The following is a 288,358-nucleotide window of genomic DNA, read 5'->3' on the forward strand; positions in this document are numbered from 1 at the left end:
GACTGATGGCTTTATTTTATCAACAGAATATATTAATTTCACTAGTTTGCATGTGCAATGTGGCAAAATGGCTACCCAGATAACCATAAAAACTGAGTTGTTTGATTAGTCTAAACTCTTGGAATTCTTTAAAAATTATTTATCCTGACTTGTCCCTCCCTGATTCCATTCACTACCTTCTTTCTTTTTGTATGGACAGCAACAGTTTTCCAGGCAGGAGTTATAACATGGCCCAAGAGTCTTTTTAGCTAATTAAGCTCTCTCCATAGCATACATGCAGCCAAATGAGGTCTCAGGAGGGAACGAGGAGTTTTCCTTCTAGTCCTTAGAATAAAACTACAGTTTAAAACAATAACTATTTTACACCACCTATTTTTTGCTCTTCTTTTGAGCAAAAGAATTTCCAGATAAATAATCCACTTCAATTTTGGGAGAAATTTCTGGTGAATGCCATGCATGAAGCAAGGCTCATCACAATGTTGCTCATTGTTGAGTTTTGATTAATGTTCCCACTCAATTGCTGACTCACTCTCTTTCCAGCATGTGCAAATATTTGGTTTCTTCCCTTTTCTGGAGCATGTTCCGTAGAGCCCACTGCTGTAGTATCCAAGCAAATTTTTAACATCAACAAAAATATTACCAGTGCAGTAGAACTTTGGTGACATCCCTTTTTTAAGAGTCTGAGGCTGCTCAACCCAACCATCTCAGCATTCACACTAAACAACTAAGTGCTAGTCTGTTGTTTTTCACAGAAAAGAGAATAGTGGCATACAGCACTGAGGAATCTCTTAGTTCAGGTCTGTGGCTGCAGATTAAACCAGAAATGGTGTAAAACCTCCAGGCATACCAAAGGCAGAGCAGAGGTCTGCAATCCTTACAGAGACAGCCTTACAAAACTTATTTACAGTCAAATATTTGATGCTAACACAAGTGAACCAGTTGGGATAGATTTCTTAACATCTGTGGTTAATCTAATGCAGCTTTTACAGCAGTTCAACCACATCAATGAATAAAGCAGTTTTCCTTTCCTTGCAAGTCCTTTTTTTTTTCCTTTTTTTTCTTTTTTCTTTTTTCCTTTTTTCCTTTTTTTTTTTTTATTCTATTTTTTTTTTACTAAACCTTCCTTAGTCTGGTTCTAATCTGAAGCTCATTCTTGATGAGAGTGTTGAAAATAGAACATCATTCTCCAGCAGCTTGATAGTGAAGCAGACAGCTGATGCTCTTTCGCTACTTTATGCTTTTCAAGAAACTGTCAAAGACTGCAGGATATGCCTTAACACAAACTGCCCTTATGGAAAGTCTAGAGGCAGAATGTACCAAAGTCAAAAATGACCCCCTGGGTCCCTGGGTCACTAAATTTTCATATCATGGCCATGAAGTCCCTCTTCTGTTTGCTTTTTTCTTTCTTTCTACCTCCCTTCTTCTGCATCTTTCCCAGTTGTCTCAGAAAAGCGTAGTTTTACTTATGCTTCAAGAGTATCCCTGATTTTTCCAGGACAGAGCTGATCTTCTGGGAATAACCTTACTCTACCTGTGTCATCCTCAGAGTGCTGAGTGGACATGGTATTGTACTTCTTGAGGCTCTCCCTGGGAATTCTAAACACCCATGCATACACTGAACTTCAAATTAAAAAAAAAAAAACAAAAAACAAAACAGGTAAAAAGCCCCTCACCAGAGAAGGTTTTTTTTCTTTTTTTGTTTCCCTACTGTCATTGGTTTCTGCACCAATCTTTTCTGAGTCAGTATGAAATTACAGTCCAGCCTCATTTCAAGCGCTCTTGCTTGAAATGTGCTGTCCCTCATTCCACAATTTGTAATACTCAAATTATAAAAACAACCAACAAAATAAAAAGCACTCCTCACCCCTGTCCTCCATGAAACAAAGTGTCTTTATAACACTGAACGTTTTATTGCTGTAGCCAAGGACAAGCACAGGTTTCTGCTAATGAGAAGCCAATATGAATCCTGTCTCAGAGGTGCTTCTGGAAGACATGGCTTGTTTGCTCTCTGAAATCAGCCCTGCCTCCCAGTGTCTGGGGCCTGGCAAGGTGCCTTCCCTGTTACTCAATAATCACCAGGCATTTCTTCATGCCCTAGCCCCTGTGAAGAACACTCTGTTATTCTCTGATGCACAGGAGGTGCATATTACAGCACTCTTAAGGTGCTGTGGTTTATATTTTCACTGAATATTTGGGTGGAGAATGCTTTGTTGTTATTCAGTCATCTTGAAATCACCCTTAATGCATGTCAAGTTAACCAAAGATGCAAATAAAGGCATTCATTCATCAAAACCAAGCAGACCATGCAGCCTAAAAGGCTTACAAAACACAGAGGTGAGGAAAAGAGAGGAAGAGTGCACTTAGTCTGTTTGAAGTTTGGGGCACCTGAGGGAGAGCTTTGCGTAGGCAGCGTGATCTCACTCGGTGGGGACATTTCTGGATTGCCACCAGTCTCATTACTGAGGTACAGAGCAGGTATTGCTCATCTATATTCTACATGCAAAAATCCCAGAAGGCTTCTGTGTTGACTTTTTCTTCAGGATCTCCTCAGTCTGACACACAGCAGACCACAGACAACTGGGTCTCTCCATTTAGTGTCCTGGCACTTCTCTTGCTCTGTAACCCTTGTGTCACTTTGGCTGCAGCAGCTGCAGCTGGCCAGGCACTGCCCAGAGCCTTCCACCCATTTCCCAGCAGAAGTGAAAGAGATGAACTCTGATGTGAGGAGGATTTGCTTTGAGGCAGGGAAGTGCAAGAGAAAATACCTTTAATGCATTGCCGTATGGCAGGTTCCATAAGGGAGGAAATACTGATTCAGTCCATGGGCCATGTGGCTCAGTTTTCTCTCTCCCTCAAAACCTGAAGTAGATCCCTTTGAAAAATGAGTCAAAGCAAACTCCCTTTTCTCTCCTGCAGCAGTGCTCTGGTAGCCAACATTTGCATCTCATCTGATTCTTTTCAGCTTTGAAATCACTTGAAATCAAGTGCTTTGCTTTGTGGCTTATTTAGAAACTCCCAGGATCTCCTTTTCAGGTACATGGTCTGTCCCTCCTGAACCTACATAAACTTGATGATGCAAACAGCACCTACATTTCCCTCTGCTTTGTTCAGTGTCTTGCTAAAGCTCTGCATAACATTTGGAAGATGGCCAAGTTGGCCATTGGCCTCCAGCCAAGCCTCCTTTGGAAGACCCCTGTGGACCTCATTTGCACAGGTGCAGCCCCAAGCACAGAGGAGGATTAACAGCACGTGTACCTTGAGCTCTCAGCCAAGCTCTGTGCAGGAGCTGAGAATGCAGTGAGAGAGACACACTAAAAGCTGCAGGACTTATTGCAAACAGGAGACAGTACAGAAGAGGGCATATACATATATATATATATATATATATATATATATATATATATATATAAAAAATACATGTATATAAGAGACTGTTAGTGGAAAGATTTAAAGGACTTCAGCAAGCTTTGGATCAGATCATACTCTTTTTTTTAACTTTGGGTACAAAGCTTTTGCTAGTACAAGGTAAACTGGTTTAAGTATTTCCTGTGAGTCATTGAAAAATAAATGAGCTATTTAATGCAACTGCTATGTTCATTTCAATGGATATAATCTAACACCAGCTCAACTACACAGGCAGAATTGTATAAATCACTGCTGAGCTAGTAGCAACTGATAAGATAATTGCTAAAACACCATTTACAGGAAAGTAGTCTGTGTGAAAAAGCAGTGTTGGATTGATGCTTATTTAATTGCTGTGTGACTTCAGTTCTGGACCCTTGTTTATTAACCTTACCTGTCTAATTTAAATAATGGAATGCTGTGTGCTTTTCTGTGTCACAGAGAATATTACCAGGTGCTGGTCTCAATATAGAAGGAAATGCTTGAGATGTAAACTGTGCAGTAACTCTGCTCCTAAAAATTAGAATTTTTGAGCTAAAAGTATGTTCCGCTTTTAATGAAACACAGAAAAACTTATCATCAAATTTCTATACCTTCTGCCACAGCTACAGAATAATAATCATGAAATAAGAAAATGTTCCAAATATCCTTTTAAAAAAAACCTGTAAACCCAAATTGGGACCCAAAGTGATAATGGCTTCTCTGGATTATTACAATGGGAAATTGAAATTCTTTTTTTGGCAATCTGCAGTCATAAAATGTAATAATGTATAAGAAGTCAGTTTGATACATCCTGGATACTTTATAAAATGAAAACAGGAATATCAAAAAGCATTTTAATTTAAGCCTTTTCTCTTAAAGAAAAATTGCTCGCAAGTAGAATTGCTTGCAAGTAGAATTACAAAATGTTCCAAAGTTCTTAAAATGTAGGTGAGTTGTAAATGAACAAAAAACTCTTCCCATGATTGCTAATTTAAGTGAAACCTGAGCCACTAAAAATCTAGAAAAATGCCAAGGTCATTGCCAATGGCTTTAATTAGCAATGAAAAAGGGAAAAAAGAAAGGCTAATGGTAGGAGGACATAAAATATTAAAAAAAGAGCTATTGATTTAAATGTGCTATTACTAAAACTAGGTAGCAGTAGCTATTATATGTTTCTGCCAATGTATCCACCACACTATTAGTATTTGTCTGATTTTCCCAGTTGTCTCCTAAATGCTACTTATTCTTTATTTTTTTGATTTTTTCTTTTCTTTTCCTTTTTTTTAATCTGGGTTTTAAAAACAGAATAAAGTACGAGAATGAACACACCAACCTGTTTGCAAATCATTACACAGGAATTTATATTCCTGGGTTAAAGAATATGTAGAAAAGGGAGAAAATAATATGCATTATTCTAGGGACGTATTTTTTATATTCCAGTTCCCAAGGAAGGCATTGATGTGTAAATGTATCCTAGGTGCAAAGCTGTGCATCTGTGAGCTGTGAGGACACATACCTTTACCAAACACTGGAGAGTTCTCCAGCAAGACAAGGAACAGGAGATGGGAAGTCCTTCCAGGAAGATGAGATGTCCCTTTGATGGTTCACAGGGCTTGCACTGCAGGAAGGGGGAATGAGTAAAGAGAAGTAACCCTGAACTCACCTCCGGACTGTTTTCCTCTGCTCCATTCCAAAACTAGATGTTTTCAGCAGAAATGCACACCTGCAGGACTTCACTGCCAGCTGGTACAGCAGGTGCCATGCCAGGGACACCTGCACATCATAAGAAGATGGCAAAATCCTTCCAAGCACCAGGTTTAGCTGGAGAGGAGGTCATTCAAGGGTGCAGTTGTTTCCCAGATAAGCACACGGCGCGTTTGTCCTTCAGCCTTGTGCCCTGTTGTGGGTACTCACAAAACCAGTGATGGAGTGAAAGTCACCTTTCTGATAGACTGAACCTCTTGACCACTACAGAACAAAATTAATTACTTCAGTGACTTCTGTGGGGTTTACTTCTTTGTACAGATATGGGAGAATTAAGGACTATCTAATTTTATTCTTGAGGAAAACACCAGTGGAAATTATAGACAAACTGAACTTCAGCAAGTGCCAGTCCTATTTTTCACTGACTAAATCTGGTGTACCATACAACAACTTCAAATAAGTTGTGTAATTATATTGTTGCAGAAAATCAGCTCAGATATTTAACTACTCACAATGAGGTTATGAACATAATGTTTTTATTAAAAAAGAAAAAATACCGATGTAATGTGAATTAAAATGAAAAATTTATTCTTTACAAAGTGTGATGACTTCTAATTAGAATAGCACAATGAGTGCATAACACACCTTGGTGAGGGCTGGAACTGTCAACAGAAACCTTTAGGAGCTATTCTACAAAACACTGTTAAAATTCAGGATTTTTCCAAGTGGAAAACATCACGTATATATTTTCCTACAATAATTTGTCTCCCTGGAATCTTACTAATAAGCTGTGATTCCCAGCTGAATCATCTTTAGGACCTAACATTTCAGTTGGTGTCAAGTAATTTGTAAATTGCTTTTGGAATCATCCAATGCAAACATTAGAAAAAACACACAGACTGCATATCCTTATTATTCTTGGTAACTAAAGTGGAAACATCATGGAAGAAAACTACTGATAAGAGAAATTTAGTTGTTAGAGATTACTAGAAGATTCATGGCAGCAGTTTCATAATCTGAAGGTGCAGATAATTTCACATGGGAGTGTAGATACTGATTGCCAGGAGGAGGATGTTTTGTGTGATTCCAGAATCAAAGAAAAATAAAGCAGTATTTTAATCACCAACACCTTCTAGAACCAGGATAAGCATTCTCATTATACTGAGGGAGACTTAGTGCATTAATAAGTCTGTGACTCAGTGAATCTCTCAGATAATTATCTACAGTTCTACATGGAGATTTGAGGCTTTATTTACAGCCTCTAAACTTGGGGCTCTGAGGATTTCTTTGCATGCTTAGTCTGTACCATAATGGTGATGAGGGTCTGTGGTGTGCTGAAATGCAAAAGTCAATGTACTTAAGTATAAATAGAAAATACTAAAATAGGAGTGGATTTAAGCACTGGAGAAAGTAGTATAAAAATAGTTTCACACTAGCAGTGATGCAGATGTGATGGGCTGTCTTGTAAGTCCATTAACTCTGTGACTCAGTGAATCAGATAAATATCTACATAACAGTCAGTGACTTCTTGCTTTCTTCCTGTAGATTAGAAAATAATTATTTTTTAACTCGAGGTATTTTTAGCATCCTGTCTTTCCTAAGAGTGATAGGACAATTACATAATGTAGAAATCAATAAGAAAGCAAAATACTCCTTTGCCATCACTAGCTGATTTGCAGTTGTGGCACAGGGACTGCTATGATGAGAGTAAACACGGAAAAGTCTTTTCAGGAATAAGATCAGAGGTGCTTACTGTGCTATATTAAGATGTGTGTGCATGTACAGAAGTAGATGAAAGGTGTTTCATGGTCATTGACTTTTCATGAAAAAAGTCTGCTTGTTCCTGCATTTTGCCTTGACTTTTAAGTAAAGGCAAAATTAAGAAATGAAGGGATTTGTTGGGTTTCAGAAGGAATGTTCTGTGGTGTTCATGGTACACCACAGTCACATGTAAAGAGTTACATGGGCATCAGTGAGTGAAGCATGCATGCAGACATGAAGCAAATAAAAGTTCCAGCTTTCCCATGGATCTGTCCCTGAAAAAGATGATGGTGATGATGATTAACTCCTCGATGCACCAAGGGAAAGTGGTCACAGAGCATGACACTGTGCTTGGGTAGCTCAGAGATTCACAGTGATAAGTTTTTGGCCTGCATATCATTAGTAGCAAATGAAGTCCCAGACAGGATGTACTCAAGAAAAGATGTAGCCAAGCTTCTCAGCAAGATCTGCAGAGCTGACACTTTTTGATGAGACTAAATTTGTATATGCAGACACATGGTGTCATTTCTGATGGTGTCCTGTGCAGAGCCAGGAGCCAGACTTGATGAACCTGTGTGTCCCTTCCAGGATACTCTATGATTCTATTCTATTCCTTTCTGGCTCAGCAGAGGCTTTTTCCCTGTCTGATGATGCAGAGCACATTCATCTTTTCCTCACAGACTGAGTGGCACAGTGAAGCCAGCTAGAATGAGTAGAATGCAGAGGACAAAATTCTGTCTCTGTTCTGGGCAGCACTTTCACCTGCCTGTGTTAGACTCCCATCCCTCCCCATATCATCTTAAGACAATTTTCTGTCCTTTCCCCTCTGCTCTCACCACTGCCATGCCTCCCAGAGGTGCACTTAGAGGCAGAACAGTCCTTGCAAACAGAAATTCTATTGAGGTGAATACTGCCTGGCACACAGGGCTCCCTACCACGTGAGTCATGCTGCAGAGTCACACCTTTCCCTTTATCAGCTGTTCCCACCCTTGAGGGCATGAAATAGGAGTTAAAACTGTTGTTTGTTTGTTTTCCAAACAAAATAGTATGGATGAGCAAAGTATTTTGTAGGAAATGTTTGCTCAAGAAAATCAGATATTTTTCAGGATACTGCAAGCCTACACAATTACTTGTTCTGACTGAAAAATTTTGGGGATAGTGAAAAGGTATTTCTACTTTTTAAATGATTTTGTGAATATTTTTGATGTTCTGAGACATGACTACCAAGTTTCTTTCCCAATACCTACCAAGTAATGCAGAACAGAAAAAAAAAATACGGAGAAAACCCCATTAATTTGGACACAAATTAATTCACCTAAAAAAGAGGATGTAATTATTGTGTGTGTATCCACCCTAATAAACAGTAGCCATTTTGCAGAAATCTCTATGGTATTGTCCAAGGAATTTGTTGTAACCTGTGGTTAATCATTGATCATCTTCCTATGCAAAACTGCAAGTCGCAAGACTTGGTGAGTAACATATAGGAGAAGAATGCAGTAAGTCAATATTTAGCCACTAGCTTATTATTTCCATTCATATCATGTAGAGCAAACAGACTGTGTACCAACTGCCACTTCCTTAATAAAGAAAAAAGCTAGTAATGCCAATAAAAGGTCATTTTTATTACAGAATAGGTTGCATATTTTTCATGCTTTAGCTTCACTTATTATTTAAGGACTCCTCTACTACTGCATAGTTTAGGCATTGCTTTTGTTTGCAGTACAGTTTGTATATTTTTTGAAGAGTATTGGAAAAAATCTGTGAAGGACTTGCTTTAAGAAAGAAGTGAGGACTTTAGGACTACCTCCAAGTACATAAAAATAAATGCCTGAAAAATGTTCTGAGCACTTTACCTTTGGATGTTTCCTGTTAAATAATGTTTCCAGTATACAATCTGTGTGCTTTAAAATGTTACATGCTGTTATTATGAAAACAAAGAGGTCTACAATGATCTCATTGCATGATTTATAATGATAAATGTAACCACAGATGCTTCATTTTCTGAAGATCCTCCTGAGAGTCAAAACACAAGAAGCTGACCTTAGCACCTGCACCCAACCACAGCCATGGAAATATGTGTCATTATATAATCAACATGAGCAAGCCTTTTAGTCAAAATTGGGAACACCCAAAGAGGCTGTGCACACTCAGATGGAAAGACAAAGAGCACAAGTATTGGTGTGTTATAAAACACAAACAATGTAATTTTTACATAGAGTAAAATGCTGAAAGTACTCTTTTAAGTAACTTCAGCTGTAACCTAAACTTCTTTTACAGTAAAATGTAACTGTAGATTTATTCTGATTCACATTGTTCTGTTTTCCAGAGCACCTGATCTAATATAGTCTCACATACAGCAACAAGAAATTCAAGAATGCATTTTTCTTGCTTAATCAGTATTTAGTAATCATCCTTCCTTTTTTGTCCTGCTTTAAAGCTCTCAGACATCTGGGAAGTCAACTGGAAAAAGTTTTTAGACATATGTGACTAATCATTAATCACTATTAATAGTGATATACTCAAATGAGATTCACTTTGAAAAAAAAAAAAAAAAAAAACAAACCAAAAACCAGAAACAAGCTGAAATTTATTTCCCAAGGTCTTTAGCACAAGATTAAGGACAGCAAAATACAGTGAATCTGTGAATTATTGACAGGTACCTTCCTACCTGTGTGAATTATTCACAGGTAGGAAGAAGATTTTTTTGGCCATAAATGTGGCCTCATAAGTCTCATAGAAGCCCATAAGCTCATCAAAGAACCGCCCAGGTGGACCCAACAGTAAGAGCAGTGTCCTGTGTGCTCAGCAGTCACCCTTGGCTTAGCTCAGTGGGAGTGTGAGCCCTCCCAGGTGGGGAAAGAGCTGCATCCTGGCCTGACCACGAGTGCAGCTGACCTGCCAAAATCTGCTGGACTCAACATCATTGCCAAGTTCAAGCATCAGCTGATGACCACCTACCTTCAGTTTAACTGGTGCTTAACAACAGATCCTGCCTGGTGAGTGAGAACAGTGCCAGGGAAACATTTGAGCTGTAACTTTAGATAAGAAAGCATGAAAGGTAAGCAAAACTGGCAAAGCAAGACCTGAAAGATATAGGTTAAGGTCACATGATAAGACCAGTGATATCACAAAGGCAGTTACTGGGTGGCCTGCCCAAGGTGAAAAGATTTCCCACCACCGTTCCAGGGAGAATTTAAAAATAAAACTGCCAGTACTAAGCTGGAATGGTGTTTGGGTTTTCTTGGAACCAGACAGGTACTTAATTTCCCATATCCCCAACTCCATTACACTGTGTTAGCTTTTAATTTCCTTGGGTTGGCCTAAAAACATTGAGGTGATTAGTTTTTTCAAATTGTTGGCTGAATGCATGTTTAATGGAATAAAAGTGCTGTGGACTTGGGATACTTTAGGCTGAAGTATTGAGTTTCTTACAATATTTCTTCCCGAAATGTCACATTTATGTATGCTCTTGAAGAAACACTAGAAGAATTTGTTTACACAACATTTTTGAGGGCCATCCTCTTCCATTTTTGCCAATCAGGTAAAGACTAAAAATAAATCTGTAGAAAGGACCATTCCTCAGATCTTGGCACAAATTATTTACTTTTGTACAGTTTTCTCAACACTCAATTTCTGATCCATTACAAATTTGAAACTTGTTGCATAGTGGTGAGTTTGGGCTTTGACTTCTTTATTACAAGTAATTTTTCATTGCAGTAATCTGTTGCTGTCTACTTAGCCACAGGATATCTCATTGTTTATATGTTTATGCCAAGTTGATAACAATGCTGTGTCACATAATAACTTAGCATAACAATTTGAAAGGTTTAAAAGCAACAAAAATTTAGTCTTTGGATTTCTTCAACCAAACAAGTACCGTTGATGATTATTTCATTCTCATTTCTGCGGACTCTTTTTGCCGTTAATGCAGACAAAAGTACACTGAGTTTCTTTCCTGAGGCTGTCAGGAAAGGTGGGATGAGGAGCACCCCAGGCTAAGTTTCCCATTCATCCAGCTGACCTGTTGCCATGCTGTGGCTGATGGGGAGGGTCCGTTCCTTCCCCGTTGCCCTGGCTATGGTTTCCTACAGTCGTGCTGGTGTTGGCAGCAGCAATCATGCAGCACACGGTCACCTGGCTTCAAGCCACTCCTGAGTGCCACTCTGCAGCTGAGCAGTGTTTCATGAGCCCATTTTCAGCTTTGTTCATGAGCTGGTCCATCCCTCCCTGTGGCTGGACGCTGTCTGGTGCATCTCAGTGACCTGTCCTGGAGCAGAAGTGAAGCCCAGACCCAGCAATGAGTGTGTGGGATTCTGGCCATGAGGCCACCAGGGAGGGCTCTGGCTGAGGCTAAGTAGGTGCTGAAAAGGCCTCACTTGTTTGGGAGAGCGCGTGGGAGTTTCCAAGCTCTGGGACACCACACCCTGGGGCTGCAGCAGCTGCGCCCGCCAAGGAAAACGGAATAAGATGCAGCTGCCTGCGTCCAGGGGCAGGCTCTGCTCTGCCACTCCTTAATGCATCCCAGAGACTGCTGCAGCTCCCCAGGCTTTGGAAAACATGTTCCTAGCTCAGATATGATACACTGACTCTGGGCCCTTATCAAATGTTGATTCGCTTAGAATCACGGATACATGCTGAATAAATTAATTCATTTATTCATTAAAAATATAGGAAATAGCAGCTTATTACAAAAGCAATTCTCTTTTAGTCTTGTCATTTATCCTTTTTCTTTGTCTCTAAACCCTAAGTATCTTAGCCCATATGACAGAGATTTATAACATGTTGAGAACATATTGAACATTATATACATTGGACATATATAACATTTTGAAAACAGGGCTCTTTTTAAGGCAATCGGCTTGGAGGATAGAGAAATGACAGATTTCATTTCTTTTACTGTGTCCTGTAATATAGAAGAGTCAAATCAGGTTTTTTTAAAATTTTATTTTTAAAAAATCTCCCTAGCTCTAAAAGTTTCTCTGCCAAATGTTATAGTATAATAAAAAACACTTCAAAGGAGGGATTTATAATGAAAAGACTGATACACCAATGCTAAAAAGTTCCAGGGGGTCTGCTCTTATACAACTTCTCTTTCCAAATGAAATGGTCTCATCAAGATTATTGGCCATATATTTAATTTCCAAAGCTCTGGGTTAAAATACCCAGTTAAACAGAGCAGCTGAAGTCTCACTCCTAAAATCATTGAAGGTCCGGAGTTTTGCAGCTGTGTCTGTGACGTGGAAATTTTAATAGCTTTAGAGAAACAAGAACTGAAGTTGACACATTTGAGTTGTAAATATGATTTGATAATTATAGTGTCTGTGATCTCATGTAATAGTTTTTCCTTCATATTGCAACATTTTAGTATCAATATTTTTATATTGGCTCACAGCTTTTATTTACATATTCTGATGTAACCAGAAAACACTTCAGTCTCTGAAAATATTTTCCTTTGGTAATTATGGGATGCTTTAACTTAATCAGATTGCAAATCAAATTTGCTTAGTTTCAGAAATGGAAAGTTCTTTTTATGAACATTTTATTGTTCATAATGGGTGCTGCTGGTAACTCAACAGGAAATATAAACTGCATTTTAGCAACTCCTATTTTATTTAGTAGAAACCTGCAGCCCTTAGAATTCAGACAATCTGTCATGTTAGGATCTAGGTTAAATTATATATATATTTGAACTTCCAAATCAGACAATCACTTTCCCAATGTGATCAAAATAAGCCATGAAACACTTCTCTTGCTTTTATGTTCTTGGGAACTTTCACAGACATCAAGAAAGAGGCACTATATATAATATTTCCAAAAGGAATTATATTAACTTCTTATTTTACCAAAATGTCAGTTACTCAAAATTATGGCTATTATTCCTAAATTATAGAAAGCAAAGATACAGTTTAAAACTCAGTAAAATAATTTGCTCTTCCGAACCATCCCATCTTTAGTAGCACCCTCTGCAGCTGGCACTGCTGGTGGTGCTCAGAAGTACCACAAATCTTCTATGGTGTTTTTCCTGCTAATGTTGAATTATGTCAAGGTGCATTTACACAAAAATTTAAATACAATTAACATGCCTAAAAATAATTTTAAATATTATGATCACTGAGTGATTTTTTAAAATAGTGAACTAAATTAAAAAATTATAAAAATATTATTTTAATTTTAAGATGATTGATTTACTAAACAATGTTTACATGTAGTTAGGTAACTGAAGCAATTATTTTGGACCATTACATTGTACAAGAATTATAGTTCCAACCTTACCATCCTTGACTTTTTTATTGATTGAAGAGGTAAAAAAAAAGTTTTGAGTTTTTTTCCTGAAGCTTTCTTTATAATGCCACTTCAGATAGAGGCCTTTAACAATATCTAACGGTTTCCCCATTATTTATTGTCTATGTAAAATAATATCAAGGTAGCTCCCATGACTTCTTATCTCCCTCTCGTGTATCTGATGAGCTGATGGAACTGAAATGTCCTTCTATGGGCTGAATAATTTAACTCTTCTCAATCCTAAAATCCTGAAAATCCTAAAACTAAGAAAAAAATTCCAATTTTCAGAATTTCCAAAGTCATATTCCTACAACAGACTTCACATCTGGGTTGAGATGTCTAAGCCCGGGTTCTTTTGTGTGGGAGAAGGTCAACGGTAAGAGTGAGCATTTGCCATTTCAAACACCCACCCTTGTACAGATGCCTGAAATCAGGCACACAGAGCTGAAAAGTCCCATCAGTATTCAGCAGAGTATGTTATTTGCCCCAGCAAGAACTGCCATGGAGCTTACCTTGCCTGCTCTGTTTTAGAAGAGTGTCTGGTCTGCCAGGTGGAAATGCCAAAAGAACTTCAACATTCAGCAATCTCACAGATTTTACACTTAAAACCAGTTCTGCTTTGTCTGTGGATCAGGTTCATAGCCCTTGACTAATATGCACAAGTGATCACCTGGGACCTACTGCTGTTTAAGAAATTAATTCTCCTGAGGAACTTATCCTCTGTATAACACAAATTCCCCAGTCTCCTAAAAACTATAAGTAATTGAAGATGGTGGGATTTAATAAGGTTTCTGCATACAATCCCTAAACAGGCAATATACATTACATCTGTAGTTAAGTCATTATTCTGTCACTTGAAAAATCTTGTAATATTGTCCAAGAAAAATCAGATGACTTTAGATACTACTGTGAAATCATCCAATTATTCAAAAAATGTTAGCAGTTATCTTGGCACCCTTAGATATCTCTAAGCCAAGAAGATGTCGTAATTGGAATACACTGGAAATAAATGAACTGGTATTTTGTGTAGATCCCAGTTAGTTTCACAATACCTTTGGAATAGTTACCAGTTATTGAAAAAAAGTTTGCAAATTGCACTTCTTAAAAACTTTAATTTGGAAGACAAGGAAATCATCAAAATATAAAGATCCCATTATTTAAGGAAAAAACAGTCAAGTTTATAGTGACTGTAGATCTTCTGTGTAAGAATTCTAGGTATTTACATGGCCTTATGCTGAAGTTTGATATGAATTTTGTGAAACTTTGGCAACAGTTCAAGTCCCATGGTAAAGCTTCCCTCACTAGGCACTCGTTGGGCCACTGTGTCCAGGCCTGCCACCCTTGACCATGGTCCTAAACCATGTAGGTAAGATCCATGTGCTGACAACCTCATCTGGGAAGTGTTCCTCTTCTCAGAGGGGACTGAGTGCTGTGCTTGTGCCTAAACAGACAATAGATGCTCATGGAAAAAACCACTAGGATGCAGTAACTTCTCTCACAACGTTCAGTTCTTTGTGGACTACAAACATGGGAGTAAAGGGAAACTTTCTTCCAGAACCTCCTTATCTCTGGTAGCCTCCTTGCCTCTGATTTGCCCAAACCTGTTTTTCTTATCCCAGTGGCTCCTTGTCTTTAATCCTTTCTGCTTTTGATTTCTTGTGTACATACTGCATGGGCAGGGCTGTGCATGAGAAAATACATTACTAACGTTGCTCTTTACCTTCCCAGGTACATGTGATGATTCAGATATTATAAAAATAGGCTTCACGGAAGTTTTCCAACAAGTCATGTCCCACTTTAGCAAGAAGCAGAATCCACACAGCATTACAATCTACCCAAACAGATGGAAAGAGTTCTGTGGGTACAGACTAGAATTATCAGGATTCAAGTCATCACCACATACAATGGACTCCTGGAAACAGTCTCTATCTTGTAAAGGAGGAGAAGTGCATTGTGATACTTAAAGAAGAGAAGCCCCTAACATGTATAGTCCAAATACATGTGATTTGAAGTGATTTTACTATGAATTAATTAAAACATTTTCAATAGATCCCTAAGAAACTCTTGTCTCCCATGGACATTTTTCTTATGTTCATATCCACAAACTGAAAGACAGGTTCAGATTATCATTAATCTTCCCATGTTTTTATCACAAATGATCTAAAATTCTATCTATTCTACCTATTAACCTAACAATATATAGTCCCAGCCTCTTAATATGACATGGTAAGTTGTAATGGATTTGTAACCATACTTTGGGAACCACTGACTTAAGCAATCAAACAAAGACCCAGATGTCTTCAGACAGGAAGCCTGAACAACACGTATTTTCTCCTTCCACTTTTGTCTTACTGAAGTCAAGTAAATGAAAATCCTCTCAGATGCCACTTTTCCACAGAAAAGAAAATATGTTACATGGAAAGAGATGTGGTAAAAACTGTGATATGGTAAGGATTCTCTTTTTAACTACCCATGTTCTAGACCACTGTGTACAAAATGTACTCTTGTTCTGTTTTTTGGATGTCCAGACATTAGTAAACTTCTTCTACTCAGGCATCAGGTCCTGCCCAACTTCTCATCCCATGCAGATGACAAAGTTTCTCAGCATACAATAGTGATTTACAGGGTTTGCAGCTTGGGCACTGTTTCTTTGGGATCTAAATACATGGCATACAGATGAGAGTGGGAATTCTGTCACCTTTCAATCACTCATTCTTACAATAACTTTATAGTTTTATTTTCACACCTTTTGTGATGGGATATCTTATGCCCTCTAAACTGAATCTCCATACAAAAAGTCTATAAGTTCTAAATATTGGGACATAAACACCAGGTCCTGAAAAAGACATAATGCAGTTTCATTACCAAAACCAAAATGAAAACAAGTGCCATTGGCTTGCTGAGAATGTCTGTTTCTGTGACTGAACCTTCAACAAAATTTGAATATATAGCAACAAACACCTAACTGGCTGACATTTGTTGTTAATTATTTGCTAGCTGTAACCACACAGCACTATCTGGCATCACCCCTTTCACTAAATTTAGAACAGGAAATGATTGCATTAACTGACACAGCACTCCCATGAGCACTTCAGGGTGAGACTGCCACTGAAAGGAGTGACCCTGCATCACCCCCATCCCTGCTGCTCCCAGCTCCTGCCCCAGAGCCATCCTCCCCCCTTCATGCAGGAGTATCCTGTGTGGGCCCTCATGCTGTGGGCTGAGCCTGGGTTTGTGCTACCCTTGCAAACAACCCCAGCTGAGAGGGTGGGCACACGAGCAGCTGTGCTGGTACAACACAGGATGTGGTCTGAAAAGAGGAGAAGGAGCCACTGAGAAAAGTGGAGGATTTGGTGCACTTGCTTTAGCCTGTCTAAGATGTCACAGGAAACTGCAGCAGCAAATATTGGCTTCTGCTTCACACATGAAGCAACTGAGTTGCTTTATAATTGCCTTCTTTATTATCAGATATTTCTATTTATTGCTGAGGAAGCTCAGGTATATTCAGCACTTTCACTGTTATTTGTTATGGAGCAAGAACATTAGTGCCATTCAAAATTCAATTTTGCATCTGCAAATCCTGTAGGTTTTGGTTAGCATCTATTGAGAAAGGACTTTACAGCAAGTATAATCAGCCTGAATATCCATGAATAGGAAGCAGCTATGCCTGGGGAATTTACACCTGCCTTACACCTGTACAGAGACTTTCTGTACAGTTCTTAATGGAAATGGCTTCTCATTGTTTACTTTTCCCTGTAAAAGACTTTGTGAGGGCCTTCACCCTTTAAAAAAACCTATTGCTCCTGTGGAAGACCACAGTATCTAAGTTGGGTACATGGAATAATTCATATTAATAAACCTGGATGAATTTTCAGGCTTTGTGGTTAAATCTTGCTTTATCTTTGACAACCATTATTTTAAATGCTTATTACATTTTCCTAGCACATTTTATGACAGTTGGCTCCATTCAGTTGAGATCCTCGATTAATCCTCACAGCTATGACTATTAATCCTCATTTATTCAGTCATCTGTAAAAATGCCATTATCTCTGATTCTTATTCAAAGTGTTGTTGAAAGCAGCAGTATTAGCTCCCAGATCTCTATTTCATTATTGCTCAAACAATTTAACAACTGGAAGAATATTCAGGGGGACAGATGAAAGAGAGCTGCCAAACTTCTGACTCAATCTGTGACAAATTTTGGCATAGGATAGCAACAGGTTTTTAATGAACAAAGGGCAAATAAGTATCTTTTTTTTTTTTTAGCAGGAAAACTCAGTTTGTTCACTCAGAAATACGCCTTATAAATGAAAAATAATTGTCTTGCACCCAAACACAGGGCTCAGACAGGAGGGACAAATGATCCCTTTGTTACCCTTGTGAATTTTCTGTAAATCCTGCTTCCATGTAGCTCATTGTCGGCAGAGTGAGAATCATCCTTTCTGCGTTTGCTCTGGTGGTTTGACATTAGGACAAATTTCATGTCCTTTTCTCCTCCCAAACTGAAATAAATTCACAGCAACAAGACCTGTAGGTACTGTGCTGCCCACATCTCTTTATGTCCAGGAAGTATCTTGGGCAGCTCCTCATTCACCTTTCTGCTCTGTTGTGCCTCTGTTACAAGACCTTGTCTGAACCTGCCAGAACCAAAAAGAGATTTTCTCTCCTACACTTTGATGCCAAGATACATTCATCTACCATTAGCAAGTCACTAGAAAGAAACCAGGTCATCTTTATTTCCATCCCAGCTCCACCCATTTTGCTTGCAATTCAAACTGTTGTAATTCAATCTCCAACAAAATTTCTGAACACCATGTGCGTCAAAGGGGTATTTATGTAACTCCAGGAAATGCTTCATCCTCTTCTCCAAACTGCAGTCACCCAAAAAGGCCTGACTAAGATGCAGAGCAGTTGAAGCTCAGATGGTAGTTGGTTATCAATGTGTATGCAAACAGCAAGGGAATATTTTTCACGTTTCAAGTATAGAGTAAAATACTGGGGTTATAAATTATAAGGAAATGTGAGCATCTTTCAGATTAAAATTGACCAGAGTGGTTCCTAATAATGCTGATAAAATCACTTACTGTGCCCATGGTATAACCTGTGTTACACACTGCAGAGAGCAGCCATTGCCTTTTCCTTGAGGAGAACACTGTTTGAAAATATCTAGAGCCTGCAAGAAATCAGCAGCTGTGAAAAAGCCTTCACTCAGTCATGTCTGATAGCAAATTCCAAACCTTTAGCTTGTTTTTCAGTGGAAGAGGATGAGGAGGGGTTAGTATAACATCTAGCCAAGTGTCATGCCAGATTTGCTTCAATATTTGAGTGGAAAACAGAGCCTGATTTGCTCAACAAAGGGCTGAGCATCACATACCTGTTTTACCTGAAAACAAAATGAACCATGAACAGTTAAATACTTTACTGAGATCCATAAGATAGGCCTTAGTTTTAGTTTTCCTGCTTTGGCCCTTAAGCTCTCTGTTAATAGTGTACCTGAAAGTATCACTGCATGTAAGTATTTGGCATGGTAATCCAGTTTACACTGACAATGAAGTCAGTGAAGATATGAGAGTTCAGTGGAATTCAGCCAGTGAAGACTTGGATGTTGAGCCCACACAGTGATAACAGGCAGATGAATTTGCTTTCTTCTTTCACCAGCTTACTTAAAACTGCTGCAAGGACAATAGATTTGTCCAAACAAACTGAATACCATTACTCAACAATCAGACACTCTCTTTTACTTCTTTTGAATCATAGTGACTTAATAATTGAAAAAAATTCAAAAGCAAATTAAAGTACTTTTCATACCAAAGTAAATGTTTTCAGAAAAATTACTTGCTGAGAACAATCACTCAAGAGTACAATTTAAGTTTGGTGAATACACTGTTGGCTACATATGTAATCAAACTAACTTTATTTTAACGTTTCAGAAAATGTTGATGAATTTCTGCTTTTAGATGCTAAATAATTAAAGCCAAAATGGACTTTTAATCACATTGGTGATTATAATTTATTATTCCCATATACACATGGTTAAAAGATAAGTGTAAATTCATATAGATATTAAATACTGTATATACCTCACACAAGGACTGATACATGTTTCATGGTTGCAACTCAGGATAAATTTACAATTTTACAAAAGCAAACTGAGAAGAGAATCAGGCATTAAAAACATACTCTTCAGACTGATAGAGACATTTTGCTATATTATCATATTCTCATATATTAATTACATATTATATACTATATATTATACAAATACACATTATAAGTGGAGAGCTACTTACAAGTCAAGACCTACAAAACAAGTCAGAAAAATAATCCAGGCAGCAAGTTCCATTTTTCCCCAGAAAATTACTTTTCTGTTGTTATGTTATTTGTATCTTCAGATAAGCACTTTCAAGATTTTTGGTTTCCATCTATCAACTGGGAAAATAAATTGCAATCATACAGGAAGTCTTGAAGTCTCCTGTGGTCCCACCAGGAACATGACAGTAGCTTGAAGACAGAACTGAAACATCTGCTACTAGGATTAGATAAGTTACTAGGGACTAAAGAATCTACATTTCCTGTATTCTTACAACATCTTTATATTTCAATATGAATAAATATCTTTTAAGTCACAATTATGTCTTTAACAGAGTGTTGGAGAATCAGTGCACATAAAAGAAATTTGAAGTGTCAGCATATTTAAAGTAAATGGAATTAGAGATAGCTGATTAAAGTGAGAAATACATTTTTATCATCTTTGCAGCAAAATGGCCGTTTTTTCTGGCTTTGTGTTAAAACAAAAGGACATTTTCTTAGTACAAAATGTAACTATAGAAATCTTACATATTTACTTGGCAAAATAATCGAGTTAGGATGTTCAAATCAGGCTTTTTTAACTTTGGTAATTTGTGAAGATATACTTCATTAGTCAATGGTGGAACTTTATTACCAGTGCAGTGTTTAACTGCCATAAGAACCATAAATAAATCTGTTGTCTCAGCAACATCTGGTGGCACTGGGGGACAGTCTGTACTTCAAAGTGTCAGTCTCTCACTAGAGCACTTCTGGGGGCCTGTGCTCATTCAAAGCTGTTCTCAAGCTGGCCTGCCTGAACTCCACCAGGCTCAGAAAACTCTGATTTGCCACAGTCTGAAAAGCAGTACTGAACTTTAATGCCTTGTGTGTTGGTGGAGATGATTTAGTGGTGAAGGGGCTGTGGATAGCACCTGTGAGGAGCAGCCAGAACTGCCCTGTGCCAGACCCCGACAGCTCCAGACAGCTCCAACCACCCCACCACAGGGCAAGGCTGAGCCCCACAGCCAGCCTGGTGGCCCTTCTGGGGAAAAGTGTGTAAGACAGGGCAAAATGCCACACAGCAGGGTGAGGAATGAGGAAAAGCAGTGAGACAAACAGCTCTGCAGACAGCAAAGGGCTGCAAGAAAGGAGAAGAGAAGGCGTTCCAGGCGCTGAAGACAAGATTGCCCTGCAGCCCCTGGTGAAGATCACGGTGATCAGTGTGCCCCTGCAGCCCATGGAGAATGCCATGGTGGAGCAGATATCCACACTGCTGCCTGTGCAGGCAGGAATATCCATGGCAGTCTATGGGAAGCTCACACTGCAGCATGTTCTGATGGCAACTGCATCCTTTGGTGGACCCATGTAGGAGCAGGTATTCCTGAAGGACTGTTGCCCAAGGAGAGGACCTACACTGGAGCAGGGTAAAGTGTGAGGAGGATGCAGCAGCAAAGAACTGTCCTGAGCTGCCCATGAGCCCCATGCCCCATTTCCAGCACCACTTGGGGGGAAAATAGAGAGGAGTCAGGAATGAAGAAGTGAATTTGAGCCTGGGAAAAACAGAGGGTGGGAGGAAGAGTTTTTTCCTTTGTTTTTCACCATCCAACTCAATGTTACTTGGCAATAAACTGAATTTTCCCAACTCAGGTTGAGTCTGTTTTGCCTATAATAGTAATTGGTAACTGCTGTCTTTGCCTTTATCTTGACCGTGAGCTTTTCCATGGTATTTTCTCCTCCTGTCCTGCTGCGGAGGGGGAATGAGACAGCAGCTGGGTGGATGCCTGGCAGCTGGAGGAAGCCAACCCACGTCGTGCTCTAGGATAGTTTCTGTTCCGTTTTATAAGCAACAATAACTGTTTTCTTTTACAATATACTGCCACTTCTTAAATGGTTTTTGTACAGCTCAGACAATGTTCTCATTCCACAGTGCTGCAAAATATGGAACTTGAGAACTCTGCAGATGGGGCAGAGAGAAACACATGACAGATGCTCTCTGTGACTTCTGGTTTATCATGTCCTTAGTGACTTTAGTCATTCTTACACTTCCTTTGGCTGATACAGTCTCTGGAACCAAGAGATCCCAGAAATTACGTCGTAGATGTCATACATTTGCAATCAATTTGTTCAGCTTAAAATATTTTAATACCATGAAAGACAAACCTTGAACACAATTCTTTGAAGATATCATAAAGCTGAGTTAATTTTTTAAAGAACCAATCATTAATTTGACTAATTATTTTGAAATTAAAATATTTATGTAGGTTAATTTTTAGTGTACTAAATCATTGAATAAAATGAAAAATGTACGTACCAGCAAACAAAGAAACCATGGCTAATAATTGGCTAAGGAAAAATTCAGAAGATAAAAAAGATGCAAGGTACGCAAGACTGCATTGCCCAAAGACTGCAAATACAATCTTCTTGAAGTCATCAGAAAGTATAAAGTTAGCCCTTATAGTACCTGTGGAAAACTGGCAAGACCAGACCTCATGAAATGTCATATGTGCTCCCCAAAGATCATATATGAATCTCAGCGTACAATGGATTTAAAAATAATTGGGAATGTAAGGCTAAACGCAACTACTGAGAAAAAAATGGATCCTACTCTACGAATACTGACATCCATATTCTTGCATATTTTTTCATTGTACTATCATTTCATTCCACAGTATTCTTGGAGAACTGAGGACTGCTTCAAGCAAATTTCCTTATGCCAAGATCAGCAAAACTGCATCTTACTGAAGCAAGTTCCAGCTGTCAGCTGACATGATGATCTCAGCTGTTCAATGACTTTGTTTGGCAGTATAATTCTCAGACATGTAACATAGTTGTCTTTCGTCCCTTTTATTTGTTTAGTTGTGGCCATGGCCATGATCATTTTCTGACCCAAGAACCCAGAATAATCAGCTGCATCTCTAATCCATTTCCATTTGAATAGACCTTTCTGAAAAAAGAATATGAAATAAAACCCCTCTAAAGACCTTAAATAAATAAATCTTTGGCAAAGAGATTAATAAAAACTAGAATTAAGAATTCTCTGCTCAGTATTTTGCTGGAGGTAGAAGGGACTACCACAGGGCCTTTACTGAAAGGCAGGACAATCTTCTGTCAACATTTATAATGAGTTTTGTGTCTTTGCAAAAATTAACCTATAACCAGTACAGTGACCGAAGGATAAGATAATTAAGAGAAAATAATTTATCATGTAGAAAAGATCCTAAAAATAAAGTCATGGTACTTCCAAAAGACAGGACTAGGTCCAATTCAACATCCAAAAGATAAATACAAAGAATGTATTTCATCTGTGCTCAGAAGATTTCCACAGGGCCTATTGATCACTCAAATTATACCTAGGTCCTCAAAACAAACATTGTGGAGACTTTCTTCAGACCTTTTGAACAGAAATGAGCTACACTTGAAATACAGGTGCTATTGCTCGGGATCTGTTTCCACTGAATAATGTAAAGATTCGGGACCTTGATAAATTTTAATTTAATATTGGAGGTAATGTATGTTAGAGAATTATGTAACATCCAAACTTGTGGCAGAGCCAGCCTAAGTCTAAAGGTGATAAAAGATAATTCACAAGAAAAAGAAACCACCAAGGAAACAATTGCCTTCTCCCAGAAAAGTTTAGGCACTAAAGAAAGGTAACCCTGTCAAAACAAGGTTACCCAATGACACAAAATGTAATACTTCTATTATAAAAGCATGTTTTTGCAATTGAGTAATTCCAGCTGGAAAATCTGTTTTTAAAAAATAAAAACCTGTTTTGTGAAAGACTTACAACTTATAAAAATACATTCCAAACTATTTGATGAGACAGACATAGGAGACTAAAAGAAACATTATTTTTCTGGAACATGAGGCTTTATGCTCTTCTTTTTATAATCTCAATTATATTTTGTTTAACATTTAATATTGATAATTATATTACCTAGGTAGAAGTGGATTTTCTGCACAGAGCATTCAGCATGTCAGTCAAATGGCAGTGTGTCAGCATGTCACAACTCAGCATGTCACAACTAATGGCAGTGCTGAGGTTTATGAAGTTGATTTAGACAGAGATTTCTGACACCAACACATTAGCATCACCGTTAACATTTAAAAGACTAAATAAAAAGAATTTCAATATCAAACAACAGATATCTACAGAAAAAGGTTAAATATGGTCTCTCTTCTGCAGATGAACAATCTAATTGCTGTCTACCTTTTTACTGTCCCTTTCCATTGGACACACCACGAGTGTTTCCAGTGCATCCCAGGTGAAGATAAGCCATGTGCTACGAGATGGCTCTTACCGCACAGAGTATCTGCTTCCAACCATGTGCAAGGCTTGTTGGAACACAGTCAGCCTGTAGTAGGTTGTCCAGCTGCACAAAGCCTGTCCCAGAAGCTGCCACTTAATAGTACTTGAAATTCCAGTCTTCAACTCTGAAATCATTTATTGCAAAGTCTACATACCCTGAAGTCTTCGGAAAATTAGATGTTTCCTTTGTTTAATCCTCTGCAGAATACCAGTATTAACAGTCAAGTTTGTGACTTCCATGTGTATATACTCCTGCACCCCTGGCAGAGCAAGGCAGGAAAGCCTCTTCTGAAAAAAGTTTTTCAAACTGTTTTTCCTCCCAAGCATTTTAGTATGATTAAAAAGAAACTTTGTTCAACAGATTTATGCTGGTGTAAAATCAAAGGCAGGGTGGATTAGCTGACCTTTTAAGAACAACTTTCTTCCAAACTAGCAAAAGATTGAAAAATGGAAAAGGTTGAAAAGGAGGTCAAAACTTCAGCAGAAAGGTCTTTGAGAAGTACTGAATCAGATTCCAAAGGTCTCCCCACACTCCCTGATTCAGTCACTCACAAAGTGGGCAGAGATCAAACACTGCAAAACACGGGAGTAAATAGTGGAGTTAAACTCAAGATGGAAATCTCTTCTCCTTTGTGACACCAAAAGCAGATTGCCTTCCTCAAAAGACAATGGCTCCTTACATTTTACTCTGCCTTTACACCATCCATCTCTTATTTTGCAGCTGAGATATACATACTTTGTTTAAAAGACATAGCAAAGCCAAGAACAGAGTTAAGACAGGACAACTATGAACACAAATTTTCCTCTCAGGAAAAGAAGAAAAAAAGTGTTTTCAGGGGTGAAAGGACTTGGCATGAAAGCTAAAATCCTTTCCCTAGTACGTGAAAGATACACACTGCAGACCATACACTGGAAAAGTGTTCCATGATAAAAAAGATTTTTCTCTGTTACTTTACCAATTACACAGATGTAGGAATCAACAGGGGTATAGTAACCTTCTTGGCTTTATTTTAACAGTTCAAGCTATGATAAAAGTCTTACTACACAAGAGAATCTAATGTAGAACCATTAGAGTCAGTGTCAATTTTCAGAGGTTAACAGAGCTTTTTTTTGTAAAATAAGTTTTAAAAAAAGAAAAGCAAAAATGTGATATGTTCCCAGAATGAGAATTTTTCTGCCAAGATCCACACAGACTTACTTTTTATCGACAAGTTACAACTCCTTTAAAGTGTTTATTTAATGGAAATATAAATGTCAGTATAATTTAAAGAGAGAGAGTGCCATAAATAGAGAATTGAAAGGTTTAATTGTCCTTTCCAGGTGTTCTCTTCAGAACTGCTTTCCTTGGCAACCCTTCCTTGTAGTTTCCCATAATGTTGATTAGCACCTTGGTCTGGGCTTTTGGGTATGTGTACCTTTCATCACATTCAGGTTTTTCACAATTTGAGGATCGTTGTCCTTTGCTTGGCCAAAAGTTTATTTTATTCTAAGGGAAAGCAGAGTGCTAGCAGAAATTCCTCTCACAGTGTGACAGACCAGCTGAGGCTGGAGGGGACCTCTAGAGATTGCCCAGTCCAAATTCTTGCTCAGAGCAAGGGCTGCTGCAACAGTTGCCAAGGTTCATATCTAGACTTCTTCTGAACATCTCCAAGGGTAGAGACCCCACAAGCTCTCCGAGCAACCTGCTTCAGTGTTCAATGACTCTCACTATAAAATATCCTTTTCTTATGTTTAAATGACATTTCTTGCATTTCAGTTTGTGCTTTGTTCACCTTTTAGTCCAGCAGGTAATAATTCCTCTCAGTTTCACAGAATGGAGTGTTGCAGGAGCACATTTGCAGAGGGAGAAGTATTGAAGGCCTGATCAACCAACAGAACACAATGCTCATCCTGTCTGCTACACATAATCATTCACTTGTCCTGGAAGGTACATGAAATTTTGTTAAAGAAAACAGTATCAAAGATTTATCATTCCTTTTGGCCTCAATACCTAACAAATTGCCTCCACCTTTACCCCATTTTGGAATGTAAATGCAATAGGGACACTTAGCTGGAATACAGTCTGACAGGACATGGCTGTGTGTGTGCACACACAGGCTGCAACATGGAATTCAGCAGGGCCAAATAACATGGTGAATGTAAATATCACTTGCCATCAGTAATGATACAAATAGTGAAATGCATATTTCATTGGTGAGTTGAGGCTTAGAAGTTAATCACAGAGACACAGTTGTTTTTATTATTACTGTTTTAAAACCCTTCCTGGACCTTCAGTAAGGAAGATATTACATATTTCTTTTCTTATGAAGAAACTACTACAGTCAAGAGAAAATCTTACCCTGGGTTTTGTACTCAGTATTTGACAACATGGGTAAAATCACAGCTGGATAGACTAAACTTCCTTATTTAATGATTATATATCTAAGAGATTTCTTTCATACATTGGCTCAGTTAACATTCAGCAAACACTATGCTCATGGTACCCACACCTATGTGCTACTTTCTGACAAAGGAATATTAATAAGTTGTTATTATATTGGAATGTTAGATAGATGTATCTACTCCAAGGACTCTTGTAAGAGATGGATTTATTAGTCAGGAACAAATTTTTATGAGAGGCAGCTGTTTTTCACAAATCAAGCTCTCAACTTTGTGCCTAATATGTGCAGTTTTAAGATTAGGTTTTAGATCCTCCTCCCTTGATACATTTAAATCCTTTCAGCATCACAGCTAGTCCATATAATTTCTTTATCCTAAAATTGCTCACTTGTTGTTCATGTCTTTGTAATGCTGAAAGCAGAAAATAGACTGAAGGACTCATAGATAATTTTATTTCATCTCCAGTGCTACCATCAGTTAAAACAAAAACCCTAACATATTTTTCACCTAAAGAGCTGCAATTTACGTGACTGATAACGAGTACATGATATTATAGAACAGAAGTGATTTTCAGGAAGGACTATATTTATACATGAAACAGAGAAGTATAACCATTTCAACTGCTTTTTGTACCTTCAATCAGTTTCTGGAGTTCACAGAAATGTATCACATGGTAGAGAAGAAGACAGAACCCCACAAAATCAAGACCCACGGAAATTATCTCTTTTGCTTTGCTTTTTAGGTCAATTAGATTTAACATAAAACATGCTATATTAATGCCATTCATTGAAATAGTCAGTGCCCTAAATTTATGCTTCCTGGGATCGACCAGATACACATCACAGGGCAAAGCAGCCTCCCAATCCTGACAACTAAGAAAAAGTGAAGTCCTATCAAGCATCTTTGTGAAACAACAGCTTCAAACCTTCACAGCATAAATGAAAAGGGAAACAGACCGTACTTCTCCCACTACTTCCACTCTCCTCTTTCTCTTGTCAGTTACATATGTTTTTTTTCCTACCAAGACATACATTATATAATTAGAACAAATTACATTTGGGTACATAAATTCTAAACATGAAGTTAAGACTGCAACATGTCAGGGTAATGTCTTATCTCCCTAGGAAACATGCATACATACACAAACATAAATAGAGAAAGAGTTTAAAGTAGTAGTAGTAGGGGTACTAGGAGTAGTAATAATAATAAATCCCAAACAATTTAGAAAAAAATATTGTGAAATTATGGTTAAGATGAAAATAATGAGAATTTAGTCACTGTCTTTGTTGGAGTTGTTTGTAGGTTTCTACATTCAATCTTGTTGAACACAGGTGAAAATAAAACACTTCAGTTGTTAAATCCTTGAAATCCAGTATTTTCCGCTAGGTGGATGCATGGCCAAACTGGATATCAGCACCACTTTCTGTATGTATCTGTGCTCCTATTTTCTGGAGAGTCTTCCAGATCCAGAAAAAAAAATTATTTGAGATGTTTTCATATGATCATTTTGTTTGGGGAGGAAAGATTAGACTCCTTCTCTTCAAGGAAGTATCATTTCCTTAAACCTGCATTTATCACCTGCTGTTCCTACCAAACCACTGTTCAGTATTGCACAAGCACAATAAAGGAGGCATTGAGCAATCTGAATTAACGTAACCTTTTTTTTTTTTGGTGTTTTCTCAAAAGCATGAAAAAACTAGTGGGATTGAAAAGTTCTTTGTTACTCAATTATCCATGCTCGTTCCTCAGACCTGCTCAAGTGTGTGTTTTCTTGGTAAGTGCATAGGAGTTTGCCCTTGGCTTCTATGCAAAACTGCCCAGATCCAATGTAGTCCTAGAACTGTATAGATGGCATAGATGGCAGCTAAGCAGACTAATACAAATACACTGGGTATTGAGCTCTTTACTTAGTTTTTAGGTCATTACAAATCAGTTTGGTTTAGTTTCTCTATGGGTTACTGGACACCACCCAGCTGTATGCAATACACAGTTTAAATAAACCAAAATATAAATTCAGTGTTTTCCTTTTGTAAATTGTGGAGCAATTTCTCCTAGTAAATAAACTTGGTCTGAGTGGAAAGAGAATAAGTATTTTGAAGTTAATCCTCTGCCTGTAATTACATTTCAGTGTTTGAAAATTCAACGACTGACTGATTTTTACCCAAAAATCATTAATCAGAGGTGTTGGATAGACAGAGACAGACTTCCATTTATCTGTATACCAGTAACTATTCACACAACAAGCAACCCAGAAAGCTTCCTAACCCTGCACTACCAATGGTTAAGGTGTCCAGGAGTAACCTGAACTTCAGTTTCCAGCCTTGTTGAACCTTTTAGCCTGTCTGAGAAGACATCACTAAGCCTCACTGGTAAAGAGCAATGTCTGTGGATGTGTCAAAAGAGCACTTATACAGAGTCACTAGACAAATAGACAAATGATATTCTTACGCATTGCACCCTTAGAACCAACTTTAGGACAATTTTTCTTTTCTTCCTCATTGACCTCAGACATCCAGATCAGAAGTGACGTAGTTAGAATTCCCAGAGGTGATTTAAGCTAGGAAGAGAACAGAGTTTGTGGTCCTTGAGCCTTTGAGGAAGTGAAAGATGTTCCACTATGCAAGGCAGAGAAAGACAAATGCCTCCTCTTTTTCTCCTATGTGAGGAACTGCAAAAGCACTGGCCTTGTGTCCAACTGAAAACCAGCTCCAAAGTATCCAAAGGCACCACCGACCTAAACAAAATGAAACAAGCCTCTTCATCTAGCCCCATTTCCTCTTTGCAAGTATTTCCCTACAAAACTGTGCTCATCATGTGGACTCGTTGCATCCTCAGGAAGACCTGCTAGAGTTCCTAGAATTTGTCCCTGTCTTATCTTTTCAGTAACACTGCGAAGAGTTGTCGCTGCAGCCTTTTCCCCTGGATGTGCTTTCCCCAGCTATGCCCTGGAGACAGGCTTTTTTTTCTCCTTTCAGCAGTGCCTAGGTACCCCAGCCTACATGCAAAGAGCAGTTCCTAAGCATTTGGTATAAAATGAGTCATTGAAAATCCCGCCTTTTCAGAATATGCTTCATTTCAAGCAATGGGAAAGTGGAAGAGGAGTGCCACAGCTTCAGCTTTCTGCCGTCGTGAAAAGCTCATTTACACCACCCATAATCTGAACGGACTGAAGAAATGAATCTCACTGAAATGCAATGAAGTCTGCTAAATGTGCAAAATCTATGGTATCAGTAGGGCTTAATGAAGTAAAGTCTGTTTTAAAGGTGAAGTAAACTTTCCAAGAGAGAAGGCTGGTTTAACCCTGAGCACGTTGCCCACCAAGGAACGTGGAACAGTTTATTCTCAGTGGAAATTCCTGCCCCCGAGCTCGTTGTGCGCAGCCACCCCGGGTCCCCAAGCCCTGTCCCAGCGCAGCCGGCACTGCTCGCCGGGCCGGCCTCACGCCCCAGGCGCTGCCGCAGCGCCGGGACCGGGACCGCGCCCGCACCCGCGGGGCCGCGGGGCGGGAGGGGCCGGGCCCGCCGAGCCCGCCTTGCTGAGGGGCGGCGGGGGCCGCTCCCGGGCAGCTCCGCCGGCCGCCGCCGCGCCGGCTTCCCTCGGCTTTTCGCAGCACCTCCCTCGCCTGCCTCCGCCCCCCATCCAGTGGCTGTCCCAGCTGCCGGGGCCGCCGGCGCGCCTGCTGCGCCCAGTGCTGAGCGAGCGGCGCGGCGGGCGGGACGGGACAGCACAGCCCAGCCCAGTACAGCAGAGCCCAGCACAGCACAGACGGGACGGGACGGGACGGGACGGACGGGACAGCGCGGACGGGACGGGCGGTCGCCCGGCGCCAGGTGAGCAGCTGCGGGCTTGCGGGAGCAGAGGCGGCCGGGGGCGGCGGGCTCCCGAGGGCGGGAGGGACGGGCAGCGCGGCGGCTGCGGGGATGGGAGTCGCCCTGAGCCGGGTGGAGGTGAGCGACTCCGCGGGGCTGGGCGGCGGAGGTGCGCGGCTCCCTTGGGATGGGCTTTCCCGCCGACTCTTCCCGGAGGGACGAGCGAGGTTAGGGCGAGGAGGTCCCGCGGGGGCGGCGGTGGTGGGTGGAGGAGCGCAGGTCGGGGAGCTCCGACCTTCGCGGGCGAGCCCCGCGGCTCCCGCTTAGTCACGGATCCTCCCCTGTGTTGGCCCTGCGGGTCCGGCCCGGCCGGGGCAGCGCGGCCCGGGGGCTGAGGGGGAGGTGCCGCGGCAGGCCCGGCCCGTTGGGGCTCGCGCCGGGCCGGTGAGGGGCGAGGCCGCCCTGAGGGGCTGCGGGCAGCGCGGCCCGGCTGCGTCCTGAGCGGCGCTCACCAGGTACAGCTCTCCGTGCTGCTGGTGGAAAGCTCTCCTTCAGCTTTCCAGCATGAAGCGCTTAATCAGTCAACGGCGAGAAACATTTAGTAACATGGTGAAAATGGGCTAAAAAGTGACCGATTTTTGTAGAGGAGTTGGTGGGGTTTGGATGAGGTTTATAGACGGAGAGACAGGGTAGTGTCCCGTTGGGACAGCATTGCTAGACCGGCTCGGGGTTTGCTCTCACACCCATTTTCTGTGGGAACGGGTGCAGAGAACATATTCAGCTTGAAAGTTTTCCCTGCTTCTTTTGCATACAACCTGCACCGCTGAAAGTGATGTCTTCAGAGTCACCTTTTGTGCACAATAATTATTTCGCGTGGGGGAGGTTGTCTGGGGTTTTTTTGTCATATTCACTGGCTAAGTGCCTGGAAGCATCCTTTCTTGACTGAATTTATTTTTGCTTTGGAAATGTAAAGGCTTCATCATTCATGGATAGTACTTGTAACAGTACTGAACTCAGTTGCTTTACTGTGTTATTTTCTTGAATGGATTTATGTGGAAACAGGGAATAAATGTTTGTAAACTAGTTCAAGACGTGCTTGTCCAGCAAATTAAATGTGTGATTGCATAAGCCTAGGCTGGTTTTGACTTCCATGAAATCATAGAATTGGTAAGGTGGGGAGGAACCACAGTGGGTCATCTGTGCCAACCTCCCTGCTCAAATCAGTTTGAGTCATGCTGAAGGTGTGTTGGAATGGGCTTCAGCATGAGCCAAAATAGAGTTTACAACTCCAGATCTAAGAGATATCAATCCCAAATCAAATTAGTTGTGTCTTCAGTTCTGTCATTTGTACTGAAAAAGTAAATCTGGTGTTATGTGTGCCTACTCAGAACATGTTCCTCCCTGTTGTTTGCACAGGCTAACAGAGTACATCATCACCAGAAGAGAACTGCACAAGCTGATATTCCTGTTCTTAAGCTTTTGACCTTAAGGGTATTCCCAAGTGGAAAGCAGACTTCTGTAACTGTTTCCATGGGGGAAACAAGCAAAATTTGTTCCTCTGCTAGGTGATCAGTAGTGTGTTTATTGAATTAAACGAAAGAACAAAAAAACCATGTCTTTGCTTAGGAGGATCTCCAAGTACTTGTCTTCACTGAGGTAGCACACATAAAATTTAATGATGAAGACCAATCTCTGAAGTGGAATGTTGTGAAAGAAGATGCAGGGAAGAAATTGCACTTAAACAAAATTTGCTCAGATACAAATTGGGGCCACAAAGTTTTCTGCTTACACTGTAAGATAATATTATGTCATTTCTACTATGGTACCAAGTGAGCTAGTGTTATTGGTATCTTTATTACTTTAGTGTCTTAAGATAATTCTGTAGATCAAAAGGAGTTTGTTAGCACGTTCTTTTTTCTTCAGTGCCTTCCAAATTTAATGTTAAACTTCTGTTTCTAATACATGAACAGAAATTGGCTCAGATTGGGGCCATTTGGAGAGAGATGAAGGACTAGATTCCCATTCTCAAGTTAATTATTCCATTTACAGTTTTTGTGCTGTGAGTGCTCTTAGTCAGGTCTTCCACTAGTGACTGTAGAGTGCTGGCAGATTTAGAAAGTTTGGGAGTTCATGGGAGAATAACTCTCATTAAATTTGAACAATTTTTAGTTCTTAATATGTAACATGATCACTGGTATTGGCAAATGCAGTTTAGCTTTAAAACTGACCACTACACTTGAGTTTTATGTTTTCAGTGGAATATTAGATTAGATTATTTGAAGGCCAAAGTAAGGGTAGCTCATGGAAGTAATCTCATAGACTCCAATGTAAAAAATAGCATGAATAAGTAATATTTTTTGGCCTGAGATGTTAGCTTTATGATAAATGGTAAGTCTACTAGTAGTTTTGTATATCTGGGTTGAGTTAAAAGCTTTGCTCTTTTCCAGATGCAAGGATTTAGAGAATATTAATTTGTTGGTAGGTGCTACTCAGCTTCTGAGCATAAATGGAGTTGATATTTTTGTTTGTTAGACACATGTTCATGATTATGAAGGTCTTACTCTTTCCAGTCATAGATTCCTGGAGTTACAGTTGGGAAAAGTTCTATAGTTGCTCGATGAAAAAGGTCGTCTTGTATAACTATATGGTAATTAATAGGACTCAATTACTTGGGACTCTTGCATTCCTTTTGTGACAAAATACCTTTGAAATTTATTGTTGCTCAGCATGGACTAAGGGTCTTTTGTAGCTGACATTAAATCAAAGACAAAAAAAAATCCATATCAAACTCCTCTCTGCCTGAGTCACATGGATTTGTCTTCAGCTGTGAGCTGAATAGTTTTATGCCACAGGTATTCAACCTGTGAGTGCTACCTACATCAGATTCAGGACAGTTTTATTGCAGGTGTCGTGCAGTGGAACTGAGACAGGATTTTAGAAGTTCAAGTTCAAGTCCCAGACTCAGCATTTTTGGTCTTTCTTTTATTGATGAGTTGTGTGGCACAGAAATATAAATACTGCTTGGCACAACAGCTACTTTTCACAACAGCTACTATAAGCTAGTGCCTTATAGAAATGTAATTTTGTTGCTCTGCTCCAGGTCCACTTCTGCTGGCTGCTTCAATATGGTGTTCTTAACAGCTCAGAGAAAAAGTACAGTTAGTAACATGATGAGTTTATTTTAGTTTATTTTAAAAGAAAACTGTAGAATGTCAGTTATACTAGATAAGACAGTAGATAGAAAAGAAATACTTTATAAAGTTCCTCAATCTACTTAAAATACTTTTTCAATCTGTAGAATTTATAGAAAATTACTAAGATTTATTACAGTATTTTTGTTTAGTGAAATTTGCATGAGTACCTCAAGTGATGCCTTAGTTACCAAAAAGAACAACCCCCCACAAATTAAGCACTATTTTCTCATTTCTATTGTTCCTTAAAGGAATCATTGAGGGGTTATGGTCCAAGAGATCCATCAGAAGGTTTGCTGGAAGTTGTCATGTTTGACAAGATGTGACACTTCTAGAAATGGTAGAATTAGAAAGACAAAGAGTAATGTGATTATGATAATTTTGGAAATGTTATTGTGAACACATAACAAATCTTATCTTTTACTGATACTTTTAATGGTCAAAATATTCTCTTAGTAAGTCCCTTTCTTTAGAGAAAAGAGGACTGTGCCTCTCTGCCTGGATTTATTAGCCATTTGGTCATGCCTGATTGTGAATGCTGCTAAATTCCCTGTTTAAGTTCTAAGTTCCCAAGCAGACTTTGAATACCTTTGTTTCTTTTACACCAAACTAATTATGAACAGAAGCTGACTGAATGGGCTTCTGATGGTCTTCATGTTTTGAAGTGACTTTGTTCCTCCATTATTTATTCATAGCATAGTCCATGTATTCATATAAGTTGGATGAAAATGCTTTCCTTTTTCACTCTCATCTATGTTTTGGCAAGTCAGCAATGTGGTGATTGTGGTTTATTTCTGAGAAGGCAAATAACTTTGTTATGGAGGTGATGATGGTGAAAAAAACCATTTGGAGTGTAGTTGTACAAAGTAATTTTTTGAGCTTATACATTTGTGGAGGGGCACACAGGAATGGTTCAGATTTAAAGAAATTTTTCTGGAGCTGCTTTCAAGTCATCTACTCACCTGTGTGATGACTTTCAAGTGTTTATGAATGTTTGCTCTTGACTGACTTGTTTCAGTTGTAGTAGTCTAACATGGGCAATGGTACCATCTCTTGTTCCTCTGCAGACACTTACACTGAGCCCTGAGGAGGAGAAGTGCTAAAGGAGGCCAGAATGCTGTTCTGGCATAATCCTGTTTCCTAGAAGGTCCTGATAGGGGTTCCCTAAATATTTACCCCATGTGGAGACTGAAGTGCCAGCATGACTGTATTTCCTTAGGCTGTGTAGGGTAGTGGTGCCATATTCTGTATTAGAGTTTTAGTGGGACTTTGGAAGATGTTTGCCTCAGTGCAGCCATCCTTCCAAAGTGATGAGTTCTATCTCTGTGGTACAAGCTGTTGGTTTTGGTCATTGGGCTGTTGACTGAAAGAGTCTGAGAGACTGCTATAAACCACCCCCCACCCCCCTCTTTCAAAAAAAAACCTCCACCAAATACTGTGCTTCTTAGCTAGCTGAGAAATTTTAATTTCCAAGTGCAAGATCCAAGAGACCTGTTAAGTCCATGAAGTGAAGCTTAGGATGAAATCACAGTATAATTTCTTTTTTAGGGTGTTGCTATTCAAGCCAAGAGAGCTTGGAAAAGAGAGCAGGGAAGAAAAGTGTAAACTGAGCAGAAACAACTATTTACTTTTTATTTTCCTTCACTTACAGTAAGATGAAACTTTCAGAACTCTTTTTTTTTTTAAAGTAGGAAAATTGAAAGCATGAGCTGGACAATCTTTTTTTTGGCATGCCTGGCGCTCACCTGACTCCTCACAGCCTGCTTAAATTGTTCACTGATACAAATATTTGAGGTTTAGAAAAGTCTTTGTCCTTCTCTCTTACTTTCTGCATCTTTGTATTCATCTTAGTAGCTGAATACAAAGGTTTATGAAAACTTTTTGTGTACTTTTTCGTGGTTATATATCTATATACCCTTTCTCTTGCTTTTATATGGCTCAAGGTGCATGCATAGTGTTCTTTTAATCTTTTCTGACATGCCAACCTTTGTGTGGTCTTGTACTCTGCAGAACACTTCTTGTTGTTTCCCCCCTCCATTAAACCTATATATTCCATACCCCAAAGTGTTAGGGAAAATGTAAACAACATGTCTGAAGTTGAAATCATCAGACTTGTGCCAAACATAACTACTTTTATTGCATCTCTGTTTGTTGTGCTTCATCAATACTTTGTAAGCTCTTTTAAGAGGGAACCTGCTCAGGCACTGTCAGTGAAGGGCTTTTTCGTTTGCTCTGGAATTAATAGAGGGTGTGAGTAAAGCTGTGCTCTTGAGGGAATACACCATGCAGACAAGGATTTCCTGGACAGTGTAAAACTTTTATAAGAGCTAGAGAAAGGTCTCTTGCTGATCTCCCAGGTGACAATTGGATATGAGGAGGTGAAACATTTCCAGTCTGGGTAAGAGGGAACAAAACAAAACACAAATTGCCCCCTGTCCTTTTTTTGCACTATATAGAGCACAAGTTGCTGTATAAGAGAATTAAGCACCAAAAGTGCAGGTTTTTTTGGCCCTGAGGTCCATAATGGAGAGCCATGCAATAGCATCTTCAACTCCTGAATCCACTTACACAGGCCTAAGTGATTAAGTTTGCACTTTTACATGAATCTAAGGGGAGATCTGTGAGTTGAAGTGAGGGCAGACTTTGGTTTGCACAGCTGGGCATTTATAAAATAAAATATATTAGAAAGTTATTCTAATGATAATATCCTGCCGCAGTTGAAAGGCTAAACAAAGGAATGGATTTCACAGAGAGTTCATCCTCCAGTTCTCTGAAGAACTCAATCAAACTGAGTTTTGCAGATGACTGATGTCTGTGCTTAAGTGGCTTGTTGCTCACTGTAAGCCAACTTATAAAGAAGTAAAATATTTACTATCTTTGAAAACAGTAATGATTTATGTCAGGAGGAAGGTCCTTGAACTTGAACACATTACTGTTACAGTCTTAGAAAAAGCTGGTGTTTTACATAAAGTGACTAAATGGACATGGTGACTATATAGAATACAGTTTTTACAGATGTGATTAAGACTAGAGAAAATTATTGAAAACCAAATTATTATCAGACAATAATGTTCCTATTACTGTCTTCTGGCAAAACACATAAAAAACCCCCATGGAGCAGCATTTTGAACTCAATGGTGCTACTTCTGCTGTTAAGTCAGTAAATTCTGTATATGCCAAGATTTACTGTGACACAATAGTTTCCAACATAAGCGTCCTCCCTATTACATCTAAGTTGCTTCAGCCAAAAATTAAAAATAACATGAAAACTTCACTGCATTTTGGTTCCAGTCTGGAAAATATAAGGAGTTGATGGAAGAAGTCTACAGTCTTATATTCTGAAAGGAAAGACATCAAGAAATTTTCATACCTGGGCAGTTTGATGTATTTCTCTTGCTTGTTTTAACCTTTTGTCACCTGGTATAGACTTGAATAAGGCTGAATATCACAGAAGAGCAGCCAGAAGCTTACCATTCATTATTATCCTCCTCCTAAGCTGTAGCTTCTATAAATTTGGGAAATACTGTTATTGAAATCTACAATCTTAATAGGGGATGAAACCAGAAGATTGAGTGAGACCCAAAGACCATGGATGAAATAAGTGTGGCTTAAAGCAGTTTGAGGTGCAGCAGTAGACAGCATGATTGGAAGCAAATGAATGATTGTTTTGGGCCATGATTTCCAACATAAGTTTCTGTAACCAGCTGTTTATGCATTGGCAGTGAGAACCTGCTCTGGCTAAACCTTAGCATAAAAGAACTAATAGTTTCTTAAATGTTAAAGATTGCCAGAAAATACGTATTTTCAACATGAATTGTGAAATTTGGATGTGAAATTTTTCCAAAAATGATGTAACAAAATATGTTACAGAACACAACTGCTGTATTTATGTTTTTCACTTTCTTTGGCTTTAGTCCTATAAAAATATATCTGCTGTACTGCAAGGCAAACAGTTGTTGAAGGTAAGTGCTACATGTCTTGAAATGTCACCTATGGGTGCACACTTGGAAAGTAGTAAAGTGAAATAGCAGGGCATGAGCTAATTATTATTAATGATAGGAATTAAAACTCCTTTTTTGTACCATCTTCTTGTCTTTGTTTCCACTAACCTCTGTAATTTGCAAAGAGTGTGATATTAATGCAGAACCGTGACCTGTATAACAAAACAGACAAACAAAAAAATTCCAATTTTTCAAAATATATTTGTTCATTTGTTTTAAGAAAAACGCTCTCAATTATAGTTTGACTTTCAAATTAATAAGATGATGTGAAATGTTGTAAGACCTGGGTACAAGGTTGTCATTGGTCAAAATAAGACACTCTTCGTGGAGAGCAAACAGGACATAACAGATTTATGCCTGAGCCTTTAATTTCTATTTTCTGAATTTTCATTTTTTTCTGCTGACCATAAATAAATGTTTTCTATTGTCATTTCAGACACTTAGCTCTTTGTGAATAAAAACCACTTAGTTGTAACTGAGAAAGTGAAGCCAGCTGGTTACATCTTTACCTGAAGTCTGTGCACAGAATTCTTTCCCAGACTTGGGTGGCTCAGTAACTATTGTACTTGATTAGATTTGCTTGATATACATGTGAAAATTTTTCATCCTGCTGCAAAAACTATGCATAATTATGCTGGGCTCCCTGACTCACACCATATTCATCTATTATGAAGAAGAATACAAATGTTCATTTGAACACGTGAGCAAATTAATAACAAATGAAAAGAATCCCTTATGCCTAATTCTGTAATGTTCACAACTATAAATCTGCATTTCCATTACTGTTCAGGATCATTAAGAATGAAGATTTAGGATTCTAATACAGAAAAGGGCTCAAATAATTTTGAGAAGAACATAATGACCAAATGTTTTGGAATGTATCATATGATCTTTATTTGAATAGATATGGTGAAATTCTATTTTATATCTTGCTTTTTTAATTAAAAAAGTACCAAAGATAGCAGCATGTTTTTCTTTAGTAGTGTCTAAACAACTTTGTTGCAAAAATAAAGGAACACAAATGTTACTTTCCCAACTCTTATAATTGTATATTTTATCTAAACATTGGAACAAGTCTTGAACTAGTGTAGCTGTTCAAAGTCTTGCAAAAAGTCAGTTGAGCTGACCGTGTTAGTATTTCACTTTATATTCCTGTTATCTGGATTTTATTGCTTTGCCTGGGATCATTAATTTTCCTTCATAGCTTTGAATAGTTTTGGAGTTCTTGATGTGACTGTGTTCAGTCAGCAAGAAGCTCTGACTCTGTCCCTACTTGTCTTTGCCAGGCCCATCTCTTGGAGTGAGTACAATGTCAAAAAACCCCAGATGAGACAAAAACCTAAATGTACAGAAAGTATTTTTTACAGCCTTTTGTTTAAACACTGGGCAAATATTAACAAAGCTCCCTCTGAAATGCCAGAGTGAGAGGAAGGTCCATTCAAACTCCTCAGGGCTACAGAGTGCTCAGGCAGGGCTGGAGTCAGTACCAGGAATTTCTTGGCTCCTGTACTCAAATTTAGGCTTTTGTAATGTGGTTTTTATTTCTGGGGGTGGGACACTAACATCATTGTCTAATGAGCTCTGCCAAACAAAACAGAAGGCATGCTTGGTGGTTCAGGAGTAAACCTCTGTCCTAGTCAGCTCATTTCATGTGCATCTGTTTGCAGGGCTGAGGCTTAAGGAGAAAACAAAAGCAGGGAATGTAGGAGTGTTCCCAATCAGTATCATATGTGGCACAAAGCAAGCAGCTTGCCTCATTACTTACCAGCATCAATGGCTACATCTGTGGGTGCCACTGAGTATTTCTGGGCTCCATCCCATTCCCTTTTCGACTCTTGATGTCTAGGTAGTAGAGAAAAGGGATGCTGGAAATTTTGTTTGTTTTGTTGTCTAAATACATCACTATGGATGGTTTAGTGTACAAAAGATTTCCCCATAAAATAGAAGAACAGATATGCAGCTTGGTTTTGCTTGGAAATGACCTAATTTGAGCCTAGACTGCAAAATGTAAGTAAACAAAGAAAGGAAACAGTTTTTGGATGAGCATCTCTTTTAACCCTAGGAAAATTACATTGTAAATGCACAGTCCTTGAAATTGTCAGATATATTTAAGCACAACAATTTTCATTATCAGGTTCTTAGGATAATTAATTTAATTCTGCTACTCAGGTTGCTGATGGAACAACTTTATTAATACATGATTTTTAGGCATTCAGAGAAGCAAGCTGAGGACAGGTTTGAACATGTTTCCTGGGGATCTTTAGAAAGCTAGCCCATCATTGACATTTCTGGCCTTTTGTTACTTGTTTTTGTTTGGTTTTTGATCTGTTCCTGCATAGAAATGTGTATATTAGGTATGACTATTGTTTTAGCATGTGATTTATTTTGTCAGCTATTTTTATTTCTTAGAAGTAGTGCATGTTGCAATTCTTGAAAACACTGGCAACAATGTTGCAGTGCTCTTTATTTTTAAAAAGCCTTTGCTTTAGGTTTCTATGTTATGTTGTTATATGTTTATAATTTATTTGCACATAAGTTTAATAAATTTTTGAAGTCAATTACTTAGCAACTTCACTGTTTCTTAGTTTATTCCTGTGGCACTTCGCTGGCAGAGTTCAGCCCATAGTAACCATTGCAAATTAATAAATATTTATATTTGTGTGAATCTTTCAAAAACATTACATTTTAGCCCCAACCTTAAAAAAAATATAAAACTCCTGGAAGAGTTCACCATTTAGCAAGTGCCTGAAAAGAAGGGAACCTACTGCAACCTGACACAGCCTGAGCAGAAGTTCAGTGCAGTTTGTGAGCAGTGTTAGTCCTAACCAAGGCACTTGCACATGCACCCAACTTGTGATGGCCAAGTTAAACTTCTGGTGTCAGGCAGAATGCTCTGATCCACCCTAAAGCTGATACATGGAAGGTATTCAATATGTAAAGTTTACTGCTTTGCATGTTTCAATAATCAGCTACAGAATCACTTGCCACTATGTATCTAAACTTTTTTGTATAGGAAAAAGCACTTGAATGTTTCTTTCAGCATGTAGAATATTTAGATGCACCTTTTTTAAAAAAGATCTTAAAAAATATTTCACAGAAGTGTATCCCTTATAACAGAAAGGTGGACAAACCAGGTTTTCATTATATTGTTCATGAACTTGCTGCCCACAGTGATTTGTGGCTGTTAAAGTGTCACATGAGAGAATGTGTGGGTAAAGGACTGAAGAGATGCTTTCTTACATACTTACTGAGATTAATAAAGCTTTTGGACAACCTTTCTATGATTGCTCTGTCAGCTTTTGTTTGGGTTTTATGTTGTGTGCGAATCTTTTGGAGGGGTTTGTTAATTTGTTTTTCAAATGCTGAAAGTCTTATTTGTGCAAGAAGTCATGGCTATGCTCTGATGTGTTTGTAGTCTTTGGAGAATTAGAGCTTGGATGGGTTTTCTTTGGTTTTGGTTTTTTTTTTTTTTTTTTCCTTTCAGCAAAGGGGAATCTCTTTCTCTCTTAATGTCTTGGCAATACACAGAGTATCTGTGCATTTCTGTGCAATATATACCCAATAGTATAACAGGGTTGAGAAGATTTATGCTCATGTTGGAAACATATTTTGTCATAATGTCCATACACCTACATGTTTTCTAGTCATTGCGGTTTATTTATTTATCTGTTTCTTCTAGAATGGTTGCTTGGGGAAAACAGCACTGCTGTGTTGGCAGAATACAGGATATTTTCTTGAGATTCAGGATTGTTCAAGCAGTCCTTTTACTTCAGTTGTTCTTGGCTACAGCAAGCAAAGGTAAGAGAATTTTTTCCTGATTGGTCTAGTGTTGGTATTCCAAATAAATACCATTAGACTTGATGAATAGGACTTTTGAATATATTCAACCAGGCAAGTTTTTGCCTCTTGAAAACAAGAGGAAAAACTGTCACTAACAAGAAATGAAACACTTGGTGCTTAGCATTTTGGATGCTTTGTATGTTTTCATAAAATATCATTGGTAGTACTTCTTCTAGGCTGTGGATGAGGAGAGAACCAAAACACAATTTGTAATAACAAGACAAATTATTTTATTACTGGGGTTTTTTTGAGCTGGAAGTGTTACTAATTTCAGAACATGTTGTTAAATCTTTTACACTGCTCTTACAAAACCACCACAAGATCTTTTGAGCTTTGCAGTATTTAGGGCGTATGTGAGTGTAGAAAATCTGCATTGATCTTGGTTGTGGTTCTGAATATGGCAAAGGAAATGGTAGTAAGGCCCAAAACATGTAACAGAAATGAAGTATTTGAATGTGGCAGTTTATTCTCTTTATGTAACAGTAAATGAAAAATAAATTGATAAGGTTCTTGTGGAAAATTGACATGGGGATGCTTTTGTCTAAGGTTAAGTAAAATAAAATGAGGTAAAAAAATTTGTGTTTTTCATGGCTGAAAAATTTCAGTTTTTTCTGTAAACTGTTGGTTAGTCTGTTACTGCTCTGGACCTCAGCTGATAAAGATAACAGTGCTTGTCATTCATACAGCTTCCTTATGTCAATAATGTGTAGTGCATTTATCTTGTTACTAATGTGCTTAGTGTATTAAAAAATCTGAGTGTTTTTTGCTGTGTGCTTAATGGCTAGTTTCAGAACCTTCTTTCTGTGTCATGGCATGTTATTTAAGTCAGAACTTACAGTTATGATTTACTGCCTTATTTTTTTTAATTTAAGTGTGCCTGCTTAATGATGTTGTACAACCAATGAGGTTTTATGGGTTACAGACTAGACTAATTTTGACTCTAATTCTCTAGATAGAGTGACTTTTGCAAAATGTTTCTATTGAGACAGAATCTGAGATTCAGGTGATAAACCTGCTGCTAAGATGGAGAGGTGTTAACCTCTTGCACTTTAAATAGTCAAAAGAACAGAGCTGCTCAGCAGATGGACAGATGTCATAGAAGAGTTTTTCCAGGGAAAATTTACTGTATCTAAAGTTCTGAGGAAACGAGCAAAGAGGGATTTCATTTTTCACCTTTGTGTCACTTAAAACTGTCATTAATCATCAAAGAAAGCTAAACTGACACAAGAGTGTGTTTAAGTTTCCCCCCTATTTTATTGGGGTGTTTTGGTTTTAGGCTGTCAGCAGTTAGTAGTATCAGCAGCATCTCTACTCAGTTCTCTCCTCATCTGAGGTGTCAAGGTATTTTTGTGTTCTCCAAAAAATATGAAGAGGGAAGAACTTCCTGTGTTCTCTTTGATGCTCAGGATGCTGGATAAGGTGATGTTGTTTATCCCCAGCTAAACAAATAGGACTGTGAATGAAAAGGAGGGATGAAATTGATTGTGGGGAAACAGTACTTAGCTTCAGATTTTTAAAGTATTCAACAGAATCGAGTGACCCACACATAGAAAGTTTAGAGTTTTAGGCTTTTTTATAAAAAACAGTTATGAGCTCCAGGTAGAATATGTGAGTATACAAGAGTCTTTTGACGTCATTTTAGTGGACTGTAGCGAACCAAATGTGTCACAGGTGGCAAACACTTGCAAGGAAGTTAATAACTACTGTTACTAGTTAAAAGCCAGATTGTGCAGACATATAAACTTGTGACTATTTTTATTCAAGAGAATACCTGACTGTATTAATGCTCAGCTGTATACTGATCCAGAGGCTATTAGTAATATGAGGAAAATAACACTGGTGCTCATGTACTGAGAGAATCTGCTCCCGTAGGTCTAATTCTTAATACCTACCTAATTCTTAATACCTAATGGCTATCTCTTGTAATGATAACAATTATCACTGTCTAAAAATGTTTAGAAAAAAGAAAGAGATGCATTTTGGGTTTATATTGTCATTCTCAGAAAATTAATTTTAAACATTTAGAAGCATGTGCATACATTTCAGGATTTCTTTTAGAGCTTAAGAGAACATGCTTGTTAAATACATGTTTTTAGCTTAAGTGAGGGCAAAACCCCCAGGTTTTGCATCTCTTAGAGATAAGTATAGTAAGAATAAAAAATTTTCATTTCTGAAAAGGCTTATGTGCCCAAATACAGCAAAAGACATTGAACAGTCAGCCCATGATTACTACTGAAAGGAGTTTCCTTCACTCCAAATTGTGGTTTTGTTTTGTTCTGTTTTTTGGTTTTGTTTGTTTGTTTGTTTGGGGTTTTTGTTGTTGTTGTTTTTTGTGGTTTTTTGTTTGTTTGGCTTTTGTTTTGTTTTTAATTATTATTGTTATTTATATTTATCTTACTCTGGATTTTTCTTACTCTGGAGCTGTTTGAAGCATTCTTCTCATTATGCTCCCTTTTCTGTGCTGTGAAGGTGTGTTCATGGCTACTTTTCTGAATTTGTTGCATTGTCTGCATGCAAGGAGACTCCAGGAATGCCTCTGTTAGAGCACAGGCAGTTCCAGCTCCTCAGTTCCATGGTCAAGCGTGGGTCACAGCCTGCAACCACCATTGCTCGAGAAAGTCAGTGATGATTAACAGATCTTCTAAAGGCTTTACTGTAACGTCATCTCTTGCTTACAATGCATCCACCCACATGGCAAGGAGACTTATTCAAGATAATACTGATAATTAATTTCTAACATAATGCTGTACTGCACTTACTTGGAACAACAAAGTGCATTTTCTGACTATGATTACAATTTCCTTTCTGCTTTTTCAGCATTCTTTCGGTAGATAAAGCATATTAAAATTTCCAGCCTTGCAACAATTCAGATAGTATTGGTCTCCATTCTCTTAATTTTGGCATCTCTTTTTGGCACTTTTATTAATGACTGTTTAGAGCAAAGTGGGCCATCTTTCCAGTTTCCAGAAGGGTAGACCTTTATATGTAAACACTTTTCTTAGTTTAAATTAATTCTTCAAGCTTTGCATATTGATCAACAGCAGTCTTTTTGGATTATATAATGCAGACCAGAAGAATCATCAGCAGATTGATGTCATTTTGCATAATTTCTCTTGGCTGTCTCACAACTGTTTTTCATCTACAAGTTTGTGTCCTCTCTGGCTCCCTTGACAACTTTGAAGTCCCAATTCCCCTAAAGAATGTAAAAGAAATTAGCAGCCCTTTAATTCACTATTGGCATATCAACACTGCTTTAATGCTTAACATGAAATCAAGCCTCTCTCAGAATTCCTTCACTTCCCAATCCAAGTCTGCTGATGATACTTCAAGTTTTGATTAGTATTTTTGCTCAGGAATGGAATTCCAGTCTGTCAATTTGGATAGTTAACAGTAACTTCAAGTTTTGAAGCTGTGTCAGGAAACTTCCCTTACCAGTCAATTTCTACTTAATAATGAAAGACTTGAGCAATTTTTTTATTTGGAAAGACTGTGTCACCAGTATTGGCATGTAGCTAGCTGGCTATTTCCTTTATAAAATTGGTTTCCTTATGACCTGTCCATGCTGTCAGATGGACATCTGTTTTAATTTTACTTAAAAAGGTAGGTATATTTGAGCCCCCATTTTGAAAAATTTCATATTCTGTGACACTTTCCCCTCCCATCCAGTCTCCCTCATCCAGCTTTTAAGTAATTTTAAAAATTAGTTTTCCATACTGAAGTATTCTTAGCTGGGTATCCCAGATTTTGCTTTCAGACTCTGACAAATGGCCAAACTGAATGAGTGAATTCAGGCTGCAGGATTAGGCAGGGGAGGCTTGCTGTTGGGTCAAGTATGCTTTTCTTCTCCTTTGCCATTTAGAACCAGTCTAAGTATTAACTCACCATTCAGAATCCACCATCTGCTAGTTAGCATTTTCACCTAATTTTAGCCTGTGCCCAGAGAGTTTTTGTTTGGTCTATGGCCTTGCATGGCACTTCTGTCATGTATTTTGAACTTCAGGAATGATTCCAGGTTGTGAAAAATGCCTGCAAGCTTCTGCTAGTTAGCATCACAGAGAGACTCTCAGATCTATAGGATGCAACAAGAATAGGTATCAATGACTTTCCATGAAACTGGATTGATGTATTTTCTGTTTCAAATGTTTCTGGTAGCTTGTACCTATCAAGTTGCACTTGGAAGTTAGGAACTTTCTCCTTGTTTTTCCTTGTTGCTATTGAAAAACATTTTGGGAGCCTGGAGGTCAAGAGACAGAAAATTTGTCAGAACTGGTCTGATGAAAACTGGCACTCTGGTTGCCTGAGCACATTACAAAGAACTGGCTGTGATCTTGACAGCTAACTAGGACTATGAACATAACCTGCCCTGGAAAAAAACCCTGATCCAAGTTGCCTGGAAGTTTTTCTTCTTACAGAGGAGCTAATGGAAAAGGTTTTTTCCTATGTTGGACGATCTTTTTCTGCTTTTTAACCCTGACCAACCATGATTAATCCCATACATCCTCTGGAGCGTTCATAAAAGCTCTGCATATATTGATAAATAATTACCTCCTTAAAGGTGTCAGTAGTGTGTTCTCTTGCACTGGCTGAACATCTAACAGGCTGTTTCATTTTTCTGTTGTTCCATTTCATGTTCCAAAGGAACTTTCTCTTATTTTGTTGCTGCTGTGTACACCATAAAGCAAGCAGCCATGATATGATTATGCAATTAAGTGTGCATCTTTCCACAAAATAAGATTCATCTGCAAAGAGTTCACATCTACAACCACAAAAGTCTGTCCTTTCCTGTACTGGGACAATGAAAGAAATGAGGCACCTACAAGAATTGAGCAGTTACAATCAAGTTTCAGTGTTTGAGGCATTGTCAGGAACTACTTGTTATACAGGGAAGGTGCCTGCGGGACCTTTTGTTTATGAACAAAGAGGGTTGATGGATGATGTGATGGTTGGAGGCCTCAGCAATTACAAAATTATTAGCTTTTGATTTTTGGAGACTTAAGGAGGAGACTCAGCAGAACTGCCACCTTGGACTTCTGGAAGGGAGACTTTGACATGTTTAGGGGATTGATTGACGGAGTCCTTTGGGAAGCAGCCCTGAAGGGCAAAGGAGTCCAGGAAGGCTGGACTTCTACTTCAAGAAGGAATTCTCAAAGGGGCAGAAGCAGTTCAAAGCAGGAGAAGATGAGCCAGTGGGGAAGATGATCAGCCTAGCTGAACAGAGAACTTTGGCTGGAACTCAGGAAAGAAGAGTTTATGACCTTTGGAAGAAGGGGCAGGAAACTCAGGAGGACTACAAGGATGCCTTAAGGTTAGGCAAGGAGAAAATCAGAAGAGCCAAAACACAAGTAAAATTTAATCTGGCTACTGCCATAAAACCAAAAATATTTGTATAAATACTTCAACAAGAAAAGGGCGAAGGAGAATCTCCAGCCTTTATTGGGGTAAAGGGGAAATGTGGTGACAAAGGGTGAGGAAAAGGCTGGTGTATTTCATGCTTTCTTTGCCTTGGTCTCAGGGTACCCAGCCCCTTGAGCTGGAAGACAGGTATGAGGAGCAGAATATAGCCTCAGTTGTATGAGGTTCAACACAGCCAAGTACCAGGTCCTGTGTTTGGGTCACAGCAACCCCATACAGCACTACAGGCTTGGGGAAGAGTGGCTGGAAAACTGCATTACAGAAAAGGATCTGGAGGTGTTGATCAACAGCTGCTGAACATGAGCCAGCTGTGCCCAGGTGGCCAAGAAGGCCAATGGCATCCTGGCCTGGATCAGCAATAGTGTGGCCAGCAGGACCAGGGCAGTGATTGTCCCCCTGTACTCAGCACTGGTGAGGCCACATCCCAAATCCTTTGTTCAGTTTTGGGCCCCTCATTTCAAGAAAGACATTGAGGTGCTGGAGCATGTCCAGAGAAGGGCAATGGAGCTGGTGAAGAGTCTGGAGTACAAATCCTGTGAGGAGCAAATGAGGGACCTGGGACTGTTTAGCCTGGAGAAAAGAAGGCTCGTGGGAGACTCTTATTGCTCCCTACCTTAAGGGAGGTTATAGCCAAATGGGGGCCTGTCTCTTCTCTGAAGTAACCAGCAATAGGACAAGAGGAAATTGCCTCAAGTTGCCCCGGGGGAGGTTTAGAATGGATACTAGGAAACATTTTTTCATGGAAAGGGTTGCTAAGCATTGAACCATGGTCCAGAGGGAAAGTGTTGAGTCACCATCTCTGGAGATGCTTAGAAGATGTGTATGTGTGGCACTTGGGGACATGGTTTAGTGGTGGACTTGGCAGTGCTGGGTTGACAGTTGGACTCAATGATCTTGGAGGTCTTTTCCAGCCTAAATGATTCTGTGATTCTACATGGTCATCCTTGTTCTTTAGCATAAGTTTTACTGCAAAGTTTTCATGGGCATTTATTGACTGCCTCCAAATTTGTCACTTCCCTACCACAAAAGTAAATCTAAAGGAGTGGGTTACAAGATCATTTCTTAATGTGTTGTTTTGAAAATTCCTAGGAAAATGCCTAGAAACAATACTAGAACAATATGGAAGAATAACTTTTATATAAAGGATCTTTTTTAAGACCTAAAGGTTTTACAAATCGCCTTTTCTTTGTTTAGATCAGGAGGATTTCCTAGGGCAATACAAAGCCGTCTTTAAGACTGCATGTGAAGATCCTTGGCGTATGTCACCAAGAATTTCTCTGCATTCCTTGAGAGAATTCCTTGTCTGTGTGCACCTCAAGCTGTATTCCTCAAACAATCCATGGACAGCATATGTATACGCTGAAAAAACTCTTCACACCAATCTCTCTGCAAATAAGTTTGATCTTGGACTTACAGGAGATCATGGGAAATTGAAGATATGGTTGTTCAGAAAACAAATAAGCACATCAATAAGACTTCGTAAAAACACTTGGAACCAAATATGTATCCAGTGGAAAAGTGACAACGAGGAGTTGAAGGTATTCATAAATGGATCAGAAAAATTGCACAAGAAACTAAATGGGAAAGATTCTTTGCCTGCAAAAGGCGAGTTCTTACTTGGCTGTTCAAAGCTGCAAGGTACAGGTGCAGCACCTCACCAGGGTATGACTGGGGAGCTGTACCTGTTCAGAATGTGGGACAAGGCAAATATAACACAATCTAAGGACTGCCAGGATAGTGGTGTTATACGCTGGAGAAAGGAGGATTGGATCTATAACACGACAGTAGAGGATAACTCTTTGCAATGTGGTAAGTACCCCTGCACTGCTTTTGAAATAGTAATTCAGTCAAAAGTTGATCTAAGTGTGTCTAGCATTTCTCTTCCAGATTTTACAAAGTCTCAGTCTATTAATAATTTCTAAAATCAAAATCAAATTCTTGATGAGGTCATATGAGGACGTGCTGCTTTCACTAGTTTTTATCCAAAGGAAAAAGTATAGCATCAGTCCTTTAAAGACTTTCAACTTGCTTCAACTTTTCTGTCTATCAACCATTTGTGTAATATGAGAGCATGATGCATGCAGCTAAAACTCCTTGGAGCACTGGGGCATGTATCGATTTCATCTTAAAATAATTAATTTACACATTTTCTGTTCAGGGAATAAATACAGAGGAAAGCATTGCTGGTCCTCATTCTACTCATTTGCTGGGACAAAACTTCAATGAGGGCAACATTTCAGTGCTTCAACTGGCACATTACACCATCTTCAGCTGGTAGGGTCTATATCTGCAAAAAATTATAGGAGGATCCAATTTCTTTATCAGTATCAGTAATGTCTCCTTTATTAAAATGACCAAATGGTTCTCACACATTTCTCAAATTTTCCTTCTTCCCTGAAAAAGAACTGTAAAATCCTTTGAATCAAACCAATCCAAGATTTTATTTTCAGAGAAACTGAGTTCAAGCAAGAGAATAATCCTATTTTTAGCTTTTGCTATCATATCTGTTGGTAAAAACCACAAACTTGAATCAAGCTTTGATGGAATACAATTTATAAATCATAGGAAATTATATTATCCCCCCCTAAGAGATTTTAATGTGACTAACTCAATTATTGTTTCCTAGAATTTTTATATAGCATCAGTTATTCAGTTTAATGTGGCAACAGTCTTAATCTTCATCATCTTTATCCTTAAAAAATGTACCTATTCATTTCATGCAGATTCAAAAAAATATATTTTATCTATGTAATTTATAACCACTGCCTGATTCAAAGTGTCTTAGTAAGGACAGTAAAATAAGGTGACCAGATTTCTTTTTCTGGGAGGGAAGCAAATCTGTCCAACAGACCAGGACTCATGGAGAATGATGCTAGCAGTGGTTTGTAATGAATGAAATGCCTTTGCTAGCCTTGATGCTGTAGTTGGGAGCACAGCTTCTTTGTTGGGTTGTGTGACTTGGGAAAGGAGCTGAAGAAAGGATTTCTTTCTTTTACTTATGTCTGATGGCTGTGCTTGAAGGAACACAGTCCTAAGGCTGAAAGGAGGAACATTCTACCAGACATAGAAAGGAAGTCTGAGAGAGGTATGTCTGTCTGGACAGTGGGGAAAATCTCGGTCAGAGTGGAGCATCTGATTGTCTTTTACTGATGCACAGAAGGGACAAACTCCTTGTTTTCTGTTCCAGCAATTTCTGCCCTGAATATTGAGCATCCTTGACCATCAAGGACAGCTTGATCAGGCATTGCCCATCTCCATCCCTAATTGATAAATGATTTTAGAACTCATGATTTAGTGTTTTGTGGAATCCTTTGTCTACCTGCAAGAACTCTTCTAGTGATTATGTAAGATGCATGGTGTCCAAAGCTTTGTTGCTTAGCCAGATTCAATAACTATGGTGACAGGAGTTTGTTTCAGCATAGAGATCATCTCTACTGCCAGATATGTTATCTCCTCTGGATAACTTGGACATTAACAGCTTTTCAAAGAGAAGCTTGCTGGAATTTTTTTACAGTTTATTTGCCTCCCTTCAATAATAGATGCATTTTAGCTGATTACACCCCCAAGTCATCCTATGAAAAACATATATTCAGCAAATACCAGTCAATAGATAACAAAGCTTTTATGGTAGAAATATCTAATAGTCTGTGTCAGATGATTTTAATTGATGCTGCTACTACTCTTACAATCTGATTTCTTTCAGTAAGTTCCTCCAAACACCTGTGTAAAAATTACTTGATTTGAGAAACTTCTCTGTTTTGTGTTAAAGCAGAAGGACTTTGAGTAGTAAGTCTGCAGAAGGATCTAATTTTACATCTGCAATGAACGTAAGTGGCAAAGGGCTGAAGTTTAGGAAAGTCCTCTGTAGGCACGGAAGGTCAAAAGGAAGTGGTGCGTTACAGTCATAATTGTGCCGCAGGACAAGTTTCACAAATTCTTTTTGTGACCTGGTTGGCATTTTGTGCCTACATAAAACAATTATTTGTAAAATGTTCTGTCAAAGGCTACTGTGATTTCCGTGATTTCTTCTTTGCTTAACCACTCAAAGCCTTTGTGCAGTGTTAGCCATTGTCTAATTGGTGTCTCATCAGCAGTGACCCATTCCATTAATAAGTCTAGATTTACTTAGCATCAATTTTCCAGCCTTTGTTTTTGTTGACTCTTCTGATTCTTTTACTTTAGGTTTTATGATTTATTTGTGTGAAATTTTTCAAATTACCAAAAATTTATTAATTTTTTTTAACCATTTGAGGTCTAATAAGGATCAAAATCCTGATTGTGGTAAGATTCACACACATGCTTAGCAGTTAAAAGTATGCTTAACTTTAACTGAGTAGCTGACTGCCCAGAAGTGGCTGGGATTACCTTTGCAGTAGCTACATATTTTATGCATCTGAAGATTTGCAAGAAAGGACATATCTGACTGCTTCCCACTTTGTGATGAGCCTGATCACATTTTTTGGACTAATGGTTCTCAATAGTGAACTTTTATATCTGAGTTCAAGATGAGATTCTGGCTCCTTCCAGTGAGAGTCTTCTGGTTGTCCTGCTCGGTGTGGCCTCTGCACGCTGAGCAGGTGTAAGTGTTGCAGGCAGGGCCAGAGAGGGAAGGAGGTCATGCACTTGGTGCGTCACTGGCCTTCCACGTACATTCTTCATGTTCCTTTGATAATTCCCCTCTTGCTAAGAGTGAGAAGTAGCATAACAGCTGTGATATAGAGAGAAGAGTGCAGGTTGAATGTCTCTCACTTTACAGATCACCTCCTGGTATTTAAAAATGCCTAAGTGAAGAAAGATGTGCTTACTATTCCATATTCTAAACTTGGAAAATTTTATATTGTTCCTTGATGAATGATTCCTCTGTAGCTACATACTTTAATGTGGACAATATGAATGATATCACTCTGTATAATCCAAGAAAAAAATCTACTAAGTAATCTAAAGTTTGGGGTAATTTAAGAGAACAAAACACACAAGAAAATAAATGAGTTTGAAGTGCTAAATCCTTGAAAATAAACTCTAATCATCTGTAAGTACCAGCTCTTCTGTTGTCATTTTTACATATGATATTTTTAAGTTGCCTTTAATAATAACTTCACAGTGAAATGCACTGTTTAAACATTAATCATTTCAGTTATGCATTAAACAGTAACTCTCTTAATCCAAATACAAATATCCAAACTGTTACACTGTGTGTTAATGCAAGCAGCACAGGTATGATGGGCTATCTTTAACAAATTTCAATGAATAAATAAAATAGATGATCTGGGACATAACTGTAAATAGTATCACTGCTGTCTCATTTGTGATATTGGTGCTGTAACTTTTAGCCTGTTGCTTTTGGTTGCTTTTTATCCTAATTAAAATTCAGTGGGTATATTGTGGCGTTTTTGATTTCTCTAAACTGTCCAAACTTCAAGATTAAGATGTTGCCTTCTCTTTTTCACATACTCTTTTGACTTTCAATATTGCTGAGCCTGCTACTGGTGTTGCTGGAGGGGGTTTCCACACTTCTTCTGGGTTAAGAGCAATTTAATGCTGATGGGAGAAATGGGAAGTGACCAGTGCCCTGCCCACTGTGACTATTTTGCTTCTGCATTCTCAAGGAAGAGAAAAACTTCAGTTTGGGCTTTTGTTCTAGTTTGCAGATGTGGACAGTGGGAGGTAGGTATTAGGCTTTTGTAATCCCATTTAAAGATTTCCCAGCTGTGTGCCCATCTGATGACAGGATCACCTTTCCTGGAAGGGAGGGTGGAGTGTCAAGGCTACACCCTTAGGGAAGAAGTGGAAATGCAGCTGTTCCCCATCCACTCATCCAGTCTGCATCCCAGTCTGTTGGGTACCAAACCTTGGACTGTATTATCATGTTTACTGAGTGGATCATGAAAGCAGAAGATGAAAAAGCAAATTATTTGCCCCAATGCCACTTTTTCCCCCCTAGAACTGTAAGGACAGAATACTAAAGAAACCTTGAAGGAAACCTAGAAGCTCTTGAAGGAAATGTGATAGGAAAAAATACCTAACTATGGAGTGCCTTTTTGATGAGTCATGTGCCACTTTTCTTTGTACCTATTAACAGAATGCATGTTTGACCTTCCCTTTCTTTGCTCTCTTCCCTCCCTCTCCTGTGATACCAAATAAAGTGGCTTTTTGGAAATCAGTCTTTCAGAGAAGCGGTAATTTGATTCACCTCAGTATCTAATGTACAGGTTTCCACAAACAGATAAAAGCTTTATTTATAACCTAATTTCTTACCAGCAGTAAAACATCAAAGCTGAGTTAAAAATACTGAGCCTAAATTTTCTGTTAAGGATACCAAAATGAACTGGCCCAAGTGACTGAGCCTGATGTGAACAAGTTCTGGCATTTGTTTCTGTCTAGTGGCCAGTGATAATTCATCCTTTCTTCCATGGTGCCCCCTCAGGGGGTCAGAGCAGATACAAGGTGTCATGAGGGACACCAAAACATAAAACTAAGATTGCACTTAAGTTTTATCCTGTGAACTTATATCTGATGTGCCTCAAAATCTACCTTAAATAGAAAGTCAAGATAGGCTAATGTTTCCAGTGTGCAGCTAACTAACAACTGTAAACTTGCAGAGGATTTTTATGTGTTATTTTATTAATGCCTTCTGTGACAGAATGGTTCATTTGGCAGAACATTTATTCAGCTGAAAGACTTGTCAAATGTTAAAGGAACCCAATTTCTTAGTGGAAAATATGGATTTAATTTGAATAGGAGAATTGAATGTCATATTTTCAGTGCCTGTTTCTGCAAATAATTGGGTTTTAGAACAGCACCATTTTGAAATTTTGCTGTTTGAGCTACTCAGTTTTGTTCATGAGCAAGTCCTGTAAAATGCATTAGTGCTGGGCATCTTCATTTCTCTACAAACAGAGTGCAGTGGCTGCTGCACAGTTCTGGTAACTGCTGTAACAAACAGGTTAACTGGTGCCTGTAAAAATGTCTAGCAGAGGATCTGTATAGACTTAGAAATTGCAATGTGAAATTGACATTTTAAGTCTTAAGTGCTTGTAACTACATAACCCAGAAAGTGATGCGAGATTTCTACTTGGAATTAAAAGATTGGCTTTGGCCTTTGTGGTGGAAATTCTTCATGCAAATCAATTCCGCTGACTGACTCAGTTGAATTTTTGGTGAAAAAGCTTTCAGCACTGTAAGTGTGCTGTAATTTCTTATTTAGAAAATCTGGTATTTATAAATTTCCTTGTATTTTTATTTTTATATGTAAGTCAAAACTGATCTTAGCAGCAATATACAGTCGTGGTTGTCTCATGTCATTCTGTGGTGACAGCCAAGTCCTGTGGCTTCAGGAGACCAAATTACATAGCCACCAAGGTGTCCCTTGGGATTCTTCCATTTGCTGTTATCTGTTTGTGAGAGGTGAACATAGTCAAGGCTACCTGTACTTTGAACAAAGAGCCTGGGTACTAATACAAACTGTTTTCATTTTTGGCATGCTTTTCAATTAATATAAGTAAAATTTTAGTCACTTCTTTCCGTAAATCTCTCCTCTAGGCCCTACACATATAAGTCCAGGAATGTATGCTTCTCTGCCAGGAATGCTGTTGTGCTTCTACAGATGGGCAGGGCTGTTGCTGCTCCTCAGCATTCAGTGCCTGTTTGGTGTCTGGAGCTGACTGGGAAGCAGCTGCCCTTGCATTCTCTCCCATGTTTCCTGAGAGGGAGGCCAGCTGGCACAGCCCTTCACTCTGCCCCTCCTCACCACCACAGGCTGGGCAGGAGGAGTGTCCATGGGGAGACTCGAGTTCACTAAATTTCAGACCCTTTCTCCTCCAAAGAAAGTCCAATAGTCGCTTGCCCAGTCTCAGGCTTGCTGAAAGGATGCTTTCTGCAAAGGTTTAAAGGAGATCATGAAGTGTTAGGTAAAACAGCGTTAGTCAGCAGCAGCACTGTTCCCCTGAGACAGGCGGACAGGAAACTGCTGCCAGTACTGTCGTTCTTGCACCAAACTGTTATCAGCAGCCAGGTTCCAGCTGCTTCTCACTTCTCCACGCTGGAAAAACTGAACTGCTTCTCACAGACTGGGTTGCCCAAAGACAGGTGGATCAGAAATGGTGTTGCATTTCAAAAAATTTAAGAAAGGGTATACTGCTCATAAGTTAGATTAACGATAGATTAAAGAAAAGGACCTTTTTTAATGATCACACTTGGATATAGAACACTGTACACTTTCGTGCTTTAAGGGCTGTGTCCTGTGCCTGAGCTACTGAACAAATTATATACTTTGAGTGAAAGTGCTTTTGCTGTAGGCACCAGAACCATCTGTCCCATCTTGATCACTGTGTTACAAAGCCTCCTTCTGCCTTTCTTTCCCTTTCACTGAATTCATTTTTCAATTCTGCTTTGCTTGGTGAAACAGCTTCAGCAGGACATGTGGAGACCATTCCATCCTAAAAGATCCAGTAGCCTGAGAATTAAAAGCTGTCATGCTAAGGAATGCTGTAAGCACAAGGCTATTTTTTCAGACAGGGCCAGGTACTGGTCTCTCGCAGAGCTACATCAGCTTGCACACCTAACCTTAAGTACTGTTAGTAGGTTTAGTCTCCTGCCAGTCTGGAGCTGCTGAAGTTACACTGCTTCCCATTGTCAGATGAAGTCAGTGGGAAATAAAGGTTGCCACAATTTTTGCAGCTGTGGTGAGAGCTGCTAAACCAGTTTCATACCTGTGGAACACAGATGGGATTCCCAGGTCGTGGTTTAGTTTGCTGTTTGTGTCAGAACAATACAAAGTGATATGGAGACAGTAAAGGACTTGCTGCTTTTGTTTCTAATGATGCATGTTAGTAACAGAATCGGTGCTTATCTCATTTAATCAAGTTGCCTTTTCCCTCAAAAAGAAACCAAACATTTCTTGTGGGGGCCTATTCTATCTACCTTGCAAGAAAAGCAAGAAGTAACACTGTCTATTTAATTACTGTTTGAATCTTTAAGAGTGTTTTCTATTAGGGAAAAGAGAGCAAAGTATTATTACAATGTGTAATCCTTTGTTTTGGAACAGGATATGATAGTTATATTGATTTGGTGATCCCAAACTAACAGTGTTACAAATAAAATCCATAGAGCAAATAAATGGAAGTTTCATATATGTAAGGATTTTCATGCTCTTATCAATAGTAAACAACCTAAGGGCAATAAATTTTCTGTTAGCTTGTAACTAACACATCTTGAGTTACTTTACTTTCATTTTTACATGCCAACTTTAGGGATATTTTGGATTGAACTCTAATCCTTCTCCAAATAAATATATTCACTTTTTTTTTCTTGTTCTTAACAAAGGAGGAGGGTTAACAAATAAATTATATATGAGTCTTTCCTCCTTCCTCCTTTCTGTATGCTAAGGTGATTCTGATTAAAGACTTGGTTAATGAACTTAAAGGTGAACCTTGATAAGTCCATACTCAAGCCTTGACAAGTCTCATACTCATGGATAATTTCTGGCAACTGTAGGCATATGACTGTTGTGCTGTAAGAGAAGGCATGGTTAGACTGGTGTCCATAAAAAAAGTGCCTCTCAGATGATGCATGCCATCATCAGTTGCTGCATTTGCCAGCTCCATGTTCATGGCTTGTGTTTAGCTTGTTTTACTCCCTGTGCTGCTAGATGTGCTATTAAAAGCATTTGGCATTTTTACAGTTCACTGTCTTTTTACTAACTTACAAAATCAAATATGTTAATGAACAATTTTTGTACCTACCTCAGGGTACTACTTATATTCTCAAAAATTCACAAGGTGGTTGAAGGGATGTGGAAGATGCAAAAGCACCTTGTATACAGCAAGACTGTCTCCACTGACTCCACAAGAGTTTATGAGAAAGATCTTAAAGTTAGATTCCCTGTACAGATTTTATTTTTTAAATGGGTGGAAGAAGCAGTGTGGTGGTGTTTGTTCTGAGGCTGCGTATTCAGGTGGGTTCCTTTTGAGAATTTAATTTCCTTCAGAGCTTTTTTTGGAGATAAGGGCTTTTGCAGTGATTAAGATGGGACTCATAACAGGTACTTTTGGAGATAGAATTTACTAACTTTTAGAGATAGAATTTACTTTTTGTGGTAGGAAAATCAGATAGCCCACCTGTGGAAGGATGCTTCCTTCTCTAACCAGAAGTTCAGTCAATTATCTTTATTCACCCCATTCTACCTGAAAAAGTTATTTACTCTTTGAACAATACAGAATAGTTTTATCTGACTACTGCTTCAGTTCTGCATATTAAACTTGGTATTGTCATGGTGTTGTTTAAGGGTCTTCCCCAAGCCTACAGTAGGTGCTAAGAAAATAATTTTATAGAATCTGTAAATTGTAATCACTTTACAATGTTAAAGTAACAGCACTTGTACATAAGAGCTCTAGAACACTTACCTTACAGGAATATGTGAATATGTATTTTATCTGGACTTACTATATAGTGAGAAGTCCTAGTTTTCTTGAAAAATTACTGTAAAAATTAGGGTTATATCCAGATTTTCATGAGCTATCAAGTTCACACAGTTCTAGTTATGAAAAATAGCAATTTTACTTCTCTGTAGGCAGAATCCTAGTTGTCTCAAAAGAGATGTTTGATGTAACTTTATCTTTACTGAAGGAGTTTAAATTCAGTAGGCTGATATGTATAAAGGTGTGAATTTTTACTTACGCTTTAACTTAATTGGTATGTATTATTTTACTAAGAATTTTGGTTCTCTGTTTCTTTCTTCTGTGTAAGAAAATTTCTACCCAGGATGTAAATTAACTACAACTAAGTTTCATGGAAAACTCCTAAAAAATTGTAGTGCAATTAATTCAACTTCCATGTATTCATCCTGCCATGTTTTAGAGTTTCTGCTTTTAGCTTCATGCACTGTATAACATTCAACAAAAATGAACTGACTTTTTTCATCCTGTCAAGCTCTCATGTTGTCTCTGACTTCAGATCATTGGTCCCAGTATCCCAGCATTGGGGTAGCCAGGCAGCAATCTGCTTACCTGGCTGGCAGCTGTCTGCTTTGTGCATCTCACACCTTGCTCAGGAATAGGGACTGGGTAATTTCTGTCTCATTTATGCTTTCTGTCATTTCCTTCTCCTGTTCTTATGGCTGTCCTACTGCAGAACAGGCTGCCTCTTCTGAGTTGACTTCCTACATCACCTCCAGAGGATCTTCTTCCTCCTTCCCTAACTGGGTCAACCTCCACTTCCATAGCTCCCCCCTTGACTGTTATGGTTAGGGCTGTATCTCTGATTCCGCTGCAGCATCCATTTGTTTTTCCTTAGATCCAGAGATCCTATTGCCCCTTCCAGGGTGTGGGACACGGGCCTGGTAGGTGTATGCCAGGACCCAACACGGTGCCAAAAGTCCCTGTCTTTGGTGTAAGCAAGACATCCTTCCTGCAAGTGGTCTGCCTTCTAACCAGGATTCCTTGGCTGTTTGGGTGTAAACTCCTATGCCATCAGAGGTGAATACTGCTCTGGGCACCTGCCCAAATTCTCCTGCATACCTTGCTCCCTAGGAATTTGTTCCCTCGGGACACTTTCCTGTGTGTCATCTCCAAGTGATTTGTTACTGGAGGTCCCTGGAGATTTGAACTTGCATGACTGGATTCAGAGTTTGAGGATGGTTGTGTAGACTGCAGGGCGAGTGGACCACCACTGACCACTGATGGAAGAAGGAAGGTGTCAGTATCTGAGGGCATTAGCAGTGGTGGAGGTAATCTACAGCAACTTGGACAGCAGCAATGACTCCAAGGATCTGGGGGGTGCCCATTGCACGTGGGCCGTGTGGCACAGTTTAGTGCCCACCAGTGTGATGGCAGTGATGGACTGGCCAGATATCAAGGCATTACCTGTGGAGAAACTGTCCCACCTACTCCTGCAAGTTGGAGAGAACCTCTCTCTTTTCTGCTACCCTTGGGCTTGAATCCTGATTGTGCTTAGTGTCCCACCAGGTTCAGTGACTTGAGAAGGGTTTTTCTTCCTCCTTGCCCAGACAGGGTCTCACCTATTAAAGGTGCTGAAATAAGTAACAGTGCTTTAAGTATAGGTGATGCTGTGCTGCTACTTCTTTTTCAAGGTCCAGAATGGTGTTTTGAGCGGTGACAGGCTGCAGGGAACATTTGGAGCTGTCTGCCACTTTTCCTCCACCACAGGAAGCACATAGCACTTGCCTTGGTGGCAGGTTCCCTGCAGTGGTGTGATTTAATTGATCTGCTGGGCCTCCTCACTTATAACTCAGCCACAACCTTTATTCCAGGGAGGCTTTAGTCACTTGGCTCACTTGATGACATCATGTTTCACATTCGTGAGTGTGATGGCTTCAACTGTCAGATCCACCCCTTGGATCTGACAAGAGTTGATGGATCAAGGGCCCATCTGTGTATTGCATCTCTCCCTGGGTGTTTGGTGTCCCTGGGGACATGTTTGGTGTCATGTCACCTTTCCATCCCAGCCCACATCCACCTGAGCTCCTTTCTGGCAGCCTGACTTTTCACTGTTTAGATGTTCTTTGGTGGTGCAGCTCTTGGACACATGAGTATTACATCATGTGCATTCACATCATGATGTTACATGTTCCATTTTTAGCTGATGCTATTTTAGTCCTCTTCATCTTCACTCAAGCAAATGTGCTCAATAGGTTTCTGAAGACACTGTTAATGGAAGAGAAGTGGCAAAGCTCATGGCCTAATCTGTATCTTCCATAAGTATAAAAAGTTGAACTGAGGAAAAAACTGAACTCAAAAGAGTTCAAGTTCCAGCTTTCAAAAAGTCTTGACACATATTTCTCAATGGATGCAAAGTAGTTTTGCAAACCATTTTGAAGTGAGGTGAGTACCACATCTAAAATTGTTGTGTTTTAAAAAGTGTGTGTATGCATGTGTGCAAATACATATAAAATCTTCTGCTCCTAAAAAAAAATCTTCTTATTTTGCAGTTGAAACTACTGCTACACTGCCTAGCAGAAAAATAACAGGTATGTTGGGATTCTGTGGGATTTTGCCCCATTTTTCTTCTGTTTTAGAAAGTGTACAGTAAGATTGCTGCTGCTGCTACTTTTTAATTCTTGGAGATAGTTAAGCATATGCAAACACTAGGAAATTAATATTCCATATCATCCTTATGTCTTATTAGCTAATTTTGTGGTGCAAATGGCACCAGTAATTTTCCAGAGAAAATGAAAATAAAGTCACTGAGATGATTCTGATTCTCCCTTCAGTACAGAAATTGTATTCACATTTATCCTTTGGCAAGAAGATATTACCAGTTTTCAGTAAGGCAAGCAAAATAGTTTTACTGGAGCAATGAATTCACGAGTGTTTAGCATTTCAGAAAAACCTTGTTTACTATTTTTAGTTTAAAAAAATCTGGTTTTCTTCAGGGACTTTTGGTATCTCTGATTTAAGTCTTCTGCAGCAGTAGGAAAAGCTTTAGAGTAAAATTGTGTATTGTAAGTAACATTATAAGATGACTTTTGGCCTTTGAGAGATGTTGAAACACCTTAAATATATTTTTAAATAGTGCTGCATGTTTGCATCCAGCTGTTCTTTAGATTATATTTCTGTGATAACTGTGACCTAGAACTTGACTTGTCTCTGACAGTATCAAAAACCACCCAGTGACTGAAAGGGACAACTTTAAAGTTGCTATGTGAACAAGATATCAAATTTCCTAATTTCTTTTTGATCAAAATACTGACTGTAACAATATAAAAATCTGATAGCTAGTGTTTGCTATATAAATAGTTGGCTGGTTCCTGTTAAAATCAGAGGTTCAAACTTGAAATTATTAAGTTGGTTTTTTTATCACTGCTTTTTGCAGGATAGAAAAGAGAATCCATATGAATGGGATAAATTTTAAGTGGAAAGTCTCATTGTTATTATAAAACGTCTGAGAATAGTTCTTCATACCCAGCTAGAGCCATCTTGCTGTGTATGTTTGATTCCCATTCCCAGAATTAGCAAAACACTCAGGATAAGCATGTAGCTTTCAGGCTAGAGTGGCACATATCTTGGGTTTTTAACATTATGCAGTTGTGGTTTTGCAGCGTTATTCAATTCAAACTGTCCAGTATTTCCCCAAAAAAATTATGGTCTTGCATCAAATTCTATTTGAGTGCATAAAAATTGACACTTTTTTTTTAACCAGAGATTGTTTCATCTGCCTTTTTTTGACAACCTGGAAGTGTTGTTCTGAAAGAGCAGGTGTTGCCCTCTTCTGGTGAATGTAGTAAACTTTTGATAATATTAGAAAAGCCTGCTGAGGATGATAATGTATGTGTCTGAAACTTCATAATGGTCTCTTTTTTTTTTAATCTGATATAAAATTCACAGATTCTGAAGAATCAGCTGCAACAACTATTTTTGGTAAGAAAATCAGGACTTTACTGATTTTTCCAATTTTTGTTATTTCCTCTTAGGTAAATGAAATCTGCTTTTATTTGAGGTAGCGCAGAAAGGTTGTGATGAAATAGAGTTCCAAAATTAAAATACTTTCATCTTAAATTACTTGTTCCATTCTACATTGTAATGAATGTAGAATGAAACAGTGAAGAGTTTGCAGAGATGGCAGAGGAGGAAGACTGTAGTGAGAGCTCCTTTTCATCTCCTCTCACCCTAGCAGGTTGCATTTCATGCAGTGTATTACATTACACACACACAAGAGGCTCTAACAACTTCTGGAACCAGAGGTGATGAGCATCATCTATGAAAGCATTTTAAAAAATTAAGAATGAGACACACAGAAATAACCTGTGTGAAAGCCAGCTGCTTTCTTGCTTAATGTGTACTGACATAGAGTGAGTGCTCTGGATAAAAGAAATAATACAGATGGAACACATGATCTTGTTATTTTACAGATACAGTCTCTCTTTGGGAATGGTTTGTCTTTAACAACTGCATCATATTCAATATTTGTGTAGTATATACTAGGCCAAGTAATACAGGTGAAACCAGCCCTTAGTTTTCACTCTGCTCATATTTTGACTACCTGTTAGTTGCCTCAGAAAATCTCTTCTTCTGTTGTGGATCTCCTCTAGTCCATTAAAAAAAAATCATTAAGTTGTCATATTGAAGTGATATAAAGGAGTCTTCTAGCCACTTTGTATTCCTGTGCTGGCACCTAAAATATTCTTACTGAGCACAGCCCTTTAAATTTTCATCTATTGTCTTAATTTAATTTAATTTTTTTCTCCTTTTGATGCAGCTGGAAAAAGCTTTGCATCATTACTTTATTTTGTTTATCTATGGTTATTGACAAAACCAGCATTTTTGGAGAGACTGTTTGCCAACTCCAGTGAGTCATCTCTGCTTATGAATGTTGTGAGTTCATGCAGGAAAAGGTACTTGAGGTTAAGCAGTTATTGCAGTTGGATATGCAAAAATTCATCTGCATCTTCTGAAAGAATGAAACCAGTAAAAGGAACTTATGTGAGGAAAATTTGATTCCCAGCTGGTTGTATTCAGATACCCAGATTTTTGAAATAACATGAACATTATTTCAATTATTAGTGTTGTAATAATGTGAACACTCCTAACAAGCATTGCAGTTGTTCTTAAAATGAAATTTAGGCAAATAATATTCAGTTTCTTTTCAAAATCTTGCAGACTTGATCTTTTTTTCTCAAAAATTCATAGAATACTTTCTTAATACAATTTTTACTTCTTTTATCTTTTTTTCCCCTAGAATTCTCTATTGTTACTTTTATGATCTATCCTATTAATTCTTCAGACAAGATATTATTAATGTTTCTCTTACTTAGACTTTGCTAGATTTAGACTTTTGGGCTTTTCTTGTTTTATTTTTTAATAGATTTTACTGTTCTGAATTCTTCTATTTCAGATATGTCTTCAGAGGAGACTACACAAAGTACAGGTGAGAATTTGCATGAAGAGAGTAAGGTTTCAAGGCAGGTGTTAGTTGCATTCATGTTTGGGTTTTTTTGGTTTTTTGGTTGTTTTTTTTTTTTTTTTCAGTAACTAGGATTTGTTGATTCCAAATTATTTTCTTTTATGTTTCTAAAATTTGTATTTATCTGCAATCTGTATTTTAAGTCTGCATGATTAGGGCTCTGAGGTGCACTTAACTGAGCTGTAAACCTTTCTTTATCATTCAAAATATTGTATTGCTTACCAAAACCCAAAGAGGGCAGATCATTCCTTGAAGACACTTACATATGTACTTGCAAGGAGTTGTCAAATAGGATCAGAAAAGACTCAATCAGAAGAACTTGTTACCCCTTCCTTTCCTGATTTTCCCATTTGAAACAAGGAGTAGCTTCATTCCATATCAGTATGGATTCCTCCATGCCTCTATAGGACCTGGACATCCTGCTGTTCTTCATTGTTGATTCAAAAACAGATTTTTAGAACAGGATTCCTCCTGTGCTGAAGTGCCCATGGAGAATAGGATAAATTGGAATCACCTTAAAAGCACCACTTTCTCCTCTGAACAACTGGGTGCCAGGAGTCATTGGCTCAGATGGGGACACAAACACTTAATTGGATGTGTCTTACTTCACTTGCTGCTTTTGCATTTCCCTCACTGAAAGTAACTTCATTTTCTTAAAAAATGTCAGGTGTTTACACTTTTCCTGGAAAGACAGAGTCTGAAATAGAAATAAGAACTTATTTTTGTGACGTGTATTGCATGTTTTTTTTTTAAGTTAAAAAGTGAAAACTTTTGACCTTTTTTTTTTTTTTGGTAACAGAAGCCCTTACAACGACAGATTATTACTCCACCATCACACCAGGTAGGATTCATCTATCACCACTGATAACATTTTTGTGCATCTCAAATTTTAAGTGTGTGTGAATTCAGGAAGTTTGCTCCCAAATGTGTTTTTACTATGCCTTTTACTTGGTATTGTGGTGTGTCCTGTTAACAGTCTGCCTTACCTCACATGATTATCTGGTTGAAGGCAGTGTTTGTCTAAATGGCTGCATATAGAAGAGTTTGGTTATTTTGTAAGTCAGAGCAGTAGGTTACCACAAAAATGTAAGAACCACAATCTCGGGGACCATGTTTGCTTAAAAAGAAATCTTCATGCCTTTTAGGAGATTGAAGCAATCTGAATACAGTCATGGTATTTGACCTCAGGGCAGGCCCAGTAGGACCAGGAATAGAGTGAATTTTATTTTTTAATTATCCACATAGAAGCTCAGTAACCCCATTACAGTGGATTTGCCCTAAGTGCAAGTGGAAGAACTGGCTTGGAGCCTTAATGGCAAGGATAGTTTGACTGTGTGAACATGACCTGCAGAAACATTGCAGCTGTGTTATCTGATGCTTTCAGGGGACTGGAAGCCCTAGTGATTTTTGATCAGTCTTTTATCCTTCACACTGCTAATCTATTTTTGTGCATTTTGGTGGTAAGCAGAGATCTTAAGACTAGGGGGCACACAGATGGGTGCCCTGTATGGAAAAAGGAGCTGATGTTAATCTTTGGTGGCATTTTTGGATTTTGTGTTGGGTTTTTATAAGGTGTTCTCTATGTAGTAAATAATTTTGACAGTTTGTTATATTGACATTTGATTATTTGTTTCTCAGTTATTTATGAGCATTTTATTTTTTAAGGATTGTTTAAAGAAAGCAGTATGGAAGTTTTGTAACTATTTCACTGCCAACGAAAGGGAAGGCAAATTTAGGATCATAGAATTGTTAAGGTTGGAAAATACCTCTAAGATAATCAAGTCAAATCATTAAATTTATTTGATTCTAAACTGCTGTCTGAATTTTTTTTTCTAACAATTTGAATATTGCCACCAGCTTACAGTCTGTAACCTCTAGTGGCTTATTTATTGATGGTGATAAAAGCAGCAAACTTTTGCAGTCAAATGTTTGCACCACAGGGAAGGTGAAAAAAATTCCCTTCTCATTTGGTACTAACTAATGATAACAGCAGAAAAAATAGAATTTGGGGTTTTTTTCTGTTAATGGAGGCCAATCCATCTGCTTAAGTGAGGGAAGTTGTTTTAATGAACAAGTGTAGGAGTCTTGGATGCAAATATCTTTCCAGTGCTTTATTTTGAAAGTATACAACAGAGCTGTCTGTTTACAGTCCCCTTATTTAGGATCAGTGTTATTTCTCAGCTGTGTAGGTTGTATTAAAAATATGGAAAATATGGAGCAGCCAAAAGCTTGCTGTAACTAAATGAAGGCATGTTCTGCTAGATAAGAGTGTACATGGTTGCTGTCACCATAGCTTGAATTCTATCAGATAGAACAATTTTAGCTTCATGCTATCATATGGAGCCACTGTAGGGGCCTCAGAAGCAGATAATATGCTGCCTAGTGATTGAATTCTGTGATAATTAAAGAGCTTATCAATTATATGCTGGTTTCTGTTTATATTTAAATTTAAAAAAAATTGCGACCCCTTGCATATGAGTCTTCTATCAAAACTGTTGGAGAAAATTATTCAACATAATTAATCAAAGGCAGCATATTTCTGAATACTAAGTCTTGGAAAATGTCATGGTAAGTGCTTAGAGAGTTGAAGCCTAGAAAATATGTCAAATACTTCCAGAAGATAAATTTCAAACACTGGAATGATTGTAAATATGTGTATTGGATTATATTGTGTGATTATATTGGATTTAGGTTTAACTTTTTTAATCAGTAGTTGTTTGGTTTTTTCCCCCCAACAAATCTATAGCAGGAGAAACCATTGTATGCAACATAACACGGGCCTGTAATTATTCAGGTTAGTGGTTTTCTTTTCCCTTTTTCTACATAAAATATTATCCAACCATTTTATACACTGAGTAATGAAGCAATGTTTAGTTGCCATGTAAAAGCTAGTTCTGTAATAAATTTCCTTGTAAATTTAGAGAGATTTTATATTAATTCAAAAAATATTAAAGGTGGGGAGGTTAAAAAGTGTTTAGATTCTTGTACTTTTGATCTTTGGTTTCTCATCAAAGGCACACCATTACACATAAGAATTGTGGAAAAACCCCAAGAAACAAGTAAGCTAAGGAGTTCTATTTATAGTAATATGAAGTGCAGTTTTTCTGTTTTGGGAAAAGATTACCTGGAAGGAATATATGGAAAATAATGAAGCTATTGGACTAGTTCATTTGTTGAAATAGGTGAAAAGATGGAAGAACAATTGCAAAGGTAGATAAGCTAGTGCAAGTGTTCTTATTTCCCTTGTATCAAAACACAAGGCAGTAAGTCTTGCAATTCTCAAAAAAATTTTACATTGTGTGTTTTAGCATTGATTTCCTAACTTTTTTACTTTTGGTTTTAGTGTTCTATGTGGGCAAGGTAAAACTTCGGGCAAGTGAAGAAAGTAATGCATCACTAAATGTTGAAATAGTAAGTATTCTTTCTTTTAAAACATTATTGTAAGGAAGGTTGAAGTGAATTTCTTTGTATACACTTTAAATAAGTAGCATGATTCTTACTGTGTTTGCAGTACAAGATACTATTTGCAGTGAATGGAACAGCTCTGTTTTAAACAGCTGCTTTGCAGCTAAATTTTAAAATTCCAGCTAAGTAACCTTCCTACAGTAAGGACCTGTATTCTCTACATAGCCACTGAAAGAAGGGAGAAGCCCTGGGTAATCTCAAGAATTTACATTTAGACACACAAGATCTTCCTCTGGAGATTACTTTAGGCACTTGTGTTTGGAAGATGAGCATCACTAGATGGCAACTATTTGGGTATAATTAAAGTTGGATTATATCCTGGAATAATTCATATTGAGATTCTCATATGGCTATGGCTTTTTGTGTATTTTTTCAATTATGCTTTTGCATGATCATTCTGTTTTTTGGCTTGTGGTTACTGAGTTATTAATTTTGCAATAGGCTTATGTGACATGAATGTGTCCATTTATACAACACAAGAGAGGTTGTGTCATGCATGGCAAGGACCATATAGGTGACCCAGTATCAAGGTATTATATCAAGGTATTATAAAAAAATCAAAGTATTATAAAAAAAGTATACCCAGTATCAAGGTATTTTTAAAAAATACTACTCATAATACTATGAGGATGAGAATTTTTAGTTGTTACAGATGGAAACTGAGGGGAGGAAAAACGAAGGACCTTGCATCTTTATCCTACGCATCCCTGTCAACCCTCAGCCTGAGATTTCACATGCCAGTCCCTGAAAGCATGAGAGTAGTCAGCAATGTTAGCACAGAGAAGAGCTGCTGCACATGGAGCATCAGGTTTGGGCAGAGATATGCCCCTGGCAAAAGCCATCTCTACATTTTGTTGTGTTTCAGTGGTGATAATGCCTACTGAAACTGGCCTGGCATGGTAACATTACACCTACAGCTTCTGGTAAAACTGGTTTCCATCTCTTGAAACTCTTGCTTTTTAGAAGAATATTTCTTAGGGGAAATCAATGCCACGTATATTAGATGATGTTTCTTCTCATGGCCCTTGCTGTTTGCACAAAATGTAAAATTAACCAGTAATGCTTAATCCCTATAAGAATACATAGAATACATCTATAGAAAGGGCTCTTAGATAAACCTCAGTTTATCCCCAGACCCTAATGCTAGGTCATACTTGTTTAGCTCAGTTTTATCATGTCTTTCACTACAGTTCTTGACTTCTCACTGCCAGTATTCTGTCATCTATTATTTATGTCATTTATGAAGCTTGCCCCATTGTTGCACTTAGAGTTAAAAAAATCATTCAGTGTCTGGAGTAAGCTGTCTTTGTTGCAAACTAAGCCAAACTCCTCTTTTTCCAGCATAAGACATGATGAGTTTACTGTCCTTTTGCCCCTATCTTTCACAAAGATTTTGGGGTTTGATTTATACTAGATCAACAATTCTTTCAATAAATTGTAACAACAATGTCGTGGTAAATACTTGTTGCAGTGTATTCATGAGAAAACATGCTTCTTATCTTTGTAATTTCAGCCTATCAAAATGTGTGAAATGAACAATTTTCTTTTAAGGCTAAAAATTACTGGTTGTACTTACCTGTGGGTTCTTTTTTCCTAACAGATTAATAATATAACCACCCACAATCAAGTAAAAAAATTAATTGAAATTCCAGCACATACCCCACAAGAACTGAGGTGAGTAATTCTGAATAAGAATTGAAATCTTTATTGTATTTGAAAAAGATGAAATGAGACCTTCCATGTGTTGAGTGGACTTTGTGTTATTCCTGCACATTAAAAATTTCACAAGTTCCAAGTTCTTGCTCTTTAACATAAAGTTCATACTGGTTAGAATACTCTTAATTAGTTCATGTACCACTGGAATTTCTTTTAAAAAATGGTGCACCAAATGTTTGTTATAATTTAAGGATTCAGTTTATCTGGTAGGAAATGATGAAGAGAACTTTCCTAGCTGCATGTTCTTTAATAAATATTCTTGAAGTCATATCTATGGTTTTATTTTGGTTTCGATTTTTCTTTCCCAGTCTTTTTAAGGAGAGGTTTGAATGAGTGAATATTACCCAAACTTACCCTGAAAACCAAAAGATGTGGTTGGCCAAGAAATTTTGTTTATAGAAGAAATCTGTATTTCTTACTCATTCTATTTCTGTGGTTTTGAGTATAAATTTAGAATTGTATTCCAAGTAATGCTTGGCAAAAGGCAACATTAAGATTTATCTTCTGCTCTTTTAAATAACATTTGCAATGGGTTGATATTCAAATGTGATGACAGAGGTTTAAATTTAGTTTGTGTAGTGACTAATAAAAGTCAGCTCTTCAAATGTTTAATGCTGGAGGTTTTACAGTATTACAGCTGACCTGACTTTAAAAAAATCATTGATTAACTGGAAAAATATTTTTTCTCTGTAATTGTTTTTTAAATTAAATTGTTGTAATTGTTTTTAGAAACATAACTAAAAATCCTTCCTAACAGTAATATTTTATTTAAAGCATTTCAGAGTTCAACAAAACCTTGCAAGCAGTAAGTGAGGTAAGATTATTGATTGTTGTTACTCTCTGGAAAACTTTTTTCCAAATTACTTCTGATAAAGCATCAGTCCTGACTTCTCCTTATAAACCTTTTATTTTTTCTGTTTTCATTTGTCATTACAGTCCTCTGTTATGGAATGCAGTGCAGAAAACCAGAGGTTTGTTTTTAAATTTTTAAAGAAAAAATATTTAAAAACTCATATATCATCTTGTGATATGTGAAGTATGCATGGCTCTTTAGCACAAGAAAAAGACAAACTCTCTAGGAAGTTCAGAAGTCCAAGAAACAGGTTGGAGAAATATGTATAGGTTAACAAAGAAATTCTCATTTCTGGTTATTGTCCTGGCATTAGTGATTTTGAAAAAGCCTTTTAGATTTTGTTGATTTCATTTAACCCAAATGTGTTGCTTCTCATTAGTCTTCTGCTGAAGCCCAGGCTTCCCTGCCATATTTCTTCTGCATCTTGATATTACCTGAGTCATGTAACTGGGAGCACCAGAATTCCAGAACCTGTGAATGCACTGCAATCTTTATGAGGGATTTACTTGAGGCATCCCAAGTCGCTGTTCTTCAGCTTGGCAAACCAACCATCCTTGGGGTAGGGGGAGCCTGAGGAAGTAAACAGTTCAGAGTCTGGAAACCATGGATGATCAAAATGGCAAAGCTGCTCCAGAGATGTGATCCTAGAAACCCTAAAAAGTAGATGATATCTCAGTTTAATTGCTACTCACCATTAGATCGTTCTTTAAAGTGATCAGCTTGGAAATGCTGTATTCTAAAACAAAATGAAACTTGATTTCCCCAAAAACTTGAATCTGGACTTTATTTTCCTGGATTGGGATGAAAGAAAAGTCCAAAACCCTCAAATGAAATAGAAAGCAGTCAGATCACCCCTTCATGTGGTATACTGGCAGTTGCTAGAGTAATCTTTTAATTCTTATGAGCTGGAAAGAAACCTTTTCATTCATCTCTATGTTTGCATTTGCTGAATATGAAAAATTTTCTGAAGGTTCCCTAGTTTAGGCAGGGCTTCAAGTCCTCGAACTGTAGTTGTAAAGATGGAGTTACATGCTGAAATGGGTCACTGAAGTTCTCTCTAAAGTCAAGAGAGAATGCTGGCTTCTTCTGTTGGTGAAGGTTTCGTAAACACTGGCATATTTACACTAACAGCAGAGATAACATTGTTATCCTTACAAAATTATCAGCTCTTCAATGACCAACATTGATCAGGAAGGACCCCATTTAAGAATTGACACAGTAGAGAGAAGGGACAATAAGTGCCACAAACTGATTATTGTGCTTTTAATCGGCCTGGCATAGTGGTTTATGTGCATTTTTAAATGCACATAAAAATGTGCCCAAATCTGACAGAGCCTAGGAATAATGTGCTTTCACACTTAGCATTTGTACTAATATGCTTTAATTTAGCATTTGGTGTTACTTCTGTTAGAAAGATGAGGCAGCTCTCTTTCTTGAGTCTTAAGCTTTTTTCTTCTCTTTTAGTACACACTGCAATTTCATAATGAAGCTGGCTGAGAGAGAGAATATAAGCAGTTTAACACAAAAGGCAAAAATAAGTCAACTTGGTAAGTTGTCCTTTAAACACAGTCTCATCACAATTTTATGTAAAGACATGGTCTTCAAGTAGCTAAAAAGACAAGATAGTTACTATTGGATCAAAATATTTTTGGTTTTGGTTTGAGCAAATAAATGCATAAAAATGCAGCCTTCTGATTTTTGGGGATGTATGTGATAGAAATAACTTTTTAGAACATTTTAGTATAAAATTACCAGCTACTTTAATAAAGCATACTTTGAAAGGATTAGGTGTAAATTAAGATGAGAACATAAATGTCTTGCTGAAATGGCAATCTGAATTGAAAGGGTTGTTAAGTAGCCAACTTTTCTTAGTGATATTGTGACAGGATGGAGTACTGGCTCATACCATTTGTCTCTGTTTCAAAAGCTGTTGTGCTGCATTTTGGGTTGTTTAAAATTTAAAAAAAAAAAGAGAAATCTGAACTTGTCAGGCATTGAACAAAAATCTGGCGGTATGGCAATATTCTGACTGGTCAAGTGTTCTTTTGTTTTGCAAAACTAATTTGTGAACAAACTTCAAAATAAATTATGCAGTATATACTGTTGTTTAAGGACATAGTACACATGGTTAAATATTCTACTTAATGGTATTAGCAGTTGTTATGCTTAAGGATAATAATGCTTCTTTGTCATCTCAGATCAGTGCTGCTGTTCATCACTGAAGTACTGTTCCTTGACTGCTGAAGAATTACGAATGTAGTAAGTATAAATACAAAATTTGATTTGCTTATTTCCTAAATTTCTTAATACATGGCTAGAGTCAACTTCCATGCTTCAGTGTAATAGCCAAAAAGGACTCCACAAGAAAAAGCTGACAGTCATTTTCCAGTGTAGCTCCTTCCTCTTTCCAGCCTCTTTCCCTTCCCTCCCTTCTTATCCCTTTTTTTATTTTTTTCTGTGATGCATCTAGCTTTTGTGTTCAACAACAGCTCACCCTCAGAGCAGGCAGCAAAGGCAGTAGTAGTATTTGTTTATAGACTTCCTAGTTAACAACTACAGCAATAGAGAATGTAAGAACCTTCTAAGTATTAGAGCATGAAACATCCAATCTGATTGATTTTAAAATATACATCATTATTAGTACGTCCATATAATTTTTATATATATTCCTCTATTATAACTTGTTTTCTTTAAAATAGAAAAAATGTTAAACTTAACCTGGATTTTTGTACCTTTTTTTCTTTTACAGTACTATACAAGTGCCACCTCATTTTATATGGGTTCCTTCCCCTCATTCTCCTTCTCTCCCTAAAAAGACTTTCCTCAAATCTAATTCTTTTATTCCCCCCACTATGCTTTCTGCTAAACAAAGCTCCACAATTAGACCACTGATCCCACCATACACAGAAATTTATTTTTCTGGAACTCTTTCCACATCTCCCCTTACAAGCCCTCTCTCTGAAAACTCTATGCCTTCCACCAGTGTTACCACTACACGCTCCTCTTCCGAGTCTCTTGCTCAACCTACCGTGCCAACTTTTCCTTCCATAACTTCCAACAAATACATCACTGTTCCCATACCTGCAACAAAATCTATCACTAGTACTGCTTTCTCAATTAAATCTGATGCTGCACACCTAAACAAGACTGTTACAATACTTTCTCCTTCTGTAGGTTACACTAAACATTCTTCACTTTCTTCTTCTGAGCCTCACAAACTTGCAATTTTAAATCGCCCCTTTGAGGCAATCACCGATTCTGTTGCACAAATTCCCCCTGCTTCAAACCAACCTATATCTGCTCACAGAAATGTCAGTGCAGTACCTATTGTTCCCCTTACTCCTTTCACAATATCTTTGACCCCCACTGCTAGTCCTGTCAACCGTTCTGTCTCAGCTTCTCATCCTCATTCTACTGCTGATGGCCATGGGACCCCAGGTAAATATGAAAAGTAAATAATTATTTTTTGTTTGAATGCCATATACTGGATTTGCTTTTAAACTTCATTAAACAATGTTTATATATATATAAAGTATATATATATGGGAGGTGTCCTTATAATTATTGTGAATTACTTTGGATGGGAGTGTTGATCTGCTGGAAGGTAAGAAGGTTCTACAGAGGGATCTGGACAAGCTGGATTGATGGGCTGAGGCCAACTGTATGAAAGGCTCAACAAGGCCAAGTGCTGGCTCCTGCACTTGGGTCACAGCAACCCTGGGGAAGAGTCCAGGCTTGGGGAGTAGTGTCTGAAAGCTGCCCCAAGGAAAAGGACCTGGTAGTTCTGGCTGACAGTGGCTGAGCATGAGCCCGGTGTGCCCAGGTGGCCAAGAAGGCCAGTGGCATCCTGGCCTGTGTCAGCAGTAGTGTGGCCAGCAAGACCAGGGCAGTGTTTGTCCTCTGTAGTCAGCACTGGTGAGGCCATACCTCACACCTCGTGTCTATTTCTGGACCCCTCACTACAAGAAGGACATTGAGGCGCTGGAGCGAGTCCAGAGAAGGGCAACGGAGCTGGGAAAGGGCTGGAGGAGTCTCAGGATTGGCCTTATTGTACAACTCCCAGAAAGGAGATTGTAGCTAGGTGGGGGTCAGCCTCTTCTCCCAGGCAACCAGTAACAGGATAGGAGTCAATGGCCACAAGCTGTGCCAGGGAGGTTGTTGGACATCAGGAAGAATTTCTTCTCTGGAAGGGTTGTTAAGCATTGGAATGGGCTGCTCAGGGATGTGGTGGAGTCACCATCACTGGAGATGTTCAAGAAACAACTGGAATGGCACTCAGTGCTGTGATCTAGTTTTCAAAGTGATGTTTAGTCAAAGGCTGGACTGGATCTTAGAGGTCTTTTCCAACCTAAATGGTTCTGCGATTCTGTTCTGGGTGAAAAGCCTGAGACAGCTTTCACTTGATGTATTTTAAAATAAATTCTGATGCCTTTGGACATGGTGAGTGATAGCTCACCCTACTGCTCACCCTACACTGTTGTTTCTAACTGTCATAGGTAGGTACAGTGCTCAATTCCCATTAGAACAAATGTCTTTTGGACAGAAAAAATTAAGCCAGAGAGCAAGGTAGATTTTTTTTTTAAACTAACCTAATATTTAAAATACTGCACAGAAATGTTGGATCATCCTTAAAATATTGTTATTGCCTGGGAATATTCTTAGAGGCTATGTATTTTCTTATGAAAATTCTATGCAAGCTTCTTTTCAAATTTCTGACACTATCTTGATTTTACTCTACATTCAGGCATTCAGTGGCTAAAAATTCAAAATAATAGGTTATTTAATATATTAAATATATTTAATATATTAACGGTCTGATGTGAGGAACTTTGAAATCAATAAAACATTAATTTCATGTTTTCAGTTTGAAATCTTGCTTTATGTTTTCATGAGATTTAAATTGCCACTGTCTGCAAAGTAGCTGATAGGGAGAAATTACATGTTGAGACCCTTATGAGTAGTGATACAATTTTTTAATCAAGAGAACTGTTTAATTTTTTTGCTTCTCCAAGCTTACATCATTTGTTGAACACAATGTTTAATTTTATTTGTCACAGGAAAAACCCTTTCAGCTACCACAAATATAACTTCTGTGCACACCACCATTAGTATCGCCACAGCTGAGCAAATCGTGTCCAAAATAGAAAATGATTTAGCAGCTGGAAAAATAGAGCCAAAAGATGTAGAAAGGATGGTTAGTGAGGTGAGCACTATCCTCACTGCTTCTCAGCCATTGCCACCACGAATTTCTAACAGGTAGGTCATTTGGCAATAGATTACAGGAGTGTTGTATTTACTGTCTTGACAAATTGGCTTCAGCAAGTTTCACTTTTTCATAATCATAATCCAGAGTAATATTTCTTGTTCTTTTATGTAGTTATTCAAAATGGAAGGACTATCATTCTAATGTTACCAGCTCTACTATAATATAATGCCATGGAAAATGGTGGGGTATTTTTGTTGACACCATCATAAGTGATCATTTTGCATTATATTCAGATTATTGCTCCATAACCATAACTTGCTTGAGAATTTTGGATGTATGTGCTTGGTAATACTAAGTATGCTTTTTCTTAACAGAATTATAAAGCTGGTGGACTATATTGGCTTAAAACTAAACTTATCAACATCATCTGCTGAATTTGTATCTCCTTCCTTGGCTCTGGCAGTTGTCCAAACCAACAGAATCCGCTCCAACCAAATGTCTTTTGCTGTCCAGGACTCAGCTGATCTCCAGGTTACAAAATACTTACAATACCTACAAATTGTCAAACATTTATTTTAAAGTGTTTATAGTTTTATATTTATAGGAATATGTGTTTGTTTATGTCAGTGTCAGGATCTTTAGTTCATGTTAGTTTCAGACTTTTTGTAAGCCCTTCACAGTTTTTCCTTTAATTTTCAACTGTGTAAATAGGTGTAAAAGGGAGCTGACTTAGCAGAAACTGGCAGAACTAATAAGCTGTTGGAGAGGGTACAGCTAGAATACCAGAATGGACAAAGTGCTTGGCAGAATAACTTTGCCTCAAGCCCCCTGAATTATGAATCATTTATTCAACCACCATGACAGTGCTGAAATTTGTCAAGGAGTGTTGCCAGATGGCCTCATCTGTTAGAAGGAAATAATTGTAGAAGGTTCCAGAAAAGAGCTATTATGTATGTTGCTTGGATAATGATGCTCAGAACATTTGTCACTAATGGCATCTCACCAAGAAAGAAGTGCTTAGAAAGTTTGGTTGGATCCCCTTTATCTCATTCAAAACCTCCCTCCTGACAGAGAAAATAATGGACAATACCAGCCTTGGAGGCTTAAGCAAGGAGAGATGGAAAGTTTTCGACCAGTTTTGACACATTCTGCCTCCTCAGAGAAGAAAATAGCTTAATGTATCGTAAGCCATATGTAGTACTGGAACTTTTCTGTGTTACTGAAAATTATATAAATGTTTAAGATTTGAGTTCTTTTCTATTACTGAGCAATATATAGTGCATGAATGTGAGATGATTAGGAGATGCTAGTGCTGACATACAGATATTTGCTAAGGAATGATTTTTTTATTTCATGGTATTGGCAATGAAACACTGAAAATTTTCAATAATTTTCATCTACTTCAAACTAGAGCAACAGGAGTGCTTTTGTGGAATTGATTCAGGATTTCTTTGATGGCTGTCTACACCAGTGATCTCCAAAGTGGGGTTTGAGTACCCCAGGGTGTGCACACGACAGTCCAGTGCAGTGCAGGAAAATGTTATTTATATTTATATTTTATAATAAATTTAAAAATACATTTTTAAAAGTAATTTTTAATCTCCTTAATTTTTAAAAAAGTATTTTATAACTTGCATAATATATTAGTAAACTAATTCATACATGCAACTTATGGATAGGTATATACTGGGGTTCATGCTCAAAAATTTTTAGGGGATGCATGATCAACAACATTTGGAGTGAGCTGGTCTAAACAGATGAGTTAAATCACATTGTTAGGGCACTTTGGGGAGTTCACACTGTTACTCTTATTACAGCCATTCTTTCAATACTCAGATAATTTCTTTCTGCAGTACTACTAATGTTTCACATCTCCCAGGAACTCTGAGGTGATAATATTTGTATGTAAAGGACTAATGTATGACAGGAATGTTGAGAGATTCTGTACTAAACAAAGCTCCCTGGCCTGTAAGCACTGCAAATAAAACGTGCAGCACATAAAATGGGTGAAAGTTCAGATCTCTTTTTGTACAGTATAAGATCACTAAGCTCTTGAGGTACCTGAATTGTAGCTTATCCAGTTTACTTTTGTAGTTTTTGCCAGACGATCAAAAAGTTAGGGTTTATGTCTTATCTACGAATATAAACTTGACCTCCTGAACATAAAAATATATTCACAAATAATGGCTATTTTCATTTTTTCTGAATTCTGACATACTCCCTCCAGAGTATAAAACTTCTTTGCCTTTGCAGGCTTTCAAGCTGTTGATCTCCCTACACAGTTACAGCTACACAGAGTTTTTGCTCCTCACCTTTTCCAAATCAATACAAAACACACAGTGGTGTGTTATGTCCCTGTAGGGAAATTGTTAAAGCCAGATTATTTTCAGTGGTAGGCAGACCTGAAATGGGATGCATCCTTTTCATTCCTATAAGTGCTATTTATGCATTGGAGTGGGAGAGGAATGAGAGCAGCAGTGAGTTTGTGACAGTAATTAATGAGGTATTTATTTTGAAGTTTTAAACTGAAAATAAGTCATAATTTATTTATTTGCAGACTGAAACGAAGCATAATCCTGGTGTTTATTTTTCAGATCTCTCTAGGAGTTCAGCCAATTCAGAATTTAAATAATCTTGGATCAATTACACTTCCTCCATCCTTGCTGAAAAATTTACGCACTGAAGAGTTGGACTTGGCTTCTAGAATTATATTCAACTTCTTTAAAAAGACCACTGTGTTCCAGGTATTTTTTTTGGCCCACTGTTCATAAGGTTTTAAATTCAAGCTTAGAGCAAAATATGAATGGATTTTTTTTTCCCCACAAAACACATTTTAAAACTTCTGACTTAAAAAATAATTACTTTTGTCCAGTGCTTTTTCCACATAGTAAATGAGCTTGTGGGTGCTGTACTCTAGTATTGTTTCCTTTAAGATTTTAAAATCTTAAATTTTTTTGTCGTTCCAGGACCTGTCTTTGAAGAATGCATCTTTAATCAGCAGTGTTATATCATCAAGTGTTGCTAACCTCACTATTAGTAACTTAACGGCAAATGTTACTGTCCTTTTACAGAATATCAAGCCTAATCAGGTAAAATTTACATTTTGGCAGACTTAAAGTACAGTTTTGTTGACTCCACTGAAGTTGTTGTAGTGGAAACATTTGACTAAGAATACAGGTCAGCTTGTTCTGCTTTACTAGTGTGGACATTTCATTTAAAACTGGACATTAAAAATAACTCCTGTTTGCTTATTTGCCACTTGTATAAATTTTGGTTCTCAAGTAGTGTAAGGCAATGCTCTATCACAAATTCATTCCGCTTTATCTTTCTTATTTACTTGTCTGTCTTATTCTACAAAGAATAAAAGCTCTTAGAGGGAACACTGAAAGCATGGGTTGCTATCGTAGATGCTGTAGTCATGACATTTGTGGGTGTTGTATGGCCAGAAAATAATATAAATCTGTTTTCTTAGGGGAACTGAAACACAGGATTGTATCATCAGGAAGTATTAGGATTCTTACACACCATCTCTTTCTGAAAGGAGCATCAAAGATTAAAATCTTCTATCTCATATCTTAAGAGAGTTTTAAATATTCAATTATTATAAACTGACAAATGTGGGGATTCCACTAATTGACCTGGAGTTTTTTAGGAGCTGGCTTAGCGGTGTCTTTACTTGTTTTGACATAATAATAAGTTTTGAGCTATAACTGTAGAAGTATTAGTATTTATAGCAATATCGTGTATTTCTGCTGGTATTTATAGAATTTGCACGTGTGTGAGGAAATCTATGTGTAAATGTTTAACATTGTGATAGTAGGAAGTGATCAAATATTTGCAAATGAAAAGGTTTTTCCTTTTCTGTGTGATCATGACTTCAAAACTTACAAGATCTGGAAGGAGGAGAAATCCCAAGAATTTGTATGGTGTGGGAAGACATTGAAAAAGCATTCAAAAGGTTCTACCAGGAACAGAATTTTGCATAAGCACAAGAGCTAGTTCCTGTCTTGTGACTTCAAATCTGTTCAGTGTCGGGTTCGGCTGTCTGTCTCTGCCCCGACACGGGTAGGGTGGTTCTTTGGTGGGCGCGATGCAAAGGACGAGTCTGGACTCTTCAGCTTTCGGTCTTCAGGTTGTTTATTATTTCTTATCTACAAAATTTTTCTGTCTGCCCAACAGAGGTCTGATCTGCAGGCAGTCACAGGCACTCTCTGACCACCCACGGGGCGGTCATGTCTTTTTATACTAAAACCTACGTATACAATATTTACCTTTATTTCCCAATGCTTTTCACCCATGTTGGCAAGTGCACCTTCACCAGAAACCAATCCCCAAGTGCCAACATCATCACAGGAGATGGAGGACAAGAAGAAGAAAGAAGAAGGACAAGACACGCCCTGATCCCTCCATCTTGTCTCCATAACCCCCCTGTACCAAAAACCTTAAAGTCTATATCTCACCCTCTAAATGTGTCTCTTTTACACCTTGTACTCTAAAGCGATTCTCTTGTCCTCAGACTCTTGTTACTTCTGTGGATGGATCAAAATCAAGCCACCAAGCACTCTTGGCAACATTCCAGGGTTTTCGAGACCCCCAAGGGTTCTCCTGGCATCTCTGGACATCGGGAACGATGTGCTGAGATCCCACAGTTCAGCATATTTTTGCATGCACTTTTCAATCCTTTTATGCACCTAAATTTATTTTGTGTTCACATAGAAGAGGCATATTTGCTGTATACAGTGTTTATTCTTCCCTGTATTTTGTAGATCATTCATAAATCATTTGATTCTAAACTCACAGTTTAGTAACTTGTTTTTTGGTTTTTTTTGTTTACACTCCTAAACAGGATAATTCGACAGTTAGATGTGTTTTTTGGGACTTCAATAAAAATGGTAAGTACTTGAGATCTCCCAAGATGCTATGCTGTTTTAGCTATGTTAAAAGCTATGTTTATTCACATTGATATAAATTAAACCTTTTATGAATTACAAAGCTGCTTTTTTTAACAGGTGGACATGGAGGCTGGTCATACGAAGGTTGCATAGTGAAAGAAAGTAGAGTAAATGAAACAGTCTGTTCATGCAACCATCTCACAAGTTTTGCAGTTTTGATGGTAATTATTTTAAGAATTATGCAATCTTACACATTTAACCTTGAGTTGTGTTAAGCAAATGAAGACCCAATAAGCCCATGCAAGCTAATAAATAATACTCAGGTTCTATTCACTTTAGTGTTAGTGCAGGTAGCCATACAATTAGGCACATGCTTAAGCTCCTTGTTGAATGGGAGTCCATGGGTTCCACTGGAGGAAAAAAAAGTTCTTTAAGTGCTGCAGATTTCTAATTTAGGCAGGCAATTTGTTTATACTCCAAATAAAATTTAGGAAATCAAATTTTAAACAGATTTTTAATCAAATGGGGTTTCACAATTAGGGTCATAGAATTATAAAATAATATCTCAAGTTGGAAGGGACCCATAAGGACCATGGAGTTCCAGCTCCCTGCTCTTTACAAGACTAGCTTGGCTTTTTTTTTCATCTAACCTTTTTTAAGAGCCATGATAAAAGGAATGGAGTCCTTTTTTTATTTGTAAGTGTAGAGGGAAAGGTGTGTTTTGATTTTTTAAATTTTTCTTTATATTTTTCCAATAAATAAACCTGTTCTCTGAAAATAACTTCTGTTTCTGTTTTAGGACTTGTATGGAAGTACTCCTCTGAATCCCACACAAGAATTGGTACTGACTTTTATATCATATATAGGCTGTGGCCTCTCTGCAATTTTTCTTTCTGTTACTCTTGTGACCTACATAGCCTTTGAGTAAGTACCCATTCAGCTGAGCTCCCAGTATTCTTCAATTGTGATTGATTGTAGTCTTCACTGAGAAATCCTTTTCAATAGGTATGGATTCTGTCTCCACAAATAATGCACAGATTTGGCCAGTTCACCAGGAAGATGTTGATTCAGTCTTCAGAAATGTTAATCTGATCAACAAGTAAATTATCATGAGGCTCTAGGCAGTAAAAAGTGAAGAAGTAGCACTCTGAAGTATTTTATAATGAATTATCATAATAGAAGTGTGAAGGAATGTATTTAAGATACAATGCACAAAAAAGCAGTATGGAATTTTAGCATTTTTAAAAGCATTTGTATTCTTTCTTTATTCTCTCATTATTCTAATACTGGGACTTGCCTCTGTCAAGGCTTTAGATGCCCAGTCAAAAGCTTGACCTAGTTTAAAAACAAAGAACAGACACCTTTTGGGTTTGGGTAGCAATGTAGCAAGAAGTCCAACATACAATGGAAAAAAAAATAGCCACCTAACACTTTGACTCCAATATTGTCTGTATCTATGTAACCTTTTCTTAAAAACTTTATATATACAGACCATTACTTAGGAAGTATGTTGTAAATTATTTTCTCCATGTATAAGTGCAACACATGCAGCATTGTATATGAATGAAAATTTAATTTTTTTCCCTTGGCATTTGTGACTGCCGAAGACTGCAAGAGAGGGAGTAAGCCGGGGATCCATGGACAGCTGATGTCATCTCATGAATGTTCTTTTTTTTATTTTTTGTAGGAAAATCCGGAGAGACTACCCCTCCAAAATACTTATTCAGCTGTGTGCTGCATTACTTCTACTCAACTTAGTTTTTCTCCTTGACTCATGGATTGCACTGTATGACACACGAGGCCTGTGCATTGCAGTTGCAGTATTTCTTCACTATTTCCTCTTGGTTTCCTTTACCTGGATGGGCCTGGAAGCTTTCCACATGTATCTGGCCCTTGTGAAGGTCTTTAACACCTATGTACGGAAATACATTCTTAAATTTTGTCTTGTTGGTTGGGGTATGTATTTTTTTTCCTTCTTTATGCTAAATAGATAATTCCTCTTACCAAGTATTTCAGTGAATATGATACAGGTCAGAAATTAAAATTAGGCAGTCATTAAATGTTTTGATATATGTTCCACCTTTCTGAGGCATGGAGTCCCCCCAGCTGCAGAGCTGAAGTTTCTGCAATTCAAAGTGATAATGAATTTTCCTTGTCCTAGTACAATAGAACCAATTTTGAATGTGCATGCTTTCATCATTTTGAGAATAAATGCCTATAAGTAAATCTTCTATTTCTGGAATAGCACTGTTGCTAACAAAAATCAGCAAAACCAGATCTAACTGGATAAATGATGAAGAGATTCTGGGCCTGATTTTTATCTCCTATTTGTTTCTTAAAACATAAGTAAGAACGAAAATCAGTTATGCTGTAAGAGATATTTTGAAGCACTTTGAAGACTAATGGTATTTGTTGATTTATTCAGAAAGTTTTAGAGCTGGCTGTGAAGGACTCCTCTTGTTTCTTTGCAAGTTGAGCTCCTGAGCAGTTTGAATGCTGCAATTTTTCAGACAGCTAGTAGTCAGCAGAATTCAACAGCCAAATTTCAGAAACAATATGTAGATTTTGTAGCAAAATATAGTATTTTCAAGTCCTCATAATACTGTCTCTGTTAGGATTTTTATGTATATGTTTTCTCATAATCTTTTAGGGTTACCAGCAATAGTTGTGTCCATTGTGTTAGCAGTATCACCAGATAATTATGGACTTATAACCACTGGAAAGGTTTCCATAAATGGACCTGATGAATTGTGAGTGAAAGGGAGGAGCTCTGGGGGAGGTGAGGGTGGGGAGTGGAGGGAGGTCCTACAAATTGCTTTTCTTTAAAGTGGGGGAAGGCAAGAAAGCAATAGTAGTGCTTTGAAATAGTACAACTCTACAGTATCTTGTGTTTTAGGGTTATTGCCTTTATGAAGGCTCATATCCTTTGGCCAAAAAAAAAAACTAGCTTCTTTTGTAAAAGGCAAAAATAGTTTGCGTGCAAGAAACTACAAGTTTGTCTCATGTTTATTTCACTTAGTTTCTGTTTGTGATAATGGTTGACAGACTGTTCTTCTGTTCTAGCTGCTGGATCAAAAATAGAATTGTCTTCTATATTACTGCTGTGGGATACTTCTGCCTGGTATTCCTGATCAATATCAGCATGTTCATTGTTGTGCTGATCCAGCTCTGTCGTATCAAAAAGAAGAAACAACTCGGTGCTCAAAGGAAAACCAGTATCCAAGACCTTAGGAGTGTTGCTGGCCTCACATTCTTGTTGGGAATTACTTGGGGGTTTGCTTTCTTCACAGTAAATGAGGTGTTTACTTACCTCTTTACCATTTTCAACACTTTGCAAGGTAAGTTTGTACTCCACGTAACAGCTCCCTGTCTATAATATAACAAACCAAACATTTTGAAACATCATTTTCTTGATTCAGCAATAAAAATTTAAATTTGATATGTGCAGTAGCATGTTAATTATATTAGAGATGAGATGGTACTGCTTTACAGTAACCTTAAGTTGCAGTTTTGTTATGATAAGGTACAGAAAAACTAGATACTATTTATATAGGTATGGTATATTTATAAATATTGTCACTTTAAAAGTGTATACAAACCAGATATCCCTGGAAGTGACTGTGTTTCCACTAATAAACAGATTAATTTTGAATACTCAGTTACTTTAAGTGTTCATGTTATGATGTAGTTCATGTAGTGAAAACAGTATTGTTTTTTCAGTTCCCCTAAGGCATCTGGGGAGGTTTGACATTCAGCAAAGGGTCATTGAGACAGGCAAGGCTGAAACATCTAAAAATTAGTGACCCAACTCTTAAGCATGGCCTATATAGTACTTAAGAATATATGAGAAGTAGATATGAAAACATAAACTTTTGCAAAGGCAGGTGCTACTGGACATATCCAAAAGCAGAGTTGCCACATAGACTTTTATATAAACAGGAGGGATTGTAGCTGTCCTCAGTGTCCTAAATATACCTGAATTGCCCTTCTGAAGTTTGGATCCAAACTTCTGCTTAAATGGCACTTAGATGACTGACTGGATGGTTTCCCAGAGAGACTAAAACAGTGAAAATTGCTGTTCAGTGTATACACCTTGCCCCTATTTGCTGTGTTGATTTACTATTATTTACTACTCATTCTAAACCTAATACAACTGTTTCCCATTGCAGATTGGAAACTGTGCAAAGATTAAGTGCTACTTTCCCATAAAGGGGGGCAATTGTGATGAACTTTTAAGCAGGAGAAGTTGGATGCCACCCTGTGTCAGTTAGTAGCAAATAAGAAGTAGACAAAGAAACTGTAATGTGGCGCTGGTAGGGCACCATCCCTTCTAGTAAATATTTGAAATTGTGGTAAAGGGGGTACCATTTATTATTATTTTAGATATGAGTTATTTTCTTTGGGTGAGTGCTCAAAATTTTGTAGCATCAGTAGTAATAGGTTAGCTGCTAATATAAGATGTAACAGTATCACAGGATGTGCTAAAAAAGCTTCATAATCTGATAGCATGGTATCACACCCTCTCTTTGACAGTGCTTTGAAATCTTTTCCAAAAGCATTAAGCAAATTTCAAGATCAACAGAATTTTTCCCTTCTTATTTGATAAAATAAAACTTTATGCTCTTTGTGCATTTGGTTGTATTTGTTGTTTTTTCTTTTGTGTGTATGATTCCTCTAATCTATGTAAGGAAAAAGTGCTCTGCAATGTTCAGAGTTGTAAACTTTTTCAGCAAAGAAAAATGTCATTACTTTTTATTAGAAATTTAAAGAAATGAAAGAAAACCAAAACATTGTTCATTAGGAAGTAGTAAAAGTGAATTTTGCAGCAATCGTTTTATGTTATTGCTTTGCAGGGTTCTTCATTTTCATCTTCTATTGTGTAACAAAGGAGAATGTCCGTAAACAGTGGAGAAGATATCTTTGTTGTGGGAAATTCAGGCTGGCTGAAAACTCTGGTAAATATTAATATTGTTTTTAGCTTCTGAATTCTTATATTTAGTGTTAAGTTCCTGGTATTTTGTAATAATTACAAAAAAAAAACCAAAAACCACAAACCCCCCCCCAAAAACCAATTGATCATGTTGCTGCAGTTGCAGTTGTAGTTTATTATCCAAGATACAGTAAACTTCCAAAATTCTACTCTTTGAAGGTGGTAGCTGATGCAGCGCTTGCATGTTTACATGCTGCTGCCTTAAGCTGCTAACTGCTAAGAGATGACCTCTTCCACTGCAGGGTAAAGGCATGTCTTTGCAGAAGACTTTTGGTCAGTTAGAAACGGTAAGATTTGTTCCAGCTTGTGGGTCAGCCATAGTTTTACCAGTTATTTCCACATAAACAAAGGAAAGCATGGTTTAAATCAAAGAAGACATTAATTACTTTATGTTATTTTGTTACTAAGTAGTTTTCCTCTTGTAAAGCCATGTATTTTTATACACTTTCACTTAGAGAATCAACTGCACTTCAGTTATTTTTCTGATCTGCTCTGCAGTTGTAAAACAATGACAGTTGACTGCTTGTATTTTAAAAAGGGACAAGAGAAAAGGAACTAGATTTAAATAATTTTAAACATCAAGACTCATTGCATTCTTACAATATAATTCTGCCTAGAATACTGCAAGAAGTGTGTAAAGCCTTGGTTTTATATCAATTCAGTTGCATTATTAACTATATTTTTATATAGTGCTTGTGTGAGTTGTATGATTTCCTGTTTTAGACTGGAGTAGAACTGCTACAAATGGTTTAAAGAAGCAGACTGTAAATCAAGGAGTATCCAGTTCTTCCAACTCCTTACAATCAAACAGTAACTCCACTAACTCTACAACACTGCTAATGAATAATGATTATTCAGTCCATGCAAATGGAAATGGTAAGTATAATGCAAAATAGTGTATCTTCAGAAGTAAAATTCTCCATCCTTCCTGTTCTAACATAGTACTGTCCTCTGCACTGCTGCCCTCTGCTCTTCCTGAGGAGTTGAAATGCAGTAGCACTGCACTCAATTTCACTTGCAGTTTGCTGTGGCTTATTTGTCTGTTGAGAAAGCTTGATATGAATCACCACTGAAAGTACTTATTAAAAACTAACTTTTTTCAGTGAACATAATCTAGTTCACACTCTTGCAGGGCACATGTCATGGTGCTGGTTTGAGCTCTCAGTAAAGTCAATCAATTTTTCAAACAGAAAAATAACTTACAAATGTGTAATATATAAAACCCTAAGTCAAGCAAAACTCAGAAGACATTACCCCTGTGTGCCTGAGGTATTTTTCCCAACTGATCAAGAGCTGAGGCTAAGTCATGTCATCAACTAGAATGTTTATTATGAAGCTGTTGAACATGCTTAGAGAGGCTGTGTTGTCCTCATTTCCTGGCCTATGCTGTCAGAAGACAGCACATAATCAACAAGATTATATCAGCAGATAACCTCTCAGCTATACAGAGCAAAAGCTGTGGAATTTGTATGTGGGTTAGAAGTTACTGTTCCTTTAAGTGTACTAACTGCATATTGCAGTGAAATCACAACACTTCAGGAGATGGCATTTGGACATGCCTTGCACAGCTTTCTAATTTGAGGTTGTTTTTTTTTTCTCACATTCTTTTGTAAAATCTCCCTGTCTGGATACCACATAATGCAATAATTAGCATACTTTTTATCTAACAGATCAGTTGAGAACCAGCATCCAGTGACACTCACTATCATTAGACATAAAGTAAGGCAATATTTTTAGGTAGAAGTATTTCCTTTCAAAGAGAGAAATTTCCAGGCACAAAGGCCTGCGTGTCTTGTAGAGTTCTTTTTTCCCTGCTATGTTAATTGCTCTGATGAAAGAAGCCATCTCTCCCTGCAATATCTGACATGCTTATATTAAGCTACAAAAGCATTTTGACTGCTTTTCTCAACAGAAAGAAAGAGCAGAAATGTTCTATTGATTTTGTTTGTTGTAGCAACCAAATGAATGAGCCTGTTGCAGCTTTCTGGAAAGTTTTGTTCTTTTGGGTATTTTGGAATGAGATGCTAAATTGATGATCTAAACCATTGAGTGAGGCCAATTCTGTTGGCTGTGCTCCAATTCTGTCCTACTGTATTCACATAATCAGACCTTTCCAGTCTGTCTGTGTGTCCTGTGCCAAAAGCTTCTTAGACAAAAGCAGCTGAAAGAACTTTGATAAAACCTTGTTCCTGTGCACTTACAAACATGGATGTCTCACCTAATTTCCTATTTTATTTATTATTTTGAATGCTGTGAACCTCGTACCACATCCTCCATTCATATCAAGAGGGTTGTATGATACCTTGCCTGCATAGTTTGACTAAATAATTGCTTTGTAAGAAGAGGCTAAACCTATAACTAAACTGGATAGCTCCCAGCAAAGCTCTTGGAGGCAATTCCTTACACCTAATCTTCCAAACATGGGGCAGTTGTATCTCAGAAGAGCTGGGCTAATGCCTCCAAAAGGTATTAGACTGCTGTTAGATAGGAACATGGGACCTAATAATTTGCTGCACCTGATTGCTCTCCTCTCAAAGCTGGAACTTGAAAATAACATTGCAACACTTCATTTTAAAAAGTGACCTCCAAAACCAAAAACACTCTAGAAATTTAGAGCTGTGTCATAAATATACTGAGCTGTAAACACTTTATGGTTTTAGCTTCACTGCTTCTACTGAAATGCTATTCCAGATTCAGGACTGAATGACTTACTGTGGTAAGTTTGGGATGTCTCTAGAGCCTGTGACTTTGCTTTCCTACTGGACTTCATCTTTTTATGGCCTTCTAATATTTCCTTATTTTCAGTTTTTCTCTTGCAGATTTTCATGTTTCAGAAACTACAATTAGGTATCACATGGCTGAACCTCCAGATTTTCTAACTGAGGAACACAAACCATCTTTCTGAATTTTTCACAGAAAAGCCTTATTTTCTTCTCAGCTTTTGCCCTAACATTAGGGCACAGCTATTTTGAACACCCCTAAGATAAAAGAGTGTTAGGCAGGCAGGGGGTTAAACAACAATCACAGTGTTAGCAAGCATGGTTATTTTCTATCATTTCAACCTTTTTCTTATTTGAATTAATGAACAAAGCTTTTCTGCTTGTCATACCCTGTCTACATATGTGCCTGTTTAAGTGCTTGTTGGCTGTTTAAATTAATAACTAAATTTTTAAAAGTCCAAACTGAAGTGTTTGCACAAATACTTAGAATAAAAAACCACAAATTCTCATTAAAAATATTTAGAATGTGATACATAGTGGCAGGAGATTTATCCACTGAACTAAATGTTTGTGGAGCATTTCAGTAAAAGGCTTCAGTCAGCAATGGTATTAGATGTGTTCATTGTGGATTCACCTAAATGGGTTAGATTCTCTGCAGTCTAAGAATGGTTTTTGACCCATGATCAGACCTAGGCCCTATTCTGATTGTCCTTCAGAAGTAAATGCTGTAAGTTGAATTCCTTGTACTCTCACTTTCTTCTTTCAGATGCATGGCACATCTGAGATACCCTTAAAACTTAATTCATTAGAGCAAATCATTAAAATGAGGAGTAATTTGCATCTTATCTAGTGATACTTATTCCAAGTCAAGTCTACATTTTGAGAATTGTGACCTTCATTGCTTAAAATATTGAACCCTTGTGCATAAATATATTAACATCTCTCAAATATTAGGATTTCATACAGGAAAAGAAATATATACAAAATATTTACCAAAAATACACATTTTAAAATTGTTGCAGGGATAAAATGAGAGTGTATGAACTCCCTATAGTGACTAAAAAAACCATGGAAGGCTTGATTCTGAACCTTTCTGATAGGGAATGCACTTTTTTGTTTCAACAGGCCATCTTTCCAGTGAGAAGAATGGTGTTTGTTTCAGTGTACAGAATGGTGATGTGTGTCTCCATGACTTTTCAGGCAAACAACTTGTATTCCAAGACAAGGATGATACTGGCAGCCAAGAAAGCCAAATCTCCCTCAGAAGGACTTCAAAGAGAGGAAGCCTAAGTTCTATGGACAAAATGTGATTTCCTTTTAAACAGCACATTGTTTTACAGTGTGAAGTAGAGTTTTACTTTAGCAGTTTTACATAATGTGAGCAGACCAAGAACTGGTTTTATTTAATATATGGTACTGGAACTTCAAGGCAGCCATGCAATGGATTGACAAGGACAATTATTAAGAAAAAAAAAAAAACAAGAAAAGAAAAGGAACCTATTATTCCTATTATTTTGACGAGGTCTTGGATGTCAGATTACAGCTGGCACACTTCCATTTTTTTTCTTCATCAAAGTGGGGGTTTTGAGGGGTTTTTTAACATTTAAACAAAAGTTTTATTTAGACTTTTTTCATTACAATTAAGTTTATCTGGATATAATGCTTAGTAGTACTGTATAAATGTAGAAAGTTACAACTTGTGCATACAAACGATGTTAACTTTAAAAATGTTAGCTACACTGTCTTTTTGTACGTTTTAGTAGCAAACTCTGCAGTGATGTATATAAGAAAATATCAACCTTTAAGCATCTCAATGATACTTTTATATTTATTTCTTGTAATATAAATTTAAATATACCTATGTATAGAAAAAATAATTGGTATTTTGTTTGTAACTTTTATTGTGAGTTTGCATTTTTCTTTAGATAATTATCTTTAACATAGAATGCAACAAAATTTGTCCAGTAAGTGGATTACTTATAGTGGTTTGAATATATTCACTAGATGCAGAACTGTAAATAACAAACACAATTGGTCTTGAACATTTAGCTACCTTTTAGTACACCATAGAGGGATAGAAATTGGGTATAATTCAAGTAGAGTGCCATCAATGGAGTATTAAATAGTGTAGGTGATTAAGTACAACTAAGTTGTGTTGGTGGCTTGAGTGAAGCCGTCAGTTTTTGCCATTGATTTCACCAGGCTCAGTATTTATATTGAGTGGTGAAACACTGCTGTTTTTCATTTGCAATGATGGAAGTTGAGAAGTTTGGGGGGGAGGGGAAGCAAGTTGAAGAAAAAATAGAAATAATAAATGACAGCTGCTGTATTTAGTAGCTGAGAAATTGTTTGTTTCTTTGCATGGCTGTTTTTTAAAGGGCAGCTGTTGAGCTATTCTAATGAGTATTTCTGCTTAAACTTTGGCTTGTGGTTGGCAAACCAAATACTGAGGCACTAGCTCAGTAATTGCTGAAGCAAAATTGCATTCCTCTTGTGATATTTACTGAGAACAAAAGAATTTTGAATTTTGGCTCTTCATGTAAAACAGCTGAAAGTCCATACAACATTTTGAAGGTTCCTCCTGAACAGAAATTGGCCTAAGCCCTGGTCTTACCTCTTCTTCCTCACACACGTGTGCAGCTATGGCCACTGCTTTTTCAATTTGCATTCTTGGGCAAAAGTTGGACACTCCCAAAGCAAACTAGGACAAACTGGTGCCAGACTGCAGAGTACCAGGCCCTGTAGAGAGGGCTGCATGAAGCAGGTGCATGCTGATGGGGATTAAGGGCGTTGCTTTCCCAGTGGGGAGGGCTCAGTTGGGCACCCTGAAAACACTCTCCTCAACAAAAAGCATGAGTTACATGCCTCTTACCTGGGGCTCTGTTGGAGTTAGCAATTGAACCTCTGCAGTGCTCAAACCCCATTGTGGTTCTGTGGGCAACGCATTGGTTCTTTCAGTTCTTTCAGTCACATCCAAAATTACTCTGACTACGCTTTTAAGGGGAGATTTTAAAGTATTTGTTGTGTTTATCCACAGGGTTTTAGCTGCATGCTGGTAAAAGCCCATCCTGGAATGCTAGTAGCTGGAATGCATTTTTGTGAATGCTTTAACTATTTGGCTAATTGCCTTTGCAGTGTTTCTTGTAAATTTATTTAATGTTCTTATATTTATATTTTCAACTGTAAAAAATAATAAAATCGCAGCAAGCACAACACAAAATATATAAACTTTGTCTTTTAGATAAATGTGTCATTAATTCTGGGCTGCGTTACAATTCTTCAGATTACAGGATCAACAGTATGTCACCTCTTGGAGATAAAGCTAACCCAGCTTTTTCATTTATTCTCTACTACATATTTTACCTTGCATGGTTCTGACAGATCTGGATTTTAGCAGAGAAAACCCTGACATAAGTTAGTCCAGTCAAGGCCTGCCCTCAAGACTGCTGAAGCTCTTCCAAAGGAATGCTGTAAGCAAAAGCACATAGCTGAGTTTAGCTTCAGTAATTAAATTCCCTATGAATACACAAATTCCACTGACCTGCTTGGAGTCTTTTTATTTTTACACACTAAAATATGTTAGGATTCTTGAAATAATTTTTATTTTATATATTCCTAGGGGAGATGAGTCCTTTCTGACTTTGCCACTTAATAGCACACTCATATTGTAAAAATTTGCACTTACACCAGCATAATATTTTAGCTCATCCTCAAACTAGGTGAAAACGTGTTTTTACACTGGGTGTTACAGTATCCTTATGGTACTTGGGCTCTTTGACTTTGTTTAGCTAGGACACCCAGAGAGAGCCTGGGGAAAGCTGCAACACCCGCCCAGATCACCAAGTAAAATTCTGTACATTAGTTTGTGGCTGCAAGGGATCTCGGGGGATGTGTAAGGAGGTTTTAAGCTTAGTCAAAGATAAACAGCAACCTGCTGTGTGCAGCTGGCAGCACCCTGCCCAGCAAACTTGGTGCCTAAGTGCAGTCTCTCGAAGAGGCGGTGCCCGAAGGGGGAGGCTGGCGCGGAGCTCAGGGAGCGGTGAGCGGGTCCGTGTTTCGGCTCGGCGCAGGTTTCACCGCTCGGCTCTGGCAGAGGGAGGTGATGAAGCTCCGAGCTCTGTCCTCTGCTCTGCTGGGCAGAACCTACAGAGGTGGGGTCCAACCGCCGCCGAAGGAACCAACGCGGCTGTGAACGCTGCCTTCTCAACCACGACTGTCAGCTATAGGCAATGAAGGAAGAACAGCAAGGAAAAGTGACAATAGTAACTCTGTTAATGCTACAATTTCACGTAAAAAAAAAGGCAATGGTGTTATGAATAAGAAGCTTGACTAGCTTCTTATTGGGAAGCTTGCCCAATATTCAAGCAGCAATCCATTTATTATTTAATACGGTAAAGTATGAGCAATACAGCGCTGGGTACAGTGGGGGAAGTTTTCTCTCCAACTGCACACCGATTGTTGAGGGGTACAGGTATTTATAGGGGTACTCATCAGCTTTTTCAGCAGTTTCTATTTCCAGTTTTTACTCATCAGAAATTTCTATTCTAAATTTTTATGTCATAATTCTATACACTATTGTGATTTTAGGTTTTCTCAGGATGTATCTCAAAAGGAGTATCCCAGATAGTGGCGGTCCAGTTTCCAAAAGAAGAAAGACGAATCCCATCTGGTGGAGTCCAGCTCCCCAGATGTGGGTCCACCTTTTAATTGCAGAGACCATAAATCTAATAACAGTGATGTCCAGCTTCCCTTGGTCAAAACCATAAATCCTTGAGGTGATGTTCATGTTCCTTTTTTAAGCTGTTTTTCTCTGCTTCAATAAGGTGTGAGATAAGCATATTTCCTTTATATATATTCCAAAGCTATAGCTTCAAGGATACAAGTAATATCCTAAAATTATACTTCAAAAGGTAATTATTGCAGAGCTCTTTATGGGTTAACTACAAGCAAAAAGCAACATCCTTAACGCTTTAATTCCAATGCTCCTAAATCAACCAAGGTTAATTGCAAACAAAAGACAAAGGCCTTTTTCCATGCTTTACTTTCCTCAGTTATTATTAGAATTGACAGCTCTCCCATTGTCGGTCTCCACACATTTCGCACTCACAAATTCACACGTCGCCTGTTTGTACCTGACACGAAACACAGCTTTGTATTTCACAACGGGAAAAAATTCTTTCCGAATTTTGAGTGAATACCACACCTTCAGCTACTCTGCTACATCTGTTCTGTGCTTTCATTCCAGCAGATCTCAGACCGGTGGGATTTTTTTAAAGCTGGGGGAAAGAAAAGCTTCCAACAAGTATTCTGGTATTCTCAGCTTTATTTTACGAATTTATGAAGAGGTTCTGTAAAATCGATATTATTTTTTACAAACACAGCCGCGCTTTTGTCACGCCACGCGGCCCCTCCTCCGCTCGGTCCTTGTGCATGGCTGTCCCCGTGTCCCCGCGGTGCCTGAGGGCGGAGGCCGCTGCCGCCCCGCCCCGCTCCGCCGTGAGGGCGGGGAGAGGCCGCCGCCATCTCCGGGTACCGCCGCCCCGAGCGCGGCCGAGCCGGGCAGTCGGGCCCGCTGTGGGGCCATGAGGAGCCGCAGCAACTCGGGGGTGCGCCTGGACGGCTACGCCCGCCTGGTCCAGCGGACCATCCTCTGCCACCAGGTGAGGAGCAGCCGCCGGCCCGGGACGTCTGCTCGGGGCTGGGGGCGCCGGGCGGGGTGGGGCCGTGCCGGGGGCATGGGGCGGCTGCCGGGGCCGGGGGCTGCCGGAGGGACACGAACGTCCCTGCTCCGGCGGCCTCCTGTCCGCTTGTCCCGCCTCCGCCTGCGGAGCAGAGCGGGGAATGCTGAGGCGGTGCGGATCCTGCGGGTAAGCAGGATGTAAGGTGCACTTGGAAATCGCGTGGAAAACACAGCGAGTCTGAGCTTGTAAATTATAATAATATTGTGTATACAATGTCTTCATGGCCGTATGATACACACCCAGCCGTTGTGCGCACTATATCTATCTAGATAGATAGATGGATAGATAGATACACACTACGTACTATGTATATGTGTGTGTATATATGCGTGTGTGTGTGTGTATATATATATATATGTATATATGTACACACACATATGTGTGTGTGTGTATATATATACGCACACACGGCAACAGCAGCATTCCGCCCGGTGACAGAAGAGCCCCGAGCAGGACTTTGTGCCGCGCCTGTCAGCACAGCGCGGTGCGGGTCCCTGCGCGCTCCCCCAGCCCGTGTGTGCGGCGGGACACGTCCCAGAGCTTCCAGTCTGTTCTCCCGCTGTCCGCACTGCTGAGCCTCTGGAGCGTCAGGCGGGGCTGCCTGCACAGGCGAGCAGCGAAAGAAAGAAAATAGCAGCGCTGGTTCCGGGAGATTGTTGTGCACCTTGTGCTTTTTGGTCAGCACAGTGCTCTCTAAGGGTGCTTGTTTTACCCAGGTGGGCACTGAGGACTCAGAAGGTGTTCAGCAGTGTCATGCTTTGTTTGGTTAAAACAATCCAGTATATAAAGATGAGCAGCAGGGTTTTCTGCACAGATCGGTTACCAGATATGTTTTGTTGATGAGAGTTGCAAGAAACTGGTAAGCAATGAAAGAAGAGGCTGGGCTCCAAATGCACTTTGGTCAGTAAGATTTTTGTCACTGGCCATTGTTTTGAGCACAGGGTCCAAACGCCTGTGAATTGATGTTTGTGTACTAATTACTGTAGACTCAGTAGAAACAAATGCAAGAACTGGTATATGTGGCATGAGAATATAATTTTTGGCTCTTCCTGTGCTGGGGTGCAGGAGAAGCTTTTAGCTGTACTCCCATCTCTGCCTATTGTCAGCAAGATGACCTTGGGCAAGTCACTTTGGCTTCCAATGCCTGCTTTGATTTCCTTGTTTGTAAGATGAGAATGCTGATAACAGCTTCCATTAGGGGAGACATGGAGCCTCTGAGATTCAGAGCTCAAACATGCCCCATGAAACGCTTGATGATATAAATATTTAACAATAGGAAAAAGGGTAAGCAAATGGTAATACAGGGGTTCATATTGGTGACCAAGAATTTTGTAATTGCTATTTAAAGCAGTTGGATGAGTGTTCATGATTGTGTATTGCCTTTTCCACAAGGGCTCAATGTGTGGGAGAATTCAGAGGTGGGGAAAGTTTTCTTCTTTGTGTGGAAAGCAATTCGCAGGCTAGCAGCAAGGCAGAGGATCAGTGGTATCTCAAGAGGACCCAGAGAAACGCTCAATGCTCAAGGTTTCTAGGTTTTTAAAATATATTTATATATAGTCTTTCTGTTTTTTTCACTGCAATAGTTTGAAAATGTTGTGTTCAGCCAGGTGAAGAGATGCAGTGCTTGGGCAAGTTAGGAAGGTTTTCTTTGGGCCACATGCAGCTGTGTCTTTCTTGGGAGCAGAAAGTCTGTGGCTGGGTGGGCTTGGATGCTGCTGCTTCACTGCTGCTGGTGCCTTCTTAGTGCCTCCCAGGAAGGAGCCAGGAGCCAGGGAAGTGAGTTTTAGCCATGGAGCAGCCTGGCAGAAGAACCAGAAGGTGTTTAAAATGCTTCTGAGGTGCCACTGCTCAGCAGGGGCTGATGTTGACTGTGACCCTGCACCTCACATGCACAGCTGAGTGAGTGCAGCCTTGGCACATCAGCTGCTGTGCTCTGACAGGGGGCAGGGACACACTCACCACTGAGAGGTGCAGCAAGGGCAACACAGAGTGTGCACAAACAGTGGGCTTTCATCAGGTGTTTAATACACCTGGAGCTAGGTTTTTCAGTAGCAGCAATTGATCTTGTGCTCATTCCAATCACTCTAGATCGATGTGATTTTACAGGCAATTTTTAATGCAGGATATCTGTGCTACCAGGCAGATGTGTTCAAAGAACAGGTTCAACTGAACCTGTTCAGGGCTGACAGCTTTCTCTGTGGCACCTTCCAGGATCAGGTCAGTAGGTTTCTTTTCCCATTTTGCAGATGTTGCATTGTCCTTGTCAGTCCCTGTAGCACACACAGTGATAGTTACCATCCTGTTAAAGGTTATAAAGGAGGAGAAGACCAGACTACTGGCTCCTGTCTGTGGGGGGCCTGCCATCTGCTGCATGTACCCCAAGGCACCGGGGCCAGAGGGATGCTTGGGTGCAGAGCAGACATTGAAAAGCACCACCAGAAGGATGTTCTCAGCTGCTTATTACACCTGTTAAATTGAATGACATAAGAAAAAAATGTGAATCTTAAGATTAGGAAATAGTAAAACTTAACATCTATGTACATTTTAAGTATTGCTATGGTACTATAAGTGAAAAGCATATGGACCTGATAAGGAAAGCTCATACCTTGATGGGTAACTCCAGCTGTATTACAGAATCTCATTGGAAGGAACTTACAAGAATCATCAAGTCCAGCCCCTGGTCCTGCACAAGACCATCCTCAAGACTCACTCACATCATGTTACATCTGGTTTCACAAGCAAATCTACAAGCTTTGCTAGAGCTACCTCAGTTTTCACCTGACAGATCAATGAGACAATCTGTTTAATTTGCACCTTTCAGCAAGATGCTAAATTACTTGCTTTGCTGCTCTTGTTAGAACTTCACTGGTTTTGTGCCTGTCCTGCTGAAGTTCTTATTGACACTTGCTGCCCTGTAGGAGCTGGTGTGTTTTTTGGTTTGGGTTGTTGGGGGGGGGGGGTCGGGTCTTTTTCTTTCCAGATTGATGGATAGATTTAAAAATAGGTTTGGGTATGATACAACAGTTTAAAGTCTTAGTCCAGCAATCAGCTTCCTGTTGCAGTGCTCTCAGCTGGCAGCCTGTGGTGCTGATAAAATTCTTTGCTCCATGGATCTTCTGAGCAGTGTGATTTGCAGGATGAGACCTGCTAGTCTAATTAGCCATCACTGCATAGATGGAATGCTTGAAGACTAGCTAAGCTAAAATCCCTTTGACATCAGGGGGATTAAGTGCACTCAATGTTTCTGTGGCTTCTTTAGCACCTTGTAAACGTTGTAGTTTTCATATGGTGTAAACAGGTAACAGAAGAAAGTAATTGTGGTTTTTAGGAGAAAACACTTCTAAAAAGCTCAAACAAAGACACTTAAAATATTAATTAGTATATTACATTGTTCTGCTAACATTCTGAATGTGCATGAGGAAAGACATTAATGTGTTGTCAGTTCCTGAGAGCCAGCCCCAGTGCACCCCAAAAGCTGGGACCAATTGTAGAGGAGTCAAAGGTGGTGAAATGGTGATAGCTACCCATGGATGTGTTTAATACAACGTCTTGAGCTAGACGAGTCTCTCCCTGGGAGCTGAATAGTCTTTTAAAGTCTGGGATGGGCCATTTCTCTGAGATTCCAATTTGGTACACAGAGACATTTTGATTTTTCAAATGGCAGCTAGCCAGCATGGAGAGTAGGGGAAAATAAACCAAAATGAGCATTTCTCAGCAGAGTGATTTCTATCAAGGCAGGGCTGCAGGTGAGTAGACACCTGTTGTCCTGCATTGGAAGGATGAAACAAAGTGTCCTCTAGGAATGTTGGGAGTATGTGGTCTGCCTTTTGAGACCCTGGTTTTGTTCACATGTGAGCACAGTGCTGAACTGGGACTTCTGTTCCTCCCTGTTTGACTTCTCAAGATCAAAGACAAGTTTTTTAAGCCATTTGCATTCATATGTGCTACTTTCCCCATCAAACAGGTGAGTAGAGGTCCTTCAGCTGTTACTTGGTTTGTGAAGACCTTGCTGAGGCAGGGCTGTTGCAACAGAACTTCATTTCTACTCTGAGGGAGTCACTCAACATTGCTGTATTAAACCATAACAGTGGGGCTGGCTGTGCCAGGTCATGTCTGTCAGGCTGTCACCCATGTGCTGCTCACATGCAGAGACCAGGAAATTGTAACTAAATCCCCTCCCCCTCAAGCCAGCTTTTTAAAAAACAGAGTTGAGTGAACCAGTGTATGGGAGAAATTAAAAATTGGTGGATGTATCCTTTTAAATTTTACTTTTGTAAAAGTAGTCTTTACTATTGTAATCTTTGCCCCTTGTCACACCAGCCCCCCCCAACTGGTCTTCATTCACTGAAATTTTCTTTAAAGGCTTGATTTGATCAAAAATTCTATTGACTTTTGCCTCTTTGTCTCATTTTTTTGTTAGTCAAGAAGGTACAGCCAAGAAAGATGGTCTTAAAAAAATTAAGGATAGTGAAGTGATGGGAATTAATGATGCAATTAAAAATTTAATGGAGTATTTGGGATGCAGGAGACTTCTCAGTGCTCTGCTTTTCAGACAGTACTGCTTTTCAACACCTTCACATTTTTTTTCCTGTACATTTTCCAAAGGAGGATATAAAAAAGGTTTTACGTTCATTTAGCTGTCATAAACTCAGTGGGCAGATGTATAGAAATACTTTTTTAATCTCCTAGAAGATCACCAGTGGTTTTTTACTTTCTAAAGATTATGCCACAGACCACTTACATAGAGGAGCAGATATTCCACACTCAATTTCTAGTGTTAACTCAGTGCCCTCTTTTCCTCATAAATATGTAAAATTTAAATTTCCATTTCCTTGATGTATTCTGCATTTCACTCAGTGACTTAGCTACTAATCCTGAGTGGATGAAGATGTCCAGCTGGATGCTGTAAACTTTACAGCCTGAAGTGTTCAAATAAATTTTGCATTTCACTTGTGTGAGTTTGGGGAAGAAGGATGGGGTCTCACTTCTGTAGGGAATTCATGAGCAGCCACAGTGTGCACTTAGCATGAAATCATCTTTAGTTTGTTACCCTTTAGTACAGAGAGAAGTGATGGGACTTGAGGTGGTGATGTTTGTTCTTTATTCCTTCTGCCATGGTTAGAACCCAGTGACGGGGCTGCTTTCAGCTGGAGCCGACCATAAGGATGCCTGGGTACGGGACAACATCTACAGCATCCTGGCCGTGTGGGGGCTGGGGATGGCCTATCGCAAGAACGCCGACCGGGATGAGGATAAAGCCAAAGCCTACGAGCTCGAGCAGGTGCGTCAAGGCTCGGCATGAACCGGTCCCACTGTTCGGGTTTTCTTACTGGTGTGGTTTTGGAGAGTGCTTTCACACTGTGTCTGGAATCTGGCGGGGTTTTCCCACCTTGGAGTACGTGTTCCAAAGACAGCAACAGCCATGCAGTGTGTGGTGGTGTGCAGTGTCCCTGGCAACTTTCTGGCAAGGAGGATTTGAAGAACTGGATGGCAGAGAGGCTAACATCTGAATTTAACTACAAACAAAACAAAAATATGTAGAAGTCAAACTTCCAACGGTTGGCTGATTGTTGAAAATTAGGCTTCTGAGAGGTTTTGTGCCCCAATTTACAAGGCTCTCTCTGATTAAACCTTGAGGTCCTTCATGAGGTGTGTTATGTTGCAGAAAATCAGGCTTAGGCTGCTTGAATCTTGCAGCAATTTATCTGCTAGACCATTCTTCCCTGTAAAGAGAAGCATGCTATTTAAAGTGGAAGTCTTTGGAATGTGCATGGAGGTTGTCCATGGTGTGTAGGCATGTTTGATCATAGCAGAGAAGGTATCCAGACTGATGACATTTGCACTGGAGAATTGGAAGGGGACATAACTCACATAGTTAAATACTAAAATCTGCAGCTGGGCATGTGAGTATCAGAAATGAGAATATAAGCAGAGGTGGGTTAAATGTGAAGTGAGGGACTGTTGGTGTCCTGCTGTTGTTTTGGAGTCACTGGGTAAGTTTTTTGCTGGTATGTCCTACTTGAACCAGGGAGGTCCATGGTGACACAATAACCTTGACTCAGTTTGCATGATCATATTTTGAGGCTATATTTTTGGGGTGAAAAGGTAGGGTTGATTATTTAATGCACAGTCTTACACTTCTCTACATTCCCATTTACAGCCCTTTCTCTACGAGTCGCTTAATTTTTGATGTACTGCATAAAGAGTGAAAGAAACTCTGAAGGTTTCGCAGTCATGTCAATGTCTGATGTCACCTACCAGCGTTCCCTAGATCTGCCATTCAAAAAATGTATTGTTAGTATTAATATTCTTACAAGACTTCCTTTTCTTCTTCCATTCTTCTTACTTCCTTTAGCTGATAGAAGGACCATGGAGAGTTGTTCCACTGTTTAGAGAGGACCTTAGGAAAAAGACTTCTCCTAGATGGGAATGAAATCTGATCAGTATATTTAAAAAAAAAAAAGCATGCAAAACATTTTGGGCAAATACACATTCTTTTTTACCTTTGGCAGGACATTAGTAGAGGGTGTGAACTTTGCCACTTCTGAATGTTGTTTGTAAGAGCTGATGAGGCTGGAAGAGTCACTGGTCTGTTTTGTTCCTGCAGAATGTTGTGAAGCTGATGCGGGGACTCTTGCAGTGCATGATGAGACAGGTAATGCCATAGGATTGAGTTGAATTAGTAGATGTTGTATGTACAAAGCATTTCATTGAAGTGTGTAGTTCTTGTGTCTTCTGTGGAGTGACTTATTCTGTGTGTGTGTCAATGATGGTGTGGGGAGTCTTCTTAAAACTCTTGAGCAAAACACTAACCTTGCTTCCACTTATTGTCCAAGTAATGTTTTGAGACTGTTTGTAGCAAGTCAGAGTTTTGCCTTTGCAAACTGATTTTCACCAAGATGGATGCCTGTAGTTTAGATCTGTACTCAACAAGGTGATTTAATCGTGTTCTTTCCTGTAGAGATGTGACTTTAACTGGAGTCTAAAGTCAGAGTTGTGTTTAAGCCCTCTGATCAATCAAAACTGAATGTGGTAACAGGATTAATTCCTCAAGATTCTCCTCACTTAAGAAAAGTTGTTAATTTTGAAATCATTTGGAGAATTTCTTCCAAAATGTTTCAGATTTGATATTTGTGATGTTTTTTAGGTAGATAAGGTTGAGAAGTTCAAACGCACTCAGAGTACCAAAGACTGCCTCCATGCCAAGTACAACTCTGCAACTTGTGCCACGGTGGTTGGGGACGACCAGTGGGGGCATCTACAAGTGGATGCAACTTCCCTCTACCTGCTCTTCTTGGCACAGATGACTGCATCAGGTAAGCAGAAGATATTTTTGCCTTTTGTTGCAGCCTTTTCTATTCCAGCTTTTATTTTAAAAGGAAAAAAAAGAGCTAGAAATCAGCTTCAAAGGTCTTTACATAATTATTACTCAGAAGCAAGTCATGTTTCTCTGGAAAAAAGATATGCCTTAAATGAAATTTCATGTTTATAGTAATTGGCAGTGTCTATGCCCTTAATCAAGACATCAAATACATGAGATATTTAGAATCATGTCAGAGAAGTCTCATGTTTAAAGACTTTGTAGGGGACACCCTCACAGTTTTGGTTTGTCTTTGGTTGGTTTTTGGTTGGTCTTTGTAACAGTCTATATTGGTGGGGTTTGAAGTATTTTGTCAGTAGCAAGTATTGAGGCTTGTTGCCTGACCTTTGGAAATCAGTATGAGTTTTTCCTTTGATTTCAGTGGGCAGGGGTTGGAAGCAAATAAACATAAGCATGAAACTCACTGAAGAGTAGCTATTGCAGTTCTGATACAATATAATTATTCTCTTTCCTTCTTTTGATCAGGGCTACGTATTATCTTCACCCTTGATGAGGTTACCTTTATCCAGAATCTTGTCTTTTACATAGAAGCTGCCTACAAAGTTGCTGTAAGTAGTTATTTATATGTAAATGATCTGAACACTGCTCAAGTGTGGGTGGAAAATTATTTATTGCTGGAGAAGTAAAATAGGGACTTGTTTTTTCCACAAGAAAATATCAGAACCTGTCAGTACTTTACAGTGCAAGCAGCATCTTTGGAGATGTTGGGAGGGCTGTGGAGGATTTACTGCTGCGTGGGTGAGGTATACTTGTTCTATCATAATAACAGGGGGTTTTATTGATAATTAGTAATATTTCCTGATGTCTAATTTTGTGTCTTCTAGGCCTTTCTGGAAAGGGCAGGTTGTTAGCAAACCAAGTTGAAGGGACATGGGGAGAAACAGGCACAGGAGGGATGAGGGGCTTTGTGTGTTCTGTGAAGGCAGTGATTTGTGATTGTACACATGACCCTGCTGGGGTGTATTTTATGTGCTTTTTCAAACATGAGGAGGGTCTCTTTTGAGACTTGGAGCCCCTTTTTTCTTTCTTTCTTTTTTTTAAGGGAAATAATAAACTAATTTAATGTAGGCGTGGGGATTTTCTGTGGGACAGGGGGCAAAACATTGCTTTTGTATATAATCATGCCATTTTTTTCTTGATGGTATTGTTGCAGGATTATGGAATTTGGGAACGTGGTGATAAAACAAACCAAGGAATCCCTGAACTAAACGCGAGCTCCGTGGGAATGGCCAAAGTGAGAATGTCTTCCTGACACCTCCTTCATGGCTGCTGTGTTGTGCTTGAGGGCTCTGACAAACCTGATGGCTTCCTTTGTATGGTCTTCTTGGCCACTGCAGTAGTTAGCTGATTGTATAAGAACTTTTGTTTAGGTGTGAGTATTTTTTAGTGTAAAATTTTTGAGATTATGGCTCTCATTGAAGGACCTCAGCACAGTTGTTCCAGGCATTGCAAGAAGGGTACCAGATTAATTGAACCATGAATCTGACTCAGATTCAGTGAGATGCAATCTTATAAAGTGGCCTCTTGTTTTCTTTCCCTCCTCCTTCCTTCTTCAGCCTCAGTGTCATATGTATTGTCATGATAAGACCAAGTCAAATGTAAATTCAAAAAACCAGCAGAATATCAGTTTAAGAAATTTTCTACAAATAGTTTAAAGAGAAAAATAAATGAAGATATACTTAAAAGAAAGTGGATATTTCTGGTTCCCTGGTAGCCCAAGGTCACGGCGATACTAAATGAAGCTCAGAAGGCCATAAATGTAAATGTGTAATTGACAACTACCTCATTACATGGTGTCTGAGGGACAGACAGAAGACAAATATCATCAAGGTTAAAGGTGTATTTGCCTTTCAGCAGGATTTATAAGATTTTGTGTGCTCTGCAAGAGGGAGAGACTGCTGGTCTTGGCCCCACACTGATACAGGAGGCTATTTTGAAATATAGGGCAGGACAAACATTTTTTACTGAGTACGTCAGTGTTTAGATAATGTCTCTCTGGAAACCCAGCTCCCATTTTTTTTGCATTGCCTTTAAATTGTAGGAAGGATCACCAGTACATCAGTGCTCTATCCTACTAGTTGAAAACCAGAAATAGTTACTTTTCTAAAATACTGCCAAGTTTCCCTTTAAAGACAAAAAAGTGTTGGTGGGGCAAACTGCTGTCTTATGTAATTTCTTTCAGAGGTTAAATACAGGTGCTAGGGTACATACTTGGTTTAAAAGGTATTTATTGATTTTGAGTTGTGGTTTGGTTTTCTTTGAAGGCTGCTTTGGAGGCAATTGATGAACTAGATCTTTTTGGAGCTCATGGAGGACACAAATCAGTGATTCATGTTCTTCCTGATGAAGTGGAACACTGTCAGGTAAAAATTAGTCTGCTCTTTGCTTTACTAGGGGAAAACCTAACACCCTCTCCCCTTTGTTTTTAAATTAAATGTTGATTAACTAAGCCAAAATGTAACATAATAAGGATGGCTTCAGGCTATGCTGCTCATCCTGTTTCTCGTAGATCATGTGAAACTGAATAGGGTGAAGCATTCTCATTCTAACTCAGTTAAAAATAACTGCACAGACTTCTCTGTCAGTTTGGAAATAGTGTAGTCTCATTTGCATTTGACATAGCTTTTGAAGTAGGCAAATTGTTTTACATCCCTCTCTCCTTTTCTTGTTTGGCTCAGTCTATTCTGTACTCCATGTTGCCAAGGGCATCCACATCCAAGGAGATAGATGCTGGCCTTCTGTCTATTATTTCTTATCCAGCTTTTGCAGTGGAGGATGTAAACCTTGTTAATGTAACCAAGAGTGAAATCATATCCAAATTGCAGGTAAGGATTTACTTATTTTTTATTTTCTAAAGAGAGAAGCAGAACCTCTTGCTAAACCAAAAATCCAAATTAAACAAGGGTTGCCGGGTGGTTCATCTGTGCATAAAGAGAGGGAAGAAGATCCCTAAGTGACCCATAAAACTCAGCACACACCTTTATGCTGATCTTAGTCTGTGAGGAAGGAGTGTATGGGAAATTTCCTACAATGTTGTCTGTTTTTACAGGGCCGCTATGGCTGCTGTCGCTTTCTCCGAGATGGTTACAAGACACCCAGAGAGGTACTTCTGATGTATATTTATGATGTATATTTCCAGTAATTCTTCACATTAGAAGAATTTTATGTCTTCTTTATAGACATATTTTTTTTATTTACATGAAGGGGTGAAGATCTCCATCACTGCTAAGACATCTTAGTGGATTTGGGGGTAATCCAGGTATCCACCCTGGAAAGGACACATATTTGAGGGAGGCTAAGGGTTTAAAAAAAAGTTATTAAGGACAGAACTTAATTCATAATTCTATTAGAAATTAACCATTAGATATGCTTATGATGTCTAAGATGAGGTGGTATCTCTGAAATATCCCAAAATATCTTTGAACTGAGGCAGAGCCACAATCATTTGGTAGACACTTAGATCCTGAGACTAGAAAGGATGGATATGTCTTGAGAACCATTAAATGAGTTTGAGAGTGAATGTGACAAAGAAGTCAAGAGACTGCATGGAAACTATTTCTGGTGGGTTTATTGGTTTCTGTGTTATAAGTTGTATAAAATAGGCTGCCATTATGATTGGAATATAAGTGACTAAATTAGTACTGTGACTAAATGAGTGTGGTTGAATTTTTTAGGATCCAAGCAGGCTGCACTATGATCCTGCTGAGCTCAAGCTCTTTGAGAATATTGAATGTGAATGGCCAGTATTCTGGACATACTTCCTAATTGATGGAATATTTAATGAGGACAAAATCCAGGTGAGGAAAGAAGAAATTGCTTTCAAATTGCAAAACCATTTACCTACAGTATTTTGTAACTTTGTTCCATGTTTGTTTTGGGTATTATTTAGATACACCATTAGCAGAGTGGAATAGTCTTCAGCCAGTTTCACCTTCCTGGGGAGTTCATGACATGGTAGAGGCAAGCAGGGCTGTGCACACTGGGGCCTGGTTGCCCTCTCCCTACCAGGTTGAATGGCTCTGTTAGCTGGGGTGGTAAAACTAGATTAAACAGAGTTTATTTACCTAGTTTTGTCTTATCACCAACCTTGATGCCCCTTTCTCAATTACTTCAGGATGAGGCAAGCTTCTTTTTCCCCAACCTCTCTGGCTTGGCTGCTGAGATTTGTAGTACTTTCAGTATTTTTGTACATTCAGAGAGATTTGGGATTGGTTTGTGTGGGGCAATTTCATTTTCACTAGTTCCCTAAGTCACTTCATGCCATTACTGTGCCAGATATGCAGTGCTCAGTAGAGCTAAATTGATTGAAGCCCTCCAAAGATTGTGGTGGCACCTGGGGAGTATTGGTGATTTTAAAGAGCAGCAAGTAACCAGACATTCATACCAGAACTTCTGCAGATTGGTAGCCTGAAAGATATTTAAAATGTATGTGATTTAAAATTGTCTGGCATGCAGAGGGATAGGAGATTGCTGAGCTCCTTTAAAAATTGAAATGTCATCAGAAACTATTCAGAGAATTTCAGACCAAAAAGCCCTCTTTCTGTATCAGTTGTTGCAAATCAAGTGAAATTCCTTCCACACTAGACACATAAAATGTTTTCCTGAACACAGTAAAAGTAGTCTGATGAAGAGAGAAATGGCATTATTTCATGAGGGGGAAAATCAGAAAGATTACAGAAACTTCAGTCCTGTCAATAAAATACCACTTCCTGAAGCAGGCTCTAGACCTTAGTTGGATTATCTGGGACAGTATGTACCTGGTTGTTTTGGTTTTTTTTTTTGGTGTGCAGATGGACTGTTCTAGGGCATGGTCAGGGCAATTGCTCCCAGTCTCCACTGTTCAAACAGAGTTGAATGAGTCACTGAGACACTCAGGTGAGTGTCTAGTCCCCAGTTACTGCTGCAAACAAATGGTTTTGCTAGAAAAATAAGCACCCTGAGGACTCAAAAAAAGTGGAGTGGGACAGGATACTAAAATGTCAGTGTATGTGAACCTATGAGTACCATACTTTGAGTGATCCACTTTACTCAGGAATAGCAGAAAAAAAGATTTCTGAGGCAGGTGCTGTTAGTGCTTGAAAAGTTTCCCTCTAAGTATACATCTTTTTCCCTGTAACTTGTTGAAAGTATGGTGAGATAGAGTGTTCAAATTGTAGATATGAGCAAAGGCCTCTATGCTAAAGTAAGCAATGCTGAGGTAGCTGTGATCCCATGGGAAGTTTGAACAGAGAGAGAGAGAAGAGTGATGAAGACCCTTTGTGCCAGGGAAAGAAGAAGACTTCTGTTCTCAGAGATGAAGATGAAGATGATCTCAGAGATAGATAAAGAGAACCTTTGCTCTTGAACAGCTCATCCTTAAAATAATACCCCATAAATTGACATGGCCCATAAACACAGCTGTCAGAAAAGCTGTGAAAGATGGGAGAGGCTTCAGGATTGCAGATTTCTGGGCAGATGCTATTCGTGGAAATTAAATGCCACAAGAGAACTGTTTTCTTGTGGACAAGCCTCCATAAATTGACAAGAGGAACTCCTCTCCCTAAGTGAACTGAAGAAAGACTCTTCTAGAAGTGATAAACTGACTAAATTGGTTCTGTACATTATTAGCATGAAAAAAAGTTGTAGGGGGGAGAAGTGTTCTAAAGGTTTTATTCTGATTCTTATTATTCTTTCTTTTAGTTACTGTTAATAAAGTTTTCTTTATACCCTGTTAAAGTTTTGAGCCTGCTTTGCCTTCCTCCTAATCCTGTCTCACAGCAGGAAATGAGTAAGTATATTCTAATGGGTGTACTGGCATTTGGCCAGCACTAGACCCACCACACTTCTCAGCAGGAATATACTGGAAGTTTTGTAGCAATGTGTTACAGTTTGAAGACAAGTGTTCGTGTTTCTGATAACACTGGGATGCTGGAACAGTCTGTGATAATTTGAACCCTGTTCTTCCATCAGCAAGTCATGATTCCTCCACCCCTTTTTTTTCTTTTTTAAATATATTAACTTTCAATAAAAAAGTACTGCTCAAAAGTACTTTATTGTTTCAGTTTTGCTGACTGTAATGTGAATTCTCACTCTCTTTTAAAAATACTTTCAGGTACAAGAGTACAGAGAGGCTCTGGAAGGAATACTAATTAGAGAGAAGAATGGATTAGTGCTAATGCCTGAACTGTATGCAGTCCCTCCAGAAAAGGTATTGTGAAAATGCAGTGACCACTTCAATATGCAAAGTAGAGAGAGCAAGAGGAATGTCAGTCTTACAGTTTTTCTGTGTCTGATGAATTTAAACCAACAATAAAAAAGACTATTGCACATTATTTTAAAAAGTAAGAGACTTCTCACAACTCCTGCTGAGAAATGGTAAACTTTAGGCTTCCAAATGGTCACATTTTTCACTTGTAAATTTGATTGTCTGTGGAAATATCACAGGAGGTCTAAAATTTACATCTTTAGAGCAAGACACATATTTAAGAAGTATTGATACTAGCTTAGGAACTGAAGCTCAAAGAAGAAATAAAGCATAGACTGTCCTACCTGTCCAGTCTATTGATTGCTTGTGCTGCCCTTTTCCAGAGCATGTATGGGAGCCAGGTTTCAAATGGATTAGGGTTTGGGCTGGGATTTTGGTTTGGGCATTTTCTTTTCCCCCACCTTTGCTGTTACTGTTTATCTCATTCTCCCATTATGACAGAGAAATTCAGATGAGCTTATGTGCTCTTCCATGCTATTTGCCTTTGTATCCCTCCCTGCCAACTTCTTCTCCCACTCCAGACTTCTCAGCCCTCACTCACTAAGGGTGTGGAGCCTCCTGGGTTGGTCTGAGTTGCTCAGCTGATGCCTTGCTCGCAGATCTGAGGTGGAAACTGAATTGCCTTCCTAGTGGGAACAAGCGTGTAAGAGTCCAGAGCCTTCTTGTGAATTTTGATATGATGACAATGATCTGAAAAACATGCCACATCAACAGGGTAGATTTTGTCTGTCTATAAAAGAAATATGAAATGGCTGCCTGAAGATGTAATCTGTGAGGGTTTTTGCCCTGCCCTCAATAGATCTGTATACTGCAAACCTAAGGCAGTTTTTCTAAATTAGTAAGTCTACTTCTAATTCTTCTATTGACCATCCTTGCTAATACAGGAAAGGTGGAATAATCTTAATATTGGAAAGCACCTTTGCTTCAGAAAGCTGGGTAGACATCAGTGAATTTAACGTGTCATCTTGGAAGGGGTTGGAAAGCAGACACCCAGTTACCTATGCTCAGCCCAGAGGGAAGGCAGCAAAGGCATGGTGAGAAGAAAGTGGAAGAGCTAATACCAAAGCTATAATTGCATGCACAGTCCCCATTCATCCTCCAGCTTTGAAGGGTGGGCAGAAGTACAAAAAGGAAGTGTAGTTCTTGTCCCCGAAAATGCATAGCCTTAGAAGAGAAACCATTACATCTCTATGTCAGTAGTAAGGGCAGTTGAAAGAGTTGATGTTAGACTGTGTGTCTGCAAATACTTATATTTGCAGACAATACTTATATTGATTGTTCTTCACAACTTTAGGGTAATTTTTCTTGCTTATGTATTTGTTTTCAGGTGGACGAGGAGTATGAAAATCCTCACTCAGTGGATCGTGTCCCAGTGGGAAAGTTGCCCCATCTTTGGGGCCAATCGTTGTATGTCCTGAGCTGCCTGTTAGCAGAGGTAATTATTCCTTGCATAGTAGATAAACTTGTATTTCATTTTGTTTGAGATGGCTTGGGCTTTAAGTACAGTTTGGTTGACAGGTAGAGGACAGTGTGTTTTCCAGTAGAAACATGTACATGAACCATGAAAGGCTGACTCTAAGCTTTCAGGACCTTTTTTTTTTTTTTTTTAAATATAGCTAAGCAATTGTCTGTTTCTAATCAAGCTGAGTAAGTTGTCACATGGTCTGGAATATGGTTAGAATAGAGGAGTATGCCCAAGCTGACTTGGCTGTTCCAGAGCCAGGATTTTGGGCTATTTCAGCTTTACTAGGCTATTCCTTGCTCTATGGCATGATGTATCTACTAGTCAGACACATTAAAGTCAGAGTAGTTAAAAGAAGCACAAATATCTCAGTGGAGCTACAAAAAAAAATCACTTTCCTGGTAAAATTATGTAAGTTGCTGTAACTCTAAAATAGGAATTCTGAATGCAGATTGTGTCAGTCAGAACCATTTTCTTGTTCTTCCACAAAATACTGCAGCCATCATTTTTATTGAATGTACTACTTTGTGGACAGGGTGGACAAACCAGGCTTTAAGTCTTGGTGTCCTGAAAAAATATGAAAATTGGTTAGGATTTATTCTATATGTCAGAAACCTTTTGCTTAAATTCTGTTTCCTTACTTTTTTCTTTCTTTTGCATTTGTTTAGGGATTTCTTGCTGCAGGTGAAATTGATCCCTTAAACAGGAGATTTTCCACAGGATTTAAACCTGATGTTGTGGTACAAGGTGAGGGAATTTCTGTGAACATTCTGTGTGAATTCAATCATGTGGTGGCAAAGTCCCTGTATACAGGAGAGATGAAAGATGTGTTTAAAAATAATGTGGATTTTTTTTGCATGGGACTGTGAGAAGGAGAAAGAGTTTGTTTGCTTAGCTGCCTTTTTCCAGGAGGGAGGATCAGGTTTAAAAAATTGTTAAAATTTTAAGACTTGTCTGGAATTGGAGTGGCAAAATTAATCTTGTAGTAAAAAGGAAAATCTTGGCAGTTTCTAGAGAGAAGAAGCAGGACTGAAGGAGATGGATTGGGTTAATCAGGTTTCATGTAGCCCATTTACAGAGGAACCAGAGAGCACTGAGTGAGGAGAATCCCTGTACACAGAGGTGAGGCAGCCAGAGTTACCAGCTTTTGGCTGCTGCAGGGAGTGGCCTCTTTAGTTTGTGCAAGAGCAGCCCAAACCAGAAATTAAGTAGAGAGCAAACCCCAGCAGTTCAGGTCTTAAAGACTTTTCCAGTGCCTGGACTATGCTGAAAGAGCAACCAGCTCATTTATCAGGAGTAGCCTTTGTCAAGGATCCTGTGACCTGGCCTGGTGCTTGTTTACCCCCTGTTGGTGCCTCATGGGAGTAGCGTTTTATTATTCTGAAGTGCTTGATTTCTAATAGAAATAGAAGTGCTCCCTTATTTTTAGCATTCTTTGGCAAGTATTAACAACACAAAGAATACTGCATTACTAGTCCCAAATCAATAAGCCACTTATCATGGGCAAAACCTCAAGTGGAACAAGAGATGGGTTTTGGGCCTGGATTGTAAATTCCTCTATTAGGGAATTTTTTTTCCTCCCTACCTCTGCCATTTTGTGTCCTCTGAAATATGTATTGCTACACAAGTGACAGCATCTGTTCCCCAGTGACTTGGCTGCATTGTTATACTGTACTGTGTTAAAGAACAAAGATTTTTCAAGTCATCTTTCCCTTTGTTCTATGGGGGGAAAAGTCCTAAAAGAAACTCTTTTCTAAAAGAGATTGTGTGATCCAAACTAGTGGTACTCAAAGAAATCAGAAGCAACTGATTAAGTCCCCAAGAACCTGCTTTAACTTCAGCTTTGACCCTGCTTTGAGCAGGAGGTTTGAGTAGAGACCTCAGAGGACTCTTCTGACCCATCTGACCACGACTGTTGTCCAAAGTGGACAGGAATAGCAAGAAATACTGAGAAACAGAGAATTAAAATCTGTCAGGTGCCCTATTACAATCCCTTTTGCTTTCATGAATCCATAAATTAAGAAAAAAGTGAGCTCTTCACACCTTTTTAGTTAGCTAAATGCATTTGTTGAGAGGTGACAGTAGAGACAGTTAAAAAGAGTAGAACATTGGTTTTCACTTGTGTTTTTGTTTTCTGTTACACAGTAACTGTTTTGGCAGAATCTAATCAAATTAAGAATCTGTTGCAAGACCGTGGAATCAATGTTCAGAGCATTGCTGATATCCATCCACTCAGGGTGCAGCCAGCTCGCATCCTCAGCAACCTCTACACCATGCTGGGTAAGTATTTCAACATGGAAGCCTCTCTGCTGCCAGACAAGGTATTTTTTTAAGAAGCTTAACCAGCTTAAAACTTCTGTCTTAAATTAGATACTTAAAGAGGTGGAAAAATTACCTCATTAGAAATGGCAAAGAAAATACAAATTTCCCCGTGCCTTTGGAGCTAGACAAAAACTGACTCTTCATTTGTCCTCCAGAAACTACTTCCACAGAGAAACTGGTTTTTGAAAAAATGCCTGGTAGAACACAGAAGAAAAAATCAAGTATTTTTCTTTTGAGAAGTCATTTGAGTCTGGAAACTGGGCAGTATGATCTTTATTTCTGAGCAGGCAGTCTGGGAAGTTTTCTGCTCCAAATCAGGGAAGCTGTGCTGCTATCAGAGCATCTTTGGGCTGTCAGGTTCTTGCTAAAGTTCCTTCCAACCTGGAGCTGAGATAAGCTGCTGAAACTCTCTGTCTCTGTTGCAAACCCAGAAGCCTTTAGGGCTTTTCTAAACACCGGACTTTAAGTACATTCCAGTTCCTCAGCAGTGGCTCTCAAGTCCTCTTTTTCCTCAGAGCCTGAATTGACTTAAATAAATGCTCCAAGGCTCTGACTGGTTCTAGTTGTTAAGTCTATTTATAACTTTATAACTTATTCTTGATAATCCTTGATGGAATTATTTGGGTCTTGGTAGAAAGTTTGTTACATGTATTCCTAATTTAACTTAGTTTTACTTCTTCAGGCATGCCAGCAACTCATGATTTAAAACTGTGGATACTGCTATAAAATAAAATTGAGGTGGGGTGACTCAGCACTGGTAGATTCTTTTGCTGTCTGGATAAGGGGAGCTGTATCCTGCTTCTCTGTCAGTCTGGAGGACGTTCCCATGGCAATTTGGTTACAGATAATGCTGAGGCTGCTCATGGGGTGAACATTTTTTGTTGTGGTGGTTTTTGTTTGTAAGCCTGTTTTTTTTTGTTTTAACAGGGAGCTTTTTATGGAATCATTCAAAGTAATGGGGCCTCCAGATAAATTTTAGAAAGTATGCCTTTTACACAGAGAAGCTTCTGTGAAAGAATCTGACTCTTCATCTCAAAGTTCTTCTAAAAAAATGAAACATTTGCAGGGTTTTGCTGAAGCTTACATTTATTTTATTATAATCCATAATAGCTTTCTTTCACTAGTGGGGGAGTGTGAGTAGGATGATTTGATACATTGTTTTTAACAGTGACTTCCTTGGAAATGTTCACATTAGTATTTTTTCAGGCCGTGGTTGTTTGGTTCTTGTCAGAAAGATTCAAGTCAGCTCCTGGCTGCTGGTGCAAAGGTTGGAGTGTGGATCATTGCTAATAAGCTCTACTGAGAAAAGTGAAGCTTACTGAAGCCTGATGAAAATATTTTGTTGTTTTTAGATGTACTTTGTGGGTTGATTTAGCCTGCAGACATGAGTTTTTAAGGTCCTATATCTGAAAAGACTGGAATTTCTGGGTTATGTTGATAGCTTTGTTTTTTGTAATATCACATCTTCACCTTCTTGGTGGGGAAGATTTGGGTGCTGAGCAATTACTGTAACTATAAGACCATATCCCTGACCAGTGAAGCCAAAATTTTAATTTTTAATCAGGCCTTTGAAGGACTCTGGTTATTATATTGCTGCTTGCTACAAAACCAGTTTGTAGTTTGTAGCCTCACACTCTGTTACTGCTTTTCTGCCTTACTGGTATTAGTGGAATAAATTTTCCTGTCTAAAGTGGTTATTTTGGAAAAACACAGGAGTTGTTAGTAAAGTTTTTTTTTTTCCCTTTCCTTTCCAGGCCGGAACAAGAACATGAAATTAAGTGGCCGACCACACCGGCACATAGGAGTGCTGGGCACCTCCAAGCTCTACGTGATAAGAAATCAAATATTTGCCTTTACCCCTCAGGTAAGCATGTAAAGCTGACAGGAAAATCACTCCTTTCTTAATGGTGAATCATTAGTGAAGCACTTTGCTTTTCCCTGCTGTCATTGTACCTTAGGTGGAACAGGGCTGAAACAGCAGATGGGCTTTACTTTGTTGGGTTTTTAAGAGCATGGGATGATCAGCATGGTAGAACTGCTGATAAATCTCTTTTCAGTCATGCACAGTCTGGTTTCTTTGGCTTCTGGCTTAGGAGAGCACAGTGAATCAATAGTACAGAGTTGTTACTGATCTCTGCCCACACCAACATTCTAATCAATGAAAGAGTTTCTGCAGAAGTATATCACTTAATATATCTTTCTACCAATTGTTTGATGAAAAATTTAGTACCATATAAGTGTGCCAAATACTGTAACCCCTAGGAAGTGAAGGTGTGATCTTTTCATTATGTTGTTGAAGGGGTAGTAATGCTGAGAAATGGATGTTCTGGTTTTTTTTTTCTCTTTAGTGCATTTTTTCAATGTTGCTGAAAGTTTTGCTCCTCATAGAATCAATGGCTCCTATTGATACATTTAATGAAATGCAACACACTTATTTCAATAGAATTATTTCAGCAGTTGGTACTAGATGGCCAGGGAGTCCCCTGCTCCAAGCATGTACAACTGATGCAGGATAAAGAATGCATCCACCCTTCTAAACAGATGTTTGACTAATGAAGTCTTTAAACTCCAGCTGAAGGCATTCAGTGGACTCTGTAGAAGGCTTCTGTACTGCTTCATAATGTCCAAACAAATCAGATTTACTGCAAAAAATGTAGGTCCTTCCTCATTCTTCCCCATGTCAGTTGATCACAAGCAGCTGTATAAAATGTTAGTTGTTGCGTTACTTTTCCCTGTACCAATTTTCACTTTTGTAAATAAGGGAAAAATTCCTTAGAGATGACATTTTTTTTTTTTCAAAATACCTCTTAGTTCACATCTTACTGTGTAAGTAGGAGCCAATATTCCTGCTAAAATCTTATCATGTATCAAATAAGGACATACTTACTAGGATATTCCAAAATGGCATTTATCTTTACATTAGCAACACAGTAACAATTCCTGTTTATTCAAAGTTTTACTCAAATCTCCATAACATTTTCGGTTGTACTTTGAAGCCAGACACTTCCCCTGACTTTTTTTTTGAGGTGGATGGAGTTAATGTTTAATGTCACCTTCCTAAGATTAGCAATTAAATCATCTTGTTGATCTTGACTAGTGTCCACAAAATTTGTGATTTTGTCATTTGTATTTCATTCTCTTTTCTAGTGAAAACACTGATTAGGTGTGGGGCAAAGGCTGACTTCATTCAGATACAGTAATTCTGAAAAAACAGTTAATAACTACCTTCTGAGAACAATTTTAAAAGTAGGTCTGCTTCCTAGGAATTTTTGTCAGCTCACTAGTGTGAGCTGAATTTTGCAGAATTTGGCAGGCGTCAGCCACTTTCTTATACTTACCATCTGGTTGCTCCAAAGAAGGAAACTGGACTAATCTGTTGAGATTGGGTTTTGACCATCTTACTTTATCATTTTGTAATTATCTTGTCTGTCTCAAATTTGCTTTGTTTTCCTTTGCTTCCACACACTGGAATTGGACTGACTTTTTAAATAGCTCTTCCTTTTTAAAGATGGGCAGTGTTTTTCCTTGTCTCTGGATTTCTGGGACTTTTTCTTCCTGAATTACCAAAGCTAACTGTGGGTGGCTCAAGGATTGTTTGGGCTAGTTCCTAATTCCTTCTGTGAAAAAATTTCTCAGGACTTTGTCAGTTTGAACTTCCATGTTCTTTATGCACTTACCCCTCCCCAAGGCTTATGGGTTTGCTTAACTTTTGTTGTGGCTGCTCTGACATACTCTCCATTATTTGTCCAGCTTCTTTGGTTCCAGCTCCTGAAGTAGCCACAGTAGTCTCTTACTGTGGTTCTTGGCTTCCTGCTGCAGTGGGAGCAGCACTTTGCCATTGCACATTTCATGTGCCTTTTTTCCTCAGGAGTTGTCAGCTTTTCTGTGTTCTGCCTGACTTCTGGATGGTTCCCAAGAGATAGACAGTTACTGGAGACATACAGCTCCCAGTCCCCTGTGTGCACTTCAGCCTGTTTATTGTTTTTGTTACTATTGTTAGCTTTTTTCCACATTTAGAGTACTTCCATCTTCTAGATCATAGGTCACTGTAATTGGTCATTGGGAAGATTCTGCTTCATGGCTGTGGTTGCCCAGGTTTTGTTTGTACAGCTTACTTTGATGGTCAGTCTGCAGGTGTAAGAAAATGGACTCTTGCACAAGCATGGATTTCTTTGTCACGGTCTGAGGCCTTGTTAGGTTAATTCAGGTAATTTGTGTTGTGGTCAGGAGTAGCTCATATGGCTTTTGTGAATGATTTAAGGGAAGGAAAAAAAAAAAAAAAAGAAAGCACTAACAACTACCCCTATGTTGTCTTTTTCTCTTCTCTAGTTTACTGACCAGCATCACTTCTATCTGGCTCTAGACAATCAGATGATTGTGGAGATGCTCAAGACAGAGCTGGCTTACCTCACTTCTTGCTGGAGGATGACAGGGAGACCAACCTTGACATTTCCCATCACCCACACAATGCTTGGTAAACTTAATTTTCAGTTTCAAGCAGATTACTGCAGGAGAATAGGATGGATGTTGGTTTGAGAGGAGACAGGTAGCAGGATTTTTAACATCAGAAGTACAGTTTAATTTTCTCATGTTTATGCTGAATTTGGATTACATGGTGATATTTAATTTTTGTTTTCTTATGCTTCTCTTCATATGCTTCAGTCACCAACCATCTCCATGCTATTTCTGTCTAAAGAAATTTAATAGAAATCCCTTTGGAACTTGTCTTGAGTGGGTTGGTGTTTGTCTTTAGAACTTATCCAGGGGTTGTGTTTTGTTTGCTTGTTTGTCTGGGATTTTTGAATAAGCTAGTATTGATAGCAGTTGTGGGTTCTGCTTAAAATTTGCCTGATTTACATTGTAGACAACACCCAGTAATACACTGTATTTGGATGAGATAATTTAAGAATGTGTTGATGAGCTTCTTCCATTATTCCTTCTTAGTTGATGATGGTACTGACATTCATCCAGCAGTTCTTGCCACAATAAGAAAATTAGAAGATGGTTATTTTGGAGGTGCAAGGTAATGTCAGAATACCCAAATTATTATCTCTGTGATTTTTAAAATTAAATCCTGTAAAAGTCTCAGTTTTGTACTTATGATAGTGCACAGACTTTGTACTAGAATACTGCAGAGAAGGAGGTTTCAGCTTTAATTATTATGTGGCAATCAAATGGTAGCTGGGCCTCAGGTGCAATGGAAAAGATCTGTCTCCCAAAAAGTGTACCATCTCTGACTGCCATTAATGGTTAAAGAAAACAGACATCAAATCTTTGGAAATATGGAGTCTTGAAATATGAAATCTTTGAAATATGAAATCTTTGAAATATGAATCTGGCTGCCCTTCTGTTATTAAAAAGTAAATTACTTTCACAGTTACTGGACATGTTTTAAACATTGATTTTATGTAGTACTTGTAAGCTGGAGTGTTCCATTCATCTGTGTGTAAAATATGATGCCACAGTATCTCCCTATTCTGTTTCTGCTTTCCCTCTCAATCAGTATCTTCCTTTGACAATCAAATCTTGTCATGGTTTAACTCCAGTCAACAACTCAGCCCCACATGGCCACTCACCCTCACTCCCCTTAGTGGGACTGGGGAGAGAATTGAAAGAATACAAGTGGGAAAACTTGTGAGCTGTGATAAAGAGAGTTTAGTAAGTAGAGCAAAAACTACATATGCAGGCAAAGCAAAATGGGACATTCATTCACCACTTTCCATGGGCAGTTGTTGAGCCATCTTCAGGAAAGTTTTACTCCATCAAATGTGACTGTGGCTTGGGAAGACAAACTTCTGTATCCCTGAGCATCTTCCTTCATCATTTTTCCCCCAGCTTAATAAGCTGAGCATGACACCCTATGGTATGGATGTCCCTGTGGTCAGCAGGGGTCAGCTGTCTGGCCGTGTCCCCTCCCAGCATCTTGTGCATCCCCCAGGCTGTGCTGGTGGGGTGAGAAGCAGGAAAGGCTGGGATGCTGTGTAAGCCCTGCTTAGCAGTAACTAATACATCCCTGTGTTATCAGCACAAATTCAAAGCATGGCCCCATCATTCAGTCTTATCCCTAAAACCAGCACAGATGGTTTAGCAGCCTCCAGTCTGTGAAAAGACACATTCATGGGGCCTTCTCAGCCCCAGTTTCTTATGCATTATCCTTGGAGCTCAGGTCCTTGGAGTTCAGGGTCTCTCTTCATATGAACATACAGCACCCTGCATAATTAGTCTTTGAGTTAGGCCTATTACCATAGCACAGTTAAAATCAATTAGTACCTAGAGCAGTAAGTACCCAGCTGGATGTGCAACTGTTGTTTTCCTTTTTTATTTTTCAGTGTCAGTTTCTGTGGCTTTACAGTTGCCAAAGGTGGATTGAACAGTAGGTTTCATAAATTTTGGAAGAGCTGTTGAAAGCTAGGTGAGCATTAATCAGTATCAGAATGGTGGATGTTAATGCTCTTTGGCATGTGTCCCCTTTTGCAGGGTGAAGATAGGCAAGCTATCAGAATTTCTTACCACCTCTTTCCATACATATCTGAGCTTCCTGGATCCAGATTGTGACCTAAAACTGTTTGATGACCGTAATGACAACTGTAATAGTCCTGACAGTGAATATGGAGACTACCCAGCAGATTTCTGTGAAAAAGGTAGTAGTGTTTTTTCACTTGGTATTTTTTTCTCTGTCAAGTTCTATCAGCAGAGCCTGGCTTTGTCTACAGTGCAGAGTCTGCTCTGTGCACAGCTGACAGTCATTTGGTTTTCTTGTGCATCCACCTGAGGACAGGAGAATGAGTTTATGTGTGTTCTTCCTGCATTTGTAGTGTGTCATTGACTGGCACCTGCTGCAGCAAAGCTGAGTCTGGAGAGTCAGCAGGTGGGGAGGTGTGGAAGAGGTTAGAGGGAAAAGGACTGTGAAGAGTCATGTACAAGAGCTTGTGTGGAAGAGATTATAGAATCTTAGAATCATGCAAGTTGGAAGAGACTTTTACAGTCATCAAGTCCAGCTGTGTTCTCTGATCTACCAGCAAAATAAAAACCCCTTTTAATTCCTTTCACAGGCAAAACTAGCTTCTAAATGTGTTTTCAGTGTCAAAAATGTTTTTTTCTTTTGTTTCCAATTTTTTTGCTTAAAAAATCTCTTCCTTACACTATTTTTGCATATTTGAGTGCCCTTATAAATAAGAAATAATATAGTGGTGTGTTTGAATAAGAAAGTGATGATGGTAAATAGTGATTTTTTTACCTTTAAGAAACCTTTATTTTTTTATGAATGTTACACTAGATAGCCAGGATGAGCTGGATCAGTATATAAATGATGTCCTGCAGAGCACAGCCCTGAAGTCATACCTGCCTCCAACTTCAAAGACAACAACTGAACCTCCTGTGTTCAGTGCAAATCATTCCACAGAAGAGATACTGTCAATAATGGCCAAGACAAAGGGCTTGGAAGTTCCAGGTATTTCTCCCTATTGTTTATTTAGTGATAATAGTTTAAAAACCTGGTTTGGCTGCTACAAGGGGTAAGTTCAAGTATTTAAAAATTATACCTTTTGACATACTTGTGCCACTAGTTCTTTCCTTATAGAAAAGAAATAAGAAATTCCTTAACAAGTAAGAATGACTAAAGTTGTTGCTGTCATGTTCCCCCAGTATCCCGTGCCAAGGTGTATACACAGAAATCCTGCAATGAAATGTAACATTTAATCAAAATTAATGTTATAAAAACTGCTACAGCTTCTTAGTTGGATAGAATTTTAGGACCCAAATCAGTTAATTAATTGTTTTGTCTTTGCTTATAAAGGCAGACAAAATGTACTTTTTAATTTTAATAAGGTTGCTGTGAAATGAAATGTTTCAATATAAGAAAAACATAAATATTCACATGTACTTTCTAAATTTGTAAGAACAAATGGAGTAGAGAGGGAGCACAGTCTTTCTAACTATTCTACATTACTGATAGCCTGATTGGAGGATATACACCAAAACAAGACTTTGGCTGAATTTGTAAATAGATTCTGACAATGCATTGTTTTATATGCAGATATGTAGTATTCAATGCCCTGGTCAATGGAAGACTTCCCTTAACTTCAGTGTAAATTAATAATTTCCAAGCTTTTCTGTTAGGTTTTTCTGTCATCTTTCATGTGCCACATCATCTGATCCTCCATTGAATTCAGCATATGAAGGTAACAGAGCATTATCCTGCATTTAGCATTACAATTTTAATTAAGAAGTCTTAGGCCATTTTCTCCACTCATTTCCTGTCGAAATGTTTAAAACACTTGGCAGGGTCAGGTCATTTTGCTGCAGGATTTTGGAGTCACAGGCCAAATAAGAGGTATCAGTTGAGTATGTAGCTCCTGAGCCTTTGACATGCTGAAATCAGAAGCTCTCAGAGCAAACCTGCAAGGAGACAAAGTTCAGAACATGAGCTTGTCTCAGTTCCATGCACAGCATCTCAGAAGTACTGCCTCTGTATTTTGACTCTTGGAGGTATTTTTGTTGTTTTTACGTAGTCAAGCTGCCTTACGTAGGTGGTTTTGATTTTCATGTAACTGAAACAGTCATTTTTTTCTTTGCTTTCCAGCTGTGTCTATGTCTCTTCCCACTAAAGTTCTGAACACACACCGAAAGTCTCTGAATCTTGTTGATAATCCTCATTTCTTTGGGACAAAGGTAAAGTGTGGGAATTTTTATGCTGTTTGTGGGTTTAGGATGCAATGCTGTAGCCTTTCCTTGTATTTTCCTTCCAAACCCTATGCCAGGTCTCATTTTTCTTCAGAGACAAGCCATTCTGTCCAAGGCACTCCCTTGTTTTGGAAATTATTTTTTTGGCTGGATGAAGGTTTTTTAGTCAAATAGACACTATCAAGTGGAAAGTTTTTAATTGAATGTGCAAAACAGAAAAGAACATAATGATTGCTTTATTTTTAAAAGCCAAAAGTTAAGTCATTGTCTTTAGTTCTAGCTGAACACAAGGGGAAGGACAGGATGTTCACAGGCTTTAGAGATGTTTTCCAAGAAATGCTGCTTATAGTAACATCTGGGCAAGAGGGAATATGTGAATGTCCTTAGGGCACCAGCCAAATCCCACCTCAGGGCATAAAGATGGGGTTGTGCTGGACACTTGTTTTGTCTTGGTATATGTGGCCAGATGCTGAGAATGGCTAAAAGAGGTATCCACCCTCCTGAGGGATTCTGCTCTGCACAAGGCTCTGTTTGTGGAAATGGTATTTTAGGATTATATAAACTGCTGAACAGCTTGTTAAAACAAAACTTCTTTTCATCCAAGAATTCACCATAAGATTACATCCATCATCTGATTAATTATCATTTTACTTTCATAACCTTTTAAAATTTATAATGGCAATATTTGCATTCATAAAGAACCACTTATATACAGGTTAGAGATGGAACTCAAAAAGCTCTAAATTATTTCTACAGAAAAAGAATACTATCTTTCTACTTTTCTCTTTACAAGTAACATAAGATGACAGGAAAAGTATGCAGATAAAAATATGCAGTATCCAGATTTCTTTGTTTTATCAAAAAAGAAAAATAGATATAAGGTTCCATTCTGGGGGTTGTGTTTCTTGGGGTTAGTCTCCTTTCTGTGCCTGCAGTACCCTGGCAAGAACTAAGTGATGTGTCTGTATTTCAAGTGCAGAGCTTTGTTGCAAGACTGTTGTGATTTTTTTAATGACATTTTAATTGAATGTTACAGGAAGTTACAGATCTGCTACTTTTTTCAAGGTCATGTCTTGTGATTTTTCATCCATCTTTGTTATCAGGACCATGAAAATGTTTTGCACTTACCTAAAGATGCTCATGGTGATTTGGATTGCAGGAAGCTTGTTGATCAGCTGAAGGAATGTCCAACACTCCATGATCAAGCAGATATCTTGTACATCTTGCATATACTCAAGTAAGTTGCCTGAGTGTGAACTTCAGCATCTTTAAGTTTGGTCACAGCTATCTGATTATTTTCGTGCAAAAGGTCTCCACTGTTCAGGTTGTGTTTTGAGGGGACAGTGGAAATATTTTGTGCTTTAACAAGCATATTTTCAGTTAGTTTGATTACAGAAATTATTTGGATACAAAAGAAGACTTGTGCAAATTCTAGAGTTGATTGGCTCACAGTTACAAGTACATAAAGTCTCCAGGGCTCACAGATTAGATGCACAAATGCTTTCCATGTATGAGAACACACTCTGCTATATTTGTGGCACTCCATTTGAAGTTCACAAAGATTTGGTGTGATTTTCATACACAAGAATGAAAGTGGAGGGAAAATTCATCTTGTCATTTTCTAACTAAAGGCAAAATGCAATTTTAATGAGTGCTCACAATTTTTCCCTTTTTCATCTGAAATCCCTTTTCATATTTAAGTATACAACTGGCTAAAATTTGGTACTTTTAAGACATTCTTGGAAGCAATCTGAACCCATCTGCTGGAGTTAGTAAACACCTGCTGTTTAATGTGTTTGATGGGAACAAAGTGCAAGTAGAAGCAACAGAATAATCTTCTGAAGTATATTTATTGAGTTGGTTTTTTTTTCCTGTGCAGAAGAATACTGCTGGAACCTGTCAGGTAGTTAACTTTTGGTGCAAAGACAAGTATGTGTTAATCACAGATGGTCTTCCCTACTGCTACAAAGACTGCATTTTTGTTTATTTTAGTCTGTCTCCTGTGTGGACATCTTTGATCTTCTTGATTTCCCAAGCAAAATGTTTAGCATCCTCTCTTAAAGAGTAAAGGAAATCCTATAAAAAATATGTTTAGTTGCTTAACTGCATGTAACACCAGTAATTTCATCAAGGAGACTGTTGAGCAGGGAGATGGACCTCTGGTGGACTCTGTCAGCAGGAGTTGAAAAGTCATTCTGTAACAGTTCAGAACATTACCAAAGAAAAGCCATAATGCAGTGAATTTCAAAAGCAAACTTCAAAAGTGAATTTCAAAGGAGAAGAAGAGAAATCTCCTTTGCTTTTTTCAGTAATGGCATAAGCAACACAGAAGTTTGGTTAATAGCTAAGAAAGAGGGATGGCTAAAAAATCCCCCTGAAGGATCTGGAAAATGGGTGTAGTCTTCAGCAGCACTGCAGATATTGTTGAATTCTGCTCTGACAAAGCACTACCTGGAGTGTTCCTGCAGCAAACTGTCCGTGTGAATGCTCAGTTTAAAGTCTAGAAGGAAATCCTTCAGGTAGCTCCTTTTCAAGGTGCTGGCTCACAGCTGAGTGAGTGCTCAAGTCAGTGTGAAAGTTCCTGGTATCAAGAGGATTTTGTCCACATGGAGTCAGTCTGTGGTGAAGGCACAGGTGTCCCATTTGGTATTTAATTCTGTCACCAACATGAGCAAAGCAGTCGAAATCCAGCCGTGTGGTAAAGTTCAGCGTTGTGCCTGATGACAATTACCTCCTGTTTGTTTTGTGGCAGAGGTGCTGACTGGGACACAGAGCTGGATGGACAGTATGGTGTCACTGTTCACTGCCTCCTCAATGAGCTCTACAGAAAGGCAGGCCTCAATCAGGAATGGGGCTTAATCCGCTACATTTCTGGCATACTCAAAAAGAGAGTTGAAGTCCTGGCTGAGGTATGAAATACAAATAATCCTGGTTCAGCTTCCTGCCTGGGAACAGAGACTAAACTACCAGTTTGCTGTTGGGGTTTGTGCTTGTCCTTCTGGTTTTACTTTGCAGCATACATAGTGCAGCATTTTAAATTAAATATTGGTTGTTTTTTTGATCTAGAGTCTTACTACATCTTTATCTTTCATCTGTACTGCAAACTGTGCTAATGTTGGCATGGACTAAGAATGTCACACTGTAAATAGTTGTGAAGGCTTCAATTCATCTCTGTTAATTGGAGAAGCTTAATTGTGTGCTTTGAATGCTGTAGTTGTCACTGGTAATTGTCTATTGCTGTTGTGATGGTATGAACACTTTCGAAACACTACTGTGTAAGGGTGCTAGTGATGACACAAAAACATGTTCTCCCCATTTCCATCCCCTTGGGTCAACAGTCTGCCTTGTGAGTGGATGTTTGGAACCATTTAAATACCCCTGACTATTAAGTGGTAACAAGAAAAATCCACTATTAAGAGTACAGACATGATTTTGATCATTACAAAAAGGTTTCCTCTCAAGTATTCTAAAAGCACTTGTTTAATTTTCTAGTAATCCCTTGCATATTTCTGAGGAGCTTTTTCTGGAACTCCTGGCCATTTTCAAGGGTCTGTGTTACATCTAGGATGCCTTGTTTTAGTGACAGTCCTGTGTGTGGGGAGCAGTTCATGATAATCACTGTGCATGGTATTTCATTAAGCACAGAACTTTTTGCCTTCTCAAGACACAATGGACGAGCAGTACAGACACGCTCACAAAAAGCCATGTCTGTTAACTTGAAAAGGACAAAGAATTGGGGAGGAGGAATAGAGATTATCTGTTTTCTTCCATGTTAAGGGAGTGAAAATAGACTCTTCAAAATCAGAGGAACACTGCTCTGTGATGTTTTTTGATTTAGAATACTAAAACAGGTAAACTGAACATCCACTTTTAAAGGAGGTCAATATGAAAGAGTAAACACTGTGGTACTGGGGAAAGTACCTATTTCAGAATATATCAGGAATGTGATGCAGTATGCTGGGTGTTTGTTTTAGGAGATATGTTAGTTCACAGGATTTTTTTAATTATTGCTGCCAAACTTTTCATTGATTAAAAATTGTATTTTCTTAAATAAAGAACAAAACTTTATCATATGATAAAGGATGAAATCCTTTATTGATCTGCCAGCCCCACTAGAGTTCCTAATCTTATCATTATGCTGCTGATTTCACTGAGCAGGGAAACAGGCTACTTTCAAACTCTCATAACCCTGTTGACCTCAAGAGATCTTTGGCAACTATTTAACAGCATTCTGCTGGATTTGCGTGTCTGGTAATTAATAGAAATGCATTTAAATATTGATAAAGAAATTGAATTAATTTGATTTGGTGAATTAAAAGCCATATCACTTCCACATGACACAGAGAAAGGTCTCTTGCTTTTTGTCCCCTTATGACAGGCATGCACAGACCTTCTGTCACACCACAAGCAACTTACAGTGGGCCTGCCACCAGAACCGCGTGAGAAAATCATTACCACGTAAGTTGGAGCTCTGCCTTGGGCTCAGGCTGCCCTTCATCGTCCTGCTGATACCTTTCTGCTGCTATAATCTTCTTTTAAACCTTACTCCTTGCCCTCAAAGGGATTTGCAGCCACCCAGGTAGAATTGTAGGCACCTTTGTTCTGGGTGATTTGATGCCAGTGAAGAATTTAACAGCTGGTTGTGCTAAGTCACTGCTACCTGTGGTTTGACTTTTGCAGCCCTCTGCCCCCTGAGGAGCTCACGGATCTCATTTATGAAGCCAGTGGCCAAGACATCAGCATTGCAGTCCTGACACAGGTATGCAGCCTGTGCCAAAAGGCTTCTTGGACTGTGCCCAGTGCTGTGCCAGTGTTTGCTCTGAGGCAGGGTAAGTCATGAGGACCCACTCTGACAGGTGCCTTTCTGGATGTGTGCTTACAGGAGATAATTATGTACCTGGCCATGTACGTCCGCTCCCAGCCCAGCCTTTTTGTGGAGATGCTCCGGCTCCGCATTGGTCTGATAATCCAGGTGATGGCCACTGAGCTGGCACGGAGTCTCAAATGCTCAGGTAGGAAGCAGCTTCATTGTAAGGGTACTTTCAGTATCATTTTTGCTTCACCCTTCATGGTTGATCTTTTCATTGATATGTATTAATTCCTTCTATTAATCTCTTAGTTCATATGTGCAGTTACAAACCTTGAAAATCCCTTTTTTTTTTTATTTAATGGAAGATTTCTCTCCCACCAGCACCCAGTTATTCAAAGAATATCAGAGGATATTCTTATGGAATACTCTGTCTCTGGAATTTAGGTGCACCTGTCTGTTGGGAGATGCCTGTCATACCTTTCCAAGTGATCTTGTTCTGTAAGGGAGCAACTGCTTTCTCATCATGAGCTTCAGTGAAATTTTGTACAAGATAGGACATAATAAAGATTAATGCAAATAATGTTATTTCTGTGGAGTGTTTGTTGTTTAGTCCTGAAATATATTTTCTATGAAATGTGCCTACCTATTAATTTTATTAGAGGAAGGGCTAGCAAAAGAGTTAAATGTGATTGGACTTCATTCACAGTTTCCTTAGCTGGCTTTATAGCTTGTTGTCTTCCCAGTGACATTTATCATTCTGTTTTCCTTTCTTTTGTTTAACTAGGTGAAGAAGCTTCAGAGAGCTTGATGAATCTAAGCCCCTTTGATATGAAAAGTCTCCTACATCATATTCTCAGTGGGAAAGAGTTTGGAGTGGAAAGAAGCTGTAAGTTGTTCATTTTTATATGTTAAGTTAGATTGCCTTACAAGTGGGGATCTATGTAAAATAAAGGTATAGGTAATGTATTAATCATGAGTGACCAGTACACGTGTATGTCTGCTGTGAAATAAACAAAACACATATGGTGGAAGCTATCCTGCCCTGAAATAAGGTTGTATCAAGTTTTCAGTAATAGGAAGGCAAACTTTTAAAATGAAGACATTTTATGGAACCAGAACAAAAGCCATTAAAAAGTCATATCTAACCTGCCTTCAAGAATCATGTTTTTGATGCCCACATATTCCTGACTGGCCCATCAGCTGTCTCCTGGGCTCTTCTGTAGACCCTCAGAGACTCGTTGCAATCTTGACTAAATTTACAATTGCTCGCTGTCTTGGAAAATCAATTTCTGGATATCCAAGAATGGATTGAGGCCTCTTACTTGATACAATCAGATTTGAACTCTTGATGTATTTCTGTGAAAGGATGCTGTCACCAAGAGCATTGCACATTTCTAAAATGATTTGTGTTTACTTCTTAGATAGAATTGAATCTATTTTTCTACCCCTAGAATGTTAAAAATGTCCATTTGCTTCTTCAGTGCGACCTGTAGATTCTTCTTCATCCAGCCCTGCAATTTCTATTCATGAGATGGGGCATTCTGGAGCAACCAAAACAGAAAGAAGTGGTATTACTAAATTGAAGAGTGAGATGAAGCAGGTGAGGGTTTTCTGTCAATGCTCATCAGAAAATAGAGCTGGTCTGGAACTGTGGTATGCCAGGTTTTATTCCTGCTAAATAACAGAAATTTCCAGAATTGCTTTGATTTTAAAACTGATCAGTAAATAGAAGGCAGTTAAGGGATGTTTCCTCCAAAAATGTTCTTCCTCTTTTGTTCTTGTTTCACATGCTGAATGTAGAAGAACTTGAACAAACTGTAATGCATTCATGGCGTCCACTGTAAAAACAGCTCTTCTATCATGTTTAGCTAAGGGAAAGTCAGATGAACAAAGAGAAGCTTTTATGCAGTGTTTGTTCTTGTTCTTGGCCCAAGTGGCAAAACTGGACCACATGCCTTTTGGAAAAGATCCATGTGGAAAAGGAATCTTGTTTTGTTTTCTTCAGGTTCTGTTTCTTGAGGAATGGAGGATGATTACTGCTAGAATTTATACATACATATTCAAGTCCAATAGTTTAAATTATACTTCAATTGAGTATATGGAGAGATCACAAAAAACACAACCAAAATACTCTGAATGAATGTGACTAATGGTTTTATTATGAGTGATTTGATTTCTCTATTTTGTGTCTCTATCAGATATAATTTTCTTTTGCTTAAAATAAATAGGAAGGTAGTGGTCAAATAAAATACATTTGTAAGAATGGTTTTATTTTCCTCATGGGTTGTTCAAACTAGGGGGAGAAGGCACCAAGAGACCTTATTGCAGCCTTGAAATATATAAAGGAGGCTTAAAGGAAAGACGAAGAGATGCTTTTTGCCAAGGCCTGCAGTGACAGGATAAGGGGCAACAGTTTGAAACGGAAGGGGTGGTTTTAGATCAGATGCAAGGACACTTTTTTAATGAAGGGAGAGAGGCAGTGGAACAGATTGCCCAATGAAGTTGTGGATGCCCTGTCCCTGGAAATGTGTAAGATCAGATTGGATGGGGCTTTGAGCAGCCTCCTCTAAGGAAATATTTGATGTTTTCCTTTGATTGATGAAACAGATTGAATAAACCTTCAGAAAGGAGTGGCATTTTTACATGGTCTTAACATGAAGCATTTGCTGGTGGCAGTAAATGATCAGTTAATGATTCTTCATGGGGCATGGTCAGGCCGGGAAGCAGAGACCCCAGACCTGGTTGCTGTGTTTGAGCTGTGCTGCACTGGCCCCGAGGTGGCCTTGGAGGTCAGTCTGAGCAGGGCTCCCAGTCAAAGGGAGCTGGCTGGAATCGGGGCCTTTCCAGGAAGGAGGAGGGACAAGGCACTAGATGGCAGCATTATTTTGTTCGAAATACGGAGGTGGGCCTGAGCTGGAATACTTGGACCTCTCTTGACATTAGGAACATAGTTCCTTTGTTGCTTTCACATTCCACGGAAACTTGGTATTTTGCACAGAGGAGGAGTCGGCTGGGTTTATTTTTGTACCCCCTCACTTTGCCCTTCCTGCTGCTTCCTGCCACATCTCACTGCATTCTCTGAATAATTGACTAGCAGCTCATGTAGTGACACTTTGGCAGGGGGTGGGGTGGTGCAGAATACACTTTGTTGTTGCAAGGAATATTTCAAGTACTTGTACTAACATCTCTGGAGTGTTGAGCAAATGCAGCTCCCTCTTTTGTGGCTGCTCTTTCTTCAGTCAGAACCATTAACACTGAATGTGAAAGCATGGCTTGGGGTGGGCAATTAGAGGAAAGTGCTTAAAGTCTGAGGTGCTGCATCCACATTTCAGCAAAAAATTTGCCTTGCAGCTTTTTGTTTACTGCTGCCCATCCAGCTGGCAGCCTGCTATTTCTCCAGCAAGATGACCTCATGCAAAGAGAAGCTGGTGGCATTGCAACAAATGGGGCATGGAAGTAGGGAGCTCAGTTTTTACCTCAGCCCCGAGCCACAGGGAGCTTTTGCTTGCGTCTTAAACTGGTGGTTTGTGCTGAGTACCTGAGGTTGTTCTGTATTTCTTGTCTTTGCACCTGTGTGTTACCTGACCTTGTCTGTGTTCTGTTCTCCTGCCTGTCTGACGTTGGTGTCTGGTTTTGTTTTGTAGTTCTTTCATGAGGGGCACTCCATGTCCAGCAGCATGTTTGCTTCCACGGTAAAACACCACCTGTAGCTCTGCACCTGCTCTTCACCCTGTGTGTTTGTGTGTAAGGGTCTTGGTTCTAGACACCTCTTCTGTCTTCTCCTGCCTAAAACCTTGTTTTCAAACCCTACCTCTTTGTCTTGTCTTCATTGGGAACCAATTCTTATTAGTAATGTCCTAATAGAAGTTGAGTCTCACATTTAGATCCACTTAGCTCTTCTGAAGCTTAAACAGTTGTAGCAGATAAAGTACTATAGGAGATTTAGGTACTTGATAGTGGATTGTTACAGGTGTCTTCAGCATGTAAAAGTAATGCAGTGTTGATTTATGCTGACAGCCTCTGGACAGTGGGGAGCCCAGAATAGCTTCCAGTTGCTGAGATAGGGGTTGCATGGGTATCTCTTCAAGAAGTCATCTTCTTTCAAGGCAGAGAACTGTAGCTCTTCCTAAGCTCTCACTGGCTGCATCTTCAGACTTACTGTCAGTGGCACACCTCCCAAATGCCCTAAAAACACAGCTACAGGAAGTTCTGTCTGTCATGGTCAGTTGACAGGGCAAAGGAACAGCAAACATTGGAACATCAAAGGAACACCACGTCTGCCTCATGGACACTAGTAGCAATGGAAATGAACTGTTTGCTGATGGGGACTTTTTTGCAGAACTTGGCTATGTAGAGTCTACGAGCCTGCACTTTCCAAACATGCAGTTTGCAGTCATTTTCCTCCTTCCCCATTACATTGCTCAGGTAGCTTCTTATTTGGAGATAAGGGGATTTAAGATGGCACTTTCAGTGAAGTCCTTTCTGGGCTGAAAGTAACAGATGTCAGAAAGGAAGGAGAACACAGAAGAGTACAGTCTCTGTGAATGCAAGGAATGGGCAGACTGTGTGTGTGAAAATCACAACAGCAATTTGGTGGTATTGCCCCAAGTTTGAAAATTACCTGCTGCCTAACTTAGTGTTCAGACCTGGTAGAGTAAAATAATAGAGCAACAAAGGTAATAAAGAGACAAGACTAATACTTACAGAGAGGCAGGCATGATGATTTTGTGGCTTCATTAAGTCAATTTTTAATCTACTTACTTTAATGGAGCTTTTGCATGAGGGCCTTTCTTGCTGGACTTATGAACCCTTTGATACTTTTACAGCACTGAGCCCCATGTCCAAGTGAATGGGACCTACCTGCAGATCCCCCCACCTTGCACACCAGTGACACTGCCCTGGAGGCAACTTGGGCTTGTGAAAATAGTCAGATGTTGCATTAAACCAAGCAGTGAAGCTGACTGGGTTATGCCACATTGAAGTGCTTGCCTGTTTTGTTGAGAAATGACGGAAGTACTTGAGAAATGAAGCTTGTTGCAAAGGGGAGAGATGGGGGTGAAGGATCAGTCCCACCCCATCATCCTGTATGACACCAAGGCCTGTATTTTTCCCTGGTTTCAAGGTAGCATTAGAACAGAAATGTATTGGCCAGGAGTGGCACTTGGGATAGTAGAAAGCAACTAACCAAAGCTTTAATGTCCTTACAGAGGGGCAGTACTCCATCCTCTCCCACCAGTTCTTCTCCAACTGGCTCCAGTGGGGACATGAGCTGGGGTGACAGAAAAGGGCAGTGGCTGCGCAGAAGGAGGCTGGATGGTGCTATTAACAGAGTTCCTGTTGGCTTTTATGAGAAAGTGTGGAAGATCCTTCAGAAGGTAAGCTGGATGCTGTGGAGGAAGCAAGCAAGCTCTAACTCAGGAAGGTGGTGGTCCAGGGGTGGCACCTTGCCAGGAGTAGAAGTTGGTGTACAGGTGGAAACCAGAATGGCTGGTAGAGGGGTGTCTCTTGAGCATGAGGGTTCCATTAACACAAGCTCATGTGTTTCTTTGAAAGTGTGTTTTTCTCTGAAACCATCAATGCTGAATTTTGGCTGAATGACTCTGTTCCACTGCTGCCTGTCGTGCATGCCCTGGGCTAATGTACATTGTCAGTGCACCTAAAGGGCACTGCACTGCAATGCAGCTCTGTGCTTCAGGCCAGAAAGGCTGTAAGAAATGAAGCAGGAAACTGCTCTAACCCTTCCAGAATATACTGAGACCTCTTGCTGGACCTTCTTAGCTGTATGGCATTCTTACCCTTTTTTGTTTGGTTGGTTTTAAGTGAAAAGTAAGTCCTTGCCAGCACCTTGGATATCAGGGGTACAGAAATGTAAAAAAAAAAAAAAAAAGGCACCTCTCCAGGAAAAAGGAGAGAGGAATAACAAATTTTAACTTATTTTAAAGTGATTATGCACCTATTTTTCTGCTTTGCTGGATACAGGCCAGTATTTGGCACCTTGCAGCACTGAGCTGTTCATGCTTGCTTAGTTGGGAAAAGAGTGCATCACCAATTTAGGCTGGTTTGTCCTTCTAAAAATCCCTTACACTGAAGCTGTTAGTGTTGATGTCAGCCAAGACAAATCATATATGACCTCTTGGCTATTTACTAATAGGATCTTCCAGCAGAGTGAGCATCACTTCTGACCTAATGTAATAGCTGGAAGTAATTGTATGTTTTTTTCTGGCTGTTAAAATGAATTGTGCTTATCTTCAATATTTCATTCTTAAAATCTTTTTGATTTTAAAATCTGTCTCCTTTTCTTGGTATGTTTCTATTTTATACCTCACATACCCAGATGTGTCCCTCTTTAACCTGCCTTCTCACCATTAAGGTTCTGTCATTGTTTCCTTTATACCACTTGTTATCTCTCTCCCCCAGTGGTTGACATCCTGAGGTGTGGTGTCCTGGATCTGAAACACATAACTAAATGTTGTTCTAGTGACAATGAAAAAAGGTTCTTGCTTTTGTGGTCTGTTGTCTTGCTTTTGTGTTATCTTTTATTTCCAAACTCCTTCCAGCAGAATGCTCCCATTGATTTGTTCCCTCCTTTGTGTGCCTTTGCTGTAGTGGCTCCTGAAGTGCTCTGCTTCATTAGCTGGGCTGGAGCACAGCATGCTCTGATGTGTCATGTCAGGCTACTTCTAATCTTTGCCAGTTACATAATAACTTCTTCAGGAAGGATAAAATAATATTTTTGAAAAGGGCTTTTTGTGTCATTTGGGGTTTTTTTGCTTTGCTTTTTTTTTTCCCTAACTGAAAGTTGTTACATATTGGCTTAGAACAGAGAACCCTCAGATTGACTTGCAAGAGCTGTAATTTCTGTTCACTCTTGAAATGTTTCAGTGCCATGGTCTGTCCATTGATGGGTATGTCCTTCCTTCTTCAACCACCAGAGAGGTACAGTAAAATCCCCATGATTTTCTAGCCACATGTCTGAATATTTGGATTGACAGTGTAAGATGCAGCTGTTAAAGATCCTTGGTTTTACCTTTAAAACATCTGGACTTTCCCCCAGCACCTCTGCCAGCTTCTCTGGGTCTGTGCATGTGAATTCCTGCCAGGCAGGCCTGGGAGGAGGCTTGTGACAGGTTTTCCCTTTGCTGAGCCTGCCTTTTCACACCCTTGCTGCCCCCCTGTGCCCACTGGGAGGCTCCAGAGAGGGTGGCTGACCCAGCCCTTTGGGGGGAAGGTGAGGCAGCACAGACTTGCTGGAACAAAGAGGAATGTTGCTTGCCACTTATTTTTTTTATATGCTGCAACAGCAGGCAGTGTATTTTGGCTTCACAGTCTCAGAAGTAAATACCAGTTAAGGATGATTGTTTCTAACCAAAGCTTTAGCTCTTTAAATCCATAATATTTCCTTGCATTTTTTCCTTAGCTGGATTCTGTCTTTAGGTGCTCTGGCAAATTTTGAATTCACATCTATAAACCAAACCCTTGTGAATAGGAATCCATCAGTGCAAGAGTGCTGCTTGTGTGCCCAAGACTGTTTTCCTGAGTGTTTCCCTCAGATTTGTCTCTGGCTTCCTTCTTTTCTGAGGAGCTGTGGTAACAGTGGTAACAGCTGAAGAGAGGAGCTGAAATTTTCTGCCAAATTTAAATGGTGGGGTTTGTGGCTTTTTTTTCAGAAACAAGAGCTTTATTTATCCCTATTGTGTAGATAAAGAGCCTTTTATTTTTAGCCTGTCAAACCTGGACAGTATCTAATTTTGCTGTTTAAAGCAATTGAATAAAATAAGCACAAACTTCCTAAGGCAACATAACATCCACAGAGCTATGCCATTGCAAATTAAGCTGCTCTGCAAACAGAATAGTGCTATTCCTGCATGGCAAAGCTCAGGGGTTATTTAAAAATCCCCCCTCTAAGCAGGTGGTTGTTTTTAGAACTCAGTACTAAGTTTGGCTTTGCAACTCACCTGCAATGCCAGGAAGATACATACAAGGCAGGGTGTGTGAAATCACAGCCTGAGGAGCAAAGAGTTAATGTGCCAGCTAAGCCTCAGCAGCACGGAGTGTAAGTGAGATGTGTGTGTGATGGGGTGCAGGGCTGGAGCAGGCTCTGGACGTTGTGTAACTGTTTGCAGAATCAGGTCTAGCAACACGAAAACTTTCTGTAAGTGCTAAAGCTGCACAAACACTTTGTTCGCTTCAGTCAGTCTGCCCCCATGTGCAGAGAGGAGCATATGCTTCAGTGCTTGCAGGAGGTGAGGAGATAGTCTTTTGGATTTGGCAGTTTGTCTTTCCATTTGCACTCAAATTTGCCAGATGACCCCGTGTGAAATCAAGTTTGCAGTGCACGTGGAGTCAGTGCTGAACCACGTCCCCCAGCCCGAGTACAGGCAGCTGCTGGTGGAGGCCATTCTGGTCCTGACGTTCCTGTCGGACATCGAGGTGAACAGCATCGGGGGCATCATCCACGTGGACAGAATCGTGCACATGGCCAATGACCTCTTTCTGCAAGAGCTGGTGAGCTCAAAGGGCAGTGGGAGGAAGCCTCCTCCTTTCAAAATTATCCTCTGCTCTTTTTTTAATGTGTGTGATGAACTTGATTTTGTCCTGGCTCTTTTTCCTACAAAGACAGGCCAAATCACTTAAGTATCTTCTGGAAATATATTTGGGAAAACTAATGTAAGAATCATGGGAGATTTAAAGGGAATAAATTTGTAGTGGCTAACAAGCTGTGAAGTACAAGGGTAGATTGAAGTGAAGTCCTGCTTTATCAAGGCATTACTATTACCAATGTTTGAGTAATCCCACACATTCCTCCCCAAAGGACAAAAATCCATGAAGTTATATGTTCTTCATTTACTTGCACTGATCCAACTAAGTCATGTGGGCCCCATTGTAATCCTGATTAGGGTTTTCATGAGGGGAAAGAGAATTGCTTTCAGTATTCAGCACAAATAGAAAATCATAATGTGGTGGGGTTTTTTTCCAATAAATAAGCATGCATGCCTAACTTGTTCTACTTTTGCTTGTGTCTTTACAGAAATCATTTGGAGCTACTGGTAGTATCTTGGAGAAAGATGCAGCCACAGGAATTTGCCACTTTTTTTATGATAGTGCTCCCAGCGGAGCCTATGGCACCATGACTTACCTAACAAAAGCCATAATTATTTATTTACATGATTTCCTGCCCAGCACAGGCTGTGCAATGCAGTAAGTGAAGCCTCACATGGGAGGAAAGGCTCAGAGGCTCTTCCTCCCCGGTTCCCTGTCACAAACCCCTTGGTTGCTGCCTGTGTGTGTGCCATGCACTCACTCAGCATTTGGCACTGCTGGGGATGCTCTGTGCACACCTACTGCTGGGGACAGGGAGCTGGAATTTGGCCTGGTTTTAGGAGAGTGTGTGAGAAATAACAAATAGTGAGGCTTATTCTGCCCAAAGTGCATAAATGTAATTCATATTAAATTAGCAAGAATTATACAGTTCTGCCAAGGGGGAAACAGATTACTCTGTGGAGATCAAAAGGCATAATAAAACAAGGGAGCTGCATCTCAGGCATAGAGTCTCACAAATAAGGGAAGTGATGGAATTCATTAATTTTTCTCCTGCTGTGTGTAAATGTACATCGTTGTGAATCACTAATGCACAGTGTGAAACATCCAGGGAAATGTAAATTAGAGGAGTAAGAGTAACTTGAAATAACGTGGTGATATTTCTAATACACTTTTATCCTGATTCTCTTCTCATTTGCACCTAGTCAGTGCAGGGCTAATGCCAGCAGGGACAAACATCCTACAATATCCACTAATTTGAGAGGATAGCCTCTGTCAGGAAGCTGCATCTGTCTTTAATCTGAATAGCTTCCTTCCCTGCATCCCCAGGACTTTGGAGGCAAAATCTCAAGACTCCAGCTTCTCCAGTGTGACAGACAGTTTTATGCCTGTAATCCTTTCCTCTGAATGGAGCAAGATAAACCTCATCCACTTGAGCACCCTTTCCAAGTCTCCTGATCATTTCCCTCACAAACAGCCTCAGAGTTAAGAATGGCATAATTGTGGCTTTTCCAGTGTAGCATGAGTTTATGGAAGGCTTTGATGTTTCTCTTTGTTTTGGTTTGTTTTTTTTTCTTTTTTTTCTTTTTATTTCCTTTCCCATTTTTTTCTTCTTTTTAGTTTGAAGTCACACTGGTCTCATGTAATTAGGGGTTGGGCTGCCTGGAAGTCTCCCTGCAGACAGTTCCCAGGTTAATGCTGTCAGCTGGAAGCTCTGAGGTGCTGCAGGGAGTAGGTGCATCCTGCATGGAAATTACTCCATGGCCATTTATAAACTGAAAACAGAGTTTGGCAGCTTCTGGAGAGGGAAACTCTGCCTTACCCCAAGCACTGGCTGTGGTTTTCTTTGTGCCTGTGCTGCTGGCTTTGCCACCAGCCACATGTCAGCATCTGGCCAACAGCTTAGGAAAGTGGCAGTAGCTTCAGCATCCCATGGCCACGGACAGGCTCCCTCAGTAGCACTGCTGCCATGTGAGCTGAAAGGATCAGAGCAATTCTGTCTTGCCAGGTAGAGGTGAAAGGAGCAGATAGGCCTGTAAAAATAGATATTTTCTGAGCTATATAAGCCTGACAGCCTGCCTGCTGTCCCTCTACACAGTCACTGCTGCTATAGCAGTACCTGGGAACTGGCTCAAGAGAGTGGAGGTGTGGGAGGCCTTTGTGTGAGGTGATTTCATGTTTTTTCAGCGACCAGAGGAGTTTGGTAGTCCAGAGGACCAGGAGTGCTGTGTTAGCCACCATGGGAACCATGGGCCTTCAGGGGCCAGTATAAAGTGACAGTTCAGGTACAATTAGCACTTGGGTGTGGAAGTTATTTTATTGGCGTGGTGCCTGTTTTGTAAGGGTTTGCCTTTGTTATTATTTGGTGTGGGTTTTTTAACTTTTTATATGTATTGTGAGAGTTCACTTGGCTTGTTTCCCAGTGAAAGGAAGTAAAATCCTTTGTCTAGTTTAAGCAGATGTGACAGTGCAGATATAAGCACAACAAGAGCAAGGTGATGTTTTTTTATTCTACCTGGTATCATACAAAAACTAGTAGCAGTTATTTTTACTTTTCTTCTTGAATCCTAGATTGAGAGAGATGCAAGATGATTTTTTGCTCAGACTTCTTTTTTTTTTAACCTAATGTGTGAATTTGTTTTCAGAAACAAGATGGCTGATGTTGGTTTTCCATGCAGCTGCATTGAAGTCTAAAGTATAAAACGTATGGCCTAACATACCTGGACACCCCTTAACACATCTTTGTTTTTAAATGGGAGTGTCATTGGTGTCTTTACCATCAAATTCACAGTATGACCTAGGTCATGTTATATTCATGATGATCACAATAAATTACCACGTGGAATGCAGGCAATTGGAAAGTATTTATGTGGTAATTTGAAGAGTTTAGGTATCTATCTGGTGGTGAAGGGTGGTACTCAAACACAAGGCCAGTGGAAGACAAACTTCTGTTACTTGCAGGGTGAGGCACAGCTGCACAGGAGCTGGCAGAATAAGGACCTGTGTCCAGCTCAGAGCTCATACCACATGCTGGCCCCAGCCCTGCTCCCCAGGCCAGTGTCCCCCCTGCTCACACTGTTGCATTCCCCCTGCTGCCAGCAGGGACAGGGGTTTGTCAAACTAAACAGATCAAAAGTTCCATTGATCTCCCTCTGCTGCTGGTCCCACAGGTTACTGTGAAAACTGAATGGGTGGAGTACAAAGTTTGTCTGGCTTCTCTCCTGCTAATTGTAGTCTCCTTTCTCAGGGAAAGAGTCCAGCTTGTTCCTGGAAGGTTCAGGTGAGCCACACAGTCCTTGGCTGCCCTGGAAAGGGGCCGCCACTTTCTGTGGGGCAGTGAAACACCTGGCCTGCCCCATGTGGGCATGGGACACTGCAGGAGTGTGTCACCCCTCTGGCAGCAGCCAGGGCCTTGAGTGAAGCAAGAGCTTCACTGAGTCAGTGCAAGTCCAACCTTGGGCACTTTCTGGAGTGGCTGGCAGCTAGGAGCAGAGTTGCCAGAAAGCAGGAGAGAGATGCTGCCAGTGGTGGCAGCTGTAGCTGTAGGGTGAGAACTTGGCACTCATCTGCAGGCTGATTCAGGTATTGCTTAAAGGACCACTCACATCTGGAATATCAAGTGGCTGCTGCATAGAATCACGACTGAAAAAAAGGGATTGAGGATGTGGGTTATAAAAGAAGAGCTTCTGCTCAAACAGTTTGGATTTAAGTACAAGCATCAGGGCTTTTTCCCACTCCCAGTTTCAGTCTCAAGTGGCATTTATTCCCAGCATTAGATGTTTCACAGTTACTCCCTGTGCCACCCCCCTTCTGTCAGGGGCCAGGGGGCCCTTTGTGCCACCAGGAGCTGACAGGACAGGCTTTCTGGTTTGGCTCAATGATTCAGCTGCTCTCATACCTCAGTCCTGCATCCCCAAAGGGCTCTCACTGCCTGCTGAGCGAAGCTGTGCTGCTGTGACTGTACCTTGGCATCCCCTCTCAGGAAGTGATCCCTCAAGGCCAGTCCCCTTCATGCCAGGTTCAGGAATGTGTCCTTAGTGGGGGACATCCACACTGGAGGCTGCCAGCCGTCCTTCAGAGCCCCTGTGTCTCACTGTACAGCCCAGTTTTGTCCTCTTTACTGGGGCAGGTGGCAAAGGGGGACTCCAAAGCTGCAGTGTCCAGTTCCACCTTGTCACTTCATGCCCACCGCATGGAAGCCAACAGTGGGAAGCAAGATCCCACCACACACAGAGGTGTTTGCCCATTGTAAGTGGAGCCTTTTTGTAACTCCACTGGAATAAGGTGGGACTGATCATCACAGTGCATAGATCAGAAGAACTGCATGCTAAAAATATACATTATGTATTACCAATGCCATTAAAGTTTCACTGTAAATTTTGTTTGTACTATTAAAGATTTTTCTTTCCCCTCCTCCAAGGCAGTAGAAATAAGTTTGTGCATGTTTGTTCATTCATCTGTCAAGTTACAAAATACTTCTGGAAAAGTGTTCTGTATTTAATAGTAGAAAATAAGATTAAAGAGAGACAGCAGTGCCTTAAGCTGGGGCTGCTGTTAGATTCTGGGATGATAAACTTGGAAGGATGCTTTTTTTGTACTTTCAACACTTCTATTAAATGAAACCGAGCTGCTTTACTTAGTTCATCTTCAGCTATTAAAATTTAAAGAGGGAATAGGTCGGAACTTTTTCCAAACTACCCAAAAAGCACTTTATGTGCTTTGGATTTACTGAGGTTGAATGAGGTAATACAGTTACCAAAAAGCTCCTGACCTGATGTTGCTTTCTGAGTGAAAGATGCAAGAGAATTAGGTCCAGATTTCCTGACTTCTCCTCCTTGGGAATTGACAGGGTGGTATTGGCAGCAATGAGAATATCGATTTGCAGTCAGGGAAAGGAGACAGGAATGTGAGTGCAAGAGTCTTCAATCTTGCTGCCTTCCAAAAACTTAATTTCAGAATTTCTGTTTCCTTTTCTTGGTCAAGAATTTATGTTTAACTATGTGCAAGAATATTTAGATTTGGTAGTATCAAAAAATGTTTACTCTTGTGTTCTTACTCATTTCTCTTTTTAAGTAATCCAGTTCATCTTCAGGAAGAGTGTTCTATGGTGATTGGGGCAGGCTACAAAACACAGGCAGAGACACCCCCCTTAGGCATTGCTCAGAAAGCTAAAGCTTTATTCTGTGATCTATCATGTGTTCCATTAACATGCTGTGGATTTAGCCTTCATCAAGGTCACGAGTTAGCATGGAATCACCAAATCCCAGAATGGGTCATGCTGGAAGAGACCACAATGAATCACCTGCTCAGACAGGCCATCCCATAACACAGAGCACTGGACTACATCCACATGGTTCTGGAATACCTCCAGTGAGGGAGGCTCCACACCCTCTCTGGGCATTCTGTTCAGTGCTCAGTCACTGCAAGGAAAGTTCTTGCTCATGTTCAGGTGGAACTTCCTGTGCATCAGTTTCTGCCCATTGCCTCTTGTCCTGCTGCTCAGCACCACTGTGAAGAGCCTGGCTCCATCTCAGAAACGGTTATGATTGTTTCAGAGCTCCAAATCCCAACAAATATGGAGAAAAGTAACCAGAGGCAAGAGGAAATCTAGTGCAAGTGTAAACACCTTTCAACCAAGATCCTCTAAGTTGTGCCTGTAAACTTTTAGAAGGATAAGAGATTGACCTGGAATAATTTAATTCCTCTGCATCATGCAAAGAGCAAGATTAAATGCAGAACTATCAATTTTAACCAGCTGCTTCCTCCCTGTTTTCCTCTCCTGCAATGGACACCCCACAGCCAGCTCTCTTGTGCCTGTTCCATCACCAGGGTGGCTCTGATATGTTCCTTGTGGTTATCAATGCTCTCAGCTAAGGACTGCTGGCAGACACATACCAAAGTCCCTCTCCCTACACAGCTGTAGGCATGACCTTGGCAATGTTCAGGGATTAGATTGATGGGGGGATGCCAAGAGGAGGGGATGAATTGTAAGGTGCTGGCAGTGTGTGGCAGTGACACAGTAATACTGTAAGTGTGGGTTTTCATCTATCTCCTCTATCCCATTATTAGCAGGTAAAGATCATCCAGGAAGGGCTAAATAAAGGCTTGCACTGTGACCCTGTCAAGCAGCCCCTTTATGACTAATGACAGCAAGCTGAGCTTCCAAGACAACCCACAAGAAGTTCTGCCTTTTCAAGACGTTGCCTTTTTCTCAAGTCTGTGAACAACATGAAAGGCCTCTAAAAATTCATTGAAGTCAATGTGGCCATCTTTGTTGTAGTCTATGCTGAGGACTAACTTGTCAATGGAGTCATCCTGTATATCAATGCCCAGGTGAGAAGTAAACAGTCTCCATGTCTGGCTGAATTCCTCAAGAGAAATCAAACCTAAAGGAGACAGACAAGAGGTTGCTTTTGGCAGTGTTGTTTTACCTTCCTGTGTAAACACACATGCACTCCTTCACTGCAAGAAAGTTACCTGCCTGCCATGCTGGGGTTAGTGCTTTCATTATTGAAGCACATTTTTACTTTAGGTATTGATTGAATGCTTTTGAAAGTGGAATTGAGAAAGCAGTAAAGAGTAAGACTTGAGTGGAAGGGGGAAAAAGCCCCCAAAAGAGTGAAGCCAATACTGGAACTGGGGTATGTCAGAATCTTTTCTTGTTAGGCTCTGTGCACTGTCCCTTATATCATTGCAGCCTGACTGCTTAAAGTAGTTTCCACTAAACTGGAGAAATTATATCACCTCTGGTTTCTCTATATTTAGAAGCCTTAAGGAGGAAACACAGTAGGGAAAAGATAACTGGTATAGGCTCCCTAGAGCTGACACAGTGAAGTTACCTGGACTTACCTGAGTGATCTTTGTCAATGATGTTAAAGATGATCTCCAGATCCTTTCTGTACCTGCACAGTGTTTCTGCCAAAGCTGGCTGAGCCTGGTTTTGAAATCACATACAAGAAGCTATTCAGACCTTGGTTTGAGTTAATTTAACCAACAGAATATCTACTATCCAATATTCATTTTCCCAGTTTAATTTGTCAAATGTAAAAAACCAAATCTTTATGCTTGAGTTCTCTGGAATGACACTTCTGTGTCTTACCCTGAAGAATAATCAGATAAAACCCATCACTTTCAGATGGCAGGGTAAGGGGGAAAGGAGCCCTTCACACCTCCTACCTGCAGTAATTATTTGTGGAAATCTTGGTTAATCTAGGGAAGATGGTGTAGACCATACACTCATACAAAGCACTCACTGTACAGATTTGAATGGATCCTGCTGTTTAGGAAAGTTATGGTGATACTTCTGTTCCAAAGCACTGTGCAGCATTTGGTAACAACTGGGCTCTGCAGAAGTGACCTCAGATACCATAATATACATCTAAAAGTCCATCTATAAATGTGACTTCCTCCCACAGGGGCCTGAACTCCCTCTGGAGCCTGTTTGAAATGCTCATTTCAAAGAGTGAGGGTTGAGTGCTCTGGGCAGGATTTGTCACATCTCCTCAGCTCCGTTATCTAAACGCCCTCGAGAGCCAAGAGAAAGTAAGAAGCAGTTCTAGCATGTGATTCATCCAACCTATTTTAAGCATCTACCTTAGGAGGGAATGATGATTCGTACCCTAGCAGTGCTCATTTTCCTCCAGTGACTATAAAAGGAAGCTCAGCAACTAGTTCAGCTGTGGATGTCTACTTGTTGGGCCAAACAACTGTCTTGTGCTTCAATTTGCACCAAAAGTTGTTCCTCCAAGAATTGCAAGGATGTGTTATCCTCTTTACCTCTTTTATAGGTTGACCCATTTTCAAATCATAAAAACAAGACATGAAGTCAACTTCTCCATCTGGGTTCATCTGTGCTAGCTGAGACCGCAGCATCCTCCAGGGCAGTTCCAGCTGTAGGACAGACTCCATGGCTGCAGCCCAGTCATTGACAGAAATCCTGCCTGCCAGAAGGGGTCGGGTCATGCTTAAAAGTACAGGACACAGCCCACATCAGTCACCAGCACAAAGGGTTACAAAATACAAGGACTTTCTCTGAACCCTGGGATAAAAACCCTCATAACAAAGGAGCAGGGGGGGTTGGACTAGGTATTTCCACAGGTCCCTTCCAGCCATGAAGTTGTGACACTGTTATGATGTTCAGCATGTTTTAACACCTTTTGAGAAAGCCAGATTATGCCATGAAGAGTACATCAGGTTTCAGCTGAGCTGCAATTAGAGTGACATGTGGCTGAAAACTCAACCACACAGAAATATGTGAAACAGCTGTTCAGTGGCCAAAGAAACAACATCATGTTATTGAGTGCCCTTGTAAAGACACTGTCAAGTGAGAAGCCATCACAAGGAGAAGTTGTATTTGTGGCAGAAATCAACTTCTTGCTTCTGCATAAAAGGTTCATCTATTAACTTAGCACTGACTTTTCTTCAGATGAGAGGTGAGTGTGTGTCTGCAAGAGGCAGAGGCAGGCTGTGTGTCTGCTGGAGGCATGGGCAGGCACCTTTCTTCAGATACCTCCCAGACTCAAAAGGAGACCCATTCCACATCCCCCCAGTTCCCTGAGACCCCCTGATACATTCTGAAGATACTGCTACATGAAGGTGGTGACCTTTGAGCTTCTGGAACTGGATTTGCCTGCCCAAGCTATCCAACAGCAAACATAATTTCTTTATTTGCCCATGTCTTTCAGGGTTTTTTTCCCCCTTCAAGCTTCATCCCCTCAAGCTGTTTGTGCTAAGCCCTTCCCAATGCCTTTCCTCCTCTGTGGTCATGAAAAACAAGGTCAACCAGCCTCTGCTGCCCTCAGCCTGACACTGAGGCAGGCAGGACTCCTCTCCATGGGGCTTGTCCCCTCTGCCTCCCACACATGGAAGCTGTTTTCCCCATGGTGGCAAGTGGACAGAGAGGGAATAGTACCTGTGCCATTGAGGTCGTATTGTGCAAAAGCACTGATGAGTTCAGACCTGTGTGCATAAATCTTCTCTCGTAAGGACTTTAAGGCAGATGATTCAATTGTACCTACCCTAGGAGGAAACAAAAGCAGCAGATTATTAAAGGATTAAAATCCTCTCGCATGTTATGCTTTTCAACAGTCATTACAAAATTCTTATATCCTTTTCCATGCAGTATGTTTAGGGTCTAGCATGTTTAAGTAGATGACCCAAAACACACAACATTCAGCAGGGGGAAACCCCAAACCAAATAAAACCAACAACGCTCCATAAGAATAAACTGAGTTTATGAGATAATTGAGTTTATGCAGGTAATTCTAAGCTGCTTTTCTTTAGCAATCTGACCACACTACTAGGCATGGCAAAGCTGTCATGATAAACTTATGAGACTCAAGTCATAACAGGATTTGTCCAGATTAACACTGCAGCCTTAAAGCAGACAGGTGCTGGCCATTTATGAGCCCCTGACAATTGTCTGTTCTAACTGCTTACCTCACCTAATTACCTTTGGGTGTTTGTCAGGAAACCAAGTTAAGCAGCCAGAACATGTTTTGTCTACTGTATTAATTTTTTAATCGTAAAATAGAAAACCAGTGAGAATCAAGGAAAATGGATGCCTATTCAGTTATTCAGTGAAGCTCTAGATTGGTGGCAGGTACACTCACTGTGAGGTGAGTCCATGCTCACTGCATGCAACACGGAGCTTTACCTCTCCCGGAGATTCTGCCTGCGCGTGAGCTTGCTGACCTGGTACTGCACAAAGCGCGGGGTCAGCTCGGGATTCAGCTTGATGTAAGCGCCCCGGTTACTGCCCTCTTCGTAATAGTTAGAGGCAGAGAATATGGTGATAACCTGACATGGAAACAAAGAAACTGGATTGGCCAGAACAGCTCTTCTGGACACTTATTTCTGAAACTGATCTGAGAAAAAATTCCAGGTTACAAAATTATGTGTCTACATATAAAATTCTGTCATTCACCAAATTGCTCCTGCCTTTTGAGTCAGAGCTCTGGGCCTTTATTTTTGACCTGTCAGACTTCAGAGAGCAGTGAGATATAACATGCTGTTTAAGAGAAACCTCTTTCTTAGAGAGACCTGATTTTCAGGATTCTTGTTGGCCTCCCAATGCAGCATGTTAAAAAGCAGGGCCAGAAGAGAAATCAGTAAGTTAAAGGCTTCTAGAGCCTTAGAGCATGTCTTGAACTTTAGACCATGTCTTTACACACCACTCTTGTTGGGGATTTTGTTGGTGTCCATTTGTTTTCATGTAAGTAATAAATTGGTCTTCACTCCCTAAAGATGTAAAGAATTTTGTTACTCAGAACTCAGTAATTTGTTGTAACATCTCTCTAGGACAAAGTTCCCCCAAACCCAGTTTAGCAAAGTGACTGTCTTTTTTAAAATAAATTTTGGAGAAAAATCTACTGTGGATGTTCCTGTGAAATTCACAGGAGAATTCTACTTTACATGGAAGCATCTTACCTTCCCATCATGACTGATCTCATAACCTTCTGGCTTAAATTCATGAGACCTGATGAGCATCTTCAGATTATATCTCTCAAACAGCTTGGCAGTGACATCAGGACCAAAGTAACAGCCTCCTCCTCGACACTTGTTTGGTGTACAGCCATTTTGGCTTCTTGGATCACTCCACAGAATGTCAAGGATCTATAAATAGCCAACTCAAGCAAGTGAGGACTGATAATAGGGGAAGACTAACAGGGTATGGCTGTCTAAAGTCGTGGCCAGAGCAAAAGCCCCACAGTACAGGGAGAAAACACATAGGTCTTCAGGTTTTTCATTCCTTTCAGGAGCATATTCTTTTGGGCTTGGACTTTTGTTCTACTTTTTAAGAAATATTATCTAGATTTTAGATTAACTTTTTTGTTTCAGAAGAAATAGAATTTCAGCAATGTACCTCCTCTCACAGCTGAGGTTTTCAGACTTGGGCAGGTGCACCAAAAACATTACCTGGGCTAATTCAAAGAGAAGAAAAGCTGCCTTCTTCACAGGTCAGTAGGAGAGGCAATTTCTATTTCCCAGCACAGACTGGACAACCACATTGGTCAGTGGTTTTACCTTGGGAGTACCTGATCTAAACATGACAAGAGTTGCCTTTGGCTTTGTTGTCTTCAGTTAGCTCACGTTTCAAACTGACATTTTACATATTATTATTTTAGCTGGGTTCAGACATGAAGATGAATTATCATGGTTTAATTCTGGTCAGTAGCAAACATTATTCAAAATGTGCTTGTTTAAACTTTTCTGGGCAAGGTTTGCACTAACACATTCTACTTCATGTTTGTGAGCATGGCTTAGTGGATGCTGATTAGCTGGGGGAGTGTCAGATTTCGGGGGAAAGGGGACCCTTGCTTGTGCTCATTATGTTAGTTTGTAGGTCAGATAGGTATCTTGGGAAAGCAGATTTTCAGAAAAATGAAGCTTTCCATATTGTCACAATTTATTAAATTACAGTATAACAAAAGCTCTATATTTGCTCTGATATTCAAGATAGAATGAACAGCCAGAGGACAAAAACTTCCCACTTCTGAGTAATCTGCCTGTATGTCTCAGGAGCTGGGTGGCTTTTTTTGGGCTATATCAGCATTCAACTGCCAAAAGCACAGCCAAAAAAAGGTGCTTTATCTCACCAACAATTGCAGTCTGACCCGTTTAAACCAACAATTTTTGTACGAACAGATCCAACCACATGAGGGCAGGCAAACCCATTCCCTACTGAGCGGTTTCCTCCTAACGGCTATGAAAAGAAAATACTGGGTGAATTTTACTTGTAAGGATAAAATCCCTTTTTGGCTTTTATTACCAGGTCTACAAAAAGCATCAAAAAAAGCTAATAGGTATCTAATATATTCCTTAGAATGACTGTTTTCCTGTTGAGAGGCAGTTCACTCAGACTCATGAACACACTGCCAGAACAGAACACCTAGTTTGTGCGGGAGGGGTTTGGTATCAGAGAGTCTTTGGTTTCACCTACTTGTTTCCATTCCTTCAGGGCGGGGTCTGGAGGCAAATTTGAACCTGAAGGCTCAGTGAAGCCCAATGAAGAGCTGTGTTGTGTCTTCCCTGCAACATGCTGGTTGGCAATGTGTTTACTGGGTTTGGTCGTGGGAATTCTCTTCTTCACTTGGTCCTGTCTGTTTCTCACTGACTTTGGTGGCCGCATCAAAGATTTCAACTTAAAAAAAAAAAAAGTTACCATCACAACAACAAAAGTTGATACAGAGATGTTGGCTGAAAGGCACATCAGCTCATGTTTCCTGTACTCAGGAGAACTCCTTGAGAGTTCAACTAATGTTAACTCCCATAATGTCCTGATTGTACAGGTTTGGGAAAAGCTGCAGGTATTTGGCACTTACAGAATTTTTGCTTTATACCTATCAGTAACCAGGCTCTTCAGAGCTGCTTTCATATTCTAATCCACACACACACACTCAGTCCAAACACAGTAAATCTTAAGGTCTCACTATACAGCAAGTAGGGCCTGGGCTCAGGGAAGACACTTCAGTGCCCAGCTTCCCTGGAAACAAAATATACATTCATATTGAATGGAAGGTGAAACTCCATTCACTTCTGCTCTGACACAGTACCATACTGATAGGTTAATTTTGCTAAATTAAATGGATCATCAGGAAGACAGTAGTGAAACTGAGGGAATATTACACCATATGATACTGTTAAATCAAACCCCTCAAACATGCATGGGCATTTGCTTTTATGGAGTGGTGCACTATGGTTCCACAAATGATCATTAACATGGTTTCTCTCCAGAGAATGTCTTCTCATTTGAAATTCTCTCATAGTAGCTTATTTCTAGAATAAAGCCAAAATAAACCCCAAAGCCAAACCAACCAACCAACCAAAAAAACCCAAAGCAAAACACAAAATCCCAAACCAAAAAAAACCACCCACCAATAAAACATATACAGTTGGCAGACCGTTGGATTTTACTCTTTAACAAAGAAAAGGACTAATTCAAAACAAATGCACAACACAGGGTTATTCACTAGTGCACTGACCGGTATTTGAAACCTGCCAGCTGCCAGCTGTACCAATTAAAATACATCACTTGGCCTTGAGTGAAACTGCCCTGGGTTGTGGCCCACACATGTCTCATTAGCAACACTCTCCTGTGGCAGCTACTTTGACCTGTTAATTCTGCATTTCACAGAAACATGCAGAGCTGAGCCCTGGTGAAAGCATGGGCGGAACTCAGCTCATGGTTAGGATGCCTCTATCTGTAGTTAGGCACCCAGTTTTAGTGCACAGTGGTGCAGCCAATGGAGCCTAGACTCCCATGATCAGAAGTATTCATGCCTTTTTTCATATCTTTAAAAAGAGACACAACTGACTGTCCTGCAAAGCATTTATTTCTGCTTTAGAAAACCTGAGGATGACAAAAATAGCTCTAGATTCCACAGACACTGATGCCAGGGTGTCACTAAGTTGCTCAAACATTTGTCTCCGATGCCATCTGAGATGCTCCCCTATGGCTGTGAATTACTGTGAGGGGGGCAGACACAAATCTGGCCTAAAAGGTGACTGGTGGAGGGGACCTACAAGAGAAGACTTTCTTCAGAGGCAGGCTAAGGCCAGAGGGGACATCTGTGTGCCTTAGCCAATGGGGCACTTCCTTGAACAGCACTGGAGACATGTGCCTAAGTAATGATTTCCACCAGATTTCCTGGATCTCCATTGACTATAAGGAGTCTCAGCACCCTGATCACAAGCAGACATCTTGATTTAGTTATTCAAATGGAGACCAAATTCCCCACCATTTTCAGCTGATTTGAAAGGTCTGTGTTTGCTCATCATTTCAGAAAAAAACATGAACATTTTTGACTTCTAAGTCCCTGAAAAGCTTTGGATTCTGTTTTAACAAGGTCAGTTCTTGAATTTTGATCCTTCTGGAAGGGCTCTCCCACATGTACAGCGTTCAGCTGCTGCCAAGGGAGCGCCTCACAGGTGGAGAACTTCCCCCACAAAACAGATGGCAGAAGCACAGCCCCAGGAAAAAAGGCAGCGCTGGAAATATGTGGCTAAATTGATTTCTAAAGTGTTTGAAGGAAATGCCCAGGAATCAAGTAGTTTTCATACTTTCTGGCTAGTGTGTCATCATTGCAGGAGGAGGCATCTAAAGTGGCTTTAGCTATTTTAAGGTCAAAAGACCCATGTTATGTGGAGAGCCAGCCAACTGGGTCTCAACACCTACTGCAACCTGCCTTCCTAAGCCCTGATTTTGAAGAAAAATTGGACTATTATTTTTCTTACATGCCAATATACTACTGCCATTTCCTTTCCTAACGCAAATGACCTGATCCTAGCATTCGTACCGCAAAATTTTTAAAAGAAAACAAACTTACCCTCACATGAATATGATCTCTTACCTTATTTCTCTCAAGTGCATTCAGGAAATCCAAATCCGTGGTGTCTGAAATCCCCCCATGTAGGATAAGAACTTTGCTATCAATTATAGTGGCAAGGGGAAGCCAGCTAAAAACATCTCGCAGAAGACTCAAAATCTGTTTCCAATGGTCCTGTAAAATATACTCGTACATTAGATCCTATTTCTGGCAGATTCTGTTGCTTCTAAGTTCAAGATTTTGCTGAAGTGCCTGCTACAGTTTATATAATCAGTTTTGTTCAGGTGATATCTGAACTGCAACCCTGACAAACATGTTCTGACATTTACTTTAGGGCCATTTGATTGTCTCTGTAGTGTTTTGGTTTTTCTTTCATGTTCACCTCTTTTTTTGTGCTCTTGATTGTTCTTAGGGATGTTACTTATTTCATCCCATAGATCTCTGGGCATAAGAGACTAGCACTTAAAATTGTTTTGTCAGTTATTCCACTGATAGGCCAAAATAATTTCACCTACATCACTAAAGTAATGCTCTGCTACACCTAAATAAACTGGTTTGACTTTTTTTTGTTTACACAGGTTTCATTTTACATGTGCAAGACTACAAAAAAAATATAGGGGAAGGAGGAGGAATCTTACCTTGTACTTCTTTGAAACTTCTTTTGTGAATCCATATCTGAAAACAGGACAGCATCATGAACTGGGTTTCAGTATGCCCCTTCTGCATGGTTTCCTGTGCTATGGTGTTTTACTGGAGTTTTCTAGCCCCCTTTCTCATCTGCCATTCCATTTCACCTCAGCTGAAATTTGCTTTCCTCCACTCTGTCTTGAGATTGAGTTAATTTCTGATTGAATTGTTTCTTGTGCATAACAGAGGTTGGGAACAGAATCCAGCCTAGTAATTTTTAAGAGGCCTTTTTGCCAGCTCTACCTTTTAGATACCAGAGAGAAATTCCAAAGGAACTGATGATGGGCAAAATTCCCACAAAACCTTCATGGAGCTTTTGTCTTAAATATCACATAATCATGGAATCATATCATAGAATGGTTTGGGTTGGAAGGGGCCTTAAAGGTCATCTCATTCCAACCCTCTGCCATGGGCATGGGACACTTTCCACTTGACCAGATTGCTCAGAGCTTCATCCAACTTAATGTCTTTTCCCCCACAAGGGACAAGGATTTTGATACCTAATTCTTTTAACACCAAGATATCCTTCATCAAGGGGCATTTTCACAATACTCAGCTTTCAAATTTACCAATGTGCATCAGTGCTAATCAAAATGCACAGCAAAGACACATCTGTGCACTCCATACCATCACAGACTTAGTTAATATTTTTTGCTCTTTTGGGGAGGAATTTTCCTCCTTGTAGATTAAGTAACTGATCTTGGTTTATGTTGTTTTTTGGAGTGTTTTCAATTATGTGCTGAAAAAGTAACTATCATGGGAAACTGATTCTCTTTTTTGGATCATTAGTAGGACTTGACTATGGGGCTCTGACCCAGGTGCTAACACAGAGGCCTGTGTTAAAACAGCAATACATCCTGTGTGCCACATCAAATGATCCAAGGGCTACAGTAGGATACCCACCAGTCAGTCACCCAAAGGCTTTCTGGGGCAGTTTAGAATTGTAGGGAGAAGGACTGAGGAGTTCTCACATTTCTGAGATGCTTTTTGTCTCCACGTTTTGTCTTTGACTACAGCCGGAGCCACTGGCTGTGCTCACTCCCTTGGCTGCACTGCACAGCTGAGTGCAAATGTCTGTGTTAGAAAACAGGGTGTCAGCTTTCCTGCACTGACACCTCCAACTGATGAAGCTCCTCTGAGTATAGGGTAGGATATTTACCTGCCCCTTGGGTTAGAGAAGTGAAATCTTAGTTTAAAGTTAAGTAAAATATCAGATTTCGCTAAATACGTGCTTTAACTGAAACATCATCCTTCCATCTGTCCTTCCCCAATTTTGATACTCTGGAAGCTGCACTAAGCCCTCTGACTTCAATGGATTATGATTAGATAAAGACAAGACATGATTGCCATTCAAATGTTTGGGTTTAGTGAAAATGTTCCTTCCCCACACACACGCTGAAAAGGCAAAGCTCCACCTGACTTCTTAATAAAACATATTCCATTTTAGGGTGTCACAGTGGCTAAAGTAGCAATCAAAAGCTCAAATATTTCTAGTGATAGGCCAGATATTTCTTGCCCCACCCCCAAAATATACCTCAGGTTCATGATGTAGTCTTCATGGTTTCCTCTATTCAAGTGTAAATCATTGGGATAGATAAGAAGAAATGCAAATAGGATTATAAGTATTTCCATAGAATTTTTCCCTCTGTCGACAAAATCACCATTAAAGACATAGGGGTTTTGTTCTGAAGGCAGACCATTCTGCAGAAAGAAAAAAAAAGGGGCATTTAGAGAGGCTGCTATGTTACTGTAATAGAGGAAATAGCATTTAAATGAGATCCCATTGCTAGAGATTCTGAAAAAAATCCTGCATAATACAGAGATCTGAAAAGCAGCATTTCTTTATTTCCACTGTTTAGAATAAAAACCTTCATATCAGACAACCTGAGCCATTAGAGAAGAGAGGACCTCTCTGGCTGTTCTTACAATGCCATCTCTAATCCTTTCCTCTACCTATTAAATTAAATTGAAAGGGAACGAAAGAAACATCAGTCTTGTAGTAAAATATACATTTTTGTTAATGCAACTCTTGCCAGGAAATTACGCACTTGCAAACAGAAGGGAGTCATTCAGTTTGAATGGAAGATAAGAAATAAATGAAAAATTATCTTCTCATGTAGGTTTGAATGGATTTCATATATTTACATTGTTTGTAGTGTATGCTTCCAAAACTCCTGAGAAGGACTATAGTCCAGAGGATATAAAATTTTAAGACAGAACTTAAGACTTGAAGAGTTTGATTTCAGTTGCTTTAATCCTGAAAGCACTGCTTGAATTTTACTCATGAGAGCCAAGATATACTTGAAAGCTCATAAACCTGAGAGGTTGTATATACAGGTATTTCTTACCTTATTTTTTTCCTGAAGATACAGAGAAATGCTTTATTATAAATGGTGACTTAGTAAAGACAAGTATTTTGAACTGATGGTTTGTTTTATTAGATTAATTACCAACACATCAATGGGTGCCATCAGCTTACAGAAAATATAGCACCACCAATATGTAGCATCATAATTTCCACTCATGACTATCAGAAATATTATTTCAGCTTTGACTAGCCAGAAAAGGAAAACCTCTGTTTTCTCAATTGATATGTACAAGAAATACCAATAAAACATCTATAAAATTACATTATAACTGTGGAAGCCACTCTTAAAAGTTCTGGCAGCATTGCAAGACATCCCATTTCTTGAATATATCTACAGTATCAGTGTTTCTTGTGTTCCTATGGCATTACTGGTATTCTGCCTTAGTGGATTTATTGCAGGATGTGTAATGTGGCCAGGGACTCAATGTAATGTGTAATTTCAATCCTTATGAGAACATCTTTTTTTATCCCCATCAGTGTTCTGTGCTTTCATGATAGGTTGCAGTAGTGAACCCTGGTCTCTCCATCCTGGCTGCTGTAAATTCAGCTTCCTTGGATTTTGCTATAGCCTGTCCTGAGCCCTTTCCAAGTTATCTTAGAAGGGGCCTGTGCTTGCTCTGTGCTCACAGGTGTGGCAATGTATGAGGCTCTTCTATTGCGGTGTTTGAAGTGATTTTAAAAAGGAGAGGATGGATTTCAGGAGTGGAACAGACTGCAGAAACTCAGCAGCAGTTTCTGGAAAGACAGATAGATAGATAAATAATAAATAAGTAAAAGCTTTGCCATAAAACCAAGAGGCATGTGAATCTACCAGCAGATTGTGAATATACACACAACCACTCTTAACTGCAGTCCTCGTGGAAAGACACATCTACTGGAGCACTCTCCAGACACTATCACCCTTCTTTTGGAAAAGATTACACACAATTCGAGTTTTAAGCAAGTTTGGTTTGGACTTCCAACTTCAATGTGACATTTTAATTTTGTTCCACACTCAGTTTCCTTTTCTGTGGTTTCAACCAACAATGAGAGCAAAACTAAATTAAAGGCTGTTGCAGCCTCTGACATGTTATAGAGGCAAACAAGGCCCTTTAATGATTAGCAACTTGCTGCTGGGCATCATTACTGTTTCTCCTGGGTTAGTGATTAATTAACTTCCGTTTGTTGTTGGCATTTTCTACCCCTTCAGGCCATTTCTATCTATAGCATCCCTTTAACAATCTAACTTAGCAATACGTAATTTAAAATTCAAGTTTCAAGGAATATCAGGAAACACTGTAATTTAATGAAGATTAATGAAGGGTCTGAATGAACCTTACAAACTGGTTATTGAGGAAAAAAAAGTGTCTTAGCTCCAGCCAAACCAGGTGTAAGGATTATACACCATCTGCAGCATTGTATCAGTATGCTGTAGATTGCCAGCTCTGTGTGTTTGCTGGGGGTGGTCTGTGGAAGTGACAAGCCTGGTCTGCATGCAGGCCTCCAGAATCCATTTCAGCTCTGCACAGCCCTGTGCAGACCAAGATCACTCCCATGGCATTGTTTAGGATTGCACCCTCTTGTTTAAGGTAGTTTGTACCAACCTGGAGGATGAGATCCCTTCCAACTGAAACAGAGTTTAGGAAGGAGAAAAAAAATGGATCCCAGAAGCCAACTGGGTTCACTGCTCATCTGAGTAAACTGCTCAGAGGGGACAGAAACAGTGTGATTTAATTTGCTTCTAAATAACTAATCAGCTCTATCTTATGCTCTCCATATTCCCCACTACTTCGAAATGACAAAACATTTGCCTATTTTATTTGGTTTGATGGAAGGGACTTCCCTAGAAATTCAACAGTGAACAACTGGGTGTTATCTCTAGTTTGAAGTCAGGGGGAGTTTTGGCTCTGAATTTACTGAAGCCAGGATGAGAGTTGCTTGTTTTTTTCTTTTTATAGCATCCATTAGAGGAAGGGAAAGAATTGGCATGTTTACTCCAAAAAAATAAAATGCAGGCAGTTGTAAATATAATTATACGTGAGCATTTATCTCCAAAATAGTTATATTTCCCACTCCAGGTTCTGTGTATGAAACCTATATGTATCATACTTATTCCAGTTCTAAAAAGAAAGCTTAAGAACCAAAAGACTGCAAGCCAAGGACCAGCTAAAGATGGTTGATTAGTAAGAAAAGCAGGACTCTGTAGAAAGGTCTGATTATATTTTAACTATACTTCAACAGACGTCAGGTGTACACTTGGGCAAAACAGCCACATTTACATTGAACAAGTCTCAGATGAAGTGTAACAAAGCTGGAGTCAGAGGGAGAATGACATCATTGAAACACCTGGTTTAGCTCACTCCAGTCCATTCAGTGCAGATGAACGTGTAAGGATCTGCCACAAACTCTTCCCCCTGCCCCGGAAAGCTCAAATCAAAGAGAGTACCTGCTCAATCAAAGGTGGTGATTCATCCTGAAGATAAATGTGAAACTAAATACACAACATCCCCTGCATCTTCAGTTAAACATACAATCCTGGAAAAGCTAGCCTGGAGCTTAATTTGTTTTACACATCAGTAAAACAGAGCTAGGCATTTTTAGCATGATAAAAAAGGATATGTAAAGGGTGCACAAAGCAGTTCTATTTTGTGCAGACCGTGTGATTGCTTCCAAGGCTTAAAAAGCTTTTAAACACCACTCTTTCTTGTTTCCTGATAAAAACAAAAACACCCCCCTCCCAAAAAAAACCCCTCAACAACAATAAAATACCCGACAAACCCAAAAAACCAAACCAAAAAAAAAAAAAAAATACCCAACCAAACAACAAAAAGCCCTAAACAGACCCAAAAGCAAACAAAAAACCCTGCAGGTATCAGTGGAAAGCCTAAATGAAAGCTTCTGCATTTTTTCTTGAATGTTAATATTATCCAAGGTGTAGTGTTACATCAGGAACTCAGCTCCTGATTTTAGCAGACTTCAGTCAATATGGAGTTTAAAACAGTGGAAGAACTTTGGAGACTTTGCAAGGTGTCCTCTTATGTTTTGGCTCATGCTGCAGTTCAGCATTCAGGAAAATAATAATCTCCTCAATCTCCTTCACAGTGAGCAGGAGGATATGAAGAAGGAAAAGCTCTGACAAAGACACCAAATTGTTCCAGGATTTGTGTGTGTGGTGTATGGACACCACATGAGCAGTTCTAATGGTGAAAAATCTGTCACATATAAATATCTGTTCTTAATAACAAGTCATAAAGTGAAAATGCTACATCTCAGAGTACCTATTTACCTTGTAGAATATCAGCAAAAGATCATCCAGGTTTCCATGCAAATCTCCTACAGGAAACAAAAATATTTTTTTAAAAAAATTTCTCACAGAGGAGGAAGAAACTGGAATTATAAAAGTGGAATTAGTTGGATGTAATACCTTTTTATACTGCACAGTAGAACATGTTTCAGGGACAGGTTTTGATTACTACCAGCAGGAAGTGATGGAGAGTGTCAAGAACTGTCCGTGCCTGTGTGCCTCAATGCTAAGGCCACAGGAATGACAGATTGGGCCCTTTTTGAGAGGTTTGTTCTGCCTCAGGAACAGGCAAGGAGGATTTCACCCCAACACAAAGCATCCCTGCAGCACAGATCCCCTGTGCATCTGACTGCATTTCATGAGAGCCAACCTTCTCATGTCTGTGACTCACCACCACAAAGATGCAGAACAGTTTCAAAACCTATCTTGTGATAAAGGCTTTTACCACCAATAATTAGGAAAAGAGAAGTGACATTTTTATGTGTATACATTTTCTGTGCTTTTGATTAATTATGAGCCTGTGAATTTGTTCTAAGGCATCTTTCAAGCTATGATAGATATTTATTACATATGTGGATGCAAACATTTCAGGTATGTATTTAATCTGCATTATTAATTTGAAATTATAAGGAATGGAGAGTGATACCTTAAGGAAATCAACATTTTGGAATGATTATGTTTAAAAAAGTGGGTTAACTGTCTTCTGCAGAGGCTCTTTCTGGTGACAAAAGCTTTTAGTTTCAATACAGGAGAGGGATCCCTTTTGGTGCTGCTTACATAGTGCAAATGCAATACAAACATGAAGAGCAATGTTTTTTTAGTGAGAACATGTATTGTGAACAATCATGAATCTGTGTTTCCTTGGTTTGGAAAGGGGTCTTGATGGCTTGGTTGATAAATTATTTTATAATTTTATAAGGTTTATACAAAAACTTATTTAAACAAACCCTTTCCTGACAATCAAAGTAGGTCCATAACCACATCTTTAAAAATATTATTTATTTTGCATGTCCCACAGTATTTCCCTTATACCACTTTACTATTACACACAGCACACACTGATAGATGTCAAGAGTTATGTCACCATTATTGTTCTGTTTTGCAGCTACTGCATTCTGTATCAAGTCAGGATACTGCATCCCACTATCCATAATTTACAAAAGTGTAACAAAATAGATGGGCAAAGAGCTCTTAGTTCCTTAGTACTGTGTGACACATCATTCTGTGAGACTAAATTGCTGGCTGTATAAAGACTTATCCATTCTCTTGGGTCTCCTTAGAAATGAGGGGTTATTATCATTTCAATTTATTCTAGATAGTCATGCTGTTACTGAAAGGTCTTTTTTGCCACCCATATTAAGCCCTCATTAAAATCATTACCGAGTAAATTATGATTAAAATCATTAAAATCATTACTAAGGTTTTTTTTCTCAGTGAGAGGAGAAAGGTGAGACTTACAGCCAGTGATCAAAATACTTGGTGGCATTTTAGAGGTGGAAGTGCAGGAGTATTTAAGCTGCAGTGCAGTGTTAGCTGAATTAATACTGACTCATTCAGAAATGTTAAACAAGAACAGGAAAGAGGAGGTGAGGGAATTTCCTAAAATATACTTTATGACTCAGGAACTTTTTTGTTTGTTTGTTTGCTCCAATTTATGCATTTGTGGGGGAAAAGAAATATTTTTTTAGGGCATTGAGAACTTTGTTCTAATGGTAAAATTTGGAAATGTCAGTATCATTCTCTAACCACTTAGAATATCAACCCATAGCCCAAAGCAGTTTTCTTCTCTGGCACCTTACCACAGACAGTTATCTCCTTGGAGTAGGAAGTTGAAAGATGGGTGATATTTGGCATCTCCTTGAGAACCCTCCTAGTTTCACTTAGCAGCTGCAGCACATAGCGGGCATGAAGCAGCTGTGAGAAGAAAAAGCAGGTAGAAAAGGAAGATTTATTTGAATTAGCAATAGGTCTGTCTGCTTTATTAATATCAGACATGAACTGCCAAGGTTATTTATGTGCAGACCTCCAGAGATGAGGCTGTCTGGCCTAGAGCTGGGAATTAGGAGTGTTCATAGCTTTGCCTTTGCTTCCTGGTGAGTGAATATGGACATCTTACTGAACTTGTTTTACAGATTTTCCCACTTTATTTATACTGTGCTGTTTCTATTCTTCCTGTCTTTCAGAAGAGATAAGACTTATAGAGCACTCAAAATCACTGCATAAGGCCATCTGTTTAAAGTAACTGGGAAAAAAATAAAAATTATGTCATTCTAGGTGTGAGGAAAAAAACAAACAAAAAAATCTCACACCCTCCAAAACAAAAGCCAACAAAAAAAAAAAAAACAAACATCAAAGGCCATAAATGATATTTCAGCAAATTGCAAAAACAATGACAAGAAAACTCCAGTAAGGGCTGCCTTGGCACGAGTTATCTTCCTGTTCACAGTGAAGAAGTTATAAAAGTGCAACACTGAAGCTTCTGGTCTTCTCTCCTGATGTTTTTTATGAAATTTTTTTGGTTGGTGATTTTTAAAGCTTTTAATTTCAACAGAGATCTGAGGAATTTTAGTAGAGGAGATAGATGAGCTACAGAATGACTTTTCAAGATTCATGTCTTTAAGCAAACATAAAGGTCAATTACATATGCCCATTTCCTTAATAAAATGCCAGCCATAGTAAGAGAAGGGAGAGTGGACAGTAAGATGAAGTCTGGGTTGGCTCATTTATCATATGCTTTATATGTGATATTTTACAATCAGCCTCCATAGAAAATTACTAGAGAAAAATATTCTTATTTAGTAAATGACAAAGCATGATAGACCCTTTCCCCTTTTACACAGCATACTGTTAAGCACAAATAATTACCAGTTCAAAGAAAGCTGTCCTGTTTAATGCCTCCCTGCTCCACCTTCATCTTGTGGGCAACAAAAGGGCTTGCTCAGGAATATAGAGAATGAGGAACAGCCTCCTCAGTGCCTTGGAAGCTGCAGCCTGAGCTCCAGCGATTTGTGCTATCATTCTGTTCTGCTAGATTAGCAATGCTTTATAGTCACTCCACTGTTAAGGTGGAGTCTTGCACCCCACAATGAGGTGATTAACCCTTACACCTCCTCTAAAAGAATGAGGTGGGGGACAAAGGACAGAAGACCAAACAATGAACACTTTTAACCCATAAAAAGATGCTAATTAGTTTCTATTTTAGCTTAGGACACCTTCCCCAGTCCTGCACTCTCACTGAGAACCTCTGCCTTGCAGCTGCTACAGGTTCCCTTTTCATTTCACTAGTCCCTGCCTCCTCCCCAGGGCCAGGCCTGGTGATCATGCAGCAAAGTAGTGAATCAAATGTGGGAACTCGTCTGAGAACTGTCTGCTTTTGATTTTATTGTGTTAGCTTAGAGGCAGATCAATTTCCCAAGGCAGCTTACCATGCACATTTATGATCACATTGGGCTAGCAGGAAAAAGTAATGAGATGTAAAAGAAGGGTGAAATATCTCTTTGGGCACCACTTTAGCTTAACATTGGATTGTGGAACTGCAATCTGACAGATGTAAAATAAGGTAAAAAAAGAAAACAAGCTAGTTGCAAATTACCTGTTCATTCCTGAAAGCATGAAGGAGAGCATTGGCATCTTCAACAGTAAGGGGGAATGAGAGTCGTGGTCCATAATAGGAGTCTGGAACATCAATCTTCTTCTCAAATTCTTTTAAAGATAAGTCTTCATCCACCACCTGAGGAGCACTAGGGCTGGTGAAAATTTGAGAAACTGGAACAAGATAGAAGGAAAACAAAAATGTAGAAAGTCCACCAGGCCCCCATAGAGCTGTAACAGCATGGCCAGAACTGGTTGAACATAACAGCTTTAACTGCTGCAGTATTACAGTGGCTGACTCCTGCCTCCTTATAGTGGAAAAGCTCCAGGTCTCCCCAGATTGTCTCACAATACTAAAACCAACCAACCAATCAACCACAACAAGGGAAAAAAGACCAAACCAAAGTTAAGAACAGGCAAAAACTCTTTTCCAGCTGCTAGTATCTGTGGTCAGGGTGCAAAACATTTTGCACTGAAGTTGTGGAGCAGTTTGCTCACAAGTAATGAGAACCATCACCTGGTACAAACTTCCTTCTCCTTTCCCCAATGCAAGGAGACGTAAAAGTCATGGCTGATCATTTAATGACCATCATCTGTTTAAAGTTCAATATTATACTTTTAATACATGTTATGAAGATTCCCTTCTATTGCTTTTATTTTCTACTTAAAATTTTTAGGCTAAATACCAGCAGGTCACAGTGATTATTTAAAAGTCACCAACAAAATTATATTTATTCACAGCAGATTGCAAATCACTCCTTTCTGGTACAGCTAGGAAACAATGCCAGCTTTTGGTTGGTTGCCATAAAACTATTGGATGAAACAAAGTAAACAAAAACAGAGTGGTGAAAGTAGAGCACAGCTTCTAATTTTCCTGGAACATGAAGGAAGCAGGAAGGCTGCTAATTGCTTCAATCCAATATTTTTCGTGACATAACCTTGAAACGTAACTGACTGATAGCAGATTTCAGAGTTTTTTCTTGCAGATTGTCTTAGTCATATATTATTCCAAAAGAGAGAACCAGTCCCTAAAGAAAGGGTTCTAGCAGATGCTGTTGCAGAGCTGCTCTTGTGAGATTGTTGTAAACACTTTTTGCTGGGCTGCAGTTAAGTTTTCTGTAACCTTGATTTCCTGCAACTGCAAATAAAAATGTATTATTTACAGCTGTGTAGCTGCATTATTTATTGCTGATTTACAGCTGACCTGTAGCTGTGACTCAAAACTCACAGTAGCCAAAACCAGCATGTGGCCTCATAAATTATGAGATTCATATAGGCCAACTTGTCTTGCAACTGGATAAAATCAATATTAAAAAATAAATAGATAAAAATGTAATCTGGATTTTAAAAAGTCCCCTTTTACTATCAGCACTTCAGCTGTGAGCTGATTAGCACTTTCAGTGCTAGTGCAATGTTATACTCAGCCAGTCAAATGGATTAAGGCATCAAGTAACAGCAAGGTGCTCAGGGTTCATCATTTTCACCAAGTGCAGTTTGATTTGCAGTCTTCCACCACAATTACAGCTTTGTCTGGCTGGACACCAGAATGTCACCATGGACTGAAATTGCTGATTTTTCTCATAGTGATCAGCCAAGCACATTTACACCAATTCTTGCTCCAGCTCTAGCAGCAGGCCTGTGGGCAGTATCTCCCTCTGCACCCCACTTCTCAAGAAGTGGGGACTACAGAACCAACTCCTCAGACCACCCAAATGCCTCATTTCTTGCCTGTTCTAACCAGCTGTCCTCATCTGACTGGACTCCTCCAGAGTCAATGATCTTCTCAGCATTTCAAGCCAGGTAGACACCTGCCCATGCCTGCTCCTACTCTTGCCTTCCCTTTCAGCACACAGTAGGCCATCCATCCATCCATCCATCCATCCATCCATCCATCCATCCATCCATCACTTTACCTCTGAACATGAACTTGTCTTCCTCACAGACTCACTTCTATGGCACATGCTCAGGCTGGGAAACCCAATCCTTCCCTGCTGGGCATATCTCTGCAAAGTGTACCCCATTTTCCATTTCTGGATGAGTTGTCAAAAGCCAGCCACGGTCATTACCCTTAGAGTGTACTTATGGCTCCTCAGGCTGTCTTTCAGCTGGATTTTAAGGTTTCTTCCTGCAGAGCATGACTGTCCCATCCCTGAACAGTCCATAATGGATGTCCTAATGCAGCCTGGGGAATCACCACACTGTCCAGCGAGCACCCCAGCTCACCACATGCCCCATGTAGGACTAATTCTGAAGGGTTCAGCACCCCTCATGTATTGCTGTTCCAGTCAAAGCTGTCAAGGCTCTTTCAGTTCATACTGAAAGACAGGGATGAAAAGTCTTGGCACGCCTGGTTCAGGCACACGTGTCAAGACAGAATTAAACATTCTCTGCCAGCATCTGCATCTCTCCATTGACTAGAGGGAGCACAGGCAATGACCTGCTTTGTACTCTGACCCCAGTTTAGCCAAGGCTCAGAGAGTTGAGCCTTCACTATTAACAAAACACAAACAAGTACAGCCGTATTCCATATTAAACACAAATGCCCAGAGCTAAGAGGAGTCAATTTGGCCACAGAAAGCCCAAATACCTGATTCTCCTGACCATATCACCTTGCCATGGGAGTTTTTCAAGGCAAGTAAAAGCTGCCACTGCCAAGGATGTGCTCATTATCAGGGTAACCAGGAATCAGCTACTTTTGCAGCTCTGAAATCACTTCTCTGTTCTGCCACCATCTGTGTGCCTCCAGCCTGACCACTGGGATACCTGAGAGCACCTCTGACTCCTGAGAAGTGCTCTTACATAAGCCAGATACTGATCCACAGCCCTCAGGTCAAAGCCAAATGGACACTGAGCCTACAAAGAGGAAGGAGGTTTGTAAAATGCTTCAAACATTTCTTCCTTCACACCATTCCTGGTGCTACAAACTGCAAGCAGCTGTAACTTATTCCCCACTGCAAGAATCACTCTGTGTAAAACATCTTGGAAGGGTGTTAAAGCTGTAAGGGAGGCATCATGGGGAGTGAAACTGCAGAAAACAACACTTTTTTTTTTGTTTCCCTTTGAAGGAAGGCTCCTGGGGGTGTCCTGGTGACCTTGAGAGGAACAGGTTTAGCTTCCCAGTCCCACCATTTTTGTCAGGACGCATCTGCAGTCTTCTCAACCTCAATGTGCCCATAAAAGAGTGAGTAAATAGGTCATCTTTGCTGGAAAGGCAGTTTCCAGCTTTCTCTGACCAGAGAGCTTTCCATTGAAAGCTGAGAAGGTAGGAAGATTTTTTTCAGGAAATGAGGGATAAAAGTGTAAGTTAGAAAAAGGTTTTATTCTTATTTTCCACAAACCCTTGCAAAATAGCCTTTAATAAGAAGAAGAACAAGACACTCAACTATATAATATCCCAATCACAAACTACACTAGCATCTTAAGGAGAATGAGAGGATGAAAAAAGCTTTAGGGTATAACAGATAAACAATCACATCAAAAGCACTACTGTGTTAATGAGATGGCAGCTGCTTTCTTTCTTTGAAAAACATAATCTGAAAAAAACAGATTAAAAAGAGGAAAGTAACAAGATTAATGGGGGAGGCTGAGTAGTTTATAATGTAAGGAAAACCACAGATCACAAAATTTTCTGGTAACTTTCCTATCATATGCTGAGAAGAACAGGCAACCCATTCTTTGGTAAGAATATTATATACTGTCTTCTTGGAGAGAGCATTTGAACCATATGCTATCACTCTAATTTAAGTGAGCACACACTGATGAAAATGATAAAAAGACAGAGAATTGCAGGTTTTAGAAAATGCTTGAAAATAGCAAAGTCAATTTGAAGCCTTTCTGGTTGTTATGTTTACATTCACTCTGGTTCACATCTTAAGATGGTGATTCAGCAGAGGTGGAAGCAGTTCTTTAAGGATCCCTCTATTCAGCACTGATTTTGCTTACATCAGTGGGGCTGGCATGAGTGCTGCAAAGGTCACTTCCAGGGGCAAGCAATCAAGAGCTTAAAGCAAAGAATGCATACAGCCAGCAGTTGGAAAAAATAACCACAACCCACACAGTACACATTTGATATGCAATTCATCAAAAAAATCTAAGCTCCTTTGCACAGGCAGCCTTGGTCATCTCTTTATTAAACATACACCATAATTTTTGTCTTTTGTTTAGGGTTCTGGTATCTGTAACACACAGTGTTAGAAAGGGGGAACAAACCAAGACAAAAATTAAGCCTTTGGAGCAGTTATCAAGTCTTAACAACATCAGTCCTAAAAGATGGAAGTTTTAAGCCAGCAAGACAAAGGGATGCTTTACTATAAACACTTTATCATGTGTTTCAGCCTTAACCACATCTACAATTCCCAGTATCTACAAGATCAAGAAACAGGTCACCTGTGCAGTGATGATGAGGAGCAGCCCACAGGACCTTCCATCTCCCTCCCTGAGCACAGGTGAGGCTCAGATCTCCACCTGCACATGAACAGCCCATGCATGTAGCAGTGTGCTCTGCCATGTCCTGAGCCCTAGCAAGTCATCTGTGACACCTCACCTTTATTGCTTCTGTCAGTAGACACAGTTAATAAAGGTGGAGAGTCATATCTACAACAAGCAGCTGTAAAATTCCATTTTATTTTATTATAAAAATAGAGATTAACAATATTTTGCCAAATCTCAGACCTAGCACTACTGTTTTCTTTCCCATTCAGGTATAAAAGCTGAACAGAGGTGCACCATCAGCATGTAGAAGTAGATGAAGTGAGCAGTATCTGTTTTTCTTCAAGTTTGCCAATTCCTTCCCAGGAAGTTAAATGACTAAAGCAGATATTTTTTTCACAGAATATGGCAGTAATGGGAAAAAAATCAAAGGGAGGACTGTTGAATCATCTGCCTTGCCTTTGGAGCAAGGCTCGAATGTAATTTATTTTTCTGCAGAGCACAGAGAGCATTAGGCACTGTAAAGTATTTAAGAGAGAAAAATTGCAATTTCTACCGGTTGTCATTAGAACACTGAACCACTTAAGGTTTTGATGGTGGTTTTATCCTGCTATCAAAGTATCTTGTGCAAATTTTAATTGGAATAACCCATGGCTAGACCAGATGAAAGAGAAAGGGCATTCTCTTGTAATGCAGTAAGAAGGGGACAGCCTCATTTTTAACTCCACTGGGATTAGATCTATTCTGAATTTGTTCAGGGAAGTCATGTTTGTTTCCTGGACTTAGAAATCACTTTCAGTCTGTCCTTCTGTTGAGCTTGACCTCAAAAGTAAGTTATGTCCAAGGATCCCAAAATACTTCAAAAATTAAAGGTTATTCCTTGAATAACTGAAGCTTAATTGAGATGGTTTCTAAAGATTTATCTCCAGCAGTTTAAATTTTTTTCCTTTTTTATCAATCACATACTGATACATCTTGCAGTGAAATCTAGAACAAATTAAATTAAAACAGGGTCCAGAACTGCCAGAGGTAGTGGGGGAGAAAGAGCAACCTCTTTGATTATACCTGCCTTAAACCAACTGAACACAATCTTTCTGAATAATCACATCTCATCGTTTAAGAAAACATGAACAGAAAGCTGTGAAAATTGGAATTTGTAGGAAGGGCAGTAACACATAAGAAAGTACTCTGAACACCTCTGAATATTCTCATAAGGACAACAGATACTTGTTCTGACTTACTGACTGCTCTGGCACACTAAGTAGATAGTGAGCAGTGTCAACACTTAGAGGGTCAAATTCATATTACAGTATTTAGGATATCAGACCTCAATCCCAGCACATGCCATAGGCTGTAAATATCACATTGAAAATTAACTTTCCTCACATCAAGTTTTTCAAACACAGTCTCCACATTACTTTTATTTTTATTGTTACCTGCATCAGGATGAGTGCAATGATCCAGCATGAATGTAAAAAAGTTGGATAGCTGAGTATGAAAAAGAGAAGAAAAAACACACTGATCAGTTTAGGTGATCCAACAAGCATTAATATCTTTCTTACTCTATTACTTGCAATTTCCCATTTAGGGGGATATAAATCACTACTGTATATTCCCATAGTATCAGCCTGCAACAATGACACAATTTGTGTCCTACTACAAAAATAGCTCCCTTTCCTTTTTTGCTATGAATTCACCACTGACACTTCATGGATACATAAAATGTTTCAGGGCTGTTTCAGTGCTGCTGATGCTTTTAGGTGTAATTCATCTTGCCCACCACCCAGACTATTTGCCTAGACTTCCTTCACAGTCAATAAAAACAACTGCTACAATGCAGTGAACTGACTTTAGACACAGATGCTAGGAGGGACACAAAGGCCTTAAGTTCCAAATTTCCTATATTGACCCTAAAGGAAGCCTGGGCTGACAATGATACTGACACTGGGCTGAAACACTGATTATCTCTGTTGCACATATATTGCCACACAGACAGTTAAGATCATCCATAGAGATCTGTAAATGACATGCAATCCCTGGTTAACAGAGCTGCTATACAGAACTTATACCCTAGATATGCTGTATGGGCAGAATGGTGTCCTGATTCACCTGTATGTCTGTGTATGAATGCACACAACTTCATGTGTCAGGCAAGGAAACAGTTTTATTAATCAAGAGCCAGCTTTGTAAAAGAAATCACCACACACCCATTTTGTTAGTGCAGCCACAGTGCTGGGGACAACATAACTGCTTGAATAGGAAGAATGGAAGATCACAAACCTGCAGCTGATCCTGCTCATCAGCATATTCGATTGACTGAAAGATGCTGAGGGAATAGCGGCGCCTCATCTCCAGGCGGGCCATGGTGAGGCGGTACCACTTCTGGATGAGGATTGCAGCTCTAATGACTGTCAAAACAGAAAGCACTGCAGTACACATGGATGCAGGGGAATCTACAAGGAAAATATGCACACTACCTTTGCAGAATTTTGCAATCAGATGAGAAATTCTGATTGTCCATTGTGCATAGTAAACAATTAGATGAAACCCAGTAAAAGTGAGACTGAAAAAATACATGATAACTTTACTGTTTCTGTCTTCCAACACAGATCCCACCTGACTGGCTCAGACCTAAGTAGTCAGTAACCTTTCCTATTTAGTTGTCTTGAAGACAGTACCCAGGTCATGTTCAGCTGATGGGCACTATAGGGGTTTTGGGAAGGTGAAAGAACAGTTTGCCCTATCAACAATGTATTTCTATATCAAGCTGCAGTAAAAATCTTTGATTTTGCAAGCTGTGACATGAACAATGACGTAATGACAGTATTTGCAACAGCCTCTTCTACCAGAAAGTTTTTGCCTGCAGAGCTGCATCAACAAGGCAGCAAAATTCAAATCCTAAGATAAAAAGTTAACGAATGGTATTGAAGGGTAGAATATGTTGCTTAAATAGACAAGCCAAAAGGCAATGAGGTATAGTTTTAGCTAGATTGGTTAACAAAAGAACACTCACTCCAAAGTCAATGGAACATGCCAGAAGACCATTTTTGACTATGTGCTGAATATGCATTACACTCAGCACTTTAAGAAGTTGTGTCTACTATGGTCTCAGTCTGGAAAACTGCTGGAAACTTCACTGAAGGACAATCATCAAGACTGCAGCCTGGAAGAAAGAGCCTGCTGCCTTCAGGCCTTATTCATGCCCCAAAGAGATCACATTCCTTTAACTGCTCAGATAAAAATTTATTAAGCGGGGAAACATCTGGTGGCAGAAAGAGGTCCTGGGGTGGGCACTGTCCTGCACTGCAAAACAGTAAAGAAAAGCTCTGTACTACAGGGACAACAGTTTACACCAGTCAATTATTGTAACTGATCACAAATACCACGAAGATTTATACTAGGATGAGTGGAACCTGAGTGAGAATTATTTTTTTCTTACTGTTAGTTATGCAGGTAAGGACAAATATTAATGGGAAAGTGATTCTATTAATAGAGTATAACATAAAGGAAACATTTTTATAAAAATGCTTACAGATGCTATAACAACATGCTGTTTGCTTATCTTACCATTAATGAGTATACAGTATAGTTAAAATGGTAAAATTTTCAAGTCTAGACAAGAGCAAAATCCAGAAAGGCTCCCATCCTGTAGATATTGCATACATCCTAGAAAAATCCTCCTGCCTGAAGGAAATGTGATCTTTATATGACTAAGAACATCCTTGAGACCCTACATAAACTCTGAGATCTCTCTTTTCTGTCCTTTCTGGAAGTCCCCACCACTACAGACCTGAAAGCCTGACACATTACAGCAAGGCTGTCACCAACATTTCTGTTTAGAAGAGTACCTAAGGGGCAAAGCACAATCACCAGCACAGAAACAGATTTCCAGCATCAGAGCCATTAAACTTCCCATTAAAGCCCCCTGGGTTGCTTAATGGTCCTGAGCACTTACCATGGCACAGTTCCATTGCTATCACATAAGACAGATACATATCAATCACTGTGGTTAATGTTGCAAATCTAACAGAATGTTTCCTGTCTTTCTTTTTTTTTTTTTTTTTTTAATTGTACTTATTACAGCCCTGTTACTCTCAGGACTGAATCAGAACATGATTTTCACACTAGGCAAAACTGCACCTCTAAACGAAATTGTTATCAGTTGCAGAAGGTCTCTACACCAACAAATATCTGTTAAATTCATGTTATTAATGCATTAGAGAAATGTACAGCCTCAGGCTGCAGATAGAATGATGGTTCAGCATCACTTGACTACTGTTGAAGAGCAGAAAAGAAACCATCCAGCAGCTCCAGAAGACAAAACACAATCCAGGAAGCATACAAAATCCTAAGCCCCACATCAATGTGCGTTGATGGTTGTTGATCAAGAAAGAGTACAGCTCCTTTTGCCCACTCCAAGCTTTTACAGAAATATTCCCAAGTAGCACATCCCTAAGATCTTGCAAGGCACATGTAGGAATAGTGTGCACACCCAAAGAGGAAGAGCTGCCTCACAGTTACAGGTAGGTCTGGGATTCTGGATGATTCCATTTTACTTTCACTACTGTGAGACAGCACTGATGCTGCTTTGTAGTAGCAAACACAAAGCTGAGGCCTGCTCTCAAACCAGTCAGCTGGGATCCCTGTAGCCATGACTAAGTGCTCCTGCTTCTCAGGCACCAGCTTCCTGTGACTCGTGTCCTGGCTTGGTAGCCAAGAGCCTTCCTTTTCAACCACGGCTGTTCAGCATAATAATGTCCTAAACTATGCACAGTACCATGTAACATGGCTCTCTGCTGACTAATAAATTGTGCTTTAATGAAAAATCTTGAAAGAGAACACAGAGGGTATGAAAAAAGGTCTGAGTCAATCCTGGAACACACCTGCCTGTGCAAAAACTGCTGAGTTAATACGAAATTGGGGTATGATTAAAAGGAGGGTGATAATCCATTAGTTTAATTAAACATTTAACCAGGTCCTGTGGAGACTTTCATCTGACAGCCTCACTAATTGTCAGGGAGAATGTCAGGCCAGGCACTTGGTAGGCCAGAAAACTGATTTTGAAGTCATTGTAATAGCCCTGCTTTATTACACTTGTTTCATAATTGGGGTCACACAACGGCAGGGAAATTGGGGCGGTTTGCCCAGGAATCCTGTGGTGTGAAAAGCCATAAAAGGTCCCACTCAATACCTTACCCTCTAAGCTTTGCCAGTGACAGAGCAAGCACAGGCACCTCTGAAATTTAGCTTCTGTCCCAGATGCTGTGAATCTTTTACAACCCAATCTGTCAATGCTAGAGTGGCCTAAAGCTGCTTCCCGATCTCAGCCAGCATCTAAAAGCTATGCACAGTTTTAAAAAGAAAACACTAGAAAATAATTTTTCCTAAACAAATATTTTGACAACAGGACTGGGCGGGGGTTGTGGGGGAGAGGAACATTATCTTGCAATCCTCCACTGGTGTTAGAGAGAAAACAACCACCTGCCCTGAAGACAAAGGCAACACTCACCATTCTCTGACCTTCTGTCAGCTACAGAACTGCTGCACCCCATGGTTCCAATGATGCTGCCCATCCGTTTAATTGCCGCTGATACGAGGCATGTTTCTCTCAGCTGTTAGCATTCTACACATTTCCTGTGTTGTTGCTCTGGGATGAGAGCTATACTCCTTTGGGCTCCTGGGCTCTTCCCAGTACTCCTAACAGGGATGAGATTGGGAAGGAGGGATAGGGAGAAAAAACAAATGGTCCATGACAAGACAGAATCTGAAGTACCTTCAGCCCATAACAAATTATTGAACAGCACATCCTACCTAAACTGGACCACACCAGGGCTTTTTTTTTTCCCCACATCTGATTACTGTCATCTTGTAGACAAGAGAAATTAACTTAGTAATTAATACAGTTTACTCCTTACTTCTTAGCTTAATGTTAATGTGCAGAAGTGGTTTCTTATATGAAGAATAGCTATTTAAAGCCTTACTACTAGGGAAAAGGGACTGTGGAGACACATTACTCTTAATTCTTATGATTTGAAAATTGGAACTGCAGAATTTTAAAGATTTTAAATTACATGTGATAGTGCTGCTAAAAAAACTCAATCCTCCTAACACTCCATTGATTTGAAAAGTTGTCTTACCACGCCATTTATCATTTTATTGCTCAGTGTTACCACTACCAAATTTACCAGGACACACAGTACCATAGCAAATCACTTCATTATCAGATTTCATTTAAATAAAATATCCATTTTCTGTTGCATTTCTACTGAAAACAATCCAAGGAAAATATTTTGTTTCATTAAATAGATGAACAAAATACATTTTGAAGAGAAGTCTTTTGGGTTTTTCTCCTGGCACTTGCTCAGTTCTTCACTAAATAGTATCCCTCACTAATGCAATACACCCTCTAATCAACAAATTCAAATGAATACAATTCCTCTGAGATACAAAATGGATCAATTTCTAAGCAACAAGATATTCACTGATGCTCTTAGATACTGAACTTTGTTTTAGATAAAGATTTCTTATATGATCACACTGACCCCTCTCTCTCTGTCTCCAGGGATACCTCTGACATCAAAATTATTTTATCTGTTGTTTTGTTTCATTTATATTCCTTTTCTTTTAACTTGAGTTTTAAAACAAAGAAGAAATTCATCAGCGTAAAATGAATGCTTAGCTACTATTTTCCTTTGGCTTTACTAGCAGAAATCAAAATAAAAGAAGGATACAAAAGAAAAAAAAACATAAATGCATAACTAGGTGATTTTCAATTTCAATAATTAGAAAACACTTATATTTGTGTGTCTGTATGTGCAGATTTCAGCATTTATTATTATATATGATATCTTGCCCTGTCATGCTAATATAACACAACTCTTTGTAGTTCTGGGGGTTTTATTCAGGGTCCCACAAAACAAGGGTATCCTACACTTGGGCTGGGTCTGACTCCTTATGAATCAGTAATTAACTCAGGAAATAAGGAATTTAAGGTTTTTTCCCACACAATGGACTGCTTTACTTCCCTCTGAAGAAGCTATCATGAACTAAAAAAGATCTTATATTAATTTTGAGCCCATCAATGGCTTTGGCAGCATCAAATACAGCATTGATATTGCTAATAGCTCAAATTTGTCTTCTCTCTGAAAAATTCTTGCTCTCCTGGTTACCATCTCCTTACTTACCCTCTTAGGAGAATCTCAAGCCTTCATTACTCCATCTCAAACAAGCCAGCCATGACTTGAATTGTGATCTCAAGACTGGCAGAAAGGGCAAAATAGACCTTACAATCTAAGTTCTTAGACTCTTGATTAAAGGTCAGGTCAGCCTGTGCCAAGCAAGGGGCAAAGGGAGCCCTAAACAGAACCATCACACCTCTCAGGACTCCCTCCGAACCACAGCAAGCAATGGGCTGACCCAAGAAATGGGGGGCTGAATTGTGATTATAACCTGCTTTCAATTACTTCAGCTTTCCTCCCAGTCATCACTACTCTCCTCCACATGCATCTAAACTCATGGACTTCTAGAACTTCCTTGAGCAAAGAAATTAAAAGATAAGAGGCATAGAGACAGAAATTTTATTGTGACAGCAGCAAATGAAGACTCAAACAAACATACACTCAGAGCTTGAAGGAAAACTTGCCCAGATCTATCCTATCATTAACCCCCCTAAAAAGGCCAAATCTGGCCATCAAAGGGCTAGTCCAGGGAAATAATCACCACCTTCAGTCCCAAATATCTGCATTCTAAAATAGACAGGGTGAATATTCAACTGCCTTTTCATGACAGCTTCTCAAGTGGCTATAGAGCCATCTTCACTGCCAACCTGCATGCCCAGACTTCAGGTCAGGAGAGTACTTTCTGTGAGCTACTGACTACACACAGTGTAGCAGTGTCTGGTGAAGAATCATTTGTCATTACAAAATTCCCTCCAAATGTTGGCTGATAAAATGGAAAGCTGAGCTTTTTACCAAGATATTGCTAGAGACACAAGGTAGCTGGAGGAGAATTTGAAATATAACTCTGTGTTAATATTCTGGATACTATGCCACTGATTTACCTTTAAGAGAGAATCTGTCATGTTGACTGAAAAGCAGCATTCAATTTCTACAAGTCAGTAATCTGCCCCACTTTTGGACATAATTCAAAAAATTGCTAGAGTTCTGTCAGTTTAGCAAAAAAGCCAGTTTTGTGATAGGCACTAAAAGCACAACCCATCCACTGAAGCAAAATAAAATGTCTTTGCAATCATGCCAATGGACATGCACAAAACTAAGCCAGAGAGGCACATGCTGCTCTTTCCTGGACAGGAGTCGCTGAAGGTTACACACAGTGGATGCTCCAAAATCTGGGGTTGAGAACCTGAGCTGTTGAGAGCCTGATTTACAGAGAATATGGCTCAGCATCATTTGGTCTGGATGTAAGAGGTGCTGCCCCAACTCAATCATGCCTCCGGTTTGTCAGTCACATAAAGACCAGGCTGCCTCAGCCTCAAGGAAAATGGAAATCCTATAAAGATTTATTGCTGACTTTCAATGGAATCAGACAGCGGGGTCTTTGGGCAGAGAGCCATCCTTTAAAGCACACCTTATCTTTTAAAATTATTTGAGCTGTGCTACTGGCAGACAAGTGTAAACTATGTTAAACCTGAGGATATGGGAGCCATATGAATAAGAGCCACTAGGATTTAAGTTCTTACTCCTCTGTCTTTTCATTTGCTTCTTACTTTTGATAAACAAAATGAAAGGCTCCTCCTTTTATTTCTGTTGGGATGGGGCTTCCATAATTATGCTACTTGCCCTTGAAGTTGTTTCAACAGTTCTCTCCAGCAATATGCCTCATTTCACTACTCACCCCTTTTCTCAATCATATTTTTGAACAGGTAGCTATGATCTTGTCCTATAACATGTCTTAGGAGGTACATGTACATGGAGAGGTGATAAGATAGAGAAAGTTTTTCTGCATAAAGATCAGATGGATGGATGGATGCTTCTAATGACAGAGGCTTTCCATTGATGCTATCTTGTATAAGTTTTTTATTTTACTGTGACTCACAGATTTCCTTTAGAATTGTTTTCCTTTGGAAACTAGGAGTGCAGAGAATGAAGAAATGACATAATATGCTTTTATGATGGATTTGCTTCTGTTCATTGCTGAGGGAATGAAGCTGCAAAGACTAAAATACCTTAGAGAAGAGAATCCAGACATTAAATCACAACACTCAGGTCAGAACCTGAAGAAGAACAGGTCTCCAAAACTGTCATGTTGGGATTGTCAAAGATGAGAATCTGGAGATGAGTTGCAGATCTCATTAGCTAAAAGATCCACCCTGCAGAAAGTAGGATGAAGCAGTCACAGTCAACTAGCAGAGTGATATGGAACCTGGCTATGGCACAGCTGTAATTTTGAGACCAACACCTAATTTGATCTGCCAAGGGGTTGATATGAGAACATCAAAGAAACAAATCAATACCTGATTAGGTCTCCATCGTTTTACATCCATGGAACAATCTAACGTTTCTGATAAGTGATTTTCAGTGATTATAAAGAGGTGAAAGACAGAACTGAGAAAGGCTTTTTGTTAACAGATAATTTCCTCTGCCTGCTCAGAGAAGCAAGGCTAAGCTCAATATAGAGCTGATGGAATGATTGCTGTAAGTGGTCGTGTTGACAGACCTCAGTACTGGGGCCAGGAATCAATAGGGAATGGGATGCATGTGGTGGCTTGCGCACTGGCCAAATGTTAGTAAGTTACCAGAAAGCCAGCAAAGCCTGGAAGAGAATAGGATGAAGAATAGGATGAAGTTTTAAGGTGGACTCATATTCCTGAGCCAAAAAATGCACTGCAAAAAGAAATAAAAGCAAGAGTAGCAAAGGTGTGAACATGTAGATAATTCAAGCAATCCCTGAGCTCAGGAACTGCATGCAAACCCAAAGAGAATCTGTAAAAAAAATGGTGGGAGAATACCAGTTCATGTTACTTATAATCAATAAAGGGTACATTTATTTTTGGTTTTTGTTTTTGTTTTTTGGGGGAGCAGAAAATAAACAAAGCAAGCAGCCTCATTTTTTCTTGTACAGCAAGACTTTGGACAGATTTTATTTTAAAAAGAGGAGGAATAGCAAATGGGATACACATTCTTCTTCACCTTGAAGAATAAGCAAACCCATCATATCACTTTCCAGAAAAGTTAAACACCTCTAGGGGGAGATTGCTTTAGGCAACAAGGGGAAAACTGAAAATTCTGAAGCAAATTTGGTTCTAGTAAACTGAACCCAACTGGAGCATAAAAGTTAACACCCTTTAAGCAAAAAGCTGGATCACATACTGTTCTGCAGTTAATGAGTTGGATCACATACTGTCCTGCACTTGATGAGCAGGGTCCTAATGACATCCTGAAAAAGCAAATCTTCAGAATAAACATGTGTTGAAATTTGAGCAAGTTTAAAAATTAAATTAGTGCTTCAGCATGGTTTTCATAAAATTTAAATTAAGCATCAGAACAAGGTTCAAAATATAATAAAATTATTTTTCTTAAAACAAATATTACATTAAATACAGTAGTCTCAAAGCTATTCTATTTCATCTGTACTCAGAAGTTCTGGATAACTGATTCATTCTAGGTCAAACTATAGTTTGAAGCACAGTGATTTTTCTTATGGTAAAATCATAGATAATGCCACATACATCTTTCATTTTGTCAAATTGCTCTTTAAAAGTAAGCTAAATATATATCTCTCTATACCCCTCCCAAAGATATTACCTTTTTTTCTTTCTGCTTCAGCAATACTGAGATTTTTTGCACAAGACTACCTTTAGAAGATTCTTTTTATAAAAGAAAGCAACCCCTGAGGAGTGCAGATCTGCAGAACAGGTGCTCCAATTCTCTCTGGGGCTCTGGAGCTCAGGAGCTGCAATGCATTTGCTCTGCACCTACTTACACGGCTTTCCGAGAGGAAATTTCTTGAATGCTGCTCTTCAGAAACAGTCAGGGGATAATGTTGTTTTCATTGTCCAACCTGATGTGAAAGCTCATGGCTGCAGCCCTCCAGCTGTGCTGTTTCCGTGTTGAAAAGCTGTTTTGTCACCATGCCTCCTGAATCTCAGGCAGAGAAAGGGATGGGCTGAAGTTATCTGCCTCGCATCTGAAGTCACATGATCTCTTTCGGCCTTTCTGCTGTGTTGAGGCAATGATTTGCATTTTAGCAGATCTAGCACACTGGAAAAAAACATAAGGCTATCCAGGTTATTTGGCTATCTGATGTGACTGGCATGGTTATGAAAGCCCTTAAGGGAAGCAATACTGAATTTACCACAAGGCATTGCACCTGCATGCAAGTGATATATATGTGTTCTCCAAATCACTCAGTCATACCCAGATAATGCACAAGAATGAAGCACTCAGATCTTGTGTCTCTTGCTGTTCAAAGAATATGTGAATACCACAGGGAACCACTGTGCTAATGCCTCCAGTTCATTTCTTCATGCATGCACATGTTCTCACCATAAACGTGTGACTGGAATTCTGTGGACTCAGTTCATGTTTTGGCTCATCTTCTCCTTGTGTGACAGCTGGGAAGGGATTGGAGAAGCCAAGAACACCACAGCTTTGCTCTGGTCAGAAAGCCACAATTTGAAATCCAACCCTGACCCCTGGCAGCATGTCCCACATCTCTGACCCAGATCCTGGCCACGCTGACCCCTGACTCCCAGTAATTGCACAGGATCCTTAGGGAAGGGCAGAGCCATCATGGTGATTTGTTCCTGCCCACTGCTCACACAACAGCCCCTGAGGAATCTGCTCCACTGGCAGTGCATGGACAGCATGGGGACACTCGGATTTCGAACACATATCCTGCCAAACCACTCAAAACTAGGAGATGTCTGTAGAAGCATGATAGTCTTGGGCTCAGTCCTCATCAGCATTTATGCTCATCAGGACACCACTGCCCCACTCCAAAAGCCAGGGATTGTTTGCTGCTGTGTAGTGATGGAACAGAGCACAGCAGCTATTTCTGTGGGGTCAGGGTGGGGCCTGTGGGTTCAAAGAGGACCACAGGTTATAAAGCTTGCTGTGGTGGGAGAAAGCTCCATGTGCATGGGCATAAGATGAAGACCACTGTGCCCTTGCTCTGAAGCCTCTTCAGGTGATGGAGCCCCACCAGCACTGGATAGAAACAAAAGACTTCTGAGAATACAGGCAAAGTAATATCTTCATCCTTCTGCCCCTCCCCAAAGGTCTAATAATACCATAACATGCTATTTTCAGAAATTTTTTGTCATCAGTGTGGTGACAATTCTAAAGGCATAAACTACCACTCTGAAGGACAGAGTGATCAAATCCCCTTTTGAAACAGACTTTTATTAAGGTGCAAAAGATATTTAAAATGCCAAACCAGCAAAGCAGAAGGCATTGGATTGACTGAGCTAGTCCTCTGAGGTTCTGGAGTCCCAGACACAAGCTTCCACTTTCAAAGCTGTTCCTCTCCTGTGAGACGAGACAGTAAATGGAAAGCATACCAAGCACAATAATTCTGCATGACCCAGAACAGTTTTGATGTTTGTTTTTTCTGGCAGGATGCACTTTCCCTGATCTGAGTTACAGCAGCTAATCTTTTATGTATGATCACGCTGCTCTGCCAAAATGCATGCAAGCAAAAATACATCACAACCTCTTTCCACTGTACTCTTGGGATACACATTATTTATAAACATTTACTGTACCTGATAAGTTCATCTCTATTGGCATTTACCAAGTTCTCTGCATAATGAGAGGTTTGCTCCAATTGCCAATAAATCCATCAGAAACATTTCATCCAAGATCAGTGGGAGAGGGACAACCTTAGCAGTTAGGTTCTTTAGGACATGTTTTCTTTTGTTTCTCTTCTTTGTCCTCTGTCTCAGTGATCTGACATGACCAAGCAATCTGATAAAGAGTCAGTGTTGCTGGACTGAGCCACCTCTCCAGTTACTTGTGGGGATCACAATAACATGCAACTTGAGGAAACACAAATGTCCTTTCCAAATTAACCTTTCCAATTCAAGTCCAACGAGACAACACCATTTTCCTTTCTACAGAGGGCAAAGAGAACATACCAATCCCATCAACAAGGTCACACATACGACTGCTTTTTTGCTCAGCAGTCATGTATCACACACACACTTAATATGCTGAGTAGACTTCTAGCATCAGCAGCTGCAACAGTAAGTAGGCCAAAAACTCTGACAATGTATGATTGAGCAGTCTAGCATGGCAAGAAAAAACCCAGTCATGGTGCTAGTGTAGAAATCAGGGCATCCCTCTAAAAGCAGCCCTTCTTGATGTAATTGCACCTATTCTGTTTTCCAAATACTTTAGAAACATTAACCTCCTGAGCAAGTCTTCATGCAGGCATTCCACATACATTATTCAAATTCTGCTTCAGGCTTATATCTCAGAAGCACCCACTACAAAGTGATGTAACCGATATTTCTCAAAAAGGATGAAGATAATCACAGTTGAAGGGAGCATGCTCCTTTTAAGCTCTGACCATGGTTTCCCTCCTCTTGCCCTACCAAGCTTAAAGAAGTATTTTTATGTGACCCAGCGAAGTATTATAAAGTACTAGCCAGGGAAGAATTTCCTGACTGAGAAACCTGGATGCCTGGAGACAGAAAGGAAAAAAACCTAATTAAAAAAAAATGGAGAAATTAATGTCCAGAACAAATTTAAAGTCTGACTCAGTCAGTGAGATGACAGAAATCTGTGCTCACACATTAGAAAAAGTAGGTTAATTTGTGTGAACACAAAAAGAAATGTTCCCTCACTGACAGTTCTGGGTGAGAAGGTGAATAAAAAACATGAAAACTAGCATCCTTGGCAAAAAGCACACCAAATCAGAAATGAGAAAGAAAGGCAGTGGTAGGGCCTCAAAGCTCCTGACGACCAAGAAACTAGACCAGAACACTATGAAAACACCAGGATACCCTCTGCAAAAAATGGGAACAATTTTTTTTTTAAGAAAGTTTCCCAAATTATCAGATGAATGCAGATTATTCTGGGAAGCAATGACTAATGACCCAATTTGCACAACTCTACCTCCCTGACGTTAGCTTCAACCTCCACTTAGAGCTTATAGAAATGATAGCTATCTATCTACAGCACTCAGGGTTTGACAGATCTTAGTAAAGCAGCATGAGGAAAAAGAAATGGGCATAAGAATTGCCTAACAAAGGCTTGATGTGCATTTTGTTGGTCTGGTGAACCAGAAGCTCCACACGCAGTGCAAACCCTACATCCTGATGCCCTCAGGCCTATCAGGCTGTCTCTTTGCCAAAGGGGCAAAGCCTTTAAATCAGGTTCTCCAGGTCAAATCAGGTTCTCCAGGTCAGGAGAGTACACAGATTTGACTCCCACACTAATGATCAGTATGTAAAAGGATTTTAAAAATGTTTTAAATTGTTTTTTAAAGAATGGAATCTACCAACTAATAAATGCAACCACATACAGGGTAAGGGGTCATCAAGTCTGTGGAAATAATTGTCTTCATCTCTATTTTCATCTAATGCTTATTAAACTGCTTTTAATGAAACATTTTCTACTTTTCTAGAGTAAATAAATCTGCTGCTTCAGCAAAGCATAATTAATTTCAAAAGTCATATCAACTATGCTATTTAGCCACAAACAATACCTGTTTTGCTTACAAGCACCACACTTCCGAGAACTCCCAAATTTACCTTTTATATTCCAAATAATAATTTCTATTTGGAACTTTTGACCTGTAAACATAGTACAGGTGCCTTAATTTGTGCTCCTACAAGCCACTCCCTTTGAGATGCGAGGCAAGGCGCAGTGTGGTGAGGACTGAGGTAGTGCATGTAGTGCAAAACAGCCGGTAAAACATAACAGAGGGAAGACGGCGATTATTGTGGGGTGTAAGGGGTGACAAGAAGGTCCATGGATGATGGATGGAAGGACGGATAGACAGATGGATGGATACCCAAACACCCCCTCACAGCGGCGTTTCCGGCACAGGCCCCGGGCCCGAGCGGGTCCTGGGGCGGTGGGCGAGCGCGGGGCGCCCCCTGCCGGCGGCGCGGGCCGCGGCGGGAGCCGCCCCCGGGCGGGCACACACGGGGGGAAAACCCTCCGTCCTCTCCGGGGGATTGGAAAGAGCCGGGCGCTCCTGCCTCTCGCTGCCTTTTGTGTTTTAAACAGCCCCATATGCCGAGGAAATCAGCTACACGTCCCTCCCCCGCTGAGAAGAGAGCTGGAGCGCCCCACAGTAGGCAGCGAGGCGCTTCCCATGGCCGGTTTAGAGGGAATCCCCGCAGCCGGGCTCCCCCGGAGCAGCCGCGGTGTTGCTGCAGCTCTCCCGGAGCTCAGGCCGCCCTTCCCGCACTTGGGCCAACCTGACGCGACAATTCAGCCCAACTCGGGGCGAGCAGAGCAGCTGAGCAAATGCCAGGAGCAGCGGGATGCGCAGGAAGGCTGCCAGCCCTTCCCGAAGCGGGGCTAGTGGCACTGGCGTTGGGAGCACATACTGAAGGCAAAGATTTAGCGAACACGTTCGATATGCGTGTGCCGAGTACATGCCGGGGAAGGGAGCGCTGTCTGCAGCGTGGCCCGCACGGCCCAGGGTCGTTACCTGCTCCTGGGCGCCGTGTGCGGCCGGGCACAGCGGGGCCCGCCGCTGGCCCTAACACTCAGCGGCACTGGAGCCTTACCGGGAGCTGATTCACCCGCGTCACTGCCCCTCTGTAGCTATCAGAAGGGCAGAAAACGTATTAGGGTAATTTGTAACCGCTACATTTGTTTTGAATCCACCAGCAATTAAAGAGAAAAGACCAGACTTGCGTCATCAGCCAGAGAAGGAGGTGTGCCCAGAATGTCGTGGATAGGGGCAGTGCTGTGACGGTTAACGTACGTGGCGGTTCCATAGTGTAGTGGTTATCACGTCTGCTTTACACGCAGAAGGTCCTGGGTTCGAGCCCCAGTGGAACCAGCGCCAATCACCTCCTTGTTTTTTCCTTGCCTCTGGGTTTTTCATAATTTCTTTTAACGCGGTGAGTTTCGGTTTAGCTGTTTCCTCCACAAGATGGGGAACCTCATAAGCAGTTAAAGAGGGCGCGGACCCTGCGTGCGGCAGAGGCGGAGCAGCTTCCAGGGGAGCAGAGAGACGCCCTAAGGGAAGTCCTGTCACACGGGATCCCTTCCGCAGCCTGCCGGAGGAGCCTTTCCCTGCCAGCGCGGGAGGGAAATCCCCACACCGGACCGTGGTCCCTCGGAGGGGCACCCGAGGAGACCACAGGGAGCAGAGGCAGTGGGGGGAAGCAGCAGCCTGTGCCTGCTCCCAAGCGGCGAGGGACAAAAGCAGTGGCGAAGTCTGCAATCCCACGCGTCCCCAAGGCGTTTCACCGAGACTCACTGGAACCCTGGTCCTTTCATCTCTGTGTTTGGAGACGTGTTTGAGCGCTGGGGAAAGGCCGGCGGTTTTCACAGAACACATCTAGCGAGCACAGTTAACTCCATCCTTGTTTTCCCCTGTACTGTGCATATCGTTTTTATTAACTGGGAAAGAAAGAGCCATCTCAGCTTGCCTCGGAGCAGTTTAATTTTTAAATTATAACATGTAGTCTCATTTTGCACGTGCAAGGCTTTAGAAAAGGGTAACCTCTGGGCATGAGTGCTGGCAGAGCATCTGTCTGTGCGTGGGAGTCCTATCAAGAGCTGGGGCTAAGACATCTCTGCAGGAGGAGGAGAAGAGTCCCTGAGCTCCACTGACCTGGAATCAGCTCTTGAGAATCTTTGAAGGATCAGAGTGGGAGGGTGTGATTTACCTATCTTAAAGATTAAAGAGAAAAAAATTGGCTTAACTTACTTTAATCAGAGACTTATTAAGAAACTTACCTTAATCATCATCGTATGGAGAAAACTATTAACCTTTGTCAGTGCTTGTTCTTACTAAACAAACACTCTAAGGTATGGGCAAGCTGCCGTTAGAGATTGCAGACCAATGCAAGGATAACTGGGCCAGGTTGCAAAAGCTTTTTTGGGTGGGAAGCAGCTGTACATCCCATAGTGAGGCCTGGCAGGCTAAAGTTGTAACATTAACATCGTACTGATGCTAAGGGCCTGTGCATCCCACAACCTGAAAGTGCAGTAGTACTCCGGTCTGGCTTTCCTCTGCCTATTTGCTCAGCAGTGTGTGCACTGCCCACAGGAGGTGAAGCCAAAGCAATGTGGTCCCCCTCTGGGGTAAACTGTCTTCCACAGACTGGCTGCTTCCAGGATGCAGGCTCAAAGCTGAGGCAGACACAGCTAGACTTCTCCTGATGTAGGATAGGCAAGCCTTTGGTGTAGGTATATCCCATCTAATAGGGATGGTGATTCTATGGTGCCTACCCTGCCAGGACAGCCACAGCACCTCCAAGTGCATGAGTTACAGGGAATGGGCCTGGTGGTCAGCACTGGGTAATTATCTGCCTCATGTTTTCTTACATTTAGGAAAAAGTCTCCTTTTCAGAAGATGACTTAAGCTTATGCTTCAGATTTGTAAAAGGAATGTTTTATTCTGAGAGCCATGTCTTTAGTGTGTGTAGACCACTGCAGCTCCATCCATGTGAAGGTGATCCAGTTCCTGACTCAGGCTCTAAAAAGCTCGACAGTCTTGCCCTCTCTGCACATCAGTGTCCTGCTTCTGAGAGATGTCCGTGGCTCACACACACGTGTATAAATGTGTGCTTTGTACATTCCCTCACTGTGCTGAAACAAAAGTGTGCCAGTCACACATTTTTTGCCGAGACACTGCTCATTGTGTGCGTTCAGCTTCCAGACTCATGGATCTGTGCGTGCTGCTCCGACTGAGCTGTCTGGCACTCTGCCTTGGGGAGAAACGTGACACGGCTACATGGAGTTCCACTTCTCTCTCACACATGAGTACTTTTGCTTCCTGATTCCCCTCTGAGGTCACACACACATGCTGTCAGTCAGACTAAAACCATCTCCATGTGCAGGGTGATGTCCGTGTTTTTTCCCAAAATCTGGCAGAGGAAAACACACCAAGATTTCTGAGGGCTATGCAAACATAGCAAAATGTCTCAGGGGCATGGGCTAGAGCTGGAGAAGATGTATGGAAAAAAGAGTGAACCTGCCCAGGCAGTTCTATTTTACATAGCAGTGTGAACGTTACCAAACTGTCTTAATTTGGGACATTTGTACTACTCTCAGTTTTGTTCTGCAATCAATGCCAGACTAAGGGCAAATGTAGCCATTTCTGGTGCTGTGTTATGTACTGGTCATTAAACTTCTTCTGCCTTCTGTACCTGAAAATATTTCTGTACTTGCTAGGAATTAACTACATGATTCATTTAGCAATGCTGCTGCAGTGACAGCATGGTTTTGCTGTTTATAGTTATTAAAATGAAGGACTATCAACACCATTAGACACCGACTGTCTGAACTTCATACTATTTATATAGAGACTTTAATTTAAATGCTCTTCTAATCTTCATGTGAAACAGTTTGGTTTTTCGAATGCTATAGACCATTTTTTAAAACAAAAGCTGCCTTTCCTTCTGTGTGGAGGGAGCTTTACAACTGGGCAGCCACCAGTCTTAAGAGTATATCTTTGGACAGAATGTTCTTTGATAAGAGCAGTGCTGTTTCTGAACACGGTCCCTGAGCTGCTGTGTATTTCTTACACAAAATCAAAATGTATTTCAAGGGTGGGGTTGACCATAAACCAAGCTGATTTAAAACTGCAGGTGATAATAGGAAAGAATTTGGTTTGGCTTTTCTTTAAAACATGGTAGGTGATTTCTCTTTGTGTGAGTAACTCTCCTTCTGTGTGACCTGTCCTTATGAGACCATAAGGTGAGAGGCTGAAGCTCAGATCTCATTTTCCAAGAGATATGTGGATGAAGGTATTTAGGGATTTTTAAGCTGGGATTTTCAAACCCACGAGATTTAGACACCAACTGCTCATCAATGCAGTGAGGGAATGGATATCTGAGTATCTTCAGGAGCTCTGAAAAATCTCTGTGTCTGTGGCAGCCCATTTTTGACTCAACAATATAAAGGATACTGTGTAGAGCCTGAAGTGACTTGCTGTACTGCATCAGATGCCCAGAGCCTGCCCTTGTACCCTCAGTGGGTCTCATATTTCTTTAATTCCTGGCTGGACCTTCTGGTGGGTCTCACTGGTGGGCCCCAGGACAGGAACAGCTCCATCCATGTGGTTCTCATATTTCTTTAATTCCTGGCTGGACCTTCTGGTGGGTCTCACTGGTAGGCCCCAGGACAGGAATAGCATATGTGCACGAGGCCTCTGGCAAAAAATCAGGAGCAGCCCCACGCCCTTAGAAAAATTACATCCTTCCTGGGGCCTGAGATGAGCTGCTTTGCCATACATTGATTCTCCCCCAGTGTTTGGGGTGAGCTGGCCCAGGTCCATGAAGCAGAGTGGCCCATTTCTGTGCCTGTGGCCGTGTCTGTGCCACAGGGGTCTGCCTGTGGCAACCCTCCTCTCCATGGAGGAAGGGTAAAGTGGGAAAAGTGTTGGGTTGAGGAGGTTAAACTCCTTGAGGCTGAGCAAAGCAGTGAGATCCTTGGCGGGAGATTCCTCCCATCCATGTCACATACCCTGGTGAGTCTGGGGTATGCTGATGCTGGAGGTGAGACTGCAGTGGGATGCTGTATGACAACAAATGTACAGGGCATTCCAAATTCCAATTCCAAATTCCAGGGTATCCAAAGGCAAGTGAAGTGAATCCTGCCCAGGAGACTGTTTTTGAAAAGCCACCATCTTTTTTTGCTCAGCATTTTTAAATGAATATAAACCAGAAGAGTAGAGACACGACTGGCTTAACTCAACTGCAACCTATGTGATCTAAGCAGTGCCTTAATCTATTCCCAGTGCATATAATCTGAGATCTCTTGCAACAAAGCAAGCTGCTTCTGAAGCAATTGCCTTCAAAAACCTCCATTAAAAATTCACTGCTAATTTCATATAATCAAAGAGAGATTGGAGGAACAGGTGCAAGATCCACTGGAATCACTAGCAGTCTGTTTTTATCTTGAATCAGTCATTCTAAAATCAAATCTTTGGTGTAGGCTGGTTGAAAGAATACTGTAAGTAGAAATGTTAGCAAAGAGAGGTTTACATTTTTGGTTAGAGATTTTTGCAGCATAGCAAGTAAACAACTGAAAAACACTATTTTTGTTTGATTTACAAATTGCAGTTTTCAGCCCTGTGCAATTAGGTGCCTGGAAGAGCAGTAAGGCCAGGGCAGATTTCTACATGCAACTATTGCTAGGAAAGACATTGCTAGTGTAGAGGTAAATAATTGGGGTGGAAGATGATGAATACATGCTATATACAACAGACAATATATACTATACATCTTCTCTGAGCATTAGGCATCTGCATCTCTGTAGGGTGTATATGTGGTTTATACATAGGTATATCCTGGTTTATTTGGACATATGTCTGCATGTACAATCAGATTCACACTCAGAGTGTCAGTACCTCAGTACTTGTTGCCTTTTAAAATCCATTACAGATGGCACAGCCTCTAGGATGGAGTTGGACAGTAACAGTTGTGTGGTTGGCTTGATGGTGCTTGATAAAGCCATGGGAATGGAGGAGAGTAAGGTGCTTAGGCAACGCTTAAGTTAATCTCATGCCTTCCCATCAAGCCAAGCAGTGCACTAAGGAGCTATTCACAACAGAGGAAGGAAAAGATGCAGTTCAAGATGGGGAGCGTCCTGCTGTCTCTTCTTTTCTGGTACAAAGGTATGCACTTTGCCTCCTGAGAGGCCCTTTCAAATATCCCTCTTTGTGTTCCCTGTTTCAGGCACGCTTTCTTCTGCCAGGAGCTGTGGGGTACAGAGCAAGCCCTTCTCTGCATTCTCATGGAAACATAATAATTCGGGGAAAGGCAAAATGTGGAGGAGATGTGTAATTTATGTATATGAGTGAGCAGCATTCTTACAGCTCTATGAATATTCAGTAGTAAAACTCTGTTTCAAAAAAATAATTGCAGTGTAAAAAATTTGCCATATAATTTGTCAAAATATGAATTTGCAAAGAAAATTGTAGTGCAGCTGAGCCAGTGTGTAAATAATAATGCTGATTTGAAAAATGAGGTACAGTATAACATGAAAGACTGGTCCTTCATTAATCAAAACTCTTGATTAATCAAAAACTGATCATTTTCTCTAGCAGCAAGACATTGCTGATGAAGATTGCCCTTTTTTTAAGGCCTTTCAAGGTATTTTGGCCTGGAAAAGACTTCCAAAAATACTTCTAGAACAAAAAGCAACTCCTAAGTCTAGAAAATAGGAAAGGTATTTATCAATTTTGAGGCTTTCTCATATTCATTTTTCAGAAAAGTAGCAACAAACGTAGGTATGGGGAAATTAGAAGGAGAGAGAAAATTTAGGGTGACATCTCCTTCCATTTTAATTCACCCAGCTGTGGAGAATAAGGAGATAATTTCCTGGTTCATATTTAAATTTCTGGCTTGATCAAAGCCAATGGAAAAGCTACTTTTTGCTTAAATGAGGCTGAGGGCTGCTCTTGGTAAGTGGTGGGCAGTGTCTATCGACATGAATGTGTGAATCAAGTATGATCTGTCAAGGAACAGATTAATCAGACAGCCCAACTTTTCTCATGTGGGTGTTGAATTCCCAGTGTTTTGGTATGTCTGGTTTTTTCTCTCTTTCTGTGTTTCTGGTGAATATTTTGCTCTACCAAATTTCATGGGTCAGAAAATAAGTGTTCCTCAACTAGCCATGCCTTCATTTCATCTTGTTATGTTTGGCTGTACCCAGCTCTGCCTAATTAATAGGTCTTTCTTTTAATCTCCCAGCAAATATTTGTACGTTTTCCTCGTACCTTACCTCCTCACTCTCCTTTGTTTCACTTGGGAAGGTTACTGGTGCCTGAGCTTCTAGGAAGAGTGTTTTTACACAGACTCCAGCATTTTTTTTCCCTATGGGTGGCATAACTGCAATTAGTCCTTGGAATAAGTTCATATACCTTACTCTGAATTCCAGACACAGCTTGCTTTTAATAGACACCCACACATCAGGATATTTTTGGAGAGCCTGCGGTGAAAAATAACTTGCAAGATCACTTTCCAGGCATCACTCCTTTGGTATTTAATTTATTTTCTTAATTTGTGGTATTTCTTAATTTACTGGTTTTCCCTGCTTCTCTGTCTAAGTGTCCTCTCGTGGCTAAAAAGAGCAGCCCCTCACACCCTGCCTCTCCCAGCACGGAGGTGCCGCTAGGTCAGCGCTCGGAGCTACGTGCGCTGATGCCATGATAAGCTGCTTAGCTGATTTTCCCTGGCAGAGCAAGTGGCTTAGAGGAGCACCCGTGCCTCGCCTGGGCTTGTGTTCGCTGGGGACACAGCAGAGCAGCAGCAGCAGCAGCAGCATATGGTGGTGCAGCAGGAGGGTCCCGCGGCGGCTGCCGGGCCCCTCCGTGCGGCGAGGGGAGCCCGAGCCCGCCGCGCCCCCGGGGCGCTCCGAGCAACGCGCCCGCGCCTCGCTGCTCCATCCATCCAGCCATCCATCCGTCCGTCCATCCATCCCTCCATCCATCCATCCATCCATCCATCCATCCATCCATCCACCCATCCATCCCTCCATCCATCCATCCATCCATCCATCCATCCATCCATCCATCCATCCACCCATCCATCCATCCACCCATCCATCCCTCCATCCATCCATCCATCCATCCATCCATCCATCCATCCATCCATCATCCATCCATCCATCCATCCATCCATCCATCCATCCCTCCATCCATCCCTCCATCCATCCATCCATCCATCCATCCATCCATCCATCCATCCATCCACCCATCCATCCCTCCATCCATCCATCCATCCATCCATCCATCCATCCATCCCTCCATCCATCCATCCCTCCATCCCTCCACCTGCGTTCCCTGCGCCTGTAGAACGAGCATACCTCGGCAATTCAGGGGAGGTGATTTCTCTTTTTTCACCTCTGGTTTTTGTATCTTTGAAAAAAAAAAAAACAACAAAAACCAAGAACTGTGTCCCCCCCCCCCCCAAAAAAAAAACCAAACAAACCAAAAAACTAAAGGCTCAAACATGCTTTTTGGATAATTTGGATGTAAATAACGTTTTTAGTAGAGCTGCCCTTTGGTGTAATCAATGCATCTAATGAAATTACAATGCAGGCAATGTTCTGTGTAGCTCCAAGCAGGAAGGAACACACATGTCAATAAGGTGAGGAAAATGCTGAACATTTCTAAGGAACACTTTGGGGAAAAAAAGATAATTAATTGTACATCTCTTAAGAAAAAAGGGAGGAAAGGTAGATTTTATTAAAAATTAATTTAGCTTTTTTCAAATATTGTCACAACATTAAAAAATTTAGTGGAAACATTATGGGAAAAGAGAAATTAATACGAATTAAATAGGTGTAATTGTGATTACTTAAATATATTTTTATTGCTTTCAAATAAATACCAGTAAATATTAAATGAACCACAATAAAAATGAATGAAAAGGAAAACCTAATGAAAATCATTCAAATAAAGAAAATGAAACCGAAATTAAAATAATACAAGAGTGAAGAATCCCTACAAAACGAAGGAGGAAAAGAATAGCCTGAGTTAAATAGCCTGAGAGAGAAGCTTAACACGAAGAATGAGACCTCCCCTTTGCAGGCTGATGTCCTCTTGCCCTGGGTTTGTGGCTCTGGCCGGGCCTGCCGGCGGTCAGCAGGGATCAGGGCTCGGTGTGTGCGGGGTGTTGGGGCCCAGCAGGGATCAGGGCTCGGTGTGTGCGGGGGGTTGGGGCCCAGCAGGGATCAGGGCTCGGTGTGTGCGGGGGGTTGGGGCCCAGCAGGGATCAGGGCTCGGTGTGTGCGGGGTGTTGGAGCCCAGCAGGGATCAGGGCTCGGTGTGTGCCGGGTGTTGGGGCCCAGCAGGGATCAGGGCTCGGTGTGTGCGGGGGGTTGGGGCCCAGCAGGGATCAGGGCTCGGTGTGTGCGGGGTGTTGGAGCCCAGCAGGGATCAGGGCTCGGTGTGTGCCGGGTGTTGGAGCCCAGCAGGGATCGGGGATCGGTGTGTGCCGGGTGTTGGAGCCCAGCAGGGATCAGGGCTCGGTGTGTGCCGGGTGTTGGGGCCCAGCAGGGATCAGGGCTCGGTGTGTGCGGGGGGTTGGAGCCCAGCAGGGATCAGGGCTCGGTGTGTGTGAGGTGTTGGGGCCCAGCAGGGATCAGAGCTCGCAGGCCAGTGTGTGCAGGGTGTTGGGGCCCTGCTGGCTCTGCTGGCCCTGCTGGGGCCACAATGTCACCTGCAGGAGGAACAGGCTGAGCATTCGGCCCAGGGCGGCTTTAGGTGCTGGAGTCCCTGGGTGGGCCTTGCGCTGTCTGTCCCCAGGCCGGGATGTCTGTCCCCAGGCCAGCCCGCCTGCCGGTGTCTGTGGGGGGACACAGACGAGCGGGTGTCCCGGCGGTCCCTGCCTGCTGGCACAGCTCCTGCGGGCCATTTAAAGCCTGTTAGGGATAAAGGCGCTGTTTGCACAACACCGGGTCCCGTGGGGCCTGCCCAGCGTGGCCATGGAAAAAGTCCCGGGGGAAAATCAACAAAAACAATCACAAAGCGAGTGGGCAGGGGTGCTCTGCTTGCCATGGGGACCTGGGGACCGGCCACAGCTGCAGCAGGGCTACCACTGCCCCGGCACAGGGGCAAGGAGTGATGGGGAGAACACCGCGAATGTGGCAGCTTCCCCAAATGCTCCTTCTTACGGAGGCTGGTGCAACCTGATGTGAGTCACCTCAGCCGCCTAGCACGATTTTCAGGGCTGGGATGTAAAAATAGCCTCAGTTAATAATACAGCAAGGTACAAACGAGCACCCGATGGGCGCAGAGGCGCTGCAATGCTTTTTCCAGTGTTTCGACCCTCTCTATTGCTTACAGGCTATTACCTAACTCTGCTCCTGATGCTGTCTAATGCGGTGCTCAGGGAAAAGAGGGACTTTCAGAAAGCATGATAAAACCAGTGCCACCCATTCCAGCCATGCCTTTCATTTTTGTGACTTTCTGGGGCTATTCTGGGGCTCCAGCCTTATTTTTCTGGGGGGTTCAAGATATTTTCCTTTCCTCTAGCCCACAACCCGGAGGTGCAGAAGGGGAGCAGGTGACTATCTGTGCAAAAGGAGCCATTGTGCCCAGAAAGCACTGCTGCATCATGGGGACATTGCTCTTTATCGGGATGAGAGAAAGTAATTTTACCTCTCTAAGCACTGTTAAACTGAGGTGTTGCTTACAGAGATGAGACAAAAAAATCAACTTTTTTCCAGCTGAAGCTTCTAGAACACCTATATAATAAAGTGAATAAATAAAGAGATTTAACATTTTCCACATACTTTTCCTGCAATGATCAAGTTTATGTGAACTTATTCCAGTAAATTGAATGACTGACATTTATTCTGTGTTACATTTTATTTCTTTCTTTTCATATTTATAATGTGCTTTCTCAGGCTTGTATACCTGCCATTAATTCCTACACTAAAAGATTACTTGCTTCTCTGACTTTATGGTCAGGATAGTGAATGTGATTCCTCAGAGTTACTGTATTGAACACAGCCTTTGGCATTGTTACTTCTGCCCACACTTATCTTTCTCCTTTCTTTCTCTTGTTTAACCACATTCCTAATGATTAGAATTTTTCTGAGAAACACAGTTACCTGTTCCTGTCATTGAAATGCCATCAGCTCAGTTTCCTTGCTATTGATTGTCCCTTTTCCCAAGTAGCCCTAGGCTGTGGCTGCTACTTTATCTGACTTCCACCTCAGGAAACCCCATCCTGGCACCCCAGGGCTACCTCTGCCAGTTCTTTCCCTCTCTGCCCCAAACCTGGACTGGTTCCTGCAGTATCATTCCCCTTCATCCTGCTCAGCAGCAGGTGCCAAGTGGAGACATCTCAGGACCTGGGCTCCAGCCCAGCCTCACTGGCACAGGTTCCCCGGCACAAAATCATGCCCTGGATCTTGTCCCAAGCCCTGGTCCCTAAATCCTGTGTGCTGTGGGACACCATTTGTGCATGGCAGTGCTCTGGACACACTGCACTGCTGGGTGGGATGAAGGGATGGGAAAGCCACATGCCTTATCTCTCTGCCTCACACAAACACAGATAATAATTTATTTCACTGAACTGATGGTTTGCTGAAGGTTCTGGGGGGCAGTAAATAGAGCTCTTTCCTTTTTAATGTTTTGGGGTTTTTGTCAGTCCTGTGCTTTTAAAACAACAGCCTCTGGCAGCTGTGCAGGCCTTATGACTCTCCCTTGAATTGCAGCAATTGGTTCTGTCTGACCTACAATTACCAATTATCTTTGTAACCTTCCTTGAAGGCAAACATGCTTGCTATAAAAGCACACTGCCCATTACATTTTTAGACTATTGGCAGCCAGCTTTCCTCTTCATTTCCTTTGTAGGACAGGGCCTTTCACAGCTGTAAACACACCAATATATCAATTACTATGTTTTGTGGCCAACTGCAGGCAAGGGCATCTTTCATTTGCCCTCCTCTCCCAAGGCCAGGGGTTATCAGGCTGCACTGCCCAGGCAGGGCATTTGGCCATCCACTGCTGTGCTTACCCCACACCAAGCCTGCTACTCCCCTGTACTGTTGTTGGATGGCTCAGCCCCTTTGGGAGTGAGCCCTTAGCAGTTCACCTGTCCTAGCTGAAAAAGGGGAAGCTGAACTCTTTGAGGGGTTTAAATCAGCAAGTTATGCAGTGAGGAGTGGAGGAGGCTGGGACAGCCAGACGGGCAGCATGCCAGCACCTGTGCCTTGGCACTGCCTTTGCACTGCTGTGTGTTGTGGGATCAACCCAATAAAACATTGGAAAAAGTTTTTCATTGCACTGAAAAAAAAGGGCTTTTGTGCTTGAAATTCACACCCTGGCTTGATTTGCTGTGGTGTCCCCTAGCAGGTGAAGCTAAAAGCCCTCATAGCCACTCTTGTAGCTCAGGAGCAGGCTCCACTGGCTGAGTGCAGCCACCCACAAAATGCTGGGTCACCTGGGGAGGAGGATTTATTCTGGGTGCTTGAATTGATGCTAACATACACCCACCCACCTGAAATCTTTTCCATTTGTGCCCGTTGCATGTGTCAATAGCATATTCAATTTTGATCTTGGCTCTCAAAGGGAGGGACTGAGGAGGCCATTGAAGGGCTCAGCATGGTCACACAGCAATATCCTACACCATCCTGGTAACTCACATCCCCTTTCCCTACCCCAGGCATGCAGTGCTTAAGAACAGGCCTCACCACACCAGTCATGGAACATAACTTTCTTAGGTTAATGCTGGACTCCATGATCCAGAAAAAGCCTTTTCCAACCCCTTTTCCAAGCTAAAGTACATTAAACCACCATAAGAAAAACCAAAAAAACCCACAAAAGTTTTCTCCTCAAAAATCAGTCTTCTGAAGATGAAAATCAAGTGGTTAAGCAGATGGGAGGAGCCAAGCCTGTAGCCCTGTGAGCCAGGGACTGCTGGGCAATGGGAGCACACAGCAGGCTGTGATGGCTGGGCAGCCTTCCCAGATGTCAGGGTGAGGAAGCCCTTGCAGCTGGTGCTCCTGGAGCAGGGCACCTGTCCTGCTTGGAAAGGACACCCCTGTGGGCCAGGGGGGTAGGAGAGACACCTGCCAGCCTGGATCTCATGTACCAATGGCTCTCCTGCACTGGCATCAAACAGCACAGGGCAGGCAGGAGAGGCAGGCACTGCATTACTTTATTGGCAAATATGGTCCAGTTTTGGTAAGTGATAAAATCCTGGTTTCTCTTGCATTGACAGACAGCATTAACCTCAATCACCTTCACACGGGTTTAAGTCAAACCTCTTTGCCCCATGTGGCACAGCACAGGGGTGGCTCTGGGTCTGCCCCTCTGCCTTGGTTTTCTGATTGTCCAGTGGAGTTCCAGGGCTTGGCTTGGTAACATTTGTGCTGGGACAGGTGTAGTGCAGTGCAGTGCAGTGCAGACTCTTTCCAAGATGTCTGGAGATGTACAAGCATGTTTTCCTCCTGAGCATGCTGGGCTCTGGGCGATCCCTGCCTCCCTCTTGGGCCTGACTAGAAGCCACAACTTTTTCTTGTAGACTGGTATTTACTTCTTCTGCCAGGGCCAGTGCTGTGGGTTAATGTGGTAAGTTCGTGATGCCAGAAATGCTATTCTGGGACACTGAAGCACAGGACACCATCCCTATATTAGAGAAAGGAACTTTTAAAAATTTATCATTTTGCTTTTGAAGGTCTTTCTTTTAGACTCTTGATACATTTAGACTCATTTTCACACCCAAGGAGCAGTTGCATTTCAGTAATAAACCGGGCTTTGTATATAGTTTATATTTCAGCTGATTATAATTGCTCTGTGTTTGTGAGTCTTTTGAGATGAAACTTGCTATAGTAATGTAGGATGTAAATTCCCAGCATTAGCTGCAGCTTCCTAGGCTCAGCAAAGTGACAGTGTATGAATGAATAAATCATAACTACATTTCAGTGAATAATTCAGAGTCTAATTCATTTGGTGAAAAAAAGTCATCTTTTTGTATTCACAGTGCTTCTGGAGATGGCAGGTTTCTCATGGCTCCTATATGCAAGCTTTTACCTGCTCAATCACTTTTTCCTTACTGGTTTGTAGATTCCCTACATCTCTGAAAAGCTGATGTTTGACATTTGATTTGTGTTGATGAGTTATCAGCAGTCATGGGATTATTTTTTAAAATTATTTTATTTTCATAGCTGTTTGGGAAATATTCTACCAGTCTAAAAGCTGTTAACATACTCTTCTTTGGACTTCACTGTGAAGCAAGAAGAGCCTTTTCAGTAAGGAAAAAGCCTCATAAAAAAAGCCATTGCTCAGTAAGAGGCAGGAGATAAAACAGGTCAGATGTTACAAAAATAGCAGTCTTCTCCTCCACAGCCACAATTACTGGTTTTCCCTAGGAAAGGAAAAAAGGTAGTCTTGTCTGTAAGACAGATTAGGAAGGCCTATTTAGGCTTGTTTGTTCTCCATCACATCCAGAGGGAGTGATCTCAGACCAGCACCTTGTGAGATACCCTATCTCCTCCAAAGACATTTGGGATCTGCAGTGGCACCAGGCTAGGATTTGACCCTTGAAGCCCATCAGCTTAAACATTTCAAGGGGAAAATGTGACAGGGAAAGTGTGGAGCAGAAAGACAGAAAAATGGATATGAGCAAAATCAGCTGTAAAGCAGAGGGGTCCAGCATATGTTTGCCTCAGGGTGATTCAGGCGTATCTGATCAAATAGAGGAGATGCCAAAGGCATCTGGAGGAAAACCCTATGGAGGAGTAGCACAGACATGAGCACATGCAGTGCCCTGCTCCTGCCCATGTTCTCTTGCCTTCTCCTGGCAATCAGCTTGGGAAAACGTGGTAGATTCATCATTCCTCCCTCTATTTATTTGTCTGTATCTCAGGAGTAAATGTTGATTGTACTTCCTGATGTTTGCTTACAGCATCTTTGTTTCTGATCTCTCTTCTCTTTCTTCTTCCCTCCACGCCCGCTCCCCAGCTGTGATGGCCCTCTCCCCAGGAGAGGTAAGTCTCTGTGGATAGTTCAGCTGCCTGGCAAAGCTGAGGGTCTGACACTGCCCAGCTCTGGTGCCTTGGGGCAGAAGGAGGGTTGGCACCTGGGCCTTCAAGCTCAGGCATATGCTCTGACCTCTGAAGCCAAGGGGATCCAAGTTGTTCTGTGCTTCAGGTTGAGCTGGCAAGAGGAAAGGGTCTCAGACAAGGTGCAGCAGTCCAGAGAGGCACAAGCATTTGTCTAAGGTTCAGAATTCAGATTTGGCCTTGTGACACTATTGTTGATGACTATGTAGATTTATTACTCATTTTTTTACCTTTCCTTTAGGATGAGAGACTGGAGCTGTGGCACAGCAAGGCTTGCAAATGCGACTGCCAAGGAGGCCCCAACTCGGTGTGGTCCAGTGGGACTAACGGCTTGGAGTGCATGCCAGGTAACAGAGGGACCCTGCAGCTGTGCTTGGTGCCTTCAGCAGCTTCCCCTTGGCACCTGGCATTGCAGAGCTGGCACCTTCCAAATCCAGCTGCCAGTGGGGCTGGGGGAGCTGAGGCACTGTGAGGTGAGGGGATGACTCTGCACCATCAGGCAGAGGCAGCCCCGTGCCTGGGCCTTGGGAGGTCACCTAGGCTGGCCTGTGCTGACGAGGGACAGTGGGCATTTGTCTTTCTCCCTCTGGAACCCTTGGTGCTGGTGCTTCCAGAAGCTGGCTGGGCCAGCTACTGCCATGTGTAGGATTTGCTGTAGAAAACTGTTTGTACATGTAGGCTCATTCTCCCTTGCTGCAGTTTAGCCTGTAAAATCTTCTAGATTCTCTAGGGATCAAGAAAAACTTTATTCCTTCTTTGCAGCATATTTTAAAAGGGAAGGGAAGGGAAGGGAAGGGAAGGGAAGGGAAGGGAAGGGAAGGGAAGGGAAGGGAAGGGAAGGGAAGGGAAGGGAAGGGAAGGGAAGGGAAGGGAAGGGAAGGGAAGGGAAGGGAAGGGAAGGTGGCAGGTTTGGTTGATCTGTTCATGGCCAAGGAACATATGGGCAAGGAGCTGAGCTGGGTTTCATGGCCAGGCCAGGTGTGAGGGGGTGTTTCTCACATTAGCATTATGTAGCAGAGTAATGAAGGCATTTCCCTGGTTTTCCTGAATGAGGAACATTTCCACTGTAACTTCCAGCTGTCACTGTCCCCAGAGAGGGGCTCTGCATTCCCCTTGCCCAGCCCAGCCCAGCCCAGCCAGTGTGGTGTGGCCTGGCATTCCCTGCTGCCCAGAGCAGCCATTCAGAGCTGCCTCTGGCACGACCAAAGGGAGCAGCCAGCCTTGCAAACGCTGCATGACTTTTCTCTGGCTTGGCAGTAACAGTGTTCAGTGGTTCAGCTGCTTTGGCTGGGCAGGCACCAGGCATCTGTTTTGGCAGGTCCCTGTGCATGGCACAAACAGACTCAGCAGAAGGTGACCTGCTAATTGCATTACAGTTGTGTGGTCTGTGGATTAGTGTTGCTAAAAGTAAAGTTGGGTGGTGTTTGAGATAAGCCTGGCGAATAGTAAACACACAGGCCATCCTCTTGCACAAGGGGAGCAAGGCTTTTAACATGGTGGAAAAGCATGATGTTTCCATGCCTGGAGGAAGGTGGCACAGTGGCTGTATGTTTTCATGGGGAAAACATGTTAATGAGGTTCCAACTGAGCAAGATATGTTAATGAGCTATTGAGGCATGCAATATTGACCTAGCAGAGCTTGCTAATGAGACATCGACCGCATGGCTGCAGTGCTGGGGAGCTGCACTGGGGAGGCCACAGTGATGCTGGGCTCTGGGCACCCACTGATGCTCCCCACATGTTGATTGCTTTTGGCACAAGGCACCACAGTGGTTGTTCAGGTATGGATAAGGCAAGGAAACCTCTCACCCACAAGTGAACTGCACAGAGCTTTGCTTGCTCCTTTTTTGCTGAGACCCGTGTAACAGACTATGCTAAACTGGAGAAAGGGACAGAATTACTTCAGGGGACTCCAGAGGCTCCACAGGCTGCAAAATCAGAAAATGCTGCCCATGATATAGATGTTTGCCTAGGAAGTCCCTATGTGACACTTGAGTGCCTTCATTCTGTGTATCTTGATACACAATGATAACCTGATCACATAAAAAAAAAGATCATAACAAAAAACCCTACAGCTAGGTCCAGGTAGCATGCAGGTACTCAGCCTCACTAAAGTCTTGCCTTCCAGAGCACTGTGGGGTGACCCACCACAGAAAGTTTTAATGAGGAGTGAGTCTTTCTTTCTCCAGTAGTTTTGCAGCCAGTTTAGTCATGCTGAATTTCTCACTATTGCAGAAGACAGTTGTGGGGGCAGGATTGTTACCCTGAAGATCTGCAGTCAAACACTGAAATGGAAATCTCTGAGCCAGGGATGATCCCTCAGCAGGGCTGAGCATGACACCTCGCTGGCACCAAAACACCTGCAAGTTTTCCACAAGGCAAGGCCACCTCCAGATGCAAAGAAATGCAGATCTGAGGGTACTTGTGGAGGGATGACCAGAGCTGGCTCAGCAATTTTGCCATGCAAGTAGAGCTGTAAATCAAGACAGTCATTGGAGGGGCAGAAGGAGGTAAAGGCCAGCAAGAAAAGAAGTGCCCAGCATTATTCAAGGCAAAAAGCTGACAGCCTGGAGGCTGGATCCAGGTTGATGCAACCAGTCAGGCTCTTCTTCCACATGCCTACAAGAGGGAGATTCAGACTGCAACATCTGAATAAAGCCTTTCCCCCAAAATGTTGCAGTCAGAACAAGTCTAGTAAGTTTGAGAGAGAAAGAAGAACTAGAAATTAACACAAGTGAAGGTTAGAAATGAAGATCTTGTAGCCCCAGGGCAAGTTGTGGTCTAGGATAAGAGCATTCCCAGCATTCTAATGAGGGAGAAGAGAAAGCAATGAAGCCCCAGGAGGTGTTCACAATATGTGTGCAAACACACCCAGAAAACAGAGCCACTTCTGTCCCTTAAGTGTTTTTCCCTTATTCTGCAGAGTGTCCCTACCACAAGCCGCTGGGCTTTGAGTCTGGTGCTGTCACCCCAGACCAGATCAGCTGCTCCAACCCTGAGCAGTACACGGGCTGGTACTCCTCCTGGACAGCCAACAAGGCCCGCCTCAACGGCCAAGGCTTTGGGTGAGTTCAGAAATGCCCCTGTGAGGGTTCCTGGGGCTGTGGGAGCCCTGGCTGTGTGGGGACAGGAGGCTCTGCCTGGGAGGGCACGGTGGAGGACAGAGCGGGGCTGGTGGTGTCCCCCCAGGTGTGCGTGGCTCTCCAAGTACCAGGACACTGCACAGTGGCTGCAGATCGACCTGAAGGAGGTGAAGGTGATTTCGGGGATCCTGACCCAAGGGCGCTGTGATGCTGACGAGTGGATGACCAAGTACAGCGTGCAGTACCGCACCGACGAGAACCTCAACTGGGTCTACTACAAGGACCAGACCGGGAACAACCGGGTCAGTGACCTTGGCTCTTTGGCCACTGGTGGAAGGGTGGCATGCTTGGTGACAACAGGTCTCAGAGGAAGGTGCATCGAAAGGGGATCCTGTGGGAGCAGCAGGGTGGGTCTCGGTGCTCACTCTGCATCAGGGAGCAGCATAGAGAGGGGCCATTCCCCCTGAGGTGAGAGTGTGTCATGCTGACCAGTGCAGAAGGACAAAATACATTATTTGTGTTTTCTAACGATCATACTGGAGTCCAGATTAAGCTCAGAGGCATTAACTGGCATTGCAGAGGAGGCAGCAACTCCATGATAAAACCCCATCCTCAGCTGTGGCCACACAGCCCCAGCCATGCTTTGGTACTGCATGGGGATTTCTTTTATTGCTATGTCCAGGAAATATGTGTCATCCTGGTGCAGAAAAACCCCTCAGGCAAAATCTGCAACTAGTTAAATCACAACCCACCAAACCATTCTCATGCTGCACTTCTTACTGGTTGACTTGAAACAAAAAATTGCACTGGGGAGATATTAGAAAGTTGCCTCTGATGCCTGTGCAGTCCAGCTGGGCTGGTGGATGCCACAGCTGCTGCCTCCCGGGTATCCTCAGTGCCCATCTATGGGAATGGTCCTGTCCTAGCATAGGAGGCTCTGCTGGCTTTGCTGAAGTTCCTGCAGCTCTGAGGAGATGCTGAGATTTCCCAAAAAGACAGGTCATGGCAGCAGATGTGACATCCAGGCCAAGGAATGGGGAAAGGGCCCTCACATATATTTTTTTGTCTATAATGGCTTGTGTAGGAGCCTGGCTCATGAACTTCAAAGAGCCAAAGTCAATCATTCTCACTATAAACAAGCAGTGCCATGTTACAGGAAGACAAATGAGAAAGAATGGGATGAGAACGGGCTGAGATTTTCTGGCCTAACTGTAAAAAGTGCAGGGCTGATGGGGGAAAATGGCCTACTAAGAAAACTGAATCAGTGTGACAAAAATTGTCTACATCTGGCTATTTTTAAATTTCGTTTTGAGGATGGAGGGGAAGGAGCCTCCTCCTCCTCTACTCTGCACAGGTGCCCCAAAGTCATGGGACAGGATTTCCAGCCCCCTAACCACCCACCCCTCCCTTGGCAGGTTTTCTATGGCAACTCGGACCGCTCGTCCTCGGTGCAGAACCTGCTGCGGCCGCCCATCGTGGCGCGCTACATCCGCCTGATCCCGCTGGGCTGGCACGTGCGCATCGCCATCCGCATGGAGCTCCTCGAGTGCCTGGGCAAGTGCGGCTGAGCGCCGGCCGGGGGCTCCGGGGGGCTCTGCCCGCCCTGCCCTGCCCTGCCCTGCCCACTCCTGTGTGTGTAAGCACCCAGCCTGCAAGGGAAGGGCTGTCTTGAATAAAATGTTACTTCACACCATGCTGATGATACAGCTGATGGGGGCTGTGGGACACGCACTGGGGAAGGGGAAGGTTTGGGCCATGGCTTGGATCCTGTGAGATCCTGTGAGATCCTGTGAGATGTGGTGCTTCTGGCCCTGGGTGTTAGGCTGGCTGGGGAAATGATCATAACCATGTGCTGTGAACACTGGAATGCATGCTGATGAGGTCCACAGGCAGGGCTTGGATTCTCTTTGGGATATATTGTTGTATGCCAGGACAGACATCTCGCCCTCATCTCTGAGATGGTGCTGGGGCCTCATCTGGCCTATCCCTGGTGTGAGGACCCCCACTGAATATTACACTTTCAAATCACCTCATGTTTGCCTGTATCAGGAACCCTCTGGCCTGAGGGGCTGTGCCTGGTTTTGGGACAGACATCAGTGCCTTGAGGACAAACACTCTCTGTATTCTCTCTGGTTTTGCACTGGCACATCTTGGGGACCCCAGCACTTTGCTCCCTGTGGATGTTTGGGCACAGATACATTCTTAACTGATCTCCACAGCCCAATCTCCAGTGGGTATTTAGCACTCAGGGAATTTGGGGCATGTGGATGATGAACCCACCTCCTGAGGTGACAGCCCAGTCACTAAGGTTTCATGTCCCTGCCTCAGCCCAACACAGCCTAGGTGAGACCTGCAGCCCTCACAGCTCCCATGAGGGAGGGTTGTGGGGAGCTCTGGAGTGACAGCTTTGGTTTGCCTTCCCACACACCTGCAGCTCAAGCCTGGCAGGCACCAGAGGCCTTTTCCCTATTTCCTACAATCTGTGCATCCATCCCAAAGACCCACAGCAGAACCTGAACTGTCTCAGGGAAGAGAGGAGAGGCATGAAGACAGTGGCACTGAGAAGCCTGTCTGCCTCTCCTGCCCTCTCCTTATCCCTATGGACAGAGAGGTGAATGCTCAGTGTGCAGGGCAGGAGTACAGATATGACTAAAAACAAATGAGATGTGACCAAAAACATGAGAAAAGCTTTTGGATGGCTGTGCAATTAATCACATTCATTTGTGAGAGCAGATATTTCTGCCTTGTTTTATTCCTGTATGTAGAGACAGATAATAGGTCTCAGGGAAATAAGCTCTTCTGGCAAATCTGAAAGCTGCTCCACTAACCAACAGTATGAAGTTTACAGAGATGTAAAAAAGACCAATTCCCATCTGCTGAGATGATTGCTATACACCAGCACTCCCTCGCTTCCCTCCCACCTCCTTATCCATGGGTGGGATTTTTGCCTATCCACAAATTGGTCTAGGGACACATTTTCTCAGTAAGAAATCACTGTGTGGTTCCCTTAATGCTGAACAGTCAAGGCAAGCTCTGATGAGAGGATCCACTGAGCTTGTGGCACTTCCTCAGCAGCCAAGCTGTGGGACCAGCATGGTGTAGCAGCCTCCCTGGAGGCACTGCACATCCAGCACCAGGGAGACAAGGGCTCCCAGCAGCCATCACAGCTCTTGTCTAGCTAACATCAACACTGAAAGCATTTCCAGGCCTGGGATGCAGTTGCCAACATGTAACACACAGCTCTCCCTGCCCTAAAAGCAGCACAGGCAGCTCCATGTCCTGATGGATGGTAATGGGGAAGGAGCCTTGGTGCTGATGTTTTCCTGCATGACTGAGGAGTGGAGGGGAGGCTGAGAGGATGAACTGGGCACAAGCTGGTGAGTATTTGTATCACCCCAAAGCTTGACTGCAGCTACTTAAAGCCTTGTCTGTGACTGGCCTCTGACAAGCTCCTGTGCACAGTCCAGAGTTTTTAACTTGTCTGGTTTTGGAAATGCACCCAATGGCAAAGGCCAGAAGCTCCTGTGAGATTTGGAAGAGCTGGAAGGCTTAATGCACAGCCTGAATGGATGGACCACATACCATTATACACCAAGGCACCACTCTAAATTATGTATTTTCACATGACTGATCCTATAGAGAGGATATAATAAAACCTTGGAGGAAAAAAAATTTTTCTAGGTAGAAAGGACCTGTGCTATCACTCTTCCAGCCTCCCATCTTCAAAGAAATCACTAGACCTTTTTCTAGATTGAAATGTATGGCAATATGTAAGATGGAACACAGCACATTTCACAGCTCATTTGCCTCTTGCCTTGCCCTGTCCTTTGTCTGCAGTTCACTTCTCCACTTGCATGGGGAAGGGACTTCTGACTTGCAACTAAATGGCTCCTGCTAAAGCAGGAGTTTCTGTTCTGATCCTTGCCATGCAGCTCACTTGCTAATTGACCTCTAGAAATTCACTTAACCTCTGCCTCTTATATATAGAGTGCTGAGAGGCTTAATTAATTAAGTGGTCCTAAAATGCTTTTAGAATTGCATTTGACTTCTGCATAAATTGAGCATGTTGGAGTAACAGTGTGACTGAGACCATCATGAAAGTGAGACAGTGCCAGCTGAAGTATAATTACATAAATACAAAAGCTTTTCCTCATAATCATAGAATCACAGAATGGTTTGGGTTGGAAAGAACCTTAAATATCATTTAGCTCCTATCTCCCTGCCATGGGCAGGGGCATCTTCCACTAAACCAGGTTGCTCAGAGCCCCATCCATCCTGATCTTGAACACCTCCAGGCATGGGGAGTCCACAGCTTCTCTGGACACTTTGTCCCAGTGCCTCACCACCCTCACAGCGAAGAATTTCTTCCTAATATCTAATCTAAAGCTGCCCTCCTTTAGCTTAGAGCCAATACCCCTTGTCCTATAACTACATGTGCTTATGAAAGTCCCTCTCCAGCTCCATTACAGCCTCCTGTAGTTACTGGAAGGTCTCACCAGGGCCTCCTCTTCCAGGCCCAAATCTCTCAGCCTGTTTTCATAGGAGAGGTGTGCCAGCCCTGTGAACATACTAGTGACCCTCCTCTGGACATGGACATAGGTTCCCTTCTTTCTTGCATCGGGGGCCCCACACCTGGGCACAGCACTCCAGGTGGAGTCTCACTAGAGCAGAGCAGAGCAGAGGGAGAGAATCCCCTCCCTCACCCTGCTGCCCACACTGCTTTCCATACAGCCCGGGATACAATTGGCCTTCTGGGCTGGGGTCACACTTTGTTGTCTCATGCTGAACTTTTTATCCACCAGCAGCCCCAAGTCCTTCTCCTCAGGGGTGCTCTTGATCTGTTCCTCCTCCAATCCGCATTTCTTGTGACTTTTTTGACCCACATGCAGGATCTTGCACTTGGCTTTGTTGACCTTCATGGGGTTTGCACAGGCCCAGCTCCCAAGCCTGCTCAGCCCCCTCTGGATGGGTTTCCTTCCCTCCAGCATGTCAACCACACAACAGGGGCTGGAGAGAGCCCCACAATCAATCCCACTGACAAAGATGTTAAACAATCCTGCAGAGATAGGGAGACCAATGTGTGGCTTTGAAGCTGCATAAAACACAAGGGGTTTGAAATAGGAAGTAGGACCAAGAATGGCTTTCAGCTTTATGGCCTGGATTTTTAGGATGGGATGTGTAGAGAGAAGTGAGGGAACAAATGGTGCTGAGAAGTTTGTACCCAGTCTAAGTTACCTGATCAGAGACTGCCTCAGGCCTCCAGACCAACCACTTCATTTGTAAATCAATAGCCCCTTTATCTTAATGGAATGCAGGAATTATCCCTTCACTTCCATCCAGAGAAAAATGTCCACGTGCCCTCCATCCCATGGGGGTTTAATACTGACTACACTGGGGATACCACATCAAGGTGCTCAAACTCTTCAAGGAGATGGCCACTCCAGTTTCTGGGGCTCTTCAGGGAGTACAGAAAAGGGGTAACTAAACTAGATTGTTGGAAGAGTAAGAGCCAAGTAAGAGTTAAACTAAGTCCCCAGAGCACTGGGCACCTCAAGGAAATGCATTTCAACCCCATTTCTAGATGGAAATACTAAAATGCTGGACTGCTTTTCCTGGTGGAAGTTGAAGCCATTAGCTCAGGCTGGAAGTTTCCCTCTTGGGGAGGTGATGGGCATAGTTCAGTGCAGGCACTGGCAGCAGCCTGGTCCTACCAAGGCTGTGGTTGCTGCACAACCCATCAGGCAGCTGTTTAGAGGGATCTAACATACTGCAAGTCCTGGCTTTCAGCAAGTCTTGCTGGAGCTCAGAGGGAAAGAAGGGAGGCCCAGGAAAAGTGGTCCCTACTCAGTTTGTTTCCAATTACCCCAAAGAATGAGCGACTAGCAGGGATATATTTAAAGTTTTTTTTAAATCTGCACAGGGTAACAAAAAAACCTCATAGCCAGAATACATTAAAGAGGGAAAAAAACCTCATAGCCAGGATACATTAAATAGGAAGTCATCAAAAACTCGTATTGCTGACACTTCAACACCCTAACATTTGCCTTGAAGTGTCTCAGTTTACATATGACAATGATGAAATGTCATCATGGCACTTCTCCTGTGGCAAACACTGTGGGCTGGAAACTTTCAGAGCCTTTTAATTTCTGGTGGTACCTGCTCAGGGGCTCGGTGGGTTGGTACTGTTCCAAAAAGAGAGCAGCATTCTTGCCCTGAAAGGAAGAATCCATCCTGCAATGAGAGTAGAGGAATGGTGGGCAACAAGGTGCTTCAGAGATGTTGCCCTGTGTAGGAAACATCCCATGGAAACATGAGGCTTGTGGACAGACACAAGTGGCCTCTCAGATGGGGGAGTCAGCCAGGACCTGGCAGTGACCCACTGGGCACAGGAATCCTGGTTCTGGTCCGTTCCACTGACATGAGCCAAGCTAACATATGGAGAGGTGCTCTGGAAGAGATGTGTCAGGAATAACATCAGCTGTTGAACAGTGCCAGGGTTCTAGTGCAAAATCTGCATTTTTATTAAAGACATATTTTGGAAGGCCCATTCAAAAATACATTGTGCTCAGTAAAAATTAACCATTTCCATGCTGATAATTAAGGTTACCACAGGATTTTTTTTTTCTCTTTTAGAATATTTACAGCAACAATAGAAATTGTACAGAAGTAAAGAATGGAATACATGCTCAAAAAAAATTTGGTAAGGTGTACCAACAACATGATACAAAGGGTTGTATACAAACACTTTACAAATGGTTTATTAACTTGCATGAAGTCATCCTTAAATATTCAACACATTTTAAAATCAATTTGTATTCCAGGATTAAAAAGGCTAACACCACAACATATCCCTTCCACAACAGAAAGCACGGTAGATTTAAAAGTTTGTGCGCTTTAGATTTTTAATAGCTGTTAAAAACATCAGGGAATCTTATCCATAAACTTGTAGGTTTTGAAAGCTGCCTCCCCAGCCTGTTAATCTGTACTGGCAGATAGTGAAAAAAAAATCCTAAATTTGTTTTTTATTTTTTCTTTCTTCCAAATGTCACAAATTTAAAATCAAACATTCCACAGTGGAGACCTAAGCAGTCTTGGAATTCCTTATCAGATTAACCAGATTTTAAGATGCCTGCATAGATTTCAAAAAAAAATTTATGGTTTCTGGGAAGATTTTAGCTTACTGGTCCATATAACCCAAATATAAACTTACTTCTTTCAATTAGTCAAATCCTTCAGTAGTACGAGTCTAAGATGTGCACTAGCAAAAAAAAAAAAAAAAAAAAAAAAAAAAAGTCAAGACAGTTCCCTATGCTTAAAGTTTTGCCTTGTAACCAAAGAGTTAAAAACTCTGCCACTGGATTTACATGTCAGGAGTTTACACCCAGAGGTTCATATCCTACAGGAAAATTGGATAGCAGCTTCCACCTTGTGCTATGAAGATGCTTTATCTTTATGCTAATGGAAAGCTCTGACAGACAGCAGCTACTTCACAACGCATTTCCACGCCTGTACAATTATGATGCCACCTTGCATTTCTCAGAACAGATCCAGAGAAACAATGCCCTGTGAAAACAGAGACCTGGTGGAAGGAAAAGCCTGGTAGGCAGTGAGTTTTGGTGGGGGCACAATGAGGTAAGGTATCTCACCCAGATGAAATGGAAAATTAAAATGAAGGAAATCCTGAGCAAGTCTAAGGATAGCTGTTTGAGTAAAACAGCAAAAAGGGTGGAGTAGTAGATAAGGCCTCTAACTCCCTGAAAATCTGCACTAGAGAAACAACAAAGAACAAGGCAACTGCAATATTTGAGAACCACAAGGGGAAGGCCAAGGGAAGACTGCAAAGCAGTGCAAAGGATGGCACTAAGATTCTAGAGAGAGAGAGCTCAGATGGCTTGGAGGTTTCAGAAGTATTTCAGATGAAGGCCCAAAAATACTTTATTACATGGTTGCTAACAGTACCTAGAGGAAGAATCTTTTTAGGTGTCTCTTCAAAATTTGGAGTCAATAATAAGCTCAGAATAAACAAACCCAACCTCAACCACATTCTGCAAGAGAGAGGAGGTAGATTGACTTGCAGAGAACACAAGAGATGTGTAGTCATTCTTAGGCTAAGACACAAATTCCATGTTCAGGCTCATGGGCCATGTTTCAAGAGTCACTCTTGCCTGGCTGCATATTTTGTTATGTTCTAAAAGAGCCTGAGAAGCAGGCTCATTGGTGGAATGAAAGCATCCAAACATAGTGGGGCCAGTCCTCTCACACTTCACATGCATCTTCCACAAACCCCAGCTTTTGCACCAAACAACTGGTGCACACAAGGTCACAAATCTGTATCCAAGCAGAACTCAGAACAAGTAAAATGCAGACCGAATCCATCAGATTTACCTGTGCTGTCTCATGTGGTAGTTGTTAAGACACTCCACTGAGAGAACAGATGACCTAACACAGCTTTTTTCTTACAATTGAAAGAGGATCTCCTATAAAATCTGCTTTGCTAATTTTAATGAAATTTGCTTTGTGGTTGCAAAATGAGGAATCTTCTGTTTTCAGTACAACATTCAGTACAGCACAAGCCTTCACTTGCCTGATGAGCCTGAGCATTGATGCACTGCTGCTGCTTGATCATTTGAAAAAGGTGCCAACATCTAGAACTTCCAAGTTTTGTTATATTAAAAGGGTTTACTCAAATCAACCCTTTTAAAAAAAGGTCAGAAGTTAAATGGCTTTTTTCCTCATTCATTACAAACCCAGTTAAGGAATGGTTAATATCATGATACCATTAGAAAGAGCTGTGAGGGAAAGGCACCTGTTCTTAAATAGTGTCTTGATTTGAAGGTTATTCAAAAAGGGTTACATAGGGCACATCACCTTTCCAACCATCTCCTGTGGCACTCCTATTTCAAATGGTGGGCCTACTAACATGAACAACAGCCTAGATGCATTGTTTGTGATATTACCCCATTAACAGATGTAGCATGCATGCTAGCTGGAATGGAAAAAATAAGCATTCATTGCCACCCCACAATTTGCAGTATATCATATATGGCTATCCTTTTCACACTCTTTGTGTGACTGGGATGCAAATATTGTCCCAGCTCTACTCTGACAGTGATCAACACATACAGAATTAATTACATGCAAGTATTTTGAAGCATGTCTCACTAACAAATCATTACAAGACAACAAAAAAAAAAAGAAACATGAATAAAAACCCCAGTACTTCTAGAGCACAGCTCCTCTTTAAAGTGGCTAGGTTTTGCCTTAGCTACCTAGGTCACAACAGTGCTTTCAGAGCTGTATAATCTGTATTCCCATAGGTTCCCTGTGTTCTTATATGGAGGTCTACAGAACTGTTGAGAATTCATAGCTTTTTCTGGGTGAACCTAGGAATCTACTCAGCTAACACTTCATCTTTTTTGAAGAAAAAAAGAAAAGGCTGGTATGTAGCTTTTTAAACAAGTGAGATTGATCTCCTAAGAGATCTAACTGCAATGACAAGGAAGGGGAAGAGCCTACCACAGGCCACTGCTTCTCAAGAGTCTCTCCAGCCTTGGTCCCAGAAACCAGTTGGTGTGGTAGAGAGAAAGGTGACAAGCCAAATGATGATCTGAGGATGCCTCATGCACTTGGAAGTTTGAAGCCTGCTTTAGTATTGATCTAAAAGAACAAGTGGTGTTTGGGGAATGTTTTAGGAGACAAATCTGGGATCATTGACTTCCTGCCAAGAACTCTGCCCAGTGCTCTCCTGCAACCTCTCAGAGGGGCAACGAAGCTTGGACTGCAATAGACTGAGCAAAAAGCAGAGAATAGGTCAAAGGGACTGCTCTCTGTGGCCAGGCCTGTTGAAAACAGATGTTGTTCTAGGTTAATACATTTACATTGCAGTTTAAAACAACAGCTTAGACACTTACACAATTTCAGTTAGGATGACTTTAAGGTGCTTTTTTTTCAGAAAAGAGCTCAAGAGCTATAACTAAAACATATAGACAAGTTTAGGCAGCTTGAGTTCTGCAAAATTACTACAGTTAATTTCTGAAACTTAGTTTCTTTTTTATTCACATCATCAGTGCTGCCATAAGGCAAAAGATTGCCAAAGAATAAAATACAGTTTAACTAGGATCCTTTACACTAAATAAATCTATAGAGCATGTAGTACAGGACTCACAGACCAGTGCAAAGGAAAGCTCACACTTACAAAAGAGTTTGTTCTGTAATTCTCTTCCTCTTTATTAAGTCAGAAAATCTCAGTCACTATAATAAGACTCCTTTGAAAATCTCGACAAAATTACATTAGCCATATTCTAAATATTGGGAAGCTAAACCAAGTTAAAGATACAGAATTCATCCCAGCACCAGCTGGCCGAGCTACTGGAACTTCTTTCCAACAGAAGAAAATACTACATACATTCAACACAATTTAGTATTCAATGAAAGATACTACAGTTTGTTGAATTCAAGAGGAAAATGCAGTATGAAGTAGAAACAAGTTTCTGTAAATATGGGCCACCAAATACTCAAACATTCCTTGGGTCACCTTTGAAGATTTGCTAACTACTTTAAACAGCTATATGTACAGTCAGGGATCACCCTGATTTAACTTAATGGGTACAGAGGAAAAAAATCCTCTATAAACACTTTTCCTTGCTAGAAATCATAACAACCACATATTGCCCAGTACCATCATCCCCAGCATGAAGATCTTACCAGCAAGCTAAAAACCTTGCAGAGGCAAAAGGATACATATCCACAAAGCACAGAAGAGTCAAGACTGAACACTCCCTGTGAGACTCAATGCACAACCATCAAGGTTGGAAGAAACTTTTAGGATCATCCAGTCCAACCATCAACCACCCCAGTCACCCCTAAACCATATCCCCAAGTGCCACATCCAGATGCCTCTCAAACACTTCCAGAGTCGGTGACTGCACCACATCCCTGGACAACTTATTCCAATGCCTGAACACTCTTTCAGTGATCTTTTTTTCCCTAATATCCAATTTGAACCTCTCCTGGCACAACAGAAGGTAATTTCCTCTCATCCTTTCACTTGAGACACGTGAGAAGAGGCTGATCCTCACCTGGCTACACCTTCCTTTCAGGTGGTTGTAGAGAGCAGTGAGGTCCCTCTGAGATTCCTTATTCCAGACCAAACACCCCCAGCTCCCTCAGCCACTCTCGTAAGACTTGTGCTCCAGGCCCTTCCCCAGCTCTGTTGCCATAAAAGAGACATTCAAACTGCACTGCCTAGAGCCCCAGTCTCTCAGGAAGTGCTTTTGTGAGGGATTTCAGTGGCATCAGCCCATTTCAAACAGGGCTAAAAGGGCTCACATAGCTGTGACCAAGCAATGAATCTAACAGAGACTGCTAAAATAAGCTGCTGACAGGGACAACAAGTAAGTATCACAATATCTTTCCTGGATGCCCACTGAACTTAGAAAAAACTGAATACCCTTTCATGTCTATTGTATTTATATATGCTATATATATGATATATCAATACGGTGCATATATCATATATAGAGAGATATTATATATCATATCTAGCTATAGAAAAATCACATGCATATTTCTTGCAGGCAATTGACAAAGGAAGAATTCCTATTTTTTAATTTTTCAAATTTAGTAGACTTATTTTTAGTCCTGGACATAACTGATATAACATCCTTCCACACTGTTCTTTCTGACAACAATTTTTACAGTAGTGGTGCCGAATTTGCTGTTGTTAGAGCTTTGGTATGACTCAAGAGGTACTGAACAGCATGTCCAGTTTGCATTGTTATTCAAGTTGGAAGTTACTGCCTCTGCTGCTTCTGTTAACTTAATCTATGGCTAAATCATTCAATTTACATTCAGGTTAATCTCTTTTTGGAAAAGACAGTGTATTTGCAAGTACAGGTGTCTTACGAAGACAGCATCTAGAAAACAAAGTGTGCTGCAGAGTAATGAGGGAGTGAAACTAATGTGTTTAAAAAGGAAAGATTGTATTGTTCTGACACTACAGGCCTGGCTCTCCTCTTATTGCACAAAGTTTAGACTGGCATAACTCTTTTGACTCCTGCTGGCTCACCTTTGATTTACTTTACTGGTAGCAACAGAGGAATCAGGGTGTGTATTTGCTACACTTGACATTCACCAAGGTAAAGGCAGTTTTAACTGTGTTGTACAGGAGACTGGAGCCCAAGATCTAGTATTTTGCTGAGACTGGTAGCTGAACTGGGTATGGGAATATTTGGATAGTAAGACCTAAGGAGAAGTCAAATTGCATGGCAACCTTCTCCCTCAATATCCAAATATCAGATTTGTAGCTTTAAATATATCCTGAAATATAATAAAAAGTGCAAGAGTAGTTTAAATTCTAATACAGTGTTTATCTTATTAGTTAATAGATTGCTAGAGATGTAAAATACACATATGCATAAAAGCTAATACCATGATCTGCAGTGCCATGCTATGCTTAAGTGTCAAAGTTTTGCATTTCACTTGCAATTCATGCTGTGTTTCTTTGGTTTTCACCCCTGCTATTAAGTGGAAGAGCACCTGCTTTTGCTTGTAGTAATGGGGCACTTTATCTCTTTAGAAGAAAAAAAATTTGGTACTGGGGCTCTGTGCTCTTGATGCAGATGCAGAAATCCCATTAATATTACTAGGAAAGCTAAGGACAGGGGAGAACATACCACATTTAGATTACTGTACAGTTCTGCAGTCTCTTACATTTAGCCAATACTTCCAACAAAATAGCCCATAATAAAGCTTGGAATCAAATTTTGTCTTTTGTTTGTTACCAATAATGCCTGTAATACTGGGCTCTCATAGCCAAGCAAGATCCATACTGTTACAGTCACGTTTATATCCACATTCAGCTTCCTTTTATTAGAAGTATAATACTGCACTTTATATCACAAATGTATAAAAAATATGGCAGATAGTGTCATAACAATACTTTTCTTTTAAATGAGTATATTTAAAAAACAGACAGTTATTTTCCATTTATATATATATATTTATATATAGAATAAAATACTCCTGATGCAATATATAAATGTTACTGTTAGTTTTTTATAGAAACTACTGTAGCTGTTGCACTGCTTCACAATGTTTCAAACAGCTCAAAATAACTTTACATTATAACATAAAAGATATGATTATAACAGTACGATATTAGGTCATCATAAATAAATATTACAAATCCTATCAAATATGGAAGTTTAAAAAACAAATTTAAGACATACAATTTAACTTTAAACCCTTAACAGGGATACACTTTTATCACATAAACCCCACTGTTTTAACTAGGCAGCAAAAAATGTAGTAAGGGCATAGGCCTAGACAATGTTTTCACCCTTGTAAGTGCCAATACATACCAGAAGTCTCCCAGCTTTCAGACAGAGATGTGCACTAAGCTGGAATGTAAATGAGAGAAAATGACCACGCATTTTTCTCCCTGACCGGCACACTCTGCCTGGCGTCCAGTGACATTTCTGATGACTGGTAACTCATAGTTCCGCTCGTGCTCCTGTAAATCCCTGACTCTCTCGTGGTGATGCTGAACAGCATCGCTCCACACGCACATATTGCACACCTGTATACAGCTGAAAATGCAGTCTTACCATCAGCAGAGCACCACGCTCCCCTGTGCTGATCTCCCCCCTATGCTGGTCTCTTTGCTGGGTGCCCCTACAAGGCCGTCTCTTTGAGATCGTTCAGGTTGGGCATGCGCGCCCGGTTGGCGCGGCCGTAGCTGTGCCCGTTCTGGCCGCCCTTGGCCGGCAGCTGGTCCGAGTAGGGGGGCCCGTCGCTCCCGGCCCGGTTCACGGGGGACACGTGCCAGGTGGGCTCCAGCTGGCTGGGGATCTGCAGCGTGGGCCGGCTCTTCGCCTGCGGCTCCGGCCGCACGCTGCTGCTGCCGCTGCTGGAGCTCTGACTCAGGGGATGGATCCGCACTTCAGGAAAAGAGGCTTTGGCTGGCTGGCTGGGTAAGGGCTGGAAGCGCGGCTCGGCAGCCACGGGGTGGTTTGAAGAGAGGTGTAAGAGCTTCCGAAGAGATTTTAACGGCTGGCTCTGAAAGACACGCAGAAAAGTTCCATCATATCAGACCTCCCATAAAAAAGCTGTCCTATCCTAAACTGAACATCTTAAACTTTACGGGACTTCTTCACTTTTAGTTCGTATTTGTTTGATAAATTTCATTCCAAGCTATGACTACACACCTGAGAAAATGCCTTCTCATCACAGTCCAATCTATTAGCTACCTGAAAAGATGGAACCTTTTCTCCCTCAGAAAAAAATTGCTCCCGTCAGTTATTTGATCCTTGTTTCCTTTGAAAATGCAGGCATAGAAAATTGCATTAGCTGTCCATCTGTCTGCTATTAACTTAAGAACCTCAGCCACACTTTATGAGGAACAGATTTCAGAAATACAAGTTCTTAAAAATGTTGTGAACATAAATTAGGGGTTGGAGTGAGTCTTGAGTAACCATCTGCACTGAAAGGAGGTCTGGCAGAACTCAGAAGTTACATATTTTGTTTTCTGGCAGCTGGTGATAGGCAGCTCCAGTCTCCCACAGCTCCTTTCACTGGTCAGCAGGTTGAAGGAGAATGGTGATGCAGGGTTACAAAAAATGGGTAGCAAGAACCTGGGGAAGCCTAAGTTCACAAAGTGGTATGAAAGCAGTCTTGTTAAATTCCACAGATCACAGAGCAACTTGTTTCTTCAAACACTGCAGCTGCAACAAACCCTCTTCAGTTTCCAATGTGACAACAATGGAGCATGGCACTGACACTCCCTCCCAAACACTGCCCACTGAGCTGGTTTTAGAACTGGAGAAAATAAAGTTGCACTATTGCAGTGCTATGCTCCAAAAATGTAGCCTGCTGAAACTGCAGTCTGTGCCAGCCAGACTGTAACATGGTCTGGATGCTTCGGTGACCACATCAAGTATCAAACTCTGCTGAGCAGCAGCCAACCCTCAAGATTCACCATTCCTTACAGAGCTGACTTAAGGGCTTTGGTACAGCACTGCATTGCTACCATAGCACTGACGCACTGCTTGCCTATACTACAAAAACATAACCAATGTTTCAAAGGGCTCAAAGACTGACAAAGGACATTTAATCTCTCTTTTCCTTGTCATTCATGTCCATATTTAAAAAAAAATTATGCAGGACTACAGGTACATCTAGTGAGCAAGGAACTAGAAAGCTGGGAAATAATGTCAAATGCAATTCTTCTATTCACCAGAGAAAAACCTGTCAAGATGTATCAGTGATATTAATATAGAGGGAATTGATAATGCCACTTACATGAGGCTGGATTTCTGTCATCTTCTCAGGATGCCAATCCTTCTGCCTGCTGCTCTGGTGATTGGAAGAATGAATGGCTTTCTGTAATGCCAAGAGATCCTGACTTTCAGTATTAGGCATCTGCAACAAAATATTAAATACTTGTCTCCTAGTATTTTCTTAAGAATAGCTGTAAATAATTTCCCACAGTTAATTACAGAACACAAGTGAAGCCCATTACTGCAGCAGAATTGTAATGACCTCTCAATTATTCTCCCCACAGTAAGAGCTAGTGGCTGTGGACATCATGCAGATTTGCAGTACCCTTAGCCCTTAAAGCATTCACATGCTGTTAGTGTCATTTGCTGTAAGAAAGAGCAGTTAAACAAGGCATCAAAAATAAAATTAAAACCAAAATATTGTTGAGCCTCATCTTCATTTAAAAAGCATTCCATACTGCAGTTAAGACCATGGATCAGTTCTATAAATTTGCTCCAGAGTGAAGCAGACCAAAATCCCTCTAAACTGATCTCTTGACTGACATCACAAAACCAAGAGCTTTCTCTATTCCCGTCTTTCTTCTCCTCCACAAATATCCCAAACTAAAGCAAAAATTAAGAAACAGCTGAAACTTTACAGCAGAAAGATAATTTAAAACTTACATGTAGCTTTTTATCTCATTTCAAGAATTGTAAGTAAAAAGAGGACAGTCAAAATATAATCTATTTTTAATGCAAGCTGTCTTTTATCATGAACAATCAGGACAAACAAAAATACAACAGACACATGAGCAAAGTTCTTTCCAGATAATCCATTGTTAATATTTGATTTATTTAAATTTATATATAAAGGAGTAGTTTGTATAAAAAATTATGTATTTACAATACAGTTATAAACCAAACCAGGTTAATTTTTTTTTTCTGAATGAAACATAATCAGACAGTTTAATTTTAAACATACAATTTCACAACTATTTCCCTTCCTTAGTCTTACTCCCAAGGCTCATTCTCTCTGGAACTGTGTATGTTACATTTTCACTATATCAAATACTATAAAAAAAAATTTTTAGGAACAATGTTTCAACAAAACTGCCAATTTTACTTAAATTTATCGAACTGGCCCAAGATACTTAACTGGCATGAAGAGGAAGTGATACCATGAAAATAAACCACATGCTGCTGTAGTCAGTAAAACAACTTTACTGGAGCATTTTACAGTGTTACTGTACTTAAAAATTAATACCATTGGCAGAGTGACTACAGGAAGTTTTTTCAAAGAAGAACTATGCTTTAAATTATTCTTTGAATTAAAAAGAGGAAAGAGGGATTTCTTGATGCTCGGATTCTCGCCGTTGGTTGAGTCTGTCTGCAATATAAGACACAAAAACTAAATGCATAATATTTCAATTCAAGAGATCTGCCCCTTACTAAGTTAACTTTTCTTTTTTTGGTAATTCAACAATACATGTTATCAAGCCTATAATTTGCTTTTGGAAAATACAATAATGATTGAAAAAAGCCTATGGAACAAATTCAAGGAACTCAATGCATAGAAAGCATGTAAAAAAAAGATCAGCACACCTATTCTTATATCCATGTTCATTAGGAATACAGAATATGTTTATTTCAAAGGCTTTTGGAAATACCTCGTAGCTCTTGTTGACTTTACTGAGCTTTGAATTAAATCCTGTAACTCTGGCAATCATTTGTATTTCTGATAATGACCTAAAGCAGTATGACATTTCTCATTTTTATATAAAGAAAATATTAAAGATCCACTAACAATAATAGGAGTTGGTTTCAGAATGAGCAGTTGATAGTTACACTTGGGAAAAAAAAAAGCCTTCTATTTTAAACCTGCAATAAGAACTAAGGCTCCAAGATGAATTATTTCAGTTCTAACATAAATATGCCATTAGCAGCTTCACGTGTAGCTGCAAGTACACTGGCTGGTTTATTTTAATTTATGGAGCACAACCAAAGAGCTTACCAGTAGATGAATGAACAACAAACAGAACTATAAATGGGTCTATTTCTCCCCTGATCAGGTGCAAACAAGCATAGGACACATATATAGTGCCTTGCATTTTCCTGTCTATCTGAAGAAATCTATTATGGAATAGAATTAATATATAACTAAATACAATGACAAGTGCACTACCAAAAGCATGGGCTTTCAAATAGCTTTTCCAGCTTCTAGATTTCATCCAAGTTAATGAAAATCAATAATTAGCATAGCTTATGTTCAGGAACTTTATGGTCAGAAGAATTTCCTGTTTCAAATTCAGTAAATTAAAAGTAAATGAAAGCACTGCTAAGAGAAATGCTCACCTGAAACTGCTTTTTCCAAAGCAGGTAATTTCTTCAGACCCATAGCTTGAAATAAGTGCAAAAATCTGCAAAACGCAGGCTCCTCTGAAGATAGTGCCTACTCACACTGTGCACAACCCTCATGGATATCAAATTGTTTGGTGGCAAATGACATAAAACTGTGATTCTAACAATCCTCAAAACCTTTTGCTACATTACTAAAACACTTCAAGCAATGAAAAGGAGAATGGATAAGAACAGCTCTGCAAAAACAGTATTGCAAATATCCCTTAACAGGCAGTAACAATTGCTAACCCACAAGGTACTGCACCTGGAGAACTCTAGGGAGAATGATTGATGGGAACAACCTGCAGGAAGAAGTGTCAGGAACGGGGAGCAATTTTTGGCTGTTAGATATTTTAAGAATGATATTACTAAGATGTCTTCAATCCAATTTCAGGTATCTTTTACAACTCCTGTGATGATGATCACCAGCAAAATGAGACTTGCCCAAGGATATCAGAAGTAAATCATAGCTAGCTACTATGTGCTTCCTAGCTCTGTGACAGTCCCCAGGTCTAATTTGTTATTTCTTGCTTAAAGTCTGTATTTGAGCAAATAACTGGAATTTCATACTTGTAGGACTCTACATGAATTGTGGGTCTCAGAAAAAACCCTTGGGTAGTATCAAGCTGTCTATTAAGACTTTTAATAGGAATTCATAGAAAACATTGTATGTGTAGTTGAAGAGCTAATATTTCAGTGCTGTGAACAACTTTTACGACTAACACCAAATCTGGTGCTGAATTGAAGACAGTAATTTTATTTTGTGCTGGTAGATCCTAAAGACTGTCCCAGAGTTTGTTAGGTAGATGTCTTCAACTAAGAGATGAAGAGGAACAAAGACCAGAGTCTGAGCCAGACACTTGTACACCCATCAGTGGTGCAGCCTATGCCTAGACACTGTCCTGGTAATCAGCTGTAAGTAGAAATGAAAGGAGGTTTTTCTGGCTCTGGTTTGATCCAAAACTTAAGTTGATCTCAGCAAGTTTCTAGCTGAGGATGAAAGAGTTGTATCACTATATTATTTCACTAATTTATTAATCTTTTTGTGAGATTCCACCTCTAAGTAGCAAACACAGTTTTTTCCCTTCTCTCTCTCTTCTATTCCTCTCTACCCCTCTTTTTAAGAGTGAGAAGAAACAGGAGTAAGGATTATATCTAAACCTGCCTTAGCCTGTAATCAGTGATGGTTTTGGTAGCTATAAATCAAGAAGCTTTTGATTTAGGTGTTCAGTAAAATGCCAGATTTGGAGAGGCAATACAATCCAGAATGTATTTCTTTCACACAGTTTAATGTGTAGGTAATCAATACACCATCTTTCAGCTGAGATATTGGAGTCTTGTCTGCCACCATGTCTGCATGGCTGGAATCAGAGTAGAGTACAGCAATGCAAATTTAACACCTTTTTTTTTTCCCCTAAAAATGCATCACTGGAACCAATGGCCTTAGGCATTATCCTTACATGGACATTTTGGTATCAACCAGTCCCAGAGCTGTAATGTAGACATTTAATGCAGTTTAATACAGATGATTATATTTGAGCTGCCTACAGGTATGAGGGTGAACAAGTTCAGAAGGAGAGGTAGATGCCATTGTTGTAAATCCCACCCAGCAGGAAGGTGAGGTGCATTTCTGAGTGCTAATTAATATACATATGCACATGTTCCACACAGTTCAAAGAAATTTAAAAAAAACCCAAAACAACAAAAAACGTGATAATCACTCCTCTCTCCCAATTTTCAACAGATCAGCCCTCCACCAACTCTCAATCCTATCACCTCACACCTTGACAGTAAATATTTACATTAAGTCATTCCCCTTTGCCAGGAGTAAGCATGATTTACTCAATTCTGAGAATATTCAAAACTTTAACTGCATTTACACTTACAGGAACATTACAATTTTAAATGTTTTACTGCTTCCAGAGCTGTCATTTAAGAATGAGATTATGTTTAGGTTACTTCAGTTATTAGGGATATCTTTATTATAAATACTTGTGAAATATTAGTATACCACTACTTTCTGATAATAGAAAGTCCTTTCTCCCTCCCAAAAACTTTATGAAAATGTAAAAATGTATGAGACACCAAAGACTTATACTGAATAACAAAAGCCACAATCCATTCCCTCAACAAAACATGAAACACTTAAGAATGGTTAAGACACATCATCCTTATTCCAGCCATGGAATGCATCAAGAAGACAGAGGCTGTTACCAAGACACTTCCATGAAAAAGACTGGAAAGAATTCTCATTTGTTACAGTTTCATTTTCTCTGTATGGCTGCCCGAAACTATTCAAGCTCTGGGGACACACAAGAATTAAGTTACTATTCTTGGAATGGTATCACCATATCCTGAAAAAGAATTTGTTGCAACATCATCTTAAAACTTGCATCAAAACTGGCTCTCAAAGGGTCTGAATAAAAACAAAGGTGTAGGTTTGGATTTCTTCACTCTCTAGTCCTAGTAAGTGAAGAAATATTTGAAAAGGCAGAAAAATCAACCCTGAACAGAAGAGGAATTTGATTTTCATATAGTGAGGAGAGAAAATAAAAGAAGTGTATACACATATAACAATAAATAATACAAAGGTACTGTACTAATCTAGCATACTAAAATGGTATAATTCAAAATGAATTAAAGAATACTTCTACTAGAAATGCTGCATACTTACATTTTGAGATTTCTTCTTTTTCTTTTTTATTGCCCTGAAAAAACCTTGCTTTTCTTTCTCCTTGAGCTGTTCTGAGTGACTGTTAAGGTTTTCAGGACTTTTCCTAAATATGAAATAAGGTATTGTAAGAGAAATTTTATTATGGCATTACTTTGCAAATTCTGTGCAATACTGAGATCTGATGCCAAAGAATGTAAATTATTGATTAAAGTAAAAAGTTACTTAAAGTTTTAGCATTCATTGGTTCCAGGGTTACTACACAAGTACCAGATAGAGTTATTACAAGGGATAGGAGGTACACAGTGTTAGGGTAAAATAATTAGTTTAAACCAATGAATAGTTTTATTAAGGGACAAGGAAAGCATGCATGTGTTCTTTTAAGCCAGATATTTAATATTCAAATCAAAATATCACACACAAGGTCTTTTAGGAAAATGAAAAGCATATCTGAGAGAACATACAAATCAAAGCACAGGTCCAGTTTATCCATTGCTTGCTGGAGAAGCAGGAGTTGCAAAGTTGGCCAGAGAGAACCACTTTCAACTGCACTTCCTGACCCTTGCTGCCATGGTTCCAAATCTATCATCAGGGAAGCTGGGGATCTACTGTTGTCCATTTCAACTTAAAACCTTCCGTTAGTTTGCTATGCGTGAGACAGTGCTGGCAAAAGGAGGCGACCCAAAAATGGAACAGGTGACTTGCCTGAAGACTGAACTTCTGCCTTTTAACTCAACTTACACGTCTGAAGCAACTACAGCTGATAAATAACACGTTACTTTCAAGATAAACAGTATACCATGCATGTGAAGTACTTATACAGGGTAAAAAGATGGTTTACAAGGACAGCGGTGAGACATAACTGATTGCACTTCTTTAGTGCCCTTTAAATAGCTTGAAAATTGAAAATGGTGCAGGAAAGCATCACAGAAATATTTTCAGAGATTTCAATCTCTTTAGTGCATTAAAAAATACACCCAAACCAGCTCAAATATTTAGTTTCCTTGATCATGACGCACAGCTACATATCCAGAAAGAAATTACAGAATACTAGAAAATCTTGGAACTAACAAGTAAAGATATTACAAGGACAAGTAGGTGGATGATGTAGCCTAAGTCATATTAGAAATAATGCACTGATTTTCACAATAACATCATTAAGTGCCAGAACAAGCTCCTTGGTGAAGTGCACTTCCCATCTTTGACATTTCCAATCAGGACCCAATACTCCTCTGGGAGAAACAAAGCCAACAGGTCTGTCTCTGGGCCTGGATCCCAGAGGATGGACAACATTTCATAGCAACTAACATACCAAAAGTCACACTGGGTCTTTTAATAGGCCCTTTTCACGCTTAAATTGCATGAAAACAACAAAAAAAAGATTCCACTGTCTGGAGGGAAAACCTAAAGCAAAGCCACTCTTTTAAGGGCTCTGTATGACAAACAGGAGCAGCTTTTCTTGGAGCAACTGTAATGTAGCAACATTTAACTGTCTAATATAGTTGTCACTGGCTTCTAATTCTGGCTTTAAATGCTATGCTATCAGCTGGTGATTCAGCTGCTACTACATGCCAGGCTGACTTTTTTTTTCCCCAAATAAATGTGAAAAACATAATTGGGGTAGGAATCACTGGAGTCATCCTCCTTGTTGATAAAACCATCTTCACTCTGATAGGTGGTATCAGTTCAATTTCTACACAGGACCACCTCAAGCTTGAAATGTTATCTGCCTCTAAATATAAATGCATGCAGTATTTAAATCCTGTAATAAAGTGCAACTGTTCATTAAGAGAATGGTCTTAGCAAAAAGATTCATAGGCAGAAAGTATGGTAGAAATTTTCCTAATTTAAATTTTTGAGAACTTATATCTAGATGCAGAAATTACATTCAGGTGCATGACAATATATATTTAATATGGACATTACAACACTACTACAGGGAAAAAACTCCAGTTTAATGTAATTATTATACTTATAACAGGTATTTTAAATATACTGATTTGCTAAGGATTCCTGCTGCTGTCATGTCCCTGTATTTGGTACTATTGTAAGTAATGTGACAGGTGTAAGGCATTATTATACAAGTCACTTAAAGCACCAGGGAGAAAGCCAAGGAGTAAAGACTACTGATTACATTCAGTGAACTCAGGAGTCTGACATGACACAGAACACCTGCTGAATTATTTACCAAATGATTTTTACTTGATTTGTTAGAAAAGCTGGAGAAAACCATACACCCCAAGTATGCTGCTTCTACTCAGAAAGTCATGTAAATGGGGCTCAGAATCCTCTGAGCCTTTCCCCAAAGGAGCTCCTGTGCATCCACAGCTGCAAGCATATCCCAAACCATAGTCCCAATGCAAATTATCAACCCAATGATTGCTGTCCACTGAGGAACCAGTGTCAGATCATAAGCAAGACCACAGGAGGTTATTTTATCCTTTAAAATTTTTCAGTGTCTTGCTATAGCTTTTCTATTACTAAGTCTAATCCAAAATGGAGATGCTGTATTTTAACAGGTGAAGTTAATCTACAGAGTGAAGCTTGGAACAATTTTTGCTATACTTTTAGGCAGAGATTCACTCAAGCGTGATTCTTTTCTTTGGCCCAGTGAACCTGGATGAGAAAACTGCTCTCCACAGCAGCTGAGCAGAGAGGAGAGAAATGAAATTCTGCACCATCATTTCCTCTTTATGGCTACAGTGACCAGAGAGAATTGGAAAATAAGGGGCTGAGAACTGCTCATTTTCAATTGCTGCTTACCCAAAAGCCAGTGGTTTTATACTGAATGGTTTATGTCATTAACTCCTATGACTCATAATGCAGTACAGTTGTCTGAAAAAGCATTGACCTTGAAAAGCAACTGCTTCAAAACACATGCTCATTATGTGAAGAGAGTGAACATATATAGCATTATAGCAGGAAGCTTCAACACCAGGATTTTGTACTGAGTAAAAATAGAGCAGAACATTTTGATCGATGATGAAACACTGGGATAATTTAGGCATCCCAAAAGATGATTTTCAGATAATGGACAGTGCAGGAAAAAAATAGGATTATCAAAAAAATCTGTAGAGTCACACAACACTAAATTCTTACAACATACTGTAAGTATCTTGGTATTTTGCATAAAGCTTCAGCTCTTGAAAGCAAACAGCTCCACCAGAGTCTTCTATGTGCTATCTGTTTTAGTAACAAGTAGGAGTAGCCCTAGAGAAGAGCCCCCACTCAGAGAGCTCATTCTCAAGCAGAAACTGAAGGCAAAATGTGCTGTGCTTTGTTATTTTATCTTTGTGTACCTTTTGCATGCTTAGGACATTTAATGTAGAACACATTGATTATTCTGGTCTGAAACATCGGAAAAGGCATAAGTACAAACAGAAATTCTGTGATTATCACTCTAATTTATTACCCCTAGTAAGAAAGGTATCCAGCTTCATGCAGGTGCAATGAGGTGTAGCAGCAAACATGCATGTGGCAAGCAAGCTGATGTGCTTTCACATTAACTAAAAAGAAAAAATAGGAAGCATGTTGCATTCATGCTGCCAATAGAGAGATTCGTATTGCAGACAGCTCTTTTTGGGAGGCAATTCCTCATGCTTGTTTTAGATATTCTTCAGCAACCCTAATCTCAGCAGGCAGCCTGGCTTGGAAACCCTCATGTACTACTCCCTTTATGGATCCAAACACAATTAATGAGTGATGTTTTTGTCTAATGAAGGAGTCACTGAAATAGCAGAACTTTTCTATGAAGATAAATGACAAACATTAACTCTCCAAGTTACCTTTTAGTTTTAGTCAAAGTAAGACCCTTAAGGGGCAGTCACACAGTTACCATTCAGCAAAGGCAAGAAAATGTCAGAAATGAATGAAACCATTCAAATAGATAGTTCAAGATAAGAATCTCAATCCCACAAGTTGAAGCCCACAGTAAAAGGTCATGGTCTAAAAGTCTGGCATTGAAAGCTTAAAATCAAAAGATCAAATCTGAACTCTGTTTGGAGCTGCAATTTTTTTTTATTTTATCATGTGGAAAAGGAGGATTTATTAATTGGAATAAACCCCAGATCTATTATCTCATATACAGAATAACATTCATAATTTGCAATTTCCTGATTTTTTTTATGAATTCCATTAAAGAACTAGAAAATATTTATAATGCTGCACACACAGCTGAACATGCTCTAAGCTAATTTGCTCAGATGCTGGTAACCTTTTACTTTCAGGAATAAAAAGTATGACTATAATGTTACACTGACACTGACACAGCAATATAAAAGTCAGTCGTGTCCTGTTTACAAAAAACCTTATTCTGGAACCTTGAAACTTGACAGTGGATATAGTTTTAAGCCTTTTACTCTTGTAAGAATGATTTTTTTTTCTTTTCTTGAATGACAGAGATTTTGTGTGTGTTTATATATATTATATACATATAAAAATAGTAATATTATTCATAGAGTTTTTCTTATTTATTATTATTGCAGAAACGTATGACTTGTGCTAGAGAAGATATGACAACCTACTTGTCACAGCATGACTACATTTGTGTGGACATAAAAGGTCTAAATAAAAATGCTTTCCAGAAGCCCCCAAATATCTTGTAAGCAGCCAATACAAACACTTCCAATATGATGTGAGATACACTACTGCATGTTGGAATTAATTCTAAAGAGATATTTAGAACTATGACAGTGGTAAAATAATTCAGGCCAATGTTCTGGGAGAATACAATTAAATATTCTGCCAATATTCTGGCAGAATACAATTAAATATCTTGCCTGTAACTACTGAATTTGCCCAGCACAGGACAAAGCCTGTATGAGTAGAAGAGAATAAAACATTTATTCTTGTATAAATTGAAAAAAACTGAGCAAGTTCAAGGTCAGTTACGGGAAATTAAACTCTAGCAAAGAAAAGAATTTCTAGAAGGATAAAAAATTTGCCTGTTTTCAAATCAAATTGTCTGAAGTTCAGAAATGATCTAGTAATTTAAGAGTAAAATCTGATGACAAAAGTCAAGTTTATAATATCTTTATTTTAAAAGGCAGGACAGTGGGGACAGAGCAAAAAAATGCACACAAAGACAGGGGAACATCTGTGACAATTCAGTCTAGCAAACATTCACAGAATCTTTGACAGAAGAAAGGCAACACAGAGCAATAGTATGAGAAGCAATATTTTACAGTAGTGGCAAGTCCAGGTGGAATACATGTCACTCATAATTTGAGATGAATTGTCATGTACCAGTTAGGTATGTTATTCAAACATCAAATATTTACTTCATCATAAAATTGATGTAAGCAGAATCACATTCCATTAGAGCTTTCAACATTTTCATAAGCATTTACACAACTTCTATACAGAAAATTAAGTAGAGGAACACAGACTCTTCACTACTCAGGAATTGGGTTAAGCTGCATTTATGGCACAGAACAATTTTGCAACATTAGACCATTGCCAGGACAACTTGAACAGAGTTAGCAGGTAGAGCTGGGCAGGAAACATTTCAGGAAAATAGGGAATAGGAAAAGAAAAGATAAAGGTAAACATATGCCAAAATAGCAGTAACTTGGTGTTGCAGCTATTGCTATTCTATTTCATAAGAAGAAATGCTTATTCTTCTGTAGATTCTTCTCTCAAAGGAGCTGTTCCACTTTGTGAAAATATTTGAGTACTTTGGAGCAAGGACTTAAATCTAACTGTCTCAAAGTTAATGAAGGGCCTTTTTCACAAGGCCATATTCAGCACCTCTGTGGTCCTTTCACTGTTTTAACAAGATGAAACAGCTTCAAGAGAATACACTGAGGGAACCAGACAATGTCCTCCAGAATAACCTCTGACTTCTGGTTTAGGGCATTCACTTGTTAGATCTAAGATCTTGGTTCAAACCTCTGGTTTAAATAACAAAGACCCTGCACTCAAGTTCCTCACATTCTAAAAAATAATGCTGCCTCCAAAATATTTGTTATTTTGAGAGTATCTCTGGTTTTGACTGGCAATTCTTTCCTGGAGCTGAAGAATCCTCACAATAAAAGGTTAACAGTTATCAGCCAGTTCCTTTGAAAAGTTTTGGTTTTCATAATTTGGCATTATAAATAAAAGAAAGTACTTCATAAAAATATTCCCAACCAGCTCTAATAACACACACTATTTTTTCAGTTCAGAGTTAAAATAACATTATATGTTTCTTTGCAGCCAAGACATTATATTGCTGAATGATATATAAAGCAAAACAAGGTTCCAGTTGTCTTATGTTATATGCAAGATAGAAAGATCCAGATATGAAGGAAAATGTAAAATGGTAAAAGGGTTCAAGAGCAGGAATAAATACCTTCTTTAGCCACACAAGCCACAACATAAGTACCACCGTTTTACATAAATGACCGCTTTCCTCAGCTAAGTCCAGAAAATGGATGTAGGTGGAGCTACTGAAGGACAGGAAGCAGACTCTAGTGAATCAGAGCAGGTGAGAAGGGTTCTGGAGTAAACATCTTCTATTACTGACATAGGTAGAACACCTGAACAGAAGCTGTCCACCACCCACCACCCCCCTTTCTCTTTAAGCACATAATTCTCTGGTTATTTGTGTGAAAACACAGTAAGTCAACAAACCACTGAAACAGTTTAGATAGCATGACTTCATGGCCCTTTCAGAGAGAAGTGTTTCAGAGAGTGGTATAAAGCATAGCTGAACCATGCAAATGTATGCAGCCCATTCCTCTCACCAATCCTGTGAGCTCCATCTACTTATTTTTATTCAATATTCTTTATTGTGATTTTAAAAAATATAAGATTAGGAGTATTTTTGAGCCAAACAGCTCTAAGAAAAACAAAACTATTTCTCTTTGAGTCCTGCAAAGCTATGCATATGCTGTCATTTTATTAGCATAATTAAGGTGCTCTTTGTTATATAATGGAGCCATGTGATGCTTTTAATCTTTTGAAATCAATATAAACCATTAAGATGTCACTTAATCCATTTTCCCATAGATTGTATTCATCTCCTCTGTGTATAAACAAAGAGAGCAGCGGTACCCATTGTAGGGTGAAAATATTCTTCATTAATATAGTACTTTATCTATGGAAACATGCATTTTGATATTTTTTCCACCTGTCTAACAATTCATGCTTCTGGAATCCACAAATTTCTATATATACTACACACACAAGCATTTTGCACTATCTTTACCTAAAGACTAATAGTGGGAAAAAAATTGTGAAGGCTTGGACAAAAGTATATAAACTTTAATGCATTCATGTTATGGGTGCAATGCAGGATTCCTTGCTGCTCAAGAGGGGACAGAAAGCATGCCATGCTAAGCACATGGACAAGTGCAAATCTTGAGAAAGGCATGAGGTTTTTGTCCCTCCTGTTAAAAGCACATTTTTTTCCTGCCATTCTCTACACATGTGTGCACATTACAACTCACCAGGTGTCAAAGGTGGTTTGTCTCTTGGGGTGGTTTGTCACCGTGGTGCTCTCTGCTGGTAACACCGAGGCTCTGTTGGACACATTGTTTTCTATGTAGGTACTCTCAGGCCGTGGAGATGGAACTGAACAGAGGAACAGCAAACAATGTACACTGAGCTCTGCCAAAAATCCCAGCTCCCACTTCTCTGCTCCCTCTCTGCCTCTTAGAGTAACAAAAGAGGAAAGACACGGTTGTGTTTTGTGTATGATTGAAAAGAAAGCTGATTTTTGTGATCCTTGCAGGGTAATATTGGCTGCAAAATGAGACCATCATCAGAACTTGGGTAAATTGTTATTAGATTTGAGAACACTTCTATTGGTAGGGAGCTCTAAATGTGATTGATATTTAAAACAGGAAAGAGGATAAGAGGTTGGAATACAGTTACTAAAGACATGAAACACTACAGTTTACATTTCATCTTCACTTTAGACCTTAAAAAAAGTAGCACCCATCTTGGAAAAAAAATAAATTGATTTTTGATGTAACTAAGAGATAATGCACTGAAAATTAAAACATTGAAATTAGATATTATGTATTTTTCAAATAGACTTACTGTGGTTTTGAAAATACACAGCTATATACAGATCTACAACATAAATTAAATATTATTATTTAATCCTGCACTGGATTAAAAATTGACCAGACATTAGTTGGAACATTAATGCAGCATCATATCACACAATCTATCAAAACAGCACCTGTAAGGTTTTGTTCAAGCTGTAGCACAAAAGTATATGCTAATAAATACTGCTCTAATACAAAGGTTAAATTTATATAAATAAGGATTTACCCTTTTCACAGTAACTTGCTTATATTATTATCACCAGTTTTGCACATAATATTATCAGAGTATTATTTTAAATATAATATCATCTTCCCAAAGTGTTAATTAAGTCTATTTAAACTATATTTGTTTGATAAAGTTGAAGAGGAAAACCCCTCTTTTTATAACAAGGAATTGAATAAATCCCAGCTCTGCAGTTTCTTTAGCACATGACTTATGAAAGCCATTCTTCTTTGGAACTTTTGTTTCACTATACATAAAAAAAAAAGATAATCCATGTACAATTTTAGGAGCTTTTTATGGATTAATGAAAGCAATTCAGGACTAAGAATTCTTAAGCATCCTCTGTTGCATTTGCAACACGAACACTCAAAAGCATCACTCCAAACAGTACAAGCTTTAATTCTGCTCACAGGTTTTAATATTGCAGGGGGACATTTGCAAGGATTGTCAGATTTTAACCTGTCCAAATCAGGCCATCAGCCAAGTGATCAACCTGAAGAGGATCAGAGGGAGATTTGTGACTCTGCTTAAGGTTATTAAGTGACTCATAAAGCGAATTTCAGCTGATTGGGACTTCTTAAGGTTCAGGGGAGCCCCACAAGCCTCCTAACACTTGCAGGACAATAATCAGCCTCTTATCATCTTTTTCAAAACAATTACCCAGGTTTAGCCATGAGGCAGCTGCTCAGAAACCACCATCTTTTGTGTGCCATAACAGAACAGTATCTATTTGTGTGTGTCCATACACAGACCTTTTTTTTATTTATTCTGAACTGGAATTATCTAAGTTAGCTCTTGCTTGTAGGAAACCCCGCTCTTTAGTAAGTTTCAACAAAAGAAATGCCACAGGTTTCAAGCCATAAAAGCTAGAGTTACACTTCCATGTAACACAGTGTCTGAAACAGATCAGTAAGTATGTCTATGTGCTACTAGGTATAAATAGTCTCTTTATAAGAATTGAAAATAAAAATTTAAAATATTAATTAATTGCCTACTTTGGCAGTTAATATTAATATTAATGGTAATATTAATTTTGTTCATTTTGCCCTGATAAATTATATTTTGCTTTACAAGGTACTGCAGTGGATGTACTTTCCAATTAAAGTGAGCTATCATTTACAAATAAACAATAGGGTACCAATGCAGCTCCTGCAAACTCACCCTCTGAAAGCTGAGTAACAATTATTTTTCCAATAAACCTTGGTAATCGTTCATGTTAATTCTCTGTATCAATTTTTAGTACTTAATTTATATTCCATGCTAAAATTCTGGATTAAATTTGAAAGATCCACCATGAAATTACCTCTGTAAAAGCTGCCAACTCTTCTCGGAACAGGGTCATTATACAGAATTCTATTCTCCTTAGTAGATGCTCCATCTTCTGTGTGTGGATCATGATATGCTCCACCCTATGCAAAAGAACAATAATCTTTTTAAAATGAAAGACTGTAAACTGATTTTCAGTTTTTAACCAATATACATAAGCAAGAAAACTCCAAATTCACCCCACAATTTTCCTTTCATATTATTAATAAGTGCAAATATCACATTACAGGCAACGTAATCAATAATTACTTGGTTTTGCTGCTTGCTTTCTTCTTTCCAAAATGACAAAAATGTCATTAACAAAGTTTCACCTCTAAGCTGTAATTTTAAAGACATGAATCTGATTTCAGGCCCTCAGAATTTCAACCTGAATGAAACACAGCAGTAACATCTCTGGAGGAATCTTTTACTGGAGGCTTGTTAAATTAATTTCTGATGGAATCTGGTCACTCTGCTACTGGCAAACACTAAAAAGCAGATAGGAATGCATCTAATTTGAGATAATTGCAATACCAAAGCACTATCATTGCTTATCATCTCTTATCTCTTAATATCATTACCTAGAGGTACCAACAATCACAAAATCTACTGTATGCAAAATAATAGAAAGTCTCTGAACTAAGAAATTTATAGACAAAGTTCTTCAGTCATACAGGATAGCTAAAAGCATTTCATTACCTCTAATTTATTCTATTTTCCTGAAAACAGTACTGGAAGTACTTCAAGTAAAAGTTTAGGTGAGCCAGTAGAAATATCCTTATGCACATAATTAGCCACCAAATATGACTTAACCCCACTCTTAAATGAATCAGAAACTACAATTTTTCCCTCAGTATGGACTGACCACATGAAATTTAATGCTCTCTCAAAGACCCCATAGGAAACTACTGAAACCCCTGTACTAACTGAAATCTAGAATGTTCAAGAATGACAAAGGTTAAAAATCAAACCCACAAAAAAACCTAACCAAAACTAAAATCTGGGATTTCAATTCACTGCACAAGTGATTTCCAAAATTTATTTTGCTTTTTGTGGATGAAGTTCTGGTCTCACAGTCACAGAGAAAACAAACCTTGAAACTGAGGTCAGAACTGCAGCTAAAACAATGCTTGAAATCCCAGCTGGATTCTTCTAAAATTTACCAGAGGCTGAAGCATTTGATTAAATTACTACTTGTATTAGATTAGATACTCTTTTTTATCAGCAGTTACATTTCTAACATGAGACAGTAATAGCAACTTGTATTTGATTTTTTTCTGCTTAACCCTTTTTGTGTACATTTAATTTAAATGTAAAAAAAACCCCTTAAAACTGTTGTGTTGAGACTTGAAAAGTCCTAAAACTAAGACTGGATGAGAGTTTTTTCTTGATTTTTTTCTAAAATAAGATTTAAAGCTAGGCAAAAAAAGAATATTTTTCTTTAAAAAGACGTGGTAGAGCTAAGAAGAAAATCAGTGAGAAACTAGAAACATGGAAGTGAGGAAACTTCACCAAAGATGAGCAGAGAAAAAAAACCTAAAAGAACTGATTAGAAAAAGTAAGTATGAAAACAGTAAAGAATCTATGAGAACACATATTATTAATGAGTTTTTTAGTTCACTAATCCTGAAGGGAGTGAAATTTTCTGACTACTAATGCATAATGTAGAAAAGGGGGGAAAATGAGGATAGAAGGAGCCAAAGAATGACTTTGTGAAAATGCCTTCATGAGGCATAAGAAGATTGACAATTTGATTTGTTACTGAAAGCAGTATAAACAAATTAAAAACAGCTTTGTGAATTCACAGACTTAGCATCCATTTCAGAAAAGTCATTTTCCTTTCATACTTCTAATGGTTGAAATACAGATTTTAAAAGCACTAATCAAGTAAAGGCTGAAGTTTTAAAAATACTGACCATAAGAGATAAAGTTCTTTATCTTGAATGAACAGACTTTCCAAAGCAAATGACAATGAACAAAACCATAAGCATTACAATACACATCGATTTTCCTAATTAAAATAAAAATCTGTCAACCCATTTTCAATGAGAAAGAATGATCCAATAAAAACAACTGGCCTCCAAATAGTACAAAATAAAATCAAAATGACTTCAAATTACTATCTGCTGCATAATGCAGAAAATGAACTGAAGAAGACAAGGCAGTGTGACCTTTTATTATCAAAAACTGAAACACTGATATTACTGCCCTTCCAAATAATGTCCTGAAGAATAAGTAACATTTAATTTGACTGAAATGAGAGAGACAGAAAAATAAGTACACAGGAAAAAAGTGTTTTTGAAATGGAGCTGCTGTAATCCCCTCTAGGTAACTTTTTAAAAATTATTATTCCATTGCACTTCTATTTTGATATTTTCTCATGTTTGAATACTCATAATCTTGAATGGAGGAGATGTGCAATGGATGAAAAAATATATTATGTCTTTTTTTCTCTACTGGACTGAAGAGAGAACCACTACCTGAAACTTGTCTTTTTATGGTACTTGTAGACCCCTATTAGGTCAGCTACATATATTTCTTAGATGAACTACTAAGTGGGCAGAGTATTTTAGTTTCTCATAATCATAACCATAATCTTTGGACATTAAATATTATTTAGAGCTCATTGACTTTCTTCAAGTTGTCAACAAATCTGAACTAGATGTTCTCTCCTTAGAAGTCAGTTTATCACAGGTGTAGGCATAGAGAAACAAACACTCATTTTTGTATTTGTCTCTGCACCATTTTGTGGTGCTAAAGCTTTGAGGACAGCTTTCATAGTCATCTTTACATATCTGATATGTAAAACATGAGATAATTCAGAAGTGTTGTGTAACAAATGTAAACCAACACCAGATCCAGCCTGTCCTCACTCTTTAATTAATGCTCACAGAAAAACACAACCAGGTATCCACTGACAGTAACCACTGTGAGGAGTCAATTTACCAGTGGCCACTACAACATGAGATCTCTAGATTACACCAGTTACTTATCATACCAATCTAAAGAAATATTGCAAGCTTTGATATTTCTCTAGTAAATTAGGGTATTTCAGCAATAATAACCTGCTATACCTGAATGAAACACTGGCTTCAAAAATTAACATTAGCATTCATAACAGAAATACATATAAGAAAAGCTAAATAAAAACACAAATGAGAAAGATAATTAAGCAAAATGATACAGTAAAAATGACATCAGACCATGTAACCAAGGACTAAAAACAACTAATGAAATTTTAACTTTGGAGATCATTTTTCCATTCTCACATTTCAGTACTTTAAGATAATGGTATTCATAGCCCATTTTTTCAAAGTACCTCGAAATATTCAGCCCTTCTGAAAAAAAGCCCCCAACAACATCCCCATATTGTACAAGACAAATAAATTAATAACTGCAAAGAAACAAACACAAGACAGAAAGCAGGCCACTGCCCCACATGAGTTAAAAAGAGAAAGGTAAACCTTCAAATAAGAGGCAATATTTTGGACTAACCCTATTAGAATCTTCTGTACAGTCTTCTCGTGATGAGCCAACAGACCTTGTGAGTGACTTATGCTGCACCTGTGGAGATAACAGTTGCAGGCTGTTTGCTCTGGCTGCCATCCCTTGCCCTACGCTTAAGCCACCCTCTGAGCCCTTTGACCTCACTCTGTCCCGGCTCACATACATAGAGTGTCTATGAGGGCGCTGCTGGGAAGAAAAAGGACTGGTATAACCTAGACCATAGGAAAAAGATTCATGTGGAGCAGACAGAGAGTGGGAATGGCTTCCATCCATGTGATCTGGCAGTTTTAACTCCTCCATTGTTTTGGAGTGTCTGGTTGGTGGTCTTCGGGTGTCCAGGGTGCCCTCGCTGCGGTTGTTCCTCGCGGACGGACTGAGCATAGTTCTGTTATCGCTGTGCCGGGGAGCGCTCGGGCTGGTAGGAGAGTTCAGGTCCATACAGCTGGATGGAAAATACCTACTGGTGTTTGGTTCTGCAGCTTGGGCCCTGGCCTCAGAAAGGTTGCCCACGGATTTAGAGTCTGTCAGAACTCCATGGCTCTTGGACTTTGTCCGATAGGAGGGACTCTTAGAGGACTGTGGGATGGTGTCGATGTAGCTGTGGCGACTGTGCTTGTCGCCGGGCTGCAGCGTCCCAGTTTTGCTTTGAGAAGTTTCCATAAAGGAGTGCCGGTTCTGCTGAGATCTGGTGTTAGACTTCAGGTATTTTGTGCCTGAACCATCAGAACTTTTGGTGTCCACATTAAAATCAAACTCTGTTTTTCCCTTTGGTTCCTTTGGGCTGAGAAGATGTGGCATGTTATTATTGGCTATATCCTTGTTGCCAGATCCAGGTGTGTTGCTTGGTTTTTTTGCGTGCATTGGACTAGGTGCAGGTCCAGGAAGGTTTCCATTTAAAAAGCTTTCATTTGCTGGAAGCCCCTCTTCTCTTGGCCCGCCAGCCCCTAGTGGCATATCCTTGCTGTTTGATCTGTGGTGTGACTGCAAAGCAGAACTTTTGCTGGCTTGATTTCTATATTAAAATGCATAAAGAAGCATTAATATATCAGATTACTTATTCATGTATTAATAACTTCAAAAAAGTACACCCATTCCAGTTGCCATTTAAAACCAAAAATTTAACTGCAGTAAGATCAAATATTGCCAACTAAGGCACCAGAAGGTTCACTAAAATAACAGATTTGCAAGTGTTAGTACATCACTGTTTCTGGTTATAATCTGATGGCAAACTCTGCTTTGGTTAATGATTTTGCTGACAAAAACCCTGAAGATATCAAATCTAATAATAGAAATTCCAACATATATTTGCACATTTATGCATGTGTGTATGATGTGAGTACATTGCTAAGTGAAGCATTACATTATAAAAATTAGCTGCATATAAATCGAAAAAATCTTAAATAGACCTGGCATATCAAAGGAAGGTAGAAAAATCATGTATGTCAGCACTGTCAAAAAGCCCTGATACAATCAATGCTCCAGGCTATCTTGTGTATTCCTGGTTTGGAGGAGGAGAGAGAGGAAAGGAGGGGAAAAGAAGTTATTGTTCAGATGAGGTGAGCCTGAGCTAGCCCTGGAACACCAAATCCAAAACCAGGTCTACCACAGAAGACAGCTTTTGTGGAACTTGGCACTATCCCAGTTTTTGGTACATTAACTCATTCCAAAGCTGCACCTGAAAGGCTCTGCAACCAGACTGACTTGGTGCAGAGCTACTTGGTTGTGTCCTTATCCTCTACTCCACTTCCTAGCTCTTCTGGTTTTGGGACTAGAGGACTGAGATATGAGCTGGTTCTGCAAACCCTGAGACTTATTTTTTTTGAGCAGGATTTATTATCTCAGGTTTTCTGGCATTAAACCAGTTCAGCTTCTGGATTTAGGCTGGCACTGCAATAGCCAAGACTGAACAGTGCTGGAGCTGTGCTTATTTGCCTTGATGGACCTAGGCAGGCTATGAGTAATTAACTTATTTCTGTAACAAATCTATGATGTAACTCAGATATATTACTGAGGGTTGAAGTGAGAGAGCTCACTGTACCTATGTTGACCTTTTTGTTAATTACAATTGGATAATGCTAGCTGTTTTTATACCTAGGATTTTTGTATTAACCACTTCCAGTGATCTCATAATCTATTTCATTACAGTTCCTAAAACTTAAGCAATTTTAATGCCAGTTTAAAATATTTTTCTGTTAACAGCAAGTATATTTTTCAAAACTTCAGAGATAGAGGAACCTAGTATTTTCACTAGGCAAGACTTTTGGACAAGTTTCCAGTGGATGTAGGTCTTTATTTCTGATGCCATATGTCTAATGGTAAAACTTCTACTCTAAGCATCTGTAAAGGCAGCTAAAACTTTTTGGTGTCTATCTTTGAAAAAGTATAGATTGTGAATGTCATCCCAAGTCTTAAAATAGAGGAGCAATTTTTTGAATCTCACAGGATAAGCTAAAGAAAAACATGGCCAAGATTAAAAGCCTGCATATAGAATATTAAAATATTCTGCATACTTCAGAGGGTGACCTTTATGAATGCATTTATCAGAGCAATGACAAGAAGCTTTTTGTACTGAAGTATTTCATCCAGTAAACCTGGTTCATTGAGGTATGAAAATTAAGTGGCTTCTCTCAAGCTATGTGGGTCCAGCAAGGGAGTCACTGAGCAAACATATCCTGCTATGAGTCTGAGGTCAAATAGACTAGACACGATCCACAACTGGAACTGCAGACAAAATTCTGTTCATCTCCTATTTGGAATGTGATCAATGTGCACAATTTTCAGGACATTGAGCTGCTACAAATCTGTGTGAACTTTAAGCTTTTAAATATCAAAATCTTGGACAGATTTGTACATATACAGCAGTGGTAGCATTCCAAAGAAAAGAGCATTCGTTTGGAATCTTGGGCATCTTCCAAGCCACAAAATTCCTATTGTTCAAGAAAAAGGCTAACATTTTTTAAGGTGGATCAGCCAATTATTTTTCTTTGTCATATATAGAAATAAATGGCTGCAACATTGTCTCTTTTGTTTTTTTTTTTAAAGGAAGCAGTCTGATGCAGAAAGTAAGCAAAAATTTCAGCTTGTGTAGCTGTAAATACTCTGTCTGCTTCCTTTACTCAGTAAGGCAACACAGAACAGCACACATGTCTGTGCCTAAGCTGCCAAACAGCCCCTTTTCTTGTAGGTGCTGCTGTGTGTGAGCACGACAACAACTCACTCACTGGCAGAGCAAATGTCAGTGGTGACAGTGACAAGACTACATTTACCTGTTAGATAAAGTGTTGCTGTCTGCATGGTAGGGTTTTCTCTTAGCTGACCGTGAAGGTGAACTTCCACAGCGATCCAAGAGTCTTTGGGTTTGAAACGAAGGGTGGTTCAAACATTGTTCTGTCAAATATCTATCTGCTGGATCTAGCTTCAGTAAGTTCTTTGAAAAACAAATCCCAAAGTTTAAATGTTAGTATCTGTATTTACAGTAGCAAAAAAAAAACCCCAGAAACCAAAACAAAAAACCAAAACCAAACTAAAACAAAAAACCCCACAACAAAATAAAGAACATTACTGGGTAATTTTATAATCTCCAGAGTTTCTGTGATTAGATGTCACTGCTAGAATAATTTCATGGTGCATTAAACTACATATGATACAAAATAAACACATATGTGTTTATTTATATAACACCATATGTGTTATATGTATATAATTTTGTGTACACATATATGATAGTATGTTTAAAATACAAAGATATCTAAAATTTTTAAAACATGTTTTATATATATCTATATATGTTTTAAGTATATGTATTTTGAACATATTTTTCACGATAAACCTTACAACATTGTTTTGAATCAAAAATATTAAATTTACCAGCAATAAAATGCTGCAATGAAACAAGCTTTACAAACAAACAAAACAACTATATGGGAACATTCTTAGGCAAAAACAAACATTATTTTAACATTTAGTATTTTTAAAAATACACAAATAAAAGAGTTCTGTTTTTAGGTTATAGAGTTCAAGTCCACCCATATTTTCAAAGAATTCTCTAAATTGTTTACAATACATTCAGAATAACACTTGCCTTATAATTCTGTTAGATCAGTTGTGATTCTAAATAAAGACACTTCCTGACACGTAGAAAATATTTAATCACAAAACTTGAAAACAGGAGATTGAGTATTTTTGGGAAGTTTGAAAGGTTTCTTGCAGGAAAAGAGCAATACAGAGTTTACACTGGAATATTCAAACATGCATGACTGTTAGCAAGGTTAAAAGTTTGAATGGCTATTAAGTAAAAAACCAGCTACTTCTTACGGGTTGTATGTATTTAAGAGAAAAGAAATCAATGTGTGTCTATGCATACACATGCATAAACACACACACACACACACACACACACATTCAGCCACTCGACCACAAACTGGCTTTCCCTTCACAGGATCCCTGCACTTCAAAATAGAAAATGCTCAGGAAACAAAGCAAATGGCAAACCAAACTCCTATGCAGCTTGGTCATACAGTATGTAGCACCTTTCCTTCTCACACAATGAACTGAATGATTAACAACTTCTTTTCCCCTTTTTTTCTGATCCTCATCACTACAGCGGCTCAAAAGGCTGAACAAACATGAGTAGGACGAGGAGGCCGCATGTGATTCCTACATTCCCCCTCAGGAGAGAGGATGTCCAGAGGCTTCTCACAAGTGCCTGTACACTACCTTACACAGGCTGGATGACAAGCAAGGAGAACTGGAAGTCCATAGGTTATCACAAGGCTGGGAATCTGCATGGAATCACAGAGAAGTAGTGGGACTGGGCTCATGGCTGAGGCTTGGTCACTGATGGGTACAACTGGTCTCAGATGGAAGGGGATGGACAGGGAGAAGAGTGACACTCCATAAAATTGGCTTCCTGGATCATATCCAATGTCAGCATGGAACAAAAGGTTTATCCATGGACAATCTCTAGGTCAGGATTAGAAGGGAAAGCAACATTTGGCATGTTATGATGGGAGTTTGTTAACAACAATGCACTGAAGAGCATGAAAGTGATGAAGAGGAAAACTCTCTATAACACCAAAAAAATGCTTCCTGGTCACAGATCCTCATCCTCACAGCAGACTTCAGCTATCCTGACACCCAGCCTGTGTACATGCTCCAGGAGATTTCTAGACTCAGTTGGTGGAAATCTCCTAGTGCAGCTGCTGGAGAGACAAATTAGACAAGGAGGGGACCTCAGTTTACTCGAGCTGCTGCTCAACAGCAGTAAAGTACTGGTGAGAAATCTGATCACAGAAGACACTCTGAGCTGTAGCAACCATAGGATGATTACAGATAGGACTGAAAGAAGAGGTGGGAAGATAAACATCAGAGATAAGACCCAGGACTTCAGGAAATCAAATTCCATTTTCTATAAGGAATTACCAGGGATAGTCTCCTGAAAAACTACCATAAGAGAAAAGATGTCCAGGACAGCCATTGATTTTTATGGAAAATTTATTTTGAGTTCAGGAACAAAGCATCTTACTGTACAGAAGACCACAATCTTTGTCAGAGGTTCAGGTTGGCTAAACAGGGAATTTCCTAATAAACAAAAATGCAAAACAGGAGTGGATGAGAACCAGAGTAAGGACAGGATACAAAGATGGACTATAAAAGCAGTGCATTAGCACAAATCTAAAGTCCAGCTAAGGCAAGTGAAGAAAACCAAGGGTAAAAAGAAAGGTTTCTACAAGTATTCTCTTTAGCAAACATCTCAGAGGAAATGCATGTCTGGTGCTGAATGGCGCAGACAATTGAATGGCAGATGATATAAAGAAGAGAGTCTTAATGTCTTTTTTTCCCAAGTCATAACATGCAAAACCAGTTCCTAACTCCCTAATACTTGCAAACCAGCATGACTTGAGAAGGAGAGCAGAGGTCTGGAGCAACAACAAAGCAACAAGGTCAAATTGGTGCCTCATCATTAATCTAGTCCAGAAATGCTCTCTAAATAGATATATGTTAATAATTCCCTACTTCAGTTGGCATAAATTGAAGTGTGGGTTATTCAGTAATCTAGTAATCTGACCTGAGGTCCCTGGGAATGCAGGTAATGAAGAGCACAACAAGTGTGGACATGTGTCAGACTGTCCCTTGTCTGCAGAAGAGACAGGCACACAACAAAGTATGTGCAGCATTTGCAACATGCAACTTGACCACCAGTCCCTTGTGTTCTCTCCTTGTAGGCATCTGCACATTGCTTAACAAGGTTCCAATTCTTGAATTAAGAAATGCAGATCAAACACAAAATATCTCCTCTACAGAATTCCTGACCTCTCTCACCTTGTAGGCAGAAACATCAACAGAAAAGATGAAAAGAATGAAATTACTTGGAAACCTGCGCTTCCCTAAAACTCAAGTACTTCATTTCACATCTTTGCAACTTTTAAATCATATCAAAAGAACCTAAAAGACACTGAGATACTACATAAAATTTAGGATAAAATGAAAATAAACCCTCCCCCAGTACATGTAACAATAGTCTTAAGACTGATCTTGAAATTTCCGTTCTGCAATATATACTACCAGATCGTGAGCCACAGCTAACTATGAAAAAAAGTTTCTGTGAATTAGAAAATAGAGGAGAAAGTATAATACCAGAACAAGTAATTATATGCACTGGAGTGTAACATATTGCAGACTCCTTGAAACCAAGATAAAAGCCATGCTGACTCTCTTCATAAGGCAAGGAGATCAAAGGGATTTGAACTGGCTGTGTTGAAGAAGAGTAGAGCAAATTTGGTGGATTTCTGCTGGCTACAGCAATACTACTAAAATCAAGTAAACACCCAAGTATTTCCCAAAGCATCTTTGCTTTCCAAGACAACTGGTGCAGAGGGGTTTGGGATCACACAATTCATTCAGAGTTGATTAGCCATATCCACGCTTCATGGGTGTCCCATATTGCCTTTAATTCTTTGGTGGTTCTATGATTATAAACCTAATTTTGGATACTATGACTTCTTTCTTCAGCTCACTGGGGATGAAATGATGTGAGGGTTGTACTGCAGCTCACCATGGGAGTGTTTTTATAGTACAGTATTGAGGACAACAACACATGTTCCACACCCCAGAACATGGCACAAATGCAAAGCCCAATGTTTTTGTGGGGAATGAGCTTCTCCTGATCCCCCTAAGAAGAACTCTCAGGACTGTAACCTAGTTTGGCCATGTGTAACTAGCTGACTTATTCTAAACAGGACTAAAGAGTAAACTAACATATACACCATGTACAGCTGATAGCAAGCAGATTAAGAGTTTGGATAAAAACCCAGAACTCCTGTGTGTCAACTTTGTTTTTGACAACTGTCCAAATCCTCACTCTTACCCAACAACAAATGAAAAACAGCTCAGGGTAGCCCAATACTCTGTGGATGTATCTAAATATGATCACACCCAGCAGTCAGTGCATGGATGTCAGTGTGGATACACAACCCTGCAAAGGATGGTGATGATGCTTTGTCTGGGCCACATATTCTTTATCGAATCAGTTAAAATTGAACATACTCTCCTGGCATTTGCAAGGGATATTTTCCTGATTCCTAGGAAATACAAAGCCTTACTACAAACAATGGTGGAATCAAAATATCTCAAAATGGAGTTTCCAAAGTCCTTCTAAGATGCATTATGTAAGAAAAAAGGTAAAAAGTGGCTTATATATTTTATTACGTATCACAGACAGAGAAAAAAAGACATTTTCCTACCTTCATAAGATCAAGCAATACACCACTTAAAATTCCCAAGTATCTTCTCTCTAAAGACTGTGGATGATTGACTGCTGGAAACTGTAAAAAATACACTGTAAATATACTGATCATGTAAACAAGGTAATGCATGAATACAATGTTTAAAAAAATGGAAACTAGTGAATCAAGACATGTAATTAATGGGAATCCTAAGCACTGAAAAATTAAGTTGTTTATGAAAACTATAAAATATTTTAGTGAAACAAATAACTCTAGATGTATGGTAAGCATCTAGTCAACCAAAAAAAGTATTCTTGATTGTTAGGGCAGCCAAGAAGTCATTCTCAAGTGAGAAATAATCAACCTAATATTTTTTTGTGGCACTATGATTGACAGGAGGTTTAAAATAGATTCATAACTAACATAAGTAACATATTTATTTTAAAAAAAGGTTAAAAATAGCTCAGAGATAATTTGAGAGTGCAAATACAGTACTACTCATTCATAATACTAAACATTAAACTAAACATTACTAAATAATACAAAACATTAACATAATACTAAACATGAACGAACAATTCCCAAGTATTTTTAGTGAAAAAAGGCAAAAGCTCAAGGACTTGAGTTTCAGGGTTACTGCTGTGGTCATGCTGCTGGCAACACCATGAGAAGCAGTGCACACTGCTGGGGGCATCCATTAGTTGTACCAGTGTTACTTTTCATGAATTATATTTTGTGAACTTTGAAGAAAAATGGAAGAAAATTAGTTTGAATGCTTTTATTCCTAAATAGTCTCTGTATTTTTCTTTTGACTTTGCTTTATTTTGAAGTGGTTTACTAATAATTGAGAATTTTTTAAAGTCTAAGTCTGCTATATTGATCCTCAACAGTAGCTTGGGTAAAACAAGGCTTCCACGCTTCCTCCAATTTTAACATAAATCAAATTGTAAAATGTTTGTGTCTTCCTGTGGAGTGACAATCATAAAGAAGCTTTTATATCTAGAATGATTAGGGAAACAGGAAAATGTGCCAAAGCCATGCAAAGCACCAGTGGCTTGTCACTGTAATTGTTCACATTCCTCATGTAACTTATTGGTAGAACAAATATTTATATCCCTACATTGCCACTCACAATTTTCTGTAAAGTCATGAGCCTATTGGTAGTTTCTGATCCCATATTATTTTACTTCCTTATGTCTTCAACATACCCTGGATGTTTTCCTCCTCAAAAGAATTGAAGAGAGATCACTAAATACTCCCTAAACCTCAGGAGCAAGGAAAACTGTGTTATATACATATATATGGAGGATATGAGTAGAAAGAAAAGAAAAGTTTGCAAATCTGTGTTTGGATCCATGCTGTTTTGAAGAGAATTTTTTAATCCTATTTTACAATATGGTACTATTCACTTAGGGTAATATAGAAATTCCCAAAGTCTAAACCTATAAAAAAATTTCACATCATGGGCTAGTTTCTATCTTGAGAATATCCAGCACCAAATCCAGCTTGTAAGTAATAATTGGCTTGATCACAGCATACCTACTATCTGCTCTGCAACAGAAAATCTTTCACTATTAAGCACTACATTCAGAAAATTAAGCTACATTCAGAAAAAATGTACTTTTAAGGCTGTCTTATAGCACAGGATAATTTTTTCCCACAAATTAACTAATGAATATAATATTTCAAACAAATAATTTTTGTAGTTTTTTTTATTTTTAAGCCATTATTCAGACTTTACTTCAATTCTAAAAAATACTCTCAGTGAGGAGCCATATGGCCCTGTCCACATCAGCAGCATCCTGACGTTACAGATGGGACTAAGAAGGCAGGAACATGTCTGAGGCCAAGCACTAAACCACTGATCTGGGATGAGAACAGAGACTCATAACTCTGAGCCTTGTGCTAATCACATTAGGTCTGTGCTGTCTTCTTGAATTATTGTATTTGAAAGCTACAAAACAAAGATATTTCATCTTAAGACATCACAGAGCATTTATCCAAACAAGATTACACTTCACAATCAGAAATGCTGTAAAATGATGTTGAAGAGGCAGTAATTTATTTGACTCACAATTTTTGAAGTGTTGTTTTCCTGAGAAGGGGTTATAAATTTCTCATACAAAAACATCATCCAACTCACTGTTTTAAACAGGATGAAATACAAACAGGACCTTGCAAGAAATACTTGTCTAATAATTTTTTTTAAACCCTCCACTCTTGAAGGGTCTACAAACTTCAACAAAATCTCTTCAGAATCAGTTATTCTTATACCTAAAATAAATACCCTAACACCTTAAGCCAACTCTTTTCTTATCACAAATTTGTGGCAACTTTGAACATGCTTTAACAGAACTAGGTCCCCATTCCTTCCCTTTCACATTCTCACATTTTCTCTTTCTCAGAGTAAAACTCATATCTTGAGTCTTTAGCACAGATCAGGTCTCCTAAAACCTTCATATGTCTCTTCATATGATTTACACTACTGATTTCAGAATATTACCAAGATCATAAACTCACCTTTCCAAGCAACATTCATCAATAAAGAAAGGACAACCAAAACTGAATTACAAGGAAACATGAGTACAATCACTGACCAGGTACTGTTAAAAGTAACAGAGCTAATACTTATTTATTGATACTGGTATTTTGCCATATTGCATATCCCAGCTTGGGTAGATCTTCACACAAGTGAGTCTCTGTCATTATATTATATTGGCAAACCCTTGAAGAGAACAATGCTGTCAGTAGGAAGAGCTTTTTTACTCAAGAGACTTACATAAACTCCCCAGGAATGTAAGTGAAAAGGCAAAAAGCTCTCCTGCCATGGTAGTAGCATCTACAGCTCTGATTTTCCCAACAAACTAGCTTATAGACAACAGTCCTGAATTTTCCACATCCTGACCTTACAGAGCTTTGCCACTAAACTTTCCAGTGCAAATCTGGCAGGGCAATGTCAGATTGGGTATAAGAGGTAAACTGCATGCCAAAAATATCTAAGAAATGAAAGAAAATCTTTAAACAACTTTTAACAAGAAAACAAATATACTTACAAAACTCACTTCTGGTGTAATCAGAATTTTACTTTGACTTATGAATGCTTTATAATCTCTACATCCTATACTTACCCAGAAACGTAGGCAGCAGATAACGCACAACGCAAATGTAAAGAACCTTTGCAGCACTTCACACAAGTAAATAAGAAAAATGAGAAAAAAGAACAAAGCTTTCCCTTACCCGCAAGCCATGGAAGCGTGGGTTGCTGTAGAAGAGCTTCATCTGCTCGGCTGGCAGTGGGCCCAGCACCTTCTGAATGGTGAAGAGCTGGTCAATCTCACTCTCGCCAGGGAACAGCGGCTGCCCGTCGCTCAGCTCCCCCAGGATGCAGCCTACAGACCACATATCCACAGCCTTGCCATAAGGGGCTCTGCCAAGCAAAAAGAAAATGTTTGTTACCCGCTGCCACTGCCTTCCTACTGAGCTGCTTCAATTCATTGGCCGTATTTCCCATGGCACTCCTCCTCACAACACAGAAAAACAAACTTTATTATTAAGCAAACTACCTCAAAAACCAAGCCCTCTGTTTCTGCCCTAGATTTCCTGATGTATCTATCACTGCTTGAAAAGGCAGGAGATGGATTCTCAAGTGCCCCCAGGAACCTTGTTCTTTTTGAAAAATCTTGCACACAAGAATAACCTTTTTGACTACAAAGCATTCTCCACTCACAGTTAAACTACCACTAACTTCCCTTCTCTCTAGAGCTCATGCCTGCACTCTGTTCCTGCATTACATCTCTTGTTTGATTGTGCTTAATAGGTGGATGGGCATTCTGGGTCTGGCCACTGGGAGAACAGAAATTATAGGAAATCTTTATTTCAGCATTTATACACAAAAAATATAATTAGCAAGAAAACAGAGTTCTCCTGAAAACTATTTGATAGAAAAAACAAGTGAGGAAGCAATGAAAACATCATAAATTCCTGTTTGGGAGCAAAGCCACAGGCTGGGGTTTGGGGAGAGCTCTTCTGCATACACCCAAATTCTTGCTTGTTGAATTTGTAAAAAAAATTTTTAAATACCCGTATTATTCCAATAATGCCTTCCAAATGTTTAGATTTTGAACAAAATGACTTCAGAATGCTTTTCATGTCAAAGAAAGGCATATAAAACAAAAAATCTGCAACAAAGATTGAACTGAAAACATATTTCACTGAGTCTCTTCTTTTTGAAACTTTTAATCCAGTAACTCAAACTCTGTTTCAAGAGATTTAAATTACAGCTGGCTTGCCTATTTCTGGAGTGAGACAGCACCAAGAGTTGCAGGTGACAAATCCTATCCTAAATCTGTGTCTTTCACTCCTTCCTTATATTGCTGATAATGATGTTTAGAGAAAGAACATCCTCAAACTAAAAAAAAAAAAAATATATAGTTTGACTCTTCCCCATTGATTTGATTACTCATGATTATTTACTTCACTTGTGGGGAGGACACTTGGCCAGAGGAACAGTAAACCCTTTAGGTGAAGGTGAGAAAGCATTTCTAGCTGGACAACAGCCAAAGTGAAACTGCTGCAGGACTCTATGGCAGCTGGGAAAGCTGAAGTAAGGCACCAAAACTTCAAGAACCACTTAGAGAATGTGCCATGAGACACTGTAGTTCTCTCACAACAATCACCCCAAAATCAAAGGTTTGCCCCACTGGAAGAGACTGCAACAGAGAACCACCAGAGGCAAAGCAGACCATGTCACAATTCCTCAGGTACCACTACTGCTCAGTGGGGCTCCTCATTCGTTTGGGGTTCATAATCCTGCACAGTGGCTCCCTGTGGATTTGCTGAGACTCAGTGTTTGACCCTTTTAGGGTGCTGCTAGTCCAACCCACCCATGAGGTCAGAATGACTCAAAGTAAGGCCCAGTTTTCCTTCCCAGTGCACAAGGCAACACAGGCAAAAAATGGACTCCAAAGCCAAGGCTCTGTAGGCAAAACAGTGAGAGTACAGGTAAAAATCTTCCCCTTTTATTATGACAAAAACCCAAATACATCTTTGCTTGCAACTCCTTTAATACACAGTTTTCTCCACTAAAATGTGAAATGGGGAAAAGGTTGCTGTAGACTGGGTACTGTAGAACAAGCTGGGCTTACAACTGAGGGATGGGCTAAAACTCCTTTGAGGAATGGACCATTACCTTTCCTTGCTCTCAAGAACAAAGGAAGTTGAACTACTAAAAGTTAACAACTTTTCACTATTTAGTCTGTAGTCAAACAAGCAAATCAGAAAACAGCCATTTCTTAAGGCAGCACAAACTGCAGTGTTGTTATTTGAAAAGGAAAACTCGAGACTTCTTTTCTGCTGATTGTCAGGATCAGTCTGGTCAGATCACAGCAGACAAAAAAATGCAAGAGTGACATGGCTGAACAAATGAAAATAACTCCTATAGCACAGACAGACCATACCTGAGAAGCACTACAGTCTATGCCTGAACATATTAGATTCTCCAAAACATGTTTTCATCTAGTAATTTAGCATGCTTTAAAATCTACTGGCTTTTAGCAATAGTTTGTCATCAAAGGGTACAGAGTACTCCACTAACAGTAGTTACCTGAGGCTCTCCAAAATGAGTAGATTTTAGATGTTCTGTGAATAATTATGGAGCAATTTCTTTCGTCTCCTGAAATTTAAGTCTTGAATGTTATCACTAAACAAAAACCTCTCTGGGACACATTTTCAAAATTGAAAAAGTAAAACTGTATTTGTTAAACTGAATGTAGTTAATAAACCTGTGAAGATTTCTGAGTACTACATGCTTATAAAAATTTGGTAAATGTAAGGAAAGGGGGAATGGGAAAGATGAATGCCCGGGAAACAGAAGAGAATTGCCAAGAAACAGGCATCACTTTGCCAGAAAAACTTGGCTTTAAAAACACACACCAGCACAATTGAAACATTAAATACACAAATCCCCCCCTTTCTCTAGAAGCTAATCAAACAGATTTAGTCAACTACAAACAGACATAATTCATGCTAAATTTCCTCAGCCAACAAAACAGCTTCAGAAAATGCAGGTCAGACTAATACTATGTCTGTCAAGCTTTTCATGTCTTTCCTCCTAAATACTCATTACTACTAGAGACAGAAAAAAATTGTTTGTACCTAAAATGGTCAAAATTTATGCTATTTTTCCAAGTCTTTTGTTTATACTTATAAATGTACATACACACTTCACGAGAAGCTTTACTGTTTTCTCCAAAACATGAAAAATTGAGCTTAGAGTTTTTTAATAGCAACTTTAAGATACTATTATGCACATAAGAAAACAACTGCCAACAAATTTGATTAAGATCAGCACAGCTCTGGGAACACTGGGATGACTTTATTGACAGAGTAATTATTACTTAATTATTCACCTGTTCAAAAAATATCTAGCTCAGTGTTAATCAAATGTTCCAATAAAGGCTTGTTTCCCAGGAGCACTTAACATGGGCTTAAAGACTCTTAGAAGTGACTAGAAATGTTTAGAGTCATCCTGTGGCTAACAGTTCCTTGTTTTAAGAATATATATATATAAATACACATGCACTGTATATTGGAATTGTATTCTGGGAGAGCGTTCACGTAGTTTAGATTAATGCTCTGTTTAACTTGACTGTAATGGGAAGATCACAAATCACAGATCTCCAATTTTTTTTCCTCTTCCTTTGCCCTTGAATTTGTTAATTTAGTATATGATGAATTTGTTCATTTAGTATCTCAAAATCTGTTTTACTTTGTGAGGTACTAAAATGCTCATTTTACAGATCAATAAAGGAGGAATAGTAAATTTTCTGGCTGAGGCTACTCATGTAACTAATACTTTTGCAGTCAATGCAATGCTAACTTCTCAGTGCTTTATTAAAATGATTTATACAGCCTCCTTCAATAAATTCTTCCTAACTAGTAAAAATCTAGCACCTTCCTTTTGAGTGACTTCAGCAGTGCTGGCAAAGAGTAACTACAAATGAAAACCAAAGCACAGAATCATAGAAAGTTTTAGGTTGGAAGGGACCATTGAAGATCATTTCATTCCAATCCCCCTCATCTGGGCAGGGACACCTTCCACTAGATCAGGATGTTCAGAGCCCCATTCAACTTGGTCTTGACACTGCCAGGGATGGGGCACCCACAGCTTCTCTGGGCAACCTGTTCAGAGCCTCACCACCTCTGAGCAAAAAAATTTCTTCCTAATATAGTTCTGACACAAAGGATGAAGATAACTAGGAATGTTGCATTGTGAAAGCTGTACTGCCATTGCTATGTGATGTCCACAGGCATAGGCTGATGGAACATTCCAGGCTAGAGGACTACCATGGAATCCTCTTCTGAAAGAACTGGGAATGGGGTGCAGGAGCTGGAAGTACATCTTTTATAATTCACCTAATATTTTGGTCAGGTAAACACTGCTCAGCTCAAGACAGGTCAATATGTTGATGACTCATACTGACTTACTGGAAATGAACAAAAATTAATGAAAATCTGGAAGCTCTTGAAACCTTGCCTTTAAATCAAACTCAGTTCTCCACAGGCAAAGCTTACAAAAGGTGCTGAAAACCCCTATAGAATCAGTAGAGGTTTATGATGGCAGTTCTCAAAGTGTTCTTACCCAAGCAGGAGTTCAGGTGAGCGGTACCATCTGGTAGCCACGTATTCTGTATAGTTAGCATTGCTTCCTTCAGAGAGATTCCGAGCAAAGCCTGTCGGAGAAACAGTGACAAAGATTGTATCCCATTTTCAAAACAATACCTGCATCACCACTGATTTTGGCAGAAGAGGTCATGTCTATTTATATAGATGCAAATTGTTTACAACCCCTGCTGCAGAATGATGCCTCCAACAACTGCTTGCCTACTGAAATGCAAGCTTTTATTGATCCAACAGTGAAAGTCAGCATGTCTGCTTTATTGACTCCCTTACTTGTGTACTATCTCACGAGTCAGTAGGGTTTTGCTATTACTCTGTATGCTGTCAAGTAATCAAAACAGACTGATAAAAGTTAACTGGCAGTATGCCATGTCCGCTATTGAAATATGACACTACATTTCACTGAGGTGCTGTTTGCAGAAGATTCATAACTTTAGAAACATTACACATGCATGTGTACTAGACTCTTCTGGTCATTGATCCTAACTACTACTGTCTTTGATTTTTTAAACTGGTGAAAAAACAACATATTATTCTCATCTAAGGACACTGCCTCCCGGGCTTGGCAAGGAAAATGGTCATCTCCTCAAAACTGTAAAATGCAGGAGGTCTAGGAAAACCAGCAATACTGTTGGTATCTGCACTTGGCTCACTCCACATGTTTTGGCTTATCAACTGCTTTAGCATCACATTCACAACAAAGTTCTTAATGAATTAGGATCAGAAAGCATATCCAAATTAACTTCTTTATCCACATAATTTTGTTAAGAATTAAAAAAAAAAATTAAAACGTATACTTATTTGCAATTGTACCAAAAATTCCCTACTGTCCTAAGGTGTACAATTATGACAACTGGCTGACAGAAAAGTGTCTGAAATATCCATTTGTAGGAATAATTTGAACTTTTATTTTTATTCTCCTCCATTCATTGAAAGTCAGCCAAGCACCACAACAATGTTACTGAATTTTTCATGTAGAAGTAGTCCAGGACAGATACTGGCACTATTTTCAAGAAGTATCAAGTCTTACTGTTTTCAAATAAATAATTAACAATTGGGTGACACAGGACAGACAGATCTCAGCAGCAAGGCTCCACAGGTGTCAGTTCCTCACTAAAGCTCAAAGTGAGACAAACTTTTGGGACTGAAATGCAGAAGCAGCATTTCCAAGATGCTTTCTTATTGGGATGTGGCATTAAAACACAGTTCAAAATTCCCTTCGGTGAAATCAATGTAAATCTTTCCATTATTGCATGAACAATGAAGAAATAGTAAAAATTCCTGTGTTGCAGAAGAATAAGGCATATCTTTATTTACTGACTCAGTAAGTCCTACTTAAATGCAATAGATGTTTTTCTTTATATCTGATTTCCTGTGCAGAAGCTGCCAAAATTGCCTTTTCCATTCAATTATGTTTTATAAGGTTGTAATTTAAAAAGTTTTAAAATGGTTTTTAGTATTCTGAAAGTGTAAAGCTTAGTGTGAAGAAGCCAAATTCCACTCACCCCTGTCGAATACTAATTTACTACAAGATGAAGTAAACTTTTGGATGCAGACTATTATTATTATTATTAGACTAGTGACCATAGAAAACAATTATAAATTTGTTAATGACATAGGTTACAGCTGTTACTTTTTGCAAGATACCTCTAACTTCAAGTGCTAGTAAACTAAAAGATGGGATGAGTATGATGAGGAATGGATTCAAACATATTCAAACATAAGAATTCATATCTGTTCCCATAAAGTCCAATGAACATAACTGGTGCTGCTGCAGAAAAGCTGGAATGGATTGTTTTTTAACTTCCAACATGGGTATTGATTGAATTTTGAAATATTACTATATTTAGAACTGCTTAGGCAGCCCCATTTCTGTTTCAGATTACAATTTATCTGATTAATCTTGGCAGTGGAAAATCTTTCATTCATGTGTTTAAAGAACAGAGGGAAGATAATCAGGAGCTACACCAAAGAAATGGGACAGTCAAAATGTGGGAAACCCCAGGCTGAAAGGGGGAGGGGAAGAAAGGAAAAAGGTTGTCACATAATAGAAATAAATACATGTGCTGATGTAACACATGGATCTGATAGCACATGAGCTCCTGTGCATCAGAAGAATAAACAGGTGAAAGTTTCATCCTCCTCCTTCCAGGCCAGTCCATCCGAACTTGGTCACAGACAGGAGCTATTATGTCCAGAAACAGCTAATGTAGCCTGAAAAATCAACCCCCAACTTTATAGGCCAGGAGCAGCATGGATTTGATGTGGCAAGACAGAAAGCAAAGTTATCATCGTGAGCTTCAGTGTCACCTCTTTACTGTCAGGTGATGCCTTTTATAGATTAAATTTGCTCTGACCCCATGACACCATGCAGAAAGACGATGGACAGAACTAACAGTTCAGGAACACACATCTTTCTATGGGAACAATTAGTTCTGGTTATGATGGAGTTTGCTTACTTTTCCTTCTCCCCAATTGTGCTGAGGTATCAGGAATATAGAAATAAGAGAAGGAAGCTGGGGAGATTAGATCAACTCTAAACAGCAAGCAGGAACAGATTAGAAGATGAAGATAGGAGGAGATTTGGGTGACAGCAACTATGAAAACAACAGCATTTGCAAAGGCATCATGCTGCAGAAAGAAAAAAGCAAAATCAGAAATTTCAGGAAAGGACTTTAAACAACTCAGAACATGGTAGGAGAGATGTCAAGGAAAAAGATATAAGAAAAAAAAAGGAGGAGGTTGTCACTTTCTTACAGAGAAACAAGGTACATTTAAGTTAGATATAAGGTAAAGCATTCTAATCTTAATGACATCTAAGTACTTTAATAGATGCCTAGGAACACTAGGGAACCTCTATTATTCAGAATTTTAAGAATATACTAAGCAAGCACCTGTCAAGAATGACACAGACATTCTTAATCCTTTCTTTGAGTAGGTGGAAAAACTAGAGGATTTCTTGAGGTCTTTTCCAGTCCCTTGTTTCACGATTTCTATGCTTACACACCATACAGAAATTAAGAGATTGCTAAAACAAGCAATTTTGAAGCCCTGGTGTTGAAAAAGCAAAACACACTAGTCAGAAAACTGAATTATTTCCAACAGTCAGATGCATCTCCTGTAATCAGCACTTTGTACTGTTCTCTTTTTCCACTTCTATTGGCAGAAATGACACCCACACAACATGTGTCCAGGCAAACACAACAACCAATCTCAATTTTATTTAGCACGGTATGTACAGAACACATGGCACAAGGATTATGAAGAATTATCTCGTCAAAAATTTATGATCTTTTCTGCTCAAACTGGTTTTGTCCACTGGGCTATTGCAAAGGGATGCATTATCCTTTTCTTTGCATTTGTAATCACGTGAGGAATGTGACATTGTACCCGTGTTCCAAAACATGAATCAAGCAAGGTAGTCAGACAGGATATCATAACATGCTACAAGGCAAATCCTTATATCCTAATCTCTGCACGTTCAGGAAACACTTGTGGTTAACACCATACTGACATGTACTTTACAGTAACAGCTTAACCTACTAGCAATTATGTCAATTAGTAATAACACTAAAAAAGTAAAACTGATTCCATCTTACAAGAGTTCCTCAGAATTTTAAATTCAACTAAAACTGAAAGGCCAATTAAAATTAAAACTAATCCACATGAACATTACGAACCACAGAAATACCAGTAACAGTTTGCCTGCCTTGATATTATGCTGATCACTCTGAGTACATTGTGACTGCACATCTTTTCCAGCAGCAGAAAGAGAACATGGCTGGAGCACACAGCATGAGCAAGCCAACACACCACACAGAGCACCACTGCTGGCAGAATTCACATCATCTCTATCTGGTGCAAAAACTGATGTCCAAAACACGACCATACCATTTGTCTGGCTTTTTATTTTCCTGCAATTCTGCTGCACAGTGGATGTTGACACAAGTTCTGTCAGGTGACGCCACAACTCTAATGGCATTACTTTGAAGCAGGGACATCCCTCATCCAAAATAAAATAGGGAGGGAGGAAGGGAGGGAAGGTTAGGGAAGGATGTGTGGGGTGCACAGCTCCCACAAAGACCCACTCATGCTCCTTACTCCCACTGGCTGTTCCTGCTTGTGCTGAGGTAGCCCAGAGTGGGGTGTGCACTGTGCAGGGCACAGCCTGTGCTGGTTGCTCAGCTCTGCACAGGGCACTGGGTTGGTCCCTCAGTGGGGTTTGCTTGGCAGGGGCAACACCCTGATGATCAGTGAAAGGTAAGGGAGGGCAACCACAGCGGTGCAGACAAGAGGCCTGTGGGTGCCAGAAAGGCAAAGGCACCAGGAGCACCACAAAGAGTATCCTGACATTCTGTCAGAGCTGTGCAGTACCTTACACTGTAGAATAAATGGCACTGAATTCAAAGAACTTACATGGACCAAATATTCTAAGGTTTTTCCTGGAATGGTTATTGTTTCTGAATGTTTAAGCAAAAATGCCTTTAGGATTAAAAGAAATAAGCACTGCAAATGACAAACACCTTTCTTGTCTTCCTTAAAAACTATTTTCATTTATTTTGTTAGCTGTTCTTCTTTTCATTCAAAATTGCAGAGGTTTGAAATGACAGCTTTCAAACTGTTCTTACTGAAAAGTGCCCTTGGGGAAACACTATGGAAATGGCTTTTATTTACCAAGCCAAACTGCAGGCTTTTCAGATGGAACAATATCTTATTCTGTGTTTATGTAGCATTTAGAATAAAAATAGAGATTGTTGGAACATTCTGCCCTGTTGTCTTCTTGGATTACTCACGTGGGCAAAGTTTGCCTTGTACTTGGGTGATGATTCTTCAAAGCCTTTCAGCTGACATTAAACAGGCATTGGTGGGTCAGAAAACATCAGAGTTAACCTAACATGTACAGCTCTGACCCTGAACTCCAGTCATTCTGTCATTAATCACAGCTGGACATATGATTCCTTAGTTAAGGTAACAAAAAAATCTATAACTACATGCATAACATTCCACAAAAGCCAATGGTTCAAAAAATACATAGAAAGTACTAGTTTACTGTGTCTTTACTGAACAAGTAATAATTATCTTTTCTTTTAGTACACAGGCCAGATAAACCTATAGTTTTGCCAGCCTCCTGATCAGCTCCATCATCTGAGCTGATGCCTCAGCTGAGGCATCAGCTGAGCCTCAGCAATGTCAGAAGCAGAAACCTTGTCTAATACAGGAAGAGAGAAATGCAGTGTTTCTATAGACATGTTAACACAGGTATTTCACAGGGTATGCAAATGAAGACCAGAATTCTTTCAAATTAAAATACTAGCCCCAAACGTGAAGCAGTAATCAGTTCTGACTGCTAGAAGACTTTTAAACAGTACATACTGCAGAACTCTTACAAAATAAGGCAAAACTGCATTGCAAGAAATTTTCTTTAAAAGGGTAAGTAACAGGTATCTTCCAAACTTACCAAAGTCACACAACTTCAGAACATCATTGTGGCTTATTAAGAGATTCTCTGGCTTGATATCTGAAGTATCAGAGTGGGTGGAAAGAAAAAAAAAGCTATTAATGTCTCTCAATTTTGGACTTTGTCAACAAATATTATTTCATTATAACTTATTTAGAGATATTCATGCAATCATAAATGAAGCATTACAAGAGCAAATGCTGAAACAGCTTCCAGCAATTCAGTTTGTGAACAGGCAGAATTAATTTTCCGCCTTTTGAAGTCTTCTAAAGTGTTTCCCAACAAAATATGGAAGGATAAAATGTGCTTACAGATATTCCTGGGCAGAAAACCAATATCCATCTTTCATATTGCAAAATAAAAGAAAGGACTGATATTCAACTATCCAGTCAACCAATAAAATATTAAGTATGTTGTGCTCAACATTTTCAGTTATAATGACCATTTGACCACCTCTTGTAATTTCTTTAGAAAAAGTGTCTTGCCCAGTTTTAAGCCCTTTTTTCATTCCTCTATTATACATATAGTACATTTTTCAAATTACACTTTAAAAATATTTTCAGAATCGTGCTGGTCTTAAATATAAAAAGCACACTATGTGAGGATTTTATCTTATTGGAAATACTAATTAAAAATGTTACTCTTGCAAAGTCACAAAACAAAATACAATTTTACTGAATCAGGATAAAGTACATAAAACTAGATGAAGTAATTAATCAAGATGTGTACTCTAAGTGCTTGAAGCTTAGGGAGAAAGTAAATATACAGAGCTGAAACTCAAGGGAGCTGGGAGGAACTGCCTCAAGAGGTAAAACAGGGGGGACCAAGTTTTTAGTTTTAGGTTATTTCTCTTCTAATATTCTATTATCAGATTCAAAAGTGAAATGACTGATTGCCATGAAATGTTAAAAAGAAATCCTTTTTCTTAGACACTGTCTGTTCCTGCAGTTACAGCCTGCTGTGCTTATCATTTCCCAAAGTCAGTGGACAGCAAATATTTTGTGTAGATGAATTTCATTTGAAAATGACCTGGAGCCATGCAGTAGACTTAAGACCCAGCCAAATTTACATTTTTTTTTTCTGCTGATAGAAAGCAATTGCTTATATTTATGGTAAATGCAAATTACTTCAAGCTGTAAGATGTTTCCCTTTAGAAAGGGCCTTATTCCACGTGGAGAAGTACACACTTACCTCTATGAACAATATCATTCTTATGGCACCAATGAATTGCTTTAATCAGCTGGTAGATGTAGCTTTTCACTTTTTCTGGTGGAACTCCATTTGGCATTTCTTCTAGCAATTCAAGCATATTCTAAACATTTAAAAGAAACATCATTTAAAAGAGCTAGACTCTAGCTGCTGGAAGACAACATGCTTTCATCCTTCTGAAGCAACATATTTGGGCTAAAGAGCTCAGCTATGGAAAATCAGTAGTTTAGCATTCAAGGAGTGAATTTTAATCATAAGCATTCTCCTAGCTGTTTTCATTCTGGAGAAAACACTTGTGAAGACAATAATCCTAAAAGGTGAACCACAAATAGACCATAAATCCTTAAAAGACTGCCAGCAAACCACTTTCCCTGAAACACCTGAAGAGTCATTTAGTAACAGAACATTGCTTAAACAGAAACACCAGGTCAGGTGTGAGGCCATACAAAAAGTTTAGCAAATCAAAGCATTTTGTAAATATTCAACAATGGTTTAACACACTGCTCTCTTCATTAGGTTAATTCTGCCACTTTGACACCATGCAGGGCCACCATGAATCATCAACTGTGTATATGGGTGGGTGTAAAACAACACAAGCCTCTTAGTGCAAATGAAGTAACAAGATATAAAAATGCCTCACAGGGGCATAAATGGAAACCTAGGGGGTTATCATATAGCTACAGATCAGTTGTAGTGATCTTGGACATCTTGGCACTACAGCAACTATGGCCATATCAACTATTTTGTGGATATAAATAAGAAATTAAACTTACTGTTTATACTAGTACATTTCCTCTTTGAAAAAGAACACTTAGATTCCCATTATGTTAACAGTTGTCTCTAATTTTGCACAATTAGAAGTACAATGAAGTTTGTATGCTGATTTCTGAAATAATAATGGGCAGCAGCAGCCCACTTGAAGAGAGGAAAAAAAATCTTATTTACTGAACACTGCAATAGGAGTATTTTGGCTATACTGCCTTACACAACTCATTTAATAATGGATCTGAGCATTCGTAGATTTTTCATTAAAAGTAAATTTACCATGTCTTTGACAAACATTTTCTTTAGCTGTAAAGTAAAATTTTTGAGGTTTTTCTTGAAAGATGTTTAAATGAACAGTACAGATTTTGATGATATTTCAAAACATTTCTAAGTTTTGCAGTTTGAGAGTAAATACTGGAACTTATGTGCTTGAGCATGAGTTTTCTTACTAACACACTTCAGATCTGAGGGAAGGAATTTTCTGCTAAGAAACCATATTGATTTTAGTTAGATTCTTGTCCACACAGAAGGCTATGGATCTGGATAAATCAAGAATTTAGTGTTACAAATACAAAACAAAATAACAGCATCAACACAGGAAGATATAATCATGAAGATATTAACTAAGGAGAGGATGAATAAAGGAGATTAGACTAGATGTGAATTTAAGTAATCTGGATTTCAGTATTGCAGAGTTAACATGCCCTGAAGAACACATAGTGCTCATTACCAGTTAAACAAAAGATTAGTCTACTCTACCATATTTTATTTAATCCTTTCTATTTTTCCCTCATCCAAAGAATTCAGAAACATCCTGTACTTCAAAGAAACTATGGGTGACACTACTTAAGATACCTGAAAATAAGAAATGTTCATTTATTTCAAAGTTTAACTGAAAAGAAAGATGAACATTAATACAGAAATGAAATTATGTACAAACTTGACATGGTGCCTATCTTTATTACAAAATTCTTTTATTCTGATGTAAATAATGATAGATATTGCAGCCTGGTGCTTTTACTGATCTTAACCAGTTTTTTAATATATACCCCTTATCAGATCAATTAAATATCTTTTATTTATGCTGCTCTTTCAACCCACTTCTCCAGATAGCTTAGTCAAGTCAACTACAACAGAAAATTAAATATATGTTCTAAGTTGGTACGTGATCGAAGACATTTCATGTGTCTGGAACAATTACAATGAACATGGGTGAAACAAGTTAAACTTTGAATGTTAGATCCAAGTAAGATCCACCACATTAGGAATTGCTGATCTGCTGGTGAAAACCAAAACTGATTTCTCCCAAATTGTGGGCTAATATAGGTCACCTCACATTATGTAGTCAAGGTATATGACAAAATAAGTTGTCAACTTGATGTAAAGGAGACACCATTTTAAGGTGAGAAATTTTTAGATGAGAGAAAATTGACTGCAGAGGACTAGCTCTCAGCTAGACTGCAACACCACACTGGCAGGAAATTAAATGAAAACTTCAGTCAAAAAAACAGTATCTCATGAAGGCTATAGACATATTTAAACCTGCATTTTCTTTTACTCTGTGTATCTGAATACCATCTAAGTGTTTCTATAAAGAAATGCTAAATGGTTAGAATTCAGAGGGAAGGTCTACCTTCATCAGGAAGGTTGCAAAAATGACAAAAGACCAATCTGTTCTAGGTTGTTTCTCCCTGGAAACAGATCAGGATGCTTGGCAGTAGTAGGCCAATCTAAAGAAATTTTGGAATAGTTTCAAAATGAGGTCAGGATTGGAGTTAATGACAGTGGTCTTTGCCAAATCCCTCTAAGCAACTATTGATAGTGGCCTTGTTACAGAAATACACAAACAAATCCTATTTTTAACAGGGAAGGGTAGAGAAAGTTGAAAGAGATTCCAAGGTCAAAAGTCTATGATCTTGTTTTAAAAGACTAAGTCAAGACTCATTACACAACATAACAGGACAGTTATCCAGCTTTACAATTAAACTGGATTAAAGGGTTCAGATGGAGATTTTTCTTCAAATCATATGTATTCCAGTCTGCATAGTTTTTAACATGTTGGCATTCACAAATGGAAGAACTTTTTAAAATAAATACCAAGACATGACGTAAAAACACCAGTAATCAGTGTTGCTGTCTCACAACACATTGTAATAAAGTTTCTGCTGCTTCTCTTTAGAGATTAGGATCACTTAATTTTTTTTAAAAAAAAGCAATTTTAAATACATTTTTAGTAAGCTGATAATTTAACTGTGGCAAGGATACTACAAACTCAACTCACTTTTTCCACATATTCAAACACTAAGTATAATTTTCCTCTTCTTCTGAAGGCTTCCTTCAGCTCCACAATGTTCTCCTGTTTCAAAGTGCGAAGCATTTTAAGCTCTCGTAAAGTGGTTTCTTTGACTTCTTCATTTTCTAGAGTGTGAAGTAAAAGTGACAGAGTAAGCTGATTAAAAAACAAAACAAACCCTCCAAGTAAAAAGCATTATAAAGATTCATTTTGAACCACTGATTAAGTTCTCTGGTTTTAGACACTGAGAAAAAAAAAGCTTATTTTCCAGCGTGGACCCTCTGTTTGCATACTTCTGCATTGGAAGTGAGGTAAATGATGACTGTGCTTATTATACAACCCTCACAGATTTCTCATCACTACCATAAAGGTTTTCTGTGGCTGAGAAAGTCATAAGAAATAAATTGTTTGCGTTTCTATCTTTTTTCATTATGAAGGGAACTAATATGCTTCAAAAAAACATTCATGTGTGTGTACATGCTATACCCCACAAATACACAACAAACACATTAACCACTGAGAAGGCTGTCCTCAGCAGAACACTGGAATGCAAAGCTCATCTTTGACCAATACCAAATAAATGTATTTGATGCTGAAATTATTTTATTTTCCAAAAGCCATGGCAAATTTTAAGACTGAAGATTTTTTAAGTTCTGTATGCTCCCCATATGGCTTTCAAAGGAAATTCAGCAATGCCAGACCAGTGCAGCAGCCACAGGAGGAAGTAGAGTTAAGTATTGATGCAACAAAGTCTTGAATCTAATTCAAAGGAGTCATGAAATCTACCTGTTTCATTAATTAAATTTAGTTTTAATTTAACTGATTTGACAATTTAATTGTCTGAAAGATGTTTAAAAAGGAGGAGTGCTTCACTAATGCTTCATACACTGCTTACCATTAAGGGGCTCTGAACTAAATAGGTTCTAAAGGATACTAGCAACGATATGTGAAGCAAATCTGACTATTAGGTTTTATTTTTCATTTAGTAAAATGAAATCCATTAATTCAGTAAATTTGCTCATGCACATAGAAACAGTGCACTTAATCACTTAGGACTGTTATCTACAACAGAGAGCTACAAAATGGGAAATGCTTGTTTTGAATAAATTCCAAACTAAATCACATTTGCAGGTTGTGTACCACAAAGACAGTTAGAGACAGAAGAAGAAGAAACAAGAAAGAGAAATTGTTTTCCCAAGGCAAAAGGCCAGAAGATGTTTACAGGGGAGAGCAAATAACACTGGTCAGGCAAACGCACTCATCATCATCAGAAGAGAGAGGGGGAAAATAAAAAATTGAAGTGCAGCAGGAGGGAAAAGGAAAACAAAATACTATAATCACAAATGTTTTGATTAAAAAATATATAATTTAGAGCAATCTAAATCTTTTCATTTTAAAACTGAGTGCTTGATGTTGGCTTGCATCAGCCTGATTGCATAATCTCATCTATAAAAAAGACAGTCACTTTCCAGCACATTTAGTATTCATATGTCAAACAACGGCAAAAATTCAGTGAAACAAAAATGTCAATAGAAACAATTACAGTATATTCAAACTTCTAATGAACTACCATATTAACAAGACAGATGTGAAATGGGCTGAATCAAATCCATCAAAAGAACTTCTGTCATATTTCCAGAAACTTGTAAACAACTAGCTACAAATCTGAAAAGCAGTCATCAGTCATGTAAACTGATATTATGTAATACCCTTGGAAAGCCAGACCTAATGGCAATGCTGTATTTTTTGTTTTCATTTTTTGGTAGACAAGCTAATACAATAATCCTGTTTAGGGCTTAATACTGAGATTTACTTCCTAGGATCTGTACTGAATAGCCACAACAAGTTCCAAAAAGCAATTCTGAGATACTCTTGTGACCTGGTAAAGATGGTCACCACAATTAAACTATCTTCTATATCCTTGACAGAGATTTAAAACAGATTTCTGAACAGCAGAGCTAAAACATTAATCAAATCTACTCTTCAAGTGTCTGGGAAAATGACATGCCAAGCAGAGACTGCACTGTGCAAAACAAGATGCAAATCAGACTTTGCTGTGTCTGACTGACTGAAAAATATAGCCCTTGTAACCAACAGCACCTTCGTGGCCACCAGCAGTCCTGCAGGATAGCAAAACCAGAAAGTTTTGGTGATAAAATAAAGTGACTGCTGTTTCCTTAAACAACATTGCTAACTTTTGGCTAAAGCCTCAGTACACAGAGAACCACAGCAGCATCACATCCCACCAGGATCATCCTCTCACACCTCACACTGCTGTTTGTGCAGGTCTCTGGGGCTCAGGGCTGACTTTGATGCACACAAGGCACACAGCTGCTCTCATGGCTGATTGCCAATGCTGCCTATGGATATAGGACATGGATATGGTGATTCCCTGACCCCAAGGGTGGGTGAGAGAACCAGCCTTGTCTTGTACAGTCCTTTGGGTTTGTTACTGTTTGGTGAGGAATGTGTGTGTGGAGCACTCAGAGTAATTTCTGTGTGTCCTGCCTTTCCTCTTTGCCAGCAATACTAATCCTTGCAGAAATTGGCTCTTCCTCCCTCTCAGCAAACTCAGAAATGCTGCAGAGTACTCAGGGTCTGCTGTGAAGGGGCAAAGAGCAAGTTTGGAGACTCAAGCCCACTGAAGTGAGGACAGAGCTGCTGCCTCACACCCAGCTCCCTCCATGGATCCTTGAGAGCTCCCAGATTTATCTTCCTGTGACTGAACTTCTCAACAACTTCTTTCAGTCTCCTCCATTTACAGCTTCAAGTTGCCCTGATATTTAGATACCCTCTCACAGATGAAGGGTGATAAAGCCTAAGGACTCTGCAAGTCACTATTACAAGAGGACTTTTTACATTTTTTGGTCACATCCAATCTCCAAATGGTGCATCTTACTAGCATGTACAACACCACAATCTCATCCATATTAAGACAGATGCATCAAATGTAGTAATCTAATTAGAGTGTATAATGCAGACTCTAGGAAGGTATGAAAGATCAAGTGCCTTGAATATTTACAGAGCTAATAAATCATTATCTTTTTAAAATAATATCTTGTTATATGAGACTTTTCATTTTAACTAAATAGATATTAACAATGTAGTTACTGACATTAAAGATCATGCAGCAGAAAAGATTACCTTCACTGTCTTTGAATTTCTTGATAGCCACAATTTCATGTGTCTCCTGTAAAATAAAAGCAAAGAAATGGAAATGAGCAAGATTTTTTGTGCATTTTCTCTTGCCTTTTTTTCCCCTGAGCATCAGAGGAAGAAAAAAAGAAGCATCCAAAAGGAATTTCACAATGCAAAAGTATTAATTGAAAATCTGGGAAATACCTCAGTGATCAGGCCAAGTGGAATACAAACCCACACACAGCAGATATGTCACAATTAGGATCCCCAGGACTAAAGCAATAGAGTTAAATGCCAGAAGTTCATATTTACACACCTTGTAATATATAACAGAGAAATATTCAGAATTGTTTTTCCTGTGACTTTTGTTTTTTAGTTATTCTGAAGCTCTAGCAATCTTTTATCTAACCACTTTATGAATATGGGTGCTTATCTTTATGAGGTGAACTGAAAATACTGTGCCAGTATAAAGCTTATAGTTAGACCTGTGATTTTGGCTGCCAAAAGTTTTTGGGCTTCAAAGTTCAAATATCCACAAAAAAATACAGCATTAAGAAAGTAGCCACTCTGTGCCTCCTTTTAAAAATTTGTCATCTTAAGGGAAATCTATCCAAAATGGGCATCAGTAATTGCATGTGGCAGTGTTCAACCATGCTTATTGAACAGTCATAAGGGATAACTTCCTGATGTCCACCTGCCTTTGCATTCCTCTAGCATTCTCTACTCACTAAAACATTTTTCTGTTTAAGTTTCTCTCTTGTGTGACCAGGAATGCATTTAGCACATGGACAAAAGGTAGCCTAGTTCAGGTCTGTTCATACAATGATGCAGACACTGAACTTTAGCAGCAGGACATGGAAGAAACATTAAAAGTGGAGGAAACATTAAAAGTCACAGGGTAAGGGCTTGTGAGCAGACAGGCAGGAGGCTACCTGAGTACTTGATGAGCTAGATCTACCTTACACACCTTTACCAAACATCACAGTTTAAAAAAAGAAAAAAACAGCAATATCCCACTATTTATAGCATACAAAGGCCAGACTGGAGGACAGCAATAAAAATGAAGCCATTCTAGAATACTTGAAGACATGTGCATAACCAGTTATTAAGTAACACAAACATTTACTCCATTTTTCATTTCAAATCATTGTAACACATGAACCTGTAAAATACCTGATCCCAATTAAAATAAAAGCACATGGAAAGAACGGTCTGAAATAAACTGAAAGACTTATTTCACTAATTATATTTCTACCACTGAGTTATAGTATTGCTATATTTATTAATTCTAATTCCAGCAATAATAGTAAGAGTTACTAGGAGTATGAAGGAACATTGAGAGGGTGAGTAAATTTAGTTTATTTGACTTCTGGTATCTACTGCTAGGTGGTCTGGCTAATTAAGCCACTGAAAGATTTTTCAGACAAGGAACACTGTAATTGCCCTAAAAAGCCTCTGCTGACTGTCTTATGCCTATGTTTAGACAGCCTGCATACACCACTTTGCAGATGAACTGAATTTATCTATTAGTATTACATGTCTACTTCCCATGAGGTAAAAGAAAATTTTCTAGATGTTTCAGCTACCACAAAAAGGCTGTGTTTTTATTGTCCAAGTAATAGCTAAGTACACTGAAAGAAATACAGGAGTTGAAACATGTATCTTCACATAGACAGCAATTCTGATTCGTTCAAGAAAACTAGTCCACATGGCTTCTCTGCCATATCCTGATTACATGGAATGTGATTACTTTGGAAATTAAGTTTTAAAAGCTCTTGGGTCAAGGTCTTTCAAAGACTTGGGTAAGATATGCTATCAAACATCCTGGAGGACTCTAACTACTTACAGTACTTTAGGCATGAGTGGTTCTAGGAACAAAAAGAACAGAACGACCTCAATAACAGGGATGAAAAGGTTACCCAAACAGTTAAAAAAAAATCTAACATTTAAGAAATTTTCATTTACAAATCTTTGTGACTTCTGTTATTTCATTAAACCAGTGAAATGATCATTAATGGTGTCACAAGCAATTAAGAAGTTATAAATGACACTTTCCCTATCTTTTAAAAAAACCCAACAAATAATATTTAAATAACCTGAAGGGAAACAGCAGCAAAATGAGACTAGACAATAGGTGCTTTAAGGAGCTACCCTAGTAACATTATGTTCCATCTTAGCAAGAACATTCTTGTCTAGGTTTCTTGGAGAGTATCATCCTATGTAAATTATATTCTCTAGGAATGTGCTACTGGTGAAGCAGTCAAAAAAAGGCTAAAATGGATACAAGGACACTGAAGATTACTATCCATAGATTTTTGAATACATTGCACCTGCTTGACAAAAGGTCTGTAACTTCCCTATGATGCAGAACACCTCCAGAAGAGCTGGAGTGCTCCATCTGACAGCACAGAAAATTGCAGCCAAGTGCACATTTCTCAGTTCTTGCTCATGTGCTTTAAAACAACTAAATGGTTTATATGAAGTGACATAAAAAACAGGCACCCCTCATAATTTTAAATTAGTTTCAAATGAAAGAACCCATCTGAAATGCCCTGTTCCTCTATTTCCATTACTCCTGCTAATTTTGAACTAGATGTCTGGTTTCCACCAAATTTTAAAAAAGAAATGCAAGAAATAAAAAGAGGAAATTTTAAAAAAATTGTCTGAAATTTGTCATCTATAAACAGAATATCCTTCCTTGGGGAAAGGAACCAGCAAGAACTCAGTCTCCTGTACCCTGTATGATGTTGCAGGTCAGCAGCATATGTAGACTGTGCAACAGATTCAGCCATTGCACATAATTTTCCTTAACATAGGCTAATACAGAATTGAAAACATGTAATAAATTTTGTGTATGGATGAATACAGAAGGCATATAATAGAGGTGGTAAAAATACCCTTCCTGGATTAGGAGAGACATGCTGGTCAGACACAGGCCAAACCTGAAGTTTCAAACAAATACTGACAGGCACTTGGTGCAAAGTAAACAGACACCACATTGCTGAGCCCTGAGAAGATGGACAGAACAGGGGATACAAAGAAAAACAGATGAATGAAGAGGAAGCAAGAAATTCAATAGTGATAATTCAGACTTCTGGGCAAATCTGAAAGGTTCTTTACAGATTGAATTTAGACTTTGTTACTTAAACGTCTACTTACAAGACATTTTGGAGATCTGAGCTCTTTTGTGGAACTGGTTTTCTGCTCTTCAAAAACAGGCTAAATTGGAATTCTCCAAAACAGAATTGTCATTCACTAAAATGTATTTTTTTGCATTTCAGGGGGTGTTCTTTCAAGATTGTACTATGAAACAGAATGCTACTGAAAACAATGTTCAGCCTGAAACCTACTTATACAATAGCTCAGTATCAAACTCCTAGTGTGAAAATTGTCATTGCCAATTCAATGTATCACCTAGGTAGATAAGCTGGTACTAGTTGATTCCATGTTTGATTTCAATGAATCTCAGGAAAGAAAAAACCTCATATAATCTTTTCTGATCTTTACTACTTACTACTACCAGCTTATATCATGAAGTAGGAAAGTTTGAGTTTGCTTAGCTGTAATTTTGCTTCACTCAGCCACATCTATTATTAAGGACCTCATTACCATGTTCTAATAAAAAAAATGGCCTCAATATTTGAGTTTACAACAACAGCAAAATTGCAAACACAGAAGTCAAATCTCTCTTAACACTGGAATTACCTCTGATTATTGAGCATGTATATTATAAACATGCTGTGTTATAAAACTATAGGAAGAACAGTTTTAAATTTAAACATACAACAAGAGATTAATATTATTGAAAAGTCTGTGTAAAAGTTAAGGATGTACAGAAACTGGTTATACAGGCTACATGATTACATGTGTCTAAAATGGGGCAAAATATGTCTCTTCATGTACAAACCTGCAAATGTCTTTTAATGAAGCTAAGACAAAAATTTCTGTTCAATTTTCTTCACATATAAATATAGTGATAGAGAGGAGGAAGGAGATACCTGCTCATGGGAAAAGGGTGCCTCCAGCCCTAGAGGGAGGAATCACTTCATATTAAGGTTCAGTCCTTTCCTATACCTCAAAATATCGGTGGGAATTGCCTCTGGAGAAAGGACATGCCTTACTCTCTGCCCCTTTAACCCCAGAGGAGAGCATGGCTATGAGAGCTGAGCATTTTCACTGCTGTGCTCCTTGCCACCCACAAGTTTCTCTCTGAGCTTTCCTCACAAGATTGTCATAGCTGGTGATTCCTGTCATCACTATCAAACTAGAAGAGTTCCTAATTCAAAATCATTTAATTTTATCTCATTTAAAGACCAGAGGTCCCCTATTTTTCCACTGTCTCTACAAAATTTGTATGACAGAAATCACTTTTATTATATGTAATTATATAAAGCACAAGACACAAGTGTCAGAACAGCAGAGTAATGTATCTCTGTTGTTTTCTTGAAAGATCCTTGATGGGAGTACTCAAGGAAAAAGATGCTGCTTAGCATAAATCAAGATCTTAGAACTAAAACCATTATTGTCTGGAAAGAGAAAGTATATCCTATTCTTGAAAATGTCACGTTACAAAAAGAAATCTCTTTAAATGTTTGTCCTTATTTTATTTTCAAGTTTCTGTTAGGACTTTTCTTCCTTTCTCTTTTGCAAATCATGGAAAATCTGATACACAGCACAGGTACACAACAAGATTGTTGAAAAACACGCAACACTCCGACCTTCTGAAAGTTACATTGTTCACCTCTAATTTTAGTGCCTCACCCTCTATGAGTACAAGAATTTCTCAAGCATGGATTTTTTAAGCAACTGAAAGAACAAATGTTTATAGATATCAACAAATGTGAGCAGAGATAGCAGCAGTCAATGCTGAGCACATCCCATGCACAAGCAGCACATTGCTGCCTTTACTCAGGTGGTGCTGCTCCAGCCCTATTTAGTACATCACATCAGGATTTCACACTGATCTACTAAGTGAAGCAATAAAATATGATATGGCAAGTTCTGTGGTTGGCTCATCATTTCCATCTGTACAAGTATGAGGCTGTTTAGGCCCAAACTCAACTTCTGTTAGGAAAAGTTAAATCAATCATATTCTCTAATCACAGAGAGCATTCACATGTCAGAAAAATTATTTAGAAGTGAGCAATAACCTGGTTTGAGCCTCACTGATCATTTATCACATTTGTACAATTTAGTTTGCCACAGCAAAGACACAAATTTTTAAAAAAATCAACAAAATTCAGCCAAACATATCCAATGGCTAATGTCTTTTCAAAGTAGTACAATTTTACTCTGATTTGCATAAACATTGCATAATATGTTCTACAACATTAAAGTATTTAAAACAGATTTTTCAATAATCTTGATTTTGCAAAATCCCAGAACATTAAGCAGTCAGCCACAAGGCAACAAAAGCCCAGAAAACCACTACAAGATGGTAGAGTATTTTTCATCAGTTGCTTAAAATGAAGCTTAAAATAAAAAACAAACAACCAAATTTTTTTTTCAAATTTACTCTCAAAACAGGAACATAAAATATTAGCATTTTAGTCAGATCAATGTATCATAAATGTGGCATTTGCAATTACAAAAGTTTTTAAACTAAGCCAGGAAATCAATGTTCTGAGAGGTCACAGACATCATTACCTGCAATTATGCCAAGCCCTTAAGTCACTGCCCAGACACTGTCCTGACTCCATCTCCATTCTGCCTTACACCACCACCACCTTCCTGCTGTCTCAACACTTTTGCTGGCAATTACTTTCAAAATCTAGTGGAGTACATTAAAATATTCTCTAGAGAGAAAGATGTGCCAGATGATGCAATTTCTTTTTTCAAACAGTTTGGCAATATAAAGTCACAACATACTGTGTCTTCTTCTACACATAAAAAACTTTAGAGAACTTCCCTCAAGAGATGCTTCACTGTTTCACCCTTCTATTTCTCCCTTGAGAAAATTGCAATTCTTCTGTTTATCAGCTAAAACCCTCACAACTTGGTTTATCTAAGCAATACAACTCTTAGCATAGGAGAATTTTCAGGAAATTACTTTCTAATCTAAAAGTCCTATTTATTTTTAGGAAGAGACAGAGTCTTTCATAAATAATGACAGAACAGTATGTCTGAGTTATCACAATGCCTTTATTTACTGGAAAATTGCTTAGAATTTTTCCAACACATATATGTTAGAGTTTACTTGAGAAGAAGCACCTAGAGTGAATCACCACAAATCAATTTTTTATCTCTTGAAAGCAGAATGTTATTTACTAACCATCTAAGTGCAGGGGAAGACTCCTAATGGAACAAAGAGTTCTATATTTGATGTGCTACTTTAGGGAAGATGGTCACACTGTCTCCTCAGAGGAGAAGAAGAACAAGAGGACTGGGGAAAGCTTAAACCACTCTGAAAGATTTTCAAGGGGAGCAGCCATATAAGCTCAGCTATTCCACTGGGGAAAGAAGCACAAGAAAAGGCCAGAACCTTGAGCTACAAGTTTGGCAGGAAATTACCAGTAAGTACAGGTAATGATGGAAACAGACTTTAAAAAAAAAATCATGCAGATTGAAACAGTTTCTCTGATTTCTTTATCTATGTCCTTCAGAAAAAGTTGCAACAACTTTACTGTTTGTTCAGATGTCACGAGCAAATGCTTGCATTACCAACCTTACTTATTTGTTTTAAATCAAGTGTTTAAATCAACCTAGAATAAGGGAGTCATAAACAGCAGGCTTTTCTCATCCATTTATCAGATGAATCCACAAGCCAAAGGAGTGTGCCATCTGTGTCCATGGACTCCCAGACTGGGGCTCCAGCCCCGGGGCAGGCTCAGGTGGCAATGGTGCTGCTGCCAGGGGCTCTCCAGACTGCAGGAAGGTTACAGGCTCACAGGACAGACAGCTGGGGCTGGAGGCACTTCTGCTGATTTTGACTGCCCCCATTTCCAGGGATATTATGAACAGCCTTCAAGGCATTCAAAAGCCACCAGGATGAGATCTGGAGCAACGTGCTGGAGCTGCCTCTGCTTTGAGCAGTTGTGAAGAGGCACACCTGAATCCTAAGGAGTGCACTACAAAGCATGCATTTTACATTCTTCAAGAACTTGCAGTCTACTAATTTAGGGTGTACATACTACCCTGAAAAGAACACTTGAAAGGAAGTGAACCACTCAGTGTTTTCTACCAGCTATTGGGCTGATGATAGTGGTTAGCATCAGAACTTCCATTTTTCCAAGTGGATTTTTCATATTCATTCACAATTTTCTCCAAGCAAGAAAGTAAATATGCATCTCCAAAGAATGTGTACAATAATGTAATGAAAAGGATTTGGAATAAAAAACAGCTTTAAACATTATAAATGTAGCTATTCTAGCTTTTCATAATAAACTAGTACTATTTTAGCAATTTTTAAAAATAATCTGTGTTTCATTTCATTCTGTTGTAGCACTAATCCATATAATTTGACAGTATTGTTTAATCCAAACCATGGATGTAAAACAGAAACCAAATTCAGTACATGTCTATAAAATTCTTGCAATGCAGAAATGTCAGTAATAGTAATTTCAGTTTCAAACCTCAGTCTTCTTCCAGTTCTATTTGTTCAGTTTTTTTTTTTTTTTGGTCTGTTAACACTGGAAATTGTGAAAATGAAAGCTATTTATAAATAGCATAATACTGCATTGACAGATACCAGCATTATTTAATTACTTTTTATAGCATAATCTTGACACTTGTAATACAAGTGATAGCAAAGCAGAAAATGCAGCAAGGCAAACTGTACTACCTTCATGGCTTCCTTTAAGATATCACTGACTCCACAGATTCAGAGGTCAACAAGACATTTATAATTACACTGTATTTCCTAATTATTTTTTTTCTTATTATAATGCAATGCTCCTTTCCTGGGCACCTTGTAAATCAAGAGTAGGTAGAACTTATTAGAAAATAGTTACTTTGGTTGGTTGGTTGGTTATTAAAAAAATATATCATTGTCAGAGTCCTCAGTGTTGATATCCTGAGTCTCAGAGTCAAAATAGTTTCAGCATGACTGGCTGAAATTCTGAAGTTTATCACATCTCAAGCTTTAATTTTGAAATCTTTATTTCTGTAGTGGATACAATTTAGTTTTTATCTGGTACTTACACATTTAAAATTTTTGGGGCTTGTCTTTTTTCTCATCAACAATCTAACAGGCATTTTCTTTAAACTGTAAATCAAGACCTACTGTGAACCAAGGGCAAACTTGTCAAGCAGGTTCCTGAGGCTGAAACTCTTCAGATGAAATTCAGTTTCAGATTAAGACATCCATACTCAGATCTTTGTATGTGAGTTGTGTGTTCAAACTTCTAAGAGCTCTACATTGATCAGTCACTCCAGTCATGATTCAGTAGCCTAAACATGGGCATCTAGAAACATTTAAGATTGCTGAGGTATCTACAGCACCTACATGGGAACATCAGAGAGGCCTTTTAGAGCTGCCTCCCTTGAAATCTCTCCACCTATCAGTTTTTTGAATACTCTCTATTCAAGGTCTGTACTTTCTAACATTTTCTCCTCAATGTACTCACGGTCTTGAGCTCCACTATTATGCAAACACTGCAGCCAATTATTCTAATAATCTGACTGGTCTTTCCATCACCTGCATCAAGAAATTTCCCTGATACCCTCCAGAAATCTCTGGGACTGCTTACATCCCACCACACTGCCTGTCCAGGAAATGCCAGGGAAGTTAAAGTCCCCCCTGAAAACAAGGTCAGAGTTCCCCCCCTGAAAAACAAGTGTTTCAGAAACATCATCAGCTGCATAAAAAAGGCTTTGCCCATTTTTTCACATTGATCAGGTGGTTTACAGCAAAGAACCAAAATAATGCCACAGTTTCTGGTCTCACCTCTAGCTCTGAACCACAGGGTCTCAACCACAGTATCATCCATCTACTATGACCCACTTTTCCCTTAAGAGTGGGCCATCACACCATCCCAGAAAATACCACCATACATCTGAGACACTCTTCCCCACAAAGGGAAACTTCATTCCCCTTTCTTTTTAGCCCATCTTTTCTGAAATGTCTGTACTCATCCATCCATCCCTCATAAAGTACTACTATTAATTCTATGTTAACAATTTTTACATACCAACTAAATTTTTGTTTTAGTGTGCAAGCTACAACAGGATTTCTCAAACTTGGATAACTCAGCTTAACACTATCTTAGAAAAAAATTGGCTCTCAGTGCTGAAAGAAAAACACCTAAACATAGCAGCAGCTACTGTCATTTCCACGCTGCACAAGGAGAAACAAGGTTTGCCCTAACTTTAACACCTCTCAAGTGCAAATGGCAGCAACAACTCCTCTGTATTCTGCAGTGGGCCTTAAAGAACCAGAGGTGGCAATTGCCTATTCAGATACCAAGCAGCCATTCCAGATCTGTTCTGGAGCAAAAGCAAGAGCCAAGGTAGAAGTTATTTTTGGTTTTGACACATTAATTAGTTAGTAATGGTAAGCACTCCACATCTGGGGGAAAGCCTGAGCTACAATGGGCTTCCTGTCCAGAATTCAACTTTTATGTTTAGTGCCTCCAATAAAAGGAAAATAAAGTAAAATAAAATAAAATGAAGTTTTAAACTGAAAACTTTTCCTCCTCACATTTTGGGTACACAAATTAGTGTAACACTGTAACCCTATCTTCTTCGTGCAACTTGGTATGTAAAAGGTGTTACCTAATGCAACCATCACTGTTGGTGTTTTGGTGTCAGCTCATTGTTAGGTTTGGCTATGGAACATTTAATAGATGTCTGCATTAACCCTAGGAATCTGTCATTCCCTTTCACTTATTCCAGATCTTTAATGAGAATATTTTTTGTGTTGTTCTCCAGGGAATGATAAATTTGAACAGGAAATGCCACTTGTATTTTCAAGCTTCAGTTCACGTTAGACAACAGTATTACAGAAAGAAAACAATACCCTCCTCTGCCTGTAATGATTTTGTGGCATTTACAAGACATCTTTTTGCTCTCTCGGTCTTTTTCATCAAGAAATATTTTTGTTGACATTATGCTCATACCACAGCAAATTAAATTTTAGAAGTTTTTTCCAATCTGTATATTGATGGGTAATTAAGTGGAGACCCTGATTTCTTCTCAAAGTTTCTACATTCAGGTTTGCAGAGGAAAAAAAGACAGTGCACTCTCTGGAAAATGAGAGAGAAATTCTTGCCTTTTTAAGAAAATTGCAGTTTTTCTCTGTGCAGCATCTAAAAACGCATTCCTTTTAGAAATTTTCTCTTCTTCATAGAAAGCATTAAGATTAAAATTTATTCTAAACTGCTAAAAGAAAGACAGCAGGCAAAATTCATAACTCAAACACCCCCTGATCATTGCTGCAGAGGTCAGAGGAACAGGAGGGCTGCCTCTACACAAGATGCATGGTAATTTAGCTAACTTGAGAAGCCAACCATACATGTGGAAATTAAGGAATCTGCAGGAAGATTTCTGCTACTACTAACAGATGAAGAAGAAATGGCAGCTAAGTTTTCATAAAAATAGCATTTTCTGCAGATGAAATTTCAACTTAGGAGCTAAATCAAGAAAGAGAGTTTGTGGACTTATTTCAGACAGTTTCTTCAGCATCTGAAAAGTTGTGGCCAGATCAGTATATCTTCCTTTATATTTCAATAAGGAGGAAAAAAGCCTAAACATCACAGAAATTCTTGGAAGACTAAAAAAAGCTCTTCTAGCAAAAACTGCCCCTACCAGTAAGACTAACATGTTGCCCTTTTACATCTTACACACAACACATGTATTCTTGAGCCAGGAGAAAAAAAAAAAGGATAACCACACAGAATTTAGGTTCACTGTGAAAGTCTGCCCAAGCATGACAAACAAATACTTCTTGGAAAAAGGGGAAGGAAAAGTGTCATGATCTCACTGAGTTTATTATCACAAACACTGGAAAACACTGTGTGGGGAGAGAGGATAAAAAAGTGCAGAGTGAAGAGCTAAGGGCCAGGGAATACATGGGCTAAAGAAACTGAGAAAAGAAGGCAGACAAATGCAGCCTGAGAACAGATTGGAAAAGAGAACTGGGGTAAGGCACCTCGACTGAGAAGTTAGTGCTAAAACCAGCATAACAAATAAATGAATCTGTGAACATTAAAATTTTAGAGGAACCCAATTTAACTGAAAGCAGAGGAACGGTGAGAATTCAGAAATAGCTGCAAACCCACTAAAAGCACAGATGAGTCTCATTCCACAGTGTTCTGGTATGCATGGGGGATGAAGGCAACAGGTTACTAGCTATGCCATCTCAAATAGTAGAAGCTGACAGCTGTGTGACAACTGCGTGGGTATCCATATGGTGTTCCATGATGAATTTTGTATTTGAGAAGTCTAGAAAATTATGGGGAGAAAAAAAAAAAGTAAGTTTATCACAGTATATATAAGCAAGGCAGCATTTGAGGGGAAAAGGCAGCATTATTTCATTAGAAATACTGGTGTATGCAAAAGAAACTGAAGCCCTTCTCCAGGCCTAAAATAGAAACAGCAGCCTCCAAGGCTAAATTAAACTGAGAACAATTATATTCTGTGTTTTAAAAGACTCAATGAATCTACATAAAAGGCCAGATATTTCCTAAGGTAGAGCCTATCTCATTTAGCTTTAGCCAGCTAAGAGTTAGATACTCTGTGTGAATTGTCAAGGCTAGGAAAGTTAGTAAAAGCAGGGCAGGGAGAGAAGATCTGGCCAGAAGGTTACTGGTTTTAATTATTTCCAGATGGTAAGAGCTGCTTTTCAGATTTTGGACTCTCTCAACTTATATAAACGAGGGAGATGGGTTATGCAAGACCTAAGCACTGAAACAGTGGGTGAGATTAATTCCACCCAAGTTACTTAACTTTGCAGCCCTTCTGTCTGTATATTTTATTTTTGCATGCACAAACTTACATGCACATGTTTTTAAGGTACATTTCCAAATCTTATCAAGACTAGTAACCTCAGGGATATTACTTTCTCTGGATCATTATTTTTTGAGTTGCATTGCTACATTAAGATCATCACAGTTCATTGGATTGTACTTGTAATTAACATGCTGGAAACACAAAGTATTCCAAACTGTGCTACTGAAGTAAGAACATCTCCATTGCCAACGTAACTGCAGCGTCAATTCTCACATCCCACAAAGCAATCTGGCATAACTAGCAGCAAGGCCAGAATTTCTGAAGCTCATCCTTCTTCTTTCACCTGCATATTAGAGAATAAAGTATATGTTCACTGGTGAGGATCTTCATGAAGCTAAAAATATCCCTGCTATGAGCTTTGCATTTCCTTTTCTGGTATAATTAAAGGTACTACCTGAGATCAATAAAACTTTAAATAACTTGCAAATAAGGCCCCATTACAAGCTTCCAGAAGAATGCTTTAGATCAGATCCTTGAGAGGACATTTAACTTGAGAGGTTTTCATAAGAAAATTCTGAATTTAGAATGTATGTTGTATATTGACCTCCTAGAGCCATACTTCTCTCAGTTCTAAGGCACTATACATATTCATTTAAAAAGAGGTGAAAGAAAAAGTAACAATTTGAAAAGCTTTATGATTCTTTGTAGAGTAAAGGTTTTGAACCTTTTACTTCGCAAAATTTCTCATTAATGTTCAGTAACAGGACTCCTACTTCAGATTTGATTTAAGATTATGACAAAAATCCAAAAGCTAAACCTGTGCAAGTAAGCTTGGAGCTTCATTGCAGCACTTGGTCTAAACTACATGCAGATATGGAAAACAAAGCTTCCCCAGAGGAAGGGTGCCTTCTGTCCTTTGTAAACTGATATAGTAGCAAGCCTTCTGGTGGTACAGAGAGTAAACAATAGTTCTAACAGCAGTTTGTTGACTAGCATTTGTGCTTGAATGTGCTAAATCTGACTTGGTTTCATCATAACATGATTCTGGGTGTGATTTCTTCTTTTTTTTAAAAATACAACATTGCAGTATAAGATTATATAGCAATAGCTCTGGATATGTAGCAATAAATAAAAAAGTTAGCAAATGAGTAAATTGATTACTTCAAATGCAGTTGAAATCTTCATGGAAAAGAAAAAAGAATTAGTCTCATCACACAGGTTTCATTTAGGTAGTACTGTTTGAATAGTCAATTACCACCACCTCTTCAAAAAATGAAAAGGTGGCCTTGAAGAACATTAATTGTTAACCTATCCCAGTCTAAAAATCCAGATAAAAACCTCAAACAAATCCATAGATAAGAGATCCCTATACCTAATTATTCCTTTACTTTTGTCTTTCCACATATTTGTTCTTTGCAAGAATAAACTATGCCCTCATAATTTGATTCCTAGCCAGATCTGTTCAGGAAGGGCATGTTCTTCCACTGAAAAATTCTAGGTCTTATTGTTTACTGTAGATACAGAGCTATAAAACTAAACAGAGCTTTCATTTCCATTTTTCTTTTAATAGCTCAGAAGTGCTAAAAGATTGTCTTTGTTCACACAAACATATTTTGGAAAAAACACAAGACACTTTAGCAATAAAGATAAATTTTCAGAAAGTTCCTGAAACACAATCTTCAGATGAAGAGACAAGTGAAAGCTGAGAAAATATAATCACAAGACTTGGGCTGTGAAATTTTTATTCATATTTTTGTTAAAGCCTTGTACATGCCTGCTATATACTTTGATAAAAGAAGAGATTTATTGCCATTCATATTTTATACTGAGACACAAGTGTTCAGTTCTCCTTACATCCATAAAAATGAAACTTGCAACAGTGTGCTAACCAGTACATCCAAAAACCTTTGCAGAAGTTACAGAAGGAACAGGCTAGTAGCATTTTCTAAAACTGACCAGAAGAGACCACTCTGCTGTAACTCATTAATTAAAAAAATATGTGTGTATTAATTAAACAAATATGTGTGTGTATGTGTGTGCACACCTGTGCACAGCTCTGTACGTGTGCACGTGTAATGGGAAGGATGCGGGTAAAGGAACAGAAGCTCATCCACAACAATACATATGAAACATTATCCATTTCATTGAGAACCCTACTAAGCAGAAACCAAGAATATTATAGACAGGCTGATCACCTTTGACTTGCTTCTCTGGCCTTGCCATCATCTAGACATCTACTCTGCATTCTCTTTTATGTTATCTGAGGAATATGGATGAAGGGGGCACTACACCCCAGAATTTCTGAGGAGAAATGCCACTCCCTCACTTTTAATTTTTTCTAAACCTGTTAGAGCCCATGGGATGGATGTTGTTTGGCTTAGGTTTAGCCTTTCTAAAAGACAATGGGGAAGCTCCTACTGATTCTCTTTTGCTCCCCACATAATTCCTTAGCACTGCAACAACATTTCTAGCAGGAAGTAGGAACAGTAAGCAGTGGAACACAACAGTGGAAGCAGAAAGGACTGACAAAATTAGAACAGGTTCAGAGCCCAGGGTGCAAGTCCATCAGATACTATCCTGCATGTTTCTTAACACCATTCCTCACTAGCTGATGCTTTGAGGGAGAAAAAATGGTAGGCACCACTTGGATGAGTTTTTCACACAAACAGTCACAGAAAACTTGATCCTGTAGAAGCAGCAGCTAGTCAGCTCTGCTCTGCAGATGGCATTGCCTGCAACATATTTCTGTGCATAAACATGGCATTACTCTATCTCTGTTGGAAATGTTAATTGATTTCAAGAAGATAGCTTGCCTCCTGGTCAAGATGCATATTGTCAAAAGAAGAGGTAGGTGGAACCAGTAAAGTTTTTTAAGTCCTGCAGAATTTCATCTTTCCACATCTCAGTGCATTATCACACTTAAAAATATCACCTATCTCTGTCTACCTCAAAACCACATTTCTTTAAAAGCCCATCTATAACTTAAAGGAAAATCAATAATGATGATAATCCTGTTCAGCCAAAGTTAAGTCTAAGAAAACTGTATTGCAAACAATTTTCAGCACACTGGAATCTGTGGTAATCTTCTGTTCTTAGAACTGTATGAAAAATATACTTCATAATATGCAATTGGGAAGGAGTTCTCAGTGTTGCAAGGATTCTTTCTTGACTGAAAGATTAGGAGAGCTGTTTAATAAGGCAGCACACTTCTATGCCAAAAACTGAAAAAAAGAACAACCACCCTTTCAGAGACATAGAGACATCTTGTTTCTGCTGCAGGAGTGTGTAATAGATCAAGGTATGAATAGGATATTGGAGGAAGAACTGAGTGCATACACAAGCATGCACGAGCATGAGAACAAACTGCGCAGGGTTTCAAGAAAAAACACTGTTGATAATCAAGAATATTGTTCATGGGACGGTGCTTCAAAAGTAAAATTGAGTAAAACATTATGCCAGGCCCAGAAGGTTGCAGCACAGCTGATTCACAAGCAGACCATGCATCCCCCAACAGGAGGATGGCCACAAGGTCGCAGCTTATAATACATGAGCCCATTTTCTGTTAGCCCATCAAGGATTATGAACATACTTTTCAAAGACAAACTCCAAACAAGAAAAAGCAGAAAACAGACCCATGGAAGGTGAAGAAAGCAAGATTGAAGCTAAGGACTATCCCATAACAATAGACAACATCTAAACATTATATATACACAAAAGATGTAAGAACTTGTTTGTCATCACCACCCAGAGGAACTTCAGAGATAAAGTGGGGACATGAGAGCTCCTTACCCTTGTCCTCCATCCTGCATGCTGGAGATACTACCCAAATCAGACACCTCTCTCGAGCACACACACGTCCCTTTATACTACTAAGTGTGTGGGTACGATGGTACAAGTGAATGAAACCATGAAGAAATGGGCATCCATGAGTACAAGCATTTCACTTGAAGATCTGCAAACATTCCCTTTATGCAAGACTGACACTGAACTTCATTACACCTATCTTTGTACACCCAGTACTGTACAGAAATTAGTCTTGAGGAAGAAACAGAAGATGCCTTATCAAAGCTTTTAAGGTGCAAGCAACTATAAGTTGGAGAGCAATGCTAGTATCTGTTTCCAAAAAAGAGTTACCTGTTCTGTTCAGAAACAAATCCTCACTTTTCTACACGTCTGAAAAAGTGAAAATAAAATTGCATAAAGTGTGTGATTTCTCATAATGAGCAAAGTAAAGCCATTATGTTCTACGGTGTTAGGGCTTAAAAGGGACTTGCATAAAGATTGATCTAATTTAGCAATGTAAACAAAAATTAATCAGGGACAATAAAAATGCTAATAGTTTATAAATCCAGACAATGTTTTAGTTTTTATCTTAAATAAGAAAAGCATAAATAGATATACTTTAGAAAATGAAAAGCTAGCATGCAATTGGACTATTCTTGAAAAAAAAGCAAGCAGCAGATTCATTGAGCTTTATTGTCCAGGTGCAGGTGCAGCTACACACAGCAAAAAGAAGTATGTCTTTTGAAGAGTTTCAGAATTGCAATATGTGTATAAGGCACAGATCTCATAAAGAATGACTCCAGTTCTCTGCAAACATTTAACAACTGCTGTTGGTGCAAAAAAGAGCAGAAAGCAGTCTTAGCAAAAGTGGTCCCTCTTCAAGAGCTCAGCCTGCCTTCCCACTTTATCCAGAATTTCTTGATCACCACACTCTGATGTGAGGTTTGTCTAGTCCTTTACTTAGGCTTTTAGCTATGATCAAACCACACATTAAAAATAAAATTATTAGGTCCTCTGCACAAGAACTTACAAGTACAAATTTTAACAGCTGTAATGGTATAAAAGGAAACCACTTTCCTTTTTCCCCATTTATTGTTATCCAGGCTTTGAATGAGAAGTAAATACCACTATACTTGAAAAGAAGTTAAAAAAATCCAACAATTTTTATTCAAAAATAATAAAAAGGGTTTTATATATATATATATATATATATATATATATATATATATATATATATATATATATATATATATATATTTTAGGAGGGTATTCCATGAGTTAGGAATTACACAGAAGTGAGTAATCAAGGAAATATAAATTGCTTTAACCAGGACATTCAGAGAGACAACTTATTTAAAAACACACTGTAATCTTTACTGATAAAAAAACGCAGTGCCAAGAAGAGCCTACAGTTCTCAGAAAAAAAGGAGATTATAGGAAAGTTTTCTCTGTTATTGTGAATGTTTTACCTACAGTGTCAAAAATAATTTTTCAGGACTTCTGAGTTTTAGAAAAAAGGACTTTAAATTCACAAAAAAAAAATTAGGAAAATAAGGTAATGTGAATGGCATATTCAAGACACCTTAGTGTATTTAAATTTTAGATCAACTTGGTTGATACAAATAATTTTGAAAGCCAGACAAATATCCAGACCCGTTTTTACCATGGTACATTTAATAATCCACATGAATGATCTTCTGAAACACTGAGTTATGCTCCTAGTGGCCTTTGTTTAAATACAGTGTGTCCAGAAATCAATTATTAACCTAGTGCTCTTAGAGCTGCTCATATGTCTTAGAAAAGTTTAAAAACTCCACAAGAATCCCTCACAGGAAAACAATTAGCCTAAAATTTAGAAATACCATTTTGTTTGCATCAATTATGCTACACAGTAATTTGCAATTTGATGACAAGACCAGATTGTAATCCAATATTCAACCAAGTTCATACTACTACAGATGTAGTCCTATAATTAGCCATATGCTGTTCCCTCTCCCATATAATAATGTGCATTAACTATAAATTCCCTCGCTTGCACCGCTACTTTCCTAATGATCCAAAACCCTACATAAGGTCTCTAAAACTCATCCATTTAAATTTCTTCTGCTACTGCTTCTAAGAAATACTGTATTCGTGTTCCTAAACTTCAATTATCAGCATAAAATTTTCAACTTATTGCAAGAAAAAAATTATTTGTATGGATAGCCTTGCTTTGGGTGCTCATCACATGCACACTTAAAAGCAAGTTTTCACTTACAAGGGCCTTGAAATGAGATACAGCTCTACAAGCTGTTTGCAATTAAGAGCCATTAAGGGCAGCCACAGAACACACTGCTGCAGGTCTGAATATGATTCCTCTATTATTACAAGTGTAATGATATATAATCCCTTTGCAGATGGATTTTGCAGCAACTACTAGGGGGCTTGTTTATTGACTGGCAATCTTCCAAGCAAAGTTCTTACTTGTGGCATAAGCAGTAACCTTTCACTTAGCAACACCAGTAGCCACAGCAATAATTCATATAAAAGATTATGTAAAATAGTATCAGAAATACATATAGTTTAAGAAACAAAGGAAGAAGGGCAAAATATGTCCGGTTTATTCAGAGCCCTTAGTGTGACCAACTGGAAGAAACTGTCTGATTAAAATACTGATAGTGTGACTGCAACAAATTGCTTGTCTTTGACTTAATTTAAATTGAAAACCACCAGTAATACATTTTATATATCCTTCCAAAGCAAGATGAATCACTCTTGCTATTTTTAACTCAGGCTTCTATGCTTCTTTCACCTACCTCCATTACTAAAGTACAAGGGTGATTCCCTGTTTGCCTCCCTTACCCTTGTTTTGAAGTTCTTCTGCAGCATCAGGTATCTCTGCACCCCAGCTTTGTACTGCATGAAATGTTATAATGGACAAGCCAACCTAAGCCATCCTAATTTGTGGTACTGAGAGCAAACACCCTCACACTGTACTTTAAACTGAACACATCTGAAAAGAAAAAAAAAATTTAGTATCCCCTTCCATAGCAAATTAATTTCTCCCCTCTGAAAGCTCTGTCTCTTATCTTTGCCCTGCACCTTCCATTTCTAGATACTAGTCATGGGGAGCAAAGGAGGGATGGAATGTGAATTTATAGTAGTGAATACCATCCAGGGTTCATAACATGACAAGCACAAAGGAGGAGGTAAGGGAATGGAGTATCCTACAAGGGAACTTTCAAACACCAGTCTGGATTGTCAGAAAAGACTGAAAGGGAAACAACACAGCACAACTGTAGACATCAAAGCAGCATCATTCCATTGATATGGCTACAAAGTGACTGATGTTATTAATAAAAAACATTAAATTTCACAAAATCATTGAATATCCTTAGCTAGAAATGACCCACAAGGATCCTGGAGTCCAACTCCTGGCCATGCACAGGACACCCCAGGAATCACACCATGTTCCTGAGAGTATTGTCCAAATACCTGTGGAACTCTGTCAGGCTTAATGCTGTGATCACCTCCCTGGGGAGCCTGTTCCAACCTCTGGGTGAGGAACTTTTTTCTGATATCCAACCTAAACCTCCCTTACCATTCCCTCTGGTAATTTAATGCACTTAAAAATGCATTCAGGCCCACTTTGTTGAACCCTGGCCAGGCCCTCTTAAAGAAATCATTGTATGTGACTGATAAAGATAGCAAGGGTTTATATATGATCAAATTAAATAAAACTCTGAAACAGAGCATATCTTAGCAACATATAGCAGAAGCAACAGACAGAAAAGAATAAAATAAATGAAAAAATTATCTAGAACTATCTTACTTCATCCCCTCATCCTACATAGCCTTGCAAGTGTGAACCCAAATGCTTACTTCAGTTAGTCCCAGGAATGAGACTTTGGGAAAATTAGCACAACACCAAAGATCTATTTTTGTTTTCAGTAGTGTGGATAAGTCATTTTAGAATCTGATAGTTTCCTCAAAATTAGTGCTTTAATGGTTTTTATTAAGAAATGTATTATGAAAAAACTCTTTAAAAATAATTGAAGAATGATAGAGACTTGGGAATAAGATTTTAAGGAAAAGAAATAAAAGGCAGCACTATTGTGATAAAGAGAATGTTATAGCCCACCTTGGGAGTGAGAGGGGAGATTGAATTAGTAGTGGTCTGCTCAAGCTGTGGGAACTCAATAAGTTCAGTTTCTATGTTCCATTCTGTATAACTATCTGATCTTTGGAGCACTAACAGTACACACATGAATCTTCCACTTCCTTGAATGTAAATCAGCACTTTATTGACATCAATCCTATTTAAAACCACATTGATATAATACTATCTAATTGTCTGTTTCCCCCTGCCACAGGGGACTGAGAGTACTTTGGAAGAGGTTCAGGCAAAGACAAATGTCACAATGCATCAATGAAAAATGAAAGCTATATAAACTGCCAATAGCATATTCCCATCTTCCCTGCATAGGAAGCAGTTACAGATGTTCATTGTATGTCTCCTACATGTTTAGGAAGCAATGCCTGAAGTGAATCAGCACTAATCAAGCTTGCCTCTCACTGCTGCACTCAAGGAAATGCCATAGAAGTAGAGTTTAGAAGTCCACCAAAAATACTCTACATCTAACATTTCACACCAGAATTCTGTAAGGAATTCAAAAGGTAATTCACTGTCACATAGTGATGCTGAAGCAAGTGGTCATTAAAGAGTTACTATGACTCTCAGTACTATCACTTGCCTAATAGCTCTGTTTTCCTTACATAATACTTAGGACAGATCTCAACTCTGACTACTGCAAACATTTACTACTGGCAACCTCTATTTATCCAGAAGGTCCAGAAAGTCTCATATTCATTGTATGTGTTTCACACAAGTTTTGGCACAAAAAACCACCAGCGATATGATGTTTTAGCCCAAACATTAATGGAATAATCTTCCATAGGTAAGCTGCCATTACTGAAAGAAAACAGTATGCTGCACACAGATTTTACCCTGGCAACAATTAAAACCAAAAATCTTGCCACAAAGACAAACCAAATTTGATTAATTGAGAAAATTAGCATATTGCTTTTAGTTACATACAAAAAAATAAGCATAAAACTTGAGGATGAGGGGAAAAACACAGGCAGCAATCTGGTCTCATTTTGAGAACTCAGATTTTTCATTTACTCATCATTTAATCTCTCAATCAACCAAACAGGAACTACTGTCAAATCAGTCACATCCAAAGTAAGATAAAAAAGAGCTGTACCCATTTCAGTACAAAACATTATACCATAAAAGTTAAACTGCAATGACTGTATTCTTCAGTCCAAGTACTTGACTTAACACATGCTGGGGAGCTGAGGAACCTTGAGAGCCAAATCTAAAGAAATACATGAAAAAATACAACACACTGAAAAAACCTACAACTTTGACAAACAAGTACACTTACCTTTTAACACTGAAGGGGAACTCAACAACATAAAAATGGTTAGCAGATTTGAAGTGTGAAGGTATTAATAACATCAGCAGACACAAGAGCTGGAAAAGGGATTCTAACATCCACCAGGAAAATTCAGAACTCTGCTTTTATGACAATATTAGACAAAACCCAAATGTTCTCATTTGCTCTATTAAAGCAGCATGACCAGATCACTCAGAAATTTTACGTATACGCACCAGGAAAGACCAGGAGGAACTAGGAATCAGTGCACAAACATGCATTATCTGAACTACCTGTCATCCTAGATGATGGCACCACTCTTTAGGGGTACAGAAAATGTAGTGGAATAGCATTTGTGACCAGAGCTCTGCCACAACAGACACAGCCCATCTTCTATTAAATATCCTACAAAGGCAAGGATGTCCTTGCAGATGAGAAGGGGACTTGAATACATGTACATTTGCTTTCGAATAGCTAAGACAAAAGTCAAAAGCTCTTGCACAAGGGTTGGAAGACAGAACAACACAGGCTACATTAGGGGGAACACCTGCTTCAAAGCACCTTATGAAGAGAGCAAAATAGATAAAGCCTTTTTAAGGGAAGCCTTACAATAAGGTCCAGTTTTCACAGAGGACTTAGAGTATTCCAACATTTGCTGCTAGGGTAATACAGCATGATGGAGACAATCAGATTTTTGGAAAACAGAGAAGGCAATTGCTTGACACTGATCAATGAACCAACAGGAACATGAAGGCTGATGATAACCTCAGGGTTATCACACTGTGTGTGCACCCTGACAAAGACCACTGTACAAGGAGGAATTAGTGATGCACATCAGAGCTCAGCTGAGCTGGCTCAGGCTCAGCTGCCTGGACTGCAGGACAAACTCAGCCAGGTCACTGTAGCAGAGGAGCCTGCAAGCAGCTCCCACCCACCATCTGAGCTACATACCCTGCGTGGCCTTGCCTTTATCCAGGGATGTAGCCAGAAGTTCTCCTGAGTACATCTTTCTGTTTGACAATAGAATTGCTCAGGAGTTTTCTTTTAAAAGAATTCTGCAATAGCTTGAATAATGAAAATAGTGAAGAAACTCTTCTTACAGACTGGTCTTCACAGACTGCTGCCCTCTGATCAGAGGCCATTTTGATGCTGCTCAACTGAAGATTCCCAGAATCTGAAGGGATGTAAGATCACCTGTTCTATTTTTACTTTATTATAGTGAAGTTAATACTCACTGACACACTTTAAATTACAATTTATAGAGCCTGTGCTCCTTTCTTATGGGTATTACAGCAGACCAGCATCTCCACCAATGACAGTGGAATTTAAGATTCTGAAATAATTAAGAGAGAGACACAATAGAAATACAACCCTGGACTTTCAAAAGACCAGATTTCACCTTGTTCTAGGATCTGCTTGGAGACAGCCCTGAAGAGCAAAGGAGCCTATGAGAGGTGGTTGTTCTCCAAGAATTACCTCCTCTAAGCACAGTGATGGCCATGGGAAAATTTTCTCAAGTTGGCCAGCATTGGTGAAAGGGGAATTCCTGACTCTGCTCAAACACAAACAAATAGTGTGGAGTGTGAAGAAGTGGATTACCTGTAGAAACATTAAAAAAAAATGTTTTCAAAGGGAAAACTAAGAAAACCATGACCCTGCTGGTCCATAGGGATTCTAGTAATAAAATACATGAAAGAGGCTGAGATACTCAAAAGAAATGTAATGATTCTGCTACATATGCATATTCACTTTATTTTCTAATGAGTAAACTGTGCCTTTCTTCAAGGGATCAGCAAATATTTCTTTAATGTATTCTGAGGCAGACAAACAACTTACCAGAACACAATGCAAGAGTATTACAAAAGGCTCAAATAAGGCAAAATTAAATATTAGGCTAAGAAGACATTGTCTCAAAGTATTAAACCTATTCCAGAGGTTATTCTTCATTATTCTTCAATGCACTGAAGTGCCAAATAATTCTAACTAACATTTCTTTTTGTTTCTTTTTAATATGGTTACTGAGTGGTGTTTATCTCAAAGAAAAAGGTCTAAAAATGCCTCATGCTATTAAGAACCACCAAAACCAGACACATTCCTAAAATAAAAGACAAAAAACCCAACTCATTCGGCAGGAGATGTTGGACTTATAAGAACAACTGGCACCAAACTTCCAAATCATTAAACTGTTTACCCTCAGGCTCCAGACCTTTGGTAACACACAGCACACTGCAAGAGAAGGAGAAGTCAAGGAGATTTCATCCATTTCAACTATGCTTTTAGAGAAACTGCATCACCACACACCTTCCTGCACACCTGGCTAACCTAAAAAACCACCATCAATTTATACATACAAATATATGTGTATAGGCATAGAATCAGAGAAAGTCCTGAGTTGGAAGGGACTCACAATAATCACCAAAGTCCAGCTCCTGGCCCTGCACATGACACCCCAAGAATCAGAGCATTTGCCTGAGAGCCTTGTCCAAGTGCCTCTCATGGTCTGACTGCCTGCTTAGATGAACCTGCCTTCCTCTCCAGCCAGGCTTGTGGTGAGCTCTGCCTCATCCTGAGAAACAACCCCTGCTCCAGCATCATCATCATCTTCTCCACTTCCCTCAGGCATCTAAGGATTTACCTCATTTCTATAAACTCTACTTGCAGCTGCAATTGCCAGTGTTCCTCCTATAAACACAATTTATTATCTCACAGTGCAACATTTCCTTTTCAACACTGGCTTTTGGCTTAATTTTTTCTCTAGGCTTCTTTCTCCATGTGCCCATCTCTGGAGACCTATGGCTGTACCACAGCACCTTCCTATCATACTACTGCCCAACAACTCTGCATGAAGCAGGAAGACCACTTTGTAAAGTAAAAGGAATATTAGTTTTATTTAAAGGGCAAGCATTTGACAAGTCCTAAACATTAGCAAAGATTCTTTTCCTCAGCCATGATCTCTGACACTACTGAAGTGTTCAAGTGGCTTCTCTTTCCAGAAAACAGCCAAATACAAACAAGCCAAGACAGCCTTTTAAAATAGTTTGTAACTATCAAATGTATTTCCAGTATTTTTAAACACAAGGCACTTCAGTGTATTTCCTCAGGAAACATCCTCTGACTAAATGAAAAAATAGGAAAAAGCTTTTCAGAGCATCATCTCTGCTTTTTTTCAACATTACTTGCATTAGCTTAGCATCAGAAAAAACCCCTCAGATAAACAAGTAATCTTTATGCACAAACCACAATTAGCAATGAAGGATTTGGGATAAAAACAGTCTGTGTAATAATGTAAATACAGTCATTCTAGAGGACCTAGTTTAGCTTTTCTGGTAATGTTCGTTTACCAAAGGAAAAACACATCTAATAATGACAAGGTATTTGTTCCTGATGCCATTCTCTCCTACTTAAATCTATATACATATGCCACTGAAATGCACTGAGGTAAAAAGCTATATATTTAGTGAAGCACTAGTGGATTATATGTTGGAAAATTGCTGCAATTAAGGGCTGGCTCCTCATTTCACAGAAAATTTACCCTCTCAACAATACACTGGAGATATATTGACTTAAAATAGGTGGGAATTTGATCCTGGCAAATTACCACTATTTATAAACATTACTATAAATACTTCTATATTCAAAAGTATGTCCACCAGCAGCCAAACAGTAAAAAATTAAAAAAAAACCCAAAAAGCAAATACAACAACAACAACAAAAAACCAAACAAAGCAAAACAAACAAAAAACCCACCAAAAACAAAACAAAACAAAAACAACAACAAAAAAAATCACCACAAAACACCAAAACCCCCAAAAACACAACAAAAACCCCCAAACCATACATCCTTGCATTTCCAGGTAAGTCTGTTAAGACTGTATGAAAGTGTATTTCACCTTTGTATTCCCATCCAAGTAGGAATGGCCAACATTTAACTTTTACACAGTTACTCTTTTTTTGGTAAAACAGCTTCTAAACTCATGTGCTCTCAGAAGCTCAGTGCAGCTTGTTTTAAGTGAGAATCATAAATCAGTCAGATGAAAACAGCAACATGCCTCACCTTTTTCTTTTGATCTCCAAAAACTGGAAACCCTAGGTCATAGTAAACCCACCTGCTAGAAGCTTAAAGCAATACCACTTGGGTTTAAACATTTAGCACAGCTGTTTCCATCAAGACAAAGCTGTAGAACAAAATGGTGTGACTACTAGAAAATTAGATGCTCACAAGGAAGGCAGCAGTCTTACACAGGCTGTTGGAACAGTTCCCTGAGCTAAAGGAAAGACTTTCCTTTCTAGATATCTGGTGTGCTGCAAGGTATTCTCATAGGAACCTGGACAACAGCTTACCCTGCCAATACACCATACTTCTGGAGTACTGAACTCTTCTGCATGAGCGTGAATAGACATGCACAGCTTAAATTTCACTCAGCAATGCAGGAAATCTGAGAAACTTATTGAGTCTGGGTGAGGTTACTTTCCACAAAGAACAGAGATGCCTCGTAAAAACTCCATCATCACTACCCCGGTGTTCTCAAACTACTCACCCTGAATTTTCATACCATAAATATCTAAAAAGATCCATCTTACCTAAGTCATTCTTTTGACTGTTATACATCCCCAAGCCCAACAAGGCTTCAGCTGGAGAGTATCTTAAGTTCCATTTTTTTTCCATTTTTTAGTTAGTACAACAGTGTAAGACACACCAGATAGAACCATACACTGTGTGCAAAAGCCCTTCTGTGTACACCCTAAAAGCCACCACAGGAACATAAACCCTCTGCACAGTCCTAACTTTTTCTAGAAAAAAAGGTATGAACTACATAAAAAGACTTGTATATATTCCTGGATCACTATGATTCTGTGATTCTGAAATGTTTTGCTTCAGAGAAGTTATTTTGTTAAATGAAGCCTTGAACACTGCAGCTTCAAAGACAGCAAAGTAGTTTGTGTCAGCTCTGTGTTGATGAGCAGCAAGTTCAGATGCATCCAACTTACACACTAGTTAAAACAGTGTAGACAGGTTGCCAGACTTCATTTTTGTATCAAACAGTTGTTTTTCTTTCCTTCTTAACTTCTTCCTTTTCCAAATTAAAATCAACAACCAAAAAAGTCACTGCTTTTTTGTAGAAGGGGCTAACAGCGGGCCTGTTAGCTAAAGGAGCGAGAAGAAGCTGAGAAGTAAGAAGAAACTGATAAGGAGCTCTCTCCAAGGCTGTAACCAAGGAGACCGAGAGAAGAGGGATAGAAGAACTTTGCAGCTAGATGAAACATTTTTAAAAAGTTAATTAAGTCACCATAACTTTTTCACCAATAATATTATGTTGATCTATTGTAGCCAATAGTAAAGATAGAAGAAAGATAAACAACTAAAAAGTGTATAAAAATCAGCCATATTCAATAATAAAGTGTTGCCAACTGAGACTGCTTGTAGTCTCTGCTTTATGTCGTGACCGCCTCGACAGCGACACTTTTTCACTGCTATTTGATTATCCTACAGATGTCAAAATCAATCATGGAGTCCCCTTTGTCTCCCCTGCCCCTTCCAAGACAGCCAAGTCCTTCTACAGCAGTATCTGGCAAATAGTTTGGCATTCTAATTAAGACTGCTTGAGCATAAACTGTGCTCCAAAATATTTTGATATATTTTCTTTAAAACTCTCTAAGTTGAAATTAATTAAATATTAGTAATATTTCAGAGAAATATTAAACACAAAAAATTGAGATCTGGTACTAGATATAGCTATTTCCCCTGAAACTTGCAATTAATATTGCTTTAAGTAACTTTCTGCAAGGGAAAGTCGACCCGAGATGCCATGTCTCATACATATTAACATGTTAGCTCTCATCAAAAGTCACTGCTTCACTCAAACACCAACATTTCCCTCTGACCTGAAAGTAATTCACTTACCTTGTGTCTGCATTTAAGTACAACGCCATAGGCTCCTGAAACAGAGAAGATGAGAGATAAGTCATCTCAAAGCAGGAAAAAATTTAAAGTGGCAAGATAAAACAGTGTTCAGCAACCCCCTAACTACAGAAGTAACATTGTTCCCAGTATTATTATCCAGAACTTACATACATAGGTACTAAATCTCTGTACACTGAAACAATTCCATAAAAATTGCTCAAAAGTAAATGGATTTTAAAACACTGAAATTATTTTTTAAAAAATATGCTTGTAGGTAAGTTTGATAACTTGCATCTCTCTAGTACCACTAATGACAAATCAATACATTAAACTTTTAAAAGGAAAAAAACCCAAAACCACAAAAAACCCCAAGCCCCCACAAAACTGTTCTGTTTCTCTTCCCTTCCTTTCAGCTTCCAAACTCCTTCATCCATCTGACAAGGAAATTAGCAGAAGCTATGTAATAAACCTAAATTAACACATACAAGAAAAATCTTGCAGTTGGTAACTTATTATCATCTAAGTCAAATCTACAAAATTCTAATTAACCTTCTATTAAGATACTACTTACCTTCACCTACAACCCCAAGGATCTCAAATTTATTCATCACATTACCAATGTTAGGAATCTTCATCAAGACAAATTCCTCTTACGGTGAGAGCCACAAAACATGGCACAAATGGGACCCTCTGAAGATTTTGCAAAAGGCAGTTCTGAAAAGGCTCTTGGGAAAAAAAACTTCCACCTTGATCAATCAGACTTCTCACACCCCCTTTTAATTTCTAGGCAATCAATAGCTTCCTGGGGAAAGAACAGAAAATAACATAATTAGTACTTTGATTTATTTCAGTATGAGAAAGCAATGGTACACAGACATTACACCAATATAGTCTAACAATTTTAACAGAGAATTAATTTACTTCTACATTTGATGATCAGGAGAGCTTAGCAGCAGCTATAATGGACAGAATCCATTGACACCATGCATCTGACACAGCAGCTGGCCTTGTAATCCCATACACAGGATGTCTATTACAATAATAACTAACTGGCATAAAGTAATTTTCTACAGAACCGAGGCAAACAAAAATGTTGTCAGGAACTACCTCAGTAAGCAAAAATAAGCTTGTAATTATTTATGGTCTGCTTGGTGTATGTTAGCTAGGTACAGAAACAAATTTTGTTTAGTTATTTTCTCATTTGTCCACTGTAATGATAAAAAGGAAATGGGAGAAAGAACACTCTACAGGAGAAAATAGCTTTCTACTACTATTTTCTGTGATTATTAAGAAAAAAATGAAAGGAAATTAATTTGCTAGACTGACTAGGAATGAGATTTTAAAATTATTTCCATTATCAGCTTATTTAAGGAATAATTCAGGAAAGATAATGTCTTCAAAGGGTTTTTTTCCATGTTTCCCAAACATTGAAGCAATTTTTCAAATTAAGCAACTATACATAGGGTAAAGAACAAAGTTTTTTGGCTGTTTACAGCTTACCACTTCTCTGCTATCCTATCAGAAGTTTGATTTTACTAATTCACACTGCATTTGCTCCCTTAATTTAAAGGTATATAACCAACATTCAAAAATGGGGAAAGAAAAACCCTCAATTGCTTTCACCACGAATTGGAAATACACCATCTTCACAATTCAGTGATTCAAGGACAGAACTACTCATGAAGAACAGGATGGAAGTGAATACATTTAATTAAGTTATGTGTAATGGGTGAGTGTGACCCAGTAATGCTGGGTTCAGCTCACACAAATGGGATGTCACTGGAAGCCAGGGGTGCTGGCCAAAAGCCCAGTTTTGACATGGTCATACACAACAAAAGGACAGCCCAAGGGTGGAGAGGAATCACAAAGACATTTGCTTCAGCAAGACACAGGCAGATCATGTGGGGAGGGGTTGTTAGTTTAGAAGCAACTCCAGAGTTGATCAACCACAGTGATTCGAAAATAAAGCAGCGAGTTCCAAATTAAAGGGATAGTTAGGGTTTTCTGGTTTGCTTTTGTTTTTTAGAAAAAGCTGTCCAGTCCTTTATTAATTAATTACTGGTTTAATTAATATTTTTTTTTTCTTCACTGGTGAATTGTACAAAATACTCCTTCCTTTCCCTTCCATATGTTCTCCTCCTATTTCATTTGGCATCTCCTCACAAAAGCCTTTTTGCTGTTTGTCCAGACTTTCTGGTTACACTAACGAACTTAAAAAAAAAATGAGGTCCTGGAAAAACAGGAGCATCTGCTCAGCTGCACCCATCAACAAGAGAACAGAGCCCACACTGAGCTGCTTCAGCTTTCTGCTGAGACAGGCTGGTGCCAGGCACAGGGTGCAGCTGGCTGTCCCCATGCTGCAGCTGAGTGACAGAAATACTGCCACAGAGACTTTGAAACAACCATTGATGCCACTGTAACACAAGTGAGACACAACAAAACTGGTCAGCCAAACTCAGAACGGCAAAACTACTTGCCAGAGAGAAAGGAAAAGTCAGAAAATATATATTGTTTTCTATCAGCACTATTCAGTAACATCACCAAATCTGTTACTTCAGTTCCCAACATTATTCACTGCAAGTCCTACCAGAAATTAGTTTGTGATAAATTGATTACTTATCAGCTAATGTTATCACAGTACACTCTCATTCTGCCTAACAGTGTGCACAATACTTCCTAGATATATGGTGAAACAGTAAAGAAACTTATGAGATAAAGTACCAAAAGCTCAAGAAGAAATTAAGATGCAGTTTCCTTTGTCCCTCATTCATAATTTCTACATTTCTCATAAACTACTTAAATCTATACAGGCCTGCAGCTTGTGATCCACTATTTTTATTTTCAGTTCTGCACATTTATTCAGTATGAATTCTAGTTTTTTATTGGGAACAAAGGTTAGAATTGCAAGCAGCTAATCTTCCTTTCTCAAATCCCCCAGCTAGGGAGGTCGTGGATCCCCAACCCCAGCAGTGTTAAAGGCCAGGCTGGGTAAGGCCTTGAGCATCCTGAATAGTGGGAGGTGTTCCTGCACATGGCAGGGTTGGGAGAAGATGATATTTAAGGTCCCTTCTAACTCTTAAAATTCTATGATTCTATGAAATTCAATGCTGTATATCTTCTCCCCACTGATCACATCTTCCCTTTTCACTTCATCAGAAGAGCCACAGAAAGCTGATCCCCTGCTACCCCTGAATTCATGGCACCTAGAGAAGCATTTGCAACTCCTTAAAGATAAAACCCTGCCAACCCACTTAGTGATTTTCACTCACCATTAGTGACACACTTCAGCTGGCCCAAAGAAACACACAAAGCAGCTCCCCTGATTCTCCCCAAAGTGCATCATGAGTGACTGACACCACAGGGAACACAGGGGGGGCTCCCAAAAGCAAACTGCACCCGAGTGAGTCCCTCTTTTACACTGGCTCCAGGCAGCTTTGTGTCTGCTGAGGACACTTTATGAGAACTAATTTTGAAATTAAAAGGAAAGCTAGTGAAAGATGGCTAGTGGCACACAGCAGTAGTATGGATTCATACCCAAACACTTTTTGCCCCAACTCTTTTGCCTCAAACTGGACTACAATTCAAACATTAGTGAAGTCAGACTAGTTAGACCCATTTAATCTCTAGACAAAATTTATATACTTATTTGAGTTCTTTGTCTTCAAAAGCTGCTGAAAGATTAAAATCAAGCTGCTAAAATATTTTTTCAGTGGCAGTACCCACTATTTGGGATTCTTCTGTTTTTCAAAAGGCACTGGCCTTGTTAAGATTGTTTTGAGAATCACTGATTCTTGCAGGGAACCTGGTAACATGAACTCAAAACTCCATGAATGACACAGAGTCTTAACCAATGTCAGAGTCAGTAACTGTAGTAACAAAAACAAGGAAAAACACCTAGAAGTGTTTAACTTAAGCTTTAAACAAAAGCTTAAGCAAAACAGAAGCTTAAACAAAAAAGTAATTTCAAGAAAGTTTTCCATAGCAAGAACTACTTTATTCTGTAACTTAGTGAGGACAGGCCAGATTCTTTCAACTTAAACACTGGAAATAGCAAGGAAAACCTCAGCTAATAGCAAGGAAAACCTAATAGGGGCCACAATTTCATTCTTTGCACTGAGTGCCACTGGTCTGTTTTCCTAAGTTGCTTGCTGTCTAGAGTAACCCCTGCAGAAGTGGAAATAAGGCCCTCATTTACCTCTCAAAGGCTCTCAGTATGGAAATAGAAGTCATTCTCCTAATATCCCTTTCTAAGGCAGCCAGATTCACAGCACATCAACAATTTATTAATTAAACCAACAGATCTGAGATGCTCTCAACATTGCCATGATAGTCTACAAAAAACAGAGCCAACTCAGCAAAATGAAACATCATGAGATGAACATCAAAAAATTAGTTTTATTTAATCCAGAAGTGTAATAGTGTGAGACTTTAATACAAAAGTAGCTGTTCTGCAATAGCATGTAAGGCTTATACATAAATCCAAGAAAACATACAAACATTTTCAAAATGAGCATACAGAACGCTACAGCATTATGGTACCTGAACATTTGAATTGAAATTAAAGCAGTGGGGAAAACCCCCGGCTTTTTCATAACTCCTTTTCCCTTCAGGACCATTAAGAATTCTAGTGCATCACCCAAAAGCATCAGACTTAACCACTCAACCCAAAGCCTCAATGGTTAGAAATGTTATTCTTTAGTTCATAATCATCAGTATCTGTGTGGAGAGAGAAGCACTTTTTACACAGTTAGATTTTAGTAGATACACTTAGTGAGAATAATGAAACATGTGAGGTAGATGTTTGGCTTCACAAAATGTAGAGAAATAAAACTGTTCTAGAAATACAGGTTAATTTATATATCTAGATCTTGAAAATCACGTATGAATTCCATTTATCATGACAGAAAGAATGCAATCTGCATCCAGCTGAACTTAGTTACAATCTTCTAACTGACTTCAAAGTCATCCGTGAGCTTTTAAACAAGCTTCTTGCCAGCAGATAATACACCCCTCTTGCTCTTCTAAAACAAGAAGCAAACTTCATCTCTTTTATTTATTATGATTACCCACCACGAGGCCACAACTAGGAATTTCTAGAGGCTGATTTACATTTTCCTCTGTGCATTAACAAAACAGCAGGTCCCTACACAAATGTAAAGAACTTATACCATACCATCTTTGATGGTTATGCATTAATCCACACCCTGGCATGTCTTCTGTCAAACAAGGTAGGTGGATGAAAGAAGCATTAACCACTTCTGTCAGCAATGATGCATCATTCAGCACCTTTACTCTTCCTCCCCAATATACATGCAGCTCTATTCATTGAGGTTTTCCAGGAAAACCCTAGTTGGATTTACAAGGACCCAACTCATTGTTATAGCAGTAAATACAAGTGACAGGGTAAGGAAAATAGGTGGGATTTTTTTTTTCCTGGATTTATTGATCCAGAGGAATGTGTCACGTTTATTATAAGGAATCACTGATCAGGAAGAAAAAATCAGTGTATGAAAAGCTGCAAGGAGGAAGCCAGCAGTAACATTCTGACTTAAGGAATGCAGGGAAAAATAATCCAATTATACTCCTAGTGACATTGTACCAATCTCACTCCATAATTTGGAAAAAAAGGTACCACTTTATTTTTCCATTTTATGGAGGGACAGTAGACCTTCTAAATGAGGTAAGATTCTGGAGAAAGAGCCATCAAGATTTCACAATATGAAGAAATCCACAACAAGGAAGGTGAAAAAAAGATAAAGCTGAAGAGATAAAAATCAACAAGAACTTAACAATTATAGCAAGCCATTTTTCATACTCAAAACTTTAATCTATCTTCCTCTGCTCATAAGAAAAATTTAGGAATGAAAAGAACAGCTGGTGAAAATAAATACAAAATTTAGAAAGCTGTCAAAGTTGAACAAATTATGTAAAAGCAAAACACCAAGGTTCCTTGCACAGGCTCACAGATTTTAAAATTCAGTTCCAGAAAGCTTTTCTTGACATTGCTAATATCAGCATTGGACCCTGACTTCACCATGGTTTTTGGAGAATTTGCTTGGGGTTTTTTGGTTTTGGGTTTTTTAATAGCAGTTGATACAACAAAACCTGCAAATGCATCTGAATGATTATACATCAATGGAAGGCATCATCATTTGAATGGCCTAAAGGCAACAGATCTCCACGGCCACAGGGCCAGGAGTGCATGGGGGAAGAACCTGAATAAAGTTCCCATCCTGCAGCAAGCAAACAACTAGAAAAAGGGTGAAACAGTTCCCAATTATTCAAGACACCTGTTTGGTTGAATTCCTAATGGAAACCTGAGCTTGAAGGGCAGGGAAGAAATAATGATTTGGTTTGCTTTGTCTTGTTCTATGAGTGCTCTTTTTTTTGTATCCAAGTACAGATTCAAAAATAAATTCAGCTCATCCTGGATACATGAACTAAATTCACTTCTCCGAGTTAAAACACAGGATTCACGATCTTCCCTAACAGCTGTGGCCAACTCAAAAAGAGTGGGTGCTTAGCAGGATGCTTCTAAGACCATACTGACAAATAAGCAGACTGATTATGAAAGCACTGAGCACAAAAGCAGCTCCCATGAGTCATAACAGGAGGACAGGAAAGACAATTTTGCTTCCATTTTAGTCTTGCTCTCCAGCAAGAACCTTAACAAGAAAGTCTATTGTGGGTGTGACAGCTTCTTACGCACTTGATGCCGGTCTTGGCGTATGCTGGGTGGGCCTCGCTGTACCTGTGGCAGCTCTGAAGGAAAATCATCAGTGTGCAGAGGATAAAACTCCCAACAGCAACCTGTGAAACCCAAAGCCTTTGCAGCTTCTTCTGGCTCAAGGTGCCTGACCCTTTACACTTTCATTTCTATCCAAAACAAGTGCCCAACATTTGTAGTTGAAGTAAAAGCACACTTTGGCTTAGTGATATATTCTTAGGCAAAGAGAAGGAAT

General features: G+C 39.5%; 5 protein-coding genes and 1 non-coding gene across 14 annotated transcripts in view; 4 read left to right on the forward strand and 2 right to left on the reverse strand.

Moving 5' to 3' along the window:
• Positions 1–29,717: 29,717 nt before the first annotated feature.
• Positions 29,718–89,345, forward strand: ADGRG2 (adhesion G protein-coupled receptor G2). 3 transcript variants are annotated; one of them, XM_071430434.1, is made up of 28 exons: positions 29,718–29,937; positions 40,788–40,906; positions 47,555–48,169; positions 59,304–59,342; positions 60,700–60,732; positions 62,207–62,239; positions 63,075–63,116; positions 65,022–65,069; positions 65,619–65,686; positions 67,341–67,414; positions 68,231–68,270; positions 68,393–68,427; positions 69,774–69,856; positions 70,508–70,568; positions 71,059–71,747; positions 73,367–73,565; positions 73,890–74,046; positions 76,110–76,259; positions 76,482–76,604; positions 78,362–78,407; positions 78,525–78,628; positions 79,207–79,331; positions 80,095–80,363; positions 81,058–81,157; positions 81,471–81,745; positions 83,261–83,362; positions 84,121–84,273; positions 87,243–89,345. In XM_071430434.1, the coding sequence occupies exons 2-28, from the start codon at positions 40,789–40,791 to the stop codon at positions 87,425–87,427; spliced, it is 3,966 nt and encodes a 1,321-aa protein (XP_071286535.1). In that variant the 5' UTR covers positions 29,718–29,937; position 40,788; the 3' UTR covers positions 87,428–89,345. The 3 variants fall into 3 exon arrangements, with proteins under 3 accessions (XP_071286535.1, XP_071286537.1, XP_071286536.1); XM_071430436.1 differs by having other exon boundaries at positions 87,318–89,345; XM_071430435.1 differs by having other exon boundaries at positions 65,025–65,069.
• A 2,213-nt stretch (positions 89,346–91,558) lies between these two features.
• Positions 91,559–135,712, forward strand: PHKA2 (phosphorylase kinase regulatory subunit alpha 2). Its single transcript, XM_071430438.1, has 31 exons — positions 91,559–91,777; positions 96,981–97,139; positions 98,466–98,513; positions 99,006–99,174; positions 99,705–99,787; positions 100,393–100,473; positions 101,504–101,602; positions 101,918–102,064; positions 102,289–102,342; positions 102,914–103,036; positions 105,331–105,426; positions 106,811–106,918; positions 107,614–107,692; positions 109,091–109,225; positions 111,022–111,131; positions 113,597–113,741; positions 114,212–114,290; positions 115,745–115,908; positions 116,544–116,717; positions 117,849–117,937; positions 119,053–119,186; positions 120,702–120,858; positions 122,328–122,407; positions 122,630–122,708; positions 122,832–122,961; positions 123,544–123,645; positions 124,241–124,359; positions 127,967–128,134; positions 129,642–129,695; positions 131,064–131,264; positions 131,788–135,712. Exons 1-31 carry the CDS (start codon positions 91,700–91,702, stop codon positions 131,959–131,961), a joined length of 3,618 nt encoding a protein of 1,205 aa, XP_071286539.1. The 5' UTR covers positions 91,559–91,699; the 3' UTR covers positions 131,962–135,712.
• A 734-nt stretch (positions 135,713–136,446) lies between these two features.
• On the reverse strand, positions 136,447–171,157 carry PPEF1 (protein phosphatase with EF-hand domain 1). Of its 3 annotated transcripts, XM_071430439.1 has the most exons (17): positions 170,923–171,157; positions 165,491–165,678; positions 162,262–162,389; positions 161,418–161,469; positions 155,555–155,727; positions 153,762–153,876; positions 151,945–151,991; positions 147,846–148,012; positions 146,263–146,299; positions 145,649–145,798; positions 143,239–143,439; positions 141,726–141,911; positions 140,953–141,095; positions 140,209–140,315; positions 139,074–139,237; positions 138,147–138,231; positions 136,447–137,683 (listed from the first exon to the last, which is right to left on the reverse strand). In XM_071430439.1, the coding sequence occupies exons 2-17, from the start codon at positions 165,552–165,554 to the stop codon at positions 137,490–137,492; spliced, it is 2,013 nt and encodes a 670-aa protein (XP_071286540.1). In that variant the 5' UTR covers positions 165,555–165,678; positions 170,923–171,157; the 3' UTR covers positions 136,447–137,489. The 3 variants fall into 3 exon arrangements, with proteins under 3 accessions (XP_071286540.1, XP_071286541.1, XP_071286542.1); XM_071430440.1 differs by lacking the exon at positions 165,491–165,678 and having other exon boundaries at positions 170,923–171,156; XM_071430441.1 differs by lacking the exon at positions 170,923–171,157 and having other exon boundaries at positions 162,262–162,382; positions 165,491–165,674.
• Positions 171,158–175,892: 4,735 nt separating this feature from the next.
• TRNAV-UAC (transfer RNA valine (anticodon UAC)) lies at positions 175,893–175,965 on the forward strand. The gene has a single exon. It is a non-coding gene; the product is annotated as a tRNA-Val (tRNA).
• A 4,679-nt stretch (positions 175,966–180,644) lies between these two features.
• On the forward strand, positions 180,645–194,423 carry RS1 (retinoschisin 1). The gene is made up of 6 exons (XM_071431143.1): positions 180,645–180,756; positions 189,562–189,587; positions 189,904–190,009; positions 192,586–192,727; positions 192,852–193,047; positions 194,161–194,423. The coding sequence occupies exons 1-6, from the start codon at positions 180,705–180,707 to the stop codon at positions 194,311–194,313; spliced, it is 675 nt and encodes a 224-aa protein (XP_071287244.1). The 5' UTR covers positions 180,645–180,704; the 3' UTR covers positions 194,314–194,423.
• Positions 194,424–199,242: 4,819 nt separating this feature from the next.
• Positions 199,243–288,358, reverse strand: part of CDKL5 (cyclin dependent kinase like 5) — a 131,413-nt gene continuing 42,297 nt past the window's right edge. For 3 of the 5 annotated variants that reach the window (XM_071430442.1, XM_071430444.1, XM_071430443.1), the window contains exons 2-18: positions 281,968–282,198; positions 281,397–281,431; positions 254,412–254,457; positions 251,256–251,392; positions 248,192–248,312; positions 247,001–247,060; positions 241,505–241,595; positions 237,103–237,292; positions 233,884–233,964; positions 229,408–229,568; positions 226,130–227,153; positions 222,633–222,738; positions 220,501–220,624; positions 213,074–213,176; positions 209,267–209,389; positions 208,046–208,165; positions 199,243–206,803 (exon numbers count right to left, since the gene is read on the reverse strand). In XM_071430442.1, coding sequence (XP_071286543.1) covers positions 206,420–206,803; positions 208,046–208,165; positions 209,267–209,389; positions 213,074–213,176; positions 220,501–220,624; positions 222,633–222,738; positions 226,130–227,153; positions 229,408–229,568; positions 233,884–233,964; positions 237,103–237,292; positions 241,505–241,595; positions 247,001–247,060; positions 248,192–248,312; positions 251,256–251,392; positions 254,412–254,457; positions 281,397–281,431; positions 281,968–282,031 — 2,970 coding nt within the window. In that variant the 5' untranslated portion in view covers positions 282,032–282,198 and the 3' untranslated portion in view covers positions 199,243–206,419. The remainder of the gene's footprint in view (positions 206,804–208,045; positions 208,166–209,266; positions 209,390–213,073; positions 213,177–220,500; positions 220,625–222,632; positions 222,739–226,129; positions 227,154–229,407; positions 229,569–233,883; positions 233,965–237,102; positions 237,293–241,504; positions 241,596–247,000; positions 247,061–248,191; positions 248,313–251,255; positions 251,393–254,411; positions 254,458–281,396; positions 281,432–281,967; positions 282,199–288,358) is intronic. The other 2 variants (XM_071430445.1, XM_071430447.1) reach the window with 2 other exon arrangements.

This window comes from Agelaius tricolor, unplaced genomic scaffold (assembly GCF_023055355.1).
Source record: "Agelaius tricolor isolate 1412-34295 unplaced genomic scaffold, bAgeTri1.0.p SCAF_7, whole genome shotgun sequence".
Lineage (NCBI taxonomy): Eukaryota > Metazoa > Chordata > Aves > Passeriformes > Icteridae > Agelaius > Agelaius tricolor.

Excerpts from the sequence above, each read along its gene's own strand:
- PPEF1 (XM_071430439.1), bottom strand. The coding sequence starts at position 165,554 with ATGGGCAGCATCATTGGAACCATGGGGTGCAGCAGTTCTGTAGCTGAC. Across the intron at positions 145,799-146,262 it reads AAGTTTCAAAGAAGTACAAG|GACCATTGGAAACAGATTTT; the intron begins GTAAGATTCCTC and ends TATATTTTACAG. Across the intron at positions 138,232-139,073 it reads TGGGTCAACCTATAAAAGAG|GCTCAGCCAGCTTTGGCAGA; the intron begins GTAAAGAGGATA and ends TTTCAAAACCAG.
- RS1 (XM_071431143.1), top strand. The coding sequence starts at position 180,705 with ATGCAGTTCAAGATGGGGAGCGTCCTGCTGTCTCTTCTTTTCTGGTAC. Across the intron at positions 180,757-189,561 it reads TCTTCTTTTCTGGTACAAAG|CTGTGATGGCCCTCTCCCCA; the intron begins GTATGCACTTTG and ends CCCGCTCCCCAG. Across the intron at positions 189,588-189,903 it reads TGGCCCTCTCCCCAGGAGAG|GATGAGAGACTGGAGCTGTG; the intron begins GTAAGTCTCTGT and ends CCTTTCCTTTAG.
- ADGRG2 (XM_071430434.1), top strand. The coding sequence starts at position 40,789 with ATGGTTGCTTGGGGAAAACAGCACTGCTGTGTTGGCAGAATACAGGAT. Across the intron at positions 76,605-78,361 it reads AGAATATCAAGCCTAATCAG|GATAATTCGACAGTTAGATG; the intron begins GTAAAATTTACA and ends ACTCCTAAACAG. Across the intron at positions 83,363-84,120 it reads CAGGCTGGCTGAAAACTCTG|ACTGGAGTAGAACTGCTACA; the intron begins GTAAATATTAAT and ends TTCCTGTTTTAG.
- PHKA2 (XM_071430438.1), top strand. The coding sequence starts at position 91,700 with ATGAGGAGCCGCAGCAACTCGGGGGTGCGCCTGGACGGCTACGCCCGC. Across the intron at positions 91,778-96,980 it reads GGACCATCCTCTGCCACCAG|AACCCAGTGACGGGGCTGCT; the intron begins GTGAGGAGCAGC and ends TGCCATGGTTAG. Across the intron at positions 113,742-114,211 it reads CATCACCCACACAATGCTTG|TTGATGATGGTACTGACATT; the intron begins GTAAACTTAATT and ends ATTCCTTCTTAG.